At 34.7% G+C, this 288358-nt stretch overlaps 12 protein-coding genes across 15 annotated transcripts; 6 read left to right on the plus strand and 6 right to left on the minus strand.

Moving 5' to 3' along the window:
* Positions 1-14042: 14042 nt before the first annotated feature.
* scf (Calumenin B scf) lies at positions 14043-18231 on the minus strand. Its single transcript, XM_077435940.1, has 7 exons — positions 18077-18231; positions 17073-17304; positions 16833-16992; positions 16627-16750; positions 15540-15661; positions 15359-15468; positions 14043-15271 (listed from the first exon to the last, which is right to left on the minus strand). The coding sequence occupies exons 2-7, from the start codon at positions 17288-17290 to the stop codon at positions 15046-15048; spliced, it is 960 nt and encodes a 319-aa protein (XP_077292066.1). The 5' UTR covers positions 17291-17304; positions 18077-18231; the 3' UTR covers positions 14043-15045.
* A 1818-nt stretch (positions 18232-20049) lies between these two features.
* On the plus strand, positions 20050-22650 carry Usp12-46 (Ubiquitin-specific protease 12/46). Its single transcript, XM_077435539.1, has 8 exons — positions 20050-20236; positions 20429-20631; positions 20827-20907; positions 21144-21360; positions 21437-21517; positions 21588-22021; positions 22095-22238; positions 22316-22650. The coding sequence occupies exons 2-8, from the start codon at positions 20569-20571 to the stop codon at positions 22421-22423; spliced, it is 1128 nt and encodes a 375-aa protein (XP_077291665.1). The 5' UTR covers positions 20050-20236; positions 20429-20568; the 3' UTR covers positions 22424-22650.
* On the minus strand, positions 22644-23872 carry RpL21 (ribosomal protein L21). The gene is made up of 3 exons (XM_077435540.1): positions 23793-23872; positions 23108-23242; positions 22644-23028 (listed from the first exon to the last, which is right to left on the minus strand). The coding sequence occupies exons 2-3, from the start codon at positions 23234-23236 to the stop codon at positions 22678-22680; spliced, it is 480 nt and encodes a 159-aa protein (XP_077291666.1). The 5' UTR covers positions 23237-23242; positions 23793-23872; the 3' UTR covers positions 22644-22677.
* Positions 23873-26495: 2623 nt separating this feature from the next.
* LOC143915196 (uncharacterized) lies at positions 26496-29893 on the plus strand. Its single transcript, XM_077435695.1, has 3 exons — positions 26496-27290; positions 28802-28961; positions 29046-29893. The coding sequence occupies exons 1-3, from the start codon at positions 27205-27207 to the stop codon at positions 29253-29255; spliced, it is 456 nt and encodes a 151-aa protein (XP_077291821.1). The 5' UTR covers positions 26496-27204; the 3' UTR covers positions 29256-29893.
* A 4445-nt stretch (positions 29894-34338) lies between these two features.
* On the minus strand, positions 34339-48218 carry tud (tudor domain containing protein). Its single transcript, XM_077436666.1, has 9 exons — positions 47718-48218; positions 43050-44465; positions 41362-41750; positions 40958-41128; positions 38754-39496; positions 38553-38674; positions 38311-38462; positions 38001-38233; positions 34339-37926 (listed from the first exon to the last, which is right to left on the minus strand). The coding sequence occupies exons 1-9, from the start codon at positions 48216-48218 to the stop codon at positions 35141-35143; spliced, it is 6513 nt and encodes a 2170-aa protein (XP_077292792.1). The 3' UTR covers positions 34339-35140.
* Positions 48219-52009: 3791 nt separating this feature from the next.
* Positions 52010-71785, plus strand: LOC143915497 (sphingosine kinase 1-like). Its single transcript, XM_077436185.1, has 3 exons — positions 52010-52922; positions 66219-66318; positions 69993-71785. The coding sequence occupies exons 1-3, from the start codon at positions 52135-52137 to the stop codon at positions 70878-70880; spliced, it is 1776 nt and encodes a 591-aa protein (XP_077292311.1). The 5' UTR covers positions 52010-52134; the 3' UTR covers positions 70881-71785.
* A 1018-nt stretch (positions 71786-72803) lies between these two features.
* LOC143915084 (ankyrin repeat domain-containing protein 54-like) lies at positions 72804-75571 on the minus strand. Its single transcript, XM_077435513.1, has one exon. The coding sequence runs from the start codon at positions 75237-75239 to the stop codon at positions 74532-74534; it is 708 nt and encodes a 235-aa protein (XP_077291639.1). The 5' UTR covers positions 75240-75571; the 3' UTR covers positions 72804-74531.
* Positions 75572-77431: 1860 nt separating this feature from the next.
* LOC143916009 (armadillo repeat-containing protein 8-like) lies at positions 77432-86390 on the plus strand. Of its 4 annotated transcripts, none has more exons than XM_077436862.1 (14): positions 77432-77704; positions 77867-78083; positions 81936-82139; positions 82216-82450; positions 83521-83655; positions 83730-83832; positions 83902-84117; positions 84189-84260; positions 84335-84470; positions 84593-84684; positions 84773-84952; positions 85036-85182; positions 85528-85694; positions 85786-86390. In XM_077436862.1, exons 1-14 carry the CDS (start codon positions 77441-77443, stop codon positions 85823-85825), a joined length of 2208 nt encoding a protein of 735 aa, XP_077292988.1. In that variant the 5' UTR covers positions 77432-77440; the 3' UTR covers positions 85826-86390. The 4 variants fall into 4 exon arrangements, 2 of the variants coding, with proteins under 2 accessions (XP_077292988.1, XP_077292989.1); XR_013260936.1 differs by having other exon boundaries at positions 77441-77704; positions 85287-85694; positions 85786-86274; XR_013260937.1 differs by having other exon boundaries at positions 77441-77659; positions 85287-85694; positions 85786-86117.
* Positions 85528-88387, minus strand: ICA69 (islet cell autoantigen 1-like protein). The gene is made up of 4 exons (XM_077436865.1): positions 87738-88387; positions 87394-87630; positions 87074-87316; positions 85528-87002 (listed from the first exon to the last, which is right to left on the minus strand). Exons 1-4 carry the CDS (start codon positions 88311-88313, stop codon positions 86769-86771), a joined length of 1290 nt encoding a protein of 429 aa, XP_077292991.1. The 5' UTR covers positions 88314-88387; the 3' UTR covers positions 85528-86768.
* Positions 88388-89496: 1109 nt separating this feature from the next.
* Positions 89497-232584, plus strand: Eip63E (cyclin dependent kinase Eip63E). The gene is made up of 10 exons (XM_077436867.1): positions 89497-89772; positions 117150-117236; positions 163533-163703; positions 208181-208368; positions 221538-221629; positions 225873-226047; positions 226123-226384; positions 226617-226756; positions 226830-227082; positions 228423-232584. The coding sequence occupies exons 1-10, from the start codon at positions 89661-89663 to the stop codon at positions 228488-228490; spliced, it is 1548 nt and encodes a 515-aa protein (XP_077292993.1). The 5' UTR covers positions 89497-89660; the 3' UTR covers positions 228491-232584.
* Positions 102400-105857, minus strand: LOC143916013 (uncharacterized). The gene is made up of 2 exons (XM_077436868.1): positions 103581-105857; positions 102400-103300 (listed from the first exon to the last, which is right to left on the minus strand). Exons 1-2 carry the CDS (start codon positions 103696-103698, stop codon positions 103089-103091), a joined length of 330 nt encoding a protein of 109 aa, XP_077292994.1. The 5' UTR covers positions 103699-105857; the 3' UTR covers positions 102400-103088.
* Positions 232585-234650: 2066 nt separating the features above from the next.
* Positions 234651-243309, plus strand: Psa (puromycin-sensitive aminopeptidase). The gene is made up of 10 exons (XM_077436866.1): positions 234651-235015; positions 237646-238598; positions 238673-238862; positions 239081-239332; positions 240538-240615; positions 240687-240851; positions 240931-241208; positions 241293-241512; positions 242735-242857; positions 242932-243309. Exons 1-10 carry the CDS (start codon positions 234740-234742, stop codon positions 243142-243144), a joined length of 2748 nt encoding a protein of 915 aa, XP_077292992.1. The 5' UTR covers positions 234651-234739; the 3' UTR covers positions 243145-243309.
* The last annotated feature ends 45049 nt before the right edge of the window (positions 243310-288358 follow it).

Below are 288358 nucleotides of genomic sequence, written 5' to 3' on the forward strand. Positions count from 1 at the left end.
TCGAACCCGCGACGAGATATCCTCTTATAGGTATATTCGAGTTCAGCGACTCTTATACATAGGTATATTCGATTTTTTCGATTGGCTTTTTTTTTAAACATTAATTGAAATTGTTTCCTTCCCGCCATATAAAAAATACGTGATGATAATTTTATTTAGCGAGGTTTTGAATTAAACTAAGTTAAACAATTAAATATATATTTTTTAATTAAAATAAATTATATTTTAACGATATTTGAAAAATAAAATGAAATCGGAATAGCGGGTATGAGGTATCGAACCCAGATTCTATACTTCTCGGCACTTGGCGTGGACGCGCTATTTCTCGCAGGGCCGCGAAAATATTCAGTAGAAAGTATAAATATTCATTTATGAATACATTTTGTAATAATTACTGCCAAATAAACCTTTTAACTGGAAGAAAAATTTTTAGGGGCCGGGAATTAATTCTTTCAGATTTAGGGGGCCGTGACATGAAAGTAATTGGGAAGCACTGAACTAGGCTACCGTCTTCTCCGGGAAGAGTGTGCTAAATACACATTATATATGTATGTTCCGATTCCAATTAATTATTAGTATTCGTATTGTAACTTTCTTTTAAATCATGTTATCAATTTGTTTCCGGAACCACCCGTTGAAAATTCAACAGGCATAACACTAGTTTAGTATAACCATGGTGACATTATAGGTGGCCTCAAAGCGAAGCCTATGGTTTTAATTATCAATTTTGATTATAAATTTTTATTTATATTCAAATAGTGGTGAAAATTGTAGGTGGTTGGTTGCCAATTTCGGTGAGGCACCGTTTCAACAATGAAATAAGATAAATTGTCAAATTCTTATAGGAAACGATTGACTTGGAGTCACAAACATCCAAGTCTCACCAGCAGCACTGCAGATTTACTCCGAATAAATTATTTTGAATCGAGGTCAAACCAGGGCTCGAACCTGGAAACCTCACGGTGATTTGCATTAATGCAACCCCCGAGTTATACTGCTGGACAAATAGAATAACAAGTAAAAGTTATAACTAGAAGCCGTTTACAATATACGAAGTTGGAATTCTGTATGAGGGAGTGAAAACATCGAGATGCTCAGGCGGCATGTTTAGTTGCTGGATGATCTTTGATCATGTTCATAATTATGTTTATGTTCATATCTAACACATATTAAGACATGTAATTATCATTTTGTGGTATTTAATTATCAATTAAGAACCTCTCAGCAATGATGTAAGAAAAAAAAATCAGTGATCAACCCATGACTTTATCTATGTATGTATTTGAGGAATATAAGAAAGTCACAAAACAAAATTCTATATTGAACCGTACAGACACATTCACACATACCGGCAGCATTATGAAATACTAATGGCTAAGACAGAATTTTTGATACAAATTGAGCGCAAATGTAGGGAAACTTGCACAAGACAAAATTTCTACTTCCGGTTATCGGATTTTGTTCAATTTTTTTTATTACTTAAAATCACTATCATTTTTATACAAAATAAATATCAAAAATATTAAAATAATTTAAAAGGTCAAAATAAAAGTGTTTTAAAAAAAAATCCTACTTCCTATTTACGAATTCTGACCAAAACCTTTCAGCTCTAAGTTAGTACATAAAGAATACAAATATAAATTTTCAGCTTGATACGTTCAGGGGTGTGGACAGAGTAGTGGGCACAACATTTCTGACCTTTCCACAACATTTAGAATTTCAGTAACCGATACTAAGTTTCAGTTCGATAAGACTAACGGTGTTCGAAAAGACCCACACACACATTTTTTTCCAAGATCATGAAAACGTAATCAGTGATCGATTCTGAGTTCGAATCAGTCGAAATCTCGAGTTCGAATTTTCACATGATCACAAAACTTCATCTATTGTTACTACGTACATATGTACATAGATAAAGTAAAAATGCCTTTACTTTACATATGACATCTTAAAAAAGTTTTGGGTTAGCATATTATCTAGTGGTGTCTTTCAAATTGGCATTTTCCACAGCCGTTTCATAAGATATATAGTAAAGCATTCCAGTGAAAAAGTATCATTATGAAATTCTAACATTATGTTAAATTTAGATCAATAAATCACATATGAAATCTTCCTCACTACATGTGTGTATCTTTTACTTTATGAAATCCAAATAAAATAGAAAAATGTATTCGAAGCGAGTGCATTCAATTTCCGAATAGATACGTTTGGTTTGTGAAACGCGACTTTAATGGCCATTATTTTTATATAAATCAGAATCGAAATCGCGTGCAATCGCCCCATCTATCTGCACTTAACGAATTCCTTTCGCTCGGACTGTGTGCGCCGTATCGTGTTTTAAAGTTTTCAATGGACTTTCAGGAGGGGGCGAATTGTCCAGTGGGGCGGAGCACCCTCTATTTTCGGGCCCCCAGGGGAGGGGGGAGGCTCACCGTCCACAGTCCTCTTGTTCCGTCGGCAGACAATCTTTTAATTAAAAACAACAGACTTTCGGCGCATCGGCAAAATGTCCACCAAAGCCCAACTAAGCCAAACACATTTTTTTTTGTTTTCGAGTTAATTAATTCCAAATAACTAATTACCTTATGCAAAGAACACCTCTACACGGTTAGAAACGATTCTATGTCACATCTACAGAATTATTAATGACGTCAAACATTTCGTCAGAACCTTAAGTTAGACACTGATAGGAAGGTCTGTCTGCAGACAAATTGGCAGATATTTTGCAATTTTTGTCAGAGAAATTTTTTGCCACGCATTTAGCAATTTTCTCAGAAACAATCAACGTTTCTGCCAACAAGTATGGAAATAAAAGGTTTACAGCGCAATAAAAACTATCGTTTGATGATATTCTGTCATTTAATAACTCCAAATGTTATAAAACATAAAATTAAATTATATAATATGCAGGGTACTATATGTACAAATGTGTGCAGTACCATATGTACAGATGTGTGCAACGTACACAGGCGGTCAAAATATAAAGGCGGCCGAAAGAAATGAGAATCGAAAAAATTATATTCATTAAAAACTACGAGGCATCCTACTTTTTAAAATGCATTTAGGTTGTCTTGTTGTATAGGTATACTTGTGGATTGCTGTTGCTAGTTTTTGTGTTACAACTTGTAACACACCCAAACTATAATTCAGGGAAATAACAGGACAGCAGGTATAGATTCGGTCCGCATAGAGCTAGATATTTTATGTTCTTTTATCTTTACGACTGCCAGATGTATTTCTTCAAGGATGTTGAGTATTGGTTGGTCATCGAAAGAACAATGTCCTAAATGTGGGATTGAGGGTCGAAACACTATATTTTCATGAATGAACTTGAAAACGTTCTGTCTCTCTTGTAGTCTGGTCCTATGCAGAACTAAACGTTTTGGTTTTCTGTCTGTTTTCCTGGTTAATTTTTATTGTGATTCAAATTTTCAACACTATATTTCTCACACAATATTTATCACAAGATAAGATTTTTGCACTACTCGCATGCACTTCATTTTTTTATTTATTTTTATTAATAAATTTAGATTTATACAAATGCCTATAAAATTAAAGAGCGGCCGATTTAAGTTTGCACACAGGCGGCCGAACTCCTAAGCGCGGCCCTGATAATATGTAACGACTAAGTATAACCAGCAGCATAGATCAATGGTTAGCATGTAATGCTTTAAATTTTGGGGTGACGGGTTCTATCTTGAATATGTGACTCCAAGGTCAATCGTTTCCTATCAGAGTTTACCAATTTATCTAATTTCATCGAAACGGTTCCAACAACTTTGCTACCTTGTCTCTCTCGCAAAAGTTCGAGTTTTTCAGCATCTTGTTTTTCGCTGATTTATATATGTATATGTAAATGATGCAAATTTGTCCATATCTTTATGATTGTTTAATCGATGTTTGAATTTGACTTGTATAATACTTATAAATATAATACGATACTTCTGTATAATTATTGACCATAGATGTCGTGTATAATGAAAATAAATAGATTATATTAATAATTAATAAATCTTAATCTGTATAGCACTCTCGTCGTGTTAGAGCAATATGTCAGACAAGTATGCTTGATTGATCGAAAAAATAAAAATGTATAATAAAATAATAATTTTCGTGCTTTTATGATTAAAAAAAATGCATTAGATAAAATAATACTTTGCTTAATAAAAAATTCTCCTACAAATATCGTAGAAAAAAATCTTGCAGACAAATATCTCTGTCAGCTTCCTCCTTTACGGTAAGAAAACACTCAAAAATGTGGCACGGGGCGCGTACGTGGACTCCGGCGGTGAGAGGCGTATCTTCATAACGCAAGGGTTGTATATATATCAAATTAGGATATATGTATGTACATACATACATATATGAAACCGATTTCTTCGTATGATCTTATTATTTTGACAAGTTCCTCCCACATTTCTTCAAATATGGGAATCACCGTTATCGATCAATGTCAAACCTGCGTTAATACAAGGATAAAATATCACGAATAACACTCCATTGGTGAAGCTCGCGAAGGAACACTGTGGTACAGATTTGGCGTACCGGAATACGTCTAGCGTTTTTTTTTATTGCAGTGTAAAAGCTTTTAACAGCGGTTAATTAATCGATTATATACGTATGTATGTATGTGTAATTTCAAAAACTATGCGTATAAATAGTGTATGCATATTATATTAGTTATATATCGGTACCTACGTGACTTGGGGTTGTTAGATTGAAGAGACAGTAGTGAGTCGTAGGTACATACATACTCGTACATAGTAGAGCAAAATAAAATAATAAAAATGACGGATGGCGGCCTAATGATGCAGTCGGCCACTTGTGGACAATTTCGCAAATTGCATCATCCAACTAACAAGCTGTGGCCCGAGGCCACCTGGTCCTGCTCCATGTTTAAACATGTCCTTAGACCCGGAAGCTGAGGGATGTGCTCCAAGTGCGACCCACAAACCGAAACCCCTTTGTTCATACCGAACGAATTTGAACATGATGTTATATAAATTCGTTCAAACTTATTCCAATGTAAATTTTACTGAATTACGTATTAATTTTTTTAATTCAATCAATCAAAGTACACTCGCCATTACAGATTACTTCAATGCCACGAGTGTACTATAGACATTAAAATTTATTTTTAATACATAATCATTACATAATTCGAAACCATAAATGACATCGGTCTCCGTGACGAGCCAGAATGTTAAATTACAGAAAACACAAATATCGGAAGGCAAAAATCGAAAATCGAAAGATCTTAAGTCAAAAGATCAAAAAAAAAGGATGCATGGTAAACGGTACATACGTACATACTCACTTAATTTGCGCGAGCAGGGTACAACAGGAACAAGAGGAACAGGCTTTTCCTCCCGTATTCTGCGCGCGCACATTAATACGGGAGGAAAAGCCTGTTCCTCTTGTTACTGTTGTACCCTGCTCGCGCAAATTAAGTGAGTATGTACCGTTTACCATGCACCCTTTTTTTGATCTTTCGATTTTCGATCTTTGCCTTCCGATATTTGTGTTTTCTGTAATTTAACATTCTGGCTCGTCACGTAGACCCACATGACATCTATGGTCAGACATCGTATATAATACGATTAATATACATCGAATACAATACGATTAATACAAAAATACGAATTTATACAATAAACATCCACAGAGAAATCTAATAAACATCTATGGAGATAAACCCGGTGAATCTTGAGATATAACAATAACTCAAGATTTCCGAGAGAAATGGGTAGGGAAAGCCAATTTTCCAGCAATCGTTTCAATGAAAATCAGAAAAATCGACAAACTCTGATAAGAAACGACTGACCTGGTTACAAACTAAGGTCTAGCCAGCAGCAAGCAGTGTGACTCAAACTCATAACCACACTGACCATAGCAATATATGCTAATTGCTGGGTATATGGTAAGTAGTATTTCTAGAAAAACAAACAATGCTGTAAGCAAATATTTGTGTCGACAAATAATTATGTTTCAATTACTCGATGATAAAGCGACTACAGAGAATATATCAACTACGACAAAATGTAAAGACACAAGAGTGATACGCGGCATGTGTTTTTATTTTTAATAGTTTTGTACATTCAAAAAAACGCTCCGGTACGCCAACTCTGTAACACAGCGTCCCTCATCCACTGGATTTTGTTCAATGGTACTTTATCCTTGTATTGACATAGATTTGATAGCTTGTGGTGTTTAGATATGCCTCTCACGACTGGAGCCCACGTACGCGTCTCGTGTCACACTTTTGAGTGTGCTCTTACCAAAAGACTCGTATTGTGATAGTACTGGTATTCTTATATGAACAATGAAGAAAAATGTGCTGAAAATGAATGTTCAGAATCCCCTGAACGACAAATATATGAGGCATTATATTTGGAAGTTGCGGAAGTCCAATTTTCATTTCGTTTGACTTAATTCACAAATTGTTATCACTTATTTTAATTCGATATGTCCAGAATCTCGGAAAAGCAGAATAAACGTATTACAGACAACCATTATTTTAAATATTGTTAAACGAGATCTAAATATCGAGATATTTCTAGAAATTAAGAAAAGTGGACTTATGCCACTTTCGATTATAACGGCTCATATATAACTTGGAGGAGTTAAGAGGGCTGGACAGCAGCGCATTGTCCATACAAACGTACTATACTTCTCCCTACCTCAATTATGGCACTAGATAAATTATTTTTTAATATGCTATGGATATCTACCATTGGGGTGCATCTATCGTTTTATTTTTTTGATTAATTATTTTTTATAGGAGCTAGGAGCCGCCAAACATCTATAAAATCGCCTTTTTTTTACATCCACGAAAAGAGTCCAGCGTGGTTATTTAACGGTCGATTTAAAAAAAAATACGCCGATAGATGCACAGAAAATATCTTTCTCATACCGATGATGAAATTTTTTTAAAAATTGGTCCAGTTTTGGAGGAGAAAATAGTAGAATACGAAACCTCGATTTTGTCAATTTAAAACACGTTTTATCTGGTCGAAACGCAACTGTCGCATTCACTGAATATATATATATTGATATATATATTGTCGCATTAACTCAATATATACATACACTCAATATATGTATATATCGAAGAAAGGAACGGTAACAAAATTAAGGTTTCGGGTGTACAGCCCTCTTAATGATAAAAGATAGACTGTACTACTAAGTTCTTAAAAGCTTCAAAAATTGTAAAAAGAGGGGACAAATGAGGAACAGTGAGAACTGTTTACTAATCTTCAACGACGTTTCCTTCATGACATTTATATTATTTATAATTTATTTTTTTATATTTTTCCCATGATGCCATTACAGGTTGCTTTTGAACGACACCTATGGTATAAATTTACAGATTATAAATTTTAAATCATATTCAAATAGTGGTGACATAGTGGGTAGGATGGTTTTTCCAATTTGATGAGGAACCCTTTCAGCAATGAAATCAGATAAATTGTCAAACTCTGATAGGAACCGATCGACTTGAGCTCACAAATATCTAAAGCTGACCAGCATTTCTACAAAAATACTTCCAAATAAATTATTTTCAATCAAGGTCAACCCAGAGCTTGAACCTGGAAACCTCACGGTGGGTTGCATTAACGCAACCACCGAGTTATACTGCTGGCTGACATAAATTATGGGAAACCATAACCTTCAATCAAATCAAGTTTATTCGTACAAAACAGATTTACTATCTTAAATCTGACATATTTGAGTATCTAGCTACTTTAGAAGAGTATATTCAATATCACCAGAATATTTTAGTATCTTGAATTTGGTATTTATTTCGGCGTACGTCCAGCGTGGATAACACGGCGTATTCTTGCACGCCGTACGCTAATTAACACTGTCAACAGAGGGTCCTTACGCCAACTTCATACTCAAAGGGTGCACAAAATATAAGCCACACATCCAAACATACACACACACACACACACACACATCCCCCATGACAGTATTTCGTGCTCATAAAAATCCAATAAAAATTAAAATTAATCGTTTGATCCGCTCCGCATTCGATAGTAGACTATCTTGATGCGTGTTACTACGGAGTAATTACACGCCGAAGAAACGTGTTTCGGGCGAGTGTGTACGAGTTGAAATTTTCCATAATGATGGTTCTGTTGGGAAAGCTCCGGTGACGGGAAAATGGGAAAATTTCTAATTAACGATATTAAGTTGCCTTGAACAAAGTTGGTGCCGCCTCACCGCGCGCGCGCCACTGGAACAAGTATTTTAATTAGAGGAGACCGGTGCCGGCAACGCGCAGCCTTTTGTTTTTCTTTGCGACTCTCTATATCTAATTAGAGTATTTACTTTGTAGAACTTTATCTAAATTTAGATTAAAGCGAGAGCTCCGCCGTAATAAGTCAAAAAGTGTGGCGTCAACGCTTCGAAGGATCATCGAATCCTTACTCTTTATTTTTTTTCGACAAGGGACGCTAGTTCCCAATTAGGACGGGCCCTTTGAAGACAAAGGGATTTCGGAATTCCGTTGTGTGCAATATTCTGTTGACAATGTGTTTCGTGGAAATCTCTAGATTTAAGTGCACTCCTCAATGTGAACACTTCCTTCCTCTCACCCTCAGTCATTCGAAATCTAAAGTTTAAAATGGAACAAAACGAACCAAAATGGACTTTTATTGTAGAGAGATTGACTTATTTTTCTTGTGTTAGAATAAAAAAAATGTGAATATAGAAATCATATAGTAATAGAAATCATGTTGCTAATCTTGTTTACACATGGTTTTGGAGAGATTTATACTCAGCACTAGTGTTCGTCTTTTTGTATACTTTCTGCCAAGATTTATGTACTTTCTACATATGTATCAACAATGAGAACAACAATAAATTTGTTCAACGTGCTTGGAAAATTCATATAAATAGCATGAGTATCGAACAAACATATTAAACAAACAAGATGGTTCACCTTTTTCTACACAAATGCAACATAAAATATAATATAAGATCTAGTTGTCAGAAGAGATAGGCTGTAGAGTAAATTGAGACTCGTTGAGCGGTTTAAAACATTGTTCGTTAAGCGTCATATGTACAAGATGACAACTCAACCATTATTCAACTCATGCATGCCAACCTAATCATTCATACATGCATTATTCTAGGCCAGATAACTAAATCCCACAATAATATGTATGTAGAAAATAAATAAATAATATGTATGTATGTAGAAAATTTCATATAAAATAAGATCTTGTCTAAAGATACTGTAACGAATGGCTGTATCAATACCAGGTATAATATAAAGATTTTAAATCTGATATTGATACACATCTACTTATTCATCATTTACAGCCATTCGCCATCAACTGTTGCATGAAGGCTTCTCCAACACACTTCGTCTCTGTTTTGGGCAACTCTCATCCATCTCATCCCACACATTTTTACTAACCTCTTCTTACTTTTTCTATTTTCATCCAACAATCTCGCCTGCGGCCTTCCTTACAACCTTTTACATTCTCACTGGTAACATTCGAGCACTTACTTCGTTCATCTAGCTACTTGACCCGCCCAATTATATTTCAATCTTATTACTCTCTCCCTTATATCAACAACCCTGTCATGTGTCATAAATTTCAAACTTCTTAAAAAAGTTTAATAGTTTTTTTTTTACTTTTCCTTCCAACTTTCAACCACCCGATCTATATCTGTACATACACACATAGCTCCTTCATAAAAATAAAAATAAATGTAAAATCACTGAAAAAAAAGTATTTCTTATTTATTGTTATTAAATTATTATAATTATTAATTTATTCTAATATTTCTCTACCAACAATATCTCAGATGATACCATGTGTGTATTCACGATGATACTAGAAATTTTCAATATATAATAGTTAGATCTATTGTATCCATCTATTTATACCTATCTCATGTATTCACATGAATACTTAATTTAATCGAAGTGAAGGCAGAATAAAAATACGCGAATAGGAAGAAAGGCATTTAATCTCCTTTCTTATCAAGTCTTGTGAGTGGCGGTAGCCAGTACCCATCTAATAAAAGTTTATAAGTAGTCCCAATGTGACATTCGAAACCCAATGTCCGTCAACGGACATTTCTCTCTTTTTCTATTTACGTGCGAGCGTACACACACACACACACACACACACACTTACACATCCTAGCTAGGAGGTACTCCTGGGGGGAGTCCAGTCCAGAAAGGATATATTCCAATAAACGGTGGTCAGAATCAGGGTGAGGGAGGTGTGTGGGGTAGCCGGGGTTGAAGTCAGGGGTAGGGGCAGACAAGTGCCGCATTATTGGATATTTGACCGTGGAGAAATCTAATAGCCGTGCGGGCCCGTACCTGCTGGTCCGGCCCCGGCCCACTGCCCAGCTCGCCGTTATTAAAGTTTTTCTCCATATTAAACATTCCGGCAACCAAAAAATACAAACTTATATGTAAGTTATAAAAGAGGACGCCGGCCGGTTGGGGAGACTCGTGTGGGAGTTGGGGGGAGGGTCGTCGCGAAACCTTGTGGCCATTTATTGCCAAAGGGGTACAAAGTTACCCTACCCCCGCACTATGCGAATAAAATGTGCCCGCCGGTCATAATGCAAATATTTGTCAACTTTTCTCCTATCTCATATTGCATTTCGATGGAATTTAATTTTTTTTTTTTTGAGACCCCCCCCTCCTTTTCGTTCAGTTCCTTGTTTGCCGTCCTCATACATTGTATATTGAATTTCAGTCAGAACGTTTTTTTTTGTTTTATATAAAATACTTTATAGACAATATAATATACTGAAACAATACAATTTTATATTATAGCCATATTAAATATAAAAAATCCCAAATTCGTTCATTGAAAGAAGATAAATAAAATATAAATAATAATACTGGGGGGTCACGGGCTCTAGCCCTGGCTCAGCGATGCTGCAGGCGAAACCTTGGATACACATACATAACTATATAATATGTTACTCCGGGTCGATCGTTTCCTAACAGAGTTTGCCAATTTATCTGATGTCATTGTTGAAACGGTTTTTTACCAAATTGGCCACCTACCCTATATTTGTCACCTCTATAATACATACATATGTACAGCTTTAGTCATATGTATCGCCTTGTGGAACGCCTGTAACAGCACCATGGTAAAATATATTTTACAAAAAAAAGGATAAATTCAGTCACTATTTCAATTTCAATATACTTGTTTCTTATACATTTTAAATCTGCCCAGTAAAATTAGTAAAATACGCCTTACCAGTAAACTTTAAATTAAAAAATCATAATATAACTCTTAGAATCGGCAAGTTATAATTTAATTAATTGATTGAAAGACCAGCGGAATGACAGAGCTAAAACGAGTTTATGGTCTTAAATGCCGAAATTTAAAAAAATATATATATGTAAATATAAATAGATCTATGAATGGCTGTGGAAAATATATCATGGCTATATTATTTTGCTATTCATATACATACATATGTATGTACGTTTAAAATTGCAAATAAGAACTTGATTAATTATCTATTTGTCTTTTTATTTAATTTTTTCACACGATCAAAAAATGTATGTTATAAATTTCATGGATGAGATTCCAGTGCTAATGTCGCAAAATAAAACGTAATGTGTAAAGAAAGCACTTGGGAAAATAATTCAAACGTTTGTATGTATTTTATCTCGATATAACAGTGAATCTGTATTACAGTGTATTTACATACATATATTAATCCCAAAAACAGAAATAATAAATTATAAATATATTTAATACTTGTGAGCAGTATATGTAATTGTAAATAGTAAATTCTAATTTTTTTAAATTTATAATTTCCCAAGATGCCATTACGGGTTGACCCTGAGCGACATCTATGGTATTAAACTTGTAAATTAAATTAAACTAAAACTTGTAAATTTCGCTGGCTCAGGAGTTCCCCAAGGCTCTAACCTCGGACCCTTGTTATTCAATGTATTTGTCAATGATATTGGTAATAAGGTGGTCACTTTTCTCACTATACGCTGTTGATCTAAAGCTCTATTTGAGTCTCGATTCTGAACGCTCTTGTGAGCTTTTACAAGAGGATCTTAATGCTTTTCATGATTGGTCGTTTACCAACCGTTTGCCTCTTTATTTAACTGGATCGATTCTACTATTGATCTTTGGGTAGCATTTCAGAGTGACCTAAATTTATCTGATCATATTGACTCTGTGTGTTGCTCTGCCTCACGAATGCTTGGGTTTGTCTTTCGTAATTCTCGACAATTCCATAATCCCACTGTTTTGAGGCTGCTGTACAATGCTCTAGTTAGGAGTATCTTGGAATACGCCTCTATGATCTGGAACCCTTCCACTAAATCTCTATCTATCAAACTTGAACTTATCCAAAGACGCTTTCTTCGACTGCTTTATAAGGAGCAATATGAGATTTACCCATATTTATTTAATTCACAATTCGTCATGGGTACGTCGGCTACACTTTTCTTGAACACAGGAGGAGTGTTTCCCTCATCAAGTTCTTATTTTCCATATTTAGAGGCTTTATCTCCTGTCCGTCTATCCTGGCTGAGTTGGGCTTTCATGCTCCGGAGAGTGATATGGACCCGCCAGCGTCCCCTTTTTCACACTCCTCTGGCTAGAACTGTGGCTTATAGTTATTCTCCCATTCCTCGTGGCCTCCGTTTCTTAAATTCACTGGATGGTGCCATTGACATTTGTCACATCTCTCGTCATTTTCTGCACCACTTCCTAAGATACGGAAGTCGCAACCAATTAGAACGGTTGAGTTAGTTTGATTAGTTAAGAATTTTTATGTCATGTTTATTTATTTTTCTTTTCTTTATTTATGTATTTTTACTTGTATTTGATGTACTTTTTTCCTTTTGTCCTTTCTTAATCTTTTTAGCACACTCGTCGCTTTGGAGCAATCTGTTAGACGAGTGTGCTTGATTAATTTATGTATAATAAATAGAGGTCGGAATCTGAAGGGGCCGGAAACGTGCCGCCTATTATTCAATTGTTGTAAATGCTTTGTAAAAAAGGTTCGGAAAACCTTTAACAATTCACTTACAATCTTTGAACAATAAACAGCCCCTTCAGATTCCGGGCTCTAATAATAAAATAAAATCTATATACATACATATATAAAAATGAATGTCTGTGTGTGTGTGTGTGTGTGTGTGTGTCTCGAATAGGCTCCTAAACCACCGAACCGATTACGATGGAACTTTCAGGATTTGTTGTATGCATGTCCGGGAAGATTACTGTGAAAAAAAATCGCCCAAAAACGGGAATGAGTCTCATTGCAACGCGTCGCGATCATCGCGTCATCGCGTCACTATCATCGATCACGATCAACGCGTCGCGACCAACGTGTTCACTGCCTGCATTTTACCGACAAATGGGAACGGGAACGAGAACGGGAATGGAAAAGAGAACGGGAACGGGAACGGGAATTGCATCCGTTATTGTGGCATTACAACGGATGACGGGTTCAGCTAGTAAATACATATATAAATTTATAGATTATAAATTTGAAATCATATTCAAATTCTTATTTTACCTCGTTTTCTCAATACTGAGCGTAGTGGTCATTTGTATCATCTGAAATCCAGCAAACGATCCTCGCAATCCCGCGCCAAGTTGATAGCAACATTTAAGAACAACCTCGTCTGTTATTTAATTTGGTCTGACCATCCTATGGGAGACCTTCCTATCGCTCACCTTCCTTCGAATGTTCCGGTGACTACCAGCTGCTCTAGACTCTCCACATTCTTCCTGCCAATATGGCCAAAGTAGGAAATAATCTTTTTCCGACATGCTGTGGAGAGTCACCCTGAAACTTACAACTCTTGATGATGGAGATGTTCGTGCGTTTTGCAGTACATGGAATACGCAGCATCCAACTCCAACACTACACTTCGAAGGCATCTAACATGTCCCTTTCTCACTCTGTAAGGATCCGTGTCTCGACTCCATACAACACAATGAAGATCACAAAAGATCATTCAGAACAAATTTACAATGTAAATGAATTTGCAGATAATTAAAAAAACATGTTAGCTATAGCATTACAATTTATTATATTATATTTTGTATATAAAAAAATTTTTGGCACGTTAAAAAAATACAACAATTGTACAAAACTTACAAAATATTAACAAAAACAGCTACACAAGCATCCTCACAGTAAAAGAGATTCAATTACATTATCGCCTACGATTAATAAAATAAATTGCTTTAAGTAGGAATTGTGAAGTACACATGAAGTTCGTTCATAATCGTCACAACTAAACTCCGTTTAAAATTGTAAAAAAATTTCACTACGATAGTCAATTCTTTAAATAGTGAGATTATTCAAATCACATTAACATAAAATGATATGTTGCATTGGAGTTTGAGAATTTTGAAATGGTAAAACTTCAACATTGATGAACTAGCAATAAGCCGAGTTGAAAATCAAAATGACGATTGCACTATTCAATATCACACTTAAACAAATGTATACTACGTATATATTATATTATATAAAAATCTAAGTAAACATAAATGCAATTCATTTGGAATGAATAGAGACATTTGATCATGATTAAAGTACACAAAGCGCTACACTAAACAGACAAGTGAGATTCTTTTACGAGATTATTAAGTGAGTACGTAATTTGGTATATTATATTGTATGTGGATATATACGTATATTACTAATTTAACAGTCATTCGAATGAAAAGTGTAAAAACATATCAAAATCTATAAATAAATACAATCATAAGAAAATTTGTCGAAAATTGTAAGAAAATAAAAATTTATATTCTAATCTACATATTTATATATATATGTATGTAAGTTGTACGTTAACAAAATTAATTTGTAAATGAGTATGGTAGGTGTTAAATTTATACATAAATAAACTAAGTTAACACCTACACGATTAAGCTCAATAAAATTACAATTTGTTACATTACGCCTAAATGAAAATACGATATCGATGAAAACAATCATCCAAGGCACCGCCAATTTCGAGTACAAAAAACGTCATTTACCGCCGTTGGTAAATGTCCAAAATTAAAACTCGTCGTGCCGAGCCAAAGCTTCGCCGAAGTCGGTCGCCTGCGAACCTACAAACAGATCATATTTTCCTAAAATTTCAGTTTTGGTCAGCTTTTCATCGGCGTCTTTGTCAGCCTCGAATATCAAATGTCTAGCTTCAGCTTCAGCGTGATCGAAATCCGGAGGGATGATCCAGCTCTTGACCTCGTCCAAATCCATAATACCGTCTTTGTTAGTATCACTAAATAAATAACACACCATATTTACAAAAATACTCAAATAAAATTATGAAAATGGATTTTATAATTATGTACGTATATAAAAGTACCGATATTGAGTGAATTGTTCTCGTTCATTCTGCACCCATTCAGGTTCTTCGCTGCCATCGTCAGGTCTGTACATATCACCTATGTACTCTTCTAAAGAAATTTTTCCATCCTTGAAACAAAAACAATTGATTAAAAACATCAAATACAATTAAATTATTGTTAAAATGAAACATTACATACTTTATCTTTATCGATATCTTCCATGGTTTCAACTACGATGACGTCTTTCATTGCTGGATGGTCTTCTGGGTGTAGAAAAGCTCTAAATTCAGTCCTATTCAAGGCATCATCACGGTCAATATCTGAAAAAAAAAATTGAATTTACTACTTTGTATGACAGTGACTCACCAGTGAGTCGCACATTGACTCGCTTATACACCAATATCTCCCGGGCGAGTCGCGTCAATTTATTTTCCAAAACGTGCAATATTTAACGTTCAAAGAGGCTTTTAAAAGTACCATCTATGGACAAACTTGGTTACAAAAATAAAAAATCGATGATATGAGTTTTTCAAGATTCTTTCAACAATAATACACCAGATAAATAGCTCAGTGGTTAGCGTATTATATTATCAACTGTGGGGTCATGGGTTCAATTCCTGGCCCGGTTTCGCAAATCAGATCTTGACTCCCAAGTCGATCGTTTCTTATCAGAGTTTACCAATATATCTGATTTCATTGTTGAAATTATTATTTATAAAAATTAGCGTCCATGAACGATCAAATATTCCACGAGTGGCAGTTAACTGGTTAATAGACAATATATAGTCACAGCGTAGCTCACTGGTAGAGCCAATATATACCATTTGAAAGGTCGTGGGTTCAAGTCCTAGTAGGAATCGAGTAATAATGCCATTCATATACGCTGCTGGCGAGATCTGGGTGGTTATTAAAGCCCAAATCAACCATCTCGTGCTAGAGTTACCGATTAGGTAGCTTATTTGTTGCTATGGATCCAATAAATCGGCATCCCCTTCCCTCTTCAGTATCCCGGAAATTCGAGTTTTTAGCATCTCGAAATTGTTGATTATTATAAATAGTATGCTAATTAAATTCTCTGTAAAATGTGTTCTTGCAAATTCGCTGTATGTATATCGAATTTTTTTATTGTTAATTATACCAATTTGTCCATAGATGACTATATTGTATTGTAATGTTTAAAATTTGTTAGTACAAAAGAAGTAGTAAAAAAAATCTGACTACATAGGTGGCATAATATAGGCTATAAAATAAAATAAAATATTAAATAATAAATAAAAATGATTACCTGCATGATTCCATCGCCTACGATCACGACGGAACATCGCCTTATAGGAAAAGCCTTCTCCATCTCCTTCAGACTCTTTGTCGTCCATCTCATCAATAAATCCATACATTTGCTTCTGATAACTCTACAAATGTTAAGGAAAATATTGAATAAAATTTAAATTAATTAAAAAATCACATTTAAGATAAAAATATACATATTCTTACATCCCAAGATAAAACATCCATATTTTCTGGATTATTTTGATTCCAATTCCTCTCTACGTCGTCTTCGATATACCGATTTTGAGTGTAACGAATCCAGTCTTTTAACTCTTCCATACTTACAAAACCATTACTATCTTTGTCAATCTTATCAACTATTATTCTATAAGTGTTTAAACTCAAATTACAAAATAATAAATTGATAAATACGTCATTCTAATGTACATATGTATTTCAACTAACCCGAGTCTTCTCCTGCTCTCTTCTGGCGGCAACTGATCAAATGTTTTTGCCTGATCTTCACCTAAGAACGCCTCGTGATCATATTGTGGATTGTGATGCTGATTTTGAAAATGTTCAACATCGGATAAATCATGATTTAACGGCCTTTTATCGTCAGGTTTAGGGACGGCCACGACCACCACACAAAATACTACACAAGCGAAGATTAAAAACTTCATTTTTATACAGCAGCCTGAAACGTCAAAAGTGAGAATTTATGTACAGCGCGTTATAATTTCGTCGACATTATCACATATAATAAAATTAAACATATAAATACGTATGTACATAGTTAATGTTTATATTATGCGGTTAATGAACACACATTATCTTATCAACAACTTCCTTATTAAAGTTGACATTCTGTTTTATGAGCAATATTCAAGAATGTTCTCATTTTGTGGGTTTAATATGTTTCTAGATGAATTTTGAAGATTTTAGATGATTATTCAAAGATATGTTATTTAGAATTTTAGAGTTTGTTCCTTACTCATATTACCATACAAAATATTATAATTCATTTCGTTTACTATAAAATTATTAACTGACTTTTACGTTGAAATAAAATGTGAAAATGATTTCAACAAGACATTGAAATATTATTCTCCAAAAAATTAATCTATTGTCAACCTAATCTCATCAGCTCTAAGAATATCTAAGCCTTTTCGAATTGTCAAAAATTTAATTCTTAATACTTTCAAACTGGATGTAGCCACGACACGGCTTAATTGTTGGCTACATCAATAAAAATAATACTTGACAATAAATAAAATCTTTTGAAAAATCATTAAAAACTCATCATTAGACACATGAGATGCTAAAAATGGAAGTATTTGTTAAGCATACAAAGGTCGTTACAGACTTGTTAGAAAAATTTAATAGGTTCTTGATTAAACTTTATATCTAATGGTACATCATTTATAAATCGTTTAAACAAACTTTAATCATCGAAATGAGACACCAACCTGTACGAGATGGAAGACGAGACCAAAGTAAGATCCTAGTTACTGAACTAGCAGTGATTTGCTAACAACGATAGAAAGAGATGACGTGTCTCTTCTGGATAGGCGCCGCTCCAACAGGAACTTCCACATCAGCCAAGTCTGACAGCTAACATAACAGCCCAAAACTCAAGCATATATTTGAAAAATCAAAACTATTTTTAAACCATTGAGGTCTGTTCATACCTAGTCAGCACGTACCGACTTCAGCAGGTATCCGGCCGTACGAAAAGCATTCTTTGATACATTTTGTATGGGTATATTCATACCAACCGTCACGTTTACGCCACGGCAGGCTTACAGCAGTACCCGACATTTCCTGTTCATACCTTACAGCAACATGCGTCAACGTATCGTATCCGTTTTTTTGGCCATCGTGGAAATATACACGCGAATTACGTGCCATGAGTCTGCCGCTTTGCTGTTTTGGACCAATTATCGATAGTGACAGTTGACAGCTGTTCAATCTTTCGACATGGTTTTGGCGCAAATATTTAAAAAAAAAAAAAAAATTTTTTATGAAAATATTTAAAAAAATTTTGTCCAACATCCACAAGCTCCTTATACAGTGTCCAAAACTCACCTTCGGTTTTTCTATTTTTTAACATGGGATGCACATCAAAATGCCTCCGTGCTTTTTTATTGCCTTCTTGAGCTTCTTCTTCCAACAACAGCGCGATTATACATAATTTTTCGTTCGATAAACGTCTACACATTTTTGCTGACGTCGATTCATATTGTAAGTACTCGACAATACGACGTAAGCAATATTGCGCCGTATCGTCATGGCCTCTAATGTATAAGTAAGCCGATTTTGCCTTGCACTCGGCCAAATTGCTGTAAACGTGACGTGACCGCGACGTGTGGGTAGATATGAATAGAAATGTAATAAAATGACATATTTGAAACGGAGTCGTGCAGTGCTGAAGCCGTGCAGTGCTGTTAAGTATGAACAGACCTTTGTATGTCCAATCAAAGTTTTTAATTTTAATTTTCTTATCTAAAAAATACATATTTATTTTTTAATTAAAATAATATCTAGTTTTTATGCATCTTTAATATGAAAATCTAACAATCTTTTCCGACTTATATTTACTAAATACATAAAGAGAACTAAATAAAGGTTTGCTAAGTATGCTAGAACTTTTTTTATTCGTATTTAATTAAACGAATTAATTCAACAAACAAAAATAGTATATTAAATAAAATTATTTAACTAATATCCAAAAATATATGCTTACAGGTCTGTTCATACTTAACAGCACTGCACGGCTTCAGCACTGCACGACTCCGTTTCAAATATGTAATTTTATTACATTTCTATTAATATCTACCTACACGTCGCGGTCACGTCACGTTTACAGCACTTTGGCCGAGTGCAGGCAAGATCGGCTTACTTATACATTACAGGCCATGACGATACGGTGCAATATTGCTTACGTCGTATTGTCAAGTACTTATGATACAATATGAATGCATACACGTGCATTCGTAGCTACGCGTCAGAATACAAGTCAGCAAAAATGTTTCGGCGTTTATCGAACGAAAAATTATGTATAATCGCGTTGTTGTTGGAAGAAGAAGCTCAAGAAGGCAATAAAAAAGCACGGAGGCGTTTTGATGTGCATCCCATGTTAAAAAATAGAAAAACCGAATGAGAGTTTTGGACACTGTATAAGGAGCTTGTGGATGATGGACAAATTTTTTTTAAATATTTCCGTATGAACCGATACCAATTTGAAACAATACTGGATAAAATAAAAACACAAATCACCAAAAAATCTACAAAATTTAAGGAAGCATTATCAAAAAGTCATTGTCAGCGCCAAAACCATGTCGAAAGATTGAACAGCTGTCAACTGTCACTATCGATAATTGGTCCAAAACAGCAAAGCGGCAGACTCATGGCACGTAATTCGCGTGTATATTTGCACGATGGCCAAAAAAACGGATACGATACGTTGACGGATGTTGCTGTAAGGTATGAACAGGAAATGTCGGGTACTGCTGTAAGCCTGCCGTGGTGTAAACGTGACGGTTGGTTTGAATATACCCATACAAAATGTACCAAAGAATACTTTTCGTACGGCCGGATACCTGCTGAAGTCGGTTCGTACCGACTAGGTATGAACAGACCTTTAAAGTTATGAAAAAATCATAAAACTTAGTAAAATTGTATTTTTAATGTGACTCATTCAAAAACGATATGCAGTCTGGAGTCCAGATTATCATTTTTGAATGAATGTTATCGTCCGGATTCCGCACCGTTAATATTGGTATATTATTACAATGTGATTTATTTTTTCCATAACCTAGATTTTTTTCATTATAAGGAAAATTTGAATTCCTATTTAACCCAGTCAATTGACGTTCTACTATAATTGCGTTAGCATTCATCAATCCCAAAGTACATTGATAACATTACGGTCGACCGACGGGATATAAATAATTATTGTATGGGCGTGGATTGTCGTGTTGTGTCTGCTGTCAGCGGCTGTCATGAGCCCAACACCAACATGGTAAGACGCACCTTGAATTACTCCCAAGCTAAAATACTGCTTACCCATCGTTTACACTTAAAAATTTCATTAAAAAATCATTATAAATCATTTGTTAATTAAATCCGATCATTTTTCCGGTTCATAAACATTAATTGTTCAATTATCACTCATACAATTTTACAAAATGTTAACTCGATCTTGACCGATTTATAGGGCGGAAATGTTTCGCAATTAGAACGAGATATAGGATCAGACCAATTTCCTCCGAATGAACATTATTTTGGTTTAGTCAATGTAAGTATAAGCAATTTTGATATCTTATCTTTCTAACTAGAGTACTGTATGAAAAGTCAAATAGAACTTTAGACATGTGACTATGTGTAATCATGTCGTTATCGTACGTGTTGTCTTTGACTTTATTTTCGTTTTAATGCTTTATTGTTTTGGTCTATAATTATAAATGTATTCATATTATTACATACGATTTTTCTACTGTCGGTATAATCATGTTTATGCTTTAATAATTTCAGTTTGGAAATACATGCTACAGCAATTCAGTATTGCAAGCTTTATACTTCTGCCGTCCGTTCAGAGAGAAAGTTCTCGAATACAAAGCCAAAAACAAAAGGACAAAAGAGACGTTACTGACTTGTTTAGCTGATTTATTTTATAGCATAGCAACGCAAAAAAAGAAAGTTGGCTCTATAGCGCCGAAAAAATTCATTGCCAGACTTCGCAAAGAAAAAGGTTTTCTTATTAAACATTAAATTAAATATTGAGACTTTTTGTATACTAATTTTGTCTTCATCTTTTTTTTTTTCAGAGGAATTTGATAATTATATGCAACAGGATGCACACGAGTTTTTAAATTTTTTAATAAATCACATAAATGAAATTATTTTAGGTAAATATTTTTGTAAAAAATTGAAATAATCTTTACTTTATTGGCCATCACACAAGAACTGTTTTTTCAGCTGAAAGAAACCAAAATCCATGTAAGCCTAAACCAGGATCTAGTGATAGCAGTAGTAGCTCAAACCACGAACCCACTTGGGTTCATGAAATATTTCAAGGAATACTAACGAGTGAAACACGATGCTTGAATTGCGAAACCGTCAGCAGCAAAGACGAAGACTTCTTCGATTTGCAAGTAGACGTCGACCTCAACACCAGCATCACTCATTGCTTACGATGCTTCAGCAACACAGAAACCCTATGCAGCGAGAACAAATTCAAATGCGACCACTGCAGCAGCTATCAAGAAGCTCAAAAGAGGATGAGAGTAAAAAAGTTACCAATGATTCTAGCACTACACCTCAAAAGATTCAAATACATGGAACAGTACAATAGGCACATAAAAGTATCGCATCGAGTTGTTTTTCCATTGGAACTTCGATTATTTAATACAGTAATAATGTTCTTCTCCACTAAATGTAATCAAAAACGTGAATGAAACTCATATCCATGCCTTTTAATTTCAGTCTGATGATGCTGTAAATCCTGATAGATTATACGATTTGGTAGCAGTCGTAATTCATTGCGGATCTGGTCCAAATAGAGGACATTATATAAGTATAGTTAAAAGCCATGGGTTTTGGCTGCTTTTCGATGATGATATGGTAGATGTAAGTCCCATTCAATTTAAGATCAATCTAATAAAATAATAGTCAACGATACTCAACTTCTTGTTTATGATTTTCAGAAAATAGACGCTTCTACAATTGAAGACTTCTATGGTCTCACCTCAGATATACAAAAATCCTCAGAGACTGGATATATCTTATTCTATCAGTCGAGAGACTGTGTTTAGTCTAATAATGTATTTATATACATGCATATAAATTGCTTCGAATTGTATGTGTGTAAACTAAATGACTCATTAGTGACAAATCATAATTAAGTAGTATCTACAAAATCCTCATCTGTTAACATCAAGTATTGTTTGTAAATAAAAAAATTTAATATGTAATTTAAAAGCATTGTTTCGAGTTTCACCTTCCATAAATCCTCATAAAAATAAAACGACAGCATATACTTAATGTATTTTATTTATAAATATAAAATTTAAGCCATACATTCATATGGGACAGGTGCTAGTACGATTGGCTCTTTCCTTGCGCAAACGGTATGGGCTTTCCTGGGTTGAGCGGGCTGTCTCTTCAAACTGAACTTCACCTTATCCTGGCGGGCTTTCCTCTGGAGGCTAAGATTCCTCTTAACGCGAGCGAGGAAATCAATTCTGCACTTGGAGTGCTTAACGTGTTCAATGCGGATGTTGATCCTCTTGGGGATGATGTTTCCGCGTACGCGTTTGTTGACAATGACTCCTAAGGCGTGTGCGGTTACGTTGTACACACGTCCAGTCTTTCCGTGGTATGCTTTGAAGGGCATACCCTTCTGAACAGCTCCATTACCCTACAACATGTATAAAAGTTTAGTCAAAATTATTGGATAAATATAATTTGTAAATGGTCATGTAGAAAATAAAACTAACCCTGATATCTACAATGTCTCCGACTTTGTAGATTTTCATGTACGTCGACAATGGAATGACGCCATGGGAGCGGAATTTCCTGGAGAAAAGATCGCGTGTGCCGCGGCGATAACCCTTAGAGTTCGTCATGATGGCCTGAAATTAAAAAACAAATAAATAAAAAAAATTGAACAAATTTAGTGTGTAATAGAAATAATTTTTCAGTGAACAGAATATTTCTGAAAACAAATCGAATGTTTTCCACAAAATCAAGTCTCATTGGTGTAATAATATAAAATCAGAATTTTTACAAATACTATTATAAACTGAGAGCACTAATTTGATCAAGATAATTCAAAGACTAGTCTCAAACGATGAAAGAACCTAATCGGTATGGAATGAACGCATACCAATATCAAAGAATGTCAATATCAATTTGGAATGACCAAAAGGGTGTAAGTATTTATCAGTTTCATGTGATATTACAATTAGGTGCCAAATTGTTTACAAATTATAAATGATATTATTGGGCGCTGGTACGATGTAGAGGTTATGTATGACACGTGTGGACAGAAGGGGGGCGCCCCACTGCGAAATGCGGCGATGTGTTGCCAGCGCCGGGGTGACGTGTCTCAAAGGTCTCCCGTCGCCCCTGGCGCTACGCCCCACTCTGGCGCCCCCCTGCGCCCCTTTCACTCTCACTTACGTGTGATCCGCTGACAGGCCGACAGAAAAGGAGAGCCGGAACCGCGATGGACGCCGCGCACGCACAAAGCTACTAGAAATACTTTTCGCCACACCCTTCTATTAAAAGTTTTTCATTTAAAAAATTGATTTTTTCAACAAAATATTACACGATTGAAGTATTTAATAATTTATATGTCATTTAATTTCTAAATTTAAATTTTTGAATATGAAATTTATTTATATTTCTATTGAAGAAAACTAAAGTTTTTACATACATATATATGAATATAAAACGGTAAACGATTTATTTCGCACATTGCGATCACGCGCAAGGCAATCTATACCACGAAAATCGCAAATACAGAATATCTGACACTCAAATTCTCGTAGCTAACTCTCAATGAATGGAATTTTCGACCGTCAAATATTCCGTGATCGAGATTTTAGTGACGTGTGTGAGATCACCTTGTGTGAAATAGTCACCGATCATATAAAACAATGCAGTGTTGATCGGTTCGAATACTGTAATTATTGAAAAAACGGTTCGGTGATTACTAGTCAAATGTGAACCGGTCACAGGACAACCGGTCGCTCTAGATCGGTCACACGTGATCACCCGTCACACTAAAACTGGTCACGAGAAAACTGGTCACACCCTAAAATCGGTTAACCAGTTTTCTCGTGACCAGTTTTAGTGTGACGGGTGATCACGTGTGACCGATCTAAAGCGACCGGTTGTCCTGTGACTGGTTCACATATGACTAGTAGTCTGTTTACCGAAAAAACATTTCTAATAGGTCTGCCAATTTTTAAAACAAAAACAATTATTATGCATTATTTCTATTTTTATCAGAACCCTTGACTTGGTTGAGAAATAAATACATTTTTCTTGGATGTCAGGTTTAACTTCCAATTCTCAAATTTATTTAAATCATAAAATTAATGAAAATTTATTTATTATCACGATATGAAATGTTAAAAAAATCAATAAGAATTTTAAAATCAAATTTAATTAAAATTCTATGCATCAAAATCGAATATATATATATATATATATATATATATATATATATATATATATATATATATATATATATATATATATTTTTTTTTTTTTTTTTTTTTTAAATATTTACACTTCTTAATTTGAATATTGAATTAAAACATTCCTATTAAAATTTAAAAAATATAAAAAAAAACTACTCAAATAACATATGTATCGATTAATTTTGAAAAAATTGCAATCCATCAGCGAACATTACTAGATTAGTAAGTACATATGTATGTAGAATTAAAAGAATATTCTTTGATTTCAGCTACACTTAATTTTTTTTTTGAAAATATTAAAATTCCTAAAGAATGACTTTTCAAGTCACAAATAAAAGTTAATTGAACTTAAATCGTTCTAAAAAAAAAAACTATTTTAGTTACATATTTAACTCATTGTTAGTAATCAGATTATTTCACACATTGCAATCGCGCACACGACAATCGTTGCCATGAAAATCGTGAATATGAAATATCTGGCACTCAAGCTCTCGTTAGTATGATAGTTAGCGTCTAATAATCTCGATGTATGGAATTTTCGGGTACAAGATTTTCCGTGATCGAGATTTTAGTGACGTGTGCGAGATTGATTTGTGTGGAATAATCACTGAACCCTCATTATTTTAGCTCATAAACTCATTCATAGCTCATAAGTCAGTATGTGTTGTGAATATGCAAATCAATAAATGGCAAACAACATAATTACCTATATACGAGTATGTACATGCAACAATACCGCTATGTTTCATTACAATAACTACGGGTCTAATACGAGAATATCAATTGGATATATGTATGTACGTAATTGAATCTTTGTTCAAATAAAACTAATTTCAAATTATACTCAGAATTGTTAACATCTTGCACAAACAGGCACAAAAAATTTGGCGTTTAAACCAAGTGTGAATGCAACTTCAGGGGAAATCTCGAGTTATCACAAATGACTCATGCAGTGGTTTGAGTAATTGGTACGCGAATCTTTAAAAACATGTTATGTATTTTATATTCATAGCACTGACGCAACTCTGCAGAATAATAACTCACATAAAATTAAAATATACACGAACACTTCCAGTGCAATATTTACACAATGCATTCGATAACGCATATTCGTTTATACAAGGAGTTCTAAAATTAAGTTGTATAATTAAATACAAAACTATAAATTTGAATCCAAGTATTGTTTCATTTATATCATGTGACAAAGCGATTTTATATGCCTATTAATAAATCGTCCAATTTTTTCATAAAATTTTTGAGATAAATGTTATATACATACATATGTACATAGGTAAACGGACTACTAGTCATATGTGAACCAATCACAGGACAACCGGTCGCTCTAGATCGGTCACACGTGATCACCCGTCACACTAAAACTGGTAACGAGAAAACTGGTCACACCCTTAAACATGTGTAGTCGCCACGAAAAAATTCAAGTATAATTATTTTATTAATTTGATGAAAATATAAAAAAATCATTATATTTTATAAACCGGAAGTGGGATTTTTTTCTCTTAGAAAGGTCAAAAATGTTGTGGCCACTATTCTGTCCACACCCCTGAACGTATCAAGCTGAAAGTGTATATTTGTATTATTTATGTACTAACTTAGAGCTGATAAGGTTTTGGTCAGATATTTAATGTGTATAATACTGATAGTGATTTTAAGTATTAAAAAAAATTGAACAAAATCCGACGTAGAACTTTTGTCTTGTGCAAGTTTCCATACATTTGCGCTCAATTTGTATCGCTGTCATAGTTATTAGTATTTCATAAACTGACTGTACGGTTCAATATCGAATTTTGTTTTGTAACCATTGATGTATAATACACTAGATCCACCCTCACGTCTTATACTGGTCTCTCTTTTGGCGTATGCAAAATACATGGCGCATGCACAGTTTCTCTTAGTAGGTAGGTAGGTACCGCTGCATCGTAGAGAAAAAAACCTTTACTTCCCCGCTAGTTAAACCCCCCGCACCCCTCAGTTAGTGAAGACAAGATCTCCGACCAAAATCACACGTCAGGGCCCATCTATCAATGTTTATAACCTTCTTATATTCCTCAAATACACACATAGATAAAGTCATGGGTTGGTCACACTCGATTTTTTTTTATATTGTTCTTCTTTCATGTTATACATATAACATTCTGGAACTAGTTGTGTGTACATCTAGGTCTTATCGTATTTATTATTCAATTGCTAGAGTTGGGCGAACTCGAACATATTGAAGCTGACTCAAATTGATAAAAGGTTTGTGACCAGTCCGCTCACAGCATTGCAACCACAAACAAAGCAATCTACAACGTCAGTCAGCGATTGGTCCTGGTGTGAGTAAGAGCGTGTATGCTGTTCGAATTGATCTGAAATTAACATTTATCATGTCTTTGACTCTGAGCGATTACAATGACTACTATCCATCCACTTGGGAGAAGAGCGCAGCGTACGAGACTACACTCTACGTTTTGTAAGTGATATAAATTTTAATTTGAATTTAACTTAACGGCTTGGCGCGCAATTCGTATCTACATACCTGTACATATCTCATATTCCAACTATCTTGATAGTGGGTTAACTCTTAATCTAGTTACTAAATATTGGTTAGAATATCATGACCAACTTATCTCTACAGTATCGTGGAATATAAAATATGATTCTGGTTTGTTTATGTTTACTCATTCAGTTTGGTGTTTGAAGCATCCTGTCCAAATGTTTTCATTTTGTTTTGTATTGTAGCTTTTGATTTACGTGAATAATTATTTTCATGTGAAATTTTACACTCATTATGTATGTAGTTGGAAGTTACGCTAAAATTAAACATTGTATAAATAGCACGGAATTCAGCACCAGGACTGTTTATTTTTCTGCAGGATAAATGACAATAAATGTGAGAATTTTTGGAGTTTGAGATTTTTAAATCGGCGATTACAAATGTTTTAATGAATTTTTATTGAAACACTTCTCTGTGTCCGAAAATAATACGCTGCAGATTAGTATGGCTTGTACAGGGTTGCCAGATTTTCAAAATCGAACGCTAAAAAAAAAGTAAGAATTAATGAAGAAATTAAGAAAAAAACATTTCTAACTAAATTATAATGTATGTAAATGTAAATAAGTACATACATATATATGTAGATGTAGATGAGAACATGTAAAAATAGTCACTTAATGATCCACAGAAATCACAGTTATTAAAATATATTGGATACAATTATAAGAATTACATTTTGGTTTAAATGCAAAAATTAAAGGCAACTTTGGCCTGGTAATTAAATTTATTATTATTCTTTGGAACTTGGTTGATTTGCAGGGTCTAGGGTACATATATATTTTACGTCAATGGCAGTATGAAAATTGCGTGGTATCAGTTTTTTAAATGATTATTTCAATTTGCCATTTGAGATACGGTGTCCAATTTCATACTGTCAATGACATCACGTCTATAACATTGTTGTTATGTATTCAATATGTTTATCAGTAGGTTTAATATTTCGATAACATTGTTCTTGCAAAATGATACTGTTGGTATGTATGCTTTTTGATTCTTATTTGCGGTGCTTCCCCCTTATTGCCAACATTGCAAATCGAGAACTTTTGTGTTTCTGTATCTGTGCAGTGACTATTGTCCGACATATTTAGGTATTGTAAATACAATTGAATAGCTTATCCACATGTAATATTCAATTGTAAGTAGGTAGGGTCTGATACTATGCTAAAAATTTTCAATTGAAATTGTGGGTAGATACCGCATCATGGAAACCAAATAGTTCAAGTTACGGATTAGCCCTTCCTGAAATTACTGATAATGTGTAATGGTTTATCGAAATGTTTTTGTATGTATTCATGTCCTGTGATGTTGCACGGGATGTGAATCTAAAATTTATAAATATGTATTTAGTTACAGATGAGTCCTTCCTAAAATTACTAGGCAATTATCCTTTTAGGGGTTTTTTATCAATATATTTTTTACATTTTCAGGAAAGAGTTACAGGAACATCAGGACGAATATCAAACAATCAAGAAAGCATTTACCTCGGTAACTCCGACTAAGATACACAGGATTCAACATCCAACAGCGTATTTACGGTACTTAGTACATACTGAATTTTTGGAAAATGAAAATATCGACTATACTGAGGTTCGTATTATTTAAATATATTGAACACATAAAGTATTAGTCCAAACTAAGTTTATTTTCAAATATAATACTTTTTTTTTTCAGAGTATTGCATACTTTCCTGTAGACACCCCTAAAATGGATGTATGCATTAGTTACAACTGCGACAACCGAGTGCTTTCGGGCAATGAGAACTTTCAATCTACCGTACCCAGCTATTTGGGAACGGAAAAGTCTGTTATTGTCGTCCAAAAGCGTTCTTGCTCTATTGACACTGATAAAAATTACTATCCTATCTACGCTGTCCAATTTTAAAATGGATCTTAAATTTTTCCCTAACAAGTCTTATAAGGCTCAAATATATATTTTTAATGTTCTTTGTCCTGTTTAGTTAAGAAATAAATAATTTCCAATCGCACAATCCACCAGTACATTATTTTTTTATGACACATCTGTTGTACATACATACATATATTATTTATAACGAATGCATCGCTTCTTCACAGCACAGTGGTGATAGGTTCATGATTTGACTGAGCCTCAGTTATATTCATTTTTTTTTACTAACCTCTTATTGTATTATGGATGCAAATCAAAATATAGAATATCAAAGTTAAGAATTATACAAATGCAGAATATTCTTCCTCCTACTATATATGTTCGTATTCCTCAATATTTCCTACACTTTGATATTCCAAATTCGAAAATTTTACATTTGTACAATTCGAAATATTGATATTCTATATTTTGACTGCCTCCCCATATTGTATTGGAATATACTGATGATTTCAAAATTACATGATGACCACATTTGCTTGGCAATACAATGCACTAAAGTTATAAGTTTTATATTCAATTCAATCACCTATTGATTCCTTTTTACGACAATACTAGTAGGAGAATAAGATTATTTTTACTTAAAATCACCATCTTTATTATACACAATAAATATCAAGAAGATTAAAAAAATTTAAAAGGTCAAAATAAAATAATGAAATATTGTTTAAAAAAAAATACTACTTCCGGTTTACGAATTCTGACCAAAACCTTATGAGCTCTAAGTTAGTACATAAAGAATACGAATATAAATTTTCAGCTTGATACGTTCAGGGGTGTGGACAGAATAGTGGGCACAACATTTTTGACCTTTCTAAGAGAAAAAAATCCCACCTGCGGTTTATAAAATATAATGATTTTTTTTTTATTTTCATCACATTAATACAAGAATTATACTTGAATTTTTTCGTGACGACCACACATGTTTAAGGGGTCGGAAAAATTAGTGGAAGAAAATCTGAACAAGAGCAAACTGCCACTTCCGGTTGACGGATGCTTACCAAATTGTATACATAACTTGGTATTAAGCTTAAACTGATAGATATGAAATTTTTGAGAAAAACAAAAAACCTCGACTCGAGAGTAAAATTACTACAGATAAAAATATTAAGTTATAAAGATTACTATTTTTTATTAGATGTAAAAAAATTTCAGTCCGATTCAGTTAGCGGTTTGGGAGATAATTGAATTCAAAAACTTAAAAAAAGAGGACACCTATTCGGTTCGAAAAGTTTTCGAATCAGTCAAAATCTCGAGTTCGAATTTTCGCATTATCACAAAACTTCATATATTGTTACTACGTTCATAGATAAAGTAATAAAAGTTAGTACAGGCTATGCATCATTGAATACGAATTGACCATTGTTTGGCGAGTAAACGAGAGGCAAATAAGAGTGTCGGCCAGGTGTGGGCGGAAAACTTTTTCCATCTCGTGCACCCATGTTGGGTAACTAAAGTGAGTGAAAAGACGATGGATGGTGAAAGATGGACAGTCCGGTTCGCATGCTCTCATCTTGGGTCTTTGGTGCCGTGCAGTCTGGGGGTTGTCTATAAACGTCATGGTTAACTTAGGGTTGTCAGGCGACCCGATTAATCGGGACTATCACCAGTTTTAAGTCTCGTATCCCGGTGTCCCGAACAAACCTCCCGGGACGCCCAAATGTCTCGGTTTACTACTTTTTAAATTCCTAGAGAAGTTTTTAACTCAGAATTAAAAAATATGTAACATTGACTATGAACATTAAAGACGATGACAGATGAAAGAAATAGACTTTCTGTGGATTGTGTTGAAAATGTTCTAAAATGCATTGAGAACTATGATTTAAATTGTTGCCAAATGTATGATTATCTAATTACAAACAAAATACTCTTGCAAAAGGCTCAATTTAATAAAAAGTATAAAAAAATGTAGATTTTAGAAACCTATTTATTAAAAAAATTGTATTTTTTAAATTTAGATGTTTATGGTTGCTTTTGATCCTATTCGTTGGTTTATATTACATTGTTGTTTTTAAATTTTTTTTTTATGTTCCTATTTAAGTAATCAATATAATTAAATTAAAAATTATTTGATCTGATTTTTTTTTTGGGGGGGGTGACAAGTATACTCCAAGTTAATTTAATTATTATTTTGCCACTAAAAAGGAGGTGGGAATAAAGTTAAAGTTCATATAAGATGCAGGTATCTCATTTCCTAGTGTTGAATTCGTTATCAGGAACATCTTCAATAAGTCGAAATAATCAGTCAAAATAACACTGGACAACCAAAAAAATTACCCAAACGGAGATTTATCGGTCTGTATCAAGTTTGACCTGTATTCAATTTTGGCGCTGAATTCGAATATGATAATGATTTGCTCTCGTTTATGAGATATGAGCGTTTTTAAAAATAATAAAAAAAATCTCTGGTTCACCATCGACACAATGTTGGCGACCCTAATCATAAGATTTAAATAGGATACAAAATGGGAGAAGAAACTGATATGTAATTGACTCATTAATATGGATGCGAAACGTGAACTCTGAAGACCAGGATGATCAGCCGCATCGAAGCTTTTGAAATGTGCGTTTACAGTAGGGTTACAAACAAATATAAATACAAAAAAAAATATATTTAAATTAAGAATATTTTGCAACGGTATGCACATTTTTAAGAAATTCATCGCAATTTTCTTTTTTTTGCATGAAGTCTTCGCAAGTATTATACTCGAAATTGCATTTTGTTATAACCATTGCTTTTACGGTATCAATATTCATCTGCGACTTATCTGCTGTCCGCAAGTTATTGATAATCGAAAATACTCGTTCAGTAGCAAGAGTGATTAAATCTATAACTTTTACTTGAACGCCTTCTTTGCGATCAAAATATCTAATGAGGATTGTAAATAACTTTTATCTTAATGGTTTTAAGTATTCGTGTAAATGGTAATAAAGCGTGTTTTCTAATTTGATTTTAAGAATGAATATTGCAAATGGTGTTAACACCATATCTGTCCACACGCTTCGAAACATGCGCATGTGGACAGATATGAGCGCTGAAGAACGCGGACATCTACAAATAATCTACGAGGTGGTCTTTAACGTGCGGATGCGACAAGATATTAAAAAGGATTGATTCGTTGTCAAGGAGATGAATAAGGCATTTATGTATCTCATAAAGGCTAAATACAGTAGTCATATAAGAATAGAAGAATATGGCCATATTGAAGAAAGTATGTCTATAGTATGTAGAAAATCTACTAATGAAATGACTAAATTTAACATAAAATAACTACTCACATGCATTAAATTATCAGGAACTGATTGTATGTGGAAGTTGATTCACAATATTGACTCAAATATTTGGATGGAGGAAGTCGAGTATCTCGAGGCTGATTCAAATAAAATTGATAAAAGGATTGTGACCCATCTTTTACAGCATTATAACTACATACAATGTCATACACTAACGCCAGTCAGTGATTGGGTCTGGTGCGGGCAAGAGTGTGAAGGCAATTGGAGCTATTTGACAATAAAAAACCATGTCTCTGGATCTAACCGACTACAATAAATTCTATCCACCCTCATGGAACTCGAGCACCGAATACGAGACTAAACTTTACGTTTTGTAAGTGATATACAAATTTCAACATGTACATACATAGATTGCTTTGATTTTTAATGTAGGTTTAAGAAAAATGTCTTTGTGTAGTTTTAACCTAGAAGTTACATTTTCAGGGTCGAGTTAAAGGAATCTCAGGATGAATATCAAACAGTTGAAAAATATATCAACGTTGGGAAAACATATAAAAAAAGTGATATACAAAGAATTCGGAGAATAGAATATCCGATAGCATATTTACGATACTTGGTGCAAACTGAATTTTTGAAAAGTGAAGATATCGTCTTCTCTGAGGTTTAAATTAGTTTATTCACATATGTACATATGTGTATACATACATCGGCTCAATACCAATGTTCTTTAAAATATTTTTTTTAGTGTATTGCTTATTATTCCGTGGACCAATCCAAGATAGAAGAATGCATCAGCTACAACTGTGACAATAGAGTGCTTTCGGGGAATGAAAACTTTGATCTTACTGTACCCAGATATGAGGGATCCAATAGGGCTGTTATTATCGCTCAACAACGTACTTGCTCTATTGAAACTGATAAAAATCACTATCCTCTCTACGTTGTGGAATTTTCAGATAGATCTTAAATTTTTTCCTAACGAAAGTCTGATAAGGCTCAAATAAAATTATGTAACATTTATTGTCGTGTTTAATTCAGAAATAAATAATTTGCAATATATTATGAGTTATTTAGTAACATACTAACATACTGACAGTATAATCTTCATTTTTTGAACCTACTTTTTATTAAAACAATTATTGTTCATTTGTTTCAAACTAAATATAATTTATCGCTATTATGAAGAACTAGCTGAACCCGGCATGCGTTGCAATGCCACAATAACGTATGCAATTCCCGTTCCCGAGTTAAATTCGTGGTAATCTGACTCATCCAGCGTTTAACTACGAAAAAACGCAGGCGGTGACCACATTTGAAATTATTCAATTGTTTATTTTACCCTAACAACGCAGGTGGCGACGCGAAAACATTCGAAATTATTGCGTTGCAATGCCACTCATTCCTGCTGTCCCGTTCCCGTCTTTGGGTGATTATTTATACGGAAACCATCGCGGGCATACACACAATAACTCATGTAAGTTTCGTCGCAATTTGTTGAATAGTATAGGAACGCATACGTGAGACAGATTAACATTGCTTTTTTTATATATATATATATATATATATATATATATATATATTTCTATATTCTACATATGTACATTACTGTAAAGTTGCAGTGATCAGAATTTTGCTCATTTCAAGGCTATTCTATGTTTCAGTTTGCTTATTTTAGCTTTGATAAAATACAACCATGAGTGTTTTTATATAGCATAGCAGCTTCGATTACATCCAATGTGGGTAGGCGGAGTTTCATGCGATGAAAACAATGAAGATCAAGGATTACAAACTACTTATGGACTTAATTATGAAAGACGCACATTAACATATTAATGTTTTATTTCAAAACAAAATTAAATGCTTACATTATCACTTCGAATCGAAATTTCAATGGCCAAAATACTTTCATGGAAGGCTTAATATTTATAGGAAATTTGTACATCTTTTCATAAATCCAAAATTTATCTCGTATTCATGGTTTATTAAAAATATTAGTAAAGATGTTCAACACTCATTAAACTATATTCATAACAAAATAATAAAATAAAAAAAACAACAGAAAAACCTGGGTGGAAAGTGAAACAATAAAAATAAAACATTAATTTTTGGCCCCCTCCCATGTTATCTTAAAAAATAATATTTTTAACCTACATAGTTTGGATTGTCATTCAAATATAAATCTAAATATTCAGCTTTTAAGGTTAAACCCAATCTTTAAAGTATAAAAGGAAAGCGCATTTTTTGCAAAACGTTTCAAATTTTATTTGGTTGAAGGTTAAATTTGGTATTTTTAAAAGCTGTTTGCTATCTGTAATTTTAAAGCAATAGGAAAATAAAATAAACTAGATTTAATATGTAAACTTTTCGTTTAAGTGGATCTTACAAATATTCTCATATAGAATTTAAAAAACAAAAATTATACTTTTTATATACGTAGAAGTAAAAAAAATAGTAATCACAATAAAACTTAACGTACGTAATAATAAAAGTAACATATCATAATGAAGGACATATTATTTCGATAAATATTTTCGAAAATTAAAAAAGTACAAAATTAAATTTTGAATCATTACTAAAATAATAAATCAGTATAAAGCAAGGTTAATAGCATTTTTATCACCAGTACCAGCCTATTCTTGTTTATTGGAATCTATTGAGGTATCATCGTTATTTGAAATAATACGTGGTTTGGCGATGTCGGATATTGCTAGACCGTCAGTAGATTCCTTAGAATTTTCCCGAGAAGAATCAATATCTTCACTAGCAGAATCAGCAATTTCTTTCGAAGAGTCAAATTTTTCTGTAATTTTGCCCTCGTTTTCAACATCTGGTAGTTGACAATTTTCTTTTTCCAATTTAATTACATCTCCTACTGGTGCTTCCGATTCTTCTTTTGATTCATCGAGTACATGTTCTTTATTAGATATTTGGTTATTTTCAGTAGAAGAAAATGGCTCATCAATAACGTTATCTTTGGATAAATTTAACTTCATCAAATCCTCACAATTAGAGTATTCCGTGGAAGTGTTACATTTAGGCTCCTTTTCTTCATTTGATAATTCAGTCAGTATTTCATGCGTTGTAGCTTTCGTCGAATCTTCGATTGAATCTGCTAATTCGTTATTTTCTTCCGATAGTTGAATAGATATATCAATTTGATCTGAAGAAACATTTATTTCTGCTTTTGATACTTCTGATTCAATCACAGCATGCGTTTCTGTATCTTCACTTATTTTATCCACTGATGTGCTAACTGTAAGAGATTCAAATATAGCCTCTGTGGACACAATTTTTCTGTCGGAAATAGTATCATCCAAATCCATTTTTTCATGTTCTACTTTAATTTCGGTAGCACAGTGTTCAGGTTGTAAGTTTTGAATAAAATTAACAAACTTTCCATCTTGTTTGATGTATAGATTGATTTTCTTGGGATCAGTCGACGAATCTAATACTTCTAAGTAGAACTGTTGAGACTGTTTAGCCGACAATTCTGCAAATCTTTCGCAATCCTTTTTATCAAATTTATCCAAATTATCTTGCAGCGGCAACGTACAATGTTCAGCGAGGGGTGGTATTTCCATTAATTCTTTCGGTACTTGTTTTAAAGTATCGGCTATAGCAGTTGTTCCATAATCGATATGAAGAACTTCAGTTCCACAATCTCCAATGTCTAATATTTTTGACCTATACCACAAATTGTCTTCGGAGAATAAACTAATGCATGAATCGCCATCTTTGGCATCATCCAATGTTTCGAAATTTTCAGCATTTATTAAAACGTTCATTACAGTATTCAATTGATTCGTGCTCGTATTGTGTTGCACCCAAAAATCATCAGGGCCATGGCAGTGTACAATGTGAACCGATGGCATAATATCAACACTTGTTTCCGGAATTTTATCGGCGACGACAGCACTGTGCACTTCGCACAACGACACCAGCTCTTCCGTGATAGGTTTATTGTTCAAATAAAGTTCAACTATAGACAAATCACCGGAAGCGATAAAAGAAACATGAAAAATTGTGGCTCCATCTGCGGCGAGCTCTGCAAACTTGAGCTCTGCTTCCTTAGACCACATTTTTATATTGGATGGCTTCTGTAGGGCACATTTTCTCGATAAGGCTGGCATGTTCTTCAAATTTTCAGGTAGGTTTCTCAATTCGTTGGTCAGCGAAGCATTGCCATAGTCCATGAATAGCACTTCGGTACCATCGGAACCATGAATGATTATTTTAGCACGATACCAAGAATTGTCTTCGGGGAATTTGGCAGCACATATAACTTCCTCCTCTATTTCAGTTATGGGTGCAAAATCGTCAGCATTGGTAAGTTGATCGGATACCAATTCCAAATCGTTGACAGAATTTTCCAACTGCACCCAAAACTCAGACGGCGAATTAACATGGCTCGCAAAACATGTAGGCATTTCTCCATTACTCTGTTTTTCAGTTGTAGCGAAACCAGCTCCAACTATTTTACTAGTAATATTTATATCATTAACAAACAAATCGACGTAAGTTGTGACATCTCTAAGAATGATTTTGGCTTGAATAGGGTTTTCTCTTTTTCCTATGGACTGCGTAAATAGAGTTGTCGCCTGCTCTGTCCATTCTCCCATACCAGTCGGAGAAGCGTTTATACTGCATTTCATCGAATACGATTTGATATCTGATAAATGTTTCGGAATACATTTCAAATTACCAGGCTCTATGTTGAGAACGTCCGTATTTCCAAAGTCAGTAAACCTTACAGTGATAATATCACTGTCTGAGTCCAAAATTATAGCTCTATAATACTGCTCGTCGGCAGAGTATTTTGCAATGCAATACTTTCCAATCTCACAATCTACTAAATTTTCCAAAGTTGGAGCTTCCTTTTGAAGTGTAATATCAAGATCGTCGATGAGATCCATGTCTGAAGATAGATGCAGATAAAATTGGCCTGGACTGTCAATATGAGATACTAAAACAGAAATCATTTCATTCTTAGCATCTTCTTTTTCTGAACTATTTTCGCAAACTGTGGAATCGTCACACAATTTCATTTTAGTGAGTGTCTGAGCTACACTGACATTATCGATCACAATATCAGCCACCCATCCTATATCACCTAGAGATAATTTCACTTGTAGTTCTTGTTCATTAGTTAATGTTTTCAGCTCGTCAACTATCGAATCATTCAAAGGAATAATTCCAAGGCTCACTAACATAGCTTGTTCATACGGCGCAAGGAATCTGGTATCCAGCATCTTCATAGAACTCAATTGAATTTTTTCTTTATTTCCATAATCAATGAATAGAACCTCACATTCGTTGGATAGTACTTCAATAATTTTTGCTCTATACCAATTGCCGTCACGTGCTTGAGCAGCACAAATTTCATCAATTTCAGGTGACGTCAAATTTGTACCACCTCCTAAAAATAAACATAAACTTAAAATTCATCGATAAAAGGAATATAAATAATGAACAAAGATATATTTTTCACACCTTCGTTATAAAAGTCGAATATTGAATCGAGCAACGTGTATATAATATCACTATTTTTAGACCTTTGCAAATATATTTCATTGATAGATTCGACGTGCGTAACAAAAGAGGGTCCAAAATTCTCGCTGAAAACGGGATGCTGACAAATTAACGGAATACTATCATAGGCACCTTCGTCCGGTGAGAAAATATCTAACTTAAATCCACTCTTTTCATACAAAGTAACTAAAAGTCTAAAAAAAAAAGTATAAATAGCACATAAATTAAAATCCATTACATATGAGAAATTTGACAACTGCACATCACATACCTATTATCACAAATTTCGTCTACAAAGACTATCACATATGAATTTTCAAGGGTTTTAAAATTCGGTTCATCCATTATTAACTGACTGAGCTTCGGGTCAAAGTTGTGAAGTGCACACTCAATTGGTTTACTAGTGTGGGAGATATTCAAAGTCTGAAAAAATGTTAATAAGTTTACTGTCTAGATAGCTACATACATTTAATGTTAAACATATGTTCATATACGGATACATAAAATACATACACTTTCATCAGTAGATTCCACTAGAGGATCAAGGTACAAGTAGAATTTCGACATTGATTCAATTTTACATATTTTCGAATACAAATTTTGACCAATGAGTAAATTCAGATCTACTGATTCGCCTGTATATAACAAAGACAATTTTGTTAAAAATGTATCAAACCTAAATGATAAATTTGCATCGATGTGTGATTTTCCTACCTTTATATTTAGGGAACATTATGGAGTCGCCACATATTGCCAAATTTTCGTTAATTAAAGCTTCTTCAACACTCGTGCCGTCACTACTCAACAATGAAACGGAATGCGAATCAACACATTTCGATAAAAAGCTACACTGATAAGAAGGTGAAGTGAAAAATCTGTCTTCTTGAAAATCAGTCGTCCATTTTACGCCAGCTGGCGATATGCTGCTCAGCGAACATTTCAAAGCCAATTTTGGCAATTGTAAAAGTTCATTATCCAAAGGCCAAATTTGATTGTTGTTGACGACGCATTTATTTCCAAAATCTACAAACTGCACTAAATATTCACTCCAACTCTTCGACTCGATTATTTCAGCACGGAACAGAGCATTGTCGGCGGGATATTGCGCGATGACGCAAGATCCGACTGTTACGTTTTCCGATGAAGGTTGGATGCCTTCGTAAATAGCCGGTATGCGTTGCATCATACTTTGGAAATCCATCATAATCGACATGATTTGCACGTAAAAATTATTCGGGTTCGTAAACCAGGATATGCACACATCGTGCGGCGTTGTGCCCGGATCGAAATCTGCAAATTTAGCATCGAAGGAAGCTGGATCGTTGAGAGTTTTGGGAGTACTATAAGTCCGAGGTCTGTGACTGTAATCTTGAGAAGACCTTTCTCTTGTGTTATTGGAGTCAAATCTTTTACCGGAGCCTCTAGAATTTGACGACGAACCATCTCTATCCCAATTGCTGGAAATGTAATAATAAAATGTTAGGTTTAACGTAAATATTATTCGAAAGTAAGAAACATTTACTTACAATATACATATGTATATTACAAAAAAAAACGTGATATGTTAAAGAATTTCAAATAAATTTATATGTAAGAAAAAAAACCCATGCTTCTAGAATTAAAATTAAAACTACATTAATTACTTTATAAATTTTAAAGTCTAGTCTAGTAAACACATGTGTAACGCTGAATTCGAATATAACAATGATTTTTGTTGACTTTTTCTCGTTTATGATATGGGCGTTTAAAAAAATACATTTTTTTTTTACAGATTTTTGGCTTTTGCATCTTTAAGTCGAAATCTAGTATTTCTGTGCCAAAAGCGAATATTGAAATCAATTGTCAGATGTTTTCTCTATTGATTGCGATTTTTTATTGCTTTAAAATACTTATAATTATCTGGCGAATTTTAAAAATCAAAAATATATTGTTTTTTTTTTTACATATTTTTTCGTGTATTAATTGGGACAGTTTTATATTTCACAACGTTTACGTTTAAGGACTGGTGTTTTATCTCAATATTTATTTTTTTATTTAAACGAACTAATTCGAATGGTAAACGATTTTAAATTATGCTAAAGATATTCTAGGAGCTCATCGCTCATGAGTGAGATCAAACGATACGCTGGTAGAAATCTTCATTCTTTATCTTGCTCTTGCATCATGCATTTTTTAACTCAAAAGATTGCGAAACCAGAAAAACTATAAAAATAGAGAATTTTTAAAACGCTCATTTCTCATAAACGAGAAGAAACCAATAAAAACCATTGTCATATTCGAATTCAGTGAGTTGAAATTATTAAGGATTGATTAGTCTCTGCTCTGGTAATTTTTTGTTGTTGCTCAGTGTAATAAATTATTTACATGACAATCAGATGGAAGCTGGAGTCTGACAAATGTATGTTTTCATTTAGTAATGTAAATGAAAATGTAATTTAATATATGTATATGTATGTACATACCTAAGTACATTATTTAGGAAGAAAGTCTAAAGATTATTATTTGATGAACCAAAACCAAAAAAATAATACTTTTAAAATTGTATTATTGTGCAAGATACACATAGGTGAATAAATATGATTATATATGTATATTTATACATATTGTGTTAATAGATAAAGATTTTTAATAAACTCTGATGAATTTCAGAATTTGCATTGCATAAGCGTTGTGGAAACCTGTATGTATAAAATTGAAAAAAATAAATAACACAATCGAAGGACAGAGACTGGTTATATTAGTGATCGAATGACTTTCGCTATGTAACGATAAATTAATACATAAGAAAATCATAACAAAACTCTAGCTATAAACTGAAAAGAAAAGCAAACGAAAGTAAAAGGTCAATTGCAAAATGCAAAGAAGCAAATCAAAAGTGTAAGATGCAAAGCAAAACACTCCCAATCAACATGATTTACCGTTGATTTTGCTTGACAAAACCACTCGAAACGTTACGCTTTCTTTCGAGTCCTTTACTTTGTGTTTTATTCTTTGAAGGACGCAATTCAGACGGAGTAATATTATTTGCAATGTCGGTAGATTCGTTATCCTTTCTTTTATACGACGGTTGAGAGCCTTTTCTTACGCCCCTGCAAGGTATTATTGTTACACAACCATAGTACTGTTTTGATTCACAACTCAAATATAATTTAGTGCTCTACAAAATATAATTAAGAGCTGTAATTTTTATCACTCATCAGATTAATTGTTACATAGTCTAGGAACGCACAAATCACATCTGGTAAATTGACAGTGCCATTCAAATTTATACTTTCTCAACTTGAAAATATGCAAAAGTTCAAAATAGAATCATGATACTAACTCTTTGTTTCGGCGATTATCATTATCATATCTCGGTCGTTGATCATTATCGTATCTAGGTCGCTGTTCATTGTCATACTTTGGTCGATGTTCATTGTCGTACTTTGGTCGATGTTCATTCTCATATTTGGGACGCATTTCGTTGTCGTATTTCGGTTGATGTTCTCGTTCCCTATTATAAGGAGCATTGCTTCTAGAATCCCCTTGTTGGAATCGATCGTTGACACCACGTTTCTTATATCCTGTGTTTTCATAGTTTGATCCGGTCGATTCATAAGAATTGTGTCCTGGTTTTTCTTTTCTAAAACTTTGCTTCCTATTATTGTAAGAATCCGAATTATAACTATCTTGTTGTGAATCACTTTCGGGAGAAAATGAAAAATCAGCATTCTGAAACAAACGATCAAAGTAAATTTAAATCAAATTATGTATATATAGCATTGATGTATAATACACTAGATGGGCCCAGACGTGTTATTTTGGTCGGAGATCTTGTCTTCACTAACTGAGGGGTGCGGGGGGTTTAACTACCGGGGAAGTTGGGTTTTTTTCCCTACGATGCAGCGGTACCTACCTACCTACTAAGAGAAACTGTGCACCCGCCATGTATTTTGCATGCGCCAAAAGGGAGACAAGTATAACACGTGAGGGCGGATCTAGTATATTCTAGATCTATGATATATACATATGTAGTTTCACCTAACAACTAAATCACATGAATATGTTGCAACAACTTTGTAATGTTATGTAAAATTAAAAACGGTCTGAGTATGTTATTATTTTTTGCAATATAATAATATACAGTTCTGATGATTCGATTTTGGCATCATTCAAAGTGTTTATAATTTTTTCAATGGGTTGTTGGGCTGCTTTTAAAAAAATTTTGTGCACTCAAATGGGCATTTTGAGCGAGGATACGGTTGTAGTCACCAAATGTTAAAACGAGTCTTCTCACAATATTTGGTATACAAAATTTTATATGAAATATAAGCAAACATATTCTTAAATATACTCAAAAAACAAATTTTATATCAAAGTACCAGGGCGGCGACCTGGCCCGACTACACCACTGGATATAATATCTCATAGCCAGCAGCATAGCTCGGTGGTTGCATTCATTCTAACCACCGACGGGTTCCCGGGTTCGAGCCCTGGGTTGAGCTCGATTGAAAAATAATTTATTCGGAAGTATTTCTGTAGTGCTGCTGGTCAGATTTGGATATTTGTTACTCCTATTTGGATATTTGTCGATCGTTTCCTATCAAAGTTTTCCAAATAATCTGATTTCATTGTTGAAACGGTTCCTCATTAAATTGGCAAAACCATCCTACCTACTATGTCAGTATTTGAATATGATTTCAAATTTATTTACATATGCACAAATTTAATACCATATGAGCTGCTTAGGGGCAACCTGTAATGGCACAATGGGAAAATAAAAATTTACATATTTATCAAAAAAAAAAAATCATTTAGCCTGACAATAGGAAGAAAAAAAATATATAATTCATTTTGGCTCATTAAGATAATAAAGCTCGTCTAATAAGAATCGAGATTAAGACTTGGCTTACTGTAAAAACAACTAAAATGAAGTAAAATAGATATGGAAGCAACAATACATTATTGAATTGTATATAAAAAGATTCATAAAGTTACAGGTGACAATAAATAATAAGCAATAACAATAACCTTGGGTGGTGGAGTAGACTCCTTTACTAATTCAAGTTGTTTCAACTGTTGCGTGATGCTCATAGAAGGCGAAGAGGTTTTATCAGTGAGTTCGACTAGTAAAATTTCACTTCCGATGACTCCGCATACATTCATCGCAAGCTCCTTCTCCTCGGTAATTTCTTCGAGTTTGCTAGATATATTTGCATTGAACGGTTGATCTTCGTATCCTTTCAAGGCGCAATGTATGGCTTGCGTTTGCAATCTCATCAGTGTGGGAGTTATTGGTTTGACAAGCTCCGCAGTGACTTCTTGCTCGTTTCCATAGTCAACGTAAAGTATCGTAATCTTATCCTTTTTGATGTTCAAAACTTGCGCACGATACCACTTTTCATCTTCGGAATAGTAGGCGCAACAAACCATTCCATGTTTTATTTCATGAAACATCAACGACGGTGCACTGATGCAGTGCTGCTGAACCTGCGTCATAAGTACATCCAGCTCTTGGTATGTACTAGACAACTGGACGAAGAAGTTTGTGCAACTGTCGACGTACGACACTACAATATTCATATTACCCTTAAGTGTCGATAAAGGAATTTTCTCAAATTTGATTGAAGACAAATCGTTCGACTTTAATATATCTCTTATGCTATGACCGTTTAAATACAATTCGCAGTATTGGATTATGGGCGGACCTTCAGACGGTACAACTTTCAACGTCAACACCTTGTCACTGACTAAAGAAAAGAAGTTTTGCTTGATTTCGTCGGTTATTGTCAAATCTTGAATACCGGACAAACAGAACCTCAAAGCAAATACACTAGGCGAGATGAGTTCTTTTGGAATATAATATATATCATAGTACGACACGAGTTCAGTCATGCCAAAGTCCACGAAGAACAGCTTACATTTGGAAGCCGTCGAACCGATGACAACAGCTCGACACACCGCATTATCCTCGGAAAATTTACCGAGACAAACCATACCTATAGTCAAAGTTTCCGTAACACTTTTTAATGGAATACTGTTAATTTGCTTCATTATACTGATAAGCATTTGCTCGTCGTTTTTCAATTGTATAGCGAAGAGTTCAGGTCCATCTTTGGCGTACGAAATGTGCACTTCATGTTGAGAGCCGACCTCAAGCAATCGGCTATTGTACGTGGAGTCAGTAGTGCTGGGCGAGCGACTCGATCGATCTTCGGGCTTGTTGAGAGGTCTCGGCGCCGGCAAACTGGTGGTGCGGTTTAATTTAGACGTAGGAGTTCGTTGTGGCTCTTCGGGCACGTTGTTCTCGAGCAGGTATACTTGCTGGCGCGCATCCACGGACATGCATATGTTGGACTTTATCAGATAATCGGATAAGTCTTCATTTTCGTAGCGCACGCTGGCAAAGGACTGGTCTCCAGCCCTCATTTCGACGTGACAAACCACCTGTTTGAGAAATAGAATTGTTAATAATGTGAAAAATAAATCATATCGTCGAATTTATCGATTTAGGAATAAACATAATGAACATTGCACAATTCTATATTGTGTAATGTGCATATTTGTTCTTACATTTCAAATGGGGTAATTGAGTAGAAAACTCTAATCCAGTTTAGAATGGGTAGGATTTAACGGTGCATTTAAAAAAAATAGCTTTTCATAAGAGAAATTGCGCATTAAGTAAATTTATTTCTGTTAAATAAAAATGTTACATAGAGCAATATTATATTTGTAGTATGAAGTAAAAAAATGTTTCGATCATTAAAAAGTGCAGTTAATGGTAGAATTGAAGAACTCCCAGGATCATAACTACAAAATATTTGCAGTTAAATTCACAAATTCTTAATTCAAAGTTATTAACCTTTCCACCGCGTACGACTACTATACATGTCCTAGCGAACATGCCCTCAGCGCGTGAGACACGCATAGATGTCTTGGAAGTTCCAACCTGTATAAGAGCCGTCTATTGTGTTAAAATTTTATAACTTGGTTGAAAATATTACTAAATGTATACTTTACCAAATTCAATAGATGGCAGTAGTCAAAAAAAATTCAATATAGGCTAAAATAATTTATAAAATATTACAACCTATATTTATAGTCGAAAACGCGATAACAAAATCCGCAAAAAAGCAGCCGCGTACAGGGCATGTTCGCTAAATTTGATGACGCGGGCAAAGGGTTAATATTAAACAACAATTATACACAGTGGACCAACTTGGACGGTTGCCGGTTAAGACGTTACCGATCCTTTGTGCGAGATCTTTAATGCGCATTTCATTCATTTTAGATTGCTTTATATTTTTGCTGTTGTAAAAGTAGCTTATTAAAAGCCCGCACTTGATGAGTTATTAAAACACATAATTTTTTCTATTGCTGTTTTTTTTAGTATGGGAATATACATAAGTTAGAATACCACGAAATTGAAATGTATTTGAAAATTGAAATTTTGAAACCCAAGTCTTACGAGAGATGAGGATTAAGGAGAGCTGAAGTAACGGGTGGGACCAGATGAAGAGAGCTGTGGACAAGTATTACTTTTTAAAGGTATGGAACAACAATAACATTGTTCTATTTGGAAACTATTGAATATTTTTACTCTTAGTAATATGTACATTTATATGTTGTACAAAATATGACGTTTTATTTTTCATAAAACATTTTTTACATGTGGCCATTTTTTTTTTTTTTTTGAGTAAGGATCGTTTGAATATGTTAACTCAAGTTGATGCCTTGGAATGCATCCAGGTTAGAATCTTAGCGTAGTTAGCTCAAAGTTCTTATATGTTACTTTTCAGAAACATTTTATTCATAATGTCATACGTCAATTTGTAAATTGAAAATCTGCTCGAAAAACGGCAAAATAAAAGTTTCAATGGAATATATAGGATCATAATCTTTATGGTCTGGATATAGATAGCCATGTGAATTTCATCATTAAGGCAACTTTTATGACTTGTTGATATCGGCTGGTTTGAGAAACTGGCGGATAAGTTCTTCAATAAGGCTTGGCGAGCTTGAAAAAATAAATTCCTTTCAGTTTATTACAAAACCATTCTTTTTAAAAAAAAAGGTACTTGTTCACTAGTTGGGCTCACGTTTCGCGCGCAAATACTGACCTTAACACTTGAGACATCTGTTGACAGAAATAGTCGAAACAGGGTGTTGCAATCGAGCGTAATAGCACTGTTCGACAAATGACGACTTTTAAAATGTTTCAGAGACGGGATATGACTTTTCTTATAGATCTATGCCCAGTGAACACGAATCTGGTAATAAAAAGTGTTGATTGGCTCGAGATTCGGAGATATGTGTTTTTTAAATCGCGCGATTTTTCTATATCTTGGTGTTGTTCGGTCGATTTCTCAAAAGCTGTTAATTTTCTGTTCAAAATGAATACGTAATTTTGACTTTTGATTTGAACTGGACGACTACTTAGAAAGATTTGAAAGTTGAAAAGTACTACAAATGAAAGATAAAATACCCGACTGTAGATTCCAATATTCATTTTGAACAGAAAATTAACAGATTTTGAGAAATCGACCGAACAACGCCAAGATATAGAAAAATCGCGCGATTTAAAAACACATATATCTCCGAATCTCGAGCCAATCAACACTTTTTATTACCAGATTCGTGTTCAATGGTCATAGATCTATAAGAAAAGACATATCTCGTCTCTGAAACATTTTTCGTGTCGAACAGTGTAATTGGCTTTTGAGCGCGAAGCGTGAGCCTAACTAATGAGCGAGTACCAAAAAAAGAACCCAGGTTAAATTATCCAAATTAAAATAGACAAATATAAAACGGAAGATAGGGAAAAACTTAAAAAATTGTGCAATATAATCTTTATAGTCTGGATATAGATAACCATGTAAATTTCATCATTAAGGCAAATTTTATGACCATTGTTGATATCGGCTGGTTTGAGAAACTGGCGGTTAAGTTCTTCAATAAGGCTTGGCGAGCTTGAAAAATAAATTCCTATCAGTTTATCACAAAACCATTCTTTTAAAAAAAAAAGTACTTCACGTTTCGCGCGTGAATACTCATTTTGACACTTGAGACATCTGTTGACAGAAATAGTCAAACGCGGTGTTGCAATGAGCGCGAAGCGTGAGCCTAACTAATGAACGAGTATCAAAAAAAGAACCCAGGTTAAATTATCCAAATTAAAATAGACAAATATAAAACGGAAGATAGGGAAAAACATAAAAAAATTGTGCAATACAATCTTTATAGTCTGGATATAGATAGCCATGTGGATTTCATCATTAAGGCAACTTTTATGACCATTGTTGATATCGGCTGGTTTGAGCAACTGGCGGTTAAGTTCTTCAATAAGGCTTGGCGAGCTTGAAAAATAAATTCCTATCAATTTATCACAAAACCATTCTTTAAAAAAAAAAATACTTCACGTTTCGCGCGCGAATACTCATTTTGACACTTGAGACATCTGTTGACAGAAATAGTCAAACACGGTGTTGCAATGAGCGCGAAGCGTGAGCCTAACTAATGAACGAGTATCAAAAAAAGAACCCAGGTTAAATTATCCAAATTAAAATAGACAAATATAAAACGGAAGGTCAATATAAGACAAATATAAAAAGAAAAGTTTAAAAAAATTGTGCAATATAACCTATAAACGTTATCTTTGATAAGACATTCGAGGCAATCGAGGAGAATAGATAGTCTCACCTCTCGTCCGACGAGGAAATCCCTCAGACAAGACATGGCGTTCATTTCCCAGGCGCGCTGAGGGTGAGCCACCCTGCTGACGAAGACGTCGACGACCTGAGGGGGGACTCTGTTGATCAAGTCGGTGGCCGAATCCATCAGCCGCAACTCGGACACGTCGGCCGCGCAGTCCGTGCCTTCGTCGATGAGCCGCACCTTGAGGGGGGACACGCTGAGGATTGCCGCGCGCCGCAGCTCGCGCCCCCGCATCAGCCCCACCACCTGCCGCGGCTTCAGCTGGCGCGCGCTCGGCGCACTCGTCGTCGTGAGGCGCGGCGCCATCTCGGCCAGCAGCCCCTCCAGCTGGCGGGCGCTGCGCGTCGAGTACAGCCCGCTCAGCCGCAGCAGCGCCCCTTCGCCGCTCACCTGCGTGATCACCAGCTGCAGCTCGCCGCCTTCGCCCCCTCCCGCTGCCCCTCCTGCCGCACCCGCGCCCGCGCCCCCGCCCCCGCCCGGCCACATTTCGGCGAAGATGTGTTTCCTGACGACGTTTCAGACGGCGGGAAACTCGAAGCCGGCGATTGCGGAGACCCCTCTCGACCAGCGCACGCACGCCTTCACTGTCGACAGGTCATCGCGTGGGAAACCACGTGCATGATCTCATCGGTGTGGCCATTCGTAAATTCAATATCTGTGTATACGCATTGTTTTTAATAAATACGTGCTTTTTGAATTGGATGCTATTTGCATCATCTGAACTTGCCGTAATAGCCAAAGATGATTATCTGAACTTGGAAAATGCTCCGTTAAATGTTCCAAACGAGGAATGCACCCTCAAATTTCAAACAGACCTGTGAATTTTTTTTGCACAATATGAAAAGATATGTAAAGAACTAACTTGTTCGTTGTGGATGTGGGTCTATAGGCGTATGCTAAAGATTCCGTGGACCAAAAAGATATCGAACGAAGCTGTCCTCGGCATGATGGGGAGAGGCGGGGAACTTGTTTCTGTCATCAAGCGGAGAAAGATGGAGTACCTCGGACACATGATACGGGGTCCAAAATACGAATTTCTCCGTTTGATAACCATGGGGAAAATAGAAGGAAAAAAATGGATTGGCAGGAAAAAGTTATCTTGGCTTCGAAACGTGCGCATGTGGACCGATATGAGCGCCGAAGAGCTATTCCGAACCGCTGAAGACCGATGCGGATATATTCAAATAATCGACGAGGAGGTCGCCAACGTCCGGATGCGGACAAGGCATTAACAAGAAGAAGAACTTGTTCGTGACGGTTCGGTGATTACTAGTCAAATGTGAACCAGTCACAGGACAACCGGTCGCTCTAGATCGGTCACACGTGATCACCCGTCACACTAAAACTGGTCACGAGAAAACTGGTCACACCCTAAAACTGGTCACGAGAAAACTGGTCACACCCTAAAATCGGTCAACCAGTTTTAGTGTGACGGGTGATCACGTGGGACCGATCTAAAGCGACCGGTTGTCCTGTGACTGGTTCACATATGACTAGTAGTCCGTTTACCGTTCGTGACCTGGTGATATCTTTAGTATTTAAATAATGCGCTCGTTGATTTTCAATAAGCCTATAACTATGCAATCCGATTATTCCAAACTAACCACCACATGTAAACTGTGAAATTACGTGAATTTATAACACAATGTGGTCTAATAATTGATTAATTTGATTTGAAAAAAATTTTGACTCTTTTTTTTTAAATTTTGAATATATAATTTTTGAAAATTATATATTTTTCTTTTCCTAAAAGATCCACCTTGCACCAAAAAATTTTCTTGCATGAAATATTTAAATTTTATTTTACTGTAAATCCTTTGAATGCTAACCAACGCCGATCGGCGTTTTGCTGACAAGTCCATAGGCAAGCAAAACACCGATAGGCGTTGTAAATTTTGCATGTAAATTTTGTAAATAAACAAGAATGTTAAGTCTTTAAAGGTATCATTTAAAAAAATTGCATTCAAATAGGTCGTGTGATCCGTTTCATTCATTTGTTAACGTTTATAAAGACTTACACCTGAATACAAGCTTACACCTGAATTTCTGAATTTATAACCATAGCAGAATTACCCGATGGAAAGCCTTAGCTGCTGAATATTTTAGATTATGACTTGAAATTAAGATTTTGGGCATTACATTTTAACAACAATGAAGAAGATGGAACTAATTTTGGAAAAATATATTTATTAATTGACTTATTTGGTTTATTTTATATTGTTGCAAGATATATTAGAGAGTCTAAACACACCTTTAAAAAACATGAAATCTCTGCCAGTAGTTATCTAGGGTAGTGATCTACGGTTTGTTACAATTTATATACCTGCTTCCTATTGGATTTCAAAATAATTCTAGTTGGAAATGGTGAAATTTTCAGCGTGGCGGGCTTTCAACAGAAAAGACATCTTTACTTAACCCGTTGGGTGCTAACGACACGCCTGTCGTGTTCACAAAATTTCAGTAGGCGCGCGCGACTAACCGAGCGCGCTTTGTCCCTTTCCAACAGAAAGGTTAAAAAAAAAAATACGCACTTGCTGTAGTAACGCGAGAAGCATTCAATTTTTTCGCCTAAAGGTCTCTATACACTCTCTATTTTAAATTTTATATAATGTTATTTACTGTTTATTTTTTAACTTATTCAAAAAATATAGATGTTTTGGTGATCATATTTTTATACAAAAAGCTTAGTAAATATTACTTTTAGTAAATGTAAGTGAATATACTAAAATGTCTAATGGCTGATCCAAATACGATGCTATCACTTTATATGTAAAAATGCCAATTTTTTTTCGATTTACCTGCTATCACGATAATGGTGAGTCGATTCCTGGAAAACATCATGTAATATCTTTTAGCAATTGTGGACTTTTACGCTACCTTTTAAGGAACTTAATAAGGGAAAAACCACAAGTTCCTTTTTTACGGGATATCATATGAAAAGTACATTCAGTCTTAGCTCAACTGTTGTTTGAGACTTCACGACTTGACTTACGTATCTACTTAATTTTCCGCTACACATTTACAACCTGGAGCGTCTTAGAGAGTGTGGATTCATCTTAGAGAGTGCAGATTTTGAATAAATTTATGTATATAATTTCGAGTATACAAATCGAGTAAACATTCGAGTGTTGTTACTATTATTTTTTTTTATAACGTTTTAGTATGGAGAATATGTATGACACTGATGTTGAGTATGGAACAGAGAGTGAATACGAAATCGACAGCGAATTGGAGTCTGATAGCGATAGCGATAACGACGAAAATGTCGCTCCTTGTAATATTTCCAGAAGTTTTTTTTACGAAAATAATGAATAAATATAGGTACTGTATAGCGTGCTTTATGCAAGATGCAGGTAGACGCGCCTTCCAAGAACCTCCACATTGTCAAAACATTTGTGAGACAGAGCTATTTTATAAAATATCAACATAGCATGGATTCTAGCTCAGCATTAAAAATGTTAAAGGGTTACTTTAATTTTAATAATTCATTTTAATTTTTATTAAATTAATTTAATTTTAATAAATTAATTTAATTTTCCTATTGCTGTTTTATATTGTTTACTAATGGTTTTACCCGACTTCACTTGGTAATTGTAATATAAACAGCTTAAACATGGCAAAATAATTAATTTTCTTTTTTATTAAATTTATTTGAATCGCAAATAAATTATATTCAACGATGCCCGTATTGACATCATAAAAACTTAGATTTTTTTTTCGAAGTTCCCAACAAACGAAGTTCGAAGTTCCCTTACACACATAGTTACATACAAAGTCTCTTTCAATATTATATATTAGATATATAGGCAGTGCCGGCCTTACACCCATGGCGCCCTTGGGCAATTTTTTTAAAACACCCTTAGAAAAAAAATTCGCCTATGGCGCTCTAATCTAAAAATTTGTATGGCTTTTGGCGCTCTAATTTTAAAATTTAAAGCGCCTTTGACGCATCAAGCGGCGCCCTAACTTATTTGGCACCTTCGGGCGCCGCCCAACCTTGCCCCCCCCCTAAAACCGGAACTGTATATAGGTAGGTAGGTAGTTTTTAATTATGTATAATGCACCCGATGAAAATTTCATCGGGTCTATCGCAAGTTCCAAATAAAATAAAATTTGCTATTGTTTAATTTCTTCGTGAGTCAAAAAATTAACCCACGGGACAACGAAGCCCTGGTTTTGAATATGTGTAAAAATTGCAACTAGAATCTAATTGGATTACATCGGATCGAAAAAAATATGTTGACATGACATGACATATGTACATCCACGCTATGGCCGTACACGTACACGTAGGGGCCAGTGTATACATGTTGGGATCCAGTTGACAGTTGAACCTTCAGTCGACGTGCGTTCGTAGTCGAGTGTGGTGCGGCAAGGCTTCGCAGTGGCGGCGAGCGACGAGATGGGGTCGGGTGCGAACACCCCCCGCGTGCACCTGGAGGAGACGTTCTACATCCTGGGAGGGCGCAGCGCGGCGTTCGTGGTGCGACTCACCGACAAGGGGCTGACGCTGAGGCGCGAGCGGCCGCCCTCCGAGCAGACGGTGTGCGTGAAGGACATGGTGGGCGTGCGCGGCGAGGACACGGAGGGCGGCGCCTCCTGCATGTGTCGTCCTCGCAAGCAGAAGTCGTCTTCGTCGTCTTCGTCGGGGGACTCCAGCGCCTACTTGCACGTGTTCGCGTACGAGCTGAAGCGGGGCCGCCGCCACCGCACCACGCTCACCCTTCGGTTCAGGTCCTTCGACCGGTACGAAGACAACGCCAAGGAAGCGCTCAGGTGGAGGGCCGCGATTCGCTGCCTGATGGAAGGCCGAGCCGTGGACGCGGCGCCCGTTCCGAACCCGCCAGCCTCGGAGCGCAGACTCCTCATCCTGCTCAACCCCAAGTCTGGCTCGGGCAAGGCTCGCCACCTGTTCCAGAAGAGGGTGGCTCCTCTGCTCTCGGAGGCCGAGATGCCCTTCTCGGTGCAGGTCACCGAGCACGCCGACTTCGCTCGTCACCTGGCCAGGACCCAGAACGTTTACTCCTGGCGAGGGCTGGTCTGCGTGGGGGGAGACGGGATCATGTACGAGGTCATCAACGGTATCTTCGAGCGTCCCGATTGGAGACAGGTGTTGCAGGAAGTGCCTCTGGCCGTGGTGCCGTGCGGATCCGGAAACGGTCTGGCTCGTACCATCTGCCACATCTATGAGTGAGTGTCGTTTTGATTTTGATTTTTAAATGCTTTTTATTATTACGAAATTATGTTCACAATACATCTTATATCTATTTTAATAGCTACTGATCTACTGATCATTTTCTATTTTACAATTTTAATTTAATTTGGTTAGTAATCACAGTATTATATTATTCTAATGTTAATCAAAAGCATAATAGGAAAAAGAGCTCAAAAACCTATTTACAAGTGTCGTTTTGGATTCTTCCTAATGTACTAAATTCTACTATTTCTACATAGGGGTTGCCATAAATCATTTGACTACTTTTTTTGATGTTTTCAAGTACAAGGATTTGCGATAGATAAGGATGCTTTCTATACCTGAAGTTGGGTAGGCCATTGAAACTACATACTTTCAATAATATTTTATTGGTTTATGACCTGGTCTATTACTAAATCTCAAAGAAACCGCTCAAGAAAGAAAGTAGTGTAGCTTTTTTTTTGTTCAAAGAAATATACGCCTATTACCTAAGATCGTTTATACACATTTATTTTGATCTTTCATAGAAATTTAAAATTCATAATTAGTCACCGGAGCCTGAGGGGGCCGTGTATTGTTCAAAGGTTGTAAATGCATTGTTAAAGGTTTGCCGAACAATGGATAGCACTGTGACTATCCTACCTCTATTCATAATTGTTAATTTTGAGGAAAAAAACATTAATTAAAGAAAACCTTAAAAAGCCGGTTGATCGAGCCAAAAAGCCGGCTTTTCGGTTTCGGTTTAAACCGGTTTGGAAGCCCTAATTTCTACATATATACATATGTATGTACCGGTCTCCCTCACGGGCTCGAAAGTGAAACGCCCGAAAACGCAAATATCGGAAGGCAAAGTTGAAAGATAAAAAAAGGGTGCATGGTAAACGGTACATACTCACTTAATTTGCGCGAGCAGGATACAACAGGAACAAGAGGAACAGGCTTTTCCTCCCGTATTCTGCGCGCGCACATTAAACAAGGCTGTATGACAAAAATGTTTAATGTGCGCGCGCAGAATACGGGAGGAAAAGCCTGTTCCTCTTGTTCCTGTTGTATCCTGCTCGCGCAAATTAAGTGAGTGTGTACCGTTTACCATGCACCCTTTTTTATCTTTCGACTTAAGATCTTTCGATCTTTGCCTTCCGATATTTGCGTTTTCGGTAATTTCACATTCCGGCCCGTGAGGTAGACCCATGTAGAGTGTATGCTGGCTAATGTTTCACTTGCAAAAATACTGTATAATCTTTGTACGCCCATCGGCGTACTTCAGGCTCATGTACTTGTTGACAAACCGCCGATCGACGTTGGTCAGCATTCAAAGGGTTAATATAGCCGAGCCTCCTATAACGTGCTGGTTCAGTTTTTTTGAGAAACAAATAGCGCTTTATAAGGGTTCACGTGCGTTTTTTTTAATATTTATTTTTCACGTTATTTGACTGGGTTAAAGTTGAAAGAGAAAATTAAAAAAATAAACAAAATTTCAATGTTCGTTTTTAAAAATAATTTGACTGGTGTTGATGACTTGTACTATAAATTTCTTCATTATCACTCTCCAATGCTTTATCTGTACTTTTCAAAAAAAGTATACAGTGAAAAACAAAAAGGTTACTAATTTTCAAAACCAAAATGGGATAAAACCAATTCTTCACCTGGAAATACTATCAATTGAATTTTTTCTATCTTCGAATTTTTCCTATCCCAGATTTCACGATTTAAAATTTCATTCGGGATCGCAATTTCTAGACACGATTTTCGTGAATATTTTAAGCAGATAAACGTGTCGAGCAAGCGGACTATGGATGAAATCCGAGTTGAAAAAATATAAACAAATATTGAAATATCACAATTTGCGCAGAAAAAAAAAAGTTAAATGTCAATAGGTACTCAACTCGACCAGGATCACTAAATTTCTAGGTAGAAATGACATCAACATCGCAAAAATTACTCACATACATACTTTCACCGGTAGATCTTGTACGACTGTATGGGTATTTAACCGGTCGATTGCGTAGCAATATTTTTAATTGGATCCCGAGTACTTTTTATCTACGACGTAGAGTCTACGCATTTCAAATTATCGACGATTGAAACATTTTTGATGTTGTGAAATTTATTTCTAAACTTACAAATGGGATATAATATGAAAATGGACGCAAGTATGTACGGTTGATCGATCGTTGCTTAGAGTTACTACTATAATATAATATTTATTACCAAACTTTAATATTAGATATGAAATCATCGAATAGTGAAAAATGATGTCACGACTATATCTTCATTTACTGCCGTTCGTCATCCACTGCTGGATGAAGGCCTCTTCAACACGCTTCCTTTCGTCTCTGTTTTGCGCAACTCTCATCCATCTCACCCCACACATTTTTTCTTATTTCATCCACCTATTTTCAGTGCGACTTTCCTTTCAATCTTTTACATCCCCTTGGGTACCATTCAAGCACTTCTTTCGTCCATCTTTTCACGAATATATGTATGTACAATATACAATATACTAATCACAATTTTTTTAATGAGTTGTATAACCATAAAACGTGTTTCGAAATGTTAAATATTTCTTAAGGATCGATAATTAAGTTATAATAGGTACGTACATATGTATAACTAATCAACATGTGTAATCAACAAGTTTCAATTAGGCCAGACTAATAATACTTATGATATATCTAATTACCTGTGGTATATAAACAAATGATTACAAAATAGGTACATATGTAAATACAAAATCGTTACGAAACCCTACAAAAATCTAGGATTTTTTTTATTTAAAATGTACATACATATATCAAATTATCGTCTTTTTTTAATTTAGTTTATCTATAAAAAAACTAGGTAGTTTTTGGTCTATTAAGTTGTAAATCAGTCATCAAATAGATATTTAACCATTTTTGTGGCAAACTATGAACATTGTACAGTACAAGACAATTAACGTAAATATTTTTCTCACATCTCATTTTGGTTTTGTCGTTGATTACAATAATGACAATAAAAAATAATAAACTCCACCAGTCAGTACTGATTAAAAAATGTGTAACGTTTACAAAGTTTATAAAAATCAGTTCGGAAATAAATTTAGCTGATTATGTTCTTTTTAATGGAATGAAAAATATGTTTGGTAACGAAATGATTCCGCGTCCAATTTGTCTGTCGTAAAAATCGCTATTTTCATCGACTTTATTAAAAAAAAAACTGGCCTGCAATTAGAAATAGATTTACACTTAATTGTTTTAAAAATGTATTCGTTGAAAGAACCGATAATTGTGGCGATGAATTATCCTATTTGTTGTAACAACGAATAAGGGCGAAAACACACTGAGTGGGACGTGGTACGTGTTTATTTTTATAGATACTTTTAAACATGTCAAATAAACGCGGCACCCCTAGACCATATATGTACAGTCCCAAAAATCAGCCCCTGGAGTGTTTTCAGTGATATTTTATCCTTGCTCGACAGTGATCGATAACGGTGAATCTCATATTTGAAGAAATGTAGGAGAAACATATGCACTCTGCATGTGCAACTACACCCGAATTCGGTTTGGGGAACACCCACTCTCACGGCGTGGAACCAAGGACCTGATGTTCCGTACTATTCAGTGTGTTTTCGTCCTAAAGGTCACGACAAAAGCCTGGCAAAGCAGTGCACAGAAAAGACTGCTTCTATTCACACTATATAGCAGTGCACTTTTCGGCACGTTCTGACGGTTTCGGCATGTTTTGGCCGAGTGCAAGGCAAAATCGGCTAAAGGGGGCTACAGACGCTCTGGAATATCGCGCGGTATGTATTGCGGTAGACCGTGAGATATTTCTTTCGGTATATCTGAAATGGTAGGGGGCTACACACGCTCCGGTACGTCTCTCCGTTATGACGCGATGGAACGACTTAATATAAATTCTCAGTAGTTATCGTGCGGTGCGAGCAGCGGCATTATAACAATAAAACTTATTATATTGCACAAATTTGATACTTATTATTATTTTTTACTCACCACATTTTCTAATTCGTTGTCACTGCTCATGTTCATGGTGGAGTGTGATGCTAGTTGGATGTTTTGATCCACCAAAACATCGAAGAGATGGAAATACCACAATTTAGGTTCATAAACGTCTTCTGCTCCCTTTCCAATACTTTTAGATTCGTTCACTTTTTTCGCTACCTTTCTGGCGTTGCTTCGTAAATTATTCAGTTTTTTAATCACGACATTTTTATTAGCAGAAGGCTCTATTTCTTTTAATTTATTTGATAATTTGTTATACGCCGCATCTCTTTTATCACGATTGTGGTAGTCCTTGGCCTTAATTATCCAAAGGCAAGATCTCGATAAATATTGATAAATTCTTCCAATACTTCCTTCGACATGATAATTGTCGAAGAAATCCAAGAACGACACACACAAATCAGCGAAATCCGGATGACTAATAAACCTTCTCGAAGCTAGCGACAACAATGGTAAAAAAAGTGGAATGTAAAAACAAAACACGAACCGAGCAAAAGACGGGCGGGGCTGGGAGAGGGGGTATCCACCGTGCGGCGAACGAACAGAATTTGGTTCGACGTGCGCTTCCACCTGACGGTGAATTTTCCTACACACGCTACGGTCTGCGTCAACATCGGTCGCCGCCCGATATTCCAGAGCGTCTGTAGCGCCCTTTACATATACGTACATCACAGAGCGCGACGATTCGGTGCAATATTGCTTGCGTCGTATCGTCAAGTCAATACTGTCACACTATGACGTTTCCGAAAATAATCATATTCCCGTGCGCACTTTCGTTAGTACGCGTGCACTCGCCACTGCGACGTTTTATCACGGTTTTGCTTGATATTGTAACGTAGAGATTAGGTCATACTGTGCTCGTGGACCGTTGGTTTACCATAACTAATCGCTTGATCGCGCGTTTGCGCCAAAATATTTCGACGTATGATCAAACTGTATACAACAGCCAATAAGGTCTCACAACCCATCGACCAATTATCTCATTGTGTCGAGTGTACAAGCTGGGGTATAAATATTAGGCGGTTTTGGCCCGTCCTTCATTAGGACCTGGCAGGCCGACGGATCAAGAACAATACACTACCTCGACCACCAATACTGCGTCTTTCACCCCGATCTCGGAAACCCTTCTACACGTCCACGCTACAATACGTTACGGTGACGTGTACTGCTGTATAATATGAATGAATCGTGTCGGCTTCTGCTGTTACGTCTATTTCAGAACATATGGATGTGTTAGAGATTGTAATTTACCGTCGAATTTCATAAACCGGCAAACGGTATATATAATTAGAGGTAGGATAGCCAAGGGGCCGCTCATTGTTCCATTGTTGTAAATCCTTTGTAAAAAAGGTTCGGCAAACCTTTAACAATGCATTTACAACATTTGAACAATACGCGGCACCTTCTGGGTCTGGGCTTTATATATAATATATACCTGTAAATGAAAAAGAACATTTTTTCGTTGATTAGGAAACTGAATGTGTTTACTTTTCCTAAAAATGGTAGTTGAATCATAAATAATTATAAATAAATCTCGGGTAAATAATGACATAGATTAATTAAAGTAAATTTATATCAATAATTTTTAACCAATCATATTTATTTATTTAAAGTATGGACAATTTGAAAGTTTCGATCATAATTTGAAACAACCGTCTGGTCGCATTTATTGGGATTAGTTTGGTCTGTGTTGCCAGAGAATTTATCTATTTAAAATTTTCACATTTAATACTGAAAATAAACAAAATTTGCCATTTGCATCGACTTTTAATGTAATATTATGCTATTAAATGCGTGTTTATGTACCTAATTTACGATAAAATAGTGTCCGGTAACTATCGGTAAATTTTAAAATTTACTGGTATTTACTGATGGCGAAATTTTGTCGATTTACCGGTAAACCGGTATACCGGTATTGCAATCCCTAGTCCATATAGAATGTCTGTACTCTAGAATATTTTTCTTACTTCTGTGCAGTTGCAGGTCTGTACTGTGCTAGTATAAACAGACCTTTAAACTTCTAAAATAATTAAAATATCCATTTATATTTTCCTGGGTTCATTTCGGAATACATATATCGATTTGGTTTTACCAATATATTCCGAAATTTATGTAACGACGAGCTCGCTTACTGTGAGTCTGATTTAACGTATGATAGTTATCTTCGATCAGGACTGGTAAACACATTGTAAGTACATACATACATATGTACATATATGTACATATATCGTGAATTCGTGACGTCCAACTACTCATGCTCCGATTTTACAAAATTAATGTACACATAAATATTGATTTTATTTTCATAGTATGAAATAAACTTTTTTTCTAATGTATTACATATGTACATTTTATAGTGGATACTGTGTGCAGTTAATTTCATATATCCTTGAAAATGCATGCTTGCATTGTTTTTGCTGAATATCTACATATATGTACATATTATTATTTAAATGATACATAGTTCTAATTCAGTTGCGCAATTACCTGAGTTTTTGTTTGTATAGGTAGATAAATACATCTAATTTATGTAAGAGGTCATTATTTCAATAAATTATTATAATGTGTCCGGATTCGATCGATCTTTATTCTCTTAAGGTCTGACCGCACTATTGCGTTTGCGACACGAACGGCAGCGTGCGGCCAAATATTGTTTGTAAGAAATTGTATGAGATATAACACACTACGTCGCGGTCAGAGCTTTAGTTGGCCTAAATACGCTGTAAGTAAAGTTGCTTAACCAAATCCGCAAGACTGCAAAATCCTTCAATGAATAGTAACAATAACTATCAGTACTGAGTTCTTAAATTTTTGCATCGTTTTGTTAAACAATTTTTTGCGACTTATTGATAATGTGTGATATTATAATATAAATGTACGTTGGGGCTCCCCAACTTCTTAGCCCTGTATCATTCTTACAAACCTCCTTTACGTTTTTGTGTTACCTTTTTCAAATAACAATCTAATATATAATTTCGAAATAGACTTTGTATGTAAGTATATGTATAAGGTTTGGGTGGTAGAATCCGTGACGTATCGAAAAAATCTAATTTTCTATGACGACGATATCCATATCCATTTCGATTCCTTTTTCAGTTCCTGTTCCGGATTCTTTATTCAGTTACGTATCGGAATTCATTTTTCAGTTCTGGATCCCGATTCCTTTTTCAGTTCCGGATCCGAATTCCTGTTTCAGTTCCGGTTCCGGATTTCTTTTTCAGTTCTGGTTTCGGATTCCTGTTTCAGTTCCGATACTCTTATATATGTATATATTTAAAATAACCATTCGCTGTGTGCATTTAATTTCTGATTAGCTGTCGTTCATTTTTGTTTCGATTGGGGTGGGTGTATCTTTCTGCAGTTTTACTTTCCATTGATTTTTTTTATAAATTGAAAAATTTGAGATGTATGAACGTTTGTATGCAGTAAATACGTATTTACAAAAATATTGTAACGTGGGAACATGTGAGAAAGTATCCACTGTCTAATTGCATTCGTGGGTGACCCCGGATTAGGCTTACGGGACTAAGTAAGTGCCCGAACAAAGGATAAGCTAGAGTTCCCACAGACCTGGGTGAGTGCGTGCGTAAACAATAGACTCGTTACGGCAAACCTTTACACTAATAAATCGGGGAAGCTGTGCTGTGCCACTTGTCATTTATAAGGAGGTACACACGGTAGATCAGATTATTCTAGAGCGAGCGGTGGTTCCATGTGGACCTTTGAGATTGTTGAATAAATGCTATGAAGCGAATTTGGTTTTTCATTTGGATTCTGAACCCACCCCTACGCAACAATATTTTACTTCATATTTACGTTCAAAAATTTTTTAAAAATTTATTTTTTCCAATTTGAATTCCCAAGTGCATAGTTGGAGAACCTACATAGATATGATAAGGTTAATTAAATAAAAACTAAGATAATCACATAAATTGTTTAGTAATATGTATAGCAAAAAAATAAAAAATAAATATTAAAAATGATATAAATCTATTATTAGGTGCAGTGGAAATTGTTTAATATGAACCGATCGATGAACCGAAAAGATTTAATATGAAAATTTTGTTTCTTAATAAAAATATTCGCATATTTGTAAACAGACATTTTTTTAAATTCCGTAATTTTTGTTACAATTTTCATTTAAAACAATAATATTTATCATTTATCTCAACTTTATTTACATTTATGTATGTATGTACATACATATGTACTTGTGAATACATATGTATCGTACGTGATTGAAAGATTTTCATAATTAATCGATTAGATTTCACAGTAGATTTCGATTAGATTTCACAGTAGATAAGAAGTTTGACGTAAATTGAATATAAACATTATTCGCAAGGGTATATACACTAAAACACATATATACAAAATAATTATACGGTATTTTAATAAGAAAATAAATTAAATCCTTGATCCCCTTGTACATGTACAATTAATGTAAAATTAACTTGTTTTTCTGGTAAATTAGTTACGCTTTTTATAATTGACAACGAAAATTAAAATATCGTTAAAGTGGAAAATATTATAAATACTTAAATGACAACGTTTTAAAATTCGAAACATATGTACATAGTTTGGAAAATATTTAATTCTATTTATAAATTATTAAGTAATAATTTTGTATTAAAATATTGACATATCAAATAATATTGACAAGAAGAAGATTCAGAAACATGATCAAATATCGTTTTTTCTTGTGGTTTTTGAATCGTGTCACTTTTTTCCACAGGGTGTGAAATATTCGTGTAAATATACATATGTAAATATTTACATACATACATACTTACGTAATTCTTAAATCAAACTGCTTTAACCTGACATTAAGTCTCAGTTTATCTGTAAACGTATCTTATTACATATAATTGTAACCATATGCCGATAAGTACAAATTTGTTATTTCATTATAGTACACTAGTGGTTTTACCCGGCTTCGATCGGTATTTGTAATATAAACCGCTTAAACATGACTAATCTAATATTAAACATTTTATTAAATTTATTTGAATAGTTTTATTTTATATAAATTTATTTGAATACTCATTTATTATTTTTATTAAATTGACTGTCACGAACAAACAAACATATATACTAAGTCTCTTTCGAAATTATATTTATACCAGAATCCGGTGCCCCTCGGGACTTCGCCTCCAGGGACTTCGCCTCCGGGGACTTCGCCGCCTAGGCCTTCGCCCCCGGGGTTTTCGGATCCTTTGAATCGAAAAAAATTGAATGTGTTGTTTACGAACCAACCAACCAATGTTAAATACATACATATATGCAGTCTTTTTCGAAATTACATATTAGATATATGTACGTATGTATGTATGTATGTATGTTTATATATATATATGATTGAAATGGTAATGAGCGGGTCACGTAGAATGGACGAAATGTAGACTAAAGAAGTGCTGGAATGGTACCCGAGAGAATTTAAAAGGGTGAAAGAACGGCCGCATGAAATTAGAAAAATGTGTAGGTGAAACGGACGAGAATCGAGAACAAAAGATAAGAATGGAAGCGTGTTGGAAAGACCTTCATCTAGCAGTGGATGGTGAATAGCTGTAAAAGATGGTAACATACATATGGATATACAGATAACCCTTCCATAACGCTCTAGATCGCCTAAAAGACAAGAAATACAAGAAAAAAATATTTAAAAAAAAAAAGTGAAAATGTAGCAGGGCGTTATGTCCTACATATATCGTGTTTGCTTAAAAACTTTATTTTTTCTTCTTACTTTTTTCCGTTTTCTTGCGGAATATTTATATCAAGCGCGTTATAGGAGGGTTGACTTTATACACATGTGTCACATTAACATTGTTTCATGTTATTTTTACCGATTCAATGTCATTTGTCATTATCGTAATGGGTAACCCTTTAATGCAATGCAATTGCAATGTTTAAAGATATCAAACTGAACCTCGGATCAGTGTTTGGAATTTGTTTGCCAAAATATTTTTACTTTTTTTAATTTTAGTATTGTACTTGCATGTTAAAACTATGTCAGTGAGTCGTTAACTGTAAACGGTATCAGCACTCAAATTTAAGCATTTGATTGCTTTTGCTTTGTATCCACTATACGGTGGGGTTGCCAACTGGAAAGTAAAAAAAAGAGAAATTTTCAAAAATGTTTAATTTTATTAAAAAATCATAATAAAGCCTCAACATTAAGAACTATAAATTCAACACAAGATTGTTTAGAACAGCGGTCGCCAACCTTTCGGACCTCATGGACTAGTAAATTTATAATTTTAAATGAATTTTTGAAAAACGATGTATACATTTGTAAAATCATAATCAGAAAAATTCTATATTATTTATATGAAATGCAATCAGTGGCGTATCATCAAATGTGCGGGCCCTGGCGCAAAGATTGAAATTTGCCCCCCCATATGAAATCATCTGTAGGTAATTTTTAAATACGTTTAATAATCATTAGCGGCTCGTGACTTAAAATCACGAGAGTATTGCAACTTTCAAAATATACTAATAATTCGAAATGGTTTAAAAATTAGAAAATTCAGGTTTTAATAAAAATAATGCCAATTTAATTTATAACACATACAAATGTACACATTTATGATCAGACAATAAAATGGTTTTTTTTTTTTTTTGGTAATTCTTGAAATCCAATTGCATTCACTTTCAATTTACCATTAGAAAAAATATTTTCTACGTAAGAAGTGGTTTGTTATACAAAATAGTGTAACGTATTTTATATTGTTAACACTTATTAATTAAAAGTAATCAATAAACAGAAATATTCAATTACAAATATGCATTTCGAATGCTCCAAATTAAACACTATTATAAATTATCATTTTATTATAAAATAAATTTTCAGCTCGAAACCTTCAGTAGTTTGGAAAAAATCATTTTTGACTTTTCTAAGAGAAACAAATCAAACATAATATTTTTTTGTTTACTTGACTATATATAAAGATTATACTGGAATTTTCTTGTGAAGAGCACACATATTTGAAGGGTCGAAAAACATAATGGTAGAAAAATCAAACAAGAGTAAACTGCCACTTTCGGTTGACAGAACTTTATATATTATTAACAGAAATTTTATATATTATTATACTTGGTATTGTGCTAAAATTTCTAGATATGATTTTAGTTCAATACATAGAAGGGTTTTAGAGAAAAACTCAAAAAACCTCGATTCTCTAGACCCGGTTGGCCGGCATTCACCGGTTTTAGAAAAATACGATTTTTTTTAAGTTTAAAATTTTTATATCGGAAAAAAATATGTATATATATATATATTAAAGGGCAATTCCTTCGAAGAAAAATCAATTATATTTCGGAAATTCCTATGCATTTTGCCATAAATCATTTGACTATTTTTTTGATGTTTTCAAGTACAAGGATTTGCGATAGTGTGGGATTTGCGATAGATAAGGATGCTTTCTATACCTGAAGTTGGGTAGGTCATTGAAACTACATACTTTCAATAATATTTTATTGGTTTATGACCTGGTCCATTACTAAATCTCAAAGAAACCGCTCAAGAAAGAAAGTAATGTAGCTTTTTTTTGTTCAAAGAAATATACGCCCATTACCTAAGAGCATTTATACACATTTATTTTGATCTTTCATAGAAATTTAAAATTCATAATTGTTAATTTTGAGGAAAAAAACATTAATTAAAGAAAACCTTAAAAAGCCGGTTGATCAAGCCAAAAAGCCGGTTTTCGGTTTTTTGAAAAATGGTCAAAAAGCCGGCGTTTCGGTTTAAACCAGCTTGGAAGCCCTACTCTAGACTCTAGAGTAAAAGTACCACTTCCGGTTCAGGTAAAAATAGTAGGTTATAAAGATTATAATTTCTATTACATGTAAAAAAATATCAGTCCGATTCAGTTAGCGGTTTGGGAGATAATTGAATTCAAAAACTTAAAAAAAGAGGATACTTATAAGGGGAGGTACCATTTCCGGTCAACTTAAAAATTCGAAAATAATTTACGTCGTGTCGATAAGAATTTCAGTAACCAATACCAAGTTTCAGTTCGATAGGACTAACGGTGTTCAAAAAATCCACAAAATACATAGACACACACACACTTTTTCTAGATCATTAAATTGTGATCAGTAGAGGTAGGACCGGAAGCGTGCCGTCTATTGTTCGAATGTTGTAAATGCTTTGTAAAAAAGGTTCGGCAAACCTTTAACAATGCATTTACAACATTTGAACAATGGACGGCCCCCTCAGGGTCCGGGCTTTAGTGATCAGTGATCGATTCTGAGTTCGAATCAGTCAAAATTCGAATTTTCGCATGATCACAAAACTTCATCTATTGTTACTACGTACATACATATGTAGATAAAGTAAAAAATCGTAAATGTTTATTTAATCTTTGCAAAATATTTCAAAATCGATTAAATAATAAAAAAAGAACATTTTGAGCATATTTAACAAAAGAGAGAGAGAGCAAAAGAATTTTGTCAAAAAAGAGGACATGTTGTCTAGAAATAAAACCTGTTTGAAACCTTACTATACGGTTTTGTTGACGAGGTGCAGATTGGCGATGTGACATGCATTATTTTGCAAACGATATGCCCTTGTATTTGCATGCAGTTAATCACATAGGAAACGTTACGATCATGACTTATCCGCTCAATGTTTAATGATAATTATTCAACGTTTACTGAACACTGAAATATCGTATCCGCTAGATGCATAAACGATCATTTTATACTTGATATTTGACTGATTGTGGGAAATAACAATACAATAAGTACATATGTACATATTATGTACGTTCTATTACTTTTTCTTTTCATATGAGGCAAGACAACTTTAGTAAAAGATAATCTCTTTTAATAACTTCTGATTAGAGGACCTCACTCTCATCGTCCTAAAATAGTCTTTTGTTTACTAGGACTCATGTCTAAAATGGAAAATTGTACGAATTGGGTAGGGATGAGAAAATATGACATAATACTCATCGTTAATAATACTTATACATTTTTATTGTCTTATCTCATATCTTCAATTTGGGGCTATACTCAAGTTTTTCGCATAGCAACTTGGCATTGGTCCATTTTTCAATGACAATCCTATGAACATCTCATCCAATCAATTGACGCATTGTCTCCACCTGGTGAATCTATTTGAAGATAGCCTTTGACTATTAGCGCATGTAAAACTAAAAAAATAGTTCGTGTATGAACAAACTAGTATGTGTATGAACGAACTGGAGTGAGCACTTGAACTGTAATGTATATAATCTGATAAATTTATTTTGATTATTGATTGATTTTTGTCTGTTTCAGTGAGCCTTATTTCCCTAATCCTGTGATGGCCAGCGCTCTTGCAATAGTCAAAGGCCGAACCAGTCCTATGGATATTGTACGAGTGGAAACCAAAACTCAGGTGAAATCTTATTATAATATTATCGATTATTTAATTATTATTACTTTTCATTATTTAATTATTATGAATCGATTATTTACGAGCAAATTGCGAGTGAAAAAATACTGACGAGGTGATATAAACAAGACAATAAAACATTTGTTTACCATTTTGTCATGTGCTTTTAATCGGTTACTTTGTCTAAACACCTGTAGATAACAACAATTTATGTTAAATCGTGCCTGGTTTCACTAAATTGTTTGTAGAATTGAATTTTTCAAGTATCATTGTGATAAATTTGATCGTAGTTTACGCCAATATTATTACATCAACAGATTTTCTTTTATCACCTTTTGATTGTAATCAGTGGAATGCCAGACAAATAATCTACGGGTCAGATTTTTGCGCGTACACTTTATCCTCTGGCAGTGTTTAACAGATTACGTTTTTTGATCATGGCAAATATTCGACCTTGCCGTTTTGATTGATTGTGAACCCTAAAAAATAATCATCTAATTTGATGAAGTAGCATACGTTTATGTATGTTTGTTATTTTATTTAAAATAAATTTATATTTTCCCATGACGCCTCTGAACGACACCTATGGTATTAAACCTGAACATATATACATAAATTTGTCGATTATAAAATTGAAATCATATTCAAATAATGGTGATATAGTGGCTAGGATGGTTTTGCCAATTTAATGAGGAACCATTTCAACAATGAAATCAGATAAATTGCCAAATTCTGATAGGAAACTTGAAACAGACTTGGATATGTGTGACTTGGAGTCGCACATATTCAAGTCTGACCAGCAGCACTACAGAAATACTACCGAATAAATTATTTTCAATCGAGATCAACCCAGGGCTTCAACCCGGGAAATTCTCGGTGGTTAAAAATAACGCAATCACTATGTGCTATGCTGTTATGAAAGTTACACATTCCTCTGAGTAGAAAAAATTGGAATTACTTGATCATTTTGAAAATAAAGTTTAAATTAAATTTCACACATGTTTCGAGCCAATCAAATCACATATTTACATATGTAGTACATACATATTTCGAAATTATGACTAAAGAAAATATGAATATTTAAGACCTCATCTACGACTATATGTATACATATGTAAAGCGAAACGCACAATCAAATATAGTACTATAGAAAAATTTTCATTCCAGTGAAATTAGTCATAATTTAACTTTGCACACTATTGCTGATACCAGTGTGTTTATGTATTACATAAATACTGCTTAGTATTACGTATGTATATGCATCTAGGAAGTTGCGTATGTTGACTTTGCAGAAAAAAATATTAAGTCAGTTGTACATGTACTTGTCTATTTGTTTTGACTGTCATAGATTGCAATGATATCAGTTTTTAATTGTTGTATCTCGAAAATAATTATAGAAAGAATTGTGAATATATCTAATCGGTTATAATAATCCTTTATATTCAAAATTTATCTTTCGTCTTATCTGAAATTGAGTGATTCTTTGATTTTTTCATATTTACTGCCAATTATGTAGATGTATCGTAATATTGCGCAACTCCATGTGCCTACATATACATATGCTAGTTATTGAAATTTCACTTGAACATAAACCAGTTAATGTTACGTTGCGATGTCTGCTTCAGCTTTCTTCCCTCACTCCATTATTTATGTAATTTGATTGCACTAAAGATGCAGATACAGAATGGCACGTATTTCTTCACATAGTGCAAATAAACGCTGGTCTGTCAAATCTATACCGTCGCGTCTCTTCACAAACCCGACCCCCACGAGTATTTTGGTCATTTTTTTCCTTATATTGACATACATAGGTTTGACAGTAATTTATAACGATGATTCTCATATTTGAAGAAATATAGGACAAACTTTGAAATTATAATTGTATGAATTAAAAAAAACATGAAAATACGACCATCACAGCTGAAAACTACGAGCGCGTCCCGTATCACTATTTTCAGTGTGTACACACCATGAATTTATTTTATATATATTTAATACATATATACCAGGATTAAAGCTGGCTCGTGGATTTTTGCACTTGTGTGCAAGGCACATTTAGCACCTAAAATAAAATTATGTGAACAATAAAATAAAAATGCACAGTAAGATCAAAATGCAATATAGAATAAAAATAAACAGAGGAAAATTTTGGAAATATTTTAGGCGCCTGTGTATGCCAAACACTTAGCACACGCCACGAGCCGGCTCTGAAACATCGAAAAACAATTTATAGACCAATTTTACAGAGCATCATAGAGACATCTACGGATAAATTTTACAAATCAGCAAATTCGAGATGCTGGAAACTCAAATTTTGCGAGAGAGAAAACAAGGTTGATTTTTTTTTTGGAATCTTTTCAATGAAATCAGATAAATTGGCAAACTTTGATAGGAAACAATCGACCTGGAGTCGCTTATCAAAGATCTGGTTCATAGGCGGATTCAAGAGGGTGCCGTTGGAGCTATTCCCCTCCCCCCCCTTGGACGAATTTAATTTCATATATAAGCATACATATGTCTTAATTTTTTCACAGTATTAACGACATATTTTGATTTGTACAAATAAATTTTAGTTTCTTTTATTTCAATTTTACATAATTGCACGATTTTTTTATTGTGAAACTTTCAGGTATCTATGCCAAAAATAAATCGCAAATTTTATTGCCCAGTACTTCTAATAAGATTTCTGTTTTTTATGAATTATTTTTATCAATTTGAAAACCCTTCCCCCTTGCTTATTTTCTGGACCCGCCGGTTATCTGGCCAGCAGCGCCGGGCCAGGGATCGAACCCGTGACCACTCATTTAAAAGTATTACACGCCAAGCATTGAATTGAACTGTCAGTGTGTTCTTGTACGAGTGTAAAGGCTAGAATTTTATTACAAACAATATGCATATGGTTTTAACTACATATGTACATATGTATGTCGTCGAGTGTGCAGAAAATTATAGTATACATATACGACCTTCATAAAAATAGTTGATTCACGATTTTTTTTATTTAGCACATGTTATCAAATTTTATCAGTGTGTATCTTGACCTATGTATTAGCATAGTAATTTCAATTCATGTTTTTACATACTACATACTATGTATGTAGACTATTCAGCTGTATTATTTTGTTGAGTGCAAATCTACCTGCAGTTTTTGATCATTGTTTGCGTTTGCGTTTTTTTTCGTGCTAATTATTCATTTTACTTTTTCACATACTTATTTATGTTGATTGTGAAAAGACAATATCCCTCTTTTTTACATACCTCCTTTATTACTTGTTATGTTTCCTCTTTTTTATTACTACACATTGACCTTTGTTATTCAGCTCAAATGTCAACTTATTTTGTCAACTATCAATTGAATTCATTTTGTATGGATATATTTTTGAAAGACGTCAATTTCAGTAAAAGTTCAAGCATTGAAACACCTTTATATTATTCTCAATATCATGTGAACTTGCATACACATCGTAATATAAAATATGTAGATTAAAATTGAAAAAGTTATTGCTGCAGTATTCAATCTCAAACATTTCAATTTTATCAGTATATGTATGTTATTGAAATAATACATCACACATATTATATCGTCTTAATAAAAAGACAAAATAACAATGTATTTCATATATTTAACAAAAAGAACTCAACGCTTATCTAATATTGTAATGATTGATTTATTTCAGATATTGTTCTCATTCTTATCGGTGGGTTGGGGTCTCTTGTCGGATATTGACATTGAAAGTGAAAAACTAAGAGTCATCGGTGGACAACGCTTTACTGTTTGGTCACTAGCACGTCTCATCGGACTGCGCACATACCGAGGAAAAGTATACTACACGCCGACAACCCCGAAGGTTACATCTCCAGTGCGAGCTCAACCCCACTTGTCGCACAGCTTCAGCCAAGACGCCAGTCTAGACTGCGACGATTGCACCCGGCTCGGAGAAGAATGCGACAATTGCCGAGAGAACACAACGATATCCCTCGACAACATGGCTGACAACGCCAGCAAAGAATCCAGACAGAGATTAGACTCTTGGTATTCGGCCACGTCAAAGAAGAGCACGTACTTCAGCACGACGGGCTCCGATTATATGAGCATAGTAGAGAATAAAAACATTGATGGCGCTAAAAGTCCCGTGTGCGTTTACGGCCCTGCTTCTCGTTTGCCAGCTTTAACCACGTCACTACCGGCAGATTGGAAGTGTATAGAAGGGGAATTCATATCGGTTCATGCAGGCTATCAACCGTTTTTAGGGGAAGATATCATATTTGCACCCGAGTCGCGTTTGGATGATGGAATCATATGGTTGCTTATAATACGCGGTGGTGTTACGCGCACTCAACTGTTGTCGTTCCTCTTGGGTCTGGCTAAAGGTGCCCATGCGTCTGGTTCTAGTAATAGTAATGGTGGACTTCAGCTCATTCCTGTTAGTGCTTTCCGCATAGTGCCAGAACCCGAGCCCAATCATCCCGCTTACATCACTGTTGATGGGGAAAAAGTAACGTACGGTCCGGTACAGGGTGAAGTGTGTAGTGTTCAAGCTAATATTATGGTACCATCACAGTGATGTCTTCCGAGGGCTGTTATATGCATGTTAGTTCTAACGTGCCGATCTAAAAGCGGGAGTCTTTGCCGAACGTATTATTATAACAATGTACAAGTCTGAATTCGATTGTTTCGATGATTGAATATTGTAGATTTCAATGTGAAAATTGATTATTGTATTATGATTTTACGAAAGCATTCAGAGAACGGCACAGTGTACAAGGATCGATGCGCTCAGTTTTTATTTTTTGTTTCTTTTGATGATCTGTTACAACTGAGTAGGTGTGTGTGTATTTGTCATGAAATTTCTCAGTACCATAAAAATGGCCCCATATTATTGATCACTTAAGTTTAAATTTTACTCATATTAGAATTTCTTGATAAAATTACATGCAAATTTTAATACGATTTACAATAAGGTAAAATTTTATTGTAAATAGAGAGTTTTAAAAGAAAATTTAACATTGTAAAAGATTTTAAAAATTGACTAATGTACATATTGGAAATAAACCTTGTGGGGAATAGAAAATATGTAATAATCAAAAAAGTGTTCAGAGAGTTCATTTGTTAAATCTTAATTACATACATATATATGTAGTACACAATTGAAAATGCTGTTAACTATTAGTATTATAATGAATTTTTTTATATGAATTGTGTTTTTCGTCTTTCGATAGCAATTGCTCACTATTTATTTTGTTTCGTCTTACTAATATTTATGTATTCTTTTTTTACCAGAAGATGATTTTTGTATCAATTTATTTTTATTACATGTTGGGTCAGCTTATTCGCATAGTTTCTTAATTAATAACATTGAGCAACAAAAAAAAATTTACCAGAGTGGAGACTAATCAATCGTTACTAAGTTTGACTCACTGAATTCGAATAGGACAATGGTTTCTTCCGGTTTACAAGATATGGGCGTTTAAAAAAATGCAAAAATTGAGATAAAACCAATCCTTATAAACTCTAGTAAATAATATTATAAACTCTAGTAAATAATATTATAAACTCTAGTAAATAATTTTATAATAAACTAGTAAATAATAAATAATAATAAAGAAAAGTGTGTTAAAAAAATAAAAAATCACAATCAATGGAAAAAACATCCAACTATTGATTCCAATGCTCATTTTTGCAATACAGCAACACTCGATTTTGAGTTAAAGCAAAAGCCAAAAGTTGTAAAAATTATGCATTGATTATGCTCATATATCATAAGCGAGTGCAAACCAACAAAAATAATCGTCATATTCGAATTCAGTGGGCCAAACTTAGTAAATATTGATTAGTCTTCGCTTTGGTAATTTTTTTATTGTTAATTAGCGAAATCAATACCAGGATAAGTTAAATTTTCCAGTACTTATTATTGATTGTTCTATCAGCTTCATTATCTATGCAGTCACTATTAGTATTTAACTTTAAAACAAGCCAACCCATTAGTACCAAAAAATTAGATTTACAAGTGTGATAGTATTGAAAAATGCCTTCCAATAATAATGCTATCATTTAAATAAGATTATATAGAATTAATATTGTACATAATTGATTTGGGATACTTTGAAAGTAATGACACAATTGTGTTACTTTCAAAATTGTAGAATCTGTTTTGAAATTGATATTCTAATAATTTTATGGTTATATAAAACAAACAGCAAAGGAATGCCGTGTGGCGAGTTTCATACTGATAAATTCATTGTATTGTATTGCATTAAAATATCAGTACTTAGTTCCGATTCTGTGTTCTAAATTCGGATTAAAATATAAATGATAGTCGATTATTAATCAAAGTATTAAATTTTGTTGTATCATATTTTTTTTAATAAAAACCTTGGTTTTCATTGTGGATAAATAAAAATTGTAACTACAATAATATTGATGCTCGCTCATTTAGGAGGCTGTGATAACTGATACATTCCAGTTTTTTTTTTCTATTTTTCTCAAATCATACTTAATTTTGGTGTGTTTTGCATTATTATATTAAAATATAAAATAAAATAGACCTGATTTTAACCTATTTATCATCCTTTTACTAATGTATTCCTTGATGCAATAAAATACCTGTACTTGTACCTAATGTATGTGAATGTGTGTACTTTAAAAAGAAATATTTTTACCGGTGTGTGATGAATCGTATTTTAACATGTAATAAATAGGTTTACTAAAATTTTCAAGTTGTGGAATCGTTTAATTGTACCTCAAGTGATATATAATATATGCTTTTAGCCAAAACATTTCTGAATATTAAACGATGTTTTTTCTTCTATTTAACTTTGCATTACAAATTCCAAAGTTGAAATTTTGGGTTCGAAACATGTACGTATGTATTATATGTATGTAGTTGCAATAAATTTTAACGCCAATGATATGAAATTTAAATATACATATATGTAGATCTTACGCATTCAAAATATATCCATTATTAGAATCTATGCCAATTAAAATATCTTCTCGTTACAGTTTGTGCAATTAATACTACCAGATTTTATCTAATGCTGTGATAATGTTATAAATATATTGTTGAAAATATTTTATTATATACGTATAGTGTATCTATGTATATATTCTAAAATTACCTGATGAAGTATGTAAATTATGTTTTATTGTTTTGTAAAATATGATGTACCTAACGAATTTTTTTTAATACTTTAAACCGTATTTTTGGTAATTTAAGTTTGTAGTAAGCATATATTCACATACATATTCAAAAGGGAAGTTGTGTGTTTTAATTATTTATTTTTTAACATATATTATCATAAATATTTTAGTATCATTGATATTTTTAACACGGTAACTAAAAATAAACCGACAGAAAATTCCTTGTAGATAAGCATATTTATGAAATTGTATATTTGTTTAATTGTACAGATTTTGGTACAGGTTTATCTATATTATTTGAATTTAATCAATGTTTTCTTTATCAGTTTTATTGTATTAATATGCATATAATATTGTGAAACTGAAAAATATATTCTTAGTTAAATATTTCTGTAAGAATTCTGTTATCATTGAGAAATATTCTTTTGGGTATATTTTAATCTGTAGAAAAAATGCTAAAACATACATACAGCATATTTAATAAATGTGGAATCAATTTATTTCCAAAGGAACCACTCAATTTTAGCATAGTTCTAATTATATTGAAATGAAAAGGTTAGTTGTATTTTTTATTACATTCAATATAAGTTGAAAGATTTTACAAATAAACAATTTAAAAAATATATATTTCCGTTAAAATTATGTTGTAGTTTTTTTTAAAGCAAACAAGTATATATATACTTAAAATAAAGCGAATAAAAGACAATAGTTGGGTTTACTTAGTTATATTAATAAAATATACATAAACTTTATATAAGACATGTACAAATCTTTAATTCATTTCAAATTTTATAACAGGAGTTGAAAATGAAAGTCTTTTGACACACTTTAGTAACCGTAGAGTTATAATTCTTATACTACACATTTACACGACGAAAACGTTGTCTCGGTGAGTCGAATATGATATAAATTTTAAAACGAAGATTCTATACAGAAGTTAATGCCAACTTGTCCCTTTCCGCAACTTGCTCTAGCTTTGAAACAAACCCTACCAACAGTGAATTCTAGTTTCTTTTGTTCATATAATTTAGGCATGTTTTCGAATAATAAAACTCAATATAATGATAAGATAAAATCATTTGGATAAGGTGAGACTGTCGATATTCTTAAGCAATAAAGATACCTCATTATCCATTTGCTCTTTAGTACTGACGTTTTCTAATCTCAAACTCAAAGCTTCCATTTCAGTCGCGTTTGATCTTTGAGTTTTTAGATAACGTAACATCAAATTGACTACCAATTTAATGTCCGACTTTAAGTTTTCCGCATCTACTGAGTTGGACTGCGAACGCAGCTGCATGAGTTTGAGTTTACTCTGAGCTAGCTGTACGGGATTGCGTCCGTGTCTGTTGAGAGAGGAAATATCCGTGCCGGCGTTGAGAAGATCGATAACTACAGCCAAGTGATTGGTGCAAGCGGCTAAATGTAACGGAGTGTTCCCTAGCGAATCTCTCTGGTTGGGATTGGCTCCGTGCGACAAGAGCAAATGGACGATGGTTTGATATCCCTGGCAAGCGGCTAGATGCAGGAGACTGCGATGCTGCTGGTCAGATGCGTTGGCGTCCGATCCGCTCGATAAGAGTCTCTCTACGAGGGCTACGTTGTTGGTGGTGACGGCTAGCCGAAGTCGATGAGCTCGAGCGATGCGAAGTTCGGATTCGAATTGAGCGAATTTTCCACGCCGAGTTTTCGTTCGCACAGGACCCGCCCTGCTGTTTTCACACATTTCAGTCACGTCGCTTCCTTCTCGCCATTTCGATTGCCAGTCTTCTTCTTTCTCCATATGTTTGACTCTTTGACACTTCAATGCTAAACACTGACAATAATTGTGTTGATACTCGTTCAAGAACGCCCTATTATAACAGGCGAGATGTCGCCCATGTCTTTGTCACATTTTTTCGTTTGTCATCTATTTTTATTTAGTTTGTTTTTAGTTGTTATTGTTGTTTTTATTTAATATTGGTTTGGCTTAGCAATTGGCCTTGTAAATGTAAATGTAGCATTGAGTAAGTGCGAAACGTGATGTCGCAGTTCAGGGATGTCGCTATGGTTGGTGTTACCTGGTTCGGTATTTTATTTTATTTTTAACATATTAGCCACAGTGACATTTCAGAGTACTGTAACGCGTCACTGTAGCCAGTCACACAATCATAACACAAATAAAGGTATATAAAACATCCGTGCTCGATGATATTTATAATGGATAAAATCAACCACGGGCGTTGCTCCACAATACTCAACCAATTCAGCGCAGCTTACATTAAACAGGTCAATTTTACCAGCAACCCGGTTGAGCAGATATATCGCTCTAGATATTGGAGACGTTGCCAATATATAATATTTGTGCGAGCCACGGGAGGAGAAAACGTGTCAGGGTATAGCTTAAAATATGGCTGCTGCTTTCTCAATGTTCTTTAACTGATCTGGAGCTCAGAATGAAAATGGTAAATGCATTCAAACATCATCCTCTTGTTAATCTTCTATCTTCTCTCTATTGCAATTTCATGAGTTAGTTTGCGGTCAGTACCCCCGAGGTACAGGCCGTAAAACTATTGAGTTGGCCAGTGCTTCGCGGGAAGCAATCACTTCTTTCTCGGCCGTCAAAATAAATTGCTGTGCATAACTTACTCCATCGTTTCATTCGCCCTCCTCCCATAGAATTTTTGGTAATGAAAAAAGTATAAATGAAAAATAAGTACATTCATAGTATGAATTTCATTCACAAATAAATCAATTCAATAACAAAATTGAGAATAAAAAAAGTATGAGACGGAGGAAACATTGGTTTTAGCCAAAACACGTCAAAATATGTGCAATTCGACGATTTTATTTATAGTTTAATTTAAATTCACGATTTTTATAAATAAATTATTAAATTTAAATTTATTAGTCGATTTACTTCAATACAATTAGATACTCTAGTTGACGCATCCCGTAATACTATTGCAGAAATATAGCACAGTTTGCGCTATCCCGAATCAAAAATAGTGATCTCATCTATTTCACAACAATACACAAGTCATACGATGGCATCATCGCGCTCCTGTACAAACATGCAGAACTAACCTCGCCTGGAATTACCTTCGCTACTCAAGGGCAACGATCCGGTTCGAATTTTCCAGAAGATAATTTCATCACTCGATCGTAAACCTAATATATGACGGGAGGTTGTGTTTCGACCATACCCGTCCTATGGAAATTCGGTTGAATATAACAAAGGATATTTATTTTTGTTCAGTTTACAAGTTTTTGCGAGTAGAGAATATTCGCGGCGAAGAAGGCTAGTTGCCTGACTTCAGTGAAAGAGCTGGTTGAACTGCCGTCCGTAGCTGCTGCGCTGGGCAAGATGATGTCATCTTGTTCTCGGGGATTCCTCCGGGCTCAAGGGTATCCTTTGTGTGGCTGCGCCTCAGGGTTGCTTGATGAGCAACCTTGAGGGTGAGCTGAACGAAGTATTTCGACCAAGTCTGACTTCGTGTTCGAACAGGACACGATGATGTTATGGAGGATGAACGAATGAGACGACTGGCATGTTAATGCACGTGTTTATTATATGACAGCTAAAGGCAGAGTGAGTAGTGGCTCTCCGAACCCAGCCGAGTTGGTTCCCACTCGCAGGAAGGCAACCAAACTCGACCATGTCGTATAAGCGAGCCGCCACAATGTCATTTGTACAGCTTGAGTTCGATGAGGGAAATAGTTTCTATAGAAATCGACCTAGTTTCGTATAGCACAAGTTGTGCTATATTCCTACACAAGTTTCAATGTTTCGGTGATTATTCCGCAAAAAGTGATCTCGATCACGGAACATCTGGCACCTAAAAACTCCATCAATCGAAATATTGTGATAACTCGAGTGGCAAATATTGCGTATTCGCAATTTTCGTGGCAACGATTGTCGTGCGCGCGATCGCAATTTGCGCAATAATCCGTTTATCGAGTGTTGTCAGGCGCGACGCGTCAAAAACCAGTGCTGCCAGTGCAATGCTACGTAGAAAGAGGGAGAGACCGGTGTCGTTGTGGGCGGGCGGCCGCGAGCCGGTGATTGCGCGTTCAGTTTCCGCGTCGCAGCGGCGCGAGCGGACCGGCGAGGAGCGCCGCGGTAAGAGCGCAGCCGCGACCGGAGTTGAGCCACGAAAAGGCGCAGAGGCGGAGGCAGAGGCAGTGCAGTGCAGCGCAGTGCCGTGCCGTGCGCCCTCCATGGTGAGCGTGGCGTCGGCGGCCATGCAGCCGGTCGCAGCACTCATGGTCAGTTCCCCGTCTCTCCTCGCCCCTTCACCCGTCACCCGTCATCCGTCATCCGTCACGTGCCCCGTTCACATAACCTGGACGCGATCATTCATTCACCCATTCACTCATTCACTCATTCACTCATTCACTCATTCATTAATCGCTTGGTGTGTGTTGCAGGAGTGCGAGTGCTCGCGCGCGTTCGTGGACGAGCTGTACGCGGGCGAGTGGTGTCGCGTCTCCGCAGCCCTCGTCAGCGTGAAGAACGCGGTGATCGGCAGCAACCGGCAGAAGGCGAGCCTCATCCAGCAGGGAGTCGTGCCGAGGCTGCTCCAGCTGCTGCAGCTGCCCGACTCCGCGCCCCAACACCTTCGCCTCGACGCGGCCATCACCATAGGTCTGCTACCACCACCACTACCCCACCCCCACCCCTCCACCTTATGTTCTCGTCTGTTGGCTTTTCGACCATGTCTCTTTAAATGCGACGTTCAAATTGAACGACATTTGGATTTCGTCCAACGGTCCAATCTTTTTATTCGGCGAGTTTTGCCAGACCGATAACGAAGTTGAATACAAAGTTTACCGTCTGTTTTCGGTCGACGATAAAAGGTAAATTTGTATCTGGGATTCTGTTTTTGACTTTAGTGCACTTTTTGTGTATTTTTGTACAATTGTTTGAAAGTACCTACATATCTCTAATATGTAATTTCAAAAGAGACTTTGTATGTATGTTTGGTTCGTAGAGTTCGTGACGTTCAATTTAATAACAAAAAACAAATGAATTTTCAAATAAATTTAATAAAATGTTTACTATTAGATTGGCCATGTTTAAGCAACTTATATTACAAATACTGAGCGAAGCCGGGTAAAACAACTAGTCTAATATATAATTTCAAAATAGACTTTGTATCGATGTTTGGTTTGTAGAGTTCGTGACGTTCAATTTAATAAAAAAAAACAAATGAATATTCAAATAAATTTAATAAAATGTTTACTATTAGATTGGTCATGTTTAAGCAACTTATATTACAAATACTGAGCGGATCGGGGTAAAACAACTAGTCTAATATATAATTTCAAAAGAGACTTTGTATGTATGTTTTGTTCGTAGAGTTCGTGACGTTCAATTTAATAACAAAAAACAAATGAATTTTCAAATAAATTTAATAAAATGTTTACTATTAGATTGGCCATGTTTAAGCAACTTATATTACAAATACTGAGCGAAGCCGGGTAAAACAACTAGTCTAATATATAATTTCAAAAGAGACTTTGTATCGATGTTTGGTTCGTAGAGTTCGTGACGTTCAATTTAATAAAAAAAACAAATGAATATTCAAATAAATTTAATAAAATGTTTACTATTAGATTGGCCATGTTTAAGCAACTTATATTACAAATACTAAGCGAAGCCGGGTAAAACAACTAGTCTAATATATAATTTCACAAGAGACTTTGTATGTATGTTTGGTTCGTAGAGTTCGTGACGTTCAATTTAAAAAAAAAAAAAACAAATGAATATTCAAAAAAATTTAATAAAATGTTTACTATTAGATTGGCCATGTTTAAGCAGCTTATATTACAAATACTGAGCGAAGCCGGGTAAAACAACTAGTCTTATATATAATTTTGTATGTATGTATGTTTGTTTGGTTTGTAGAGTCCGTGACGTTCAATTTAATAAAAAAAAAAAAACAAATGAATATTCAAAAAAATTTAATAAAATGTTTACTATTAGATTGGCTATGTTTAAGCGGTTTATATTGCAAATACCGAGCAGTCTGGTAAAAATACTAGTATATACTATTTGAAAGTTTTCAATACCTATTTTCAAATATTATACATATATTCCATTGATGAAAATTTTACAATGTTTCAGTTCTTCAAATTTATAACGAAGCGACATGCAAATTTCGGTGTTAATTGTGAATGATGATTTAACACTGTCTTTGAAGCAAGTATTTTCACTGATACGGTTGAACGTTTGAGTCATGTAAAACCGTCCGTGAGCTCATTATATCTCATTTACCCTCTCTTGTGATGTGGTTAAAATAATCAAATAGGTGTCATCTGACCAAATAAATTATATGTCACTTATAAAATACAGTGATACCTCGATTTACGAACATAAAAGTGCAGACACGCTGAATGGTACTCCGCAGGTGTTTTTTTTAGATGGTTTTGCTCATACAAATAAGAAATACTACGCCTAGTCTATGCCATCGCAGTCCTTGTTAAAACTCACTCTTTGGATTATTTTATCCTTGTATCGACATATTTGCCATATGAAAGTTGCGGTAGTCCAATTTTCAGTTCCAAAAACACTATTTCTGTTTGACTTTAATTCGATATGTCCAGAATCTCGAAAAGCATAATAAATGTATTACAGGCCACCAGTATTTTTAAATATTGCTAAACGCAAAATATTATATTTAATGTTTCGCGAGATGTGGATTTACTTCAATTATAATGGCTCATATTAGGGGTTCCAAAAACGCCCGAAATAAAAAGCTGGTTTTCGTTTTTTTTACAAATAAAAAGCCGGTTGGCTGGCTTTCACCGGTTTTAGAAAAATTCGATTTTTTTTTAAGTTTAAAATTTTTATATGGAAAAAAAAAATTTAAATATGTATATATTTGCATAATAGATATCTATATTATGCAAAAAAATAGTTTTTTATAAATTAAATTAAGTTATAAACATTATGAACATTCATAAAATCATTACTTTATATTATTATTACAAATAAAACAATTTGTATTATATGAACATATATCACAGCCGTAAAATGGCAGATCCTAAATACGCACATATAATTAAATGATTTAAATAAGCTACTATCAAGAATATATTATTTAAAAATAATGTGTAACCTCGCAGAAAAACTATAATTGTGGAATCGTGAACTTAATATTAAGAACTGCTGATATTCAAAGATAAAGAGATTTCAAAGTTGTTTTTACGCATCTGTTTTAGCTTAAAAAATCCAAAAGCAACCGTTGCAAATTTCGGAAACAAATTCATTTGATCACGAACATTTTAAATCCATAATAAAAGTAGGTATGTGGCCTCAATATTTAAAGGGCAATTCCTTCGAAGAAAAATCAATTATATTTCGGAAATTCCTATGCATTTTGCCATAAATCATTTGACTACTTTTTTTGATGTTTTCAAGTACAAGGATTTGCGATAGTGTGGGATTTGCGATAGATAACGATACTTTCTATACCTGAAGTTGGGTAGGTCATTGAAACTACATACTTCAATAGTATTTTATTGGTTTATGACCTGGTCCATTACTAAATCTCAAAGAAACCGCTCAAGAAAGAAAGTAATGTAGCTTTTTTTTTGTTCAAAGAAATATACGCCCATTACCTAAGAGCGTTTATACACATTTATTTTGATCTTTCATAGAAATTTAAAATTCATAATTGTTAATTTTGGGGAAAAAAACATTAATTAAAGAAAACCTTAAAAAGCCGGTTTTCGGTTTTTTGAAAAATGGTCAAAAAGCCGGCTTTTAGGTTTCGGTTTAAACCGGCTTGGAAGCCCTAGGCTCATATGTAAGTTTGGTAGTGATCGATAATGGTGATTCCCATATTTGAAGAAATGTAAGAGAAACTTGTCGAAATAATAAAATCTTACGAATTAACAATGACACGAAGATACGCCCAACACAGCTGAAAACCACGAGCACGTCCATGCCATGCGATTCCGTCTTCTTACCATAATTCGTTCTGGAAACGTGCACATAATCCAAAACATTCTTTCGACATAGATTTCTCACAAAATCTTGCATTGTCGGTCACTCGCGTACCTTGTTAGTTCTTCTTGATGACTTCCTTCATAACTTCTTTTTTTTATATTAATGCGTACTGCTCATTTATCAAATCAAAATTCATTTCGAATCGGTTATAAATCGAGTCACTCGTAATTCGACATTCCACTGTAGTATTGATGTTGTTACAACAATGTCCCTAATTTTAATTTTATCGTACTGATTATTATCAAAGAGTCATCAATCGCATAACACTTACGAAGTGTCGATTTTTCATTTTCGTAGCAAATGCAATCTTGTTGTGTAATTGTATAGAAAGTAAACACAGAGTAATATGTAAATGAAACAATTAAGCGAGTGTATTGTGAGAACATTCTAATTATTACAAGTATGCGAATTGTTCAATTTTGTAATCACATTTACGATATCGCACTGGAAAGTGTTAACATATATTTTATAACAATGTTTCAGGTTCTCTAGCCAAAGGCACCGCGGAAAATGTGGCATCGTTGGTCGACCTCGGAGTCGTGGGTGTTTTGGTCGAAACCCTTCGACCGAATACCGATCCTCGGCTCACCGAAGCATGCTTATGTGCCCTTCGATCGATTTTCATGCACCCTCCGGCTCCTTCAAGTATTATCCACCGAGATCCCCAACTCCTCTCTCAGTTGTTAAGTAAGCCGTTGATTTTATTTTATCGAATATATATGTACATAGATTGATTTTAATATATTCTGTGTTATCTTTGTAGGTGTTGCACAAAATGGAACTTTAGTTGGTAAATCTTGTGTCGCTCGTTTGCTTTCTGTATGGTGCTCCGGTAAAAGTGAACAAGAAGCTTTAGCTGAAGCCGGCGCGTGTAACGCAGCCGCCGCTCTGCTTGCTGCTGCTTCTCCCCCGTCTCCGCTCACTTTACCCACCCTCGATTGGCTAGCCGCTATGTGCTTTGAGAATCCTGCCGTATCACAATTGGCAGTCGAAGCACAGTTATTATTTTTTTTTTTTTATGAATGTTACAGTCGAAGTGTATTTTCAGTTGTAATATATTCCAACTGGCGTTTTAGGTTTATCTCTACAAGCGCAATTACACTTTCAACAATTTGCGGTAGTTGTAATATAACAGTTGTGTTTTGACAGCTCTGATACTTTACAAACGCTTTAGAATTCAATAATACGTTAATATCTTCTAAATATATTATTTGGAAAGAGACTTTGTATGTATGTTTGTTTATTCGTTTGGTTCGTAAAATCCGTGACGTTCAATTTAATAAAAAGACAAATGAATATTCAAATAAATTTAAATAAAATAAAACTATTCAAGTAAATTTAATAAAATGTTTACTATTAGATTGGCCATGTTTAAGTGGTTTATATCACAAATACCGAGCGAAGCTGGGTAAAAACACTAGTTTGCTATAAATGTGATGAGTACCATATTACGATAGTTATAAGGATGTGTTCAAAATAAAAATGTGACTTTTTAACTCAATTTACCAGTCGAGACCTTTTCACGAAAACCAAAACTCTCCATGTAATTCGCCATATGAATCAACTTACGTTTACTAGATGGAATATATTCCTAAAGTCAAAGTCAAAATACCCATATATATCACAACTGAATATACACTTAAAATATAACGGTAGTTGGTGCCAGGTTAGATGGAATATATTCCAACTAGTCAAAATATATTACAACTGGAAGATACGCTTCAACTGTAACATATATACAAAATTACCGATTACTTTTATTCGATTATAATTGAAAGATACGGTTTACGGTTTTATTATGATTGATTTTATTTTGCACGAAGTTACAACAGCAATGTAATTCGGTAGATCGTAAAACTAATGAGGTTGTTCCGATAACTAGACCGGTAGATAAATTTTCTGTAATGAATTGCCACATTATAAATTCCTGTAAATTATAACAACATAATAAAGCTTGATAGTTTATGTTTCAATTGTATCTAAAAATAAAAAAAATTGTAAATCAAATAGTGAAGTAATTGTGATTGAAATACCCGAATTACTGAAATAATTGAATTATTTTCTATAGGTATGGCGGTAAGATAATACCTGAATTACTAGTAGTTTTACTTTGTCGAGATAAACCGTTAGCAGTAGCCATGGGGGCTGCGAGGTGTATAACATTTATGCATAGAGCAGGTGCTTTATTGCCTGATGATAATAGGTATTATTTCAATATGTGTAAAAAAGTTGCTCGCATTTGTCGTCACTGCTAACAAAGTACCGATTTTTCTTTAGGGTGGTTTTTGGAGCATTACCGTGTCTGGCTCGATTATGTACAAAAGATATGCCAGATGATATAAGAGCTACGGCTGCCGAGACGCTGGCCTACTTGGCTGAAGTAAGATTAATTCATGCATTATGATTTTTCTCGCTAGCAAACTCTGATGATCTTTTCTCTGATTTGTAGGTTGACACATCTTTACAAAGGCTAGCAGCTATTTCTAATCATCTGATATCGGCGCTTGCCGATCTGCTTTCTTGTCATTCTGCGGCGTCCAAACAGGGCGCTTTCAAGTGTTTCGCATCGCTCGGAGCCAATGATGAAGATATCCGGAAAAAAATTATAGAAATTAATGGTCTCATGGTTCAAGTTGTTGATGGCATGGCAAATTCTGAGCCGGAGGTATTTTCGATTGACGGAATCTTCTTGTGTTGTTTTGGATTGAATTTTAATTTGTGTTTTTATATATTCAGGTTAGACTAGCTGCTGTAAGATGTCTTCATTCTCTTTCTAGATCTGTTCAACAATTAAGAACCACTTTCCAGGTAAAATCTTGCTAATTTTTTGGTGTCTAAGATATGTGTAAAATTTACGTTATTCGATATGTGTATTTTAATAGGATCATTCTGTCTGGAGACCTTTAATGTCTTTACTGAATGAATCACCAGGAGCTGAACTATTAACTGTTGGATCGTCCACTTTGTGCAATCTACTGTTAGAATTTTCCCCTGCTAAAGAACCAATGCTTGATCAAGGTTTAGTATATTTTTATCATGAGTTTAAAAAAAAGAGTTTCTCGTTGTTCGATTACTTTTCTTACTTAGGTCTGTTAGCAATTTATTTATAGCAAATTTTTATTTTTCATTAAATTCAACAGGTGCTGTAGAAATGTTGTGTGGGCTGACTCGTAGGCCAGAACCTGCACTTCGTTTAAATGGAATTTGGGCATTGATGAATATGGCTTTTCAGGTATTATTTTATAATATAAATATCATTATATTTACATATATTATAGTTTGAACGAATTAATTTTTATTGATATTATTTGACATTTCAGGCTGAGCAAAGAGTGAAAACTCGGATACTCTCTTGTTTGGGCACAGAACAAATGTTTAGGTTACTCGCTGACTCTGATACTAGAATTATTATGAAAACTTTGGGTTTATTAAGAAATTTACTTAGTACTAGACAGCACATTGACGCAATAATGAGTGATTATGCTTCGCAAGTTATGCAGGTAAACGATTCAGTTTTTGTTCATATTTAAATCAATACATACGTATGTAGATTGTCTCTTACCGAATGTAATTTTCATTCTAGGCAGTGATTTTTGTCTTAGAAGGTGGATATCCAGCTGAGGTGAAAGAGCAAGCCTTATGTATTTTAGGTAATATTGGTGATGGGGAACGTGCAAAGGATCATATTATGGCAAATGAAGATGTTTTAAGAAAATTAGTTGACTATTTGGTGAGTTAGAAAAATCTGTAATTTTATTGTAGACATTAATTAGGCGTTTTTTAACTTATTGGTTGCACCTACTTGTATCTAAAATGCCTATAATGACTTTCCAGTTTGATTTTTTTTACACGTGCATATCATATGTAAATAAATAATCATGCATCAAATTATGGATTCTCAAAAATGATCAATACTGACTCGATGCAAGACAAGATCGCTTGGAGTTTCTTCTCTGACATTTTTATTTTGTGCCGTTTTGATTAATCTTTCGAAAATACTCTTTTTCTATTTATTTTAAAGTAGTTAAGTCAACACAATCATTTTAAATTTTTATCTGATTATTTTTCCATAAAGGTACACCCAGAATCAAAGCTACAAGAAGCGGCATTATTTGCAATTGGTAATCTAGTATGGCGTGGAGAAGTCGGTGCAACAGAACGGCAGGCTCGCCTCGCTGAACTCGGTGCCCTGAGATTACTACGCCAACTATTACCGACCACTGACACGGCATTTTTAGAGAAGTGCGTTTCACTTTGTTATATTGTTTACGAGTTTATTTTTAAAGCCAATTGTGTAACTGTTACTTTCACTAATTCGTGTCCATTGTTTCAGGGTAAAAACAGCTCTTTCACAATTCAGTGATTACGAATGAACATATATTTAGATAATAATTTGAATTTATGTGTTATTTGATGAAATTTTATGTATTTAATAATTTCAATTCTACAAATGTAAATAAAGATACACATCCACTCGATGTCAGACTGACTTAGTACACAATAAACTCTGTATTGAGACTCTCTATTTTGTATATTAGTGTTTCTGTAGATAAAATTTACAAATCTGCATTGACCTATGCAAATTGTCTATACAAAACTATACGCAGCTTTAAAATATTGTTTTGTTTTCAAATAAAATGAAATCATACAATTTACGTTTCATTGCATTATAAATTTCAATTCATCGGATCTGTTAAATCCTTGTGTTCGTCCTTAAGTCACATTAAATTCACTTTCAGCTCCAATTATTGGAATTGGGACAAGTGAGTGATAAAAGTTACATGTTGAAATCGAGAGCTTATAAATAAAAGTTGGCTTACACAAAAGAATATTTATTTCTAAAATAAAGAAACAATGAAATTGTATATAAAGAAAATTAATTGATAAAAATAAACTTTGGTCAAGTCTTTGGTGTAAAAGCAAAGATCATAGGAATTCATAAATGCTTTTAAGTAAAACTAATTTATATATTAAGTACATATTTGTCTTATAAATCTAACTTTTTTTTGTAAGTGTTTCGAGATATATAAACATAAATTAATAACGGATAATTTAGACTAGAAACTTGTGACAACAATTAAAATTATACAGGGTTATACTTTCATTGGTATTAGAACTAGAAAAAATCAAGTACAAAATTACTAACTGAAGAAAAGTCCAATTAAGACACTATATTTTCTTCAGGACTAATGGTTATTATGATATCAACGACATTTAAAATAGGAGACTCGTAACATTTTCGTAAATACATCGATTATACATAATACTTATCACATTAATGGAATGATACAAGGCAAAAGATACCACAGGAGTTCATTAAGCGGCGTGACTTTGATTCGCATTTACTCCAGGCATCGCATCCGGATTAGCCAGCGGATCTAACTCTGCAAATAATTTGAACCACATAGCTCGGTCTTTTTTCTGATTGTCTTGTTTTTTCACCGGCAGACTTTCGTTAATATTGCTTGGAGCAATTTCACTTTTAGCCGTTGAAGTTCTATCTAAGTTTTGTGACGATGTTGGAGTCTGTAGAAAATCAGACGTCAGATCCTTAAAATATCATAATGATTAGTGTTTATTTAAATAAAAATATGGTAAAATGAACAGTTAAATATGCATACTTGTAGTAGTTGTGACGGCATGAAAGAGCCAATTTGTTTATAAGCGTCGTTATTCAAATTCAAACCGGCAAGATCTGGGTTGATTTTGGACTCGGACTGATCATTACCCTCGGATAGTTGGTCTAAGGAATCGATTAGATTCGCAATAATGTTGTTACATGATTCATCGGATGTCGTGACTTTGCCTTCTGCATCAGTACAAGTGTTGGTATTTTCTGACGCCTTGATATCTTTAAATTCGTCCTTAAAATAGTATAAAAGTTGCTAGTCAAATTGTGCATGTTTGATTATAGATATTCGAGTTTGAAGACAAAACTTACTTGGAAAAATAACATTTGGTCTTTGTCAACTGAATCTGAATTTTCTCCTAGTTCGTCTGGGGGGATTTGTGACAGTTCTTTGAGAATGCAAAATTCATATGCGGGAGCTTCGGACAAAGCTTGAGCAGTCGTGCTCAGGGTGTGTGCAGATTTGGTAGTGAAATTCAAGAGAGAATTTTGATAGTTGACTAGAACGTGCGAAAACATGTTGCATCGCGCTGCAGCCAAAAGATCAACCTGGAAATATATAAATACTTGAATTGCGGAAAAAAGAATAAATTGTGAGATTAAAAAACAAACAGCTGTTATATACATATGTAGACGGTTGAGCAGAAATAGCTTACCTTCTGCAAGCAATCCAGTGTAAGCTTGTCGAAGTGCGCTTTGCTTTGTCGCACCTGAGCTTGAGCTTTACGAAACTGTTGCAGTCCGGCGCCGGAGTCGGGGTCGAGTCTAGCGCTGGCGGCTTTCATCCAGGAGAGAGCGGCGCGGTAGCTGTGTCGAGCTCGCTCCATCTCCAGCACGGTGACGCGAGTGTCGGCCACGCCGCGCGCCCGGAAAGTGTCCAACTCGCGCTGCAGCCGCCCCAGGGGCGCCCGCTGCGTGCCCCTCTGCGCCCCCACGAACGACAGCGCCTTCCCCGCTTGCGAGAGCGCCTTCTGCGCGCCCCCCGTGCCTGCCGCGGCCGCCTCTCGCAGGAAGCCGCCGAGCGCCGCCTCCTCCTGCGCCAGAGTGGCCGCGCGCTCCCGCTGCTGCTCCGACAGCCTCTGCAGCAGCGCCGACGACTCGGACACGCTGCGGAACAGCTCCAGCTTCGCGTCCAGCTCGGCGTCCGACGACACGACGCACGCGTCTTCGCGCGACCCCAAACGCCGCAGCACGGCCTGTCGCGCCACCCATAGCTGGTGCTGCATCGCCATCGCGAGCCTCCGACAACCGACTTCCGACTCTCTTGTCAAACGTCAGCCAGCACTGACGTATTCGCACCGAGCACTCAAAATAACGGCCTATACCGCTTATCATAACAAACTTATTTTAAATGTAAAAGCTAAGCGATCCGATATTTTTAATACGTTTTCTGAATCTATGTAAGTTTAAATTTCTTAAATAGCCGAGCAAATAATTTACTATCGATATCCGCGATTTTGTTGTAAAACTATTTTGTTTGTCTCGATCATAACACATTGTATAGTCATATTTACATTTTAGGCTATTCAATTTGTTCTAGTTATTTATGTCATCGTTAAAATCGAGTTTGTAGAGTAAATTTTTATTTATAATACTTATTTTAATAAAATTAAGCAGTCGCTTTGAATTTGCCGAATGAATTTTGGTTCTATGATTATTCCCTACAAGAGGATTTTCCACATGAGTATTTTTCAAAAGTATTGATCATACGAGGATCTCATATATAGTTAATTAATAATAAATAAAACCCCAGACAATATTCGTGTGATAAATCGTCTAGTGGGGAATAATTCGTCACATATATGTAGATGGTAAACGGATTATTGCGCACATTGCGATCACGCAAACGATATTTGTTGCCACGAAAATTGCGAATACGGAATATCTGACACTCGAGTTTTCGTTAGTATGATAGTTTGCATGGGTAACTCTTGATGGATGGTGATTCCATGATCAAGATTATGGTGACGTTTGCAAGATCGTTTTGTGCGGAATAATCACCGAACCATATACATATATCATAAAACAATGCAAATTAATTATGTTTGTTTCAAATTTCACCTTCAATCGACCCGCGTTCACGAATGAAAGATTGCAAATGACAATTTCTTTTTTAATTTAAGCTTTAGTTTGGTAAAACAGAAAATTATTACTATTTAGCGACTATCTTGATCAGATTTGTAAGTTGTGCTTAATTAAAATAGATGATCTGGTAGTTGTAGTTATATTTCCCAAGTGTTTTTACAACAGATATTTCTGAAATCGTATTAGTTTCTGAATGCATTTAGCGTAATGGTGGAACGTTGAAATTCATAGGATTGATTGAAATGAAATAAATCAGGTGTAATGTTAAAAGACGGTAAGCGAGGGTGGCGCACAGGGTTGCCGTGTTAGCCTTTGTGTGGGGCGAAGAACGAAGAAGAAGAAGCGGCGTTTGGCAGTGGTCGCGTGGGCTGCGGCCGGGTGCTCGCGCAGCGGTGCGCCTCGTACTTTCATCCCTCGCTCCCGCTCGCGTTTGCGTTTGCATTTGAGTTCGCGTTTGCAGTTTGTTTGCGTTTGCGCTCGCGCTCGCTTTCGCCATGCAGTGTGCCGCCGCGCCCCCCGGCCAGCACCCGCAGCACCCTCTGCCCCTGCAACTGCCGCTGCCGCTGCCTCTGCCTCTGCCGCCGCACAACCACTCCAGGACCGAAGGTGGGCCCCCTCCCCTCCCCTCTCCCCTCGCCCCCCCCCCCTCCCCCGGCCACATAACCTCACTCGACAGCCACCGCCCCCTTTCCCCACATCTGATCCCCGCCCACCCTTCCGTCAATTCGACACTTTTTATTTATACTATATCAAACTGTCAAAATAAACAACGCGCCTTCAAATCCGACTAATAAAAACAAATCAACGTTCTTTTGTTTTTGTTTGAATGTTCGATTCGATTGTTTTTATTTTATTTCAAAAATTTTAAGACGGGCCTACGCCCCCCCTGTGGGGCTCCGGGTGAACGGTGTGCATGTGAGTATAATATATCCGTTGCAACGAATCAGTTCGGGGGTCACTCACCCGTGGACCGCTGGATGCTGTCATCAGCTAAGCCAGTGCTCTTTAAACTTTTCCCGACTTGCATCCCCCTTTAATCGTCGATAAATCAACACAGTTCAGATCCTAAAAGTCGATGAGATTTTTTAAAATTAATCCGTGATGTTCTTTTATTTTTCAGCGGATGATTCTTTTGTTTTTTATTATGCTGTATTTGGATATTATACGTTTCGATTTTCCACCATTTTTAAAATAAAACAGCCGATTGGACGTAGCCGGGATTTTCGACGTCAAAGCTATCGAAATCCCCCGGCTCTCCATTACAGATTAATTAGTTTTTATTTTCTGTGCACTTTCAGATAAAACGCTCCAGTGATTTCATTAACTTCGTTTGCTACATATACGCTCTCACGTTTATAACCGTCGTAATCTTTACAGGTATTTTATTACCGATTACGATAAAATGTTTCTTCAAACAAAGTATAGTCTTATCGTATATTTTCTGTACGCTTTTTATATAATACGTAAATTTCACGCGCGTCCTTATGATAATTTTCGTTCAATCTTGATTTTATGGCATTGTGCATATGTTTTTTTTTTTCGATTTTATCAAACATTTTGATTTGTTTCTTCTGCGAATTTAATTTTTATTTATTATCAAATTTCAAAATTTATGTTAAATATATCATAATGGGGATTTCCAATATCGGTTATAATTCCGGTTAATTTGTAAATGCGATAAGATTTTTATCGATAAATTGTATAGCCATTTTATTTATCAATTCACAAATTGTACATATTTACCATCATCTACAGCCGTTCACCATTTTTTGATGGACGAATACCTCTCCAACACGCTTCCAATCGTCTGTTTTGATTTTTTTTGTGCAACTCTCGTCTATCTCATCCCACACATGTTTAGTATTTCATCCTCTTCTTGTGAGCTTCTTTGCATTACATTTTACATTCTCTTGGGTACCATTCGAGCACTTATTTCGTCCATTCTTCTAGCCAAGTAACCTGCCCATTGCCATTTCGCTTAACATAGCTCAGTGGCTAGTGTGAATAAAGAATTGCAGACGAACGGTTGGAATAAAAAATAATAATTTATTATTTTATTCAGTACAAGAGCTGATTACAGACTAACTTAAATTCTAACAATGTCGAGTTTATATATTCTTATTTAAACAATGAATGTGTTGAAGACACGTGTCGTACAATTTCGGTTAGTCAGTGTATGGGTGTGGTACACATCAATAGTGCTATTCATTAATTAGGTGTGTCATAATTCAATGGTATACTTATAAAATTAGGTTTGTCTTATCTCTACTGGTTAGTCGTTTGTTCTTAATATTAATTACACATCATATGACAACGAAGGAGTCATAATGATGGTGTCATACAAGTGATGAATTTACGATTAATGAGTATAATGGTAGATGGTTGTCCTCAGCCCTTAACTCGTGCAATACTTTCAACTGAGGGGTCATGGGCTCAATTCCTGACCCGGTGTTGCTGCCCAGACCTTGGATATATGTAACTCCAGAACGATCATTTCTTTTCAGAGTTTGCCAATTTATTTGTTTTCAATGTTGCCTATACCAAATTGGCAAACTATCCCCGTTTCTCGGAAATATGAATTGCTAGCATCTCAGATTTGTTGATGCTTGATCTATGGTATGTCAATCCAGGCAAAAACTAACCCGCTTAAATGTTTTTGGTGATATTTTATCTTCGTATTGAAATACATAGGTTTGACACTGATATTTTATGAAATATAGGAGAAACTTATCGAAATAATAAGATCGTACAAATTAACAATGACATGACGATACGCCCATCACAGTTGAAGTCTATCTAAGAATGCCGTGCCGTACGATTCAGTGTGTAAATGGGTGTTTTCATACACCCATTTATTCCGTATTCTGCCGAGCATGCAGCTGTCCATACTTCTTTGAGTGCATTGGAGTTAATGCAGAATTCGGTGTTCAATGTTTAATTGATCACTGATCTTTTTCAAGTGGCATTTTGGATTCGAATACGGCGCTCATTCACTATCCTAATTTTATACGTCCCTTTCTTTGCTACCGGAGAATATACATAGGTATATTATCAGAGATCTGGAGCAACCACATTTTTGAGTTGCTCCGTTCGACACCTAATTACTTGCTCCAACTCCGCTCCGTGCTCCTAATAGTTTTAATATGAATCATATTATTTATCAACTTTATATAGATATGTGAAAAAAATTATAAAAGCTTATTTATTAACAATTTATCTATTATTAAAATATTTAATTTTTAAAATATATCATGAAAATATATACATAGATAGATACATCTAATATATAATTTCGAAAGAGACTTTGTAACTATAGTTGGGTGGGAAACGAAAAAAAGTGAAAGTTTCCATGACGACAAATAAATTCACCTCCGGACCCGGGGAGCGCCGGATTCTGGTATACATATATTTTCGAAAGAGACTATATATGTTTGTTTGCTCGTGACAGTCAATTTAATAAAAAAAAAAATGAATATTCAAATAAATTTATAAAATATTAATAAAGCTATTCAAATAAATTTAATAAAATGTTAACTATAAGATTAGTCATGTTTAAGCGGTTTATATTACAAATACCGAGCGAAGCCGGGTAAAACCACTAGTATTAAATACAAATAATATAAATAATAAATCATCAGTTCGCCGTCGTTCGTTGTCGATCGATGACGCATTCGCACCGTTATTAGCTCTTCCATAAATAATATTTAATTAAAGTACCTAAACGGTCTAAAAAACACAAAAAAATAAAAAAAATAAAAAGATCTGTCAATCAAAGTTTGTTCCTGTTGTGCTATTTTTAATTCGTACTTATAAAATATATTCATAATAATTTCAAAAAATATAAATTCAAGTTTCAAGTGGGTAGTCCATACATTCTCGTTCGCAGAGTGAATTTCATAGATTGTCAACCTTTAGTTCAATTCAATTTGGCAATCATGCAGTGTTGTGCATCTTGTGAAACGCAATTTTCTAATGGAGTTCAATGTGCTAATTGTAAGAGGCATTACGATTTTAATTGTGCCAAAATTACTGAAGGCGGCTACAATAAATTGGGAGCTACTAAAAGGGCTACATGGAAGTGTCCACGATGCCGTAATCCACAAAGTCCTCAGTCTTTGACCGAGTCACCTTCGCCGTCATTGGGTACACTACTTACGGAGATCCTGGATATCAAACGTAACATATCATGCCTGCCGTCGCTTGCAGAGGACATAAAAACGATAAAAACTGATATTAGCGACCTCAAAGCTACTTGTGAATTTAACAGTTCAAAGATTATTGAGGCCGAAAATAGGATAAGTGCAGTAGAGGATAAAGTTAAAGACATCGAGTCACTTAAGAATATTGTTGATGTATTACAAAATAAAATCGCAAGCAATGAACAGAGATTAAGGCTCAACAATGTTGAAATAAAAGGAATCCCTTGTAAAAATAATGAAAACGTCTTTAATATTTTTGACTCGATCTCCAAAACTGTAAATTGCAATATTCCAAAATCAGAAATTAATTATATCACTAGAGTTCCCACCCGCACTTCGGATAAACTACTTGTAGTGAGCTTCATCAATAGATATATTAAAGAAGACTTTGTTGCGACTACCCGTAAACACAAGAATCTCACAGTTAATGATATAGGTGTTGGTGTTGATAATACCAAAATCTACATAAATGATCAATTAACCATTGCCAATAAGCAACTTTTGACCAAAACAAAATCCTATGCTAAAGATAAGGGGTTTCAATACGTCTGGGTAAGAAATTCAAACATACTTTTAAGAAAAAACTCCACTTCAAAGATTCTACACATAAAGACTTTGGACGACCTAAAAAAGATTATATAAATATTTTTTCAATGAATAAGCAATCAATTCTAATTTTTTATTTATATTTTTCTTACCTTCTCTTTTATGTGACAATTATATTTACCGATCCTGTTATTCTCTTCTCTATATTTTATATCTACATTTCTTACTTTATTTTTTACTGTATTTTCCACCATATTTTTTACTATATTTTCACTTTTATTAATAATAATTATTTGAATATAAATATTATTATCAAAGAATATACACTAACTAATTCCATATTTTATTTTGCTTATACTTATTTCAATTCAATTGCTATCATCAATAATTGTTGTTTGATAATTGATTCTATATCTTCATTTATAATTACATATACTTGTACATGCAATTACATTTTTTACTGTAATTTCTTCCATACTTTTTGCTCTATTTATAACTATAGTTTCACTTCTATTATTGATTATTGTCTTAATATTAATATTATTGTTAAAGAATATAAACTGGTTAATTCCATTTTTCACTTTGTTAATATATGTTCAGATTCATTTACTACCATCAATGATTATTATTTGAACAATAGTTCTATATCTTTGTTTATAATTATTGATGCATGCTCATTTGTATACATATGTCTATGCTTACCTACGCATGTAGGCTTATACGTCTATCTTTATGCACTCTATCAATTCTACCCATATATTATGGTTTTTGTTTTCTTTATTAATTATTGGTTCTTTCTTATATTTCTGAACGCACTTTATTTTCAATTCTATCATCAATTGTCATCTAAATCATTGTTTATTATTATATTATGAACAAATACTTGCCAAAAAACTATATAATTCGCTTTATTAATTTTATTTTAACTCAATTGGTATCACGAGTGATGGTTTGCTCGGTAATTCCGTATCGCTTCTATGGATGCAAGTATGTATGTGTATATTTATATTCATATACACATAACTGCTGATATTTATGCTTCTAGATATCTACACGTCTATCACTACGTACTCATCAATTGCCAATTCTATTTACGTTTTACAATTTATCTTATTTTTATTACATTGCTATATTTTATTCTGTGTACTTTCCATGTTCCTTATTTCCATGTGCTTTATTTTCCTACTCTATTAATACGTTTCATTTTTATGTTTGCATACATATTGACATGTGTATTTTCGTGTATAATTGTATGTACATATGTGTGTATGTGTTTATATGCATTTGTATATGCACATATATATATGTGTGTGAGTACCTTTTTATTATTTTTCTGAGACCACTTAATGGATTCTATTAATTTATATTATCAAAATGTACGTGGTCTCCGTACAAAAACTGATATTTTTTTACGAAATATAAACATGTCCAATTATGATATTATTTTGCTTACTGAAACTTGGTTGATGGACACTATAAGTGATCAGGAACTCTTTGATGAAAGATATATAGTGTGGCGAAGAGATCGTAATTATGTTAGCTTAAACCAAATACGTGGTGGTGGTTGCCTTGTGGCAACTAAGCGTGAACTTGGAGTTGTTTCACGTCCAGAGTGGCACTCTTCTGCGGAGGATATCTGGATATCTCTCACTTTACGCAGCACCACTAATCATCGCAACCTTCTCAAATTTCATATATGTGTATTGTATTTATGTTCTGAGAACATAGGTAATTCTTTTAATACTCAACTTACTAATTTTCTTGAAAACATGTCTACTATTTCAACTAACTACCCGGATGATAGATTTTTAATTGTTGGAGATTTCAATCTAAGTAACATCCAATGGTCCCAGGATATCTCCAGAGGAGGACTTATACCTATCAATTCGTTAAGAAGCACCGAAATGACTCTTATTGATGCATTAAATTTTTGTAATTTTAAACAATATAATGGAGTACTTAACTTATTCGGCCGTATTCTTGATCTAGTTTTATCAAATGAACATTTGGTAGTAGATGCCTGTTTAGATCCTCTCGTTCCTGAGGATCCTTATCATAAATCTCTGTTAATTACTGCTGATCTAACTTTTTATCGATCACTTAAATCTAAACCTTATACTAGATTCCTTTTTGATCTTGGTAACTATAACGAGATTCAAAATGAATTAAACTCTGTTTCTTGGTCTTATTTACATACTGTTTCTCTTGATGATGCTGTAAATTCATTTTATAATCTTATATATAATTTAAGGGATAAATATATCCCACAGAAACATGTTCAAAGTAGAAAATTTCCCGCTTGGTATACTGCACCCCTAAAAAAAGTCCTGAAGGAAAAGTACAAATTTTTTAAGAAATTCAAAAATTATAACAACCTGGCTGACCATCATACCTTTGTACTATTACGCAATCGGGCAAAAACTTTAGAGAAAGAATGTTTCAAAAATTATATGACTTTAGTAGAAAACGACATTTCCTTGAATCCCAAAGCATTCTGGTCCTACATTAAATCAAGGAACAAAAACAACGTCCTACCTCATATTCTGTATCATGGTGACATTACTGCTGATACGGGGGTGGACATTTGTAATTTGTTTTCTTCCTTCTTTTACTCGACGTTCCTTAAACCGGTCTCTAATCAATCGACTTCCTCTTATCCCTTACCAACCAACGTCTGTTCTGTCACATCTTCCTCTGAAATTGGATCAATTGAAATTCGAAGTGAAAAAGTATTAAATATTTTGAAATCAACTGATATTCATAAAACAGCAGGCCCAGATTTAATTTCTCCAATTTTTATCTCAAAATGTGCTGAAAGCCTAACTTTACCACTAACCATTATCTATAAAAGATCTATTAGTGAGGGCCTTGTACCTTGTATCTGGAAATCAGCATTCATATCTCCTGTACATAAGAAAGGAAAAAAAAACGAAATTTCCAATTACAGGCCTATATCAAAGCTATGTATATTTGCTAAGATATTAGAAAAATTAGTGTACGACCAACTTTTTCCAGCTATCTCGCAATCTCTTAGTATGCAACAACATGGTTTTCAGAAAGGACGCTCAGTTACAACAAATTTACTACTATTTAATGATTTCGTTACTAATGCCATGAACGATCGGTCTCAGGTTGATACTATATATACAGATTATAGTAAGGCATTTGACAAGATTGATCACGATATTCTCCTTGAAAAACTTTTACAGATCGGTATTCATGGTGATCTCTATAGATGGTTCACCTCATACATTACGCGTCGATCACAGGCTGTCTCATTAAATGGATTTATATCGAAATGGATGAATATTCCTTCTGGTGTTCCACAAGGCTCCCTCTTGGGACCTCTATTATTCAATATTTTCATCTTCGATATTGAAAAATGTTTTCAGAATTCAAATGTACTATTATTTGCTGATGATATGAAGATTTTCAAGAGAATAGACAACCGAAATGATGCTTTGGCCCTACAAGATGATTTGTTCAGACTAGAGGCTTATTGCAGCATAAATAAGTTGGAAATTAATGTAGCAAAATGCTCCTGCATAACCTTCACCAGAAAACTATGTCCAGTTGACTTTCCTCATTCAATTAACGGACATAGACTCACAAGGGTATCGGAAATTAGGGATTTGGGAGTCTTTTTAAACTCTGATCTATCCTTTAGTAAACATATTGACAATGTTGTAGCTCGAGCGTCGAAGGCCCTCGGGTTCGTCATCCGGTCCTCCAAATGCTTTACTTCTATAAAATCATACAAAATACTATATTGTGCATACGTAAGAAGTATTGTTGAGTTTGCATCCCAAGTTTGGAACCCAGATTACTCTGGTGCAAGAGACAGATTGGAGCGCATTCAGAAGAGATTCCTGAGGTACGTCAGTAGCCGTTTTGGATTAACCTATACTTCCTATGAAGATGCTTGTAGGTGTCAGCATCTACTTCCTCTTGTCAAAAGAAGGGAGATAGCTGACATCTCAACAATTTTGAACATCCTTAACGGCTCGATTGACTGTCCTCAATTATTGAGCAGACTATCATTGCGTGTACCAAATAGAATGACTAGATGTAATGAGCTCCTTTACATACCTAATACTTTTTCTAATTATGGAAGAAGCTCATTCATCTGGCGTGCAAGCTCCACCGTCAACACACTAATCTTAACAATTTCTATGTTTGACTTATTTAATATTAATGCTATACAAGCTAGAGTAATTATTGCAAATTTGTTTTTCGATGATTAATTTTAATGAAAGTTTATGATTATGATTATGAATTTTTATTTTGATGTATTTATTTTGTCTTTTTGTTTTTTGTTATATATTATATTTTTTATATTATTTCATAATTTTTATCATATTATTATTCTTATTATTCTGATATTTTTATTATACTGTTATTTCTATTTTTTTTCTTTTTTTGTTTTCTTTAACTATCTTACTCTATTATCATTTTTGTTTCTTATTTTAAATGTTTGAGCTTTTCTTTTTTTACCTATATGTGAAAATTATTAATGGTTTACTTAACATAATTATATTTTTTTTACTATCAATCTAATAAACTGTAAACTGTAAATTTTCCAAATAAATAAAATAAATAAAATAAAATAAAAATAAAATACTACATGGTGCGTACATGGTTGTCCCAAAATACCATCGTAGCAAGAATAGAGAAAATAATCATGAATATAATTTGATCATGATGGAAAAAATGTACAAATCCATATGTACAGAATAACAACAAGTGAAAAAAGTATATAAAACAAAATATTAAATTGTAAAAATATAAACATATTAAATACAAATAATGTAATACAAACATGATGCACCACATGACAAGTGATTCCGGGATAATAAACCGTCAAATATTGAAAAACTAATTGAAAAAATAACGTATTCATTACATTTTTAAATTCTGAATGAAATTCTAATAAAAACAAAATATCGGAACAGTGGAGCACTACAAATTTCCGTGCTCCGGCTCCGCTTCTGCTCCGCCCAAAAACTCGTTGCTCTATCGCCTTATTTAAAATAGATGGGAATTTCCAATTTAGTTACAGATAACTACGCCCACAGTATTTTTTTGTCAATTTTATATTTTTAAAGACTAAAGCCACTTTTTAACCGCAAAATGACATCATTATATGCGGCCGAAGTGTTTATTTATATATTGTAAATTTTAATATTTGGGGATCGCAGTTAGTTGTGCGCTGGCCGTGTATCATTTTACGCTATCGGCTTGGATTAATCTGCGACCCCTACGCAGTAAAATAAATCATTTTCGTAAGGGTTGACAATTTTGCGAAGGGGTTCTTCCCGCACAATCTATTACAGTGTGTGAAAATGTTTGTTTCTAATTGATTTACAACTTGTGTTTAAATTTATTTTATTTATTACAAATTTTTAGTAGCGAGCTTTGACACTATGTACATACATACATATATACCATAACCAGTGTTCTTTGTTCGATTTCAGATGTGTATTTAGGTTTTAAAAAAATTGTACAATTTTTTTCAATGATTTGTGCACTGCTTTTTGGATTTCGTTGTTTTGCATATCTATCGTATTTACTGATTTCAGACAATTTCTTGTAATCATTTTTTGCTGATAGGGATGGCGACAAAAAACCAACTAAGGATAGGTTTGAGGAGATATTTTTTTAGATACATATAATATACAGAGTAGAGAGCAAAGGAGATTAAATATAATGTATTAAATAAGGATGGAGTGTATTTCGGTGAATTAACGCCGTTTTCAAATCCAAAATTTCCCTTTTGTTGAAGAATAAGATAGAAATATGGAACGCTGTATGCTCAGTATAACGATGCGAGATGAGAGGCGGATTACGTGGATGCGAAATGTAAAATAGGTAGAGGATATAGTGGAGAGAGTGAAGAGATTTTTATTTTTATTTTATTACAAGTAAACCCATTCTTTTTTACATAAGTTTTTACAATTCTAAACCTTTTTATAAATGCTATACTACCTATTTTTATTAATACTATAAACATTTTTATAAATACTATAACCGTTTCAACATTGAAATCGGATAAATCGGCAAACTCTAATACAAAAAGATCGACCTGGAGTCAAATATATCCAAGATCTGGCCAGCAACACCGGGTCAATGATTGAACTCATGACCCCCCCGTTGAAAGCATTACACGCTAACCACTACGGTATGTTGCTCGTTAAGTGAAATTGGAATAGGCGGGTTACCTACTTAGCTTGAAGAATGGAAGAAAGAATTGCTCGAATGGTACCCGATAGAATGTAAAATGGAATGGAATGGGAGAAGCTCACAAGAGAGACGAGTGGATGAGAAAGGAAAAATGTTTAGGATAAGATGGAGAGAGGGCCGTGTATGGATTGGGTGTTCTTCGAAAACGATATATTCCTCTTCGATATATTTAACAATTATGAAAGATAAAGCATGCGCCGCAGCCATACATATTTTTTTAATCCCCCCCCAACCCCCCTAACCAACCCTGGATATAATGCTTTCAAAGTATGCATTTTATTATTTGTGTTTATTTTCAACTTCATTCATTCGATTTCGATTTTCGATAATAACTTAAATTCCTGTTTTTTCTAAATATTATTTTTTTGCAAATTAGAATGTTTTGGTGCAAAGTCTACAGTTGCATACTACATAATAGACGCTGGCTCGTGCACCGTTGTCTTTTTTAATTGTATTACGAATAAATTAACATTTGCATTTGTTTTACATATTTATATGCCGTAGTAATGTTTACGTTTCGCTTTGACTCTTTGACCTGAAGACGAGCCATTGTTTGTATAGAGAGCGGCTTAGGGCTGTGCTGCTGCTGCTGCAGAGGCGCATCTTCGACCGGGCGACGCTTGGCATCGCATATTTCGTATCTGCAATTTCGCGGCGAATAGCGAAAATTTTCAGGGTCGCCACGCAAAAGCGCCAGTGGGGCAAACGTTACGGAACGTGTCGGATTCGCTCGCAGACTATGGCGGGAATTCGACCGCATTATTGCGTAATTAACCCTTTCACGCCGACGCGTCGTTTGACGTTTTCGGGGCTCACCGCAACTGCTATTTCTACATGGAAGTAGTGGATACTACATGCGATACAAAGGAGTGGCAAGTAGCTGAAAATTTTACGATTTTATATGCATGTATTTAATAGTGTGTGTGTGTGTGTATGTAGGTGGATGGGTGTGTGATGAAAGCGTTTTGTAATTTAGCAGGTGATAAAAATGAAGGTGCGCTTTTAGATGCATGAGGCTGCTTTCGCTGCGCAGCCAGAATATTACACTAGAGACTGGTGTTGTAATCTGGTACGCTCGGTGCAAAATTCTGTATTATACACCGTTTAAAGCAGGCCTGTGAAGTCGTTAAAACACACGACTCCGACTCCGACTCCAATTTTTTATAAATTTAAAAATATAATATTTTTTCCATTGGGTTAATTTTTGAATATTTCGGAATAAATCATCACTATTGACTAGGTTTTTTTTTCTTTCAGTATTTTGTATTTTTACTAAAATATTTTTTTCAACTATTAAACCACCATACAACTAATGAAAGGTAAATGGACTTTTCAAATAACAAGCCTCTCCTTAATTTGACCTAAACACGAGAAAAAAATGAATATACGTAGAAACACCGTATCTCAGTTCTGCATACATTGATGAGTCACCCTTAGTTAGTAATTCACTATTCATATATGTATGTATGTAAATATGCAGGGCCGTCGTGAGGAATCCCGGGCCCTGTGAAAAACTAAAAAAAAGATCTTTTAGATATATTTTTAATATGCAAAAAAAATTTCAGAACTATTAGAAAAATACCTAGTATATTTTGGTTGCTATTTTTTAAAATAATTGAATAAGCAAAAAGGCTTCCAATCCCGGGATCCCGGTGTTTTCTGGTACCGTGAATCCCGGTGCTGAAACTAGTCTGAATACCGGGATTACGGTGGTGGCAGAAATTTCTTTAAATATATTATTTTTATAAAAATAATATGGAAAAAATATAAAACAATATTATATAATGAACAATGGTGGGATGAACAATGACAGTCATAGTTCATTTGTTTGCCACCCGTTTCGACGCCGGCTTGCCGTTTCCACGAAATGGTATGAACGGCCTGTATTTTATCGCAGATATTATGCTCAATCGCAATGATATTTGAAGTATATTTTAACTGATTCGAACTCAGAATCGGCCACTGATCACGTTTTCGTGATCTAGAAAAAATGCGTGTGTTTCTGTGTGAGCGTCTGTATGTTTATTGTGTGTCAGTGTATATTGGGGATTTTTTGAACACTGTTTGTCCTATCGAACTGAAACTTAATATTGGTTACTGAAATTTTTATCGATACACCGTAATTTTTTTTCAACTTTTTAAGTTGATCGGAAATTGTACCTCCCCTTATATATGTCCTCTTTCTTTTTAAGTTTTTGAATTAAATTATCCCCCAAACCACTCATCAAATCGGACTGAAATTTCTTACTTGTAATAGAAATTATTAATATTATACCCCAATATTTTTTCCTAAACCGAAAGTAGTACTTTCAATTTAGAGAATCAAGGTTTTTTATTTTTTTCTAAGAAATCCTTTAATTTATTGAACTGAAATTTTACCAAGTTATGTATAAAAGTTGGTAAGCATCCGTCAACCAGAAGTGGCAGTGTACTCTTGTTCAATTTTTTCTTCCACTATTTTTTTCGACCCCTTTAACATGTGTGCTCTTGACGTAAAAATTCAAGTATAATTGTTGTATCAATGTGATGAAAATAAAAAAAAAATCACTAAATATAATAAACAGGAAGCGGGATTTTTTCCTCTCAGAAAAGTGAAAAAGAAATATTTCAAAAAAAAAACATTTTTGAAATATGAAAACATGCAATTGAACTTTTTTTCTTATACATTTGAAATCCCGGTGCTAGCACCGGGATCCCGGGATCGGAAATTCCCAGCACCGTAATTCCGGTGCTGAAGTAACGTTCCGGGATTGGAAGCACTAATAAGCAAGTATGATATAACAAGTACGATTCGGGGGTACGGGCCCCTCGATTAGTCCGGGTTAGTCACATGCTCGAGCTCTGATCCAGTAGTTGGCCAGATATGGCTCCAAGTCAATCGTTTCCTATCAGAGTTTATCAAACGGTTCCTACCAAATTGGCCACCACCCTCATTTGTCAGAATTTTTTAAATTTAGTCTCAGTTTTATGTAGACGTGTAGAGGGGTTTCCGAGTTTGGGTGGAATTGAGTAGTCGTGGAGGTAGTTTATTGTTCTGGATCCATCGACCAGCCAGTTCTGAATGAAGCACGGAATAAAACCGCCGAAAATGTATACCAAGCGTTGCGAGACCTTATTGGCTGTTATATACAGCTTGTTCATTCGGTTACCTGACAACTCGTTCACAGATTTTCTGTAAACCGAGGATGCGCTCCAGGCATTACGTATACGGCCATCTCTTTCTCACCCCGTCTGTTCACCAAGATCTCTATTACTATGACATTATGTATGCAGCCATCTCTTTCACAGACCGTATGTTATCGGTGAACAGACGGTCTGTGAAAGAGATGGCTGCATACGTAATGGCATAGTAAACGAGATCTTGGTGAACAGACGGGGTGAGAAAGAGGTGGCCGTATACGTAATGCCTAGAGCGCATCCTCGGTTTACGGAAAATCTGTGAACGAGTTGTCGTGTCACCGTTCTGAATGAAGCACGGAATAAAACCGCCAAAAATGTATACCCAGCGTTGCGAGACCTTATTGGCTGTTATATACAGCTTGTTCATTCGTCGAGGCCTCTTTGGTGCGATCTGGCAATTAGTGAAGGTATACAAGTGGTCCACGAGCACCAATTACATAGGCTCTACTTTACGATATTGTAATTTTATAAATTTGTGTACACATGTACAAAGTTCGCCTTGGGGTAATCTCGTTATGATATTATGTTTAAAATAAATTAAAAAAAAAAGCGAAATCGGAAATCTAATTTTAAATTTTAATTCACTTTTCATACTGTGATATGCGGTATATTTTCATGCGGGATTTTCTGAAATAACAAGGAACGAAAATTTACTGGAATTTTAAATAGCCGCTGATTCGATATTGAAAAACCCTAATTGCTATGTTACTGTATACATTATTTTGTGAAAGAAATTTCATTAATGTTTAAAATTGAAAGCATCATTTTGGAACAAAATTCACCTGATGCTTATTTTGAATGTATTATATGAAGTAATAATAATTGAAAAGTGGCGTATGAAAATTTTTTGAGGAAAATATGCTTTATTTAGTATGTATACGTGTAATAATGGTTTTTTGTTTTGTTTTTATTCGGTACTTTGTTATTAATGATAATGAATTTCAAATATTATATGTGTATGCATTATTTTGTTTAACTTAATTTTTAAACGATCGTCTTTTGATAATGTACTGTTGGTAATTCGCCCGAATGTGTCGAATCGCATAATTCGATATGACTGATTAAAAAAGCTAATTCTGTAGAATATTTACGATTCGTTACAGTTTTTGCGTATATTATGTGGTAGTTTTCCGAAATTTAATTATAGCATATTTTCGCCTAACCGCATCGAAACATGCATTCAGATACTTTCAATCGAGACTAAAGTGTCACTTTAGTCTCGATTGGTTTCCGAGAAACTGCCATTCTATATTTGAGTTCGTCGAATTTTTTGTAAGAGCTTTATTATAAATATGTGCATACATATTTTGAAGCACCGGCCGTCCGGTTAAATAAAATCATTAGTCGAATGCATTACCCTTTGCGCCCTCGAGACTCATGATTTACGACAGTTATAAATAGGGCGTTATTACCGGAGATGTTTCAACCCCCCCTTCATCATGCAGAGCCCGCATTGTTCTCCCGCCGATTTATTCGACGGACGGCCTAAACTTGATCCCTGAAATAGTATTTTTTATTTAGTATTTTGTTCGGATTGAGAGGGTGAGGGGGGAGGAACTATTATCGGAGTTTTGGCGACCGGCGCCGAAGGGGTTAAAACTCGGCGTTTCCCAAACTCGCAAATATCATTTCGCTATCGTTAATGCGTTGCCCGGCGACTTTATAATCTGCGTTCAGTACCTAAAATTAAACCGCTCCTCTCGGTAATTTATCACTTTACCTGTTATGAAGAGTACTTTGCTGGAACTTAGTACGGTTAACCGCTCGAGCTCTGCAAAATTTAACCGGTGCGCCTTTGTTTCGTTATTACGCCTAAATGTGTTTAATTTCGGAATTGAAATTGGTCGTTTTTTCCGTAAAGTGTTGAATGTATCGATTTCGATCTGCCGTTAGATAGTGTGCAAAAATTGTAGACGTCTTTGACATATCGAGTGCAAATATTATGGACTGATCCGATTTGATCTGTTAAAAAATGCAATGATTGCTTTTGTCGATACTCACTATAACAGGGGACGTCAATGGATTTCTAATAGCTGGCATATATGTACAATTATAAATTTAATAAGCTTTTTGTCGTCGCCAAAATAGGAAGTTTTTTTTGTAATAGTATGGAGCAATCTTTTTTTAGTACATAGTACAAACAGTAGGGAGTAATTAAGCAACACGATAAGCTATTTATTTAAAAAAAAAAATCGGATGTGACCAACCCATGACTATCCATGTGACTAACATGACTGTGACTACATGAATAGGGTGACCAACCCATGACTATGTATTTGAAGAATATAAGAAGGTCACAAAACAAAATTTGATAATTAAACATACATACACGTTCACACATACCGGTTATGAGAGCATTTTCGATAGAAATTGAGCGCAAATGTAAGGAAAATTACACTAGACAAAAGTACTACTTCCGGTTCAGGTAAAATTATTAGGGTATAAAATTTATACTTTCTATTACATGTAAAAAAAATCAGTCTGATTCGGTTAGCGGTTTAGGAGATAATTGAATTCAAAAACTTAAAAAAAAGAGGACACCTACATATAAGGGGAGGTACCATTTCCGGACAACTTAAAAATTTGAAAAAAAATTACGTCGTATCGATAAGAATTCCAGTAACCGTTACTAAGTTGCAGTTCGATAGAACTAACGGTGTTCAAAAAATCCCCAAAATACATAGACACACACATATACATTTTTTCTAGATCATTAAAACTGATGAAATCAGTGATTGATTCTGGGTTCGAATCACTCAAAATCTCAAGTTCGAATTTTCGCATGATCACAAAACTTCATCTATTGTTATTTTGTACATATAGATAAAATAAAAATGATCAAGAGTCCAATGGTTTAATTGGCGGTGCGTTCCGTTCCACCCACTTGAAATTTCTCGACACTCGTTTTTTCGACTTTTCGTTTGCTTGAACAGGAGTTTGTATACAAACATGTTTTTTTTTGTATACATATACTTATGTAATATCTTAAATATACGAGACTTATTGTGATTATTCACAGATTTTTAAGCTATTAGCACACTTTTAAAATATAAAAAAAGTTAAATAACCAATTCTTACTATATATTTTTAATAGTTAGTTTTTAAAATTAATATTTCACTGTCAAAACATGTTTGTATGTGTATAAACTCGATGACGAGATACGCCAAAAAAGTCGATAAAACGAGGGTCGAGATATTTCATGTCGATGAAACGGAGTAAAACCTTTATTTGACTATATGCGATGCAACGTCTGTAATTGTTGTCATTGGAAAATGGACCAATGACGTTAAATGATTTCTATTTCATTCTTCCTAATTGATATACATACGTACATGTACTTGTAGCTACTTCACAATGAACTAAAGTTTTCTTGGAAAAGGTTTTCTCTAGTGGTTTTTAGTGAAGATCTTTCTGTAGTCTCAGAATATGATCTCAGATGAGTGCTTTTGTTAAGCATAAGGAGGTTAATCATAGGGCAATTGTAGTGGTTATTTATAATATTGTAAACTTCGATTAATTCGCCTCTCATTCTTCTCATCTCCAATGTGGAGAGATTCATTTTTGTAATTCTTTGAATCCTTTCAATTCTTACTCATTTTTATTCCAATTTGGGTTTAATATCAATTTTATGGTTTGTCTATTTATTGTAATGTAATATTTTGCGTGGGTAGTTTTCGATTGATAGAGTATTTGGGTGCCAGATGTTCCGTGATCGAGATTTTAGTGACGTGCGCGAGATCGCTTTTTGCGGAATAATCACCGAACTTACTATTGATATCGACATTCAGACCAAAAAAAAAAAAAAAATGTTTGTATGCGTATGAAAAATATGCTCATATAGTGAGAAATAGATTTAGGATTAATACATTATTCCACTACCTTTTTATTTACCGTTGCAATGTTGTGTCTACGTTGTGATTATATATGTTGATATTAAATCTCGTAATCTAATATACATATATGTATAGCGCGTATAGCATTGTGCCGTGACAATTGAAGTGATTCTTAAATGACATTACATATACAATAAAAAAAAATACGCCAACAATACATAGTCTCTTTTTTTGCTCCATCACAGCAATCCGGATAATTTCGTTCATGAATTTTCAATTTCATATATGCCGTCGGCTTATGATGACGATGATGCCAGTATTTGAGTCACGCGCGAGAAATGTTTGGAATTTGTTTCGACAGTATATTTTATATCCGGTGAGTGGATGGATGTCGGTTATTTATTTGCTGTAAATTGATAAAGGCGGAGAGGGACCTTCGTCGATGGGCCCTACCTGGCGAGACCTTGATTACCTCAAGGTGGGCTCATTCGATATTCCCGGCGAATAAATTCCAGTTATGGCTTAAATTTACGCTGATGAATTATTTTAAACTTTCGCGAAAGGTTTTCGGATGGAATTTAAATTGGGTGCTTGCGTTTAGGTGAGCTTGGTATGTTCGTTAAAATTTACTTATGTATGGTGTTACGTTTGTTGCTTCTGTATAAATGGTGTGGTGCGGTATCCGATTCGGAATTCAATCATTTGATTGTTTCATTTATTTGTCTGTATGAGTCAGTTGAGAGATCTTAAAGTAAAGATACAGAGAGTGTTCCGATACGCCAAATCTGTACCATCGTGGCACTTTGCAAGCCCCACCTCCTGGAGTACATAGGGATACTTATGTAGAGAAGTTGAGATTTGTCGACAGATGAGGCTTAGTTTACAATAGACATTTTATTATGAATTGTTATCAACAGAGACCGGCGTACATGTTTCAATTGCCCACAAAAAATGGTTCATTATTGTCAACTAGTGTTGTGCCCGTTGATTTCAGTTTAGCCCGCCGCGCCGGGCTAAACTGAAATTTCCAACCTGAATTATTTAGAATTCCAATAGAAAGCAGGTATAAAAATTGTAGCTAATCGAAACAAACCCTAGATAACTACCGCCGAGGATTTCGAGTTTTGTTAAGGTGTGCATAGACTCTCTAATATATCTTGCAACAATATAAAATAAACCAAAGAAGTCTATTAATGAATGTATTTTTCCAAAACTAATTCCATCTTCTTCATTGTTGTTGAAATGTAATGCTCACAATCTCAATGCCAAGCCACGCTCTGAAATACTCAGCAGTTAGGGATTTCCATCGAGAAATTTTGCTTTGGTTATAAATTTATAAATTCCGGTGTAAACCAGTCTTTATAAACATTGACACGGATTACATGACCCTTGTTCAATGCATTTTTTTTCAATGCTACCTCATACCTGGAAAGGCTTAGCGGGTAGCATTCTTGCTTATTTTTTACATACTCAAAATACAACGCCTATCGGCGTATTTCAGGCTCATGGGCTTGTTGGCAAAACGCCGATCGGCGTTGGTCAGCATTCAAAGGGTTAAAAAGTACATTCAATGTGCGAAATGAATCAACCAGTGACGCAACGCAGCTCAAACCGACAATTAAATTGGTTGCAATAATAACACAGACTTTAAAAACTTTCTGCTTTGTCTATCAAATTTCATCAATCATCGGATACGACCGATCCGATCGATCAGCTGTGGTAGGCGTAACGACCTTGCGGTATTCCTCCGACTGGTGTCTTTTCCTAGCAGCGACCACCTTCATCATCACGATCAGCAGCAACACCAGCATCAGCAGCAGCAGCAACTCTCCCCACCAACTGAACAACTGTCGTCGGTCAGTCGGCGAGCTGGTCCGACACCGGCTCGACGTCCGTGACATACGCTCGCATCTCGTTCACCCATATTGGCTGCACCTCATTATATCGGTATGCGTACACGTAAACTACATATATATATATATATATATATATATATATATATATTTATATATTTACATACACACTAATCTCAAAATTTCGATTCGATTCGCCGAACCTCCAAATCGAAAAGGCCTCGTCTTTCTCTCAATTATTATTATTGTTATTAATCGATTGCGGATTTGCATACGATCGCGAAATTTCGAAAGCGTTCGTTTGTGACTTTGAACTGTGATGTCGTGCGAAATGTGCGGCGATATGTCAGTTTTGATGAATTTCCCTTTTATTATTACTTTATTTTTATTTTTTCGTTTCGATTGTGATTGTAAAAACGCGAGGCGTGGCTCGAACTCGAGCCAGTACTCTACTCGGCTCGCAAACGCGTAGCGTAGAAGTTTTGTCTGTTCATCGGTGACCGTTGGATTGTCGGTGACGTCAAACGTTAAAAACTTCATTGACTTGTACATGTTTAATTATGTATTCGTCCGTGTTTGAAATGTGCCGTTTGATGAGTTTTGTACGATATTGAAATAGTTCGAGCCGTTTCCAGTAGGTACTAATTTTATAGTGGAATTCATGTACCTAATAGATAGGTTGGGGTTAGTAACCCTGTTGAGTTTTGTTGTAGATATGCTTTTGATTTTACGATATGACAATACCGTTACCGGACGCAATCTTATGTTAAATCGGACTCATTTCGCTCGGTTGATTTCCAATCGTGCGATGAACTAAGTCATCCGGTCGTTGAAGTGATTTTAAGTGTTCTTGATTGCCGTATGATCTGCGATCAGCTGATGCGATGAGTTCGATTTACAGTATGATTTATTTATAAAGGATGCTAATTAATTTTGACCATATTCACTTAAAATAATGTACACTCGTAACAAATCTATCGCACGCAAAAAAAAAAATATTCAACTGTTAGATGTATTCAACATTAAATAAATTATAGCAACATTCAAAAAATATATTGCATATTAAAAAAATTATTATCATTGGAATTAATTTATTTACACTTAAAAACTTATACTTTGCACTTTAAAATCACTAAATCATGCGGAGTTTTTTTACTGGCAAGGTTGTATAATATTTCCAATAAAGTACGTTTGTGTTAATAACTTCCTTTTTTTTATCCATCAAACTGAACGTTACTTTGTTACAAAATGAATAGTATATATTTTAAAGTTAAAAGTATTCGAAATAAAAGTACCATGTGAATAGTATCTGATTTTAAGTGTAAAGTAGCCGAATTATAGTTCAATAAATTCAGTAACTACTATCTAAAATAAAGTTCAATTATATATTCCCCATTTACAAAGCTGATAGCTTGGTATTGTTTTTCTTTTATTAAAGAATAGTATGGAAGAGAGATCGCTCGCATCATTGTCGGTATATTTTTGATGATATTTATCCTATTAAATCAATTCACACATTGATTTGATTTTATACTTGTGGTTTTACCCGGCTTCGCTCGGTGTTTGTAATATAAACAGGTTAAACTTGGGAAAACAATAAGAGCCAAAATTTTTACTGAATTGTAATCGTAAGGCGAAGTAAGAAGAGGTATGTAATAAAATAGTAAACATTCATTTGTTTTTTTATTAAATTTATTTGAATGGAAAAAATAATATTCAACGATATCGATATCGTCGTCATAGTAATTTTTAAATTTTTTCATGTTCCCAACAAACCTTACATACATACAAAGTTACAAAGTCATACATAGTTTTTTATTTTATTAGACAAAGATTTTGATATAAACTTTTTTCATTTCTAAAATATCTTTTCAATATTAAAAATATAATCAACGTGAGATAACCACTTCTAAAAGCAATAGTCTTTCTAGAAAATAAAACGATGATATATCGGTATTTATTTATCTATTTTAAATTGATTTTCTTATCATGACAATTCAAAGGCACATTCAATACCTAGTAGATGTAAACATCAAGACAATATAATTACACCAATGAAATTTGTATTCAATTCAGTTCTTTCATAAATTCTCTTTCAAAATATTAGTACACTTCTATGTATATTTTTAATTATATCACAAATTCCACCGCGACTTCAGATTATGAACATATTTCTACAACCACTATTATGGTGTTTGCTTTGAAGTCCTCTGAGCTTGTGATCCGCAGGGCCCGTTAATTATGCCATTGTCCTCCATATTGGCGATACAAAGAGGCAGGATTCGCGACACAAATCGTAGTCATGATTGAACACACACACACTCACAGCGGGTTTAATTATTATTACGGTGCAATCATCGAATCAATTAGTGTCATCGTTAGTTACTCACTCGGTCTGTACGTGCGAAATATCACTCGTTAATTTTGCAACGGTGAAATCACACCGATGTAAAAGTTTTCGTAGAAAACGAAATGAAAACGTACAATATTTGCGCAAGCCATTATGACTGTTACGTGTTTCTACTTATTCAATCGGCCGAGTCGATAGCTTTAAAGGATGAGTGCTGAGTGGAGCGACGCGACGCGACGGGATAGTCCCCATGCGACGAGCTACCTCGTCGCTTCACAAATGATGCTTATCGATTTTGCCGTATTGTTTATGTAAATGTTTTTTTCGTCAGTATCTTTGATGGTCTTTTTATTATCGTTTGGTTTTTTTTTTTTTGTTGCGGATTATGGATTTTTTCGTTGTGTCTATCTGGTGACTATTCTGTGTGTGAGCGTTTTCAAGGTGTCGTCTTTCTCGGGAAAAAGATCATGTTCATTCTCCATAGTTTGCGTCGCTTAGTCATCGTCGTCGTAAGTGCCACCTACGCGCGTTCGTTACTCACCGTGTTGGGTGATTTGATATGAATGTTATTGTTATGTGTGCGTGGAGTTTTGCTGATGTGACCACATTTTGTTTATGTATATGCTGTGTCGTTGTCTTGCGTTCGTTGGCCAGGAAAGTGTTTCGAGGTGCCTAACAAAATGTTCTGTGCTGACGATTAACGGTCATTTTCGATAATTTCCAGAAGAAATTTGCAATTCTTATTATTATATTGTGTGCGGCGTGCACAACGAGCCTGTTAGTAATGACCCGATTTATTTATGTATATTTTTTGACTTTTGTGACATTACAGGAAGAACCTAATGCGTCACAATGGTTTACATAGGAAAACAATTCAAAAACACAAATACATAATAGAAAGGAAAACCTAAAGCAGAAAAATATGGTAGAAACAAAAGAAAAATGTCAAATAAACAGAATAAATATGTATGTACATAGTAGGGAATGTCTTGCATCCACAAGCAGCACTGATATACATATGAGAACCAGCCATAAATATAAAACGTCCCCGCAAAGCCCGAATGGAATAGAGAAGATCGAAATTCCTCTCATGCATCACATGCAATTTTGAAAATAACGATGAGCGCAGACTACCAGATAAAGGTTAAAATAATCTCTAATAACCTACGCTTTCTGAGGTGGAAAATATCACATTTAAGTACGGCAGCAGCGATTTCATCGAGAACTCGGATAGCTCATAGAATAGGAGCCATACTATAAAGAGATGTGCGGGTAGGAGGTACAACAGATGATGATGTTTACCACGCACATAATTATTAGGGATAACTGTTTCAACAAAGACGGACATGTCGTATTACCACGTATGTAGAAGCTGGAGACCAAAACGAATCAATGATAAGGGAATTATACCTAAGCATGCTCAAAAGGAAAGAAGAGGGGTAGAGATATGAGAGATAATACCCATACGATTTCATATTTAGAACACGAAGAAATGCTTTTTGCACTTTCTAAGTCCCTAGAGTGTAATTTGCTTTATGCGGATTCCACACAATAATAAGACACGAATAATTTCGCTACCATTTCAATGATTTGGTCAATGAAAATATGAGCTTAAAGAGCCTGCTGAAGTGAAAAAGTTTTTTTTGTTTGTTTGCCATGCAAATCTAGTTTTATACTTAAAACCACCAAATTTGGTACTCCAATCATACTAATGATGATAGATTTTGGGTGGGGTCGAAATTTGCGCATAAACTGTATATTTTTTTTTACTTTTCTGTACTTTCACCCATCAGAGAAACGCAGGGCAATTCTTGTTGATCCAATTATTATATTTGATCTAGCAATGGGATAAGCAAAATATATTGTTCACTACAGTGCATCGTAAATATAATATATAAACTTGCAAGAATTTTACATCAACACATTAAATGTAGGACATGTATTCATGTCAGTTACTCAGTTGATTCTGAAAATACGCTTTTGTCGCTGAGGCATCGGGGAATTTTTATTCTGTGTCATTTTAAAATGGTACTATACATATATATATATATATATATATATATATATATATATATATATATATATATATATATATATATATATATATATATATATATATGTATTATATATACATGCATACATGAAAGTAATCTGTTTGTTATGTATGACACGACACGTGTTGATAAAATTATATTATTTGTTACGCGTAAAATGGTATGCGGTGGAATTTGAGAGTTGCTAGGAAATGAGAGATGTGTGCCGTTCGTCATTTTTAATTAACCCCCGAACGACGGTTACAAACGATGCAGATATGTACTAACTTGCTCGCAAAGTATTATATGTACATACATATGTTATATGACCCAGTGTACGTACACACACGATAAATTTTATTCGACAGTCGTAAAACGTGCATACATTATGTATGTCCGAATCTTGATGACGATTCCGCGTTCGTCAAGTCGCACAGGTGTTGCCACTTGCTATGTAGAGTGCGTGCCGAATTGTATGGCCTTCGTTGGATTTTTGCTTTTTCGATGATAATGTTTCCGCGCCGAAAATTGCTGGTTCTGTCGCAACGATGATCGAAATCGACGCATAAACAGAATCCTGATGATATTCAAGCGTTCGCAACGTTAATTATTCTGTGGCCGGTCGGTGTACGTGTATATATTCTAATGATTATGAATAGTTGGACGTCAAACGCACCGGAGCCGGGAAAACCAGTTTGACAATTAGTCTCGCATGTTTTTTCACAAACTGGAAATCACTTAGCGCTTTTCATGTATTTCCGCTTTCGATCCAAAGGAGATCACGCGACCTCATCGCAAACATAATAATCTCGACGACCTTTGAAATGTGCGTTTGTATGTGTGGGTGTGTTTGCAAAAAATGGTTTTTCTTTATAAAATGTTTTTAAAAATCCAAATTTTCCTCTACATTATCATTTTTATAACCGGCCTGGATGCTTTAACACACAAAAAAATGGTTCCCTATTGTCAACCTTTTTTTTGCTCTCATGCTTTGTAGGACAATATTAATTAGCAATAGTGAACCATGTTTTGTGGGTTAAAGCATCCAGGCCGCCTAAGTCTGGTGATAACTGGTAACAGTGATAAGTCTAAAGGCCGGATCCACAGCGCGCCGTTTATTGTTCAATTGTTGTAAATGCTATTGTTCAATTGTTGTAAAAGGTTCGCACAACCTTTTTTATACTCTAGCTTTGTAAATATAGCCAAACCGCCGCGATTCCTGGAAAAGGCACTGTGTCTATCCGCAGTTTAGTGATAACAGTATATGTAGTTCGGTGGATTGAGAGGTCCCGAGTTCGAGTTCTGGTTAGACCTCGATTTAAAAGAATCATAAAGCAGTGCTGCTGTTCAGATTTGGATATTTGTACAAGTCGACTGTTTCTTGTGAGAGTTTGCCAATTTTTCTGATATCATTCTTGAAACGGTTTCTCACGAAATTTGCCACCACTGTATAATTTAAAATTTATATACAATTATATATAAATTTATATACATATTGTAACACGAGTTTGACCATATGCGACGATTTGGGCCAACCTGTTGTGGCACCTTTGGTAAAAATTTATTTATTTATGGAAGCATAGCTATGTATCCAATTTTTATAGTTTCCTAGATGCCGTTATCGGGTTGCCCCTGAACGACATCCATAGTATTAAAATTTTTGAAATCATATTCAAATACTGGGTAGGATGGTTTTTCCAATTTTATAAGGAGCGCTTAAGCAATGAAATCAGATAAATTGGCAAACTCTGACAGGAAACGAATGACTTCAAATATCCAAGTTTGACCAAAAGCACTACAGATAATACTCTGAATAAATTCTTTTCAATCGGGGTCAACCCACGGGATCGAACCCGGTAACCTCTCGGTGGTTAGTATTAACGCAACCACCGAGCTATGCTGCTGACTGAAATGAAAAATGAAATAATTTTTATTTTTATGATTATCACAAAACTAGAATATACACATGTATGTTACTTATAACTTGGTCTACTTATGTTTGGGGTAACTTGGAGTAATTCGTGGACGCTAGAGCTTTTTCACGTTAGAGCTTCTTCTTGAACTTGGGCTTTTTTTTGCTAACCTCTTCTTACTTTCACTTACAATTATTTAATTCGGCATAGTAGCGATACACAGTTGTTTTCTAGCTAGCGCACGCCCCGCATTACTACCTCTTTCCATGTTCCCCGCACTTGTAACCCGTCTTCCTCCAAATACTCCATTTTGAACACCATTGAAACAATGATGAAGTTTCACTTTTGATCATGTGTTGCCGCGCACTCACGCTTTCTCTGTTTGACTTAATTCACAAATTTGATGTGTCCAGAATCTCGGAAAAGCATAATAAACGTATTACAGGCCATCAGTAGTTTTAAATATTGTTAAACGCAAAACATTATATTTAATGTTTTGCGAAATATTTCTCGAAATAAAGAAAAGTGGGCTCATGCCACTTTCAAATATAACGGCTGATATATTTATCGATATAATTGGGTTTTAAAATTTTATCTACCTATACAGTACAAATAAATTCCACGTTCTTTAAAAAAGATACACATGTATATATTAGTATAAAATAAATCCATTTTTAAAATGTATACCCCCCCCATTCTTAAAATTAAATTTGCTAAGAGCACATGTTTAAGCGATTAAATAATCCCTTTCTGGCACACCTGCTACAGGTACGACACACAATAATAATATCCCCAATGAATTCGTTCGCGCATATATGGTATCGGTACTTATGTAACGAGACGTGTGAAATTGTAACGGTAGAAGTCGGGAATTTTTTTTTAGCGCTCCTTTCTCAGACAAGTCGACTTCTGTACGCACTTATGCAGTGTACGCAATAGTTAATAACACGTGCTAAATATCACTCATCGAATTTCTAGTTTGTTTACATACATATATGGCTAAAAGCGAGTTGGAAACGTGTTAATTAAGCTATTCGCATTTAACGCTAATTTCGAACCGGAGACATTTGCCCATCGTTGGTCATATACGGAGCAGCCGGAATGCCATGCAAATCCTTGCGATCATGTAAATTGGCCGCATACAGCCTCTTTCCTCTACGTCACGTATCATTGTCGAGATTGCACGTGGAATTCGTTGCTAGAATTTGATTTAGTGTAGGTATGTAAGTAGTACCTTTCGGGGTTAACGCCAGATCTTCGACATAGAAGATCTGGCGGACACGTGTACATCATTGAAGAGTCGTCGTTAGCGATAAGACTTAGCATAATGATATATTTTATATAAAACATTGACTCAATAATATTAAGCACAATTAATCCATTCGTATATACTCATCAACATGTGTCACATAGCGGTAAGCTACCAAATAAGACACTATTAACTATATTTATTGATATTCCGGATCTGCTAAAACATCAAACATCAATTTCATGGATCAATTAGAGATATGAATTTTATTTAAAATTTGTACTGCAAGTTAGTTTGAAGCTAAGATTTGTAACGAGTAGTCCATTAAATAAATATTATAAAATATATTTTTGTAACCCCACGTATGACCGTTCACATAATTCAAGCTGGGCGGGAGCTTCTGGAGATAACGGCGATGATACGCCTCTGTCAACTCGCTGTTATCGTCTTGTCAGTGGGTGTAAACAAATATTAAAATAAACGGTAGATAGTGATATTGTTTGTTGGTAAACTCGCATCGATTGATTTTGTTAATACATTTGTGATGAATACAGCTTATTTCATTGATTTTTTGTTGTTGTTTCAGGTGTAACAATGAGGGAGAAGAAAGGCGGCGCTATGAGCAAAATGCAAAAGTTGAAGAAGCGGCTGTCGCTTAGTTTTGGAAGATTATGTAAGTCAACAATTGATTGATTGTTTTTTTAAATAATTAAGTTTGTTTTCAATATCGGCTCAGATTTGAACCCATGACCTTTTGTTTAGGCGAATACGCTAATCAATTATGCGAATCGCCATATGGACAGATATGCGATTACTATGTACGTAGCACTTGTACATTGACTTGATCAAATTTTCTTTTGGATGTCTATCGGGGTTTGAATTCTTCTTGGATCGGACACTATGAATCGTCTGGTTTCACTCCCACAAATTGCACCTTATGTTTGTACGTATGTACATATGTACGTTCATACACTTGTCATCATTCCTTTGACTCGTTCTTTTTTCCTTTTTCTCGTGCGTATCGGACTGTTCACTCCCATCACAAATATTCCAGGTACCCATCCAAAATGTATGAGGCCACCGCTTCCACATACATCCAGTTTTCTATCGGGCGCGGGAGACCCTTTGTTTTCCTTCGGGAAGACGGGAGTATAGTCTTGTATATTTACTCGCCACAATGAATACGTGATACGCAGAATTTATTCCGTGCATTTTTTTCTTCCTATACACATACCCACCATATATACATATATGTACATACTATGTAGTATACATGCCATATTCCTTTTTCGGACTTGCATACATACATACATACATACACTGTGGTGAGCTGGTACCATTTCTACATTATTGAAGGCTTTCCTTCTGTCTGGGTGGCAGAAGGTGGAGGCTGTGTCTACAAATTTAGCAAAATATTGTATGTTGGATACAGAAATATGAGATTGGAATGATATTGGAAAAATGAAATCCTTCAAACCACAAATATGTACATATTTGTTTGGTACACATATGTATGTATGTACTTGCATAGTTCATGGAAAAATGTTCCGCCTACTGTAACTTAAAATTTGTGTACTCAATAGAAATTATTTCGCGTGATTCAAAAATCGGTTGTCCTCGTAGTTGTATCGTGATGAAGGTTGCTTAAAAGATTAAATGAATTAAATTGCGTTTAATTTAATCAAATCGTTGGTTAAATGAAGGTTGACAATGATTCCAGAACTATTTTTTTTAATTAATACATATTTTATCATGATGCTATTAGGTGTTGCCCCTGAGCGACAACTATAGTACTTGTATATGTTTGTATAGTGTACTAACGGTTTTACCCGGCTTCGCTCGGTATTTGTAATATTAACAGCTTAAAAATGGATAACCCAAACGTAAGCATTTATTTGTTTTTTTTTTATTAAATTTATTTGAATCGAAAAAAAATAAAATTCAACAATATCGATATCATCGTCATAGAAATTTGGATTTGTTTTCGATGCTCCCACCCAAACCTTACATAATTACATAGTTACATACACAGTCTCTTTCGAAATTACTATAGTGTATAGTGATGACTAGTCACAGGAGCCTGAGGGGGCCGTGTATTGTTTAAAGGTTGTAAATGCATTGTTAAAGGTTTGCCGAACAATGGATAGCACTGTGACTATCCTACCTCTAGTGATGACAAATGAGTGTAGGGGGCCAATTGGGTACGACCGTTTCAGCAATGAAATCAGATAAATTGGCAAACTTTGATAGGAAACGATCGACTTGGGGTCACAAATATCCAAGTCTGACCAGCAGCACTGCAGAAATACTCGAAATCAATTATTTTCAATTGAGGTCAACTCAGGGCTCTAACTCGGTAATTATCAAATACGCGACCTATCCAGACGGCAGATCTATCCAGTATTACTTGGATTTTAAGTGTTGCAAAACTTTTCGAGAAGAACATATCTTCACTTTCAATTTTTCAATTTTATGATTGGTTTTCCTTGTATCGAAATTACACCGTCATCATGATGTGGCAATATATGTATGTATTATCTATATGAAAGTTGAATTTTAATGCTTAAATCTACCTGTGTGATTTGGATCGATTAACCGGATGTAATTTTATTGATGTTCTTCTTACAATGTCTTCTATTTTCAGAAGTTATATAACGGCCCATGTCGTACTTACATACATATAAGTCACAACTATGACAGCTTTTTAGCATAAATCCATTGTTATTTCAGTTTGGCCTTGTTCTTCAAAACGTGCGTTCTTTTCTTATTCGATGTAATATGTACACACATAAACACACCCACTATGTAGATCCAACTTTTAGACAGGTGATTTTCCAGTAACGTAATCATGGAAATTGTATTAGACACCTTGCACTCGGGTGTATGGTAATGTCGAAGCAATGCATTTTACAATAAATTGGGAGGGCTGTTGCATCCCTCACCCAACGGAACCCTACTCAAATTGAATCGCATCTGACACTTGCGACGTTACACGTCAGATCAAATTCTTCTTTCATCCCTCCCACCCCCCACGTTCGCATCGGTTTACTATCACCCTACTCATTTTGTTTTTAGGTGATTTAGCGTTTCGTTCGTTCAACGTCACCGTGGCTCTTGTGCCGTACATATGTACGTTGTGTGTGTCCCATTTGTTTACCACTCGTTTTGTAGGCCTTTAATCACGTCTTTTCAGCGGATTGTCACGTGTGAATAATGCGTCCAGCCATTAGGAACGACCAGGTACCATTATTGTCGACGCTTTGCTTGCTCTGCCAGCTATAATCCATTCGAAATTGCGGATCAGCCACGGCGTGCCCATATAGCCTCTTCATTGTGTCTCGTTGACGTCACGCAACGCCATAGACCCAGTATAGGAAATGATTTGTGTGTATGTACAGATTTATCAGTGTGTTTTGGTAGACTTGCGATTGTCATGCTAATGAAAAAGTATAATGATATATGCTCGAGTGCGCGTTTGTGTTTGTCTTTTGGCTGGAGAGAGATCTTCAGTTGCAAATACGATCTGCGCGCGGTGATAACTCTGGAAACGATTTTGCATCGCGCTTCGCTGCAATTCAATGTCTATTGGTAATTTTAGTTGATGTTTGCATTCATCTGATATAATAATTGTGAATCATTGTTGTAACAATGGATTTTATCTGATAATGTGATTGCCTTCCATTGTCATCGTGAGTTTTTTTTATTATTTTGTATGATATGCATAGTTTTGCCTAATAAACATTGATCAGCACTTTTACCGTACGTGTAATTAAACGTGGTGTGATACATGGAAATTGCCGGTTCATTGTCACAAGTACGACTTTTTTATTGTGAAACAATGTATCGTTAAATTAATTTATAAAATTTCAAAATCAAAAATTTCCATTTTTATCATCAATTCTACTGCGCTTTTTTATCTCATTCTTACAGTTTTGATTTAAATGTTACATATCTGTTGTATAAGAAACATGCTAGGTGTGTGAGGTTTGTTTTTAAATTAGCTAGATAGCTAACATTATATGAATAAATAAATAATTGTCAAAGAGGGGGTAATACTCGCAAAGGAATGGGGTTGCAACTTGCAACGTTTCATGTCCAGCAGTATGAAACACTGAATATAATTTGAAGGACATTTCCCGTAGGAGAACAAGAAGGTGTTTAAGCAAGAAATATAGCTTGGTGATTGCGTTGTTGCTAACCACCGAGAGGTTATCTAGTTCGAGCCCTAGGTTGACCTCGATTGAAAATAATTTGTTCCGAGTATTATCTGTAGTGCTTGTCAGACTTAAATATTTGTGACTAAAAGTCGATCGTTTGCTATCAGGGTTTGCCAATTTATCTGATTTCATTGCTTAAACGTTTCCTCATCAAATTGGCAAAAACCATCCTATTCACTATGTCACTAATATTTGAATATGATTTCACAATTCGTAATCTATAAATTTAATACTATAGATGTCGTTCAGGGGCAATCCGTAATGGCAGTATGGGAAAAATATAAATTTAATTTAAAACATCCAACTAATTGGTAATTAAGATGTGTAAAATACATTTGTTTGCAGATGATACATTGATATATATAATTGGAAAGAATGTTGATGTAATGTCTGAGATTTTAAATATAGAATTAAATTATGTGAATGACTGGTTGTGTGAAAATAAATTAAAGTTGAATGTGAATAAAACAAAAATGATGTGGTTGAATGGTAAAAATAAAAATATATTGAATGAAATTAGAATTGATGATAAGTTAATTGAAAAAGTTGAAAATATAAAATACTTAGGTGTATACATAGATTCAGGACTAAATTTTAAAATGCACGCTGACTATATAATAATAAAAATGGCTAGAAAAGTTGGTGTATTATGTAGATTAAGAAATATTTTAAGTAAAAAAAGTAAAATTTTAGTGTTTAATTCAATTGTCTTGCCACATGTGGTTTATTGTGCCACTGTGCTTAATTTGTTTAGTGGCCAAGATTTAGAAAAAATGCAAAAAATACAGAATAAAGCTATGAGAGCTATTTTGAATGTGAGTAGATTTAAGAGTATTGAAAGTATGTAGATGAATTAGGATGGATGAGTATTAGAATTAGTCTAAATATTAGTACATTGTCTTTTGTTTATAAGTTAGATCATAAGTTATTACCTAAGTATTTTGATGATTATATAATAAGGAATAGAGATAAACATAGTTTTTATACTAGAAATAAGGACAAACTAGTTGTAAGTAGAGTAAGAAAGAATAAGACGGCTGGGGGTGTTTTTCACAGGGGTGTGCTCATGTATAATGCCCTCCCTGAGTGCGTCAGGTCTGCTAAAAACATGGATGCATTCCTGCGAGGTGCGAAGAGACACCTCTGTGAGGGACAGTACATATAAGTTAATTATAAATTTTAGAGTTAAGTATAATAATTAAGATTTATTTTTAAATTAGCTTGATAGCTAAAATATATATAAATAAAATAAAATAAAAATAAATAACTCAATTGACCGTGCGTAAAGAAGTTTTAACATAAAATTGTACATATTTGTTTCATGTGTATGGTAGAAGTATAGGAACCTATCGTTGTAGCATGGTTGTCTCTCAATTGAATTTCAATGTTGCATCTTATAACAAAATAATATGCACACTGCTGCAGTCTCGGTGGAAGTTGCATTCTGTCTGCCAAATGTCGTTTAGTATGCGAAACAGTCTGTCGATTTCACGGAAAGTTACAATAGTGTATGTTTTTGAGCATATTGCACATATTGTCGTGTGTTTGAAATATGTAATTTAATTGCATGGTCGAATATATGCGTATTTTATTTTTAATTAACGCTTGTCAGTGCGGTTGGGTATGTTTGTCGTTTCGATTTGAAAATCTCCCGTGTGACATTAACCCGACTCATTACGCATTTCGCCACTGTTGCGGTAGTGTGTGGGGTTTATTATATATTTATTTTCGTTCGGTAGAGCGAGTGCATGTATGTATGTATGTATGTATGATCGATAAATAAATCGCTACCGGTTTGTTTTCTATGCCGGTTGACGGACTTCTCGTGACACTTTATCAAAAGTGTGCTCGCTTTGATGGGCTTAATTTTTATTATGAAACTTCTTGAAAGCAGTTTGCGCTACAAGCATGTTCATCGTCTTATGTACGCTTTCGAATTTTTCAGCCGAAAAGCTGGGTGTGGTTTCGCGTGATACAATTTTACAGCGGTTGGCTTTTTTATGCGGCTTTGTAACGCTTTAAAAGGGCGTGTTTGCTGACTAAAAGTGAATTATCAATTTTTAGGCGTCCACCGTTCTTACTGGCGTGCCGACTGGGTTTTTTCCGACACCCACTGGGTGTCGGGAATTCAAAAGAAAATTCGTAGAAAATGTGATTCGTTAATTTTCATATGAAAATGTTTTTATGGTCGGTAATTGTTTTTCTTTCTTTGGCGATTATTCCTTTTGCGTTTCCTTGATTTATATTTCATTATGTTCGTATGAATTGTATTACTTAGTTTTATTTGATTATACGTTATATTATATTTCCGTTTTCGCGGGGGGAAGCGGAATTGTAAATATTATTTTCGTTGTATAAATATAATATTGCGATATGTTTGAAGAAGAAAGCTTTTGATTAATGATTTTTTTCTAGTGATGATGTATGGATGAAAACCTTGAATGTCCATTGCATGTAGATGGGTGGTATGGAAAATTTAATTCTTCAGACTTTTAAAAATGAATAATGTGTTAGGTAAGATGATGTAATAATGAATTAAATAATGAATAATAATAATATAATGAATAAATGAATTTGCTTGAACAGTTGGAACTTTATGTCCCTAATAATCACGTGCGTGGTAGACATCATCATTTGATGGTTGTACCTCATGCTCGAACAGTTCTTTATCGAATGGCTATTTATTCCAAGAGCTATCCGACTTCTCAATGAAATCGTTGCTGCCGAGTCTGAATGTGATATTTTCCACCTTAGTGAGTGTAGATTGTTGGAGATTATTTTTTAACCTATCTGTCTGGTAACCTAACCTAACCTATCTGTCTGGTAGCCTATGCTCTTCCTTATTTTCATAATGGAATGTAATGTGTGAGTGAAATTATGATCTTCTCTCTTCGATTTGGGCCTCGCAGCTGTAGGTGCTAGACATTCCATACTTTGTATTTTATTACTTGAAATTTTTATTTTGTCTGCTTATATATGTATATATTATAATGCTTTAGTTCTATTATGATTGTGTATAGATGTATTTTTGTTTGTATATATGTATATATTTTTATTTTTCTCATCTCTCTGTATTTATTTTCGACCATTGTGGTGCATTAGGGATTCTTGTATTCCAAACTTAGATAAATAAAGATTATTTTTTAATCACCTTAATAAAAGTATTTTTTTACCGTTCTATAATCGATGTTTTCATCAAATTCGAATTAATTTTCAGACATATTGTACGGTGAGTGAGCATTTGGATCGTTCGTGTTTTACGTGTATGTTGATGACACTTTAATGCTCCTTTGTTTGTACACCGAAAATCATTTCATCGGAACGTTGTTGTGTTGCAGATCAATTTTGTCGACGCGGTTTTATCGTACTTTGTATCGCTTCCTGTGGCATGTCCTCTCGAAGCACACAGGATGTGTCGAAAAAGCTTCACCAACAGAATACTCATAAAGAGGACGAACGATTATGACGTCCTCTACTGTATAAGACTGTTCATTTATTTTTCCCGGCATGTCTCTGGCATCTGGTCTGCATTTTAGCTTTCCGTCGAACCATTAGCTTCTTCCTCAAGTATACCATTCGTTCCTTTTTGGCCGAGTAAACTTTTGCAGCCTTTGGGTTGTTTGCGCCGTCAAAACATCATTAGATCTCGTCTGGTTAGCCTTCTCGACTGTGCACTTACTTGCGAGTACTCCTTCTCGAGTCTGCACCGAGTTAGATGTGATATAACGAGAGTTTGTTTGTTTAATATTTCAATTACTAATTAACGATGATGCATAAATTACATGAAATTTTTCTTTTGTTCTATTTTGAATGCATATTTATAGTGCGTTTCGCTTCGTTTCTCATATAGTAAGTAGAAAGCGGACGTCCTATCAGATAGGTGTGTGTATACAAACATTGCATTTTTTCCACAATATCTCATTTACGCCCTATCAGATATTCCATCAGCATCTGGTGCCTCATTCACAACTTTATGTCTTCTACGCGTCTTTTTTTTCCGTTATCGGATGCGAACCCCCTCACCCGACAGGATGGTGCCCATTACGCCGTTAACATACGAAAGGTCCTCGAAAAGGTTGCGTGCCCGGCGTACATAATAATCTGTAGAAGAAAAATCTCCAGATTCGACCTCAATCTGTGGGTGGAGGAGATCGCGAAGATCTACCACCTACCCATACCCGTCGGAGAGAGAGCAGTTCCGAGTGGTTTTGTGTGGCACACTCCGACTTCGGCTCGCAGATGGGTTCAGATGGTCGATTTCGAAAGGAGAAGTGAATGCATCTTGTCTATATCTGCGCTGCTACCGGTGGTGTTGCTTTTGCTTCTGCAGTTGCAGAATTTTCATGGTTGCCGAGTCACAGTTACGCTCATTATGCGTAATCAAGTCCGCTGATTCAGGTTAACATTATTATATCCTTATAAGACTCTGTGCATTGACGTGTGACATTGACGTTATACATTATACCAGGAAATTCATATGTATAGGTATTTATCATATATATATATATATATATATATATATATATATATATATATATATGATAAATACCTATACATATGATTTTTTTTTCAACAGAAGGTTTCTGGACTAGATGGGCTAAAATAAGATGATTTCATAACACTGCCTTACTGTGCTAAAATAATCTGCTAGCCACATATTTTTAACTGGACGCCAAGTGTCCAGTTAAAAATATGTGTTTTAAGTTTAAAATCTGCGAGGTTATTTATTGTAATTCGCTGTTAAAATCAGTGGCTCTGCTCTAAGGCGATTCCTGCGAGAATTATTTCTGTTAACATTGATCAATGCTTTTATTTCGTAATGACATAATTGTAATCATAGAGGTTCTGATGAGGAATTCATTAAAATATGAAGACCCCGAATTTAGTATAATTGGGGATTAATAAAAATATAAGTCCTGGTTACTTGCTATCCGTCACAGTTAGGCATGTTTCAAGTAGACATGCAGATATGTTTTGTTACGAGTTATAAATACAGTTTTGCATGTGCAAAAAAAAAATCTCTAGACGTACTCCGGTACGCCAAAACTGTACCGCAGCGTCCTTTTGCCAGCCTCACCACCAGGAGTGTTTTCGGTGATATTTTATGCTTGTATTGACATAGGTTTGACAGTGATCGATATTTGTGAAACTTGTAATATGCAATTCAATATGCAACCGAATGATATAGGCAACCCCTGCGGTGTTACGCATCTCACAATTGGAGTCCACGTACGCGTTCCTTGCCGCAATTTTGAGTGTAATCTTACCATTAGGGCGAAATCACACAGCGCGGGATGTGGGATGTGGAATGTCGACAAATTCTCCTACATTTCTTAAAACCGTTATCGATCACTGTCAAGCAAGGATTCAATTTACCGGGGTCTTTTTTTTGGTCATTTTGAAAGGACTAGTACGCATCCCAGGAACGCGACATTTTTTTTAAATGCTTAAAACTATCTAAAAAAAACCCACGTCCCACATTCACCACTGTGTGATTTCGCCCTTAGTGACTTAGTGTACATAAAATCTTACTAATGCATATTTCCTTTGGTAGCGAAACGTTCACTAGGCGTGTCAATCGGTTTTGTTTCTAAATTAGGAATCGCTCATACGATCAGTAGGTACGTACGCTAGTACAAGTACATACAGTGACGAAGTGTGAGAATGTCTATCGGGCGTAAAATACGATTTGAATAATCTTCCTCGTGTGTTTGTGTTATGTTGTCTGCATAATGATTGTTACTCGTCTCGGTAGGAGTCGGCCGCTGTCAACCGTTTCATTGCCATTGCCTTTTGTTACACGTCGTTTGGAATTCGTTATAAAATTGTTCAATTTGCTATGGGAGGTGCGCATTCAATATTTAAATTTCATCGGGCTTGAAACTGAATACCTGACGAGATATTTACCCAAACTGCGACAGGCCAGCTTCATTCAGACACGGGCGCGGCGGGGTCTGGATTGTCCCGGAATTGTTTTACGTCGCGGACCGCATTGTAATAACGGATTTTTATTTTGGACATAAAATTTGTTATGACCGAAGTAAAGCAGGCAGACTATATGCGCCACGCCGCGGAACCGACCCAGGTCGATGATTCTGCGAATTTTTCGCGCAACTGTGCAAACACTGCTGATATTATTTATTAGGCTACTAACGGTCGCTTGTTATGTCATAAATTTCGCTGTGCGTTAAAGTGCCGCTAACCCAGCCTTTTGTTACGCCAATGGAGAACGAACCCTTTAACTGCCCCCAGGACTAAGAACGGTACAGCGGATACCGGAACATCTAGACATGATTCGATCCACTAGTCACGATATATCAGTGCACGTTCGTATCGTAAATCGGTCTCTAGAATCGTATTATATGTACGTATATCTCGGAAAACTTCCCCATTGTTCCGTTTTCATCCTGTCGCATATTTCGAATGATTGATTACGTCGGTGGGTTATTCTTTTTAATTATTTCTCGCGGATAATCAATCATCGCTAAGTATCAGATCTCGAAGCGTGAATGAGCCCCGGTCAAACGTGTGTGTCCAATTTGCGAATTGATCTGCTCGAATTCTGCTCATCGCTCACGCACGTTTAGGGATTGCAAAAATACCGGAATTTTTGATATCGGTATTATTGAAATTTTTATTAAAAATTAATTAATTGAAAAACAAATACGGTATTTGTATGCATTTCTTCCGATATCCCGAGCACCGCTTTCATGTTTCAATGTTTATAGAAAAATACGCCAAACCCAAATATTTAAATACAGGATATTTGGGTACAAAACTGTAAAGTACGTCCCAGGTATAAAGGATTAAAATGTATCGTAGAAACTGGTGTTTTTTTTTGCTTTACGATTTAAGCTTATCAGATACCCAATCATCACTTCACTGGAGATGCAAACGAAGAGTATACCATCAGTTGTTGTTGGAAGACAAATTATAATATTTTCCCACACTAATTAGAAAAATAGTCCCTATCGTGTTATTATTGTATATGTATATATCGTATATATTTTATCACGTTTTCAATGTACATATGTACGTAATTAAAATAATCAGCACTTCATAGAAAACATTTTCTTATTTAAATTTAAATTGAAAAGGTTTGCGAACATTGTAAGGGGGCCACGATACCAAAAATGTTGTCGAACATTGTATTTAACGACATGTATCGGAAAACAGTAAAAATTAAAACAATTTTACAGACAAATATATGATTGGTCGATTTCGTAGTTTTAGCCATGGAGATATCGTTTTCGACAAATTAAATTTACAAATTTAATAAAAAATCGATACTATCGGTATTTCTTTTTTTAATACCGATATTACCAAAGGATAATTTTCGGTCAAATACCGATATTACCGGTATCGGTACTTCGGTACTGTAATCCCTACGCGGTACTGTAAACCCATCGTGGGTTTGGCTTTCAGCATTCGCATTTCGGCGTTATCATTCGTGACCCAGTGACTCACTATTTAATTATCCAGATTAGATATAACATCGTGCGTGTAAGTATTTTCGATTCGTTCGATATTTCTAGGCAGGTGATTCGTAACACTCCATTACGACTCTGTTTTGTTACCTTCTACTTTTTTTTTGTGGGATGGGAGGGATTTCGTTACTTTATTTACTTTATTTTTTGTCGTCGTGAAATGTCCAAATAATCAAGGTTCTTTGTTTTTGGTCTTGTTTCTGGTGGTTTTTATTAAATTTCCTTGTTTATCTGGAGGCTTGCGCATCTGCGTCCGACCCCCTCGCCTTCTCTCTTTCCGGAATTGCTGCGAATCCCAATTTAACAATGAATGAAAAAGCGGGAGGAGGAGAAATTTTCGTGCGACATTGTCGCCAAATGGGAACAATAGGGGCGAGCCATAAAACTTGTTTTTTAACCCTTTGTTGTTCAGAGGCACTGGGGAAACACCGCGAATGCATTATATCATATTTGTGCAGACGAAATTGTCGTCGCCTTTTTTTCTGTCATCGTGTGCTACATGTGAATTTTTTACATTAATTGTTTTTACTTCGTATTCTGTATGAAATACTTATCATCAATGAGTTTTCACTATCTACTACTAGATAAATGACTTCTGCTTTGTACATTTGTATGTTCATAATTTAAGATACGAGTATGTTGATTATTTCAGGAAACTCTTTTCCACTAACAATAAATCACAATTAAGTTTTGACCACACCTTTACTTGAGAATTTTACCGCCTCTACATTTGCTGGTTTGGTTGCCTACCAAAGTATTATAATCTTGAAGTAATTAGTTTTTTTTTTTTCATATTATTCACTTTCACTTTAGGTCAACTTTTTCTGAAAATTCCTGAACGTCCCGCGCAAATATTACAGGTTATTGCATGACACGGTTTTCTATACATTTGTACATACGAATTAGTTTGTGTTGATGTAATATTGCAACATAGCTTAGTGGTTAGCGTATAATTCAATCAACTGAGGGGTCATGGATTCAATCCCTGGCTCGGTATTGTTGGTCAGACTTTGGATATATGTATGACTACAGGTATATCGTTTCATATCAGGGTTTTCCAATTTATTTGATTTCATTGTTGAAACAGTTCCAAACAAATTGACAACTCATCTTCATTTGTTACCATTATTTCAAATTTATAAAAAGGTTATAAATTTATATAAAGTACATACATATGTACAAATAGTTTTCGCCTTGGAGCAAAACCCGTAATGGCATTATGGTAAAGGAAAATATAAAAAAGATCTAGATAATTCACTGGCTGAATGAAGTAGCGTGACATCCGAATAATTTATTTTATTTTATACGAATATAATTTGACAAACTATTGCCGCAAATAGTTTTACGTGCGTATAGCAACGGTTTAATTTGCAGAGACACAGACTGGAACGCGGCACGTGCTTTTTTGTTGTTGATAGTTTTGTACTTGAAACAAAAACGCTAGCACGCATAATCTATTCCATTGCGATGCTTTGCCGAAGTGATACTTTAGACTTGTATTGACAGGTTCGACAGTGATCGATAACGGTGATTCCTATATTTGAAGAAATGTAGGAGAAAATTGTCGAAATAATAAGATCGTACAAATTAACAACGACTTGATGATTTGAAGTTTATCTAGGTCGTATCGTATTTTTGAGTGTGTTCTTATCTTTGGTAAGGTACTAGTTCCATAAGCTCAGTTAAGAACAGGAGCTGAGGAGGAATCATAAAAAAATCTAATATAAGGGTTACTGATTATAGAAATGGGCTGCTAGGGGTCGAAAAAGTTTGAGGAATCGCTGTTTTACGTCATCACTGTTGTCATCCTTGTTCTTTCTGAGAAATTATTTTCGTCGTTAATTGTATTTTCCTCAGAATCAATAGCTGTTCCTTAAAACTAGCATTACTCTTAATAATCTATGGATCGTCGACATTCGCGCTTCGGGCAACCCACGCTACAAGGCTTTCATTTTACGTAAGCTGGTTTCGTACACTATTTTTCAAGTATGTAATTGTAGATACGCACTCAAATGCCTCAAGTTGAGTCGGTCGCTTTCTGCCAAGTGTAACGACCAACATTGAACTACCATTTGTCCTGTGTCGACCTCGGCTGGGAAAAGAAAAGTTAAGCAAAGCACAAGAGTTAATCAACCTTGAAACGGAGCACCGCGGAACCGGAGCATTAATTATTACACCAAGTTTATATTAGTTTTCTATATGGTACCTCCCCCTCTCGGCCACACGAGGGTTAACGTTATTGCGCGCACCTCGCTGCGATTAAATACGTATTACATTGTTGTAATGTTATATTTTAAACAAGCCGCGAGCCGAAATTACTTGCGTCCGAAAGGTTCACGGGAAATTTTGAAAGCCTCGCTCGCGTAGATAAATGTTATATTATTTATAAATTTGTGCGTTCCGAGCTCACGAACCGAGATTGGTTCAATGAGTGTGTCGACAATTTACTAATTTAGATCTTGATGATGCATGCGGCTGCTGCGACGAATACCGGTCACGCCACTTCTGCTAGTGCACTTTTTCTGATAGTGCATCTTTTCGTTTTGATCATAATATTTGACCCAGAAAGATAGCTAGACTGAGATTAACCTGTCATCGGTTAATATTGCAAATTGTAATCGAAATCGAATTTACATATGTAATCAAAAGTGGGAATTTCGATATTAGTATGTGAGATTTTAGTTAAGTACCCGGTATTCAATCAATATTAATATCATCGTCATCATCATCTACAGCGATTCCGCCTCTCTAACACGTTTCCACTCATTTCTGTTTTGCGCAACTCTCATTCATGTCACCCCACACATTTTCCTAATTTCGTCTACTCATCTTCCATGCATTCTCTCGGGGTACAATTCTAGCACTTATTTTGTCCACCTTTCATCCATTCTAGTAGCCACGTGGTTCGTCCATTGCCGTTTCAATCTCTTCACTCTTACCACTATATCCACTACCCTTGTCATACTTCTCACCTACGCATTCGGCTGCCTGTCTTTCCTCGTTTATGCCAAGCATACAGCGGCCCATATTTATTCGGATGCATTGGACTTTGTGTAGCATCTTGGCGTTCAATGTCCAAGTTTCACGTTCATACGTCATTGGCCAAACACATTGATCGAAGAGCTTTTTCTTCAGGCAGTGGCATTTTTTTATTATTCAAAAACGACATTCATTCGTGCAAATGCACTTCATCCTAATTTTATTTTATTCTCTTTATTTCTTCTTCTTTACTACCGGACATGTCTATTATTTGTCCTAAATATAAATAATTATTAACTACTTCTACTATTTTATCATCTAATGAAATGCTATCAGGCATGCAATAACTATTGACCATTAGTTTGGTCTTATCTATAATATGAATGGATATAATTCTGGGAAAACCATCCAATCTGCTTGAATAAATAGCAATGGTAAATAGTATTCGATGTAAATAATTACATGCTATCTTTTTATCTATATTTTTTAAATTAATCATATTTTATACACATGTAATGTAATGATTTTTATTTCTTTCGTATGTTTCAAATTTAAGCTTTAGCTTGTATAGTTGATGATTTAATTAGTTTATCCTACATATTTTTTTCGTAATTTGTCTAGCGTTTTCTGTTACAGTATATGTACATCTACATAGTTTATTTAGCAATTTCGAGGTTCACCTGACATCAATTCCAGAGAGACACCCCTTGTCTTGATTAGAACTGGATGAGGGAGTGGAGGTGGGTGGTGGGAGGAAGGGGAGAGTTGCTGTAAATAAATTAAACGAGATTGAGCAAGTCGTCGTCGCCTCTCTCGCATTTCATACGAAGCAGGATTTCGCACTTTCATTAGTACAACTACACAGCGAGGCACGTCTAAGCATACATATAGTGCCACATCATTGCGCCACTAATAAACTTACCACTTGCTGCTTTTCATGCCGCAATCTACCCCCCGGGCGGTCGGCAACGGCTCGATGCCTTATTTTAGATAACCGAGAGGGATTTGGAGACTGAGGTTTTTCCACCTGAGCTAGACCATTAATTGATTGTCCTACGTGGGTGACTCCAGACGAGAGTCGCGTTGTCCTGAGGCCGCCGAAGGCCGTTTACCCGCGACCGGTCGTCGAGCACTCCCAATGCAACCGCTTGCAACACGAAAACCTGTTTTAGGATTCGCGGCTCTCTTGCCACAGCCTATTTTTACTTTTCCGGGTTAATCGCCTTGCCTCTCTCGCCTTGGTTCGCCATTTGCGCAAACTAGCTACAGCGATCCTATCCCGACTAGAGTCGAGTGTTGGACGGGTCGATTTTTTATCCTCCGACTTTGAGATCGATGATTCCGACTTTGGAACAAATTAAATTCGACCTCCATCCATCAATTGTAAGTTGTAATGTTTCTTGAAAAAAGGTAGCACTCCGGGATGGAAGTGTGCGATGTAATTTACTGCGTCCTTGTTTTACTCACGCAATTGAAAGGGGAGATTATGAGTGAGTTCCTAAATCTGCTTTTATTTCATTTTTCAGTTTCAGATAAAATATTTTGCTAGCTTGGATAAATGAGGCATTTTAGCACTTACTACTTCTCAGAGGCTATAAATTTCCATTAGTGTAGTTCTGAGATTACTGATAGAATGTCTTCATTTTCAAAGAGATACCTGTATGGTGGTCTTATATGAAAAAAAATTTCAAGTGAAAAATATGTCATCGATACGAGATGCGAACAATGGTGTTCTAATTATAATTTATTAACGAGAGTTTTCTCACTATTCTTTATTAAGAATAATGGAATGAGTCACTGCTCCAGGTCAGTCCCCTCACCCACAAACCCAAAACTATAAAAAACTGAGTTGCACAATTATTTTTCAAATACAATATATAAGTATGCAATGACCAATCATATTTTACTTAAATGGCCTTGTGCAATTTATTCTGAATTGATTACTATCTAGTTTAAGATGAATAATACCAATATAGCTTGGTGATGGACCCAGTGGAAGACTACTGCCCTAGCTATACTGGACCGTTTTGTCTGTCCTTTTATTTATGATCCTAAAACCCCAATTCTGTTTGGGTTAACGCGTACGAGTGCTGAATTACTAACGAGCGGTCGCTCGTGCTTCGCCATGCGAGTGCACTCGTTCGCTGCAGTCTCGTCTAAATGCAGGACCACTATTTTTGGAGCGGACAACTTTTTGCTCCTTTTCGCTCGCGGCACTTCTCTTGATACTTACGTGAGATTGTGTCGACCCAGTCGATGATTAGGTCTTGCATTGGCAGATATTCGTACGAACTCGGTTGGGTCTTTGTATGTATTGCCAACCATCGGTCATTGTCCCTGCGATGTTGGTGTTGCTGCTGTTGCTGCACTACCACTGGTGCTAGTTTTGCTAGGATTTAACGATTTATCATTAATCTTGCACGCATGCTTGCTTCGCATGTACAGAGTGTAATTATTGTATTATGTGTGTATGGAGGTACGCTATCAATGTCATCATCGGTTTTCAAACGCCCACCGTCGACCATCTCGGTTCGTCTACCTCGCTCGTGGTATTTTTATGACATTTTGCAATATTACAAAGATATTGTTTATGTAAATTATGTATTATAATACACATGTGAAATATCCATAAATCTTAGGTTGTATAGTAAAAAAAATGCACTTCGTTAACTATGTATGTACCTTAGGGTCAAGACCAGTCAAGCGATCAGTCATCGGCTAGTAAGAAAGGAATTCGCTTCTTTCCGGATGCCAATCTTACCGTAAAATATAATCCGTATTGAAATCCGATTGTCTTCATCTTGTAATTTCTCCATATGCATGTTCATAACTGATACAACTTAGGAATGGTCATGCGATTCTATTGTATTTTTTTAAATTGCTATTTAAATAATTAGAAAAGGACAATATATAATTTAACTTCATTTGTGCGTGGGGAAAGGAGATTGTTTATATAGTGCCACTGGCGTAACAGGGGGGGGGGGGGGCAATGGTATGCGGCATGTGTTTTTTTTTTTAAGATAGTTTTGCACATGTAAAAAAAGTGCTAGCACGTCTGATCTATGATATGGCGATCCATGCCAAAACTCACCCCTTCAGTGCTTACGGTGATATTTTATCTTTAGTGACATAGGTTTGACGCTAATTTCCATATTTGATGAAATTTAGGAGAAACTTGTTGAAATAGTAAGATCGTGCGAATTAATAACCATATGAGGACTCGCCTATCACAGCTGGAGTTTACCTAGGCACGCCGTGCCGTATGATTCAGTGTGTCTGCGTCTTTTTACTCACTACGCCACTCTATAGTGCCCATATTTGTGTCAACTATCGAAGGGGCAATATGTAATATAATATGTACATATATACATATGTATATAACTTGAGGTCTTGTGTGTTAATCGCCAAGTCGTTTTGATTGACAACTTAGCAGTGCTAACAACCCACTCAGGCTATGAATATTATATAAGTTTCAATGTTGTACATGGTCAACGTGGCGAAAATGGAGTTTGACAAAAGCGAATGACCGATTTTTCATAACGATGCCACGTAGGCATTATAGATTACTCGATAGTTTATTTTTAAAATATATGCACCCAAAACTTCATTAAGAGGATATGTCTGAAGTTTCAATTACTTTTCAGATGTACATATCTTGGCTAATATTTAAATTTGTTTCATTATATAATGGCATTCGAGTCCCAAAAAGTTGAAAGAGACCACGCTGTGCCATAATACATAATGTGATATAGATAGTTTTTGTTACACCGCAAGCGATTGCTAACTGTATATGTACGGTGCGGTTGACCACGTCATCGTTCGTTTCGTATCCTGATCTGACTGCAGTTGTATCATAAGATCAGAGTTCAACACTGAGACACTCTACTTACACTCGAGTAGACGTACTCGGTGTCAAACCAGACAATGTGGAACTGGTCTAGAAGTTCAAGTGTATCCATCCACCATCTCCCTTCTCGAGCTCGAGTAGATTTTGTGAAGCGTGTGTTTGTACACCGTTCTGGTATGTTGTGTGAAAGTGTTCTGCATGTGGGCAGTTGGTAGGTCTTCGCGTGGGTGGTTCGTGGCTGTAAGATCCCGGCCGTTCGTTCGGTGGTCACGAATGTGTTATTTCATCAGATGTAAACACCGGTGTTCTTGTCGCTCGGATCAGATTTCCTTATTAGCGATATATGTGTCTGGCCTTACTTTTAGCCCCCTTCGAGGCACGAAAATTAGTTGTGAAATATGTCACGAGTGGTTCTACACGTCAGTTCCACGGTTCGTTTTGTTCTCTGGGACAGGCTCCCTGTTCGTATATTTAAGCATGCTAAATTTGACTTAAATTTTAAATTCAATTATCTGCGCTGCGTTCTAAGAGACGTCTTAATAATTAAGTCAATTGAGATTGAGTTCCAGTGTACTCTGTAGACAAATTTTGCACAAATTCTAGACTTTTTAATTTTGCCTCCAAAAATACACTAATTTGCCAAAGTTAAACTAGATGCCTTTTTTGCCTTCATTAGATTCGAATAACAATGTGCTTTTTCGTTTCTGTCATTTCATTCTCGTTTTTATAACATCGCTTACTTTCTATCGACATTTTAGATCCCCTCTTACGAACTTCGAAACTCCATAGTGTTTTTTCTTTTGATAAACTTATCAATGAGATTCTTTTTCGCTTTCTTTATAAGCTCGGTTGTATATTTTTATGTAACTTTGTATAGAATAAGTGTGCAAAAAAAAAGAATAATACGCAACCACAAAGGCAGTTGACTCTCCCTTCTCTGTGTTTCCATTGTGTGTAAGCGTTCTTTTCATTCACTTTTATGCTCTTTGTATGATAATTATCATCGGACATGCACTATATGCCATATAGAGCGGTAGACAGAAAGAAAGTCAACGGATTACCTGTTGAAAAATTACTATTGATACCAACTCTTTAACTAATTAAAAGTAGTGTGTCGAAATTTCCCGTTTCATTATTTGGTACTTTTACTCCAAATGATAACGCAGTTGTGGCTAGAAGAAGCATCAAGGCACATACACACATAATCGTATGGCACGGCATATCTAGGTAGATTCCAGCTGTGATTGGGCGTGTCTTTATATCAACCAGCGGCATGGACCATATATCATCCAATAATGGTCCATAAACCAGTGGTTTGCATATTATGCTTTCGAACAAATGGTCACGGGTTTGAGTCCCACTTGAGTCCCGCTGCTGGCCAGACCTTGGTTTGTGACTCCAGGTCGATCGTTTCTTATCGGAGTTTGCCAATTTTTATGATTTTCATTGAAATGGTTCCTGTAAATTGGCAATTCTTTTCCTATTTCTCTCGCTAATCTCAAGTTATTCAGCGGCTTGACGTTAGCCAATTTGATCTATAAAATGCTGCAAAAATTTCTCCATATATGTCACTGTGGATGTTTGTATGAATTCGCATTGTATAAAATGCTCATGTATGCATATTGATTGTTTTGTATGTGCTAAAGTGCACTTGTCGCTTTAAATAAAAATATTATTAATTCGAAAAGTTTCTGCTACATTTCTCCAAATATTGGAATGACCGATATCAATTACTGTCAATTTAATGACGAAATATATTTGAAAAGACTCCAGGGGGTGAGTTTTACCATATATCAGGCGTGCTGGCGTTTTTTTTACATGTGCAAAACTATCTAAAGAAAAACACGTGCTGCGTATCACTCAGTGTGTATGCGCCTTCGCGATTGCGATAAACGTTCAATTTATTATTGTTTGCTTCTCGGAACTTTCGGTTAGTAAACAGTGTGGGTGTTTGCAGCGGATGCACTCTCTGTCTGTAACTCGGTTTCGTAACCCACGTCTCTACGACGTGGTGCTAAAAAACTCAATTTGTCCGGGTTCGTTCCTCCTCCTACTTGTAAATGGATAGGATTGAATTAAGACTTGCTATGATGTAAGTTTCAATTCCGCATAACCAATTTGCCACGATGAAGTACTGTATGTATGTATGTATATATCTAAATGTTATTTGCTTTAACATGGTTGCAATACTGTAGATCCTGATTAGGCCTGTAACAAATTACAAGTTATATGAATGCATCCATTCCTACACAAATCACGACCAAGGCTTTGATGAATAGGTACTCCTTCAATTAGGATTTCAATCTTGTGTTGAAATCTAAACGTATAGCATTATAGTTACATATGTACAAAGCTTTATTTTGCTCAAAATTGCCTCATTTTCACTTAACTTAATATATTTCGAATAAAGCCGGAAGATAATCGTGGAAAGGATCACCTTCACCTTGTAAACCAGTTAACGAACCATAATGTGCACTTACTGCACGCATAATTTACCCGGCGTATCTGGCAAGAGCCGAATGGCCCAATTTCGTTGTTCCCTAATGAGGGTTTTTGAAATACATCTCTCCCTCTTTCGCCATCTCATTTTTGCACGCTTTTCATTCCAGCAATTTGTTTCCATCCGCGAAACGCTTTATCCCTATATTTTTTATTTAAGCTCGTTTCCGTAAACAAGGGTAACGATATGGCCGTACTCGCTCAGGTGCAACGGACGTCCTTACCCCTCCTGGTCCAAATCGGTCGGTTTGACCTTTCCATTGTTACGTGTGTCGATGGATTACCACATAGGGATGCCCTAATGCGGTTCGTTCACGATTGATTAGCGCCGATCTTATCTCGTAATCTGCCCAGTTTCTCGAGAGAGCTGCCGAAGTGGGTCGTCTGTGTCTACACGGCTAAATGTGGCGACACATTATCTCATGACATGTCACCCGACGTTTCATTGCTCGATAATGTGTGACATGCATGCAACCAACGCATCCGCGTATTGCTCATTGTCACATTATTCATAATGTAGTTTCCCTTTAGATAATAGTTCATCACACTGCTTCCACATTTCCTCTCGATTGTATAATTCGTCATTTTTATTTCTCATTTAGCATAAACTTATGTGTCACATTCGTACGCCATTAATAATGAAGTGTCATATTTTATTTCTTCAGTCCTAATAACTACTACAACTGTTTAGTATCTAGGATTTACATTGAAGGCTAATATTAAATACGGTAAATTAAACTGGAGTAGTTAGTTCTCTTATCATTGCAAAATTACACTGAGATTAATGTAAGTGGATGAGTAATATATGAAGTTGTCATTGCATGTGCAATACGTAACTACTTGCGCATCATAAATCAGATGATGTTTAAAGCTCGACTCGTCGTACATATATTTTCACGTACGATCAGGCCTGGTATTGTACATAATATGTACTTACATATACATACATATGAATAGATCACGTCGGTCTTGAATCAATTTAATGTTTCTGTAGGGTTGTATTGACATGTTACTAACAAGACAGATGTATTGGTCAGCTTGGAGCTTGCACATGCTGCTATGTGAAATTTGTCCCAGAATACATGGGAGATATCTTGATTAGAGATACATATATAGTCGTTACTGTAATATGTATCATCATTCACTTATTAGTATTGTTTCCTTACCAAAAATTTGTCCAGGAACTTTAATGTACTTATAAATGATACGAGCCGTTATATTCGAAAGTTGCGGAAGTTCAATTTTCAGTTCCATAAATACTATTTCTGTTTGACTTTTTTTCTCAAATTGTTATCACTTATTTTGATTCTACATGTCCAGCATCTCGGAAAAGCAGAATAAACGTATTACAGACCACCAGTATTTTTAAATATTGTTAAACGCAAAACATTATATTTAATGTTTTGCCAGATATCTATTGAAATGAAAAATGGACTTATGTCACTTTCAATTATAACGGCTCATGTACTTATAAACTTGTGTTATTAATAATGCAATAGTTCAGGAACAAAAACAAATCGTTGGTGACAGTGTAACGGAAACGTAGGCTATCAAGTTCAATTCTTATCATCATCCTTTCAACAGTCACATTTGTGACAATTGCATCCTTAATCGAGAATGATTGACGGGTGAGTCACGCTTCAATTGACTTTAGCTCGCATCATACACATATAGTATATATGGTGTAAAAACAAAACGGTTATTGACTGTGTCTACGTCAAAGTCCAACTTCGTTGTTCGAGTAGTGCTTTTGGTAAATTATACAGCGTCAAAACACGGGGTGCACTTTTCTGCGGTTTTTCCACACTTCTGCGCCTTTTGTCTGTGTTGGCACGCGACGACACTCACGTCATTCAGTATTGAAGAGAGCGACGGGCGAAAAGAACCCCCCCTCCCACCCCCAACAAACTCTTTTTTAAAGCTCGCTATATTTGCCGCACGGCCCCGGAGGGTTAATGCACGGACGTACCACGCTTTTCCTCCCTTTTTCGTGTGACAGTTCCTCCTCCGTCTCACCCCGACGCTCTCTAGGGAGCAGATTATCCCATTGAGGAGGCCAAAATAAGGGCACGTTCTCGTTCTGAGGGAACCGCGCCAAAACGTCGACAAAAGGGATCGTCAATAATAAAAAAGGAAGGGTTGTCGGAAATGCGAAATTCGGTATATAAATGTTTGATCGGAAAAATCGCGATTTCCATGAGTTGAATCTTCGATTTTGATTCGTTTATTGTATAAAGCCTTGGATTTTTCATAGTTGAGTGCATAGTGAAGCGTTGTGAAGAGATGAACTGTCACTGAGTAGGGACAAACGCACAGGTATCGAAGGGGGTTACCTGACAACTCGTTCACAGATTTTCCGTAAACCGAGGATGCGCTCCAGGCATTACGTATACGGCCATCTCTTTCTCACCCCGTCTGTTCACCAAGATCTTGTTTACTATGCCATTACGTATGCAGCCATCTCTTTCACAGACCGTCTGTTATCGGTGAACGAGTTGTCGTGTCACCATCGAAGGGTGAGGTAATTCTAGCTGTGACTGGGATCGACCGGGTGGGACAGAATATCACTAATGGTAAAGATCGCTATGCACATTGCATTGGTCCATTTGTATCTATAATTGTCATATTTTTGTCAACACGTTTGTAATACCACAATAGTAAAAAAGCGTTATAGAAGTTCATAGATGCTCATCGATGCCAGAATTTTTTATCGCATTCTAAAAAAACTTTCTACATAAAACAATGTCATTTTATTGATCCTATTATATGACATTTTTTTTCTGCTTTACATGGTATAGTCAAAGTTATGAAAAATTTTATCGGAATATGTAGAAGATCTATTAACTTAATTCATATTTTTCCCATGATGCCATTACGGGTTGCCCCTGAGTGACACATTTGGTATTAAGTATGTATGTATAAATTTGAAATTATATTCAAACTGTGGTGATATAGTGAGTAGGATGGTTTTTGCTGATTTGATGAGGAGCCGTTTCAGATAAATTTTCAAACTTTGATACGATCGACTTGGAAACACAAATATCCAAGTCTGACCAGCAGCACTACAGATCATGCTTGGTATAAATTATTTTCAATCGAGGTCAACCCACGGGCTTGAACCCGGGAACCTCTCGGTGGTTAGCATTAACGCAACCACCGAGATATTCTGCTTGCTTTAAACCTTCTTGCTCTCCTACGGGAAGTGTCCTTCAGATTATATTCATTTGGGGTTGTGGGGTTGATGGGTGGCTTCATATTTAAGGTTCATTTTTAGGATTAAATTCAGATAGCATCAATATATTTAATTTAGGAATTCAGTGATGACATTTTGAAACTGGCAATTTACTAACTTTTTATTTACTGACTATCTAATACACTAGTCTTTCGGAGTATTACATTTATTATTCTTTAACCACATTCATATAATATCTTGTAGCTAATTTTCATTACAGAAGCCAAACCGATGTTGAAGTATGCAGATATTGTCCTAACAATCTACGGACGTACTATTTGCATACGTTTGTATGCAAATAGTACATATGTATGTATTAATATACATATATTGTTTAATCCTTGTGCGGTGTAATTAAACTCAAGTTGGAAAGGCCAACGTTCTATAAATGTATAAACAGTCCATCGACGGTCCAATCAAGCATAATACCTCCTAAAATAGAGCGACAGTTAGTTGCTGGAGATCTTTGACATTTCGACTTTTAAGCTCCCAAATTTCGCTTGTGCAGTCGAAACTGTCGGTGACCGTGAAGCAACACAAACACAACACAACACAATTTATTTTAATTATTTGGCCGTCGCTATTATTACACAAGCAAGCTTCCCTCGCATTATAAATAAAATATATTCTGGTGTCGCGTGAGAATTTTCGCGAGCTTCACACAAACACGCGTGTGTATGTATGTATGCCGCGAAAAATACGGTTTTATGCGAAACAAACTGGATCAAGGTGAAGTGCACACACGCGGCTCCGGTGTATTGAATTTCTAAATTTTTTAATTAGAAAATGAAAACTTTGCATTCTCATATTATGTTTATGATATCGTTTGAAGTGATCGTTGTGGTTTGTTTCTCATCAAAGGTTTGTTATGATGCATTTTGGATGTATGTATGTAATGTTACACATGCATCTAGGCCGTAATCTAGAAAATTTATTTCGGACAATTCAACGCTAGCCTTGGCAAATATGTATTTACATATGTACATATGTGGGATTGTACGCATCATTTAACTTGACAGTTTGACTCGAGCGGAGATATTCAAATACTTTTGGATCAATTCTGTATTCGATTCGCCATGAGCTTATGTTATGGTCTATTAATTAGGTTTCGGTTAATCTTTTCATAACATTTTGGCTTTTGATTCTATAAATAATATATAAATAGTCACATGTTGACTATTCAGATCTTGTGCTAGGTTTGTAGTATTTTATATTGTTGCAATAAACCTACTGCCCGCATAGTTCTCTATCGGATGGCTCCTATTTCAATAGCTATCCGACTTCTAAAAATGAAATCGTTGCTGCTGTGTCTGAATGTGATATTTTCCGCCTCAGTCAGCGTAGGTTATCAGATATTATTTTAACCTATTTGACTGGTAGTCTGCGCTCGTTATCATTTTCACAATTGGATGATGATTTATGAGTGAATTTTGATCTTCTTCCGTCATTCTTTTTTTTTTTTTTTGGTTTTGTTAGCACGTATGGTTCTTGTACATATGTATGTACATACGTATATTGTATATAAATTGGTGCTGACTGTTAATGCGAGACATTCCCGACTTTTCTCCTTGTATTTATTTAACTATTACTTTGTGACTACTCCTATTATTGTTTGTATTTTTTCATATATTATGTATTAATATGTATTTTTTCTGTATAATTATATATTTTTCCATGTTATATTTTATACTATTATGGCGCACTAAGAATTCCTGTAATGCGACAATGGTCCAAATTTTAAATTAATAAATAATCTATCTTCCCCTGATTCCTGATATTGCTCGATGCTGTGTTATGATCTCCTTCGATGGTTAGAACTTGGTGCACGATTTGCCTCCATGCTTTCCGGTCTTGGGCCATGTTGATGGCGGCATTTAAAGAGGATCCGGTTAATTCTTTTATTTTGTCTTGTAGAAGATTGTCGTATTGCTCGCTCTGTTGTTACCAGCTTTTTGAGACTCTTTCTTCTGGCATAATAAGAAATAATCCGTTTTCTGCATGTTGTGGAGAATCTATCTAGTATGTGCCGTTTTCAAATTTCCAGTCATCACTAGATCTTTAGTATAACAATTTTGCTTTCGAACTTTCGACGTGTCGTGATTGTTGCCCTTTGGGATTACGAGTTCCAGCACTCGATTTGAATATTATGCTTTCATATGCGTATCGTTTCGAGTACAGTGAACCTATGACAATTGATGCTAACGACTGTCGTCAGTCTGTGGCGTTTTGTTTTAATCATCTCGTGCACATGTCGTTCATTCATTGTATGCTTCGTTCGTCGTCGACTGCTTAACCCTTTGGCTGCCGCGTATATTCGTCCATATTTCTCCCCCGAGGGCTCCTGCTCCAGATCCAGTCGTGCACGGCGTATTTGTAATGCGCCCGTTGTATGCAAATTGAGTGTTGAGCAACGGTAGTAGACTCGTTTGCGGTCTGCGTTTCCTCACTGTTTCATTTTATACATAAGTACATTTTTTTGTTAATAACTTGCGCTGTATGTATACTTACGGATCCCTTTTTTGCGTTTTTCTTTCCAGGGTGTGAATTTTCTATTTTTCGGTGTAGTTTTTCCCCTTTTTTGTATCGCCGAAAGTGTGCTCAGATCTCTATCGAATCCCCGCGAAAGGTACTTATCTCACAATGTATCTCCGTATCGGATCTTTTTGCAATCTCTTTAGTATCCATTCTAGAACCTGTTCCACCCGTCGGTGTTTTGCTCTAACTGCTTTGTAATTCAGTATATACATACTTTCATATTGTATTGTGCTATCCGTAAAGGATTATTTATTGTTAGGCTTTAGGTTTTCAGAGTAGTATAAAAGTAAAAACCTTATGTTTGTGCGAAATCTTACGAAGCTTATCGACGCTATTTCGTAACTTGGTTGTTATTTAATTTTACACCTTTCCAGTCTGGAAACACAATGAGAAATGCTTTCGTAGGTAATTTCAGTTTTGTGTTAGGTAATAGGCATGCTGTAAAGATTCTTAAATTCGCAGTTTATTATATAAAATGAAACAATAAGAGTTTACCATCTTCAACTGTACCATCACGTAGGGATCTGAATACCATAATGCAATATTATTTTAATCGGCTTTATATTAGTGGATTTTTTATCGGAAGTGCAATTATTTTTTAGTATTCATTTATGTACGTCTCACTTTGGGGAACTTGTGAATTCTGGTACCCTGCGGAACACAGTTTGATGATCCGGTTAAACAAATTGACAGATCTGTTTAACTCGGTCAATTGTTTTTAAGTTAGTATGATGGATGGATCGATAGTATCTGTAATGAGACTATGCGGGTATTTCGACTTCAGTCGAATTAAAGCCAGTTCAAATCTAACCGCTACTTTTACCTAATATTTTAATTTTCAACTTGTCTGAATTGTTTTCTTTCATCGCGTCTCATGTTCAGAGTGTTTTTCTTTGTTTGCCCTTACTTTGAGAACGACTTTTTTTTTATTTAGACGGCAATAAAGCTTTTTTCCGCGACGCTTAAGTAATTAAAATCTTTCCGGTCTGAAAGGAGATTCCTCGACTTCTCTTCGCGACGATTCGTGTGTATAATTCGAAAAATTCACTTCTTCACGAACCGTAAATTTCATCAAGTCTTGCTAGCTTTTGTAATCATTCATCCCCGTCATTTTTATATCGGTGTGAGTATATCTACAGTAGGGCTAGAACTTTCAAAAGATTTTCACTCGCTTCTCTTCGTGCGATCTCTTTCATCCGTTTTAATGTAAGTGTACAGCTCAGCTTATCCGTTGTTCTTTATTAAATATTCAAACTGTAATGACTCTTTTTGTGTACGCTCTTATGTCTAGGCACGCGTCCACCATTTGTCATAATATGCGCATAGTGTATTATAATAGTAGATGGTTCACTTTCTGAAACCGTTCCATTTTCTCAGATATCAACCGCATTTTTCACTCTCATACGTGCGATGTCAGCGTTTCTAAAAATACGCGGACGCGTGTGTGACGTCCTCCCTTATCGACGGAGCTTTTGTAAACAAACCGAAAGCTGCTTCTCCTTTTAAACGTTCAAGCTTTGATCCGATCAATTCTGCGAAATTTCCTTATATAAATCTGCTTTTGTGCTAAAAAGGTAAATCGACGTTATTTTGTATTCTATTATTATTATTATGCGTATTCTTATCGCAGACAGACGCTAGTCTTTTATCGCTCGCTTTTCGTGAATTGGATTTTGGGAAAATTTCGGCGAATATGAAAGAGTGGTCTTTTTTTCTCGATGGATTTAATGAATTCGTATAATTATATTTTACGATTCGTACTCGATTTTAGCATTCATTCAGCGATAGTCATCGTAAATTTTTTGTACATGACAAGGTATTGTTTTTTTACGAAACTCATTTTAATATTTAAAATAATCGGTCGTTTATACATTATCGAAGCAAAACTTTCTTGCGCAAAATCTACTATTTAAAATAGGGGAGGGAGAACTTTAGGAGGCACTTTAGTTTTTAGTATTGTTTCACGTTGCAACGCTTCCTGGCGGTAACATCACCGTAAATTTAATTAATCCGTAAAAGAGTTTTAATTAAAATCGCATTATAAATTCTGAAATTCGCCATCAGTGTAGTGTTTTTAATAATATGTTTTATATTCAACCCTTTTATAATGCGCTTGATCTATTCCGCATTAAACGGAAAAAGAAAAATTATGAAATTGTAATTAAACATGAAACAAGATATAATTTTCTATTCTATTTTTTAAATTTTCTTTTCATGTTTTTATATCGCCTTTTTTCTGAACTGATCCAGCGCGTTATAGGAGGTTTGACTGTATTTTTTATATTTTATTCATGACTATGTAGTCAGATTTTTTGATTTTGGGTCAAGTTCACTTCTGCATAAATGCCTAGTAAAGGAAACAACACATTGTTTGTCTTGGAATTCTAAAAGGATTTCAAATTAAAACCAAAAATCTCTGAAAACCAAAAATAAAATAATTAATTTACACATCTTAAATAATTACACTGTTAGACAAATGACGACTTTTTTAGTTCAGAGACGAAATATGACTTTTCTTATAGATCTATACCCAGTGAACACGAATTTGGTAATAAAAAATATTGATTGTCTCAAGATTCTGAGATATACACGCGTTTTTTTTAAATCGCGCGATTTATCTATATCTTGGTGTTGTTCGGTCGGTGTCTCAAAATCTGTCAATTTCCTGTTCATCAGCAAGAAAAAGTCGATTTTACTAAAATCTTTCCATTCGGAGTCAGAGGCCGTGTTGAAGCATAAGGTAAATAAAAATCAGAGTTGGAGTCGTAGTCGGTAAATTTTGAAGCGACTCCACAGCCCAGAGATAGTAATACAAAAATAAGATTATTTTATATGTACTTAATATTGTATGTGTTTTAATTGGATATGTTGAATATTTTAGTAGTGCCAAATTACATACAATTATTTCAACAAGAAACTAGCAGATTCTTATGGGATATATGTACATAGATATTTATCAAAAACTAGTCAAAATTTATACTTTTTAATAAAGTTTTGACCCGTTCGTAGTCGGAGCAAAATTCTTAACGGACTCGGCCAATATTGTGTTTTTGTTTTGTATTGGGGTAAAAAATTCAGACGTGGGAGGTGACCTTCAAGTAAATATGAAAGTTTATTTTATCATATACGTATATTAAATATTTTACGTCATACGTACGACTTTGAAGAAGTGGGTTGTGTATATTGGCTAGTGTCGATTTGGCGCCATAATTATGCGGTCAAAGTGCCGTTTCGTATACTCGATGGGGGGGAGGCGATGGGGTGGGAAAATATTTCAGCGTCGCGAATACACGGACGCAGGGGACGCCATTAGGGGCCGGTTCTCTGGTATAAAATTGTTTACGGTCGATACTCCTTTATTTTTATGTCTTTTGCGCCGTCTTCTCGTATTTTAGCCGAAATAAAAGCAAATGCGACCGGAATAAAATATGGGCGCTTCGAGTTCTCTAGCGGCCGAAAACGTCGAGAGGAAAGTAGTTTGTCGGGAAAATTTTGAGAGACACTGCGAAAAGCGCTGGTGATATGAAGCGTTTTGTAATATTTCATGTATACTTACATCTATCGATATGTCTATGATTCTGTAACTCTTTACTATTGTAATTTAATTGTTACTTTATCTATGTTTTTTGTTGTTGTAATGATTCAGTATCGTATTATTCATGTGACTATGACGACCTTCATTTGTTAAATCAATTAAAAAAAACAATTGTATTAATTGGTTTTGTTGTTTAAATATCTAAATGCTATTGTTTCCACTTTTTTTATTAAATATATTGTATATAAGGTTCTAAACATAGACGTTTCAACAAAAAGTTGTTCAGTGATGAGCATTTTTAATGTGTATGCATTATTCAGAGACTTTTTACGTTTTCATATGGAGCTTGTTATGGGTATGTTTATGTACATAATGCTGAAAACCTTGACCGTTGCGGATCGCTGGCAAAGAGATCCCGTCAGGAGCGTTTCAAGGAAAACGTCTTAAGCTAGGTGGAAAACCCTTTTGTTGGATAAAATTATGCATCGTCCGATTCAAGTTAGCGGTCTCATCAATTCCGACCCTCGCAAAGATTGACATCAAAGTAAGAAGATGGAAAAAAGAAAACCTGATGTTTATCTGAATAAGTTTCTTTGAAAAGCGATTTTGCACAGTAATGAAAGTGTTCACCTTTTTAGTCGCGGTGCGGTGTCTTTTAAGATTTCGTCTGAGATTTTCTTGATATGTATATTAAATATTATACTTTACATGATATGATGAAGATTGGCTTTTGATTCAACAGTTTTTCCACCATTTTTATGTACTTTATTTTATAGGTGTTGATAACTGATGCAATTCGATCAAATTTAAACTAAAATTTTGTTTTGCAATGAAAATTTCACTATATATGTAACATGATCAATGCTTATATATATGTGTAATAACAGTAATATAGCTCAGTGGTTATTGTATAATGTTAGCAACTGAGGGGTCACGGGTTCGGGCACTGACTCGGTGCTGCTGGCCAAACCTTGGATGTATGTATCTAACTCCAGGTCGATCAGAGTTTGCCCATTATTTGATTTCATCGTTGATACGGTTCCTCCCCAAATTGGACACTTACCCTCTATTTGTCATCTTTAAGGCGCAAAAACAATGAATTGTACGACATGCACTTATTTGTGTTTTCCAGTCGTTTCTTCAGGTCGTTGTTAATTCGTACGATTTTATTTCAAATATGGGAATCACCGTTATCAATCATACCTATGTCAATACAAAGATGAAATAGCACTGAAAATACTCCAGGGGGTAATTTTTTACCTGTGTGCCATAGTATAGATCAGGCGTATCTAAGCATAAATCTGAAAAAAAAAAACACATGCCGCGTTCTCTGTGTCTGCGCCTTTATATTATATGTAGTACATATGTATGTACAGCTTTGGCCATAGGTGTCGCCTTGGGGAAACCTAAAATGGCACTATGGTAAATATTATAAAAATAATAATCAGCTATGTATAGCCTATTCATAAAATACATATGTATGTTCATACAAGTACATGTTGCAGTTTTTATAATGACACGTTTCTATCTTAGCTGTCCTTGAAAATTTCTAGACGTTCCGCAAGTCATTGAATGTTACGATATTTAATGGAGATTCATACATAAAAACCGTTTCTCGTTTCTTGAAAATTTTAATTCTAATTTAATTTTAATTTTAATATTATAAATGTGTGTACGTTCGTACGACTTCTTGAGTGCAATCCGCACAATGCGATAATTTGCCTTAATTATACCACATAATATATTAATGAGTCGGTAGGCGGAAGTGAATTTATGACGTGCCGAAAACACAACCCCCTCCCGCAGAAGCAGTGGATGTTTAAAATTAGCGTAATTAATTAACGTGGAGGGGGAGGCTGCGTACACTCGTAACGTCAACTTTTGAAGATTGACAATTGGCAATTAATTCATAAAAGTATCCGAGCGTGTCGTTATCATCGCTGTCTCTTTGTGCGAGTTTCGCGAAATTTTCGGAACATCACTTACTGAGCGAGGAAAGGTTTTCGCATTTATTACCTACCTATTCACTATTAACCGTTTCGTTTACGGGGATGATTGATGCGCCGTTTGCGCTTCGACAGGCTCCACTGCAAATGGCAGGTGATTTGATGAATTTCACCTAGCGCCGGTCTCATTAAAATTGTATAAATTTTACATCGGGGAAAAATTACATGTTAATTAAAATTGTTCTTATTAAAATTTGACGATTTTACTTATGCGATTGGCTATTCTCGGTATTTTTATCGGTACTACCCCGAAATGTGTTCGTTTTAGGGATTCTAAATTCGAATATTCGAATAATTTTTATACGAACTTATTTTTTTATTTTCAATCTAGAGCACTTAGATCTATTTGATGTTCCAGATTATGATTCTCTTAAAATTTTAATAATATATTGACCTTCTTAAAACTTCAAATAAATAATTTAAAACTACTATTCGAATATATTCGAATATTTGGAACCTATAGTTCGTTTACAACGATACTGCTTCTTAAATTTGAATTTTTTTTTCCTAAATCTAGATTCCATAATACTTGGAGATCGTATCTTCTTAAAGTTGCAGACACGCAGAATCGAAATTTATTATATTAAATCCAGTCTATGGAATCGTAATTGAAATGAGCACGTACATATGTATGTATGTATTTTGAACGATTGCCTTCATTATTCGATAGATTTTCAGTTTTAATAATAGAGTCCAGAACCCTATCTTATATTTATTGTTTTGATTAAATTATTTTCGATTAAGTTCAACCCAGGGCTTGAAACCGGGAACCTCTTGTTGGTTATCTTAAACGCAACCACCGAGTTATACTGCTGCCTAATATGAACCCTAAACCTTGTTCCTTCAATTTCATATGTATATGTATGTATATCTTTCAAACAGCAAAAGCAAGTGACTTAACACTTGCCTACAAAATTCAATGTTTGACCTTTTAAATTTAAATTTACATCATAAATCGTATTGACTATTCTCTTGTAATATATTTTCGTCATTTCTCTGATATAATAGCCCCTCTGGACAGCAGCAAGGCAGGGGTAGATAATAGAAGTCCTAGCCTAATAGACATTCAAGATTAATTTGATTTATGAATCATTTAATTCAATTCCAAAGTCTGCACAGTAGGTTTGGACGTCCCTGACTAGACCTGTCCAATCAATGAAAGTGACCTTAGCAGACATCGGAAAGATACGAACCGACTGAAAAGCGTAACAAAGCAACGGTCGCATCATCGAAAAGGTCGTACGTACTTATATAAGTATCATGTCAAAATGTCTCTTAATATATTATTGCGTAACGCGCTCGCTTGCTTCTTAAACGAGGGTTAATTAATTTGCACCGCGCGTAATATTCGGTATCGAGACTCGACCGATCGGCGAATGGCTGTATTATTTGGTTTTATTTTCGCCCCTACAAAATGGCGAATCTCCGTTGTCGTATCGGGAGAAAGCTGGAATGACAGGTGTTGTCGAAGTGTGTCGTTGTGGATTTGTCAAATTTACGTCACGCGGATTTGCGTCATTCTGTTTACGCGCTTTTTGCACGTCCCCGCGAAATCAATAACACCCTCCCCGTAAGGTTCGCCCTTATCGTGTTACGTTTCGCGAAGCCTAATAAATTGAATAGGTGACTCGGTCTTCGCCGCAGATTTGAATGTGTACCTATTATTATTTAATGAATAGGGAAATTGGATCGGATCCATTTACACTCGATATCTTTGCATCGATTCCTTTTTTTGTTGTTGTTGTGTATGTAAGCATGTTGTATTGTTTTGTATAATAATATATAACACGTGCGCGTGGCTTATAAATTACCATACATTATATTTATATATAACATATAACTTTATTTTAATTCGTGTATCAATTCCTTGCCGAAACCACCCGTTGAAATCAACGGGCACAACACTATTCGTTAAATAATGTTTGTTTGCCGTGGGATAGAAAAGCTTTTATATATTTTTATATATTTTGGGGTGACCTGTAAAGACACTGTGGTATACTTGTATATTAAAATAAATAAACAAATATCAATATAGGTATATTGTGCTTGTCTGCCAGCTTTATTATATAAAGAACCTTCTTTGTTATAAATGTCAATTTAAGGATTGGTCATATTATTCTTACGTAATGTTTAAACTAGGCTTACACTCGTATGATACAATATAATATAATATTAAAATATACGGGAAAATTAAGTGAAGGAACATAATATATTTTATCTATACATAGTATCGATGAGTTATTAAATACATATAATTTCTCATATTAATTCTTATTATTCAATAAAACTATAAATATTAAAAGAAATCATACTGGAAATGGTTCAGAAAGTTGTTTTGAAATCTTATATTGTGACGGCATTGCTTCTGAGAAATTGAGTACAAAATAACAGCATAATCGAATCATTAAAAAAAAATGTACAGGAAAAATATGATGTCCCACATTACGCCTCTAAATTTAACATCAATATTACCTATATTGATTTTGATCACTATAAATAACTAGTGCTATGCCCGTTGATATTTCAACGGGTGGTTTTGAAAAGGAATTGATACACAAATCACATTCTAGGCTATTGTCGCCCGAGGTTTTAGCATACACAGCCCTTGCGGTCAATTTGCATCGCCTTTGCGCATTTCCCCCTCACCGAACCAATCCATCCCCGCACGATTGCCCACTCATCCGCTTACAAATGAGCATTTTTATGTGTCTTCATCAGTGGTCATATCGACATCTGTACTCTTATATACTCCCTCGACTCACTTGGCCGTCCACGTACAAAGAGCACGTGTATGTATGTTCCTTCGTGTGTGTTCTCGTCAGTGTCACGGTACGATCTCCTACATTATTATTTTTTGAAATCTTCTAAAAAACACTTATGTATCGTGCATACATCTCTTCCGTTTTATACATAGTTCATAATCTCTGGCTGTGCTACATAAGTAGCAAATACTTAAGTACAGGTGATGCTAATTGGATATTCAGAACGATCAAACTTAATACATTTAAGTCGAATAGGGTATTAATACATTTAACGTGAACTGACTGTTAACTGAGCGATGGTTGTATTACCGTTTTGCATAATCTGGTAGTTATCGAAATTTTCTAGGGAAAAAGTGGATTCAACTGATTACGCCAAATTAAGATGACATTGATGTCATAATTTCTGGTTTTTTAGTTTTCAAATTAAGTTGATATTTCGAAAGTGGTCTGGTTTCCTTATTTTGTACGGTATATATTCGGTATATATATATTCATTAAATATGAGTGCAAGTTAGCCTCAATGATGCAAGGGTAAGTTACGACGAAAGTTACTAATTGAAATATCCTACTAACAATTCACATTACACTTTGTAATACTGACTTTTTAGTCCCCTGAGCTTTATATAGCCATATCCACAGCCCCATTACAAAGTGCTACACATTTGCCTTTCATCAATTGAATTAATTAATCTATCGCTCTGTTAATTAACGAAACGGTACATTTGAGTCGGATCACATGTGAAAATTTCAAATTTATTCTTCGGGGCACACATACATGAAGTTCAAAATGCAACAAATCGACAGCAGAGGACATTACCCTCAGACTTGTAGTCTGGCTTCGAATTAAAAAGGATTTTGCTCACAGAATGTGTGTTCGAGTTTCTTCTTTTTGGTTTGCAGAGCAAACACCATAATAAGTTTTCCTGGATGTTTACTATTCGTGTTCTGGCATATTATATGTGTATGTATGTAACCAAACCAAAAGCACACGTGTTACCGGAACGTAAGCTATACCGAATAACACACGACATACCTATGTATATAAATCTAGTTATAAATATTTGAAAATATCATGATACTGGGAGTATAGAATGTACCTACGTGGGCTTTCGTTTAAAATTGTGAAATGCTCTGTGAATCTGTATTTAAATATTTTAGCACACACCGTATATGCATTATTATTAACTCGGTTTATATTTAGATCAAAGGGTTTTTAAGCTCCGTGGCTTCAGCGGTTTTGACCGTTTCATCGATTGGGTGCGTCCTCCGGGGCTTTTCTACTTTGCACTTGCGCTTAGTTTTATGCTCTTCCTGTTTGTTTGTTTGTTTGGTTTTGCAAGGGTTTTATCTGCAAATAATAAAAGCAAACATGCGTGGTAAAAATTTATGTTGAAATTGTGGAAGTTTTTGTATTTATTCGTCTGTCGTACCGTTTTTGAATGGGTAGGTACTTATGTATGACTTGAAAGTTGAAAGCCACAGTGCAAGTAAGTAAAGTAAAGTATTGCATTTATGAATTGAAGGTACGGACCGAACCTTTATTCGACTTACAAGGGTATTAATTACGATTAGAATGTTATTCAAATTCTAGATCCGTTGCTTGTTTGGAGTTGGTTCCTATTTGAAACTTTTAAAGGCTGTTTGTAAGGCCTTTGACTGGTGTTTGTTCGAACATTATTTTCAAAACCACAATTTCGAAGCAAAAAACTAAATTTAGTAATAGTTGGGTAGACGTATAGATAAAAATTGCATATCGAAAAATGGTTCTTTAATAATCCTTTTTGCAAAACCGTTTACAGCGTGTTTTTTTGTATCAAGGACATTTTACATACATTCATATATGTATACCAAGAAGGCCTAACAGGTGAAACCCAATGGGCCTTCCTAGCCAATTAAAAACATTGCAGCATTTTTTATTATACAAATTGCTGAATTTTCGAGATGCTGAAAAACTCGAAATGACATCTATGGATTCCAACCTGTACATACATCATGTTTAAATAGTGGTGACATAGCTTTTAAGTTGTTAATGCTCTTTTAAGATATTTCCAGAACTTTCCAAAACGATCGATAGGTGTCTCACCAAGCGTTTCGGTTCACATCAGGTATAACTTACTCCCCTCGCGGTAGAAATAAAAGACCCGTGTTGTTTCTTTACTCTTAGTACTAGAGCCCCACTAAGTCGGGTTCTCTAACTGCGAATTGTTAATTAGAGTGGATACAGTAACACATTAAATGAGTACGCGACGTCCTCGTCAACACGTGGTGATGACGCGAGCCATCATTTTCACAATGTTCGTTCCGAGCTCGGGCTGACGAGGTGTCCAATCCGCCATTGTACAAATAAACCAGTTTAGAATCCATTGGAGGTTTGCTGCTTTAAACAACGTCCACGACCCAACTGTAAGCCGCCCTTGATTGTCGTGAAAATCGACTCACCGACGGATCGTTGCGAGCTCGTCTTGGCGGCTCGCGATACGCTCGCGAACCAATAAATGAGGCGTCTGCACTGGTTACTGAATCGATTCTGCTACAGTTACAGCTCGCAAGGGAGTACCCGGCTTCCGTGTTTCCACATTAGGACTTTTCTTCATCAACACAAATTCGCAAGTCTAATTAACTATTTCCATGGGGAGATGGGATGAATTTATAACGCTTGCACAATGTATAACCGCTCCTTCAACAATAGATACACGTTATAACGCGTGTTAGTTAAATATAGCACGCATCCTCTCTAATCGTACCCTTATGTAGGACTAATTGAAATTCCTTGTTGACTTGAGGCGTATTATTTTCGCCTGATTGGTTTTCGCGACTAAATTAACAAACGATGCAAAGTAAATCTGATTATAATTAGGGTATGAATTTGGGATATGCATTAATACTCGTTAATTAGAAGTGTGTAACCTCTTGTTCGAAATCGATTAATTCGTGCGTTGGCGGCCGAAAATAGCGTCGGGATATTTGTTTTAGGAGTTTGCCCATACCTGGAGGAGAGTTCGTGATCCTGCCAGGAGGCTCGACTCACCTGAGCAAAATCTGGCACCTGCTCAGGTCGCCGCAATTAATCTCACTCCACCTCGCTTAGCCGTTATGGCGCTCCCTATCTCCCTTTTGTGTGCGTCCTCCTCATCCCACTTTTCCCTTTTATTATTTACCTCGTGTTTCCTCACTTCTTTCGTCGGCAGAGTGATTTTGGCTCGTTATCTCGTTTGAATTCCATATGCATGTCGGATCGACGACGCGTGATGATAATCAACGGTGTGTTTGTGTGTGGATGGTTATTATCAATTATGTACAGCGGATTTATGTATGTGTAATAATTAACTTTTACGTTCTCATAAAATCTGATGGAATTGTTATCGTGCTGCATCAACTTTATTATAATTTGCAGTAGTTTTCCGAACGGGCTTTATCTGATCTGTCTTACTTCTTCACCATTATTTGCGTCAGCTGTTCTCAAATATTATTTTATTATATGTACCTATACATATACATATATACTGGATCGTGTGGGAAATCCATTAAACAATTCCGTTTTTGCTTTTTAAGTGCTATTCGTAAACTTTTCTATATTATGTATATAAAAGTTTTGCGCATTTCGTTAATGAAGTAGTTCGATTTTTCTTTTGAAAATTTAATTTTTTCTTTGGTAAACAAATTTGGGGTTGTTTTGTATATAAAAAAAAGAAAATATGAAAAGTTTAATATCATCATTGATTTGTTAATTTTGAAGTAAAACTCCTTTGTACCGGGTTGATACTATCCAAATAACTTGAACGAGTAACTTAGACGGTACTCGCAGCGTGGCAATAGATGATCCTACCGTTTTTTATCGTCTTGGACATCCAAGTTACTCGTACGAGCTCCTTGGTCCAAGCTAATCGCATCCTGTTAATCCGGTATTTAAGAGTGATTCATGGAACTGTCCGCGCTATTAAAATATAGTAATTTTCAGTCGGAGCGCTAGCGAGTGTATTATTATGAACTTACTATTTATCTACTCAGGTAATCGGCACTACGTACGAATTCATCTCAGGTCATCGTACGAATTCGCCGCACATGTTTTTTTTTTTTTGTTTATCGAACTTCTTGCAGTTACCGCATTCCATCTTTTGACGAGTCTACGCTTCTCTTCAATATCAAACGAATTGCCGAAATGAATGGACGATATGTAGATAGATACATAGTCAGAGCTCGACAGAACGTTAACCATTTACAGCTATCCCAGTTCTGCCACCATTGAATCGCCTTCATCAATTTTTGTGTGGAATTCACTTGGAGCGATTTTCTTGTCATACAACATATAAAGCAAGCACACATTCATCATATATTCATCAGAATAGTTTTGAAAGCGTCGCTTTACGCGCTCGGAGTAAATTAACGACAATGACATAGTATATTATTCAGCACGCGCTCATGGAATAGTACGAGATGACAATAGAGATAATTCCGCGTCGTCTGCGCCGTCGGAAACAATATACCATAATAAGATTAATCTGTTTTCATGAATGATTTCGGCGTCAAATAAGTAACTATTAGTCTAAACTTAAAAAAAAATCAGCTTTTTCATATATTTATGCACATATGTATGTAAATATAATTTCAGCCGTGGGGAGAGATTGTTGCGAGCGCGTTTATTAACATGTTGTTTGTTTATCCCGCGCCTAATATCCGCATCACTTATGACCAGGGGGGTAGATTGCGTGTTTGCATGGTCGGGGTGGGTGGATTTTGGGGTGGGAATAGGAGGGCGAGCCTGAAGCGGCCTAAGCTTTCGGATGAGAGATGGCCCTGCCTGAGCCGGGTGGGATGAGTGGGTGGGTGGGCGGGCGAGTGGCTCTTCTCGTACCCAAAATCGATACGAATGCTGCGAGAGATGATCCCCGGTCCACGAGGGTATCCACTGTCTCCGATACGAGTTTCCGTTCCGTGCCGCCCTGGGGCATCGTCTCTTGAGCTTCTAATCTGGCCCATTCAATTACGGCAATCACATGGAAAAGTACTTCATTACCCGACCAATCCTTGCCATCGCATATGAAAATATGAATAAGCTTACTTTTATATTATTTTTATTAGTTTTATTTTCATTCATATTTGATTCCAACCATAGTTGATTTCACCATGTCAAATATTTGAACTATTTCCCTTCTATCTTCTATCTAGTTTAATATATAATTTCTAAAAAGACTTCGTATGTATGTATTTAAGTTTTGGTTCGTAGAATCCGTGACTTTATCGAAAATATAAAATTTTCTATTAAGACAATATCGATATCGATTTCGTTTCCGTGTTCGATTTCGATTACTTTTTCAGTACCGGATCCGGATTCTTTTTTCAGTTCCGGATCCCGATTCCTTATTCAGATCCGGATCCCGATCCCCTTTTCAGTTCCGGTTCCTGATTCCTTTTTTCAGTTACAGATCCCGATTCCTGTTTCAGTTCCGGATTCGGTTGAATATTATTTTTTTTCTATTCAAATAAATTTAATAAAGAAACAAATTAATGTTTACTATTAGATTAGCCATGTTTAAACAGTTTATATTACAAATACCGAGTGAGGCCGGGTAAAACTTCTAGTATTTTATAATTTACTCGTTTAAGTAATACTTAATTAGTACTTAATTTGATGGTTGTCAAATTAAGTTGTCAGATTTATAACAGTTATAACATATGACTGTTATAAATTAATGACTATAAGTAACTTTTACCAATAGCGAATCATTGAAAAAAATCGTATACTATTTTATTACTTCGGCTGTAACTGAGCCCAGGATCCTCCAGGATGTTTTGTTTTTAATTAGTAAAAGCTATTATTATTAAAAGCTAGTAATATGAGACTATCTTTTATGTTTGAATTTAGACCAATTTTGGCGTAGATTATTCTGCCTGATTTCTACCTAGCCAATTAGTGTCATTCTTCTTACATCATGATAGTGCTAATCTTCAATGCTCGGATTAAATGGCTCTGTTTTCGATGTTTTGTATGCGGTCTTCGAATTATCACTGAATGCCCATATATTCAAATTGGAAACATATATTTTTCTATGGTATGTCTAAATATGCAGTTTTTCAGTTTACGTATTTTCTAATTTTTAATAATTTAGTAATTTATTGATCGAATGACCGAAACAGATTAGAAGCGTATATGTAAACTATTATTAGATTCGTTAAACCATCTCGTCTTAATTTACAACATTATAATTTAAACGATCCGTTAGTGTGAATATATAACATGCGATAACTCACAGCGAACACGCCGTTTCCCGCACGCTTTGATTTTTCCGAACGTTTACATTAGAAAATGAACGGAAAGAAAAGCGGTTATACCGCGATTCGCTTTCCACGAACTTTTTATTTTATATTCGTAGCGTTGATTGTCGCCCGTCGCTCTGTTTTTTTTTGCTATTTTTTTTCTCTTTCCCATTTTATTATTTTCTTTTGACAGACTGTGCTTTGCTTTGCGAAACGTAAAGAATAAAAAAGCTGCGTTCGAATTCTACTGTCGCATAGCATCGGTCTCGTCACACAGTACATATGTATGTACATTCATATCTATATTTGCTGTAATAAATTGACACAAATTTCATAAGAAATATTGTTATCTTTCGCTTTTCTCTTCCCGTTGTCCCTTTTCGTATTGTGTCGCTTTGTACTTTCGTAGATAATATTTCTATACATATGTATGTACATACATATATAAATATATATAAAGGCCCTATCTGATAAAGGCCCCCGAAGACGATTTAACCAATTTTAATAATTGCAGTTTTTTTCAACATATTTGAAACGTACTCTAACTCATGACGTCATTCACAGCTAAATATACGTTAAAGGTTCAAAGAACGATACACGGTTTGTTTCATTAATATGTTTTTAATTATACGAACATATCGTATTCGAACTATGTAGTGCAAATATTGATTAGCGATGTGTGCTCGGGTTAATTTTACGATTTGCAAACATGTTTTAGCTGTTTATTCTGAAATATCGTACATACATACATATATTAATATTTTTCGAGATGTTGGGAATTCGCCGAATTTACTCTCAAGATCCAATTAAATGTTGAAGTTCAGATTCTCGCCGAGTTTTGGCTGGTGTTGGTGGTGGTTTTGTACTCCAAAACGTTTATTAGTCAAATCAGGCGAAAACGCGTAGACGTCTCACGCTCGAGTTTAATAATTATTAAATTTATATGGCTTTCGAACTTTTCACCGAAGGACTTCATCCATGCATCGTTGCTATCTGCTCTTATATGTATGCATATATTTTACTTTATTTTATTTAATTATTAGGTATATAGGATTTCAATAAATTGGGCTCCGCATAATCTTGGCCCTATCGGAAACATAAGCGTAAACGCATTTTAACATCGACTGACATTTCTGTCTAAAGAATGCAACCTTGACTATAAAATAATTTATGTATATTATTGTCTTATCTTATCTTCTATGATGCATATACATATGTATGTGTACTGAATTTGAATCCAACTGCTTGCCATGTATAATATAGTGAAGGTTTCTTTCATATACGGTGAAGTTAATCATAAAATTCAACATTGCTTAAACTTTGCTATTTGAACTATAGTGATTTTTAGGGATAGAATGAGAAAAAATACTTATTTCATAAATTAAGTATACATACATATTTCATAAATTTATATTTCGGCGTGCCCTTTATCATCAATATGTACAGTCAACCCTCCTATAACGTGCTGGGTCAGTTCAAAATGTAAAAAAAATATAAAACTTATGTGTGAAAATTATAGGAGGATATTGTTCGCCTTATTTTTTTTTAATTTTTCTTCTTGAAGATACATATATTGTTGACTGTATATTCACGTCTTCCTATCTCTATACTATATTTTTTAAGTAAAACTTCTTTACGGACGGTTGTTGTTTGATAGTAACGTTATTATCACAAAGCGTTGCAGCGCTGAAACATTACACGAAACTTACTCGAATTCACCTCTTTCCCCCACGACCCACGGGCTACGGCCTCGAGCCATGACCCAGTGTTGCTGGCCAAACCTTGGATATACAGTGCCCGACAGAATTAAGTGGACACTTCAGAAAAAAAACTTTTAGACTGAATATTTTTGTTATGATACATTTTACACAAGAGAAATAAATCAGTAATATTCATGATACTTAGGTTTAAAAAATTATACAAAAATATTTTGAAAAAACTATACCGTTTATTAAAAAAAAAAAAAATGAGCAAAATACGGAAAAATGAGCAGTACAGTCAAAATTAAGTGGACAGAGAGAAATTGAGATATATATATTTTTTAAAACTTGTATGAGATCCTTTGGAATTAATTACAGCCTGCAGTCTATTGGGTGTGCTTTCAACTAATTTTTGGTGTGTCAGCATCTAAATTTTTTCAAATAGTGGACAATTCATCAAAAAACATACTTTTATCATTGTGACCGATTTTTAAAAATTTTTGGTCCATTATAGACCACTAATTTTCTATGGGATTAATATCTGGTGATTGGGGAGGCCACTCAATTGATTAAATTGTATCTTTTTCGAAAAATTTCATTGTTTTCTTCGATTTGTGTTTTACGTCGTTGTCCTGTTGAAAGATGAAAGTACTCCCCAGTCCCATTTTTTTCGACTGATTCTTCCAAATTGTCTTTGATTATATCGATGTATATATCGGAGTCCATTATTCCTTCTATTTTGGCTGGACTCTGACGCCCTTCCAGGAAAAACAGCCCCATATCATAATTGAGCCACCACCATATTTCACCGTTTTCTCAACACACTTGTTTTTGAGGGCTTCACTGAATTTTTCCCATACTTTTCTTTTACTTTTTGTGGCGAACAGCGCAAATTTACGTTCGTCACTTCACACAATTCGTTTCCAAAACGATAAAGGCATTGCAATATATTTTTTGGCGAATTTTAATCTCTTCGCTTGGTTCACCTTTCTGGTTAAAGGTTTGCGTCGCATTCTACATTTTTTTAAGCCAGCTTCTTTTAATCTACGCGACACTCTCTTCTCCAAGATATTCAACGAAAGGTCTTCTTTAATTTTCCGACAAGTTTTCGTCGGTTCTTGCTTTACTTTCTTAAAAATCAGACAATTACCCCGTCGATTTGTTCATTTTTTTCTTCCTCTTCCCGGTAAATTCTCAACAGTGTCATGGTTTTTGAATTTATTCCAAATCTTTTCGGCAGCACTTTGAAATGCAATATTTACTCGCGATATCACAAAAACTCACACCAATTGTATCATCTTTTACCACAAATTTTCGAACTTAAATATGAATTTCAGATTTTTTTCGACATTTTATTTTTATAACACTACACGGGAACAATATTAACGAAACAACTGTCTTCTACCAATTCAAAAGATAGAATGATAAAACACAAAGAAATTGAAGAAATCGTATCAGTGATAACTGAAATACAGGGTCCCCAAACACATTCGTTCCGCATGAACGCACGACCCAATTTTTGAACAATGTCAACGAAACAGCTATAAAGCGAAAAAAACTAAATTAGGATCATAAAATAACACCCTTTTAATTTTTGAAAACTATAAAGCTCTATGTTAAATACTTTTTGAGAAAACCGCTTTCTTGTGAACACATAAAAAGTGTCCACTTAATTCTGTCGGGCACTGTACATATGTGACTCCAGATCGATCGTTTCCCATTAGAGTTTGCCAATTTGTCTGATTTAATTGTTGAAGCGGTTCATACCAAATACTCTCATTTGTCACCATTATTTGAATTTAATTTCATATTTATTTATTTATTTAAAGTTTGGACCGTTGTAGCATTACAGGAATTCCTAATGCGCCACAATGGTCAAAAATATAACAGAAAAGACAAGAAACAAAATAATAAATTAGACATAACAAAAACAAAACATATATATACACAAACAACTAAAAATAATAATTATTATTATTATATATCGTTTATCGTCTTGAATTCATTCTATGTTTACAAGGTTTTTGTATTTCGTAATATTCTTTCTCGATTATGATTTTCAAGTTATGAATTCCATAAGTCCTCACCAGATAGAGTTTCAAAATTTGTCATCCGGACTGACCGAAACCAATCACGACAAGCAAATAATACACCACCACCACGTCGATCTACTCTATCGCGACGATGCAGCCTCCAGGAAGAATCAAAAATTTCAGCATCAAAAAATGATGAAGTCAACCATGTTTCCGTTAGTGCTACCATATCATCACAAATATGTAGTAGAAACGGCTGAATTAAACGCAGCCAGCTTTGTCCTGAGACCTCGTGCATTTTGGTAATAAATTACCAATTTTGGGTCTCCCGGTTTGGCGCGTGACTTTCTTTGAGACAAGAAATGGCAGTTTTGATTGAGCCAACGGAGGTTGAGCCAATGGAGACGAAACGGAAGAGGAAGCAGAAGAAGAAGCCAACACAGTCACAACAGAATCACGACTATCAGGACCATTTGAGCAGGCAGATGTAGGAGAAGAGGCAAACATCGACGTCACTGCCACCGTTTCCATAGAAGATTCACTAATACTTGCAGACGTAGTTTTAATATCAGGCTTCAAACATCTAGCAGCTCCCGTACAAACATCAGCAAATGAAACACTTGGGCGCAGCTCTAATGATGAAACAACGTCAGTGGCAGACATAGAAGTAGTATTAGTATTCGATTTTATATTCTTAATGCTCATTCCCCAATCTTTAAATCTACCAAAATGAACACCAGCAGGCCAAGAACCAGCAGAAAATAACAGGCCAGCGACAGAAGCAGGAACAGATACCTTAAAGGATGTATAAGATCCTCGTGCATTAAGAGGGGAAACCACAATGCCATCCTTTAATCCACAGATGGCACTAACGTGAGTCAAAACCTCGTCACACGAAGTGTCCAATGAGAGCTTCCATATATGTATATTGACATTCCTTTTGACGGAAACAATAATTCCAGAAGCTGCTGTTCCCACCTCAAATTTACGTCTAAGTGGAGGTATATAAATATATATATATATTATAAATGTATGTAGGATCAGGATGCAAGGGGTTCCAAATGATACACGTGGATTAGATCAGACAGTGTTTATTGTACATAGAGATAAACATAGTTTTTATACTAGAAATAAGGACAAACTAGTTGTAAGTAGAGTAAGAAAGAATAAGACGGCTGGGGGTGTTTTTCACAGGGGTGTGCTCATGTATAATGCCCTCCCTGAGTGCGTCAGGTCTGCTAAAAACATGGATGCATTCCTGCGAGGTGCAAAGAGACACCTCTGTGAGGGACAGTACATATAAGTTAATTATAAATTTTAGAGTTAAGTATAATAATTAAGATGTATTTTTAAATTAGCTTGATAGCTAAAATATATATAAATAAATAAAATAAATACGTCTTTACGTAAGGCCTACCGATTGGCAAATGTTTCTTATCTATGGTTACAAGCTAGGTATTACACAAACGCTTCACTCATACACGCTCTGTACTATGCACCCTGCGCATTCAAAACCAAATCCTATACTTATATATATATATATATATATATATATATATATATATATATATATATATATATATATATATATATATATATACATATATATATATATATATATATATATATATATATATATATATATATATATATACATATATATATATATATATATATATATATATATATATATATATATATATATATATATATATATATATATATATATATATATGTATATTAAATCTGTACAAATTTGGCTATAAGTGCTAAAAATGTCAGCTACTAATCATGATGAACTTGAATGTCTGCTGTTTGTCCCAATTTATATATGTTTCATTTGTATTTAATGTAATTAATATTTATTTATTTATTGTTGCAGCTACCAAAGATGAGCCGGAGAGCGACCATAACAATTCGTTGCACAGACCGAATTTCCATTCGGCGTCGCACCGATGCGATGGCAAACACGCTTACAACGGTTATTCCGAAGAGTTCCTCGATAGACTTGAACCAAATGGTAACATTCCGGTGGACAAGGACCACAGATACGGTGAGTGTCCCCCGAATTCACCCCCCGAATATTCTTGGGGAGTTTTGCGTTTGTTGACACAGTCGTTTACGGCCCAATTAAAAGGTCCTTGCGCCTTCTATCAGTGCAGATTTAACGACCGGATTAATATTACGGTCGGTCACCCTTACGCACAATTGAAGTGAAGGCATTCAACGTTAGGGGAAAATTGAATGTTTGCAGGGGTATCAGCATAAATATTTCGCACAAAGGCATGCATATCGTAAAACTTTACGAGGAAGCAACAATAATGATCTTTTTCAGCCCTCCCGTCTCCGATTTATTGTAGTCATCGTTTGCGGAATTGTAAATATGATGCTTACTTAAATTTTATGTCTGCGTGTCCGAAATGGTATTTAACTTGGGTTTTGGTTTTTGAGGGCGTTTATTTTTGTCATTTGTATTGCCTGCTCGACAAAACAATCCTTGTAAACGCGATAAAGTGAAAAATTAGCGAAATTAGCTCATAGTATTACAGAAAAAAATGTGTAAACAATGTACATTTTGGACTTGGACTAGATAATTGATTATAAGTATCTCAAAGCAATAAAAAATCACAATGAATATAAATTTGAGCAAAATTGAAAGATTTTACATTGACGACAAAATTATTTTTTTGGTTTGAGTGTAAAAATAACACTACACGCTGTTTGGAATTTTATGATTGATAAAATATATTTGTGATGTTATGAATAAGTTTATTTTCCATTGAGGCTATGGAAGTCTGCTTCTTTTCCACACGTACAAGTTTATATGTACATATCTATCGATAGAGTTCTAGTCTATTGAAATACGTTTCCTTCAACACTGTTTGTCCACTCTAGCTATTCCGAATAAAAGTCGATAAACTTTTCAGCAAAAGTGCGGACGGAGGGTAGAAAAATCCGAATTCAAATATTCCACCGTCTTACAGTGCTTTCAGCTACCCAGGCACACACATGCTGATTCATGACTATTGACGAGACACATATAAAGATGGAAGCAGGTTCGTTCTGCATAATACTTACATACATACATACATACAGTTCGTACTTATTTCGGACGAACCAGCCGGTTTTGTGATTTACAAAAGAAAAACCTGCATCAAAAGAGTAGAGTGAATAGCCAGCAAGTTGTACACACACACATAAGGGAAACGTGCCTAAAAAGTGGGTCATTCGGCCACGGGATAAATCGTGCCGAAACATCCTACACCCCCCCCCCCCATTCAACGAACGACACTTTCATTCATAATATAAAAGTTCCACTTTATAAACGCGGGGCAAAGAGCACGTTAGCCCTGTGCAACCCCTCCCCCTGTTTCGTAAAAGTTTAACACCTATCCACCGTGTCGTTTGGTTAATCGAAACTCATTGATCCCCCTATGGCCACATCCCCGTCCCCTATCTGTATGCTCTCGCCCTATATAAGCGTTTACGGCGCAGGCTGGAGGGTCCTCGACGACGTTACTCGAGCTAAAGCCCTCTTCTTGCAGACTGAAGGTCCCGCTGGGCGTAATATTTTTCCACGCCTTTGGCACGTTACGTGCCCCACAATGGTGTTTCCGCCGTTATTGGAAATCGGCTATGCTGTGTTGTGCTTCGTCGTCTTCGGCCATATTTATTCCTCGCATCAATTTGTCCAGATTTTCAGACGTGTTTATTATTTATCGTCGGAGGGTCCCTTTGTGCTTTTCTCGCCCTCCTACTCGGTCGCTGTACCTGTACATCTATCTCAACCTGGGTGGTTCAAAATTCAGGCGATCTAGAATGTGAGGGTTTGTTATTATTCGTTTTGATACGTCTTGCCCGTCGTTGATGGAACAGTTAAGACTTCAGTTCCCTAATAATTATGTGCATCGTAGACGTCATAATTTGGTACATACATAAAAACATGTGAACAACATTGGTGATGGCTGTTGATGTTATTCCCAATTTTACTCCTTAAATTTAACCGTGATATGTTTTGTGCCTACTTCTTTTGTCGCTATTGTTTTTTTTTTATGTATTACTAGTCGTTTTACCTGGGTTCGTAATTTGTAATATAAGCCGCTTAAACATGGCTAATCTAATAATAAATATTCTGAAACTAAACTGAAAAAGGAATCGGGATCCGGAACTAAAACAAGAATCTGGATCCGGCAATGAAAAAAGAATCCAGAATAGGAACTGAAAAAGAAATCCGGAATCGGAATCGGAATTGAAATCAGAACCGGGAATTGGAACTGAAATCGAAATTGATATCGATATCGTCATCATAGAAAATTTGATTTTTTCGATAACGTTACGGATTCTACGAACCAAAACTTACATATGTATGTACATACAAATAAATGTTATATTAGATGTATGTTTATATATTTTTTCTCTGTAATATTTTTGACCATTGTGGCCTATTAGCAATTCCTGTAATGCCACAATGGTCCAAACTTGAATAAATAAGTAAATAAATCTTTAATATTGAATTGTGTTCAAGTTTTTAAACAATTTTTTTAAAGATGACTGTTTATTGTATGTGATTTTAAAACGATTCATGTATATTTATTTATTTTATTTATTTATTTATTTTAAAAAATCAATACCACAGAGACTTGACAGGTTGCCCCAAAGCGTCAATGTGATTTTAATACAAATAATAAAAATCATAAAAATTACAAAAAAAACATCATAAAAAAAATAATAAAAATCATAAATAAAAAAAAAACATAAGAAAATAATAAAAATCATAAATAAAAAAAAAAACATCATAAAAAAATAATAAAAATCAAGTAAAAAATATGTACACAAAATAAAAACAAAGAAATAAGATTGAAAAATTTATATCGTGCTATTTAGGATGTGTTCCACCAACTCAACATAACTGGCATCGAATAGGTCCAAGTAATGTGCCAGTAAGTTAAGGAGTCGAACAGCTCTCGAGAGGGGGGAGTTCATGAGCACGTTTGATTTAGCCCTAATTGGTAAAAATATATCATGTTTTCTTAAAACTCTACGATTTTCCGGGGCCCAGAATTTTAGTTTCTCCAGGATAGTGGGATTGTGAATCTCTCCTCTAAGTAATTTTACGAAATGTTTCCCAAGAAATAAATCTCTTCTCTTTGCCAGGGAGTTGAAACCCAAAGATCCCAAGACAAAGGCACTAGGGAACAGATATGGATAAAATCCAAATGTCTTCAGATATAAAAATCTAAGGAATTTCCTTTGGACTCGTTCCAACATTAGAGAGTAACGAAGTTGATAGGGAGACCATATAATGGAGCCAAACTCGAGCACACTGCGAACTAATGTACAATATAAGAGACGAATGGCAGTGAGCCCTAGTTCGGACGAATTACGGATTACGAATCCAAGGATTTTTGTTGCCCTATCACAGATATTCTCAATGTGAATGTTGAAACTCCAACTATTTTCGAAGACTATTCCCAGATCAGATATAAATAATTCTCTCTGAAGAAGAGAATCATGAAATTTATACGGATATTTAATAGGAGAACGAGAACGAGAGTAAGAAATGACCCGACACTTTAGGATATTGAAGGGAAGTTTATTAACATTAGCCCATTCATAAATAGAATTCAAATCCTCTTGCAAATAAAGAGCGTCAGGTAAATCAATTATTCTCTTATAGATTTTTAAGTCATCCGCATATAATAAAAATTTAGAATGGTGAATAGAAGATTGAATATCGTTGATAAATATTAGGAATAATAAAGGGCCAAGATTTGATCCTTGGGGAATCCCAAAAGTGGCAACATACTCATAAAAAAAGCAACTCCCAAACTTAACGAATTGACGTCGATCCTGTAAATAAGAAATAAAAAGACCAACAAGATTATAAGTAAATCCAATAAAACTTAATTTACTAACCAAAATTTTATGATCAACTTTATCAAACGCCTTCTCAAAATCAGTATATATTACATCCATTTGATTATTACAATCCAAAGTGCTGGTTATGTCATTAGAGAAACATAACAAGTTGGTAATGGCTGATCTGGCCGGACGAAAGCCATGCTGCTGATCAATGAGCATACTTTGAAAGTGATTAAAAATGTATCTGTGTAATATTACCTCAAACATTTTGGCTGGCGCTGACAAGATAGTTATTGGTCTGTAGTTCCTTACACAAGATTTATCGTCCTTCTTATGAATAGGAGTTACTTTAGAGCATTTCTATAAATTGGGGAATGAAGAGTTCCTTAGAATTAAATTAAAAATGAATTTTAAAGGTTCTAAGAGACTAACCTCACATCCTTTTAGGATGTAATTAGGGATGGAGTCAGGACCGGAAGAATAAATATTTTTTAACTTTAGAAAGCCATATTTCAGATCGGAAGAGTCAAGATGATTAATCGCTAAAGTGGGGAAAGTAAATTCCGAGTCATTGGTAGGTTCCATGGAATCAGTAGGATTATTGAAAACTGATTTAAAAAAGTCGGCAAATCCATTAGCAATGTTTTGATCACCCTCTAACAATCCAGAATCATTGTACATAATGGTCGACTTTACACGATTTACACGTTTAGAATTAATGAAGTTCCAGAATTTCTTAGGGTTTTTAACTATGGAACTTTCACAATCAGCTACATAAACATTATATGCATTATTAATTAATTTCTTAATTTCCGTACGTAAAATACGGAAATTATTAAGATAAGAGTATATGTTTGTATGTAAATATTTGGCCGTAGATAAATTGACAGACAATTTCTCAGAGATCATCAACTTGTTTGTCAAGAAATACGGGTTTTATCTACAATAAAGTATGTAGTTGTATTCGTCGCTATGTTTCAATGAATAATTTAATAATAGACAGGACACCACTTTGAGCTTATGATTTTTTACATGGTAAAATATCATCTGAATGGAAGTTTAGTGATTTGGCTTTTTAATTGTCTGTCGTAGCTTCTGTAAGCTACATTAAATATCGTGGTCACCCTACGAGAGATTTTTCCGCTGGCAAAGCTCTACATTGTTGCTCACCTTTACTGCTCTAAAGATGAATCTTTATTTTCAACCTTGCAGTGTTAAAACAAACCGGTCTCTTATTTAGTATCAGCCTACTTACTTATCAAGTCTTTTGTATCGATCATGTCCAATTGCACGATTTCTTACTTGGCAAGAAGCATACTGGTCGACCTTCCCCATTAAAGTGATGAAAAATTAATTTATTGTTATTTTAACAATAAAAACATAATATATTCCAGTCGTTTGTTAACAATAGGTAAAGATAAATAAATTAAACTGTTCTAATAAGGAGTGCACGAATTGAATGTATACCAGTAATGCTGTGTTCTTTTACATTAGTTACCTGGTGTTGAGGTGTGACTCACCGGGCTTCTTCCTGCACATGCGACCTTGCGGCGTGCTGACGAATACACTTCCTTTTTGAAGTAAACATTGATCGGCTCGCCATTTACGTTCCAACTATTGTTCGATTTCAATATTCCGATTATTTTGTTTATATAAAATGCCGGCACAACAAACAAAACGTTCAGGACTTCATATATGTACCTATATTTATAGTATCTGCGGTATAATTTATTTTCCTTTGCATATAAATATGTAAACTTTTTATGAAAGACAAACGATTCAGTTCTTCATAAGAGATTTTGGTTGTTGACAATTTAGAATATGTATATTATATGTAGATACTCATTTTATCTTGGTGCAGTTCCATTAAACTTAAAACCTTGCAGAGAGTAAGTCAGAACTTAAAGAGCTAATAGTATTAGCCGACTTAGCAGACCTAATTCGAATCAGATCAACAGCTACAGTTCTCGTTCGTTTGTTAAACTTCGATTGTAGTTTTATAAAATCTATTATATAGGAAGAATAATGACGCTTACCTATAAAGTGTAAGTATCTACATACATATTTACATAGAAGATATTTTCAACTATGAAAATATATCGATTCTAGTGCTTGTATGTTTAATATATACATATATACATCAGTGGCGTATATTGGGTGTGTGCTAGGTGTGCGGCGCACACCCGTGAAAACCAAAGACCACATAAAGTAGTATTTTAATACAAAATAATGTGTTGTTGTATAAACAGGCATTGATGTGTATGGTGTATTTACCGCGTGCGCTAAATGTATGGTGTATGGTGTGGTGTGCAGTCTGCAGCGTGTTGTGTGATGTTAGATGTAGTTTGTGCGCCGCGACGAGAGAATACCTATGCCGTGCAGCAAATTGGTGGGTTTGGTTGGAGTGTGCAGGCGGATATTCGCTTGTATAGGTTTGTTCGCGATATTAAGACGTACGGTGTGCTACGACTTCAGAGCACCGCGCACCGCACCGCACCGCACCGCACCGCACCACTCGGCAATTGACCGAATGCGATGCGACACGTGGTCTCGTACTTTTTCGCACATTCGTATTTTTATGGTCATTCGTATCTCAGTCATACCTCTAATAACTAATAATGGCTAACAGTGTTCAAGACATTTTAACTATTCCGTTTTCAAATAGAAGTTTTGAGATAAAATTAAAAATAATTAAAGATGGGAAACCGTGTCCGTCTCTTCCAAATTTATCCAGTTTGCATAAAGAAAAAACAAAAGTTTACACTAGACATTTTTGCGTTTCAAATTATAAAAAATTCGAATGGATTACAGGCTGTGAAATTCGATCCAAACTTTTCTGCTGGCCATGTTTATTGTTCTCCAAAGATATTAATGTGTGGAACAAAGAAGGATTTGCTGATCTCAACCATTTGACAGCAGCACTGAAGAAACACGAAGGATCGCAGGCACACGTTCAATCATTTCTTTCCATACAAATGTTTGGCAAACAACGAATCGACGTATTGATTGACAGTCAACGTAAAGCCGAAATAAGTCGACATAATGAACAAGTAAATAAAAATAAAGATGTTTTAAAACGAATTATTAACGCAATAATCTATCTAGGAAAACAAGAACTGTCCCTGCGAGGTCACGACGAGTCATGTAATTCCGTAAACAAAGGCAATTACATTGAATATCTAAATGCTCTTCGAGAATATGATTCTGTTTTAGATACTCATTTAAATACTGCTACTACCTTTCGTGGTACTTCTCCAAGTATACAAAATGACATAATCGAAGCAATCGCTCATGTTATTAAAGTTCATATAAAAAATGAAGTAGAGTCAGCAAGTTTTGTTGCTATTATTCTCGATGAAACTTCAGATATAATGACAAAATCACAGCTCTCAACAGTTTTACGTTTTGTATGTAAAGGCAATGTACATGAACGGTTTATTAGTTTTACAGACGTTAGTGCTGATAAAACATCTAATGGTCTATTCCGTCACGTGGTGAACATAGTTGAAGAATTTAAAATTCAAGACAAATTGGTTGGACAGACTTATGATGGAGCAAGTGTAATGAGTGGACACGTAAATGGTTTGCAATCCAAAGTCCTCAATGCTTATCCTTTTGCTCTTTTTACACACTGTTATGCTCATGTATTGAATTTAGTATTGCAGCAAGGTCTTTCTGATATTAAAGAAAGTAAATCATTTTTTCAAACTTTAAATGGATTGTCTACATTACTTTTCAAAATCTTCCAAAAGAGTATTCACCCACAAGGTGGAATTTTACATCTCGTTTAAGTAGCACAGTACAACAATACAGAAGTCAATTTACAGATTTTTTTCGACATGTTATAGAAAATTGTGAATTATGGGACACAGATACTGTTATAAAAGCACGAGGGTTTTTAGGCTTTTTAGAGGATTTTCAAACAATTAAACTTCTTCAATTTTTTTCAAAACTGTTTGGAATAACTGATGTTTTGTATAACATTCTTCAATCTAAATCTTCGGACGTTTTATATTGTTGTAAAAAAATTAATGATGTTTTGCAGCAACTGAAATACGAAAGGGATAATAATTTTGAAATGTTATGGAATAATTATTTAAATGAAAAAAATGATGATCATGATCGTAGGCCACAAAGATTAAAAAATTATTCAGAAGTAGAAGATAAAACTTCATTTCGTCAATTATATTTCAAAATAGTTGATAGCATAATCGCACAAGTCGAATGTAGATATTCTTCACTTTCCAAATTAGAATATTTTCACCTTCTTTGTAATGATAAATATGACGAATATAAAGAAAATTTTCCAAATGTTTTAATTAATAAATTAAAAGATTTTTATGGATCACTGTTTGATTATATTCGATTGAAAAACGAACTCATTGTGCTATATTCCAGCTCTGAATTTTCAGAGAAACCTGTTCATGAATTAATACAATTCATGACAAAAAATAACCTCGAATCTGGTTTTAAAGAGGTGTTTAAGCTGGGAGAATTAATATTAACGATACCAAGCAGTACAGCTTCAGCAGAACGTTCTTTTTCGGCGCTGAAAAGAATAAAAACTTGCTATAGAGGTACGCAAGGTCAAGATAGATTATGTGGCCTTAGCTTAATTTCAATAGAAAAAAAGTTATTGGTGGAATTAAAACAGAAAGACACATTCTATGCAGACGTGATTGAAAAGTTTATGTCTCAGAAACGTCGCATTGAACTTATGTATAAATAACTAATAAATTAAACATTTTTGTAATGCAAAACGAGTATTTTTTTTTAATTGCTAATTTTATACCCTATGCCCTACGGCATACACAGCACACCCGGTATTAACACCCACCGTCCGCCACTGATATACATATATACATACATATGTACATAGGTGCAGCACGTTTTCTTGGTGTTCCATCTTGTAACATTATTTTTATTGATCTCGAAGATTTATTTAATTTATGTTCTAGAATACCCTTAAAAATGAACAATCCATATTGCAATCCATTATTCTTTTTATCATTTCATGCTCTGCATCGTTATCTATTGTATCTTCGATGTGCACATTTTTTGTACATTTATTTTATTTTATTTTATTTATTGAAAAATCAACAGACAACAAGATGTAGAAATGCATAAAAATAAAGAGTAAAAATATAATATATATATAACATCCGAGTTCAATTACAGATTTTTACAAAGATAAACAAATGAAAAAGATAAATAAATGAAAAGGAAAAGAATAAAAACTATAACATGACTAAATAGCACTTTGCATAACTAAACTGAAGTGTTAAAATATTGGAAAAACGTTATAAAATAGAGTAGAAGAAGAAATGGATCAATCGGTCAAGATTCTCTTGATGGTAGTCCTGAATTGATGTAAGGAAATACCGAGCAGATCAACCTCATTCAGCTCCCCGTTAAACATACGATAAACACGCTGCATATAAGAATATTTTTGGGAATATGTATTGAAAGGATAAAGTGAAAAGAGTGCAACGTGTCTAGAATACCTATGTAACTGCGATCCTAAAATCAACCTTACTCCGTAAATCAGAACAATCAGGGAAACCATTTATGAGCTCAATAGAAGAATGTAGCATCAATGAGTCGTCGCCTGACAGAAAGATTGTTGACAGATAGGATTATGGGTATGGCTCGGTGGTTGCGTTTATGTTTAGCATCGAGAGGTTACCGGGTTCGATCCCGTGCTAATATTTAATACTGCTGGGCAGACTTGGATATTTGTGATTCCACTTCGATGGCTTCTAATCAGAATTTGCCAATTTATCTGATTTCATAGTTGAAACGGTTCCTCCACCAAATTGGCAAAAATATCTGAATTAACTATGTTACAATAATCTTGATTAACGAACAATATGTAAAAATTTAAGTCTAAATCCATATTGTTATTTTCTTGTTCTTCAACCTCTCAAAATACAGCGATTTATGTAATAAAAATGCTGCAATGTTTGTAATTAATTATCTAGGAAGGTGCATTGGGGTCTATCTGTTAGGCCTTCCTGGTGTACATATGTAAAATAAAATATCTGCATAAATATAATGTAATACATAAAAATGAGGAACGTGTAGCATCAAACAGTCCTCGTTAATTCCGAGTTAAGATTCTATAAAACTTTTTTCATTTCATGGATCCTGTACATATGCCGCAGCGAGAACCAACGCGTGAGTAATATTATATTTTGACAACCGCAACTTCATCTTAAGTTTTTGAACAATGTATGTACAAGCAAACTCCCAAAATTAAGTAGAAGTAGCAACAAAAATAGCAAGTTATGCAGGCTAGTACATATTATATTTTATAAATATTACTTAAATTCTAAAATATTATAGATGCGTCAAAATATTACTCATATTACTAAGGGTTGGATCTTTTTTGAAGAAATATATAAAAATATGTTCATACATACTATTGAGAAATGCTTATAGTATGTAATTGTATCGTGAATATTTATTAACTTTCGCTCTCTCAGATTTTAACTCGGCATTTTCCGAAACTTTGTAGCAAATTTATTCGAACGAACTTCAGCCCGCGACGGGAGGGTTGCAATATTTACGACATTTTTGTTTTCCCATGTGTAATGTTTAATGATACGTGCCCTATCGGAAGATGTACGATAACTCAATTTTCACTTCCGATATTAGGTATAATGCACCTATAAACTCGGTGATCTAACGACCGCCAAGTACATACAAACACAAGAATAGCTATATTTTTTCGCGTCGTTCGTAAACGGGGTTAATTACGGATTTCAACGCGTCGACTTCGTCCTCGGGGGAGGATCATGGAAAACTGGGGTGAGGGTGTGGGAAGGGGGAAGGGGAGTGAAAATGGAAAGCCGGAAAGCGAGCTCAGATAAACCGGGCTGCGGAACCCATACATATACTAAATACCGATGATTGTCCGGCTTCGGAAGCCCCGACCGGTGAATATAAATGTGTATTTTTCTCCGTCGCACATTTTTCTATTTCGTTCTCTCGCGGATTTGTTATTTGTCGAGCAATAAATAAAAGATTAAGTAGGTGTAGAGTTTGCATTGTTAGCTAACTTGTGCAAATACCGGTGTTGGCGCGCGCGCCCATTTTCGCCATTCACCGCTCCGCATAATGGTCGCCGCAATAAACGGGACAAATATTTATCTGTTACGATTTCAATGACAAATCTTGGCATCGGGGAGCGATGTCCGCTGTTTCTTGTTTAATTTCATTTTTTTTGTATCAAATAATTCATTGTATGTACATAAACATTTTGCATTTGACTTAATTGGATTACATTCTGGATCATCAATTATATAGATAAAATGTGTAATTATAATTTTTTAAATGAAACTTCTTAATGGTGCGAATACACTGAATCGTACAGCTTGGACGCGCTCGTGGTTTCCAGCTGGGAAGGACATTTCTACAAGTCACTATTAATTCGCACGATTCTATGATTTCGACAAGTTTCTTCTACATTTATGACAAGTTTCTTCTACATAGAAATGGCAATCGTCGTTACCGATCACTGAAACGTATGTCAATACAAGGATAAAATATCCACGTAAACACTCCAGCTTGAGTTTTAGGAAATGCATGTGCAAAACTATCTAAATTAAAAACACGTGCCGCATACGGTTCTGTGTCTGCACCTTTAAGGACGTTATAGTGAATTGATTTGGTGTGACTAAACGCTTTGCAACACTGAAACATTGCATGAAACTAAAATGGGACAGTGGGGACGCCACCTTTTCCTCCTCTTTTGAAATTGAAAAAACTCTTCTTAATTGGTATGTACACATGTAATAGTTTTTGCATATGGAAGGTTTTATTTAAATTATCTTAAATCCGCAAAACAAAATAATCATATTATTTGTTTCTATGCATAAGGTAGCCACTTTTAATGAAAATAAATCGATCGTTTTTAGAAAAGATGAGTTTCCAGATTTTGAAAGACATGTAGTAATATTGTTCACATCTTGGACAGTAAGCTTGAAATGAACGAATGGAGCAATCCTTCGGCCTTTTAAACTCAGCGCAGTGAGCCACTATTGGTCGACTAATCTCGTTGGGTATTAAACGCTGTCGGCTCATAGGCCGTCGAGTCCCGATCGCTTATTGGATGATGAATGCTGGTCACCCATTGGTCGACGAGTACTACGTCAAGTTACTAAAAATATGAAAATAGTAATTTTAAATACATATGGGGTATATTACCACCTATGTACATACATACATGCGTATTTTAGAAGGTGCATGTGTACTTATTATATTTCACAAAAGGCATCGATGGAATACGAGTGCTCGCCGATTGAATTTGCTGTCGTAGACTCGCTTTAGATAAGAGTCTGTCTTCTCTTTTGGCTACATCCTCGACGCCTGGCGCCTTCTGTACTCTGCGGTATTACATCACTCGGTGTGTACACAAGGGGCTCTCGGCGGTTTTCTCACAATGCGTAGGGAGTTCAGATTTCGCGCTAAAATGGAATAATAAACCAACACACTCGAGCAGTCGACTTTCCCTCGCCTTCCTCGAGGACTCACATAGCCGCAAAATTAACCAACGAATAACTTAACTACTTCCCGAAAATCCCCCTCTCGTCGACCCCCTCCTCTGCCCCGTTTGTTTCGGTGGTAACCTTAACGCTAATTGTTTTAGATTCGCGTTCATCACTTGGCAAACGCACACGGTGCTGTTTAATTAGGACGTTAAAATTAAAGTCGGTCGCGCAGGGGTCGTAAATTTGTCCACATTTTCTTTGTAATGAAAGGGGTCGTTCTTGACTTTCCCCCGTCTCTTTCTATATATACATATATACTGTACCTTGTTTTGTTTTCGATTTGATCGTATTTCGCGTTTGTTCGGCGCAAACTTCGAATAATTCATCTGCGAACCATATTCAATTTTGCTCTCGCTTTGTTTTGACATCAGATTCGAGTTTGCCTCCAGGGCAGTTTTTCATCGCGAAGTTTGACAAGCTCCAACAATAAGTTAACGTGTGCGATTGTATTATGCTTTCCACCCCTTTTGTTTTCGTTTCGGTATTTATTAATGGATGCAGATTTGAGTTTAGTCACCTCTGATCTATTGTACTTTACAAATATTCGCACGTAGGAAACACGTTGCATGTACGTGTGTATTACACTATTATAAGTAGCAAGGTCACCATACCGTTGATTGTATTGCCGAGCACATCTTATCTAGATTGTCGTCGCTGTATATCTTGCTATATTCTTATGTAGATTTGTTTTGAATGTCTGAAAAAAACATGCCTTTTAGTTACGGCTCTTTTGTCGTGATTTTTTGTCCTTTCATCGTAGCGAAGTCATCGACAGAAGTCTGTTCGACATAATGACTTCAAACAATAATTGGAGTTGTTCAACAGTTCCGCTTATCTTGAGACTTACGTATTTGATATGAATTGAAAATCTAATACAAAAGGAATATATGTAAAGTATTGTATTATAGAACTTTAAACTCTATAAAGCTTTATAGTAGTGCAAAGAAGCGAAATCGAGAAAATAATTGAATCGACACGAAACTTATTTACAGTAACATGTCAATTATGTGATGTCATTGGTAAGCCATAGGCGTAATGCACTTGTAGAACTATTTTATACCAGTAGGGAGGTAGTGGGTTCAAGTCCCGGCCAAATACGCTGCTGGAGAGATCTTTTGGTTATTAAAACACAGATCGAACGTCTCCGGTTAGAATTTTCCGATTTTTCCAGCTTAATTATTGTGACTGATCCAATAACTGGTATTTCCCCCCAGTTTCTCGCAAATTCGAGTTATTAGAATCTTGAATTTGTTGAATCTTATAAAAAATGCTATCTACATAATGTATTTCCCGTGAATTTGCTGTGTGCCAAAATGTTGTCCATAGATGTCTCTATTGTGTTCTGTTTGAAAAATTGTTAGTACTTATATATGTATGTATGTATGTACAAAAATAATCTAACTATTTGTGTCGCCTTGGGGTAATTCCTGCCATGGCACATATGATATATGTATCTACGTAAGAAAATATAATATTGTTTATTTCAAGTATGTTAATATTAATATGTTTTAATCATGATTTAGTTTGTTCTGAAATTAGCACTAGATTTATTTAGATGCGGTAATGCCGCAACAATGCAAACATACTCTTGCATACATTAAATGTGTATCCGTTGATGGGTCGCTTTTGTTACACACAAATGGCAGTCTCAGCACACACTCGTTCAAAGTTTGCAAACCGTACAATATAGATTACGGACAGGCGAGAACATTAGGTATAACATTGCCTTAGAAAAGGGTCAACGCCATTATACACTGCTGTAGAATATTAAATCATCAGATATGTCGTCCTCGTAATTAGTGTAAACATATTTTGATTCCAATTCGTGGCCTAGTTTAGTCGAAATTTTCCACTCCCATATCTGGTTTGACTTAACGTTTGCTGATAATAATAATTGTGACCCGTTCCAACTGCCGTAAACTATTATTGCAGTTTTACAATAAACGTTTTCTGTCTTATCTTCATGAAACTTTCAAAGCTAATAACCACTTCGATGTCTATTGAATTTGTCAATTTGTGTCAAAATAATTGTTTTTTTTTATGATAATAAAAATCTCGTACCAGTCAGTGTGTTTGCGCCCTAACTGTGAGAGATGGATCTTCAAGCCATATTGGTATTCCTAATTTAATCCTCGTTCTTAAAATTGTCTTTCCCTCTATGTATGTGTGTTTAAAAAAATAACTGAATAATCGTAGTGGTGTGCAGATAAAAATCATACGAATAGTTCATAGGATATGGAAATGTGAGACCAATTTTGACTAAAAAGTGGGGTATGGGACACGTGCGTGATATCCAGTGGTGAGAGGCGTATCCTGAAGTCATTATTAGTGCGTACAATCTTAATATTTCGACAAGTTTGGCCCTAATTTCTTCAAATATGGGAATCACAGGTATCAATCACTATAAAAAAATATAAAATGAACGTGGGAAGATCGCGACGGTACAGATTTGGCGTACCAGCGTACGTTTAGCGGTGTTTTGGTGCAGACACGTATTTTTAGTGGTTTCTTAAGGTGCAGACATACAGATTTTCTCAAAACTCACTCTATGTAGTGTTTTCGGTGATATTTCATCGTTATATTGACATATTTAGGTTTGACGGTGATTTTTGACGATTTGACGATTCACTTTTGCGATGTAATCACCAAACCATTCAAATTACATTTGTGTACCTTCAAAATCGATATCATCATCTCTAATAAATCCGAGATCATCTCTCTCATATAAATAAGACAATAAGACAATTTGTAGTAATAATAATTAGTTGGGCTGGTGAAAGTAATTAGTTGGCCTGGTCCGCGTTGAAATAATGCGAAAAACATAAAATTGAGTATTAGTCCAGTAAATGATACTACATATTGTCAATCCCAATGTATGTTTATGAGGCAATGCCGACTATGACGAACTAAGCAAATCATTGTAAAATAACACTTTGGTATTTTCATTTCCTCAATCCTAAGCTATGTAGGTACTTTAATAGCGATTTGCATCAAACTCAACTTGCATAAATTTCGAAATGGACTAGTATTTCACTACTTACACTATTCGACTACGCCCTTTTTATTACTTTCAAGATATATCAGTAACGTGTATATCGGCCGTAATTAAACTTTTAACGGGATTGAAACGATGCGCTGCTGGTTACCGAACGGTTATGCAAATGTTTTCGATTTTGTACCGAATAAATAAGCCTGCTCTCTCTTCCCTCTCTCCACACATTCGCGTTTCGGTCCCCGACTCTCCAATTTCACGCGACAAATTCAAATTAACCCAATTAATTAACTCGCCGTCATATGTGTGTGTATGGTAATCGAAAATTTCGCTCGCATCGAACGTTGATAACGCAATATTTTCCCTCGTAATCTGATCGTGGAGTGCTCGGTGGGGTAAATTGTATTACTCGAATCGGTTCTTCCGTCTTTGGGTTTATTGTTATCATTGTTCGCCCGCTGTGAGCGTTTCGCCTTTAATTGGCACTTCCTTTGCCAATCTCGGTGTTGTGCTATCGATTGTCACTGCTTTGCCGACGAAACAGTTAACCGCCGACCAATAAAGTTGACAAAGTGCGCCGTCAGCCAATAACTTGCTTCTATTATGTTAAAATAAACCTATTTAGCCGTGAATATTCCAGTTGGAAATTTTTATTTTATTTTCCCGTCGATGATCGGGATCTAGATCGCTATCTGCTGGTATAAAATACGAAAATTTACTCGGCAACTTCGTGGCCTTTGGTTATATCAGAGTTAAATCGATATGGTATATTGAGTTCGATTTTCCATATTATACTATTTTCAATCTGATAGCTCTACCTACTATTAAGCTTAACGTATCGTTCGCCCCCATTTATTTAAATTAAAACTTTACAGACGGTGTAATGCTTTCATTCGCCTGAACGTTGTGAAATTTTGAAATACATTGCATGAAACTACATACAATTTGTGATGCTGCGAAAACGTTCCGTCATATCACTTACCCCTCCCCGTTTCAACGCTGAAACATTGCACAAAACTACAGTATGACTCCTCCATATTTCGCCCCATTTCCACCCCCGCTCTACACCACAAATAAATGTTTTTTTCGAAGTGAGGTTTCACTACTTTAGTGTGTGGTGTAAAATATTATACATATTATATAGGTCAGCCAGCAGTATAGTTCGATGGTTGCGTTAATGCTAACCACCTAGAGGTCCGGGGTTCGAGTCCTGGGTTGATTTGGGTTGAAATAATAAATAATTGAAATAATTTATTCCGAGTATTATTTGTAGTTCTGCTGGTCAGACTTGAATATTTGGATATAACCAGCAGAATAGATTAGTGGTAAGCATATAATGCTTTGAACAAAGTGGTTACGGGTTCAAATCCCACTACTTCATCTGATTTTCATTGAAACGGTTCCAACAAATTGGCAACCTTACCAATTTTATCGCAACTCTCGTGTTTTCTGCAATCTCAAATTTCGCTGAATTGTATAACATTCTGCAAATTTACAAATATAACCATATATGTACGTACGTGTCTGGGGATGTTCATTGATATGTATTTACTTTGTATAATACTAATAATATTTGTTTCAAATATACAATGTTTCTGGTCAGGATTGCTCATTGCGTTCACCTGTTAGGCCTTCCTGGTATAAATTAAAAAATGTGACTCCAAGTCAATTTATCCGATTTCATTGTAGAAATGGTTCCTCATCAAATTTGCAAAACAATTCTACCCAGTATGTTGCCATCACTATTTGGATATCATTTTAAATTTAATACCATAGATTTCGCTGAGGAGCAACCCGTAATAGGATCATGGAAAAATATATATTAAAAAAGTAGTCGTAGATTTTTTCTTCAATGCCTCGAGGAGTCCAAATTTTGCGATTTTTTCTTGGAGTGAGAGACGCATTGGAAATGTAATCAATGTACAAGGGATTGATTGCCTATAAATAAGTCTATTGGTAAAAAGTCTGAGAGGTTGACTGTCCATTTCTTCTATACAATAAATATATTTATATATGTACATATTAATACATACATATGTATGCCTTTTTTTATATAAAGGGACCAGGATGAGTCTCCATTATACGCGTCTTTATGTGACCGTACGTAACTAATCCTCTCTAGATGGATTTAATATTATTACATATATTCTATTATAATTAACGCTTCATTGGCTTTTATCTCAAGTCTCATTCTAAATTGCATTTACATAATTGAATTGTCTATACATAATGCGTACTGGTTGAATTATTTTTCATCAGACTGGACTTTATAGACTCGTTAGCACATAATGTATTTTACGTAACGACTGGGGTAAAAGTGAATTATAGTTTACGACGTTTTTCAGAGGAAAACAACGGTTTTCATCGCGATAGCAATCGTGATGAAAATTGTTTTGTGGGGTTTAATATTCGAATATATTCAAACGGTCTGTTTAACCGCTTACTACATACATATTTTAATTAACACGTCGTCGCATGATGACTTGTTTTTATTATTTTTATATGATTCCGACTTCCAGGTATTTGTAGATATTTTATTCCGAAGAGGAAGTTCGTTTTCGCTGTTTCATTTCTGCTTGATTATATTGTAGCCTTGATACTACATAGTAACCGTTAGTTACGTTTTTTTTTCTCCCCCTCGTTTTCAGTGAATTTTTCATGGATTATTCGATAGGAGTTTTCTCGGCGCATTTTATACAGCCTTGGCGTTTTTCTTGCCAATTTTTCCAAATAATCGTAGCATGCTCGTTTGTTTATCCACAACATACATATGTACATAGTTTTTCGCTTAATATATCTGAGATAATATTTTTATCGTTCTATTTTTTAATTAAATATTTTCAATTCCAAATAACAAACAACTGTGTTGGAAAACATTTTCAAATTGCTTTTTATCGCCTTTCTTTGAACTTTTGTGCTTGAATTTAAATTCATAACAGAACCAATCTATGCATATTACACGCATGCTTGCCCTTCAAGGTATTATTATCCGATCCAATTTTCCACTCATTTATCGCAGACAAAGTTATTATTATCTAACTTTCTATTTTATTTTTGAACCTTTTTTAATTTATTTTAATATGTATGATTATCGACGTTATTAAATTGGGAATTTTCCGCTTCATCGCTTTTTATGTGGTCGCATAGCTGTAATGACGCAAATACATAAAAAAATTATGATCCAATAACGCTTGTCATATTTTGTAGTTTATTGTTGACGGAACAAATTTGTCTATGAATCTTGTTTGGACAATTCCATTGTTGGAAGGCTATCGCTTGTGTCATTGACTTTGTTCGGGTATGGAATTGTATATAAAATGGCCGCAGTTCTATGTATACGAAAGGTCATGGTTCCCCCGAAAACACTGCATTATTCGCAGCAATTTGCGCTACTATTCTTTGCAAACGGAAGCAGAGCGTTTTAAATGAAGCCGACATCAATTATTCCATTGATGATTTTTTTAGACTCTTGATAAGGCCGTGCGAACGTTGATTTTTGCAAACTGAGCGTAGCTTGTAACCAATAAATCCGACAAACGACTGGGTTCTTAATAATTATCCTACATACAATATGATGATGGATCATCTTCTTAGATACTGATCATTCACGATTTGTTCCATAGTCTGTTTGATCACCAATAATAGTTATGCATTGATGTCTGTTTGCGGCTTCTGGTTCTTTTTGCAACATCATTATATTAAATCAGTTGAGTATTTCAGATATTCGAACCCAAAAAGGATTTCGCGGGAAAAGATGATGTGTTAGTACTTTTATTTTCCAAGCATTTTTCATATATTCTAGCGTTGCAATATCCCGCTTTGTAGTCGCTTTATCTTTCCCATGTCAATTCTCCCTCCTTTTCATTACTTCCAGAAGACAGAAGTGAAATCATCGTACCATCTAAATGAAGTGTAATATTGCGGGTTTTGAAACAGAGATTCACCATATACCCACTATTACGTCGTCAAAAGATGCTCATAATGGAGTATGATTTATATAAAGCTGAAATATATATTTATATACAGAACTTTATCCGATCTCTGATATTTATATTATACATATGTACGTACATTCGGTCTAATCTTCGGTCTAGCGCACTGCGAAAATCACATCACAACGGAACACTTATCTTGACACGGGAAAGTCCTTTTCTACCCTCTGACTGTCATCCCTTATCCCACCCTTGAGAATTCGTTTAATGTTGTGAATTTTTCTATGATCTTCCGGATGTGCGATATCTCTCAGGGAGACAAATTTTATCTCTATATGACGCAGAGAAAAGCTAAAAGCCTTTAATCCGTTACATTATTAGCATGACTATCGTATCATGCGCACTATTAAATAAATCCCGACTAATGTAAATATAAATCTAATTTAATTCCATTAAAAATATTTATCCAAAGCGATTTATGTATCTACTGATGCTATTAATGATGAATTTTCAATAATCACCGCTAAAAATACTTCGTAATTGCTTATGTGTAGGAAGGAAATCGCTAATGGTGTATTTTATTGCATCTATTATGCCATATTTCCAGGATTAAGTTTAACTAATAACATTCACCTTGAAGGTTTTTATGAACATCTTGATTCTTGATACATCCGTCGGCTATTGTCTTATTACGCGCAATTTTAGTATCCATGATGATCGTACAATTAATTTTCATCTCTATTTCGAATGAGATGTCCCATTAGAGCGAATTATCTTCTTCGCAAATACCGAATGAATCAAGCATTCAACGAGGACACGTACACTAATTTGAATTCGTTGTACGAAATGTCAGTTTGTAGACCGTTTTGTAAACTTTTTCTATCGTCGTATGTATGTATGTACATACATACATACATATGTAGGTAATTTGAAGCTGTCATGTTTCAAAAGCTTCGGAAGGTTTACGTTTACATGGTGTTCTGAGAAAACCCGAAATTCAATGTGTACGTACCGTAAATAAATCCAGGACATTTGGAGTGAAGCCGTATTTAATCTCGTTTGCTATATTTAGTTTTCGTATATATATTTTTGCTCGTGTACTATTTTCGGCTCCAGGATGTACGTACATATTCTTATTTACGTGGTTGTACATATGTATAGCATGATCCATTGAATACCTACGATTAAAATGGTTGCCTTTTGTAATAAAAAAGCAAATCCTAAGAACAAACTGAAAATACGTGAATTATATTTCTTTTCCTTGTGATACAAATGATCCTTTTTATTTGCTGGAACAATGACCACTTCTACATTTATTATTTTCGTTACATACTAACTTACATGTACATATGTATAATATATACAGATGTATATATGCTTAGTATATTTTATGGTTTGCAATAGAAGTACATATTATATGTATGTGCTGCGTACATAAATTTTACGATTATTCGCATTGTGAAATCGTCTTCGTTTATTCCTCTGCAAACATTGAGAATTTGCTTGGGTAACTTTTACACTTGTGCTTATGAATACAGAGAAATACATAAACGTTGGATGTTCGATGTGTTGCAGACTGGGACTGTGGGTGCAATCGAATTTGGTCGTTCTCATTGTCTTTCATGGCAGGTGGAATAAGTGGGTTCGTCGTTTCCCTTGGGTATTACCAGTTTTCCCCTTTTCGTTTACGGAGATACAGAGAGAGTCTCGCAAGTTGCCGATTAAGTGTTTCTTGCATCCTACGGTGTAAAGGTGATGTAATGCCAAACTAACCCCACCTGTATACGACCATTATTTTCCTTTTTATGTACTGTATTTACCGTGTGAGAGGTCTACGAAGGAGTTTCTACTATATGTATTTCCATTCTATCATATTCAGCCTTTCATTATCTATTTATAGACGAAAGCCTCTCGACTATTTTTACTTATCATCCATCTCGCCCTACACATTTTACAAGCTTTACTCTGTTAGTTCCATGAAATTCCTGCCCGTCAAAAAAATCTAATCTGATTTTGAATCCTTCCACTTTTTAGATTGCTTTGATATTTTACCGAAATACGAGGGTAAGCTAACATTGAAGCAAGCTAGTTTTTCCGTCATGAAGCTAGACGAGTTAAATCATCAAACGAAATCATTAAAAATTACATCGTGATCTTGTGTCAGATCGAAGCGAGGACGGCTAGCTATCCAAACGAGGCCTCCTACCTCCCCTTCACAACTCAATTATAAATTGCTTAAAGTAACCTTTTTTCACTCTCATTTATTGTGATTTCATCCACCCATCTCTCGTGTGGCCTTCCTTATACACGTTTATATTCTCTTGGGTACCATTCGAACATTTCTTTCGCTCATCTACCGTTCGTTCTTCTAGCTATGTATGTGACCCATCGCCCATTACCATTTTAAAGTTTTTCCTCGTAACATTATATCAATCACCTTTGTCATACTTATCAGCCACTTATTCCGTTTTCTGTCTCTCCTTGTTATGCCAAGCATACCCAAACATATGTTATGTATGCATTTATCTTGAAATCATAATCAAATCGAAAAATAATCTGTCAATTCCAATTATTTTTATTTACTGTTTTCCTTTTATACGTATTTAAATAATTTTCATTTATTCGAATTTCGAGTACATACATATTTAAATTACGTGATTTTTTCAGCAACAGGCAAATAATTCCTAATGATATATTTTCAGCATTGAGACTAATTAATATAACGGAGCGTTATTATCACTTTGGGGGAGGATTTTAGGGTGAGAGCAGATTCCCGGGATTTCGATGTAAAATGACGGTACGATAACAATAACGACCGATAAACTCAAATTGCAATTTTGAACGCGGTATGGAAAGTTAGGTTGTAGGTTTTTGTTTCAATGAAACCATCTTGAAGGGGGATGACGTAGAAGCTTTGAAACTCTCCCCCGCTCTCCCCATATTTGATCGTTGTAAACAAGGTATAATTCTGCTGTTCTGTTACGATTTCGTCGTAATTTATTATTCTTATCGAGAGGGAATCATTTTTTTCCTCTCCCTTCCCTCCCTAAGGATGCGACCTGCAAGATCGCTATTAAAAACATCCCGACCGCTTCAAGTTTGCCCATAAATCCTTATTCAGCCATTCAGCCTGCGTGAATGGACCGGGAATGTAATCATGTTATATTTTTAATTTTCAACCGCCGTAATATTCGCAAAGAAAAAGGCAGGTGAAATTAAAAGGAAATCCCCACCCGTCGCTATACAGCTTCCATCTCTTTTTATTCGGCGATTTAATATACGCAGACGTGGCAATTATTCCCTTGCAGCTACATAGATGGCTAAGTGGCTCTAAAACCCCTGCAAAAATGAAAAAAATGGCAAAGAATTCAACAGTTGCTCTCAAAAATAGGTATTTTATATAAATGTGGGCGTTGGTATGAGTTGGAATAGTGCCCACACGTTTTTGTGTTTACATTACAGTAAAAATAATTAACAATAAAACGGTAATACGATCTTGTGGATCCATCTCAGTGTGTCAGATCATCGTTCAATAAAACATGATGTCGTATAGTGGTTCCATGGTGTGTGTATTTTACACGCAACATGTATTGCAAAACCGCATATGTTCTGGCAACATCCAAAGACAACGAACATAATATATGTATGTATGTATATACTATTATCGGTTCCTTGTCGCGTTGAGTCGCTCCACTCTGCACGTTTTCCATCTTGTCGCATGATGATGCTTCACTTCTCAACTTAATATATCAAAAGTATTTGTATCTCAACGGCCTTGTACTAATTAATTTATTCTCAAAATTATAGGAATTGATACCCTGTTCAGACTGTAAATACAACGGTTTCTTTTTTATCAAGTACATAATAATCAATTCTACAAACGATTCGAAATTTCTCGCAAAAAATTTACACCCGGTGCATATCGCCTTATTTGCGAACGGAATTTACAAGCGATTGTATATTTTTAAACAGCTGTTTAAATCGACGATCCGTTTCAGAAATGCAAATAATCCCACATTGTCGACCGATTCGCACGCTTCGAAAGGAAAATTAGCACAATTTGACCGCGGATAAAATCGCTGAATACCTACACGTTATCACGAGAGTGCAAGTTTTAAAAGTTAGTTCTGCGTATGAATACGTAATATTCAGCGGCTGTCAAACGATGTTGCGCGAAGGCCGTAACCCCTCCCCCCGGGTCATTGTTCAGGTTCAACGTCACCACGATGAGGATGTTTGCATTAGCGGGTTGTTCACCGCATACAAATAAATGCACACGTTTGACTCGGACGATTTCGCCTCGGTAGCATCGCTGTGAATGCATAATTGCATTTTCTCTGCGATCGGTTCAGCGCGGCATATATATTTATATATGTATGTATGCATTTATAGTAAGAGTCATCGATTTGCATATAAACCGCGAGCGCAGACTTATATGTCAAGGTCGCGCGCTGACACTATGATGCATCGATTGTGGTACCGAAACATTACTCTCAAATTCTGAATAGGCAGTAATGGTCTAGTATGGATGTGTTTTCGTAGTTGCATATCATGTTTGTATGTATGTGTGGTTTTTTTTATTGTTTCAGTGGTTTTGCTTTTCAATGCAAGTTATTTGTATGTATTGGGCTATAGAATGAATGGTTGGTTTCAATTCAGTAGTTGTATTGATATTTTTGAATGCTTCGGAAGAGTGGTGATTGAATATTGCATCCTTATAGTGCAAAGGTGATAGCTCTAGCATTATGTGTAGTTAACTAACCAATGTTGTTTTTTTTGCGACGAGAGTGACCTATCAATACATGTATAATATGTTTATCTGAGACGCAGTGTTTCTATCTTTGCCTTTTTCTTGTGTTTAGGTCAAGTTTATAACAAAAAAGCAATATATTATAGCTCGGTAGTTCTTAGGTTCAAGCCATGGGTTGACCTCGATTGAAAATAATTTATTTGGAAGTATTTCTGTAGTACTGTTGGTCAGACTTGGATATTTGACACTATATGTCGATTGTTTCCTATCAGAGTTTGTCAATTTATCGGATTTCATTATTGAGACGGTTTCTCATAAATTTTTCAAAATCACTATATCGCCACCATTTGTATACGATTTCGGAAAATTTATAATCTAAACAGATTAATAAATATATATACAAGTTTCAAACCATAGGCGTCCGTCCCTTAGAGCAACTGTAATGGCACCAAGGTAAAATATAAATAAAAAAAATGCGTTTAATTTAAGCATCATCATTTCAGCCATTCACCATCCATTGCTGGATGAAAACTTCTCCAATACGATTCTATTCGTCTCTGTTTTGCGCAAATACCCATCTATCTTCCTTTCGGCCTTCCTTTCACTCTTTTACATTCTCTCGGGTACCGGTCTAGCACTTATTTTGTCCTTTCGTCCATACTTCTAGCTACGTGACCCCGCGCATTGCCATTTCAATCTCTTCATTCTCTCAATTGAAAATAAAAATTGACATTTTAAAATTTTTATAATCAGCGCCGAAGTCAGTTTGTGGGAAAATGTTCGGTTTGCGGTTTTTAACGATTCAGAAATTTCATAGTTTAGAAAAGATTTGTTCAGATTCTTAATGATCTCAGATAGCGGTAATTTAATCTAGATCTCCCGGTAGAATTAAGTAATTTTAATCGTCGTATTTATTGAGACGATGTCTCATATCTAATACGTTTACCAGACACAATCGCGGATGACAAACATATGGTAAATTGGACTCATTCATTTTTAGATCGTGAACAGTACATATGCTACACATATGCATCTGAATCGACTGTGTGATTAAATGAGTCCGCATGAAGTAAATTGCAGAATTAGATATAAACGACTTATTGATTTTTCCAGTTCGTTTCAAAATCAATTAACATCTGTAATTTTATTACGCATTGTGAAACGATCCATTTCATCGCCTAAATGTGCCCGGGAAATTCGATCCCATAACACGCCAATTTAACGTCAAAGACGATTTAATTTCATCAAAGGACAAGAATTAATAATAATTAATGAGATTTCGTATGAAACGTCTTATAATAATATTAATCTCGATTCTTAAGGCGCAAATAACCGAAGGCCGCGTTCAGAATCACTCTTGCCTCGATTAAAGGATTAATTCTCATTAATTCTCCATCTTCGGCAAACCAATCCCCAAATATACCGAGCACAAAAATCAATTTCGGCGACCCATCTACCTACACACATTAACGGCGAAAGTAAATATTTCCCATATCGTAAATGTGGCCGGAACATCTTTCGGCTTATGACTCTATAAATGTACACTCCTTTGTTTGCCGATTATGGTAGCTCCACTCCGGTACATCTAATTACCTACCTAGTTTTTATTGACCCATTTGTGTATCGTCACGTATACGTTATCGATTTATTCAGGCGACATGGTTTCGTCGATGACCATCATCGTATCTTTCGTTTTATTTATTTTTTGTTGTAATTAACAGTCGCTTCTCGTTGTGTGTTGTCTGTCGGTCGTTGCGTTTTGAAATGTTCCAGTTTTTCGCCTGCAATGTATGCACAGTTGCATTATCTGCAATTCCCATTCAACTGTTTATGCCGCATTTGCCGTCGCGCCGTATAAATAACGGTTTCAATTTGCCGGCGAATGGAAATCTGCAACGGATTAAATTTACAAATATTTGTCGATGTGTTTTGTGTTATGACAAATGATCAATTGAGTAATTAATGATTTGAGCCTTTTGAAAAGTCAATGGATTATGTTGATTTCATTGTTTGTAATGATAATTCGTTTTCATAATATATACATTTTAACAGAAATTAGTGTAAACATATGTGTACCTGCAATGTTCTACATACAGGTGCCGTCAACGGAATTCAACCGCTCGCTATACGCAATAACTCCAATTTGTACACCTACCTTTTTACCTATATATCCATTTTTCCTTTCAGTGTAATTGGTATACGTAAATTACCTGAAAGAAAAAACCTGAATTATTCCAGCATCCACAAACTTAAAATTCGACACAAATTCAAAAATGGTCATACAAACAATATCTATCCGTGCACCGAGCCATCGATATAAACTTATATATTTTGAACTTGTTATTAATGTCGTCTGGAATTTGATGCACGATCCATTCCTCTCGGTTCTGTGCCAAGATGAAGGCAGTTTAATTTGGTTTGACCATCTCTTGCTCATCATTGACCATCTATAGCTCGCCTTCTCTCAATTCTTCCATTGACTTTCAGCCTATCCAAATTCTTCATGGCAATATGACCAAAGTAGGAAAAAAAACCCTTTTTTACATGTTGTGGAGAGTCTCTTTGGAACTGCCAGCTCTTTATTTTATATTTATGTACGTATATCATATGTACATATGTGCCATGACAGGAATTACCACAATGACACATATGGTTATATTATTTTTGTACATAAATACTATTAATGTTTCAAACACAACAGCTATGTATTAATATAGTACAATAGAGACATATATCGTAATTTTTTTTTGACAGCAAATTTGCGAGAAATACATTTAAACATATAATACATAAAATACATAAAGTAGGTAGCATTTTGTAAGATTCAATAAAATCTAGATGCTAATGTCTAACTCGAATTTGCATTCGAGAAACTGAGAGCGAGTATACCGATTCATTGGATCCGTCTCAAAAATTAAGTTAGAGAAATCGAAAAATTCTAATAGGAGACGGCTGATCTGTGTTTTCACTAACCACAAGATCTCGCTAGCAACATATTTTGCCGGAATTTGAATCCACGAACTATCTACTGGTATGCAATAGCTCTACCAGTGCACTACGCTGTACATAGATATGGTATAGCAGTCAATTCATCAGTAAAATTGCGCCGTATGATTGGTAATCATCTGTTAGAATGAATGTTTTGTCATATGATGGTTATCTATCATTTTTTAATCGACCGATTCAAAATGGCATTCATTGCAAAACTTTTGTAGGTCGTATGTACCGGTCTAACGATTGCCGAATATTGAAAAAAATGTGCATACATACATATATTGTATTACAAAATTTAAGAATTTTATTTTATTTTTTTTAAATCAGATAACTGATGAGGTAAATTATATTATATTGGATTATATGTAATGAATACGCTTGGGACGTTATAATTGTCGGCGATTTCCTTTTATTCCGTTCAGTTTGTTCCGAGCGAAAGATACCATTTCCTGAAATTAATTTGTCGAGCTTTAACTGCATTTTGTTTCAATTGTAATTTTTATTAGAATCGTTTTTTACTCCAAACGCTTTTCCTTTGTATTCCTTCGCGCAACGAAACGTAAAATACTTCACCGAGTAAAATAGCAATAACGTTCGCTTTCATTTAATTAAACTCGCTAATTCCAATCAATCGAGACTACGGGAATCGTCCGATTTTATTTGTCTTCCATTTCAACTGTGCCATACACATTAATTTATACGCTCTGATAATCCAACGAAGTACGTTAGATTCGCATTAATAGCAAACGTAGGATTTCAGACCGTTGAATTCTCACTTCATCGTATAACGAAAGTAATGGCTTCCATCAGTCATATTCTCTACCTGAGATTTTCCGACCCGGCAGCAGGTACATACATAGGTACGACCCTCTCGTCGCATTGAATTTTCCGGTCGTGGAACATTTTCCGAGAAGTAGCGCTTGTCAAAGTGCCTGTCGACGACCCCCTACTAATTAATCTGGCGTTAAGTTCGAGTTATCTGCGAAACTTACACTTTATACATCATCATAGTGGTATTATTCCGCAGATAAGCGCGACGGCTCAATCGTATTGATTTATCGTATGGGTTGAAATGTTATTATCATGTAAATTTATTCGGAATTCTTCATGATGGCGTGTTCGTGACACTATTTTAAAATTAATTGTATGTGTGTGTGTGTGTTTTGATGTTTCGTTTTAGACTGTGTTCCGTGGTAGTTCGCAATGCGCAAATTGCAATGCAGCAAAGATTAATTCGATTTTTGAATTTGCAAGCGAGCGAAATGAAATGTGTGTGGAAAGTATGTACTATGTACGTTTATTACGTGCAATTTTCCCGAATCAATTTTATCATTTCGTTACGTTCGTTGAATCAATTTCTTTCGGGGTACTTTGCTATGTATGCGAAGTATTGAATTCAATAGACATAGTAGGAAATGCATTTCCTCAAAATTAAATTTTTGTATAGAAACATTTTCTTTTACTATTCTTTCGATTGTATTATTATTATTGGTGCATAAAAATATTTGACAACTCATCGAAGTCCGATTTAACTACATACATATAGCCAGTTATCTGATTGAATAGAAAATCATGTATAGACTAATAACTCGGAATCTTTTAAACTTTCCTTTTGGTATCTTTCGCGTAGTATGTATTTTCAGTTAAAAATATTATTTTACTTCGTCAAAAATAATTTCATATTTTATTGGGACTGACACGGATGAGTTATACCCAGATTAATCAGTCATAAACACTGAGAAATGATTCTTGGTACACTTCAATACCTTCTTCGGGATCCAGGTTGAATAAAACTGTTCTAAACGATTAGTAATCTTCTTATTTTCTTTACGTATGTATGTATAGTGTTTTCACCTAACAAAGGCATATTTTAAAAATTCTATTGGACAGGTTTCAAATGTATAGGAACTATACTGTTACGCAAAATGTCATGTTTTACGTCAAAACCAGTCATTTTGACTTCCTTACATTTCATGAAATTCCCAATTTTTTCGGATATTTTTGTATTCAGATTTAAAGTATACACTCAAGGAAACTCTCAACGACTTTTATTTTTATAATTTTTTAATTTTATTTTTATGATAATCACGAGAACATGAAAAAATGAAGATTTTCTGAAAATAACGCTACCTCTATACAAACACTCGTTGCGAGTACAGCGCGCTTTGTATGGGGACTTCCGAGCGAAACGGCGACTTTGAATTTTGATTAATAAGTCAAAACTTATTATAATCGACCAAAATAAACTTCAATAGGTGAATATTGAGCGGTTATCTTTTTTAATTGAAGCACAGGAAATTGTTTAAATAAACCAAACCAACCAAATAAAACCATCGGCGACTATGAATTCTAATTAATAAGTCAAAACTTATTATAATCGCCAAAATTAACTTAAATATGTGAATATTGAGTGGTTATATTTTTTAATTGAAGCACAGAACATTGTTTAAAACCAATGTCATTTATGTAACGTTTCCTTGATACGACGAAAGTTTTCCACTTGGTCCATCGATGAAAATCCAAAATTGGCATTTTTCGCTCCGGTCTAATGTACACATGTGTACATTGTATTAGTGACTAATGATTATAAATATCTTGTGTATTGAGTATATTTATAAAGATGTTTTTTCGTAGGAAGAAAATATGCCACTTTTACTGGTGGTGCAAATCACGATATACACCGCAAAATTTTACAAAATTGTTTTATTCCGAACATTTTGATATAAAATTATTACCCACTATAAACATTCATTGTGTTTTCACATCATTCAAACAACTATGTATCGTATTATGTACGAATACATTCCGAATGCCCTCATATAAAATTACATACATACATTTGTATGTACAGAAAAAACGGCACCACTTTAATATCGACGTATTGATTTCACAGTTGAAAAATTTATGCTTTCGTAGATCCGTGTTTGGACCGACAGGTAGGTACACACATATGTACACAGCACTTTGAAATAAAAATGTAAATCGGACATTCAGGTCAATCGTTCGATAATATAATAGCACCTGAAGCGTTTCGCCGTGCGGAAAAAATATATAAATAATCCTATTTCGGAAATATGCGGCATCGTGTGTCGCGAAACGGGCCTGAAAATTGTATTTTATGGATCTTTTGTGTTTGTTCGAGATGCCGAGTTACGGAAAAGGCCCTAGTATATTATACTGTGAGAGGCATACGAGATATAAATTTGCCAATAAGATGGAGAGGCCCGATAAGACCCACCTATTTCGCTTTTTATCCCCTCTGTGAATTGGGACCTCGGCGTGTGGGTATGAGCTGCGGACAAACGTCTGCATTGCCGCTGTTGCTTTCGCCTATTTCAGACTGCTTCCTACCAATTTCGTGGTAATGTTTGTATCCATCTGCTGAATTTTGAATATACTTGGAGATTACTTCGACTTACACCCATTTCTCGTTCCGTTTTACTAAAACCATCCAGGATTTAATCGTATGCGTACCAAGTTCTATAGAAATTAGTTCAAAGAATGTACAAAAAAATATGTGGAGTGAGATGGATGAGAGTTGCAAAAAATAGAGAGGAATGTAAGCGTGTTGGAGAGACTTTCATCCAGCAGTTGAAATGATGATGATGCCATTGTATCTATTTCAAATGTGGAAACATGTATGATTGTATACTTATGAAGTAAAATTTTGCTTAGCAGTAGTTCAATCAGTGTTTACCAAATTGAAATTAAGGAATCTATTTTTTTCATTCAAATTCGCATTAAATTCGTTTATTATGTTTGTGGGTAAATATTTAAAATGTACGTCCTTCATCAATCCATTCATTCTTCGATAGGGCTTTTTACGTGATTTCAGAATTGACTGTTTGCTTAGCGAGAGATGGCTTCCTTCCAAGAAATAAAAAAAAGTTGATTCGTTCTTTTATTAAAAAGAATCTAAATGTTGAACTATTGTGTTCAAAATAATATTTACTCATCGTATTTTCGAATATGTCAAATATGCGAAATCCTATCTAATACATATGTATGCAAGTGGATATATATACATATACATACGCGTATTTGAACTACCAAAGCATCGAATATTCGATATTGTATATCAATCATCGTATCATGTGTACGTATTTTCGTTGGTTACGTTTGTTTTTCAAGTGCTTCGTATCGATTTCAGTATTTCGCTACTAATCGTGTATCATTCCGGTTCAAATTGTGACACGAATGGTGTACTTATTTTGGAATTGAACTCAATTGAAAAACATTCTTGCTGTGTGTGTGTGTATTTCAAGTGTATTGCATTTTAGTCTGGATATAAATGGGTAACGCACGCTTCTCCTGACTCATCTCGTTGCTATTTCAGTTATTCTATCCGCAATTCTTCAGACTGTTTGGTTTATCCGGTAGATTCTTCTGTGTTTTGTCTAGCGAATTTCTTTTTTCTGTGTACAACGCATCCTCGTTTGGTCGTGATTTACGCGAGTGTTACCAGAAATGTTTTTAATACTCCATTCCGATTGTTTGTGTTTGTTAGGGAAAAACTCCATTATCTCTCTCAGTGGTCGTTTCATAGTGTTATTTGATATGCTCCAAATTCAGAATATCTTCTTTCAGAATGTATTTTCATTTATTTTTCACTAATATGTATATATGTATATATGTAGGCGTAACTGTAACATAATATGTATATATGTATGTATATATGAGCCGTTATACGTATGTATAAAATTGAATTTTTCGTGTTTTTTAGATGGTGAGATTTGTAATATTGTTTACTGAAATGAATTAATGGTTACAGTTGAGTGAAAGTAAAGTAAAGTTATAATGAAAGTCATAGAAGATTATTTTTAATGAGCTACATATGTATAAATCGGCATTTTAGTATCAAATTTGATGTAGGTAGAACTAAATTTGTAACAATATCTGATTATATTTTTCTTTGCAAACTTAATATCTAGTGTAATTTCCACACGTCTTGTTCGGTCAAGACATTATTCCTCCTAAGATTTATTGAATATCATTAATGTGTCATTGATGACGTCTGGATGCAAAACTTGGGCATTAAACGCCAGAATGCTGAATAAAATTCAGTGTACCCAAAGGAATATGGAACGCTGTATGCTTGGCATAACGATAGAAAACGGAATACGTGGGTAAGAAGTATGTACATATATCAAAGGTGGTTGATGTAATGATGAGAGTAATGAAATTGAAATGGCATTGGATGGGTTACGTAGCTAGAAGAACGGACGATAGATGGACGAAAAAGGTGCTCGAATGATACCCCAGAGAATTTAAAATTGTGCAAGGAAAACCACGGGAGAAGAGTGGTAAAAACAGAAAAATGTGTGGAATGCGATGGATGAGAGTAACTCAAAACAGAGACGAATGGCTACGAATGATGATGATGATGATTTTGAATACTTACTCATATTTTCCATATAAAATGGCCTGTCTAAATTAGGACACAATGCTCACAAAAAAAACTCGCAAGGCGCTCACAGAACACCCCTCCCCAAATTTAGATGGATGGAAGTGTTCGTCTGTGAGCACCTTGCGTTTTTTCGAACTCTTTGTACTTTATTGGAGCGCTTTGTATGTCTGTGCTTTTCTGTGAGTACCTAGGATTTCCGCATTCATCTGTGATCGCTTTGTGTCTGTGTTCGTCTGTAAGCACCTTACTTTTTTCCGAGCGCGTTGTGTCTTAGTTTATATGTATTTTAACACTTTCTGATATAGTATTTTTGTCGAAAGTATTCACGTAAAAATGTTCAATGAAATTGTTTATGTGGAGTTTTACGCACCGGTAGATTATAAAGTGCCGAGCCGACGTCAACGCACAAAATCCAAATTGTATTTGTCATTTAGCATTGGGCACAATCCAGACGGCAATTTACCTTGCAAATTTCTTCAATCACCGTCGAACATCCACGTGGAAATTACTTTTCACGGTGGGGTCGTCCGTCCATTATCGGGCACCGACGGGCGCGTAAACGGAAATGAGAAAATTTCCCATACAGTCTAATTCGTTTTAAATTGATTTGCTGAATATTATTTTCGCTGCGTGCGATACAGTGCGAAAATTTGGGAAACTTCCCCTTTCCCGTCGCAGAGGTATATATGTACCTATGTATGTATGTCTTTGCAGAGCAGACCTGCTCTTGGGTCGTTGGAAGTTCACCTTTTTCCCCGGTACATAAATTATCATTCGTTAAGAACAAACTAATGAATTTGCTCGACGTTTCAAGATTACTCGGGATCAAAACTTTCTTACAACACCGTCGCCCTTCCGGTAGGAGCTTTTCATGTTGGATGAAAAACATCAATTTTTCAATGATAGATTACCAAGAAAACTTTTACGTTTATTAAATTTTTGTCCCATATGCAGTTATATGCTATAACTGATTTCTTTGGGTAAACTAAATATTATGATAAAAATAAGTTGCCTTTGAATATTTTGCCAGTATGAATATGTATATGTATGTAAATCAGCGATAACGTTTACAAATACATTATTACACTCATCCCTCGATTTAAACGCTAGATACTATGTATGTACGATTCACGACATTCATTTGGATTTCGGCACTACAAATCATCATTTTCATCATTACATACCGGGAAGGCCTGGCAGGTAGACCTCAATGCGCCTTACTAGACAATTAATTACAAACATTGCAGCATTTTTATTACATAAATCACTGTATTTTGAGAGGCTGAAGAACACGAAATTAAAAATTAATTAATACATTGAGAATTTGGACCTGTACATAAATTTTTACATATTGTACATAAATCAAATTCAGATATTTGTGTCGGCAGGTACGATGATTTTTGCCGATTTGAGGAACCGTTTCAATAAAAATTAGATAAATTGGCAAACTCTGATAAGAAACGATCGACTTGGAGTCACAAATATCCAAGTCTTACCAGTAGTATTAAAGACTAGCACGGGATCGAACCCGGAACCTCTCGATGCTAAACATAAATGCAACTACCGAGCCATTCTGCTGGCTAACTTTACTGTAACTATACCAGATAATTTGTATTATAAGTGTCAACATCACATTTTTATATCTTCTGACTACATGTACTGGAATAATGTTTTACCTATACTTGTAGCTAGAGGGTAATCGAGTCCATTAGCGAGTTTTGTAATAAGACTCAATATGAATTAATAGAACATTGACAACATTACTCACCCATAAGCAGTTCAAATGAGTCACAAGTTGACCTCGTTTGATTTTGACGAATTTCATTATGAATTATCGAATCTATTATATTTGTACGACACGAATTTTGATTGGGGCACGCCATGTCGTACGAAATTAGAATGATCGATAGTTCAAAGTTAAATCATTACGTAGGCATTTTCATTTTTGAACGCGTACACACTCTTAGTCGGGTATAATTTATTCAACTGGGTGTATGTATGTATACACATTTTCCTTTTCCAATGAGTTCGCTTGTAACGAGCATAGGGTTTTTTAAATTTTCTCCGAGCGATGAAAAATTCACATCATAGCCTCGGCCTTTCGACGAAAAACATAATTCCACTCTGTAATATCGCCATACATATTTACATTCAGTTTTTACGATCGCATTTGATATTTATGGTTTTTAATGCGTTCGGTCGTATTCTTGGCTGCGTTTCTCCGGCTTGCAATAATCATAATGCACAAGTATGGAAACGCGTTTGTTTGCCTATCTATCTGTCTATGCATGTACTTCACCCCAGTTCTATATATGTACGTACGTACACGTGGGGTATGTGTTTGTTTTTGATGTGTGTACTTGTGCACGTGTACGCCGGCAGGCACCTGGAGATATTTATGGCGTTTGGCCATTTGTTTGCGTTTCTTCTTTTCCTCTGCAGACGTTGGCCGCTTTTATTTATCGCCCGGCGGGGTCACGTGTGAGGATGCTGGGATGAAGCCACTTTCAGCCCATAGGACCAGGACGTGTCGTGCTTCATAACCTCTGAAATGGTGTTTGCGAAACAAAAAAAATGTATTTTTTAAGCTCGTTTTTCAGGTGTTTTCAAGCGTGGGTATTTATTTGCTTGGAAAAATTTGTCATTTTCGGTTGGATTTTTGCTCAGCGTACTTTATATCATTTTTTTTACTTTACTAAGTCTGGAAACTGTACTAACTTCACTAAGTCTGTAGCTATTAAGTAATTCATTTTAATGCATAATAAAGTTTTAGAGTTAGTGGTTGGTCGCAGTATAGTGGAGTGTCTATTGAAGTGTCTATTGAAGGGTTATTTTCAAAGTGTTTATGTTGCTTTCTGAAAATAACAGGATTATGTTGCATCAGTTTTTCTCAAACTTTTGCTATTTTGCCGTTAATTGTTACGCTATAATTATTTAATTTACTATTTTAAAATGTTAACTATTATAATAATTCAAATGATGTTCGTTTTGAGTGTGAATATTTTTTTAGTTTTATCAACTCCGTTGAAATGGTTCCGCGCTTGTATTAAATTGTGCTCGATTGTGGGGCACTCGACGATGCAAAAACTACAAAAATCATCACGTCAAACATCATATAAACTATTTGTTGTGTTGTGTTGTTTTTTTTTGTAGTTGCGTATCGTCGAGCGCCCAACGATCGAATTCGTTTTAAAGCAAACGTGCAACGGTCGTTACCGTTGAAAAAGCGCCGGAAGTGTAAATTTTAAAATTAGACATGTTTTCTATTAATAAAAAAAAGAATATGTTAAGATTCGTGAATTCGTTTATAAAGTACCTATTAAATTAAGTCTAATAAATAATAACATATTTTAATGGCATTTTACATATCAGAAATATGCAGTTGGCAGACATGTAGACTCCAGCTGTGATGGCTGTATTCTCATTTCATTGTTAATTCGTACGATCTTATTATATCGATCTCAAAGTTTCTCTTACACTTTTTCAAAGATGGGAATAAATATTATCGATTACTGTCAATAAAAGGATAAAATACTACTATTTTTGTATTTTATTATTTGATATTTCTACTTTATTTTACTTTATCTGTTGTATATATATATATTTATATATATGCATATATTTTTATTTTTATCATATCTTTATTTTTTCGACCATTGTGGCGCATTAGGGACTCCTATAATGCCACAATGGTCCAAACTCAAACTTTAATAAACTTGAAATATCACAAAAAAAACTCAAAGGGGTGAGTTTTCCCAAGGATCGTGTTGGCATAGACTAGGCGTGCTAGCTTTTTTAAATGTGCAAAACTATCTAAACAAAAGCACGTACCGTGTACTAATATATGTGTATGCGCCCTTAACTTTGGTACTAATAGATTCAGACCCATTAATTATTTTTTAAACTGTAAAAATAATTGATCTGTGAAATTTTACTCGTATAGTAATTCGTGCATAACTAAAAGGTATAAAGAAACTTATGTATATGCTTCGATCAAAGTACTATCGAATACTAGTACTTTACACGGTACCGTATTTAAATTTTGCCGATCCTTCTTTCTTCAGTATATGTACTTCACGGAGGGAAAAGTCTTTTATTCTTAGTCACAAAGATGCGGCATCCGAAATTGAATTAATTTAAAACTTGGACAGAAGGTTTTTTAATATTATTTCCACGACGGTGAACATTCCTGGCTGTGCACTTCCGGTAGATGGAAAAGCTCACGTAGCTAACACGGAAGGACAAGTTCCCCGAGGCCAACCCTTACCGCGATCCGGACACAAATGAGCTTTTACTTTAACCTTATGGCTGTCTGTCCTCTCGCTTATTTTCACCCCGGTGCTATTAAACGGACGTTTTTAAAAGCTTTTTACACGTGTAGGTACATACCGCATATATTAGACGCTATTTATTAGCATCTTATAATATACATGTGTACATATATCAGATATTTTGAAGTTCGTAAGTGTGTGCACGTGGTAGGAATACATTGACATTTACAAAAAAAAATTGATGTTTTTTTGTCGATTTGGAACAACAAATTTTCTAGTTTCATAAATCACTGTGTAAGCTTGGGGCGTTTCGAACGGAAAGCTCCTGATTCGAATCCTTGCGCTGCGTTACAGAGATCACACACACACATTCAGTGGGAAATGATGGCGTTAATAGCTATCGGAAATACGGGTTTGTATTTTATGACTTTTCTTTCCTCTGGATGTCGTCTTTACGGCCTACATTCAAACTGTTCGATTGTGCAAGTCGTGATCGAAAAGTTCGAGGATTTGAGAATATAATCGACTCTTAGTTTGTATCAAATCGACATTGAGTTTGCACATTTAATTTTTTCACAATTCGAATTATTTATTTTATCATTTGATGATACTTTTCCTTCTGTCTATACATAAAGGGAATCCTCGATACTACTTTCGTACAATTTTCTATTTATTTCAAAAAAGTTTGACATTCATCCATATCGCAAAATCACTCAGAACTTTTATCAAATTAAGACTTTATTGATATACAATAATAAATAAAATATATACATAAATAAAGAAAACAAGACACCTCACAGAGTACAGCGGTCGGACTACATGCCATCTCGCTTGCACGAACGCTATCAGCGTCACAAATGTGTAAACAACGAAAGCTTTTGTATCGCAATTACCGCTCAGTTAGTACGTTTAGATAAAAAAAAAATTAAATAGAAAACCAATCCTTATAAACGTGGTGAAATAAAAAACAGGCCAAATAAATGCAAAATAACACGGAGAAAGAATCCGTAAAAAAATATAATTTTTGACTTTTAAAATTCGCTAGACAATTAATTATATGTATTTTAAGACAATGAAATATCACAATCAATAGGAAAAACATCTGAATATTGATTCCAATACTTACTTGAACACAGCAAATCTAGATTTTGAGTTAAAGACCGCAAAAGCCAAAAATCTGTAAAAATTGCGCATTTTTTTAAACGTTCATATCTCGTAAACGAACACGAACCAACAAAAATCATTATCATATACGAATTCAGTGGGTCAAACTTAGTCTCAGTAAGATTGATTAAGTCTCCGATCTGTTAACTAAAAAACGTGATTTTTTGTTGCTCAGTGTTATTATACTACATTTGTACATTTGTATATAAGAAATTATATACATATCTCATACATATCATATCATAGCCAGCAGTATACCTCGGTGGTTGCTTTAATGCTAACCACTGAGAGGTTACCGGGTTCAAGCTCTGGGTTGAACTTGATTGAAAATAATGTATTTGGTGTATTTCTGTTGTGCTGCTGATCAGACTTGGATATTTGTGACTCTTAGGACTCTTGGATATCTGTGTTTCTTATCAGAGTTTGCCAATTTATCTGATTCCATTGTTGAAACGGTACCAACATTAGTTTGGTAAAAACTATCCTACCTACTATTTGTCTATTTCAAATTCTTAATCTATAAATTTAAATATATATATACAAGTTTAATGCCATAGGTGTAGCTCAGGGGTAAAACCCGCAATGGCATCATGGTAAAATATAAATTTTAATAAAAAAAAAATATCTGGATGCTTTCATTAGTTATTTTTCCCCTTGCAAAAGGTAAATGAAAGTCTACCATTTACGGGTATTTGAAAACGAACTACTCACGTTAGTAATCACTGGTAATCATGGAGCTTTCAATCATGAAGGGTTTAATTCTATCGCAAATTTTCCATTTAACGGTACGTTTTGTGCACTCGTGAATACACACGTCTGTAAAGCTTACTTTCGAGTCTAAATTGCGTGTCGGGTCGATGTTCGTTCAATCAATGCGCCCCCGCCGTCGCACTGACGATTCATCAGCGTTGCCTTTTTGCCAATGACGTGGACCGTAATTGATGCTCGAACTGAGTGACGGAGGGGGTGTGCACCACACAGATTTGAGAACCTCTATTCGTTCGATCTTATGCCCGATCGCGCACTCAAGTGCAACGCTAAATGAGAAGTTTTCAAGAAGACGCACTCGTAATTTGCACGAGTGCATATTTTCGATGTGGATCGTCCGCACTTTCATTAATAAGTTTGATGCTAAACAAATTATAACACTTTCAAGTCTAATTTTGTATGCATGTATGTATGTTGAAACCCGTTCGCGATTTCTAGGAACTGAGACATCACGGGGAAATCCTACAAAGATAACGGCTTTAGTAGCTGGGGCGTTTTCCTCTGAATTTTTGTTAGATCTTCAATTCGTTTTCCTTTGAGGTGGATTTTTATTTTTGTAAAGTATATGCATATAAAAGGTATAATGTAATATGCTTTTGATGTGTGGTGCGTTTGCAAATATTTCCACTCTGCGCAAGAATCTTAATGCAATATATACATTTGTATTAGAAATACATACTACAAAATTTATTTTGAAAAAAATTCGAGCTTCATTAATAATACATTAAACATTGTTGACATTTAAATTATATAACCAGTTTTATACGGGAGTCCTTCAACCCAAATTTGACAGTTCCACATGGTATAAAGGACACACACTTGATCGGGTTTGCTCATACATACATACATCTTTCTATGTGAGTCCTGCGATCCCGGGCTCCGTTATATTTAAAAAATTGCTTAAAGCCAGGCCACACCAGGTGACTTGCGAGTCACTTTGTTGCCCAAGCGTAGTTGCTTGTGGTCACTCTTGGTCACTCAACTTGGGCAATCAAAGCGATCAAGAACCACACGTATTCGTATTTTTTTCACTATGTAGTCGCCAGCAACTAATCACCGTTGTGGCACCCTTCGATACAACGCTTTACATTTTGAGGGATCGCGTCAGTCACTCAAGCAATAAAATGGGACCAGACCGAACGCCGGTAACCGATCTCACTGGTTGTGTGACTTTATAGCTTGGGCCACCGGTGAGTTGCATGGTGTGGCAAGCTCCATACAACTGTATACATTTGATCTGGTCGCCCAACAGTCACCCACCGAGTTGCCCGCAAGTCACCCGGTGTAGCTTGGGTGATCTTAAGTTGAAAAAATTTAAAATAAACTTAAACTGCATAGAGATCGTAGTCAACTTTTAAAATGATTGGAGACTTGGATCAAATTGATTCTGAGCAACGCCCGGCAATTTGTCAGCTATAGTTTTCAATATACTATGTAGAACCACCAAATTTGGTATAATATCTCACGGCACACGAACTTAAACAAGAAACGAGTTTTACATAAAAGGGCTCGTTCAATATGCATATAAGAAAACTTATATATTATATGTACATAGATAGTTGATTTGATGACTTTACTTTAATAATAGTCAAAATACTACTATGAAGATTGGTTACGTTTTGTCTAAATTAGAGCTCGCCTCTTAAACTCTGATAAAATTTTCCTTTAATTTGGATTGAGAGAACTGAACTTGCCCTCACGTTCTGTCATCATTGTACATTTTGAACTCTCGCTTTTCCGCGAAAAGATGGAGTGCGTGTAATTTTCCACTTTTGCATGTGACGCGCATAAATTGTCTCCGTCCGGGATAAGTTTCCCTTTTGAAAAGTTGTTCAGGGCAATATACGCGAGCTTGCAAAGGGGTGGTTATTGGAGTTTCGCGACAATCGCGGATTCGAAGCTGACACTTTGGGTTTTGCTCGTCTCTCTCGCGACTCTGCAGCTCCGGAGTATGGCGATAAATCACCGGTGGCTGTGGTTTTCCCCTCTATTTTTTTTATTTCCCTCTTTATTGCCGTTTACTTTGCTCCTCGTTTTGAGACCCACACTCTCCTTTTACCAGTTTTCGGTTAAGTGTTTCCGAGCAATTTTCGCACTGGTGTACGCACTTGGTACCTATGTGTAGGTGAGCGGTTTAGCCCGTTTGTTATCCGTCTGTGATTTTATTTTGCTGATTGATCGATTGCTATGCTCCACCTCCCACCCCTGCCGTTGCCCCTTTCTTTTATCCCCTGTTTTGCCTTTTAAATTGCGTCGAGGTTTTGCGGAAAATTTTACTTTTGAGCAAATTTTTCACTGCAGATGCGCCCGTTTGTAAACATACATACATATGTATACTCTGTATATATGTATGTCTGCTGATGTACTTGAAATACCAAGTAATCAACATACTTTGCGGCTGTAAATATATGCTATTTTGTACATAAATGATGATTTAAAACTGTCTACGGATGTGACTCATATTACATTCAAAACATTGACGTAATTTGAAAACGTGTTGTTTGTTTGTTTTTATTTTTGCGGTCTCGTTCGTCGAGACAGTTTTCCGTTTAGCGATTGTTTTCCTTTGTGTGCAACGTTTTTCTCCATTTTTCCAGAGGAAAATCGTGATAGTTTACCGCGGGCTTTGCAAGATCGGAGGATAAGTATTGACATAGTTGTTTTCTTTTTCGTGTTATTTTTACATCTTCCTTATATAGTTTGCGCGATCGTTTTGTAATGACACTGTTTGTCAAAATCATCCCAGATATGACAATTTTGACAGGGATTTATTTTGGTAATAATATTCGCGTTCCCATTTTACCAACCTCGACCTGCTTTTCTTCTTTATTGATATTTGCAGTCAGTGGCAGTTGCGTGTTTTTGAGCGATTATTGTTATAACAAACCCATTTTTACCGTAAATCGATTCGCATCACAGCGAATTTTAAAAACAAATCAATATTGATGTCGATACCGTATAGAGGTGAGGTTTACTTTTTATTTAAATTGCATTAAAATTATGTCGTAAAAAAATTTATGTGCAAATTGTGTGCGTTATCTTTAAATTTAATTTCACTTTTGTATTCACGGCGTTTACGCAAATGGACGTGTTTTTTAAATTGAATTTTCTCCGAACATGTTAATTTGTTTCGTGATGTTTTTGCTTATTAATAATTCTGTCAGGATTTTTATGTACCTTTTGTGTTAACTTTTCTTGTTACACTTTTATGTACGCGCTTTGGATTTCATTTTAAACTTACTAAAAGTGTAAAAGTTAACGCTTCATTTGACATTAATCCGTGAAAAATTTTATGGGAATTATTTTCCGATTTTTTATTTACACTTACTAGTCCTGGTACATAAAAATAGATTTGACGTGCTAGCGTTTTTTTTGCATGTGCAAAATTATCTAGAAAGAAAACACATGCCGCGTGATACGCTGTGTGTCTTCACCTTTATGCTTTAATTGTTAAAGTTGTTACATGTTAAAGTTTAACAAGTCATAATCTGCACGAACGAGTGACGTTCATTAAGTAAGTCACAAGAAACTTATTTGAGTATGACGTCATGTCAGTATCGAGGTAGGATTTGTTCGAAATATTGATATTGTGATCAAGAGCACGTCATCAGTCGATGTTATGCATATGTTTATTTTTTAAATAGATTTGCGAATGCAAAGTTATTTACCGATGAGACAATCTCATATTTTGTACCGACGTGCACACGCCCACTTTAAACCGACTCTGATAGTCATTTTCTGCACATTCGGAATTAGAGTTTTTCACGTCCAGCTCTATATGTGTGTGCCTTACTTAGCTTAACACTGGTTAATAACTAATGTATGTAACTAGTATAAAGTTTACTGGATTGGCCTAGTTACGTTTATAAGCAAAACAATTCTGTGGCTATAAAAGGCGAAGTTCTGTGGCTATAAAAGGCGAAAAGCAACCATCTTCGTAACTAGGTGGTACATACTGCATTATCATCTTAAAAGGCTTATAAAGTTTTCAGTATACACGTTGGAAAAATTTGCTAGCAAACGAACACTACTCGAAACTTTGCTGCTTTTCCACACGACACGTGTTCTGAATTTTCTTTTTTTTCCTTTTTCCGGTCTTCTTTTTAGCACGTAAGGCTCGGCATTAGGATCGGCCCCCTTCTTCATTCTTCTAGTTAGAAGTGTGCAGATGTAGTTTCCAATGGAATTATCTCGCGGGACGTTTATCTTTCACTGGGATTCAACCGTGCGCCTGCTTTCATTAAAAGTTTCGTCCCACCGGAACCGACTTTTCTATGGTGCTTTTTTGACCGGAAGCGGAACGACCACACAAAATACATACATATATGTAGGCATATGTCGTTGACCGTGCAGGCGGGAATTACTATATCGCTTTTGACCTAGTTTCTTCCGGAAATCGTCGTAAAAATTGATAGAACGGCTGATATGAATGTTTGATATCGAACTACATACGAGAGGTGGAATGTACGTAGTAAAACGTTTTAAATTCATCTCATTTCTAGACGGTTAACTTTCATTAATCCCGATTGATGGGAGTTAACGGCCCAGGTCTTTCGTATAAGCGATATACACACAGATATGTAAGTATGTACTATAATTTCAAGGAAGCTTTAAGAAGAATTCCTGTGAAATATCAAAACAGCTTATTGTATTCACAAATATATGTACATATGTACTAATTATATTACACGGGCTTTAATTGTTTATGTACATACATACATATAAAATGAAGTGAACTAAGAAGGGTATTTTGAGCGTTTGATAGAGGGGTATTATATTTAGTTTCCCGTTAAATTATAATGAAATGGGATTACTTTTGACTTAATAAGGATTTCTGTTGTACATATACTGCTGGTTAACTAAATAATTGATAGTGAGTTTATCTGATATATTCGGTGAGACTGAGGTTTGTTAATTGTTATCTATAAGTACTATGGATGTATCTATATAAATATGTATGTACATAGTTCGTGGTACCAAAATTAATATGGCTACTGAAAAAACAAGTCCCTTCATCAAGCAGGCTTTAATTTATTGATTTTTAATTTAATGAACCTTGTTTTGAGCCTTTGACGTATTTTCCACGTTATATGTTTTATTTTGTATTTTAACGGAAGGCGCTTTAAATCAACGTACAAAAAATGTGAATAATGGAAAATGGAAAACTTATATTTACAGTATGGGTTATTTTCGTATGTATTTTTTAATTGAAAATTTTAATCTGTATGCATATTTGCTCTTTATTAAATTTTGATGAAAATTAAATTTCCGTTGATTGAATTTTATCTTTAATTTTAATAAATAAAAGAGCCTTGTAAACACGGCGATACGCAACTAAGGTACAATATCACACCAATACGATTATAATAACAACACAACACAACGAATATTCGGGTTTGTTTTAAGTTTAATGATGTTTGATGAGCGCCCAACGATCAAGGAACCATTTTCATTGTACTTAAAAGTCAATTTTGAGACTAGCGGACATATGTATATGTATGTACTTCTATTGTGAAATTGATCGGAAAACGTATCCACTGAAAAGGAAAAGTCAACACATACACATACGTATTGGCCAATATTAAATTCACTTCTGAACAGATCAATATGTGAGCGGTGGTTTCAAAACAAACATTTTCTGCACGTTGTTGTTGTCTATTTACTTTGGCGTGGACGCGAAACGAGCCGCCATTTACGTGCTCCAAATGAAGTAATGTTTTATTAAATTTGTACTACGCTTCGTTCAATTTTCAGACTATTACATAATATGTAGGTACGTTTGTACAAACTTACGCGTGTGGATTAACTCGTTATTGATCGTCGTTTTGTCTGTTGCAGATTGGGCCGGAGACCACGACCGTGTTCGAAGGCAGCTGTCAGTGTCGTCAGACTCGAAGCTGCTCGACGAAGACATCAGAGAAGAAGCCCGAGTCATCCTGAGACCAAAAAAACCTCCACGACCCAAATCAGAGGTCTACCTAAACAACCCTCACCCCAGGCGGACGAAGAGGTTTAGCGCTTTCGGTGTAAGTCAAACTCCCAAATCATATTTGATCTGCTAACAATCTTATTTACGTTCGCCGACTAACTTTTACCTCTTCCCACACTTCCACAATCTAAACTTATAGCTCTTTTGTGGGCAATGGAAGAGAGAGAGAGACAAAAAAAAAAACCAACATCCCCAGTGTTTCCGCAGACGAATAGTGGCCATTTTTCTGAATTACCCAAACGCGGCTACGACCTTATCTCGCCCGTTTCGAACCTGCACGAGCATTATTAATGCCATATTTTATTCGCGTTTGAACTTTTCTTAACGTGAAATTATTGCCACCATTTGACTGCTGCTCATTTTTGGGTAGAGTCCCTTTTGAAGTTGCATTTTGAGACAATCGACGGACTGTTCACCCATTTCAAATGGTACATGTGGCAGCTGTCAACCCGTATGTACTCTTAGCTATGTAACTGGGGGGAGTTAACGCATACGTAAATAGTCAATAGCAAAAGTCACGGCTTGATGATCGACCAAATATACAGCTGGTACATATGTACATATGGCTCGAATCTTTCGAGAAATGTGTGCATTTAAAATAAAAGGAGATTTGTAAAAAATATACTAATACAAAATGGTGTCGAATCTACATAAAACGACCATATACACATACTATGCTGATGATGCAATTCAATTCTAGTGTAATATATGTATGACTGTTTTTGATTATATACATACACGTTATACCCAAGTAGTTCTAACATCCAAGCATCGAATGTGAGTATTGAATTACGTTTAGCTTGGAAGCTCTTTAAACTGCAGTGCCTCGGCTATGCAGAAATTTAAATGAATTGTATTATATTTAGTGAATATGTTTATGTTAGATTCAATATTAACTCCTTCAACATATCAAATAATTTTATAATTTACCATATAGTGATGTTTTACCCTTGTCTTCTGATTAGAACAGATATAAATGTAAGAATATATACATACATATTTTGATTTTTGAAATAAATGTTGCCAATTTGCTCTGATAAGAGTAGCTTAATCTGGATTTGATTAAATCAGCAGTTGAAAGTAATAATCGAGAGTGATAACTTTCTAACGGTGTTCAATTGCCTTGTAAAGGCGATTTTAAGTAAACAAGGAAAATAAAATGATGTCATGTAGGTAGATAGTACGGTAAGCTCTTGTTGTTATAATTTTTTGTATAACTGTCTCAGCAGGAGATAATCAATCTGCATTAGAATGTTTTAATATGATAGACTTGAAGTAGAAATACTCGCCCTTAGTGCGCTTATTTTTTCTTATATAAGACTGGTTGAGCTAGGAATGGTTGAAAGTGAAAGGCTCATTACAATTGATTATCTTTTGAGAAGGACCGTTTCAGTTAGACTTTCACTTTTAACTATTTTTAGCTTATACAGTACCATTGGTGTGTACCCACTTTTATATGGGTGTTTGGACCATCAGCTGTCATACAAAATCGTATTAATGTTCCGAACAGTGAATGTAATATTATATACATATGTACATAAGTGGTTCAATCCGATCCCCCTATAAAAATATTTCATAAGATGCTACTGACTCAGCTGAATGTTGTAGTCATAACATACGATTGCGTAATTAATATTGATAACTTCGTAGTTATGCGTTTTATTTTCGTATTGATTATCTACATGTAATTAGTTAGCTAGCTTTCCGTTTAACGACTTGTCATTTGTAGCGTACCCTATCGTAAAATATGGGTCGAAATGCAGGTGTTTTGTGCGTGTACATTATTAATGTACCAATCTTGGGTAGTATGGCGTTGCAATAGTTTCGAAAGCGAAATGCGGAAGGACCCGTCGGAAAGGGTTTTCCTTTTCAGACAGGGGTAGACAACCGACTTGATTGATATCAATCGAGCTGTTTTCAGCTCTCGGCCTAAATTTGACAGACTCTCAGGTCGCTTAGGGAACCCGAATGCTCTCTGAAACCCTTCAACCGCCTATTCTATGAAAGTAGGATGCTTTATGACCAACCAACCAGGCGACGACTTTTCCACCTGTAAAGCACGTATAGGAATGTGAAAATTTGTGATGTATTGATTTTACGTCATTTTGACAAGAAGTGTTTACATATAATTATTAAATCATTAGTTTAAGCACACGCGTTATTGGAGTGAAAGTGTGATAACTCATCTATCTTTTATATTTTATCAGAACATTTCAAAAATAGTTTTGACAATACAATGAAAGTTCAAGCACAACAGATAAAAGTCACTGTCGCCATAGCGGTATCGGTCAGAGTACTCTTGTATGTACATACATGGAAATCTTCCTGTCAATACCCGCTCGCCGAACATTTTTTAAGGATTTGAAATTATCTATTAGAATATTTGGAATATTAATTCCCATATCCAATATGGCTAAGAAAATGTTGGGTTTGGTCATCAGAAACTCACACAGTTTTGAAAATACTTCATAATTCATCATATGGAGCCCCTGTCAGACGAAATACCTGTTTAAGCTAGATAGGGTGCAGTGATAATTTCTACACTATCTCTATTTGCAAAAGTTTACCATATTTATTTACGAGTGAATTCGTGATGGACTTTTTGGGTTCTTATTCTTTAACCTCTAACAACGCTCAACTCTGGAAACTTTTCATAAAAATTCTAAGGGTCATTTTCTAGTACATAGTTCTGGTTGGCCTTAAACTTTGGGTGCCCGAGAGAATTTCGCTCAATAACTGTTTCTGTCAATTCTGGCCAAAACGAGTGTGCTTGTTTTGATTTACCCCTTTCTAAGGCCATTGGACTGCTAAACATGCTGTCTGAATATCTCGACATTTTCACAACACCGTTGGGCAACATCTTAGGTCTTTAAAATCTTAAATAAAAATAAATACCTATTTGACGTTTCAATTCCTTTCCAAAACCACCCATTTCAAATGTCAACGGACAAAATACAAGCTAAAAAATTTTACAATCAGAGACGGTAAATGGTGTACATTTTTGATTATTGTAATTTTTATATTCAGTCCCTCTTGATTTATTGCAATCTTAGGTTTTGTATTGTTATCATCTCTGCGCTCCAATGACGCAATACATACACACGTATGTACATATGTCATCATCATCATCATCATTTACAGTCATTCGCCACCTAATGCCTTTTCAACACGCTTCCATTCGTCTCTGTCTCATCCATCTCATCCCAAACATTTTTTCTGATTTCGTCCACCCATATCCCCTGTGGCCTTCCTTGCACCCCTTGTCACATTCTCTCGAGTACCATTCGGGCACTTCTTTCATCCAGCTATCGTCCTATTTCTTTACTCTCACCATTACATCAACCACCTTTGTCATACTTTAACCCACGTATTCCATTTTATATCTCTCCTCGCTATTCCAAGTATGTATGAATGTAGCATTCCATGCTTCTTTGGGTGCACTGGATCTTGTGCAGCATTTTGGCGCCCAATGTCCAAGTTTCGCATCCATACGTCATCACTGGCAAGGCACATTGATCAAAGTTCTTTTTTTTTTAGACACAGTGGTATTTTAGATTTGAATACGGCATTCATTCGTCCAAATGCACTCGATTCTAATTTCATACGTTTTATGCGCATCTAAATATATTTGGTTTCTATTTTTATCGCAACAAATGCTTTCGGACCACTTTCCCTTACCTGATTTTTATACACATGGGTCTATTTTACGTTTGGGATTTCCTTTCACATACATAAATGCACGCCTGATTACTCTACAAATCCGCCGAAATACTCCATTGAAGTAAACCTCTCGCATGGATTTTTGTCAGATATAAAAGTGGAGTTTTTTTTTGTGGGAATGCACCCGTAATTAAACATTTCTTACCGCGATCCTTATCACGGTCTGGTAGCTTCGTAATGCTAGTGTTTTGGTTCGTTGCTTTTACATCATTTTTTTTTCTTTCATTATACATACATATATTGTTTCCAAAATTTAGAATTCACCTGTAGTGGTCGTATTTTTTTTAACGAATGGTTTGAATTGACTGACGGGTCGGCGAACGTCTGCTCGGCCCTCCCCAGCCTTTATTTAACCCTTCGGTTACCTCTCGCGGTCGATTACACCCGCAACACTTCCCTCCATTCATCACCCGGACCGGGATTGAATTACTGTGTTAACGTCTTCCATGTGCTACTCCTTCGTTCAAGATGGAATATTTGAATGAGTCATAAACGCGTTGAACCACATGGTGGCTGCAATGCTCAAATGCTCCACTTCTCAAGTAAACTCGCACGTCATTAAAGCAGATGCCCATCTATCTCCCTTTGCTCGTTTACGACGCTGTTGACGTTCTTGGACAATGCACTTTGTTTCTTGCGATACTATTTCAATTTGTCTTCAAATATATAATAAATGCTCAGTGGTTCAATTTTGTATGAAAAAAAATTTAATGTATATAATTTTCTTCAAATGTAGTATGTAGACTTGCCACCTATAATTTGTCCTCTCCGAATAATGCTAGTCTGTATATAATAATGTAAGTGTGATCAAAATTACGGTGAACGAGTGTCATGACACGAGAGAGATACCATAATTTTTAATTTCAGGAAAAATTGTATTTCGAGTAGTGATTTTGACGTGTAGAGGGGCTTCCAAGATCGGAGTGAAAGACGCAGCAGTAGTGTTAGAGGTGGTTTATTGTTCTTGATCCGTCGGCTTGCCAGCTCCGAATTAATGCACGGACCAAAATCGCCTAATATTTATACCCAGCTGGTAACCTCGTTTATACGCTGAGTTTGGCGCGAATGTGAGATCACTGGTCCACGAGCACCAATTACCTAATCTCTACGATGCAATATTTTAGTAATTTGAATACCTAGCTGTTACGCACAGGTGACAAAACTAGCATAGCTTGGTGGTTGCGTTAATGCTAACCGCCGCGAGGTTGCCGGGTTCTATCCCGTGGGTTGATCCCGATTGAAAATCATTTATTCCTAGTATTAACTGTAGTGCTGCTGGCCAGACTTGGATATTTGTAACTCCAACTCGATCGTTTCATATCAGAATTTGTAAATTTATCTGATTTATCGGCTCGTCATCAAATTGGCAAAAACCATTATTTGAATATAATTTCAAATTTATATATGTACAATTTTAATACCATGGATACCACTCAAGGCCAACCCGATAACGGTATCTTGGGAAATATAAAATTGGGTCCATCGGCTATGCCGCCTTTTCCAAGTATAAAAAAAACATACATAAAACTAATTCGTTATTCAAATTTTAAATTTTGACTTACGACGTGTTATTCATTTTTGAAATGCAAAAAGTTTTTTTTGTGTGCGTGAGAAAATATAGACATCGCTTACTCAGACGAAGCGTGCAATTGTTAAGAAAAAATTTTTTGCTTATTTACATACATTCATTATATTTTTTATCTCGTGTCGTATTGATCTTTGTATCAATTTTGAATTCGTTGTGTAATATAATAAGCCAATGTAAATTATTTTTTTTCTAATACCGCTTATGGTATCATTTGCGCCATACGGTATTATATTAAATGTTAATAATACGATACTTCACGGTAAGATGAGATATCTACGTATGTAAGATTACTTCGTCAAAAACAAGGACAATAGACTCCCTTTCGGCTTACGTACATACATACGTATATAATGTTATCCTTTGAATGGAGAAGTTGGAAAAAAATAAATAAAAAAATAAGAAAATCGAGATCGAAAGAAAATAACCATTGAGTTGTCAGCTTACTCTTTCACGGCCCCGTTTGTATTTTCGTAAGGGTATTTTTATTTATTGTCTTCTGTAAACGTATATTTGTATAATCGATTTGTGTGTTTTAAGAGTTGCTTATTGACATGAATTGTATACGTTTCACTCGTATGTTTATTGTTCCAACTTAGAGCGTACATATGTCGATAGCTTTTTCTGAAACACTAACCGGAACGTTTTTCCAAACAACCAACTACCCCATCCAGCCTCCATGAACATGAACAATGTAACCTCGACGTGCACATCAAACGACCCATAATTGGAAATGCTCGCATACATAACGTTAGTAGCGAAAACACTAGCATGTGCAACGGTACTAGCATCCATATAAGCCGAGACCCAAAGTGCCTTTATTAACCACCGTTTCAGTTATGCAAGTAACTAAGTTGTCGGGTTTCTCCGAGAGTGTGCTCCCGGAACAACTTCGTACAGGACGTGTATGTATGTATGTATTACATATAATTGGTTTTCCAAAGACTCACTCTGGGAAAGCCTTCAAACTCATGGATGGCTTGAAATTGTGCACCCGTTTGTTTTAACCGACGGCCATTTTCAGGTCTCGGTTACTGGATAATTTTAAATGCGGCAGGCGGACGTATCAGATTAGCGAATAATCCCCCGAAACGAATGGAAGGATATGTGATACCGGAATACGGGCCACGGGATCCGGTACCCAGCATCCTGTGTGAACTGCATCGCAATTGGTGAAATGCAAAGGGTTCGGCTGTAAAAACAACCCATGTGTTTGCTCCTGCTACATATATGTACATACATATACCATATACCCATACGTAGATCTGAAAAGTGTACATCTTAGTATGAGCATCTGCTCATACTAAGATTTCGTCGAAGTTATTGGCTGCAGATGCAGCCAATAACTTCGACGATGGTCGATCGACATTATTAATAGCTTTTTTTAATAGTTTTATCTCTATATTTACGATCGTATTGACAGGGAGATGACAGTGATGGATACCGGTAAGATATTAGTCCCATATTTGCATCGTGATTGAATCAGAATTGTAGCGTATACTAAAAAGAGCCGCCGGTTAAGTGTAATCGGATTAGGCCGAGTAGCATCCCAGAGACTGTGTGACCGTTATAATTGGTTTCAAGGATTATCTAGACTAAGTGCAAGTAGGCTAAACAATGGCCACCGAATTGGTCGCTATTGGTCCCTTCTCAGAAGTGACCGATACCGTGGGACTGAGTGTCGTGGGAATACATATCCGGATGCCCTGAGCGACCGATCCGTTATAAGGCGGTACTTACGCGATATCAAGACATTCTGGACGGAGCACTGCCAGTGTGTGTATCTCCTTAATCACCAATAAATGCTGTGAAACGACTTTGGCCTTTTACTTGGATCCTCCACCCACCCCTACGCAACAGTATCTTTCCCTGCACACCCGGTCGACCCCCTACGCCTTTTCACAGCTAGAATTCTTACCGTATCCCGATTTATCCTTAAGGGCGAAAACACGCTGAATGGTACGGAGCGTCATGTCCTTGGCTTCCGTTGTGACAGTGGGTGTTCCTCCAACTGAATTTGGCCGTAGTTGCACGTGCAGAGTGCATATGTATGTTTCTTCTGCATTTCTTCAAATATGGGATTCGCCCTTATTTATCACTGACAAGCAAGGATAAATACAAGGATAACATGTTTTCGATGATAAAAACACTCCGGGGGTGATTTCTTGGACTGTGTACCATGTACATACATATATGGGCCAGGAGTGCTGCGTTTTTTTCGCATGTTTAAAAGTATCTAAAAACCACGTACCATTCAGTGTGTTTTCGCCCTTAGACGCATTGAAAGGGAAATACGATTACGACTGCTCTTCTGCACATTCTCTTTAAAGTTGGGTCACCGCACCCGTCCTGCTTTATCTGTCTTGTGTTTTTACATATTTCCTATATACTTTTACATATTTATTTAAAAATATATATTTCCCATTGTGCCATTGCGGGTGGCCATTGAGTGACACATGTGGTATTAAACTTGTACATATACATATAAATTTATAGATTATTAATTTGAAATCATATTCAAATTGTGGTGACATAGTGGGTAGGATGGCTTTGCCGATTTTCTGAGGAACCGTTTCAACGATAAAATCAGATACATTTGGCAAACTCTTATAGGAAACCATTGACTTGGAGTCACAAATATCCAAGTCTGACCAGTAGCACTACAAAAATACTTCCGAATAAATTCTTTTCAATCGAGGTCAACCCAGGGCTTGAACTCAGGAACCTCTCGGTGGTTAGCAGTAACGCAACCACCGAGCTATACTGCTTGCTGATATGTAGTTTTGAACTGAAATGTGATGTCGAAAAAAAGGACAAATGCCCTTTTACAATCTCGAATGGATTCGCTATACACAATACTCAATTATTAGATAAATAAATCTACACATCGGAATTACATATGTATGTATATATCGTCTGAGCTCTACAGTGCTTAACAAGTAAACTTCAACTCTGATTGTTTTTGTTCTCATCTCATCAACTACTATACATATATTATATTAATTGATAATTGAATATATAGATCTATTATATTTTGATAACTTTTAGTGTTAGTATTCCCCATACAGAACGTCAAATCTAGATATAACGATGGACGCATACAGTAATTGGAATGCTACATTGATGACAGCGACAGGTGCAGAATTACACCATAAATTCGTTCCACACGATGCACTAAATTCCAAAGGTTAATTAGATCGGCATAATGTTAACCTTCGAAACAATCCACCATTAAATTAAAAAAAATACTTTAAGTAAACTTCGGAAACAATATTTCGTGTAATTTGATTATATCATGATGATTTATAGAAATTGAAGTCTTCGTTAAGTATTTGTCGAATGTTATTATATATTTACATTCACATGCCAAACGAATCTAGTGAGAAAGTAATAAATTTATGACTCAAACTTAGCCAGTAGACAATTTCATTTGTTGGCCTAGTTGAGAGGGGCAACCAGAAGCGTTCTCTGTAAGTGGCATAAATATGATGTTACGTTGCATTACGACACCAAGTTGTTTATCATTCACTGCCAGAGCTGATATCTGTTATCACACCTCTTTAATGACGTTCCCGACTCGTGCTGTCAGACAGACGACTACGTCGATCGTCTTATCAGCTTCCTTTTGTTATTGTAAAATGGTCCATCGCGCGTATTTATGTTCTTTGTAGTGGAGTAGTGGGACGCTCCCCTCGAAAGAAAAACGAGCCCTTTGATGATCTCCGTTGACCTTAATATATTACATAAATTTTCTCCTTTTCTGCGGAAATTCTTTTTCTTTCTTTCTTTTTTTTTGTTATATTTTTCCTCACTCAATCACTTCCAGGTTCGGCGATGCGGTGCGTTCTCGATAAACCTCCCCCTTTTCGGCAACATGTGTTGCCTTTGTTGTTCCCGAGACCATAACCGCAGTCTGTTTTTCACGTGGAATGCTTTTCGCGGAAAATCCGCGTCGATTCTACCCGGGAAAACCTCTCAAATCTCTCTCCCGGTACGATGCGCACGTGTGTTTTTTTAATCGTATCCGAAATTTCAGTATATTTTCTATACATTTTTTTGGTTGGAAAAATCAGCTTAAAATTTAGTTCAGTAAAGCGGGTGTGTCGTGAATTTGCAATTCTTGTTATTTTCACGATATTTAATTTGAAGCATGTTTATGAGAACTCTTTATACGTATGTATACATATATTATATTTCATAAATATATTATAGATTTAAATATAAAAGTTAGAATTCTATACGGACGATGATGCGTTGCTTTAGGTGTTGTCAGCGTCACGAAACGTTGCAACGCTGAAACATTGCAGGAAACTAACACCATTACGATGTGTTTGTATTAGATTTTGCATAAGGCAGTTTCACTAATTTACTGTGTAATATAAAATACACGATCGATTTTTGATCACAGTATGTAGATAGAGTAAAGAGATTGAAATGGCAATGGGCGGGCCACGTAGCTAGAAGAATGGACGAAAGGTGGACAAAAGAAGTGCTGAAAGAGTACCCGAGAGAATAAAAAGAAAATGTGTGGGTAGGCAAAATTAAGAAAATGTGTGGGGTGAGGTTGATAAGAATTGAGCAAAACAGAGGCGAGTAGAAGCTTGTTGGTGTAGCAGTGAATGGTGACCGGCTGTAGATGATGATGATGATGATGATGATATTATATATTAGTGGTTCTTTGTCCGAAAAAAAATTTATTTTCGATTAATGTGTTTTGCCAGTGATGATGTATGGAAGTGAAAGTTGGACATTGAACGCCAAGATGTTACACAAAGTCCAATGTACCCAAAGAAGTATGGAACGCTGTATGTTCGGCATAACGAGGAGATATAGGAAATTGAATGTGTGGGTAGGAAGTATGACAAAGCTAAGGATATAATGGATAGAGTGAAGAGATTGATATGGCAATGGGGGGATCATGTAGCTAGAAGAAGGAACGAAAGGTGGATGAAAGAAGTGCTGAAATAGTACCCGAGAGAATGTAAAAGAATGAAAGAAGACCGCGAAGAACATGTGTGGACGAAACTAGAAAAAGTTGTGTGTTGAGACGGATGAGAGAAGCATCTTGGAGAGGCCTTCATCCAGCAGTGGGATGGTGAATGGCTGTAAATGATGATATCAGTGGTTGTCGTGAGGATCGTTGACTTGTAAGTCAGTCCGCAGTTTTTGTATTAAGTCTTATATACACATGTATGAACATACATGTGTATATAACATACGAAATTATTATTATCATTTCCAATAGTGACAATGGTGAAATGAATTAATCTTTATGTTATTTTCATTTATACAAGAAATTCTAATCTATGTAGGCCGTGTACATACATACATATATGTTTAAACACAGTAGGCAAATCATATACATGTTTTATAATTAAAAGAACCAACGCCAATTAAATCCTTAAGTCACGAATGCTATATATCCATAATTGCGCAATTTTATGCACCTCTGAAGACCCTTTGAAGCATTCAAGAAATTATTCTAAATACTCATGCTAATTCTCGTCGACCCGTCCTAGTGGGAAAGTCACGTACCATAATCACAACGGTTAGGTCCCAACCTATCTAAAAAGCCATTCTAGCGGTGGACCAATTCTAATTATCTTTCACGTTCCTTATTTCGGGTCTTTATTTCTATCGCGGTCCAGATAGCAGTTGCTACTACTACTACTACTGCTACGGCTATTGCCGTTGCTGCATTGTGACAGTCGTTTCCGCATTCTCTACATATTACACTGAATATATCGGACATGTGTTGGCTTTTCAGTGAAAAAATAAACTAATGGATTTGTCCGTCGGTTATTGACCGCCAAAAGTTGCGTCGCCCTTTTGTAAATGTTCCACTTACATAAGTTTTTAAGTTTCCCTCCGATGCGTAGACTGTGTAGGCGTTTTATATGCAAAAAAGATCGTTGGAGCGTGCGAAAAGTTTATCGACGTTCAATCGATAGGAAACGATCTTTCATCTCTTGTTGGTCATTAATTCGTTACAAGGTTTGTGTCGGCTATTACTCATCACGGTCGGGTTTAATTTTTAATTTACATAATAAGCAGCGTTCTTGAATTTTATTTTTAATGGAAAACTTGATTTTGAACATTGCTGTTGCGCCATGACGAGCGACTCTGTGTGAAATTTTCTTAAGAAGCATATCGTTTTATATCTTTTCCATTGAAGTTTTTGCAGAGAGGCGGCTAAAACGAGGAACGAAAGTTGAAGAAAGATTACAATAGAATGTCTGAAAGTGTCGGTTTTTTTTTCATTTTGAATCCATTGATGAAATTAAATTTATGATGCGAAAAAGTTCTTTCCCCTTTTCAGCGTGCTTTGCCTTTGTAATTTGGTCTTAGTTGGATTTTTCATGATGTGGATTGTATAATTTTTGTGGACGATTCGCCGTCTAAAAGCAATATGTCATATGCTGCTGCATTACACAAGAGATATTTTTTGTCATTCTCTACACTTGACGAAGTGACTTTTTTTGTTTCGTTTTTATTTATTTTTTTACATCTTTTTGCACATATGGTGGAATAAATTGGTGTCACCTAGGTGATTTTTTAAGTATATTACTTTTAGAAAAATCAAGCTTTTTTATAGAATAAAATTTACCAAATATAATTTTAGAGTTTTAAATAAGACTATTTACTAGATATACAAACACTTGATATATGGCCTTTTTGCACAATAGATTCAAGCTTATATTTTTTAAATTTCGGAAGGTTGTATGAGCTTTTTTTATGCCGCATGTATAGGACTGTATGCGAAAGCAAACACGTCATAATATCTTAGCAACCAACACTTATTTATTTAAGGTTAGGTTAAGTTAGGGTTGGTTTTAATTATTTAAGATTAGGTTGTTAGGGTTGGTAGTACGTTGTAATTCGAATTAGAAATTCACTGACATTGATAGGTAAATTTCTGTACTCTGCTAAAGCTTGAATCAATGAAATTATAATATATATTTTTATATTTTTATTATAATATATTTTTACTTTATCTGTTATTATAAATGCTATTTTTTATGTATGTATGGATGTATTTATGTTTATGTTTAATTGTTATTTTGTTTTTTTTCTTTTTTGTGTTATATTTTTTGACCATTGTGGCGCTTTAGGAATTCCTGTTATGCCACAATGGTCTGTTTAAAATAAATAAATAAATAAATAATATCACTATTGAAATTATAATTTCACTGACAATTACAGTTTCACTGTAACATATATAGAAACTAAACATAGTCCCTTTTATATTATAATAAATGGTCAATAACTGTGGTAAATACAAAAATCTTGGGCAAAAAATACATTTCAGATCGATTTGACGATCTGGAGTGATTCAACTGGATACCCAGCCGAACTATATGAGGTTGTCAAATTAAATAAAAGCTTAAATCAAACGGTCAGTTTATTTTGAAAGTTGGTTCATTATGTGGCTTATGAAGTTCTATTGTGTATAACGAAATTGCATTAGTCGAAAATAAATCATATCATACATACATAGTTACTACCTGTAATTAGTATCTGACTAAATATTTGAATGGCTAATATAAACACTTTCATATTGCATCGCATTATTATTCCGACAGTCACTCCTTAGTATTCTACCGACTTGAAAATTAAAAGTATTAAAATCGCAAGATCATTTTTTGTTTTGCATTTTAAAATCAAGGATTTCGTACACGTGTCGCATAATAATCTAGCTTTATTTCTCTGGAGACTCCTCTTCCTTCGAGCAAAAATTGCGCGGTCGCTTTTTAATCCCGGCTACGAGGCACTGCTGGAAATTCTCTAAAACCAAATATCTGTCACTGCGAAAACCCCATCTCATACATACACATACATACATACATATTGTACCTACATACAAACCCAAATTTAATTTTTGTACCTTTTTGTGCTTTCAGGGGGACTCACCGTTCGGGAAAACGGAGGCTTACATCAAATTAGAACAGCTCGGCGAGGGATCGTATGCGACCGTGTTCAAAGGATTTAGCAAGTGAGTTTCGGATGAACGCGCACGCGCATTATTAAACTACCCGTATTTTACGTCCCAGCCTCCCTCATATCCATGCGAATGATTTATTCGGGAACTTTACGGTTTACGTTGCGGTTCGGCCGCGATGTATTACTACTTTAGTGCACGAGTTTCAGTACGAACCAGAAAGAGTTATGTCCCAGAAGTGATTCTACCTCCTGTCCGACGATATATCTATCTGTGGGTCCCGGCTATCCAGATCCACCGTTCTGGGATTGGGATAGGTACATACCTCCTCCTCTTCGGGGTCGGTCTCGTCGTGTATTATGCGGATTATATGAATATTTAAGTGCACGCGTTCCGAATATGTATGTATTCGAGAGCGGTGGAAAATTTGTTTTCTATTTTCTGAAAACTCTCCGGCACTCGGATGGCTTGTCGAATTGCTGTTTGTCGGCGCAAAAAATATTCTCGAGACGCTCGCGTGTACGTGTTCAATAATAAAACGTACACGGCAGATTTCTGAATGGTACATTTATAAGCTAACAAAAATTTGGTCGATGAAAGAACGACCTCGTCTGGAAAAGTTTGTAAGAGAAGCGTGTTTGTATCTTCATTCCTTCGGGAAACATAATTTTATGAAATCTTTATCAGTCTGCATGTCGGATACGGCTTACTGTTTCGTCTATTGTTACTTTTTATTGGGAACAATTTAACGTCCATGTTATTAAATAGATGTGCATTTAAAAAAGCGATTTAAAAAAGTTTCTGTACATTACAAAAAAATTGTGTGCATTTCTAAATGTCATACAGATTGCATTAGGAACTTCGCTTTGATCATTGAAGAACATATTTGCTACTTAAAAAGTGGGTGTTTGCTACTTAAATGTGTATTACAATGACCAAAATACGAACCGACAACGACCAACGCTTGTCTCTACTGGATTCCTTCTTTTTTACTCTTTGGTTTGCGACCTTCGAAACCTACTACTATGGTTTCGACTCTACGACATCATCATTCATATTCATACGTAATACGTAAACAAAAGTAAACACTTTTGACAGTTGACAGTTGTCAATAGCGGAAGACTGCAACGTTGCCACTTTTTGTATTTACCTTTATTCTAATGCTAAAATCTAATTTTTTAAAATGCAAATTTGAAAAATAATGCAAATTTTTAATGCACAAACGTTTTTTTTTTAAGATACAAAGTATTTTTCTCAATGTACAGTTAAATCGTACCACTTTTTATTTTAATGAATCATGAACATTCTCTTATTAACAGAATGCTCCAAAGCGACGAGTGTGGTATACAGATTTAAGAATTATTGATTATATTCTCTGGTTTATTTACATTAAACACGACATCTATGGTCAAACTTGTACTGTAAGTATTTTAAGTATTATACAAGGCAAATACAAACATCGATTTAACATTAAACATCGATCCACACAGACATATGCGGACAAATTTTCAGCATTTATACAAATCAGGGAAATTCGCGATGCTGAAATATGACAATATGACGTTTCCGAAAATATTCTTATGCATAACAGTACTTATGTTACTATGGGTGCACTCGCCACTATGACGTCAAGCCATGCGTAAATATTTCCACACCGGCTGGTAAAAACCGGTTCTGTTTGATACGTTTCGATGACATGTACTGCTGTATAATATGAATAGATCGTGTCGGTTGCTACTGTTACGAATGAGCCACTTACATATTACGGAACATATGAATGTGTCGATATTTATCGCACTGCGGTTTATGTGCAGTTGTTTGGCTCGAGCTGTGCTGGTATAAATTAACCTTAAATGATATCTGTTTACTTAGTTACCATATCAAGTTTTTGTGCATGTTCATAATATTCCATAACTATGTTAATTAAGTGATCGTAATGTGTATTCTATTTCTGTTCAATGGTAATACTACTATGATACTATGTACATCGCTCTATTCTCTTGAATAATATGTAAGTTATTTATTATATATTATACATATGTATGTTGAAATATTATATGGGGCGTAGAGACCATGGAAAAGTGTTGTATTTTCACTTTCGTACGGTAATAATCTTGCGTGCGTATAATAAAAAATTGTGAGCAGTATTTTCAATGTTCATTGTCACTTCTGGCTCATCATGACGGTGCCATTTTCCTTTTGTCGCCATTAATTCGATGGTGGTGTGAGCAACCCACCATTGTTCGTCCACGTTGGCTGTAATAATGGCTCGCTCGAGTTGCCAAATTAGGTTAGGGGTGTGTCGCATTTTGACAAGTCCGTTGCCGTTGCTATGCTTATTATTTCGCGACGACTTCTTCCTGTTTCAATTCCAAAATGACACTTACGTCCATTTTCCGCTCTTGTTCTTTCACCCTCCATCTTCCTTTTTCTCCTCGTCCTCGGGCTATCCTTTCTTTCCGGGACAATTTGTCCTTCCCGGGGCTTTTCCCCTTTATGCGCGTACCATTACACCAGAAATGAGTTACATTTTTTCCCTTTTTTATATAAGCTCGTAATAACTGCAAGTCTATGTTCAACATGAGTCTAATATTCGGTTACTACTCGATTTGATTGCCGTAATTCAAAATATGTTTTACGTCATACACAATTCTTCACCCGATTTAGGATCACGGTACTTTTGTAAAGTTGATCTTTACAATCTTTCACCTATTTCAACATTGTGCTTCGTAACAATTTATTCACTCTACATATGTACTAGTCTTTCCTCTACGTTTTCAGTCCAGTCACTATCAACCTACAGAGGTTTGTAGTCTTCTCTGCAGACAATGTATTTGAAGAATTACAAAGTTATAAAATCAGTGACGACGTGTGGATACTTGGGCATTGAACGCCAGAATGCTGCATAAGGCCAAGTGAACTCAAATAAGTATGGAACGTTCTATGCTGAGCATAACTAGGAAAGATAGAAAACGGAACACGTGGGTTAGAAGTATGTCAAAGGTGGTTGATTAATGGCGAGAGTAAACAATTAGAAATGGTAGTAGAAAATGGTTACGTAGCTAGAAGAACGGGCGATATATGGACGAAATAAGTGCTCGAATGGTATGAGAATGTAAAATGGTGAAAGGGAGGCTGCAAGGAAGATGGGTGAATGAAATCAGAAAAATGTGTGGGATGAGATGGTTGAGAGTTACTCAAAACGGAGACGTTTTCACCCAGCAGCGAAGAATGGCTGTGAATGATGATGAAATGCTTTTTCTTCATGAAGAATAATAGACATTAGTATAGCTCGGTGGTTGCGGTAATGCAAACTACCTAGAGGTTCTGGGTTCGAGCTCTGGTTTGACCTCGATCGAAAATAATTAATTCTGTATTCAAGAGTATTTCTGCTGGTAAGACTTGGATATTTGTGACTTCCAAGTCGATCGTTTCCTATCAGAGTTTGTCAATTTATCTGATTTCATTATTAAAACAATTATTCACCAAATTGGTAACTAACCTATCTACTATCTGAATATAATTTCAATGTTATGATCTATAAATTTATATATATATACAAGTTTAAAACCATAGGTGTCGCTTTTGTAAGTAACTTCTAATGGGATTATGGTAAAAATATACTTAAATAATAAGTGAAGGACACACTAACACGACAAAATTTATGAAAGTAGGTGGTAGATTATAGGTATCTATGTAAAAGTGTTAATGCTGTACAGATTGTAAATGTACGTAAAGCTTTTAAATGTTTTGTATATTTTTTTTATCTAAAAGTCGATTGATAGGTTCCATTCATTTCGGTTGGATGGCGCATATTGTGGCTTTTGCGCCGGAAAATTGCCTTTTCGAGTGGAAACTGTTTGTGCTGGAATCAGCAGCGCGAGGCGCATCATTCTCTGGATTCATCAACCCCTCTCTACGCCCTTTTCACCAGTTCTCCTGAGTGACTAATGTAGTGGGTGCCCCTCTCTGGCCTTGGGTGGGTGGATGGGAGGGTGGGAGGGTGGCAGACTCCCTCCATGATGCCGCAGATTTAATAGATCCAATCTGGTCGCGGATGGCATAAGGGGGGTGGGGCTTTAAGCCTCATGATATTATTTCCCGACTGAGCACCATCTAATTTATGGTCTTAATTCTGAGTGTAACTGGGGCTAAGTCGCCTTCGGACGAATCGCGCTATTATTAATTGACTGTTGAGTCCGACTCGGCACTTACCACCACATTAACATTAAAAATATGACTATCTGCACTCCAGTTATATAATAAAGTCTGATTTGTAATATTGTTTCGTTTTCAGTTTAACTAATCAAGTAGTAGCTCTTAAGGAAATTCGGTTACAAGAAGAAGAAGGTGCTCCGTTCACAGCAATCCGAGAAGCTTCGCTGCTCAAAGAATTGAAACATACCAATATTGTAACACTACACGATATTGTACATACGAGAGAAACGCTCACATTTGTCTTTGAATTTGTGGTATGTTAATATTATATAATATTTATGATACAAACTATTATCGGCTTATAAATACTATATTTACACTACTTTCAGGATACTGATTTATCACAATACATGGAACGTCACCCTGGTGGACTCGAGTCTAGAAATACACGCTTATTTCTTTTCCAATTGTTACGAGGATTAGCGTATTGTCACCGACGAAGAGTTCTTCACCGTGACGTAAAACCACAAAACCTACTTATAAGCGGTTCCGGAGAACTTAAATTAGCTGACTTCGGTCTAGCCAGAGCGAAATCGGTCCCTAGCCATACTTATTCTCACGAAGTTGTCACACTATGGTATAGACCGCCAGGTAATTTATTTATTTTATTTATTTTTATTTGATTTATACCAGGAAGGCCTAACAGGTAAAACCAATGCGCCTTCCTGGCCAAAGACAATTATATAAACATGTATGTAATATATCATCTATTATATGTATATTATATGTAAGCGCAATTTTCACATTCAACGATACACATACATATACGAATGTGAAAAATGTTACACATTTATATTTTACAATTGTATTTTTTTATTTTCAGATGTGCTACTCGGAAGCACGGAATATTCTACGTCGTTAGATATGTGGGGTGTAGGGTGTATATTTGTAGAAATGGTTACAGGTATTCCGACGTTCCCGGGTGTTAGAGATACTTATGACCAGTTAGATAAAATATTTAAGGTATACTTTTTTTTTTGCCGTGCAAATTTCATTTATATAAATTGGATGTGGACTAAGGCGTAACTATTTTTAGATATTGGGTACACCGACTGAAGAAAATTGGCCAGGTGTGTCCCGGTTACCAGGGTATCGTACTGCCAGAAGTACTATGCATCGATCCCATCGTCTGGGTACAGCATTTCCTCGTCTTCATGATTCTCGTGAGGCAGAAGCATTGGCTGCGGCGTTGTTGCAGCCGGATCCTTCTCGCCGTGTATCCGCCCAAGACGCCCTTTACCATAATTATTTCGCCAGTCTACCAAGACGGCTTTATGATCTTCCAGACGGTAAATTATAATATTATATATACATTTATTTAATACGTATAGTCTTTAAGTAGCCAGTTATTCTATTTTTTATTTTTTTCAAAACAGAAACATACAGTATTTCAATATTTTTTTATAATATTGACACCAAAAAAGTTTCTCTATATTTATTGTTTTATTTATTTATCCATTATATATTAACCCCAACCATAGGTGCCACTATAGGTTGTTCAAGGCGACACCTATGGTCAGGGCCGGCCCTAGGTTATTTACCGCCCCAGACAAAAACCTCAATTTACGCCCCCCTATATATGTACATATACATATATGTATATGTATACATAAGCGCTATCCCTTTTTAGTAAATGTAAAATTATTATCTTCATCTAATATATAATTTCGAAAGAGACTTTGTATGTAACTATTGTTGGTTCATAGAAAAACAAATGAATATTCAAATAAATTTAATAAAATGATTCCTATTAGTTGACCATGTTTAATCGGTTTATATTACAAATACCGAGCGAAGCCGGGTAAAAACACTAGTATATTATATTTTAAAAATGTGTTCAATCAAATGTAAATGCAATATATTTCAATTTTAAACATAAATAACAACGTCTATTTCTGTGATGTTTTTAAATGCTTTATGGAAGACTAAAAGATTATTTTTATATAAATTTTGCCATCTGACTATTCAATTATACTGAATACTTTATTTAATACATTTGATAAATTTTGGTTTTTGGTGCCCCAGGCGACCAGGCCAGCCCTGCCTATGGTCAAACTTTTTTACATGAGTACCAAATACCATCATTACGTGTTCGGTGATAATTCTGCTAAAAGCGATCTCGCGCAAGTCACTAAAATATCGATCACGGAACATCTGGCACCCAAAAACTCCACCAATCGAAAGTCACACACGTGAAATATTGTACTAACGAGATGTCGAGTGCCAAATGTTCCGTGATCGAGACTTTAGTGACTTGCGCGAGATCGCTTTTTGCGGAATAATCCATTTACACAAAACATAAGTTAAAAATGTGTGGCAACCCCTGTCTCTCAACTTCCACTACGGAAGTCACTATAGCAACTCCGTCATATGTAGATGTTCCTTTTCTTAATTCATCGAGCAAAACTAAAGGGTTTTTTGCAGTGCGCCTCAATATTGCTGCTGCTGCATTCTGTCATCGTTATCGCCCAGTCTTGCAAATATTCCATTGATGACAGTCAAATTGTATTCTGCAGCCCTTCTTGCAAAATTGTTGAGATTATTGATGCGAATTAACAATTGCGAAACACTGAAGATTTTATTCAGTCTGTTCAATTTTGATGTTAATGATGATTTCTTTCTGTTTCAGAGGTTTCAATATTTAGTGTCGACGGTGTGTTCCTATACCCTGAACAACGTCATGCGGGCATCAAGTGAGTCGTGCGGTTATAGGCTCAATTTCCATGCCTTTCAATTATATAATGTGTCATGAACATCTGTGGTGTTAAATGTTTTTTTTACATATATAAAATTTAATACAATTAAAAAATAAAAACAAAATACACCAGAGTGAGAAATATATAACGCCAAGAAAACTGACTGTTTCATTAGGTCTCTTGTAAGTATGTTGATTTAAGATTGCGTAGGTAACATTATTTTAATTGAAATAATAGAGTGGTAAAAAAAATTGACGCAGATTGTAAGAAGAACTGATACGTTAATTTAATATTTATTCGCTGTTTTAAAACAGAATCAAAATCGATGCATAATATAAATATGAGCATAATAAATTTCACTAAAGATTATTCCTCCAAAAAAATCAATAGGGCTGATTGGTGGCTTGTTGTGTAGAATTATTCAAACAGACAAAGGAAACTACTTTTATAGTCATGCACTTAAATATGCATACATATTTTGCTATATTTTTTATGTTGAAATATTTATGTAAAATTTTAAGCAAATAGGTTGCAAATATATTTTTCTGTATTTATTTTCCGTCGAGTAATTTTGCGACTCGATCCACACACATGAAGCAGCCCTTGTATTTGCATACATTTGCCAAAACTTACATTAAATTATAGCAATATGGATTGTACGATGCTCGTGGAATAATATTGATTAATCAGTCAGTTAAAGTCCGTTCCTATTGTACATACGCGAATGGTTTGGATAATGAATTTTAGCCGCCGTCATCGATGGACTACATTTGTATGTGTAACGAGTGTTAGGTAAAAATTGTAAGATCGGAATCTCTATTTCCAAGTGCCACATAAAAATTTTATAATATGTGAATAGGCAAATCGTATTTTTTAAAATGTAAAAATGTATTTGTATCATTTTCATTTAACCATTTGGAAAGAATGTATTGTACGTATTGATTAATACATTTTTTATTTATTACTCGAGGTCTTAGCAAAAAAAACTATGTATGCACTACTTAATTTCATGATTCGGCGAAAATATGTTTATAATTTATTTGCAGACTTACTCAAAGTGAAATCTTAACTATTGCACATACATACATACATATTGTGTATATAAAGTCACAGTGCATTTCAAAATAATAACAAAAAACTATTGTGATTTATCTAGTTTTTAATAATTCATGCATTTAAATAATTTCTTTTTATCAATTCAAAATTTATTAGCACCATTTTGACATATTATAATTTTGTAATTTAAATTCAGCAAATGTTTTATTCACCCCATATTATGCAATTATATTCATAGGTATTTTAATTACAAAATGAAATATCTCACATTTCATTGCTATTCATTAAAAGTAAATCAATAATTTTAATTTAGGTTTTGCAGTTTTTCAACCATTCCCTAAATTTTTGCGTTGCAAACTAGGTATTGAAATATCTTCTAAAATAATAATTATGTATTTCGTGAATCATTTATAGACAATTATACAACATTGTTTTATTATTATTATAGTATAATCAGCGATAAATATAGCCCCCAATTTAATTACTGTTACACACACACATACACACACACACACACACACACACACACACACACACACACACACACACACGTGTAAATAAATACCTATTCATATTTCATGAATGATTATTTATGAACTAACGAACAATTATTAATCATTCATTACGTATTCTATTATATCATAGTATAACGTGCACTTTTTTGTTTCAACCCTAAAAAAATTATAGACATAATTAGTATTTTTCTTATATCTAATCAACGTAAACTTGCCATTTATCGTATGTGTGTATTTAAATATCTAAATACTCATCCATGAAATATGTGTAAATTGAATCTGTATTTTTTAATTACTTTTTGTATGAAAAATCAGATTTACGCAGGCGATTTTTTGTAATAATGTAACATAAATTTTATCGCACTCTAATTCCTTCCATGGTGCTCAATAACGTAAACTATTCAATATTGCAATTTCAAAATAAAAATATTCATAGGGAAGAATTATTAATTAATAGATTGTGTAGCCTAATTAATGTAAATTTTATGTGATGTAAATCATAAAAGTCCATGATCTATAAAATAAATTATTGACGTAATCTTTGATTATTATTTTCCATTCGCACTGGAAAATTGAATGTCTTGCTTTTAATTTCACCTAAATATTGTTTATTTAAATTAAATTTCTTTAATTACCTTTAATACATTTTGTATAAAATAAAAATTTCATTGTACGTTTATTTGTTTTATTTTTTTTTATTGTAGTCTCCTTAGATGTTTGTTGAAAAATTATATCATATTAAGACATTCACTATTCCTGTTTATACAGAAATAATTTTTTACTTTAATTTTTCTTTAAATTCCATCAGTATGCCAATTTAACATCTTTATTGTTTATTAAGCGTTTGAGTGTTACATTATATTTGTGTTAAGCTCGCTTATCTACTTTGCAAATTAGTCCATTATTGTACAATTTAAACTAAAACGTCATTTAGGTATTGCTTTAGAACCACCTTTAGTAAGAGTGTAGTTACTAAGCAATTGGTACCTGTTTCATGAAAGTTGTCAGTGCAATTTACTTATAAAATAACTTCTTTTAAGACAAATTGCTATACACATTCGAATATTAAAACATTATAAAAATGCACTCTTCATTATTTTCATTACTCTGCCGGATGAACCTTATTTATGATGGATATTTTTACTATACTATTACATATTTTGACTTTAATTTCATTTGTTCTTCTTTTGCCATACTTTTGTATTTTAATTAAAATTTATATCAAAAAAATATTTATAATCTAGTCTTCTTTGTCTTAACATATATTCTTACTAGTCAGAAATATGATCGTAATGATATTCAAACATTATCTCCAAACAAACGGTGTCATCCAGTGGCGTATGTCTAAACTTGCATACATATATGCGGTTAAAATATACATAATTACTTTTGAATTGGACAATCCTTGCATGTAAATTAAATTATACGTATATTTTACTAAACAATTAAGCACAAAATAATACAACACCACTAAATTACAGAAATATGTGAATTTATAACTTTCATATATTGTCAATTGGAAAACGAAACTTTTCACCTTTATAGATCGTAAAATTTTGTATTGAGAATAGCTAGATACTTTTAATGTTCTATGTGCATATTCAATAGTAGATTTGTTACCGTGAAGTACATATATACATAAAATTTTTGCAGATATGGCTGATTTTTGTGGCTGTAAATCTAAATCACGCAGATTCTTAGACTCCGTAAAATTAGACGACGCTTAATAAAGCGTCTGAAAAATATAAATTTGAATTAGAATCTTCATATGTAGTTTCAACTCTATTACTAGCGCTCTTTAGAGTGCAGTGAGGGGACAACAATTGTACCAGTGTTTGTTTGTACACATTTATTCTTCATTTTAAAGCTGTTATGTTAATTTCTTCAGATACATCTTCACATAATTTTTTTTTTAAATAATTTCTTTATGATTCGGAATAAGTGTGTGCAATATTAAACCTCGAACTATTGAATATTGTTTTGTTTTATTATTATTATATATCGAATTGTCTATTTCACATGGAATGTGATATGTAATCTAAATTTCAATTGTAGTAGTAGAAATTTATTGGCTATAATAGACGATGAATTCTGTAGTAGTTCCACAGTGGTGTGATGTAGAATTCTTGATATGGTTTGTGAAAAATTTTAAGTAAAAAAATACTGTATGTATAAAGGAATAAATAGTAACATTCACATAATTTAATTTACACATTATTTTATAAACGTGTCGGTTCGTGTATTTACATCCACAGTTCCCAATGTTTACATTTCCTAATGTCATTTTAACATATTTTTTTTTAATATTCTATTATGTAAAGTTACTTATTCTGTATTCCCCATTTGCACTGCAACATGTCACTGAAATGACTATCCTTTTTCCATCGTTTATTTTAAGTAATGGCTTTATTCGACAAAATGCAATGCGACTAGGGAATAATATTGAGATAACGACATTTTTATAATTATAAATATGTAAATATGAATCTTGAACTGATAAATAAATTTATTTCCAAATGGAGAAGTTTTTTTCTTACCCACATACAAATTTTGATTATGATGATTATAATGTTATGACATGATGACAAAATGCTATAGTAAGAGCGACTTTCACGTGCATTGGGGCCGACCACTCCCTGCAAGTGGCACATGGGACAGCTTTCTTAGCGGTGCATGTCTACACAACAATTGCTTTCCTTTCCCAAGAGTACTTAGCGATACTCGATATAATTTTCTAAATTCCCACAATCCAAAATGTTTGATAAGTTTTAAACTAGGACTGTTTTTTATTCCTATTTATTGTATTTTCAAATAGAATTTTCCTCTATATTATGTACTAAAATATCTTATCAGTCTTAAAACTTAAAAGTCTTATCAATCAGAACTTAAAAGTCTTATCAAGTCTTATCAATCAAAACTTAAAAGTCTTATCAAGTCATCATATGTATATCACTGATATTTAAAGATAAAAAAAAGTATTTATTGGAGTCAATAATATTGTCAACTATGGAAAATTTTATCTTTTTGAAATATTAACATGTTGAATGTTTTCACCATAAACTAAAATATTCGGATGTCAACAACCCATGACTTTATCTATGTATTTGAGAAATATAAGGTCACAAAACAAAATTCGATATTGCACCGTATAGACACATTCACACATACCGGTAGTATTATGAAATACTAATAGCAATGACAGTATTTTCGATACAAATTGAGCGCAAATGTATGGAAACTCGCATCGATCGATTTTTTTCAATTTTTTTTATTACTTAAAATCACTATCAGTATTATACACAGTAAATATCAAGAAGATAAAAATAATTTAAAAGGCCAAATAAAATAATGACAAGAAAATAAATGATAAAAGCAAAACAAACAAGTGCCTACATCATTTTCTGTAACACCTTTCAATGCCAATTCTTGGGTCTTAGTTTCCAAAAATGTTGTCAAAACAATCTAAAACAGTTGTCAAAGCAATCTAAAACAGTTGTTTCAATTTAAAAATATCCAATACAAAAAAAATGTATTTAAACTAAAAAATTCGAATGTGACCAACCCATGACTTTATCTATGCATTTGAGGAATATTAGAAGGTAATAAAACAAAATTCAATAATTAAACATACATACACAAAGAAATGTTATATTAATAGAAGTGGCTTTAGGCATTATATTGTTGTCAAGTGACGATTGTCCACAGACAATCCTAAATAATTTTAGCATCAGTCGTATTTGATGCTTGGTGTTCGACGTATGCCCGATAAAAACTTCTCTGTTTGTTTATATTACTTGCAAGATGGGCAAGCTTCGGTAAAAATTGCACAATGCATTCAAAAACACAATAAACAACATGGGATACATTTTTATAAGTAAATTTATCCGATTGTATTCCGTGCGTTGTAGCGTTTTTATAGAGACGTACACAAAATGTCTATACCCTTCAGGTATAAACACAGATTACCTAAAAACAATCTGCTTTAGGTCATTGACTTTAGAGAGTCTTTAATTAATATTATGTATTAGATGTATTATGAACATTTATAAGGATTGTAAATAGGTTTTTGAGCTTTTTTTCCTATTATGCTGTAGATTAACATTAGAATAATATAATACTATGATTACTAACCAAATTAAATTAAATTGTAAAATAGAAAATGATCAGTAGATCAGTAGCTATTAAAATAGATATAAGATGTATTGTGAACATAATTTCGTAATAATAAAAAGCATTTAAAAAATCAAAAAATAGAGACGTACCCCGTAATATTGACAACAATTATTTGTTCGTAAGGGCCCTTCTATTATTATTACATTTCTCTGTACATACACGATTATGTGAAATCACCGAACCGTATGTACATATGTATGTAATGATTTTTCTTTCTTTGGTATGTTTCAAATTTAAACTTTCGCTTAAATATGATTTTTACATATTTTTATTGAACATAATTGGAATGAATTTACCGTACATATATGTATTTAAAAAGTTTAAATATGATTTTTGATGCTTTGAAAATTAAGCTTTGCTTCGAGCGCTGCTTTGGTCGTAACATAAAAATAAAAATCAGCGATAAAGTGCATAGTCAGAAGTGTGAGGGGAAGAACGCATGCGCGTCGGTGCATTGTGCATCTGATAGCATTTGAGTGTACGAGTATTGGAGAGGGGCATGCGCAATGGTGCAGTGGGTGGTGGCAGCGTGTCAGCGGGTCACGTGTAGCCGCAGCTTTACGATACACACACAGCTACAGTTAGCGGCGAGAGGCCGAACTGCCTGGTTGTGTTCGCAGCGGTCGCTCCTCGTCGATATTTCGCCGGCCGGTGTCATGTCGACCGCGGCGCGCCCCTTCTCTCGTCTCCCGAAATGCGTCCAGCCCACCCACTATCATCTGCATCTGACACCGCACATGGACACCTTCCGCTTCGACGGACGAGCGCTCATTTCGCTGCAGGTGATCCATCATTCATCATCACTCAACATTCTCCATTCACCATTCATCATTGTTCAATGCGCTACCCCACCACCCCTGCTCCTCGTCCTCGTTCGGGAGCTACTCTGGTCTATGGTCAAAAAGGACACTGTGATACCGCGCACTTTCAAATTTGCCCCAACACCATACATGCATAGCTCGAGAGTATGAAAGTCGACCGTAACAAAAAAAAAATCTGGCATAACCTCAAAATTATGTACCGTTTCAGTAGTCGATGCTCATTTTATGAATTGGGTCAATTTCATCACACTTGTATGTTCTTTTGTGAGCGATTTATACTCCATTTTGAAATTCTATGTTTTCTTGCATCATATGTATGCGATGAAAATCAGTCTAATTGTAGATCGAATGTTTCACTTGAAAAAAAAAGATCTAAAGGCGTGTATTTATAAAGTATCGATTTTGTTCGCTGAATGTTAGATTGTAAAGGAATATTTGAATGTGGGATCAGTTCATTAATCGTATTTCACACACCGGTATGAATGCACAAATAGGGTGCATTCATACCGGTCTCCGTGACGGGCCGGAATGTGAAATTACCGAAAACGCAAATATCGGAAGGCAAAGATCGAAAATCGAAAGATAAAAAAAGGGTGCATGGTTAACAGTACATACTCACTTAATTTGCGCGAGCAGGATACAACAGGAACAAGAGGAACAGGCTTTTCCTCCCGTATTAATGTGCGCGCGCAGAATACGGAAGGAAAAGCCTGTTCCTCTTGTTCCTGTTGTATCCTGCTCGCGCAAAATAAGTGAGTATGTACCGTTTACCATGCACCCTTTTTTTTTGATCTTTCGACTTAAGATATTTCGATTTTCGATCTTTGCCTTCCGATATTTGCGTTTTCGTTAATTTCACATTCCGGCCCGTGAGGTAGACCCCATTTATAAATGCAGATTAAACCCAATTTAATATTGTTGTATCAAGTATTAATTTTTATTCTACATAAATACAGTTTGACAAAATGGGATTTTTTATCATCAAACTATGCATATAAAATATATCGCATATAAGACAAAGAGGTACAAATAAATAAACTTCCTTCCTTTCACCCTTGAACATTCTCTCGGGTACCATTCTAGCACTTATATTGTCCACCTTTGGTCCATTTTTATAGCTACGTGATCCATCCGTTGCCATTTCAATCTCTTCACTCTCTCTACTACATACATCTACTATCCTTATCATACTTCTCAACCACGTATTCCGTTTCCTATCTCTCCTCGTTATGTACATCATCATCATTTACAGCCATTCACCATCCACTGCTGGATGAAGACCTCTCCAACACACTTCCGTTTGTCTATTTTGCGCAACTATCACTCCACATATATGTATTTGTACTTTCGCCCGCCCATCATTTTTGCAGCCTTTCTTTCACCCTTTTATATTTTATCAAGTACTATTCCAGCACTTCCTTTGTCCACCTTTCGTTCATTCTTCTAGCTACGTGATTCGCCCATTGTCAGTTCAATCTCTTCACTCTTATCTTATATACATCGTAATAATCATCATCATCTACATATTATACCTAATAATCATCATCTACAGCCACTCACCATCCACTGCTGGATGTAAACCTCCCCAACATGCTATCATTTGTCTCATTTTTGCGCAACTCATATATCTCATCCCACATATTTTCCAAATTTCGTCTACCCATATTCCTTGCAGCCTGCCCTTTCATCCTTTTTCATTCTCTAAGGTGACATTTTAGCACTTCTTTTGTCTACTTTTCGTCCATTCTTCTAGATAAGTGACCCTCCCATTGTCATTTCAATCTCTTCACTTTTTCCACTATATCCACTACCCTTGTCATACCATTTATTCCGTTTCTTATCTGTGCTCATTATAAGACATCAAACTATTTTTTTTTCTAAATAAACTAAAATACATACTTATTACATTATCAATAAATAATGTTTATTTGCGAAAATTTATGCTGAAAATTAGCAATGTCTGTTTCTGCTAAATTTTATTAAAAAAAATTGCAAGGCGAATAATAAATTCTACAAAAATTACATAGAAGTTCAATTGTTCATTTTTTTAGCACTCATTAGAGGCCTTCAAAAGATAAAACTTGTTTTGGCCTCTCATCTTAAGAGAGGGTTTTTTTTTATAGCCAATACAAAGAAATGTGAGAACCATACAAACATGAGGTGTAATTCCAAACTTGAACAATGCCTCTCCTACAAATTGTATATTTTCGTACATGAGATTCACCAAATTCATTCTCACATTCGATAAGTTTTAGATTACATTACATTTTGCAATTCGAATATTGTATTGTGATTTTTACCAATGATTAATACTGCCATTAAATGTTAATTCAAAATACAAAGAATTGCACAATTAGAATGAACATATTCATTTACAATATAACAGTGTATTCGGGGTGCCTGAATTATTATCATATTTTACGAATTCTTTGTCTGAATATTCAATATGACAATAGCATGACCTAATTTGGTGCGGTTAACCCGTAAACTTTTCGCTGAGTAATGCCACATCATTGTAACTTCATTTGTATCGACTTATTTATATGTATAAAGCTTTTCATTGATTTGACGTCATATTGTTCAATTTGCAGATCAATGAATCTCCGTCTGAAATCATTTTTAATTCTCTTGATTTGGACATCAAAAAAGCTGTCCTTACATCTTCCGATGGAGCAGAGCTGTCGCCTAAAGATATTAACATATCATCAGAGGAGGAGACGGCAACATTGGTTTACTCAAATCCTCTTCCCAATGGAGACGCTTCTCTTCTCATTGAATATGAAGGGGAAATCAATGATAAGATGAAGGGTTTATACAGGAGTAAATACTTAAGCGCTGAAGGTGAGGAAAGGTATGCTGCTGTGACTCAATTTGAAGCAACTGATGCCAGACGTTGCTTCCCTTGCTGGGATGAGCCGGCTATCAAAGCCACTTTTGATATCAATCTGACTGTGCCGCGTGAAAAGGTAGCCCTATCTAACATGCCAGTCGAATCAGAGCAAGATGAGGGTGATTTAAGATTGATTAAATTCCAAACGACTCCTATAATGTCTACATATTTGGTAGCTATTGTTGTCGGTGAATTTGACTTTGTCGAAGATACATCTAAAGACGGCGTGCTCGTTAGAGTTTACACTCCCGTCGGTAAAAAAGACCAGGGAGTGTTTGCTCTGGAGGTTGCAACCGAAGTCTTGCCATATTACAAAGATTATTTCAACATTGCTTACCCATTGCCTAAGATTGATTTGATAGCCATTGCCGATTTCTCCGCCGGGGCCATGGAAAATTGGGGTCTTGTCACATACAGGGAAACTTGTCTGTTGGTCGATCCTGAAAATACCTCTGCAAATACAAAACAGTGGGTCGCTCTCGTCGTCGGTCACGAATTGGCTCATCAATGGTTCGGTAATTTGGTGACAATGGAGTGGTGGACACATCTCTGGCTGAACGAAGGCTATGCTACTTTCGTGGAATATTTATGTGTTAACCGTCTATTCCCCGAATATGATATCTGGACTCAGTTTGTAGTTGAAACGTATATAAGGTGATTATTTAGTTAATTTTGATTTATTTGTTATCATTGAATTTTGTTTAAAAATCATTGTAATTTATTTTCAGGGCGCTTGAATTGGATTGCTTGAAGAATTCTCATCCGATCGAAGTACCCGTTGGACACCCATCGGAGATCGATGAAATATTTGATGATATTTCATATTCTAAAGGAGCTTCTGTTATCAGAATGTTGCATCGTTACATCGGAGATGATGATTTTAGAAAAGGAATGAATATTTATTTGACTAGACATCAGGTAGATTTTTAATACACATTTCGTATATTTTTTATTGCGTGTTTATTGAAACCGTGTATAATTCTTTGTTGGCATGTTCTGACGTGTAGTATGCTGCTAATGTTAGTACAATATGTGGCGATAAGATAAATTGCAATACACCTAGTTACAGCTGTGTGCATTGGTTTAGTTTGTTGCGAATAAATTTTATAATAAATCATTATTTATTTTCGTTTCAGTATAAAAATACATTCACCGAAGATTTATGGGCTGCATTGGAAGAAGCATCTAACAAGCCTGTCGGTGCAATAATGTCTACATGGACGAAACAAATGGGTTTTCCAGTTGTACAAGTATCCTCTAAACAAGTGGGAAATGATCGCTTGTTAACATTGAGTCAGGATAAATTCTGCGCTGACGGAGTTAATACTGAAAATGATAGTATTTGGATGATTCCAATTTCAATTTCGACACAACAGGATCCTGAAAAGGTTTATTTTTACTTTATCTATGTACATAGTAACAATAGATGAAGTTTTGTGTTCATGCGAAAATTCGAACTCGAGATTTTGACTGATTCGAACTTAGAATCGATCACTGATCGTCACATTTTAATGATCTAGAAAAAATTTGTATATGTCTGTGTATGTTGGAGATTTTTTGAATACCGTTCGTTCTATCGAACCGATACTTAGTATCGGTTACTGAAAGTCTTATCAATACTTCGTAAGTTTTTTTTCAAATTTTGACCGGAAATGTTACCTCCCCTTAAAGGTGTCCTCTTTTGGTAAGTTTTTGAATTCAATTATCTCCCAAATATCTAATCAAAACCGACAAAGTTTTTTACATGTAATATAGATTATAAATTTAATACCCCGATATTTAATAAATATTTTTTTCTAAACTGAAAGTAGTACTTTTACTCTAGAGAATCGAGGTTTTTTATGTTTTTCTCACAAACCTTTTGGTTTATTGAACTGAAATTTCATATCTATAAGTTCTTCAAGCTTAATAACAAAAATGATAAACAATAACAATAACCAAACAATAAACAATAACAAAAAATGATAAACAAATCCAAACTATGTATACGTTGAATTTATTACTTTAATTATGTTATGTATAAAATTTGGTAAGCATCTATCAACCGGAAGTAGCAGTTTACTCTTGTTCGATTTTCCTTTCACTATTTTTTTCAACCCCTTAAATGCTTAAATGGTTAAAATGGTGCGCTTCACGAAAAAAATCAAGAATAATAATTGTATTAATGTGATGAAAATATAAAAACAATAACTAAATTTAATAAACCGGAAGTGTGATTTTTTCCTCTTAGAAAAGTCAAAAATGTTGTAACCACGATTCTTTCCACACCCCTGAACGTATTAAGCTGAAAATTTATATTTCTATTCTTTATGTACTAACTTAGCTTTGATAAGGTTTTGGTCAGAAGTCGTAAACCGGAAGTAGTAGTGTCTTGTGCAAGTTTCCCTACATTTGCTCTCAATTTGTATCGAAAATGCTCTCATAGCCGGTATGTGTGAATGTGTCTGTATGGTTCAATATCGAATTTTGTTTTGTGACCTTATATTCCTCAAATACATAGATAAAGTCATGGGTTAATCATATCTGAATTTTTTAGTTTATATACATTTTTTTTGTACTGGATTTTTTTTAAATTGAAACTACTGTGTTTTAGATTGCATTAACTACTGTTTTGGAAACTAAGACCCAAGAATTGGTATTGAAAGGTGTTTCAGAAAATGATTGGATTAAGGTAGGCACTTATTTGTTTTGCTTTTATCATTTTGTTTTTCTTGTCAGTGAATTTATATGTTGAAATTTAAGGTTAATCCCGGAGCTGTTGGATTCTACCGAGTGCAATATTCAAGTGAGGAATTGGCAAGATTGGTAGCAGCCGTTCGTCAGCAAGCTTTGCTACCTCTCGATCGTCTCGGATTGCTCGTTGATCTTTTTGCTTTGGTTCAAGCAGGTCAAACTACCACTGTGGAGGTAGTAAATTAAAAAAAATAATAATAAGAAATATTGCATTATTAATTCAGAAAATAATATATTCTATTTTTATTTCCAGTCATTAGTATTAATGGAGGCATTTTCTGAAGAAACAAACTTCACTGTTTGGGTATCTATTGCAAACTGCTTATCGAAAATATCTGTCATTCTGTCGCAAACTGATTTGATAAAGCAGTGGAAGTATTTCTGTCGGAAACTCTTCAAGGGTGTTGTAACAAGACTGGGTTGGGATGCTAAACCTGGAGAAACTCATCTCGAGACGTTGTTAAGAAGTTTGGCGTTAAATAGAATGATATCTTACGAAGATAGTGATACTATTGTGGAAGCTAAGAAAAGGTGAATACGTTAAATATGCTGGAACAAAATAGCCGAGTGCAAAATTATATTGAGTTTCTTTACTAATGTGATATATATTTTTAGATTTGAACGTCATATTTCCGGTGCCGAACAGTTGGTGCCTGATTTACGGTCTGCCTGTTATAAAGGTGTTCTCGTTAACGCCGACGAGGGCACGCTCAATCAATTCTTGAAACTTTATCGAAGTGCTGAATTGCACGAGGAAAAAGATAGAATCGGTCGAGCATTGGGAGCTATCAAAGACGTCAAGCTTTTAGAGAAAGTTCTACAATTTTCTTTAACGGTATTTATTTCGCAATTAACCAATTTCTAACTAACCACCATACACAAAAGAACAGATTTTCGAAGGGTCTGGTTCGGAGGAAGAAAAAAACCTCGACTGAAGTTTGGATCTCACGAAAAACTGTTCAAAGCATTAACTTGAGTCAAATTTTATTTTATTTAACTTTAAATAGATATGTATGTATATACCAGAAAGGCCTAACAGGTAGACCCCATTGTGCCTTCCTAGACAATTAATTACAAACATTGTATTTCGAGAGGCTAAAGAACACGAAATTACCAATTCATAGAGATATCTATGGATTCAGACTTGTACATAAATGTTTACATATTGGACATAAACCAAATTCAGATATTTGTGACAGCGGGTAGGATAATTTTTTTCAATTTGATGGAACCGTATCAACAATGAAATCAGATAAAATTCGCAAACTGATAAGAAACGATCGACTTGGAGTCACAAATATCCAAATTTGACCAGCAGTATTAAAGATTAGCACGGGTTTAAACCCGGTAACTTCTCAGTGCTAAACGTAAACGCAACCGCCGAGCAATACTGCTGGCTCGGTGTATATATAATATAATCTTTTATGTAAAAAATTTATGAATATACCTTTAATTGTGATTTTTAATTTATCTATGTATGTACATATCAATATAATGTCTTATATGTAGGTATGTAGATAAAGTAAGTATATAGATAAAGTATTGTGATTTTTAATTGAGGGATAAGAATATAGTATTAATGGTGTTTTTTCATGGCTTCGCTCGGTATTATATATAATAAACCGCTTAAACATGGCCAATCTAATAGTAAAAATTTAATTTAATTTATTTGAATATTTATTTGTTTTTCTACGAACCAACAATAGTTACATACAAAGTCTCTTTCGAAATTATATACATATTAGAAGAGATATATATTTTTAATTTTAATTTACGTATTGACTAAATATATTATGTACATATGTATATGGTATCTAACTACCATTATTGAAAAATTAGCTGAAGAGAAAGTTAAATTTGGCTTCTGAAGAACTCATATAAGATGTAAGAAATTCAATATTTTTAATTCGAAGAGAATCTGATTATAAAAAATTGCTGTAATTTTCGTATATATTTCGATTTGTGTTTTAATAGTATAAATGAGAATTGTGTTGTGATAATATGTATATATTTGGTAGTTGTTCTAAGATTAATTTCAATACTGTTTGAATTTCCAGGATGACGTAAGGGCACAGGATACCGTATCCCTCGTCGGAGCTGTTGCATATAATCCTGCAGGCATAGATTTGTCGTGGCAATTCTTCCAAGACCATTGGCAAGTCTTGATCGATCGTTACCAAGTATGTTATACTGGAATAACAAATAAATATAATTCGATGTGCTGTAGTATTTTCAATCAATGTATTTATTTTAGGGTGGATTTTTACTTTCGCGTTTGGTGAAGTCTACTACGGAGAATTTCGCATCTGAAAAGGCGGCTTTGGAAGTTGAGGAGTTCTTTAAGACGCATTGTTCTCCGGGTGCCGAGAGGACCGTGCAACAGAGCGTCGAAACAATTCGTTTGAACGCCTCGTGGTTGAAACGCGATTTTGCCACTACCAACGAATTCTTGACCTCCTATGTGTAATCTGTATCGCGCACTTGCAATTTGATATTGATCACTTTATATTCTGTAAGACTGTTTGGATGAGCTCGGTGGATGTTAGTTTTATTTCTTGACTGTATTTGTAAAGTATTCAATGCGTCATTTTGCAAGGTCAGTGAGCATTTCAACGGTGCTTCATTTTAATATTTTAGGCCGATGATCCCAAAGAATCATTTTATTATTTATACAAATCGTACTTTCATCCGGTGATCATTTTTGTCATAAGTTTTTTTAGTACCATTATGAATAGTACCGTTGGTATTTGAAATTATTACAACCATTTATTGCTCAATAATGTTAGAACAAAACTGTATATGATTTTTGTTACTTTTTTAATACAACTGTTTTTTTTTTATTATTACTACTTTTGAAATGTAATTTACATTAACAAGATTGGCAGAAGTGGATAATAAGCGAATATATCTTACTTAGTAATTTTTGTACATCAGTACAATAATTTTTTACATTTCTATAATATTTATACATGTTTTTTAAGTAGCCTCAAGGATGCTTTTTCATACGTACATACATATGTGTATAGACTAGAATTCTATATTCTCAAAAGCATGAAATAGATAATCATTCGTCGTCTCAACGTACAGTAAACATGTAGATGTAATTATACACATAGTAAATGTAATTCGGTTGATAAATATAATATTATACATATTGTTTTCATTTTTTTTATCGATTTCATAATTTGTTGGTAATTATAGATGTATATCAATCATTACATTAAAATTATGATCCTCAACTATTTTATTATTTAATTTTCAAGAAAGCTGTGATTTGATCGATTCATATCCAATGTTAGGTAATTATCGGAAAACGCGACAGGGTATGTCCGAAAGATTTTTCATTATGTGTATGTACACCTAGCTAAAACAATACTATTATAAGGCCATATTATAATATGTACAAAAATGTTTTGTTATCTTTTTTTTATAATTACCTGTAATTTCTGGTTCCTGTGTTATTGTATAAGTATTTCTATATACTTAATTTTATTTTATTATTCATGTGTAAGACATTGTGTTACCAATACTTTTCAGTATTCAATTTTTGTATATTTTGTTAGGTTTTTGCATTTAATGAGCTTCACTGATAATTTGTAATGATCACACAAATATAACTAAATGCATTTCGATATAATTTTATTTTAATTATGCTTCTCAGTATTAAATTTCATTTTTAAATTTAGAATGCAATGTGTTTCGTTATGTATGCGAATTATCAAATATGCAATATGTAAAGAATGGCTGAATAAAAGAACAATCTTATCAAAAATAATAAGATTGAATAAATGTCAATGTTGTAATTATTGTTGTTACTATTCTTTTCCTCGATTCAATTGAAAATAAACCCGAATTATAAAATTTTTGTTATTATAAATAAAATTATAATATACTAGTGGTTTTAGCCGGCTTCGCTCGGTATTTGTAATATGTATTAATATAATAACATTTTTTTTATATCATCATATATATATATATATAATATCGCTATTCTGTCTGTGTGTCTGTCTGTCTGAGATAACGCTCGCCGTACTATAATAGACGTTTCGATTCGACATATATATGTACGTCACAGCTAAACCACTGCCAAAACGTTTATACGAATACAATAATAGAAGAAAACAACTTCTATATATACTAATTGCTACCAATTTTTCCTCTTGGCAGAGGATTTAACGCCATCTATTGCAAATTTATTTATTTATTAATTTTTCTATTGGTGTTTTATATTGTTTACATGTATGTAGGTAGGTAGATTCTACCATTTTTTTTTTCATATTAAACAATTAAATATAAATATATTTAAAAGGTATTTGAAAAAAATTCGACCGCATGGGGATCCAACATATGACCAACGACACATTTCTTTTAATTTTTTGTTATTTAATAACTTAATATGCCAACACCCATGAGATGATATGTCATCCGGTACAACACTAATGTAATATATAATTTCGAAAGAGACTTTGTATATAAATATATATGTATGCATGTTTAAAACTATCTTTGTTTGGGAATTTCGAAAACAATACAAAGTTTCTATAGCGTCAATTCAATTGGTTGAATATTATATTTTTTTCGATTCAAATAAATTTAATAAAAAAACAAATGAATATTTACTATTAGATTCGCCATGTTAAAGCTGTTTATATTACAAATACTGAGCGAAGCCGGGTAAAACAACTAGTCTAATATATAATTTCGAAAGAGACTTTGTATGTATGTATGTATGTAGGTTTTGGTTCTTAGAATCCGTGACGTTAAATTTAATAAAAAAATAAATGAATATTCAAATAAATTTAAATAAAATAAAAGTATTCAAATAAATTTAATAAAATGTTTACTATTAGATTAGCCATGTTTAACCCTTTGCCCGCGTCACCAAATTTAGCGAACATGCCCTGTACGCGGCTGCTATTTTGCGGATATTGTTATCGCGTTTTCGATTATAAATATAGGTTGTAATATTTTTTTGAATTTTACAACCTATATTTATTTTTTTTGACTACTGCCATCTATTGAATTTGGTAAAGTATACATTTAGTAATAATTTCAACCAAGTTATAAAATTTTAACACAATAGACGGCTCTTATACAGGTTGGAACTTCCAAGACATCTATGCGTGTCTCGCGCGCTGAGGGCATGTTCGCTAGGACATGTATAGTAGTCGTACACGGTGGAAAGGTTAAGCGGTTTATATTACAAATACCAAGCGAATCCGGGTAAAACCTATTTTTAGTAAATACTAAAAAAATATATTTTTCAATCGAACATTCGCTTAAACATGGCGTATTTAATAGTAAACATTCATTTGTTTTTTTTATTATATTTGAAAAAAATAATATTTAACGACAGCCAATTAGAAACGAATTACACACACCCACACAACGAATGGTCTTTGTTATATATACAAAATTAAGTAGCTTTGAGAATATCAATTATAAGCTTTTGATTACATACATATATGAATCATGTCCCATATCTGGAAAATATGTAATTGGTAATTTATCCATATATTATTTTTAGTACATAAAAATCGAACTCTTTATTTGTTGCCTATTTTGGACACAAATATTTACAATTCATCGCAGGATTCATCAGTATTGTTACATTTTTTTTGTTATATGAGAAAAAACTCCCGCAAACAGGATATGCAATAAGTAATGCATTGTTAATAGAATACCGAGTGATTTATATATGTTTGATTTCCACTACTTCTTTTGAAACTGTCCATGGCTATGAGGTTTTGCGACATTAGCTTCTTCAGTATTCATTGAACAACATTGACCAATACCGAGTAGACGCCATGTGAAAACGAGGGGGGCTCGGCGAGAGGCGGATGTATTTACTGTCTTGTTCTTTTTTGTGATCTTCAGCGAAGATCGATGTGACAGATGACATGACACACGCGGCAGCGGCTATAAGAAGTCAAAGGCTTCCGACGGCACCATTTGGTTCGAGAAGTTCATTCCCTCATTGGCATCAGTTCAATAGCCTATTTCAGAATGTGTACTAATTGATGTGAAGTCTTTTGTTATATGGAAAATCTGAATAAATAAAATGGTTTTGATCTTAATTGTGAGCTGAAATTCACTCATCTAATTTTGAAGTTGAAATTTATGCAGTATTGAGATGTTGACTTTGATTGACAGTATTTATGTAAATATAAATGCTTCCATAGATAATTTAATCAGTGAATCATAGAGCACATCGGACGATGATTTAATCTCTGACGAATGTTGATTGTTATGAATGCGAATTAAAATACAGATTGGCTGTTTCTGTCTTATTTTATATTTATGGTATGTGCATAGGTATTCATGTATCATATCATTGCCTCTTTTTAACTTGCACAGTATTTTTATTTGATGTACTCAGTGATAATAGATGAAGTTGCAGACTATATAATATATGGATGTTGAAAATGTTTTACCTTAAGTAGGCCCATGCGGGGAGTGTGGGGAGTATTCAAATTGAAAAACGCTAAATCGACATATTCGTTGTATGACGGTCCTCGAGCGGCTACACGCCTCATTGCAATTTCTGTTTATATATATGTACAGCTATCTGTATTTATACAGCTACCGCGAAATCCGTCTGGTGCAGCATATAGCATCAAATATGAGCCATAATTGTCTTTTGTTCGAATTCCCGAGAAATCAGTGTATGTATGTATGTATGTACCTAAAGGTAAAAGAAGGTTAACTGATTCAGTCCGACGGAGACGCAATCCAGAAACAACGTGTGAAATTGGCTTATCTTTTGGCGCTTCTCTCTCGTAAGTCATAACTAGTCTTCGGCGGTGGAGCGTGCTTTTTCCAGGAAACAGGGCAAACAACAAAGCTAGATAGAAAAAAAAGGTTCACCCTAAAAAATCAACAATAGTGTGCAGGGTCGCGCCGGCCTATGGTCATAACTAGAGGTAGGATAGTCACAGTGCTATCCATTGTTCGGCAAACCTTTAACAATGCATTTACAACCTTTGAACAATACACGGCCCTCTCAGGCTCCGGTGACTAGTCATAACTAGTATTCAGCGGTGGAGCGTGCTTTTTCCAGGAAAACGGACGTTTTGTGGCTTTTTTCCAGGAAACAGGGCAAACTACAAAGCTAGAGAGCAAAAAAAGGTTCACCATAAAAATGAACAATAGTGCGCAGGGTCGCGCCGGCCTATGGTCATAACTAGTCACCGGAGCCTGAGGGGGCCGTGTATTGTTCAAAGGTTGTAAATGCATTGTTAAAGGTTTGCCGAACAATGGATAGCACTGTGACTATCCTACCTCTAGTCATAACAATTAACAAATGTTAATAAGTATCGTTATTTTTCATTACATATCAATACTTTTTGGCTCATAACTTTTATTTTAAAGTACGTCTTAAACATTTCCGGTGTGTTTTATAAAGTTTATAATGTCAGTGGTTCTCGACATATTAATTTTTGAAGAGAATATTATAATTTTTGATGTTTTCAAATATTTGTTGAAAATTTCGATGTGATGGAACATTTTGGATTTCGGATTCGGATTCAGCAGCCTTGAAAATATATAAACATATCAGATCGATGACATTTTCATGACACCACCCCTAGCGACGCCACTGCCTTAAGTAAGACAGCATCACTCGAAAAAAGAAGAGGTATTTAAAAAAATGGAGTTTGAAGTACATATATGTTATGTACAGTCAGTGTATTTTCAATTGTAATATATTCCAACTGGTGTTTTAGGCCATTCATATTCGAATACAATTCGACTAGTGAATTATATGTAGCTGTATGCGCGCAAATATATTTTGAACAATGTGCGACAGTTGTAATATAACAGTTGAGTTTTGATAGTTCTAATGTTTTTACGAATGCTTAAGAATTAAATGCGTTAATATTTGCTAGGTATTGTGAATGATGGTAGTAAGTATCGTGTTACGATAATTCTAAGAATGTGTACCAAAACAAAAATGTAACTCCAACTCAATTTACTAGTCGAATGACGTTTTCACGAAAACCTAACCTCTCCATCTAACCCGGTATCAACTTATAATTGAAGTATATTTTCAGTTGCAATATATTTTGACCAGTTGGAGTCTAACTCGCCATACGAATCAACTTACGTGGGATAGACGGAATATATTCTAACTAGTCACATCCGATATATGTATATGTTACATTTTAACTGTAACTGTGGAAGGTTAAAAATTCTCTACATGTTCAATTAATACAATCTTTAAGCACGAGGAAACGACATAGAAGAACGTTTGACAAAATAGTATCGAGTGAAAAGAAGAGAAATACTGGCAATGGAATGAATCGCACATAGACCACCATCGTGCAATCGCCGTTTATGGAAATTGACGCTGACCAAGAGACTGGCTCTTCCCGGCAAGGCATCCATTGAATGCATTTTCTTTTTCTTCCATATTTGCTATTGATTGTAATTCAAAATTTTAGACTATTTTTTCTCAAAGTCGTAAAATTTTCACTGAACGTTGTTTCTCTATTATTTTTGAAACTTTCAAATACCAAATCATCACTCCACAATGCTGCAACTCGACACCGACGTGTGCAGCAATTTGTCTATCACCGGTGATGGATTAATTATATTTCCATTGCGTGGCGTAAAGTTAAGGAAATTCTCGAGGAGTGGGTGCCATCTTCGAGCTGGTCATAGTTGACCAGCGCCATATTTGGGTCCGATGCCGTTTCAGGCAGGTCTGGCTCGTTCATTACCATTCAGTAATACCTACTAGCGATTACGCTTTTTTCCAAAACGCCAAGGGACTAACGTCTGATGTTGTTTTTGTTCAATCGTCTACCCATACACGGCTCACGGCCTATTTGGGGTTTGTGTAGCTTCTTGGCTGCCGACTCGGACCCAAAGAGACCACAACTGTAAAAACAACATATTAATTTTAATCAGAACCAGAAGAAATGCATTTTTTTCTTATATATGCCATTTCAGTGGTTTAATTATTTCAACTTCTATTATAGCTAAAATTTTAGCAAGGAACTTTTAGCATTTAAGATAAATGCAATTTTATAATCAATACGCACATATGTACATACATTGCAATCCAAATAGATTAATGAAAATAGAAAAAAATTAAGTTTACAACTATGTATGTACTGCGGAATGGAAAGACCATTTATGAGGAAAATACTCGGAAATGTATAAAACCTTATTTGGTGCAGCACTCCATGTACGAATGTATTATTTTATGTTGTACGACAAGCAAGTAAAGTGGGAGCAGAATGGGAGAGATGCATTTAAATTGTTTTTCAAGAGTTTGAAGACGGTTTTTTTTTTAGTAAATATCGACTAGGTTAACTTACGAATAAATAAGCTGACTTATTTATACTCCTGAACAATTTTAGGTGTAAATCTCACGACGGCGTGTTTTATATTTTTATCTCACGATGCGAACTGGTAAGAGGGGCGTGTTTTCTCTCCTCGAAATACATTGTAATGAGGAGAAAGTTTACAATGACTTGTTATTTAATTTATATCAATATGTGAAGTTAATTCATATTAAAGATATTCTCCAGTAATATACCCAGTGGTGTAAACACTATGATGCGGGGTTATGCGGTACATGCGGGACCTTGAGGTCAGATAGAGGATTTCCAAATATTAATGCAAAGGCAAAAATTTATTAATAACATAGTAAAATTAATTCACATTAACTGAAAACAGTATACAATTTTTTTTTCATAAACCATCATGGTTCTTAAGCACTCGTTATGTATGTATGTATGTCATATGTACTAATGGTAAATGTATTATTTTGCAAATTGCGATCGCGCACACGACAATCGTTGCCACGGAAATCACGAATACGGAATATCTGGCACTCGAGTTCTCTTTATTATAATAGTTCACGTGGATAGCTTTAGATGGATGGAATTTTCAGGTGTCAAATGTTTCGTGATCGATATTTCAGTGACGTGTGCGAGATATCATTGTGCGGAATAGTCACCGAACCGTACTAGCATGTTGTTTTATCTCGAAATTTAAAAATCAACGCTGTGAGTGGTCGACTCAGAGTCGTTTAATTGATTCTTGTGATATGGATTCGTTTATAAAATAAATTCAATCGGCCAATCGACTTAAAGAGTTTCAATATTATGTTATGAACATGAATAAGCTTAATAATGTCTTGCAAATGATGCTATCAAAGCTATCATTTTTGTAAAATAATGAACCCTTTAATAGCACTGAGCAACAAAAAAATTACCGGAGCGGATACTATTCAATCTTCAGTAAATTTGACCCACTGAATTCGAATATGACAATAATTTTTGTTGGTTTCCTCTCGTTTATGAAATGTGTAAAAAAAGTATATTTTCGACTTTTAAAATTAGCTGAATAATTAATAATAAGTATTTTAAAGCAATAAAAATCACAATCAATAGAAAACAGCATCTGACTATTGATTCCAATACTCACTTTTGGCACAGAAATACTAAATTTGAAGTAAATGACTGTAAAAGCCAAAAATCTGTAAAAATTGCACATTTTTTAAACGCTCGTATCACATAAACGAGAAAAAGCCAAAAAAAAAATCATTGCCATATTCGAATCCAGTAGATCAAACTTAGTAAAGATTGATCTCCTCTCCAGGAAGTAAAAAACGTGATTTTTTGTTACAAATTTTTCTAGTTACGCCACTGGATATATGTACGTATATGTACATATGTACAAATGGTTTGCGTGATTATTTGTCATTGCCAATTATCTCAAAAATGGAAATGTTATCATCAAAATTCCACCAGCTAGTGGAATAGTAAAAACTTTCGAATAAGCTCTACATACGTATAATAGATAGATAAGCACGTCTAAAAAAGTCGTCGTTGTTGAACATATATCCAAAGCCAATTTATTATTATTATATATGTGGTCGTGCGGGATTGCACCGTGTTTTGAATCGCTTGAAGCCATTTTAAAAAGCGGCACCTTATTATATTGTGGTAAGCGAATTGTCATAACGCGATTATGACATAAAACATAAAAGTCATGACGCGGAAAGCGTGCACGTTTATTTACTGCAACCCGCGGCGTTGAAAATGGCGTTTTGCCTCGGCCTCGTTTAAGGCTATCCCGACGTTCATCTGCTTGCATCGATCGATCATGTTCATCAGAAGAAGTTGCATCGGCTATATGCACTAGTTCCAATGCAATTTTAATTTTTTTAGAGTTGCAACGCGCGCATGATGCGAATCGCGAATCTCCTGTCAATCCCAGCTCCCGCATTGCAATTGTAGATTGAATTTCGAAAAGGGAACGTTAATCGATTTCATTTGATTCGACCAAAATGAAAAAAGCTGGTTTTAAAATATCGTTGAGCAAAATACAAAAGTACTGATTGATATTACTGAGAAATACAAACATATATGTATGTATGTAACGCCAGCTGCCTTTCAACGAGTGGTTTTGGAACAAAATTGAAACTTTATTTAAAATATCGGAAATTAGGGATTTGGGAGTCTTTTTAAACTCTGATCTATCCTTTAGTAAACATATTGACAATGTTGTAGCTCGAGCGTCGAAGGCCCTCGGGTTCGTCATCCGGTCCTCCAAATGCTTTACTTCTATAAAATCATACAAAATACTATATTGTGCATACGTAAGAAGTATTGTTGAGTTTGCATCCCAAGTTTGGAACCCAGATTACTCTGGTGCAAGAGACAGATTGGAGCGCATTCAGAAGAGATTCCTGAGGTACGTCAGTAGCCGTTTTGGATTAACCTATACTTCCTATGAAGATGCTTGTAGGTGTCAGCATCTACTTCCTCTTGTCAAAAGAAGGGAGATAGCTGACATCTCAACAATTTTGAACATCCTTAACGGCTCGATTGACTGTCCTCAATTATTGAGCAGACTATCATTGCGTGTACCAAATAGAATGACTAGATGTAATGAGCTCCTTTACATACCTAATACTTTTTCTAATTATGGAAGAAGCTCATTCATCTGGCGTGCAAGCTCCACCGTCAACACACTAATCTTAACAATTTCTATGTTTGACTTATTTAATATTAATGCTATACAAGCTAGAGTAATTATTGCAAATTTGTTTTTCGATGATTAATTTTAATGAAAGTTTATGATTATGATTATGAATTTTTATTTTGATGTATTTATTTTGTCTTTTTGTTTTTTGTTATATATTATATTTTTTATATTATTTCATAATTTTTATCATATTATTATTCTTATTATTCTGATATTTTTATTATACTGTTATTTCTATTTTTTTTCTTTTTTTGTTTTCTTTAACTATCTTACTCTATTATCATTTTTGTTTCTTATTTTAAATGTTTGAGCTTTTCTTTTTTTACCTATATGTGAAAATTATTAATGGTTTACTTAACATAATTATATTTTTTTTACTATCAATCTAATAAACTGTAAACTGTAAATTTTCCAAATAAATAAAATAAAATAAATAAATAAAAAATCAGAAAGTTATTGATAACAAATCAAAACAAATTAAATTATATAACAAATGTATATGTAGATAAAAATAACTTTTTAAAAGGATATAATATGTATTGAAAGGGCTCAAAGAAGAATTTCAAAAATGCCTTTGGTACTTAAATCACTATCATACGATATGAGATTAAAAAAAATGAATCTATTCACATTGGAGACAAGAAGAATGATAGGCGATCTTATTTAAGTGTTCAAAATTATTAATCACTCAAATTTTCATATGATTAACCCTTAAAAGTTAACAACACTCATTTGGGAGGACATACTCTCAGAGTCCAAAAAGATATATGTACATATGTATCTTACAAAAAATTAGAGATTCCTGCTGTGTAACTAGAGTGGCCAAATTTGGAATAATCTACCTAACGAATCAACAGCTTCTTGATTCAAACTTGATGATTTCCTAAAAATTAATGGGTTTTTTAGATCTTCTTTTTCGGTTACTGCTATTCTGCTTTATTACTATTTTATTTTTTCTTCCTTTGTATTTTACACAATTTTCTACACGAGTTTCATTTATTGCTTCGTAATTTTTAATAGGGCTTAGCAATAGAACAATAATTTTATCCTGATGAGTATCTGTAGTCTAGTTACATATAATCAATGGACGGAGGCTAATTAGGGCAAAAATTTTCTTTTGCTTACATGCTTTCAGCTCTGTTGGGAACGTTTATTGTTATTTGCAATTGCCCTAATGACCATCCAACCTATACTTTTAATGTTTACAAAGACTACTGTATGTCTTTAGTATGTTACAATGCTATATATGTATGTATTGTGTTGGAAAAAAAAACTGTACACATGGAAAAAATTGTGATACTATTGTATGTATGTACATATGTACGCTACTTACATAAGTAGCAAGGATTTGTATGAACATTATACGAGTTTAATCTTAATGGTCGGTTCAGTTTCTGCACTACCATACTGTCCACCATCAATGGGCATCATAACCCTTTAAATGCCAATATTTATTTCACATACGGACGTTAATGGTCGAGCTGCGCAAGAAGCTACCACCTTTTAAGGTGTTGCATATGGAGTATTTTGCACTAAGAAATTTAACTTCCCCGCTAATTAACGACTTCAACTGTTGTTATTACCAGTACGTACATGTACAAAGGATTTTATCACTCGTATGTATGTACATATGTAACGGTTGAACTTTTTAATTAATTTATTTATTTTGTGTTTTCGTGGTTGGCTTGAAATTGTCTTTGAAACCCCCCGTAGCAGCAGTCGGACCCTCGTTAGTAAACCGGTAGCTTAATTCGGTCTCGGCGAATTTGCCCATCGGCCTAATTGCACAATTTCATAAATATCATATCGCTCGGAAGTGTGAGTCGTACACATGTACTTCAAGATCTACATACGATGTAAATTTAATTCAATTTGATGGATTTACCGCTAAAAGATTACCTTTGAAACCACATCATTGCATCGCAAGTGTTAAAACGAGATTATAATGTTCATGATGATAAGCAGGCATCAGACTTTCTGGTTTGTGGGGAATCATACATATGAATGCAATGCATGTGTGTATTATAGCTACATGTGTATACACGTGTAAAAATCTAAGGCTGCATAATATCGTTGCGTTGCATCTAAGATAAAAGAACCACTCTTTACTATGACAAATAATTGGAATATTTTTCTGGTCCTATGCGAGATGTGTCACGAAGATGTGCGTGCACAAACGTCGATAAGACACCAGCCGACTGGTTTGTCAACTTGGTAATATGTCTCAGCCTAGCCCATGGGAATATAACATGGTGTTTCTTTATCGTACCATCACTGGAGGCTCTCACGCCGTCTCGAGCCCTCGCCTCGTATCTATATACTAATTAAAGGTTGTATAGATTGAAACGATACTAAAGAAGTTCCGGAAACTTTATATATGTATATTATAAGGTACAAGTATGTAGATGGACATGTATTTTTTATGTATACAAGCTGTTGGAGTTAATAAAAAATTACGAGCCTGTTCCAACACTGATTTGATATTGGTTGAAATTATGAACTTTTCAATATGCTTAAGTTCATTTAAAGTTTTTTTTCAATTGAATTTAGTCAGCAATTAAAACTTTTTAGAAGTAGTGTTGAAAGAAAAAAGGCAAAATGGACGAATCAAAAGTACATATGTATGTAAGTACCAGTAGCATAGACTAGTAGTTAGCATATAATGATTTAGAACAAAGTGTTCACGGGTTCGATTCCCACTGATTGCTGCTGGCCAGACCTTGGATATGTGACTTCGGCTCGATCGTTTCCTATCAGAGTTTGCAAATTTATCTGATTTTTATTGTTACGGTTCCTGAAAATTGGCATCTCCTGTTCTATCTCACAAAAAATCGAGTTATTCAGCATCTCGATATTAAATGCTGTAAATTTCTTCATGGATATTGACTGTATTTGCCTTGTATAGTATTTAAAACGCTTTTGTACAATGGTTGACCATAGATGTGCCGATAATTATGAAAGTAAGAAAATTTTTATTTTTTTTAAAGTCGATTTTATCGTTTAATATTGGTTATATTGTAATATGTAATTGATTAAAAAAAAAAATCTTTCTTGACTTAGACCACTCTCATAATTATGGGCACGGATGTCGTATTAAATGTAAAATACATATATAATAATTATGTATTTATAATTGATATTTTTTTGATCTGTATGGGTATACTCGTCGCATTGGAGTGATCTGTAATGTCGAGTGTGCACGATTGATTAACAATAAATAAAATAAAATGTACCAGTAGCGTGCTCTGAAAATCTCTCTGTTTTTATCACACAGCTTTACTTAATGGGGCTGTGCGATAAAAACAGGGAGATTTTCAGGGCACGCTACTGATACATTTTATTTTACGTGGGACAATTGTTGAAAATGAATGTGGAATAACATGGATTGATATTCCAGAGGTAGTTAAAGAGAGATTTTTCTAGAGGAATTACATAAGTGGAAGTTTTGAAACTCCGATCCGGTTAGGTTAGATCCGAATTAGGTTAAGAAGACGGAGAAGTGAAGAAGTACACAAAAATAATACGACAGTGACTTAACACGCTACCCCAATGAGTTGTTATGGCTAAATACCTATACTTATTAAAATATAAAAAAACAATTTAGTAAAAAGAATAATAAAAAAAATCACCATGAATCGTAGGGCATGAAATCTGCTAGTGTTTTCCAGCTGTGATTGATGTAATCTTCATGTTACTGTTAATTGGTACGATCTTATCATTTCGACAAGTTCCTCCTACATTTCTTCAAATATGGGAATCATCGTTATCGATTACTGCCAAACGTATGTCAATACAAGGTTAAAATATCACCGAAAACACTCCAGGAGTGAGATTTGGCCTGGATCGCACTATAATTGGCACCGAGTGCTAGCGTTCTTGTTACACGTGCAAAACTATTAAATAAAAACGTACCACTCTGTGTGTCTGCGCCCCTGTAACATCGTTAATAATTTGACTGCGGATAGAGAGGGTGCTTTTTCCAGGAATTGGGGCGGTTTGGCTCTATTTACAAAGATAGATTGCAAAAAAAAAGGTTCGGCGAACCTTTAACAAAGCATTTACAACAATTAAACAATGGACGGCGCGCTTTGGGTCCGGTGTCTATAATAATAATCCAAGATTATCTGTGACAAAACAATAATACTTTTTATCGTTGAATGGAGTATGAAATTTTCTTTCTTGTTTTGTAGAAAGTATATGTTATTTTAAATTAAAATGTTTGTTTAAAGTCTATATTAAATTTTGAATATGTAGGTACATACATACATAAACTGGAACGCTTGTGATTTTACGATTTTTGAGCAATAAAATTATTATTATCTTTATGTATGGGATTTTCAATGATCGCATATTTTAAATTGGTTGGTTTTATAATAATTTAGTTAAGTTTCATGTGAGCTTTCAAGATTTAAGGATAAAAATACCATGAAATAATACATTCAATTATCATTGAAGACAAATATAAAAATCGCGACTTCGGCAAACTCAGGATAACCGTCGAGCTCAATTTCCACCGAGAGGGGGGGGAGGTACTTTTTTTTTAAATTATTTAAAAAAATAGAATTTAACATATAGGTATTTTTCTAATAGTTCTGATAGATTTTTCGCATATTAAAACTATATCCATAAGATTTTTATTTGGTTTGTCATAGGGTATGGAAATAATTTTCCAGGGCCCGGGATTCCTCTCGGCGCCCCTGTCCATATCTACTGTATCAAGAATATTGGGAATGAAGAATGTTGAAAAATATTGGAATCTGGAATTCTCGTAAAAAGGGGACTGGACTGATAAGATGCCGGACTGAAAGTCTCTTCAACGGCCATAATGATGATATTCACAAAGCAAACGTATAAGACAATACTGAAATGAATTAATTTTTGTTAATCGGTAAGTCTAATATTATCATACCCGCAATAAATTCTATGCTAAAAGGTATGTACCGGAATGGTATGTCTCGACATAGAAAAGGCCTTCGACACGGTTTGGCACGATGGACTCATTCATAAGCTCCTTATTAACAAAATACCAAACTACCTAATTCTCATCATCAAATCGTACTTAACTCGTAGAAAGCTAGTGGTTAGCGTAAATAATGAATTATCGTCTCCAAAAATAATCGCAGCTGGCGTTCCGCAGGGGAGCTTGCTTGGCCCACTCTTGTTCTCCATATATATAAATGACATACCTATTCCAAAAAACTGTCACATAGCCCTATATGCAGATGATACAGCTTGCTTCACAAGTAGCAAAAAACCAGACACTATTCTTAAAAATCTTGAATTTGCAATTAAAACAATGACTGAACACTTCACTAAGTGGAAAATTCAAATTAATCAAACCAAAACAGACACCATATTCTTTAATGTTAGAAAACATAAGCCAAGTTCAGATCTGAAAATCCCCTCTGGAGAAAGTCTGAAATGGCAGTCAGTAATAAAATATTTAGGAGTAACGTTTGATAAAAGAATGAGATGGGCACCTCACATTGAGGCAGCGAAATGCAAGGCGATGCGGGGTATATCCTCAATATATCCAATATTTAATCGCCATAGTTCTTTATCAACGCTAAATAAAATAAAATTATATCGCGCGCTCATATTACCATTATTAACCTATGCTTCACCTGTATGGAATAACGCCTCGAATACTAACCTTTCCAAGCTCCAAGTAATACAAAATAAATCCCTTAAAATAATTTATAATACACCCATATATACTAACCTGAAAAAACTGCATGCTATATATAATATTCCGTTTGTTACAGACATTACTAACAAACTAACCAGTAGATTCTATGAAAGAATCACTAATAACCATACTAACACACTTGTGAAGAGTCTCGGTGACTACAACAAAATGTCTATACCCTTCAGGTATAAACACAGATTACCTAAACACAATCTGCTTTAGGTCATCGACTTTAGATAGTCTTTAATTAATATTATGTATTAGATGTATTATGAACATTTATAAGGATTGTAAATAGGTTTTTGAGCTTTTTCCTATTATGCTTTAGATTAACATTAGAATAATATAATACTATGATTACTAACCAAATTAAATTAAAATTGTAAAATAGAAAATGATCAGTAGATCAGTAGCTATTAAAATAGATATAAGATGTATTGTGAACATAATTTCGTAATAATAAAAAGCATTTAAAAATCAAAATCAATGCTAAAAGGTACGTAGTTCTACATTTAAACACAACGAGTGAGTCCACTTTGGTCTCGGTAATATTTTGTACATTATCGAGCAAAGCGGCAGGTATATTGCAGGGAGAGTGTTGCCGGGTCATGTCGTGTCGTTTCGCATAATTTACGAGCCGCGCTGTGTAGTCGCACAATCGCGGCGCATTACTTTAATTCGAGCCTGTATATAATATAATGAGGCTTTTAGGCGTCGGTAACCCAACAATCAATATCAATTTGACTTTCGCTCTTTGGAGTGAGAGGGCCCCGCTCACTGATTATCCGTTATTTATGGTTAGAGACCGGGTCAGGTAGGGCGTTCGCCCTCAGGGTCCAGAGGCTTCCAGGGTTTACCGTGTGCTCAACAACCAACGCTGGAAGTCACCCATCATTAACTGGCTCGTCACGGTCTACCACTATCTTCCGAGAGCGTAATATTACGCCTATTGCTCTTATGAGAACCCGATTCGATGCAAGTATGTTGCAAATTTCGTATATTGTGGAAATTGAATGTTTGTGGAAATGTATTATAGAAACATTTTGATTTATCCGTCCTGTTCCGTCCGTGTTTTTCATTTGTAAAGACACATTCCCACTCGCGCACGCTAAGATTGTATATTTAAGGGACAAAACACACTGAGTGGTATGGGACGTCACGTCCCTGGCTTGTAAACAGTGGGTGTTCCGTGACCATAAACAGCGAGTGTTCCCCAACCGAATTCGGGTGTAGTTGCACGTGTAGAATGCATGTTTGGTAGGTCGCACGTGGGTTTGGTGCAAACGATCGAAAAGCGCCAGACAGATTGAACCACAGATTAACTGGATGGCTGCTTTAAACGCAATTCTCGACTTCACGAATGAAAAATTGCACATCAGATGACGAGTAACCTTTCGATGTGCACAGATGCAATTATTAAAATGGTAATTATTAACATTGAGTTGGATCTTTCTGGCGAGTTTTTAATAATTTAATAAGGAAAAATTCGGAACTAAAGTATCAGAAGCACAGAACGTATACAGGGTAGGTATGTCGGGACTTCGGGTAGATTTCGCTTAGTGTAAGTGCGAGCAGTGCGCACGCATAAGGTACACGTGTCGTTAATCTGTGGTTCAGTCTGTCTGGCGCTTTTCGATCGTTTGCACCGCATCGGTCGCACGTGTATGCATATCTATGTATATGCAACCGACAAGTTTCTCCTATATTTCTTCAGATGTTAGATTCACCGTTGTGGATACAAGGATAAATAAAAGGATAAAGTATGACCGAAAACACTCCAGGGAGTGATTTTTGAGACTGCATACCATGTACATATGTATATGGGCTAGGGGTGTTGCGTTTTTTTCACGTTTAAAATATTTGAATATACCAACCGAACTTTAAAATTCTAATCTTGGCACTTGGTAAGATTCTACAGATTTCACATATCACATGTTACATTTCATTAATTATATAGTTGTGTCCATCTCAAATTTATTTTTATTCTAAAAAGATTCTAACATCTTCTCATTTGCGTATTCCCCTTTCAATCTCTTGTTGTTCCCGTTTTGAGATGTTAGTAGTCATAAAGCTTTGCAATTTTATGGAGAGGAGGATTCAATGAAAGAACCGGTCAATTTTAGTGACTATCATATATGTTAATTGATTGATGGTCATTGCATGCAAAATCATAATGATTTTCTATTTAAAATATAAGATCTACATACAAAATATCTATTCATAACGTTTCGATTAATTTATTCAATGTAATTGTAAAAAAATCAATAGACTTTGTGTTTCTTTCTATTAACACTACATAGTACATAAGTATATAGTTGCTAAAATAAATTAAAAGAACATCGACGGTCAAAGGCTGATGTGTGTATGTATGTATGTATGTAAGTCCATCAATCAATTTACAAGCAAAAAAATACGATTCTGAGATTACAGCTGCTTTTAAGCTCTATTATCTTTTTTAATAATGTCTAATCATTTTTTTTTACATTACACATTTTTTCTCGGACTACAAGTATTGCTTGCGAATGGTTGCGGTTTTGCCCGACAATTTAAAAAAACGTTTTCAGTGTGAAATTGTACAATTTGTGGTCGGCTGAAACTTGTACCTGGCGTCGAAATTAATTGATAAAAAAAATTAAACGACAACATATTACAATCAATTCAACGCTTTAGCGTAATAACTCGCGTAAAGCTTTTACGACTTGAATATTATATAGTAGGAAAATTAGCACATTAACGTCTGCAGTCATTTTCAATGCAATTTATCATGCAGTTTGAGAAAGACGTGCTTCGCAAGAGTGATTTTATGTTCATAACCGAAACGAAATAAAACAAAACAAAAAAATTGCACTGAATCATTTGGAAAAAAATATTACAGTGTTGAAAATCGATACATCGTACATATTTCGTGCCTCGTATTCGGTTCATGTCAAAGTAATTTGACGTTGTGGGGTGTTATATTTACAAGAAAGCACTCCAATGGTTTTCAAACTACATATGTACACCAGTCAGTCAGAAATATAATTTTGTTCCACACTGAAGTGATAAAAGCCTCCAGAAGCTGTACGTACATTGATGTGATTATTTCGATTACTATTATTATGCATTAAACATAAAGCCAGCAGTATATGTTATATTATAGCCACCGCGTAGCTCACTAAAAGAGTTATTATTTACTAGCAGAGAAGTCGTGGGTTCAAGTTCAGTAGAAGTCCCGACTAAATACGCTGCTGGAGAGATCTTGGTGGTTACTAAAACACAGATCGACCGTCTCCTGCTAGAATTTCCCGATTTATCTAGCTTAATTGTTTGTGACGGATACAATAAATAGGTATCTTTCCTCCCAGTTCCTCGCAAATTTGAGTTTCTAGCATCTTGAATTTGTTGATTCTTATAAATATCCTATCTTATTGATATAATTTTATTTTATTTTGAGTTGATAAAGAACTATGGCGATTAAATATTGGATATATTGAGGATATACCCCGCATCGCCTTGCATTTCGCTGCCTCAATGTGAGGTGCCCATCTCATCCTTTTATCAAACATTACTCCCAAATATTTTATTACTGACTGCCATTTCATACTTTCTCCAGAGAGGATTTTCAGATCTAAACTTGGCTTATGCTTTCTAACACTACAGAATATGGCGTCTGTTTTGGTTTGATTAAGTTGAATTTTTCACTTAGTGAAGTGTTCAGTCATTGTTTTAATTGCAAATTCAAGATTTTTAAGAATAGTGTCTGGTTTTTTGCTACTTGTGAAGCAAGCGGTATATGTAGTGCTTGAAATTGTTGGAAAAAAATAATTCAACGACATATCGCCTTGGGCTAATTCCATTCATGGAATCTTTGGTAGAGATGTATGTATGTAATAAAATAAAATAAAAATGTAGCTCAGTGGTTGCAGAAATGCTAACCACCGAGAGCTCCTGAGTTCGAGCTCCGGTTTGACCTTGATTGACAATAATTTATTCTAAGTGTTCCTGCAGTGCTACTAGTCAGACTTGGATATTAGTGACTCAATAGTTTCCTATTAGATTTTGCCCATTCATCTGATTTCATTGTTTAAACGGTTCTTAATCAAATTGGAAACCAAGTATTTGTCACCACTATTTGGATATTATTTCAAATTTATATATATGTTTTCCTCAAAGCGACACCTATGGTTTTAATAAAACCATAGGTGTCGCTTTGGGGAAACCTGTAATAGCACCATGGTTAAAATTTAATTATTTTTAAATAATTAAATAAATATGAATGGACTTAACTACACCAGTTATCCAGATTTCACTGTATTCGATTTACCGTATTTTTAAATCACACCCTTTCGGTATAATATATACCAATACATTCCTATGTATGTATGTACTTCCATTTATATATTACATGTTTAGTACAAATAGCCCTACAAGTATTATAAATTAAAATTTTATCGCAATTTGATCATAATTTACAAGTTATGTTCAACTATTAAAAACATCACCATTCTTTTTGACATTAAATGCTCATATAAAATGATTTAACTCGTACATTCTGTGCAGATTGCAAAAAGAACATTTTATGCAATAGCTAGTTAATAACGTTATTAAAGATGAGACATCGTGAAAGGTAAGTTCGCTCACTTTTCCTCAAATGGTACGCTTACCATACTTAGAGATTTATCAACAAAAACAAAAAACCAACACATCCGACCAGGCTGAAGTTTTACAGTGTAAAAGTAAACTATTTATTTTTACGACCAATCGATTGTAAATATAATAAAAATACGCAGAGTTTACAATGATAAACTTTATCGAGCATAAAAAATATCGTCAGTGTTTATAATTATTTATTATTAACAATGCAAAAACGATAGGAAAGCAGCTGTCTCGACTGTGAAACTCATCACCTGTATGTATATGAGAATGTCAAAGCTCGCTGTGCACCAGACACTATAATCTTACTAGGCATAGTTTAAGACTCTTTTGTTGGTCGTTTTTTTTTATTTCAAAACTATTTTCGTACAATGGTCGATTTGCATATAGTGAAAATGTGCGATCAAAACCAACCACCCCATTGGATGAGCGCGTTCAAGATGGTCTTTATCTTGTGCTAATGCAATTAATTATCGCGCCGAATTGTATTACGTACTGTGTTTATTTTTTTGTTCGCAAAACCTTATAAGATCGTCGTTCGTTATTATTGAGAGCCAAAGCTGCTGTCCAGGTGATGTAGGCGGTTTCTATTGCAGTTTATATTGCTTATAGTTTGAACACACCACGACACTAACAATAGCTCAACCTCTCAATTTAAATAATATTAAAAATTATAAGTTGAAGTGTATATATTATAAAAAATTATAAGTTGAAGTACTAGTTGTAATATATTTTGACTAGTTAAAATATGTTTCATCTATCCCACTTAGTTATTTCGGTTCCACGACAAAACGGCGAACGACACAACGTATGACAAAATTATGACGCGATATACATATGTACATACATATAATATTTACGAACAAAATGCCAACATGACATATGTATTATGCTCTCATTTCTGAATTAGAGTCTAATAATAAATTTTAATGGTAGTTTACTCGTCTTCTTATTTACGTATCAATAATGTTGATTACATACTTCAAAATCTTAAGTTTAGTTTATTTATTTATTTTTTACATATGTATATACCAGGAAAGCTTTACAGGTAAGCTCCAATGCACCTTCCTGGCCAATTACAAACAATGCAGCATTTTTATTACAAGTCGTTGAATTACGAGACACTGAAAAACTCGCAAATTAACGAGACATCTATGAATTGTACATAAATTTTATTGTACATTAATCATACTCAAATAGTGGTGACATAGTAGGTAGGAAAGATTTTTAGCCAATTTTAAACGGGAACCGTTTCAACAATAAAATCAGAGAAAATTGGCAAACTCTGATAGGAAACGATCGACCTGGAGTACAAATATCCAAGTTTGACCAAGAAAAATTATTTTCAATCGAGGTCAGCTCATGGGGTCGAACCCGGCGCCTCTCGCTGTTAAGCAGAAGCTTAACGACCGAGCTACATATGTTGCTGAAAAGTTATATATTTGAAAATATAGTTGAAAAGTTATATATTATACTAGCTAAGCCCGACATGCGTTGCAATGCAAGAATAAGGCATGCAATTCCCGTTCCCGTGTCAAGTCATGGTTGGAGCTCAACTAACGTCTCTTCAACGCCGTATCGTCATAAACCAACTGGTAACGTGGTTACCAACGAACACATTTCCTTGACTACACAATGGCGCTTCAAACTTTCGCGTAAGTAAAATCGTAATTGCGAATATAATTATTAAGAGGTTTTTTTTCACTGTAAGATTCCCGGATATGCACACAACAAATCCTGAAAGTTCTATCGTAATCGGTTGAGTGGCTTAGGAGCCTATACGAGACAGACATTCAATTGTATATTTTATTTTATTTTATTTTATTTTATTTTAAAAAATCAATACCACAGAGACTTGACAGGTTGCCCCAAAGCGTCAATGTGATTTTAATACAAATAATAAAAATCATAAAAATTACAAAAAAAACATCATAAAAAAAATAATAAAAATCATAAATAAAAAAAAACATAAGAAAATAATAAAAATCATAAATAAAAAAAAAACACCATAAAAAAATAATAAAAATCAAGTAAAAAATATGTACACAAAATAAAAACAAAGAAATAAGATTGAAAAATTTATATCGTGCTATTTAGGATGTGTTCCACCAACTCAACATAACTGGCATCGAATAGGTCCAAGTAATGTGCCAGTAAGTTAAGGAGTCGAACAGCTCTCGAGAGGGGGGAGTTCATGAGCACGTTTGATTTAGCCCTAATTGGCAAAAATATATCATGTTTTCTTAAAACTCTACGATTTTCCGGGGCCCAGAATTTTAGTTTCTCCAGGATAGTGGGATTGTGAATCTCTCCTCTAAGTAATTTTACGAAATGTTTCCCAAGAAATAAATCTCTTCTCTTTGCCAGGGAGTTGAAACCCAAAGATCCCAAGACAAAGGCACTAGGGAACAGATATGGATAAAATCCAAATGTCTTCAGATATAAAAATCTAAGGAATTTCCTTTGGACTCGTTCCAACATTAGAGAGTAACGAAGTTGATAGGGAGACCATATAATGGAGCCAAACCCGAGCACACTGCGAACTAATGTACAATATAAGAGACGAATGGCAGTGAGCCCTAGTTCGGACGAATTACGGATTACGAATCCAAGGATTTTTGTTGCCCTATCACAGATATTCTCAATGTGAATGTTGAAACTCCAACTATTTTCGAAGACTATTCCCAGATCAGATATAAATAATTCTCTCTGAAGAAGAGAATCATGAAATTTATACGGATATTTAATAGGAGAACGAGAACGAGAGTAAGAAATGACCCGACACTTTAGGATATAGAAGGGAAGTTTATTAACATTAGCCCATTCATAAATAGAATTCAAATCCTCTTGCAAATAAAGAGCGTCAGGTAAATCAATTATTCTCTTATAGATTTTTAAGTCATCCGCATATAATAAAAATTTAGAATGGTGAATAGAAGATTGAATATCGTTGATAAATATTAGGAATAATAAAGGGCCAAGATTTGATCCTTGGGGAATCCCAGTAGTGGCAACATACTCATAAGAAAAGCAACTCCCAAACTTAACGAATTGACGTCGATCCTGTAAATAAGAAATAAAAAGACCAACAAGATTATAAGTAAATCCAATAAAACTTAATTTACTAACCAAAATTTTATGATCAACTTTATCAAACGCCTTCTCAAAATCAGTATATATTACATCCATTTGATTATTACAATCCAAAGTGCTGGTTATGTCATTAGAGAAACATAACAAATTGGTAATAGCTGATCTGGCCGGACGAAAGCCATGCTGCTGATCAATGAGCGTACTTTGAAAGTGATTAAAAATGTATCTGTGTAATATTACCTCAAACATATAGATAAAAACATATATACATATAGATAAAAACAAAACATCCATTCTTTTATTTCTGAAGAAAATAAAACAAATAATGTTCACAATTTTTTCATATATGAATATTACGAAATAGGAAATACATATATGTATATACTTGGAAGATTTTCAATGAAAAAGCTATACAATCACAATTCCACTTGATGCATTCAGTTCCATTCAAAGGATCGTAAAGATTGCGCAATGCATGATTTCGAAACGTCAACAATTTCAGAAAAAATGTTAATACTTGATAGTTGTTTTTTTTTTTTTAGTTAAAAGCCTGTCATTGAATGAATATATGCAGTCGTGCCACTTAATTTCACACGCCGATCAAACTTTTGCAATTGTAGCTGCAGCAGCGGTCGGTGCGAGGACAAAATTGCAATTATTTATTATACATACATAATTGAAAAGGCAAAAAAATAAAAATAAAAACACTTATTCATGCAACGAATACCTTTCGGAACGGCTACAGCGGCGGTCGATACATAAATTGCTGGCAATAATTATTTAATCACACCGCTATCATGTCAGCGCGATCACGATAATTATCGTTTCCTTATTATTACCCGCTTTGTGCACTCGATGATTGATCGCCCAATAAGACCTGGAAAAAGAGCACTCGAGAGCTTTTTATCGGCGGCACTTTTTTTGCCGTTGTCATTGTGTTTTGATCGATGTAATCAATATCGGATCTGTGTGCACTAATTGCGTTGCATTATCCGCGCGAAATCAATTTTCTCGCTTTTCTTAATTGCACACGCCGCCGTTTTATCCGGTTCCAGTACTTATTGGTGTGTACCTGGTGCCGATCTACCTGTATAATTGCGGACAATTCGTTATGAGAGACGTGAACGCGAAATTATCGCCGTTAAATATCGAGTTAAGTGCTATGATCGATGCGTTCGAACGTGCGAATCCACGCAGTAAAAGCTGTGCGGTATGATTGAGAGCATATTGTGAACTTTTAACGTGCCGCAATGAAGCTTAAGATTTTCTAGGTGGTAATGTAATAAATGTTTCCTGTTTGTTATATTTTAACATTAATTAAATACAGTCGTTTCTGTTTGATTTTATCTGACTTAGAAATTCATACAAAAGTTGCCTTGGTAAATTATGTCCAAAAGTAGGAGGTCAAAAAAAAAAACCAAACCGTTAAGTGTATTTGTTATTTAACGTCAAGTTGATTTGTATTTGTATTAAATACATTTCACGGTCAGAAATAGTGGCAGAAAAAATGTTAAGGCATTAACGTTTCATATTAGCCAGAAACATGGCTGGCGCCCTGTTTCAAACCCGAGAGGCGCCGGGTTCGAACCCGTGAGTTGACCTCGATTGAAAAGAATTTATTCTGAGTATATCTGTAATACTGCTGATATTTGTGACTCCAGGTCGATCGTTTCCTATCAGAGTTTGCCAATTTTTCTGATTTCATTGTTGAAACGGTTCCTCCATTAAATTGGCTAAAAAAAACCATCCTACCTACTATGTCACCATAATTTGAGTATGATTATAGTACAACAAAATGTATGTACATATAAATTAAAATTGGCCAGGAAGGAGCAATAGGGTTTACCTGTTAGGCTTTCTTGGTATATATTTATATAATAAAAAAAATATATTACTTAAAACAAACAAGAAGATCAAGCAGAATTTAAATTCATTCATTCATTTCATAATAGACTACTATATACATATGTATATCATATATACATATCATCATAATCATCATCATTCACCATCCACTACTGGATGAGAACTCTCCAACACGCTTCCATTCGTCTCTGTTGTGCAACTCTCATCTCTCTCGCCCCACATATTTTTCTAATATCTTCCTAGTGGTCTTCCTTTCACCCTTGAACATTCTCTCGGGTACCATTCTATCATTTATTTTTCCCACCTTTGGTCCATTCTTATAGCTACTTGATCCACCCATTGCCATTTCAATCTCTTCACTCTCTCTTTACTACCCTTATCATACTTCCTATCCACGTATTCCGTTTCCTATATCTCCTCGTTATGCCAAGCATATAGCTTTACACACTTCTTTGAGTACATTGGAACTTGTGTAACATTTTGGCACTCAATATCCAAGTTTTAGATCCATAAGTCATCAAAAAATTGATAAAAGATCTTTTTGTTTCGGCAAGTGGCATTTTTGATTTAAAAATGAATAAAACAAGTTTAGATTTGATTAAATAAGAATATTAGTCTTCAAAGTTATTGATAAGATTGTAATGAATACGGAGGTAATATATTATTGAATTCATGTGATGTTATGTCTATTTTGGCTATTATTTATTTATCTATGTATATTTTTACCGTGTTAATTAATGTATGCTTTTCAGATTTAGATGGATTGGAATTAATGTCTCAATGGTAGAATACATTTTGAAATTCTATGAAAATGAGAAGAAATAATGTATTATACTTAAATATTTTGTTTTATATAATATACAAAACAAAAGAAAATAATATTCCATTACTCAATAAATTAGAATACGATTTTATTTATTATTTGTTAATAATTTGTTTTAGAAGGCGACGGTAAATCATCAGAGGGTAAAATTTTTATCTTAAATTATTTCACTGCATGTCAGAAATTGAAAATGCCTGTCACGATGAAACAGCAAGGCTCAATATCGAGTATGCACAAATGAACATAAAAAAATGAAGCTTTTTCTTTCGAGCTCCGATCTCACAGTTTCTATACGATTGTATTGATTTTTTTCAAGCAATAATTAACATTCAATTACAATGCTTACATTTTGGACACGTAAAGCACAAATAACATCTCATTAAAAATAACATTAAATATTTCAAAAAAAATCGGCAATAGAATTTTTTTCGCACCGTATCAAAGTATACACATAATTTTTCAAAGCATGCGCTCGTGATTTTCCATACATCAATTATGTAGATTGAAAGATAATTATCTTATTACATATTAATAACGGCATCCTTTACCCCTCTAGGTGTAATTTAATATATCCTCCTTTCTATCACGATTCAATTCAAACATTGAATGAAATCGATTTATAATTTAATTAACCCTAGCATGTTTATTATTTTATAACCGGAATTATGCAACGCTGTAGTTTTATTTTTTTCTTCAACGTAATTAATATTCGATCAGTCATCGAACTCGACTCCACTCCATTTACATATTAAATGGAGAACTTTGTTTGTCGCTTATAATTTAACTACTGTCTTGTTCTTTTGTAATTGTACACACAACTATTATTGTGTGTGTGTGCGTGTACCACATACATACATACATATGTACATATATGTATATTGATTGGACAGGAAATTGGTTTCCAATATCGCGAACGCTATCTGGCTTCTGTTAACAAATAAAATAGAAACATAACTTTTGATAATAGCCGTTACGACCGAGCCATTAATACGCGTACAAAAAATGTATTGCAACGATATTTTATTTATATTATTATTATTCTATAAATATAAGCACGTAAGGTGTGGTGTGTGTTCATTTCTCCGCGCACGTCGTTAAACTTGCTAACATATTGCATACGATGCGCTAAAAGTGGCAATTAATTATACGTTGAATATTCCGAAGTGATAATTATTGTTGTTTTTCTGTTGTGCGCAAAACATATGCTAAACAATTGAAATTGCGATGTAATTATGCACACATTCAACGATCTAAAACGCTTTTCATACATTGTCTTACCGAACGGAAGTGCGGAGAAACGCACAATTGAACCCTCGTCAAAAAATATATATGCGTATCGTTAAAATGTTGACATAACACTATCTAAATACAACAGAATGTTAAAAAAATAATAGTAGTAATTTGAGGATTTCATTAATTCAGAGATGTTTTTTAGATCGATTTAAATGTCAACTTAGATTACGTCACATTCATATGAATTTTAGTGATGATTCTTATGGTTTTATTTATCATATATTTTTATTTTACTTATTATTTATTTTTACATAAATACATATATACCAGAAATAGACAATTAATTACAAACAATGCAGCATTTTTATTACATAAATCAATGTATTTCAAGAAGCTGAAGAACACAAAATTAACAATTAATTATTTAATCCATTGAGACATCTATGGATTTGAGATTTGTTACATATTGTTACGTATACTAAAAAGAGCCGCCAGTTAGTTGCAATCGGATTAGGCCGGGTAGCATCCCAGAGACTGTGTGACCGTTATAATTGGTTTCAAGGATTATCTCTAGACTAAACACTGATTGCACTAAGCGGCGATAGCGATACTCGGTCGCATTCCCGTGGAGTTCTTAGAACTAATAACGCCAAAGCGTGGGACTGCACATTCGAGTACGTGACCATAACAATAGGTAAACAAATCAGACGTCGAAGATGTCCTGAGAGACCTGCCCCTTATAAGGCGGTACCCTTAGGCGATATGAGGACATTCTGGACTGAGCACTACCAGTGCGTGTATCTCCTTAATCACCAATAAATGCTGTGACACGACTTTGGCCTTTTACTTGGATCCTCCACCCCCCCCCCCCTACGCAACAATATTTTTTACAAATTGTAGATGCATTAAATACAGAATATTTGTGACAGCAGGTAGGATGATTTTATTGCCAATTTTGAGGAACCGTTTCAACAATGATCAGATAAAATTGGCAAACCCTAATAAGAAACGGTCGATTTGGAGTCACAAATACCCCCAAATCTAACCAGCAGTATGGTGGATCGAACCCACTGATCACTTGGTGCTAAACATACACGCTACCATTAAGTCATACTGCTGGCAAATACCAATTAATTTTATACCAATTAAATACAGGCCCGTAACTTATTATGTATTATTTCACATTTCCATTTAAAATTTAATATTATCACAGATTAGACAAGAATTAGTTGAATTTTTAGAATTTCTTCAATTAATTTTAATTAATTATTAAATGAGATAAATCGAACGTCAAACACTATACTTATCTTACTCAATGATCATACATTGTATATTCATTTCAGTCTAGTCCTGTGAAGCATTCAATGGAAACATTCTTCTCGACAAGCTAATGTTGAAATCCGCCATACTCAATTACGACCCTGCATTTCATTATAAAAAATTAAGCATTTACATACTCACGGAATTGCATACCATTTTTTGAGGAATCATAATAATATAAGTGAGGAAAGGAATTTGCCCCGAGGTGTTCTGTCCTGTTTAAAAGCCCATACGATGCGGTAATTATCATCCTACATTTTTTATTGCAATTATGAGGCACTTCACAAGGTTTATATGTATATGTACATATATACATAGATATGTATATGCGTCCTTTTGCATAAAGCGATTGCATCTTATTGAAACGTACGCGTCGGAAGGTAGGGTAATACATAGTAACCCTCATTAAAATTCACTTATGCGCGGTGGCCTCATCGTGGGAGGGGCTCGGTCCCTCTTTTGCAAAAGTAACTCCTCTTGATCGCAGTAACTACTACATAATAAAATGATGAAACGCATGACAGAGGACCAATCGCGAATGGAAGATGGCGTCTTGTGAAAATCGTCGGAAATGACATCGGCCATTAAAAAAATAATCCGCTTAAGTAATGAAATTTGAAGGATCGTTAAGCTGCATACTTCAAATGTCGACGCAGTTACGTATCTGCTAAATCACGTGAATATACATACATACATATAACCAGCAGCGTGGTCTAGTGTTGAGTATTGAATTCTTTCGTGTTTGATGTCACGGGTTCGATTCCCACTAAGAGTCTCGTTGTTGGCCAGACCTTGGTTTGTCGAGGTCGATCGTTTCTTATCAGAATTTGCCAATTTTTCTGATTTTCATTGAAACGGTTCCTGTAAAATTGGCTTTTCCTTCCCAATTTTCTGTTGCAAACCTTGAGTTATTGTTATATCTCAGCTTTCGCCAGATTTCTCACCATAAATGTCTCTGTGGTTGTTTATCGAATGTAAATATTCGTATTGTTACATTAAAAATGTTATTAATCGTATTTATACGATGTTTGTACTATCTGACCATAGATGACAGATATTGTTTCGATTTACATGTGTATGTATGTATGTAATAATTATGTATTAAGATGTCTCGTTGATTATGAGTTTTCGATGTCTTGTAATAAATTAGCCATAGTGACGACCTGGAGCTAATCTGTAATGTCACTATGGCGAAATTGTAAAAATAAATAAATATGAGCCGTTATATTTGAAAGTGGCAAAAGTCCACTTTTCTTCATTTCGTACATCTAATATATAATTTGGAAAGAGACTTTGTATGTAACATTCGTTAGGCACCGATTCGGTTTTTTTTTTATTCAAAGGATTGCGAAACCTTCGGGGGCGAAGCTCTATCCGATTTTTCTTCGGATTCTGGTATACACACATATAATTTCGAAAGAGTATTGTATGTTTGTTTGTTCGTGAGAGTGAATTTAATAAAAAAAACAAATGAGTATCCAAATAAATTTATATAAAATAAAACTATTCAAATAAATTTAATAAAATGTTTACTATTAGATTAGTCATGTTTAAGCGGTTTATATTACGAATACCGAGCGAAGCCGGGTAATGCAGCTAGTTAAATATAATTACATACATTAGATATAATGTTTTTGGTTTAACAATATTTTAAAATAATTGTGGCCTGTAATACGTTTATTCGGCTTTTCCGAGATTCTGGACATATCAAATTAATATAAGTGATAACAATTTGTGAATGAAGTCAAACAGAAATATTGTTTTTGGAACTGAAAATTGGACTTTTATCCCTTTTAAATATAACGACCCATATGTACCTATATGTACAATATATGTACGTTTGTGAAAAATGAAAATTTTGGATTTCCTATAACGGACCTAGTCGAAATCTTAGGTACGTTGTATCAAGTAAACGTTAAATCAAAAGTTTCAACGATTTTAAACAATGTCCTGTGCCTGTAAGAATGGTTTAGATTTTATTACTTTCAAAGAAAATAGAATAAACGATTAATATTCGCCTATTAAGGACTAATTGGGTCGATTATGATCAGTTTTGACTGATTAACGAGAGTTCAAGTCGACATTTCACCAGAAATTCCCATACAAAGCGCGCCTCGCTTACTATGGACATTTGTATGGCGTAAGCGTTCTTTTCAGATCGTCATTTTTTTATATTCTCGTCAATATTTTGAAAATCAAAGTCATTGAGAGTTTCTTTGGGTATATAGATATTTTTAATTTGAATAGAAAAAATGCCGAAAAAATGTACGAATATTTAGAAATACAAGCAGGCTAAAATTACCTTTTTTTATCCTAAAATATGACATTTCGCTCGTTGGAGGGAAAATGCGATTTTTTTTAGATATCTCTTGATAGACCTTGTGGAAAACTTATGTCTTATCAAGGAAACGTAAAATAATAAGTTTCACCGACTTTAAACAATGTTCTGTGTCTCCAACCAGTCGATTTATCTCGACAATAATTTCGAAAAAATTGGATTTATTCATATATCTTATTTTTTTTTTAATTTTTACTTTTTCTATGTACGTAGTAACAATAGATTAAGTTTTGTGATCATGTGAAAATCAAACTCGTTTTAATTGTTTACTTTTTTATAATTTTTACTAAATAACGGGAACTTAAATTTACCGTTTTATCAGAAACTCCCATACAAAGTGCGCCAAAATCACGACTGCCATTTGTTTGGTCTTCTCAGAAAACCGTACTATTTTTTCATGTTTCTGCCATTATTTCGAATAAAAAAGTTGCTGAGATATTTTTTTTAAGTAACTTAATTTAAAAAAATTGAATTTCATGAAATATAAACAGGTGAAATTGACGTATTTTGTTATAGATATGTACAACAGATTGGGATCTACGTGACGGGACAGAATGTTAAATGACAGAAAACGCAAATATCGGAAGGCAAAGATCGAAAATCGAAAGATCTTAAGTCGAAAGATCAAAAAAAAAGGTGCATGGTAAACGGTACATACTCACTTAATTTGCGCGAGCAGGATACAACAGGAACAAGAGGAACATGCTTTTTCTCCCGTATTCTGCGCACGCACATTAATACGGGAGGAAAAGCCTGTTCCTCTTGCTCCTGTTGTATCCAGCTCGCGCGAATTAAGTGAGTATGTACCGTTTACCACGCACTCTTTTTTTTTGATGTTTCGATTTTCGATCTTTGCCTTCCGATATTTGCGTTTTCTGTCATTTAACATTTTGTCTCGTCACGGAGACCGAACAGGATTGATACCACCAGACTGATTTATCAGCACACAAAATTAATTAACGCTAACTCTCGAGTGGGCACGTACCCGTAACATGCATATGCAGTTTTATAATTGCACACATTTTCTGCGTCTCTTTTTGTATCACACCTTTCATTTTCTCAGGTGCATTTACCTATGTTAATATTTAAAAGAGCGCGCGCGCGCGAGTGAAATCGCTTCAGTGCACGCCCCTTAATTAAAGCAGGCCGTTGATTGGCCGTCGCAATGATTTACCACACAAATTAACAAATTAAAATAAAACAACGTGACGTGAGGTAGGCGTGGTCAAAGGTGTAATTGTAACATGCGAATTACGCTATCGGCCTTTGCTTTGTTCTCCGAAATGCGGTCAGATCACGCGAACGATAAGGGTGGTCGGCCATTTTGCGAACGACGAACACTTACAGCTAAATACAATTTATGTAATGACTTGAAATTGTCGCTTATTTCAATGTATGTAATATGTAATTCCTGGGTTGCATGTAAGTATAAAGAATGACATCGTTAAGTGTGTCGTCGTTTGTTTTTATGTATTTTCCTGTAAAATAGTTGAAGGGGAGGTTTTTGATAAATTGTGTAAAGTATAAAGCATACATATGTACATATGTATTGCGTCTTTTGGGTATTTCTGATGACGAAGAAAAGCTTGAATATATTACAGGAGTATATACAGCAGTATATATTATTTTATTTTATTTATTGAAAAATCAACAGACAACAAGATGTAGACATGCATAAATATATGTACAAAGAGTAAATATATAATATATGTATATAATATTCGAGTCCAATGACAGATTTTTACAAAGATAAACAAATGAAAAAGATAAATACAAGATAAACAAATGAAAAAGAAAATAATAAAAGCTATAACATATAGACTAAATAGCACATTGCATAACTAAACTAAAGTGTTAAAATATTGGAAAAAGGTTATAAAATAGAATAGAAGAAGAAATGGATCAATCGGTCCAGATTCTCTTGATGTTAGTCCTGAATTGATGTAGAGAAATACCGAACAGATCAACCTCAATTAGCTCCCCGTTAAACATATAATAAACACGCTGCAGATAAGAATATTTTTGGGAATTAATATTGAAAGGATCAAGTGAAAAGAGTGCAACGTGTCTAGAATACCTAACTGGGATCCATACATATGTATGTACATTATGTTGGGTTTAATGATGATTTTAAGATTTTTTTTATTGATTTATTATCTTTCATTGCATTCAATATACGGATTGTTCAATTCCAGCTTCGATTCACATATACATATACAAATCAGTAAAAATGTCGAAAATAAATTGTCTCAGAATCACAATACTTCCATCTATTGATGAAACTTATTTTGACACATGTAGCCTGAAAATATTTGAAACGCAATCGAAGTCAAATCTAAGTATTAGATAAATCTATGTAGATAAATACCCAATCTTGACAAATGCGGCATAAAAAAATATTTGGCTGAATACGAATTTCTTTGAGTGATGAACATCTTGAAAATTACATTTTCGATTATCTCTTTCATCGTATAATCCTGCCTATGAAAATCCGCGTAGTTTCAATGTTATTATTAAATATTAATTTATCTACTATTTTTCGTTTTATTTTTTATAGGATTATATTTTAAATTCTAATTTTTTTCTACTGAAACGTAGATATATTTGTAGAACTTTATTGTTTTGTAAGACCTTTATTTCTCCACTGCATGTTAATAACTCATGATAATCTTTTATAGAAAGAAGTAGATGACCTGTTTTAAAATACATACTAATAATTTACATATATTCAATTGTCGGTTTTTGATAATTTGTTTGTAATTTTCATTTGAAAGTCATTAATTTTTCTTTTTACAAACATTACGAGTTGAAAATTGTGGAATATCTTGTGTAATGTGAATTGTTGTATGGATTATATGTAGATTAAAGATGTCATGCATTTTTTTAGAACAGAACAGATCCACAAAAGATCATCTTACATAGTCTTACCATTGTTCGAATTTAACAAATAGATTTTATGAAATGCTTTTTATTGTTGATGAATTGTGTTCACAATACATTTTGGATCTATTCTAATGGCTACTGATCAAATGATCATTATCTATTTTACACATGGTTTATCTTGTTAATATTTATAGTATTATATTATTTTTATGTTATTATATACAGCATAATAGGAAAAAAATCTCAAAACCCTATTTGCAATCCTTATAAATGCTCATAATACATCTAATACACAATATTAATTAAAGACTCTCTAAAGTCGATGACCTAAAGCAGATTGTGTTTAGGTAATCTGTTTATTTAATTTGAATGTTTACAAACAAATGAATTGAGATAATATATATATATATATATATATATATATATATATATATATATATATATATATATATATATATATATATATACATATATACATATATATATATATATATATATATATATATATATATATATATATATATATATATATATATATATATATATATATATATATATATAATATATGTAAATAAATAGTATGATTCAAATTTTCAAAATTAAAATGGAAATGTTATACTATAAATATTGTCAAACTATGTATACATAATTTAACAATAAAATATACTGCCAATTTCATGATTAATTTTTTATTCGGTTGATTTTTTTCGTTTATATAAAAAATATACATGTTATTACACATTGGCAGTTTTCATAAACCAAGACAAAAAAAATCTAGTTTGATTTACAATTGTAACTGCTCTGGATTCGAGATGTTTAATTAACGCATCGATTACGGACCAATCTAATGAGTATGTAAATCGTGAATCGTACGCGCTTTAGATTTGTCTTAATTGGAATGTAGGCTTACGAAAAAATTAATGCGTGTAATAAATTCAGCTTAGACCTTTAATACGTCCATACATATAGGTACATATATTATTAATGTCCATGTGCGATCGTTTCGATTAAGTTTTTAATGTGAACGAATTCATTTTTTACAGCATATTAATAGAAAATTAAAATTTCATTTTCGATTCCAAATTGAGCTTATCCGCGCCACGATCCGATGTGCATTTTGTTAGTTTTCTCGCGTACGAAAGATTAGCATATTATCAAATATAATTAATTATTTGCAATCAACATTTTTCAATTGAGCATTTAAATACTTCTAGAAACTACATACATAGGTACATAGCTAAAATACAAAATTTATTCCGTTTTCCCTCTATTTAAAAAATACGTGGTTAAAAAAAGCAATTATGGATAAGGATAGGTTTTTTATTTCTATCTCAATTCATACTTTTTGATTGTCATCAGGCACCATTACAGAATTCAATACTATTGAACATACATATATGTAGATAAAAAAGCATACATTCATTGATGAAAGTAAATTAGCAAAGTGAAGTCGACACTCAAATGAAATCACGACTCTGAGTATATTTCAACTATTGATTTAAATAAATAAATTATTTGACAGTTACGACTAATGGGTTGGGCGAAATAGTATCACGAATTCCGCCTCCTATCAAGATTGACTTGTTATATTGCATGAATAATATTATTATTAAATTATTTGACAACCAAATTAAAACACAATAAAGTATATACTATTAATTTTCATCGCATTATATTTGGCATTGAAAATTTCACACTATTTATTTTAATAGTACGTTTGATAAACATTTTCGTAGTTTATTTTATATTAAAATATTTATTTATAAATAAAAATTTGAATGCAGGCATGAATTAAACCGTTTCACACAAATTTATTTCCCATCAATACCGATAATGCAAGCTTGCTAGTGTAAATATTTAAAAGGCTGGCGATTAACTTCAATTGTTGTGTCGATTGGGCGTGTTTTGCAAGTATATTGTATACACAATACACAATATCTATTATATTACATATAAGAAGACGCAATATTACGAGTGGTATTTGTTTTGTGAGAAGATTTTCACATTCCGGCGCGAGCATGTACTGGTCATGGGGTCTCTATATTATACTTACATAGATAGATTCTACATTCTCTCGGCCCCTTTCACAACATTTCCCACGTGGCCTTTGGCCCTTTACGTGCATGAAGACGCAAAGGCCGAAGACACCCATTAATAACTTATACGACCGACGAAACCTTCGAGCTCTTCCGTGAACAAACACTAATACCCGCCATTCAAAGCGTAGGTGAAGTTTTTCCTTTCTCTTGTGCACGCAACAACGCTGAGAGCACTTGAGGATTTTTACTGTATTTTGTATGGAAAGGCTTAAATAAGTTAAAGGGAGATTTGCGTCAAGTTGAGTGTAATTCACTACTGATTTTAATACACTCCGATATTTTATAATAGGTATTACGTTGTAATTAAGGTGACAGCGATAAATCACCATGACCATTTTGAATTATATGGATGAAAAAATCTTCCATATACATACATATGTATGTATGTATGTATGTATGTATATGCATACATTCCGACATACTTAACCTGTGGTTATGTTTATATACATAAATGTTTCAGTGTATTTTCAGTTGTAATATGTATATTCCAACTGGTGTTTTAGGTCATTCATATTCGAATACAGTTCAACTGGTAAATGATATCTTTATAAGCGCAAATAGATAGGTAGGTCTAAAGATAGGTCTAGGTAAAAAGATAGGTCTAAGAATGTGTTCAAAACTAAAAAAATGTGACGTGTTCACGAAAACCTAACTTCTACATCTAACCTGGTAACAACCTATAGTTGAAGTATATTTTCAGTTGTAATGTATTATGACCAGTTCGAATTGAATTCGCCTTATGAATCACATTACTTTGGTTAGACGGAATATATTACAACTGAAAATACACTTAAACTATAAAGGTAGTTGGTATCAGGTGAGATGGAATATATTCCAAATAGTCAAAATATATTAAAACTGGAAGATATACATCAACTGTAACATACATACATATGTAACATATATGTACATACATGAGTTATGCATTTTGAACGTGGAAAACAAATTTCGATATAAAAACACATTTTTCCTTCAATATAATATTACATATTGAAAAAGCTATACTATTTTCAAACTTAAGTAATTCTTCATTGAAACAAAAGAGTGGTCCTTTTGTAGACTAATAAATAGTGACTATACATATACTTATAAATAGTAACTTAAATTGAAAATATAATAGAAGATTAATGGAGTTTTTGAAATAAAGCTTCTTTACGGACAGAATTGCATTGCTAAGGTCCTGATTAACTGATTAGAAATCGTTGAAACATTGCACAAAACTAAATGGGAAAGATGCCCCATCTTCCCACTTATCCCCCTTTTCCTCTCTTGCCGCGACGTGTATGTATTAGCGATTTCAAAAATATCCCACTACCATCAAAATTTAAACAATTTTTTGCTTGCTCTTGTGATGAAAAGGTAGATAGGATGGTTTTTGATAATTTGATGAGGGACCATTTCATCAAATAGGAAAACTTTTATTTGAAACGATCGATTTGGAGTCACACATATCCAAGACTGACTAGCAGTACTGCAGAAATACTCGGAATAAATTCGTTTCAATCGAGCTCTACCCAGGGCTCGAACTCGGAAACCTTACAGTGGTTAGCATTAAAGCAACCACCGATCTATACTGCTGTATCTAAAGTTTTACTTTGATAGTGAGTTACATCATTAGCTTAATATTGTTAGGCAAGTATATGATTAAACTTATCATACATCATAAACAAAAATAGCAGTGCAATTTTGCGAGAATAGTTTTGTAACGGAACGGCATTTTTAAGCGACTCGCTAATGGCGTGAAGGAACAAGAGGAGATGGCAGATTCCCTGAATTCTTCTTCGACTCCATTCGCAACAAGCTGCATGCATTCCGATGACAGTTATTAGTACTGTGTGGATTAGAGACAATCGGGAAGAATCATCACAACATTTTACAGAAGCTCTACCTTAATAGTATCAATTAATCCAATTATGTTTTGATCTAAAAACAACTGCCGCAATAAATTGTCCAAATAATTCATAATCTGAATATGGGGACGACGTCATTGACATAACGAAAAATACTAATGCGATTTTTTTTTATTTCTTTGTTCGTTCAATTGGGTGTGTAAAAAAAAATAGGCAACAATCGTGGGCACTTTTCTTCGGGGTAATAAATATCCGCTATTGCATATCAGATCGTTCGAATTAGGCAATAAATTCGAGGCGCGCACACTTTGTTCGTAATGGGCTCGTTCCTATCGCCGTAACATTGTTATGACTCAATTTATATGCACACACACACACACACACCATGAATAATATAAATCTAATGATAGGTATATTTACAATATAAAGGTATATGGAATTATTTATAAAATTAACGTTGCGCGTCCGCGAAACAATGCCAAATAAATGGTATGTATCGAGAGAGGCGTAGGTAAGCGAAGATATGAATTATTGCCGACGATGGCCACGCCCCAAGGGTAATTATGGCCAAATATGTTTTCCGATGGTATCTAATGCCTCCTTCGCATTTTCGTAACGTTAAAATGACTATTTGTGGACGCCAACGACACAAACATTGACAAATGTGAAGAAATTTAGTCAGGCATACTGACAACAACACGTCCAACAACATACTGACAACAACAAGGTGTGGGAGAACGACGGTGAATTTGAATTATTTGATCAATACGTCTAAAGTTATACATATATTACATCTATTTCAGTCCGAAATCGAATTGACCTAATCAAAGTTTCCTTTTGATTAATATAAAAACGTCCTTTTTATATAAATTCGTCTGTCTGTTGTTGAAATAACAGAAATTTCAGGATTTATTTAAGCATATGTAAATGTGATAGCTTATGGATTTGAAACTTTGACACTGAGCGCCAAGATGTTATAAAAAGTCTAATGAACTCAAAGAAGGAATGCTTTATGCTCGGTATGATGAGGAGAGATAGAAAACGGAATACGTGGGTGTGAAGGATATGTGACGAGGGTAGGGGATCTAGTGGAGATAGTGAAGAGATTGAAATGGTAATGGACGCGTCACGTACCCAAAAAAATGGGCGAAAGAAGTGCTTAAATGGTACCCGAGAGATTGTGAAAACGTGAGAGGAAGCTTGCGAGGAAGATGGATATACAAAATTAGAAATTATTTTATTTTATTTTTTTATTTTTTTATTTTTACATATATACCAGGAAGGCCTTACAGGTAAATCCCAATGCGCCTTCCTGGCCAATTACAAATACAAAAGCAACATTTTAATTATAAGTCGTTGAATTGCGAGACACTGAAAAAACTCGCAAATTAACGAGACATCTATGAATTGTACATAAATTTTTATTGTACATCAATCAAATTTCAAATAGTGGTGACATAGTAGGTAGGAAGGATTTTTAGCCAATTTTTTTTTCCGGGAACCGTTTCAACAATGAAATCAGAGAAAATTGGCAAACTCTGATAGGAAACGATCAACCTGGAGTCACAAATCCAGGTCTGACCAACAGCATACTCTGAAAAATTCATTTTCATTCAGGGATTGAACCCGGCACCTTCTTGACGGTAAGCAGAAGCTTAACGTCCGAGCTATGCTGCTGGCTAGAAATGTGTTGTGCAAAAAAGGTATGAATGGAAACGTGTCGGAGAGGCCTTAATCTAGCAGTGGATAGTGCTATAATGGCTGTACGAATTGATTGGAAAACTTCGCAAGATATTTTCTTTAGAAGAATAATTTTTCTGAAACTATAGTCACGTAAACTAATGTCACGTAAAGATAGTTGGACGATCGGACGACGGATAATGTAGGACGATCAGTGCACATGGCACAGTTAGCGCGTGACACTCGTCGACCAATCAGAAAGCTCTGCTCATCGACCAATGAGTGTCAACAATTTTTAATTGGTACATTTGTTCTTTAATTTTTTTATTTATATCAGAATTCAAATTTTGGAAAATGTTGATGAATTATCCGACCAAGCTGATCTGATTCTAGTCATATAGGAATTTTTTAATGTCTTAGCAAAAATAAAATGACATATGCTGAAAATTTAACAATGCGATAATTAATTCTACTGTACTATAATTCTACTAAAATTTAGCCAGCAGCATAGCTCGGTCGTTAAGCTTCTGTCTAACACCGAGAGGCGCCGGGTTCGATCCCATGAGCTGACCTCGATTGAAAATAAATTTTCCGAGTATATCTGTAGTGCTGCTGGTCAGACCTGAATATTCCTATCAGAGTTTGCCAATTTTCTCTGATTTCATTGTTGAAACGGTTCCCGATTAAAAAATTGGCTAAAAACCTTACTATGTCACTACTATTGGAGTATTAATATACAATAACGTGTATGTACAATTCATAGATGTCTAGTTCATTTGCGAGTTTTCAGTGTCTCGTAATTCAGCGACTTGTATAATAAAAATGCTGTATTGTTTGTAATTGGCCAAGAAAGCGCATTGGGTTTTATCTGTAAGGCTTTCCTGGTATATATGTACATATGTAAAAAATAAATGAATAAACTAAACTTAAGATTTTGAAGTATGTAATCAACATTATTGATACGTAAATAAGAAGACGAGTAAACTACCATTGAAATTTATTATTAGATTCTAATTTAGAAATGAGCGCATAATATGTCACGTTGGCATTTTGTTCGTAAACATTATTTCACGTTAACATTTTGTTCGTAGACATTATGCCTTCCTGGTATAAAATATAATAAAAAAAATAAAAAAATTTACGACTTTAAAAAGGCCGAGATAAATTCAGTTTTTTTTTTAAACATAAATAGAGTTAAATTAATACATTAATTAGCTTAACTATTCTACTATGTTCTAAAATTAATTGTGTAATTAATATTCAAGATACATTATAAATCACTCATTTCCTTTCAATTAGTTTTAATGAAATTCATGAAGCTAATTAAAAATAATTATTAAACACCCTCATAATGATTACTTCGCATTATATCTGCATATTTCAAATCAAAACAGCAATGTAAATGCATTAAAATTAGAACCTTTATTTTATGTTAAATCTTTTCAGACCTTATCTTCACTTAAACCCTATGTCAAGTTTATCAAACTCAATTCATAAGAAGCCAGTACGCGGCGACAAACAAACAGAACGAAACTACGCAAACTTCACACCAATAAAAAAAACATTTTCATATAAAGCCACAGACTAAACATGGAGGAGTGTCATCCACGTCGGATTTTACGTTTGTTTGCACTTAAATATAATCGTCGCATTGAATTGCGACACTGACACCAGTACCAGCGTCTTGCATCGTCATAAATCAAAACCATTTACAGTTACCATTGTTCCAGCTCGGACAATAAGCTGCAATCGTCGATTAAACATTATCTACGACAACTCATTGTCTCGCCAAGTGAACCGTTCAAATATCGGACGGACGAGCTATTCGATATTAATTTGCAACTATTATGTGTATTGACATATGTGGTTAGTGATAATAGTATGGGTTGCTTTTACAGGTAATTGCGATTTTCCTATATAACTGTACAAAATACATTACAGATAGCATTGTGAAAAAAGTTTGATACAAATTAACTACATACATATATATTATATGTTAAGGAAGGAAAACTCGAAAAACTAGAAGAATAGTGACGTTAGTTAAGGTATGTATGTACATATGTACATAGAATGATTTCAATGCAGAAGGAATTGCTAGTTATATAAATCCGAAAAACGTGTGAATTTTATATAATACCTATATGTGAAAATTATTAATGGTTTACTTAACATAATTATATTTTTTTTACTATCAATCTATGTAACTTAATAAACTGTAAATTTTCCAAATAAATAAATAAATAAATAATACTTACGGTGAATTTTTTATGACTGGTAATGTTGATGATGGTTAAAAGCACAATCGTTTTAACCTATGTATTTTCGCATTGAGAAGTTACTTTTAGACTTACATACCTACATAGATACTTTCAGGCTTCTCAGATGAGGTCACCAACTCCTATTAACAGTTTTTATTTATGTGGAAGAGGTGTACATATGTATATGGCAATTTATTATACATATGTAGGTGTGGATCTAAAATCATAGACTCTTTTAACAACATTAAAAAAATTGGTGGCCTGTAATACGTTTATCCTGCTTTTACAATATTCTGGACACATCGAATCAAAAGATGTGATAGCAATTTGTGAATAAAGTTATTAAAACAGAAATAGTGCTTTTGGAACTGAAAATTGGACTCCCGCCACTTTCAAATATAAGGGCTCATATGTATGTACATATAATATAAATAATGAGCATTTATTACGATTGAAAAAATGCATACACAATTTTGAGCGAAGCGGACTTTACTATTTATTTATTTTTATTCAATCATTGCGTGCTTTACAGATTAAGAATATATTTTTTAATAATTATTTAAACAGTTATTTATTAAACACGACGTCTACATATGGTCAAACGATTAACAGCCACTGAGACATATACGGACAAATTTTTGCAGCATTTTTATAATCGGGGAAAATCGAGATGCTGAATAGCTCGAATTTTCATGAAAGGAATAGGATAGGGTTGCCAATTTCTTGGAACTGTTTTAATGAAATAAGATAAATTGACAAATTCTGATAGAAAACGATCAACCTTGGAGTCACATATCCTAGGTCTAGCAAGCAGCATACGGGATATAACCCGTGACCACCCAATTGAAGGCATTACATTCTAAACATTGATCTATGATGCGATATTTAACATTTTTACTATTTGCTGGAGTTTTCATAAGAAATGTCTCAAATGTTGATTTCCTGGTTGTCTTTTGGAGTGAATGGAATGGAAAATAGGAATAGATCAGTCCCATCATTGATTGCCATTTCTAAAAGTAAAAAAAACTGCATTCCAATTAATTGATCGAATGACATCTTTTGATTGAAAATACAAACATACCTACTCAATAATCGAAAAATTATGTGATCATTGTTGAAACGGTTCCTCAAAATTGGCAAAAATCATCTTTCCTGTTGTCACAAATCTTCTGTATTTATTGTGTATAATTTGTAAAAATTATGTACAAAATCTAAATCCATAGATGTCTCAGTGGATTAATTCTGTGATTAATTAATTACTTGTTATTTCGTGATCTTCAGCTTCTGGAAATACAGTGATTTATGTAATAATAAAATGTTGCATTGTATATAATTAATTGTCCAGGAAAGCGCATTGGGGTCTTCCTGTCAAGTCTTCCTGGTATATGTATAAAAAAAAATGGGGTATACATTTAATCGATATAAAGTCATATGAAGGGCATTTTGAATTTGATCAGTTATTGCTAGATAGAAATTTCAAGTTCTGATACGATCTGAACGTTAACAATATATGACGAAATACGTGGATGAGAAGTAAAACAAGGGTTGTGGATATATTGGATATATCACCTAGTTAGAATAATAGACGAAAAGTGGACAAAATAAGTGCTGGAATGATACCCGAGAGAATGTAAAAGAATAAAAGGAAAGCTGCAGGGAAGATGGATGAGAGCAAAATCTGAATAGATGTAAATAATTATATGAATAGATGTAAATAATTATGATGACATATTCGTATTCATCAGAAAGAAATCAAATATTTTTTTTTATTTCATCTGAGATAAGTGAGGAATCAAAATCAAAATCAGTGAGGAAGTCAAAAGAAATTGTTTTCGGTTGTATATTGACTCCCGGAATTATTGCAATTCCTGAATATAATTCTTTACATACTGCTATGGCGATGGGGAAGTAAACACGCACGTTTAAACCTGGAAAGTGAAAAATCCAGTATGCGATGTTGGTGAATGATAGCGATGATTGTCGTCGTCGGCGCCTTTGACCGGACACTAGGCGGTTCGCACAATGGCGGCTGATGGCGAGATCAAGCGCCATTGTCGGTCGTCACTCAGCCGGGTGTTGTGTCGTCCCTCGGCAGGTCTCTCGAGTGATGCATTGCACTCCAGTTGTGAATTGCAACTGCATTCACCTGGCGTATTCACCATATGGATATCTTCGCTGCGAATCGACGCTCGGAGACTTCAACGCGCGAGGAAAATTCCGTGGAAATAAAATCGAAACCTACATAGTCGCGCGCGCGCGTGTGTGTGCGTCGTAAGATGAATACGCTATTAGAGGAGGCTCTCTAGATTTACGGATTATCGTCGTTGATTCTGTGTCTAATCGCTGTTATGGTGAATACTTTCCCGATGTAGTTTAGATAAAGCTACGGAGTCATGTGCTGGTTTGATTTCAGATACGGTCGAGATTATCGTGTAATTGATAGAATTTTTCTATTATTACTAAAGTTGATCGTTTGATTCGGATGTTATTAAATAATCTAAATAAGCCATCTTTTTTTGATACATTTTGGTAAAGATGATTCCGTATAGAATTCGGTGGTTCTTAGTCTACTACTGACAAGTTTAAATTTTTTCATTCTTTCTCCTCTAGAAGGAAACGGAAAGTTTTAGAAAAATCTGTTCATAGTTTTGAAATATTTGACGTTTCAAGTCATAGAACTTCAAAAGGTGTCAATGAAGTATGGTACATTTGTATGATGAATTAAATACATACCAGTAGGGTGCCTACATTGAACTAAAGCGACTAAGCTAGTCCCCTTAAATCTTTTAACTAAAATTCAAATCGTTGTCCATATTGGTATTGTTCACTCGGATTAGCCAAGTTCAGAAACCGGAATCAGCTCTATCTGAGGTGGTCGTAGTGGATTTTTATGGTATGGTCCGTCGCATCGTTCGCTTGCGCGGCTCGCCTTCTCATTTATGTTCCCTTCGCGGTACTCATTTACGTTTCCTTCGCGGTACCGAAGACAATATTTTTTAATTTACTATATTTTTTTAATTTTAAGCATTCATGGAATTTTCACTGACTTGTGTCTCTCAAACAACATTCTGAACTATTTATTTTTAAATAACACATAATTACACAGAACCATTGATGTATAATACACTAGATCCGCCCTCACGCTTTATACTGTTTTTTGTCTCCCTTTTGGCGCATGCAAAATACATGGCGCATGCACAGTTTCTCTCAGTAGGTAGGTAGGTACCGCTGCGTCGTAGGGAAAAAAACATTTTTTTCCCAACTTCCCCGCTAGTTAAACCCCCCGCACCCCTCAGTTAGTGAAGACAAGATCTCCTACCAAAATCACACGTCAGGGCCCATCTAGTGTATTATACATCAATGCACAGAACTTTTTGAGTAGGTAAAAATATAGCAAGGCATTAGAACAAATCATTCAGGAGATTAAGTTTTGAAGACAAACTAGATTTTATTAAGAAAGGTTGGATATTTACATTAGCACAAAATTTAAAAATTATATTCATCACCTCAAGATTATTATAATTCAAAAATATATTTTTTTATGTATATTTGCTGTCCATACCTAGCTCCCTGTTTTAAAAGACGTGGCACGCCACTGATAAATATGTACATACATATGCTATGTAATATGAATCAGTAGAAATAGATATGTATGTATATTGAATATATAACACATTTTAATATGAAAACATTAATATTGAAGCAATTAGATTAGAAGATTACAGGAAGTTGTAAAATTTAATCTTGAAAATCCACGGGATAAGTGGGAGTGTTCACATATCATGGGCACTAAACTTAATTCATCTTTGTTACCGTTAAAAAACAATTAGTACCTACTTAAAATATGCAGATAAATTTCAATAAATTGATTCCAAGCACGATTTTCATCAACGTAATACATCCACTAATATCTC

The sequence above is a fragment of the Arctopsyche grandis genome, chromosome 8 (genome assembly GCF_051622035.1).
Source record: "Arctopsyche grandis isolate Sample6627 chromosome 8, ASM5162203v2, whole genome shotgun sequence".
In the NCBI taxonomy this organism is placed as follows: Eukaryota; Metazoa; Arthropoda; class Insecta; order Trichoptera; family Hydropsychidae; genus Arctopsyche; species Arctopsyche grandis.

Bases quoted from the DNA above. Each gene is read 5' to 3' on its own strand.
- scf (XM_077435940.1), bottom strand. From the start codon at position 17,290: ATGAAGTTTTTAATCTTCGCTTGTGTAGTATTTTGTGTGGTGGTCGTG. The intron at 16,993-17,072 runs GTTAGTTGAAAT...AAACACTTATAG, and splicing joins GAGAGCAGGAGAAGACTCGG to AATAATAGTTGATAAGATTG. The intron at 16,751-16,832 runs GTAAGAATATGT...TAACATTTGTAG, and splicing joins TGGATGTTTTATCTTGGGAT to AGTTATCAGAAGCAAATGTA.
- Usp12-46 (XM_077435539.1), top strand. From the start codon at position 20,569: ATGGGCGTGGATTGTCGTGTTGTGTCTGCTGTCAGCGGCTGTCATGAG. The intron at 20,908-21,143 runs GTAAGTATAAGC...TAATAATTTCAG, and splicing joins ATTATTTTGGTTTAGTCAAT to TTTGGAAATACATGCTACAG. The intron at 22,239-22,315 runs GTAAGTCCCATT...TATGATTTTCAG, and splicing joins TCGATGATGATATGGTAGAT to AAAATAGACGCTTCTACAAT.
- RpL21 (XM_077435540.1), bottom strand. From the start codon at position 23,236: ATGACGAACTCTAAGGGTTATCGCCGCGGCACACGCGATCTTTTCTCC. The intron at 23,029-23,107 runs GTTAGTTTTATT...TACATGTTGTAG, and splicing joins GAGACATTGTAGATATCAGG to GGTAATGGAGCTGTTCAGAA.
- LOC143915196 (XM_077435695.1), top strand. From the start codon at position 27,205: ATGTCTTTGACTCTGAGCGATTACAATGACTACTATCCATCCACTTGG. The intron at 27,291-28,801 runs GTAAGTGATATA...TTACATTTTCAG, and splicing joins GAGACTACACTCTACGTTTT to GAAAGAGTTACAGGAACATC. The intron at 28,962-29,045 runs GTTCGTATTATT...TTTTTTTTTCAG, and splicing joins AAAATATCGACTATACTGAG to AGTATTGCATACTTTCCTGT.
- tud (XM_077436666.1), bottom strand. From the start codon at position 48,218: ATGTGGCCGGGCGGGGGCGGGGGCGCGGGCGCGGGTGCGGCAGGAGGG. The intron at 38,463-38,552 runs GTATGTATTTTA...ACATTTTTTCAG, and splicing joins TGGAATCTACTGATGAAAGT to ACTTTGAATATCTCCCACAC. The intron at 37,927-38,000 runs GTGTGAAAAATA...GTTTATTTTTAG, and splicing joins ATTCGACTTTTATAACGAAG to GAGGTGGTACAAATTTGACG.
- LOC143915497 (XM_077436185.1), top strand. From the start codon at position 52,135: ATGGGGTCGGGTGCGAACACCCCCCGCGTGCACCTGGAGGAGACGTTC. The intron at 52,923-66,218 runs GTGAGTGTCGTT...TGTCTGTTTCAG, and splicing joins ACCATCTGCCACATCTATGA to TGAGCCTTATTTCCCTAATC. The intron at 66,319-69,992 runs GTGAAATCTTAT...GATTTATTTCAG, and splicing joins GAGTGGAAACCAAAACTCAG to ATATTGTTCTCATTCTTATC.
- LOC143915084 (XM_077435513.1), bottom strand. From the start codon at position 75,239: ATGGAGAAAGAAGAAGACTGGCAATCGAAATGGCGAGAAGGAAGCGAC.
- LOC143916009 (XM_077436862.1), top strand. From the start codon at position 77,441: ATGCTACGTAGAAAGAGGGAGAGACCGGTGTCGTTGTGGGCGGGCGGC. The intron at 84,953-85,035 runs GTAAACGATTCA...TTTTCATTCTAG, and splicing joins ATGCTTCGCAAGTTATGCAG to GCAGTGATTTTTGTCTTAGA. The intron at 85,183-85,527 runs GTGAGTTAGAAA...TTTTCCATAAAG, and splicing joins GAAAATTAGTTGACTATTTG to GTACACCCAGAATCAAAGCT.
- ICA69 (XM_077436865.1), bottom strand. From the start codon at position 88,313: ATGGCGATGCAGCACCAGCTATGGGTGGCGCGACAGGCCGTGCTGCGG. The intron at 87,631-87,737 runs GTAAGCTATTTC...ATATATTTCCAG, and splicing joins CACTGGATTGCTTGCAGAAG to GTTGATCTTTTGGCTGCAGC. The intron at 87,317-87,393 runs GTAAGTTTTGTC...TACTATTTTAAG, and splicing joins ACCAAATGTTATTTTTCCAA to GACGAATTTAAAGATATCAA.
- Eip63E (XM_077436867.1), top strand. From the start codon at position 89,661: ATGCAGTGTGCCGCCGCGCCCCCCGGCCAGCACCCGCAGCACCCTCTG. The intron at 89,773-117,149 runs GTGGGCCCCCTC...TTGTTGTTTCAG, and splicing joins CAACCACTCCAGGACCGAAG to GTGTAACAATGAGGGAGAAG. The intron at 117,237-163,532 runs GTAAGTCAACAA...TTATTGTTGCAG, and splicing joins GCTTAGTTTTGGAAGATTAT to CTACCAAAGATGAGCCGGAG.
- LOC143916013 (XM_077436868.1), bottom strand. From the start codon at position 103,698: ATGAACAAGCTGTATATAACAGCCAATAAGGTCTCGCAACGCTGGGTA. The intron at 103,301-103,580 runs GTAAACCGAGGA...ACGAGTTGTCAG, and splicing joins AACTCGTTCACAGATTTTCC to GTAACCGAATGAACAAGCTG.
- Psa (XM_077436866.1), top strand. From the start codon at position 234,740: ATGGTGCAGTGGGTGGTGGCAGCGTGTCAGCGGGTCACGTGTAGCCGC. The intron at 239,333-240,537 runs GTTTATTTTTAC...ACTGTGTTTTAG, and splicing joins CACAACAGGATCCTGAAAAG to ATTGCATTAACTACTGTTTT. The intron at 241,209-241,292 runs GTGAATACGTTA...ATATATTTTTAG, and splicing joins ATTGTGGAAGCTAAGAAAAG to ATTTGAACGTCATATTTCCG.